Here is a 265,419-nt window from a genome sequence, read left to right as displayed (position 1 = left end):
TTATATCATAAAAATACAAAATCAAAATAAAAAACTCCTGATCTAGGATCAGTTTCATCATTGTAAAACTGATTCTTATTAATTAATCAATTCTGCGAGAAACTGCAGTGTAATTATAACGAGGCACTGAAGCTATAAATCACACTAAGTGTAAATATATTACATTAAAAAGACTAAACGTCTTGGCATACTACAAAATGAAAAACTAATGAAAAATAAATAAAATAAAACTTAATTTTATTGTAAAATGACTCTAAATTATTTATGAAAGTGAAGTATAGCCTTATGTAATAACTAAAAGTGTATTCAACACAACATGATGAATAAATAATTGTTTTTAAATAATTGATTTACAATTATGACAGAAATTACAACTGAACTTAAATGAGAGGCGTTCGAGTCAAACCAGGACTTTGAATTTGTGCAGCATAACAGAACACAATTATGGAGGGGGGGAATCCTTTTTTCCTATATATAATCCCCTGCTACACTAATGCACTCATCCCAGTGTATAACTAGTGCTTGGATTTTCCATAAAGAAATAATATGACATGACTGCGTGCTTAACATCTGAAACGCTGGCCTCCCAGGAACTCCTTTAATGGCCCAAACATGTGAACCGAGGTCAGGACTATATGGAAGATGTGGCAATAACTTCCAGCTGAGTTCCTGTAATGTGCAAAGATAAGATAAGATAAGATAAGTATGATAAGAAAAGCTATGATAAGATACGATATACCTTTATTTGCCTAAATTTCCATGTTACAGAAGCAAACAACAATGTGCAAACATAAAGAAGTGACAGTATAGTGTATAATTACAAGGAAAAAAATTATATTATATAATAATATATTATAATATTGCACAGTTTCTATTGCACAAAAAATGTAAGATATTGTAACTATATTTTGAGATAATTTACTATGTTGTAAAATCTATATTATTTATATACATGTACTGTATATCTTTTATACCATTCAATTCCCACCCAATGTCCAAATGCCGGTCTCAAGCACGGATAAAGGGGGAGGGTTGTATTAGGAAGGGCTTCCGGCGTAAAACCTGTGTCAAGTTGTGTATGGATTGGATGGTCCGCTGTGGCGAGCCCTAAAAGGAACCCTCTACAATCCGTCACAGGGCACACACACACTAAGGGCAAATTGGGAATGGCAATTAACTAATGTCTTTGTTACTGTGGGAGGTAACTGGAGTACCCGGAGGAAACCCACCATGCAGAGGGAGAACATGCAAACTCCCTACATACCCCGAGGCGGGAATCGAACCCTCAACCCTAGTGAAGCAACCACTACGCCTCTACTGCCACAGAAAGGAAAAGTTCTTAATAATAAATAAACTCAAGACAAGCTATGATTATTTAGTCGTGGAAAATATCAGTACTAAAAAAAGCTTCGTTAATAACAACAATCGAGCAAATAAGCATGATTGGAGTTAAATGATGGAACCGTTCAGATCCAGGTTGGGTCGCCCAGGACCGAGAGGTGTTCTATAAGGTACAGGGTTTGAAATATTGTTTAATAAACTCCTCGGCTATAGCGGGTCAGACGTGTAGATAACGCAATAAGCTGTGAATCCTGCGGCGGTTGGATGTAATTGTTTCTCAGCCAATAAACAAAGACAAACATTTATTGCTGGAAGAAGCTCTGGCGCTTTAATTGTGCCGTAGCTGCGCGAGGAGCTGCGTTTCATTTATTAAATGTAAGTGGGTGTGTGTCGGGTCACTCACAAAGAAAGAAATTACGCGTCCACGTCTTTGGCAGAGAAAAGCCTACCATTACGGGGAGCGATACTTCAGTGAGTGTTTAGCGTTACGGCGTTTACAATGGAGGAGCGCTAGATGGTGGAGGTTCTTTTTGTTTCGTGTGGATGAGAGAGAGACAGAGAGAGACACACGTAGGGGTTCAACTAATGACTGTTCTGATAGCACTCTGCCTGTAGGGTGTGTTTATGTGTGTGTGTTTGTGTGTGTGTGTGTGTGAGATGTCCTCTGGGTTCCTCTGGCTGGGTAATCCCATTCAGTACATGCTAATGTGAAACTGGAATCTAATGACCTTCTGCCATGGCTTTTCAACCTCACCCTACAGCAACACCACCCCCTCACACTCACACACACAGAAGCAACCTATTGTCGAGAGACGCGCTTGTCTTAAAGTTATGAAGATACAAAACCGCAAAAACAATACAGCATTTTCGTTAGGGATTTTTTTGGTTGTTGTTTTTCATCCAGCTGAAAAACACAACCGAGAAACGACAGCACGGATAATCTTATTGACCCTCGGCCTGTCTCGTCTTCTTTACTGTACCCGGAAAGTTAACATGACCCCGGCTTAAGTTAAAACAACGCCGGGGTGGCCCGCTCTGCTTCGCTCTGTTCCTCGCGTTCATCAGCGCGCTAGAAATCGATAAAAGTGAAAAACCGTGGTTAAAAAGCATTTACTGTCCTGGCTGTAAACCCATTTATCATCATCCTGACCTCCCAGAATCTCTCTATCTATCTCTCTCTCTCTCTCCAGGCACTGACAGTGCGCATAGTGTTCGAGGAGACAAAGCGTCCCCGTTGTCCTCGAGGGGGTGAAGAGCTCACGCAGGCCCTCGGGCTGTTCTCCGTCCAGGAAAAGAGAGGAGCCAGTGTTCAGCCGAGCGAGTGGATATCGATCCACTCGGCGCCATGTTACTCCCCATCTGTTTGGGCGAGGGCCGCGTTCCCACCATCCCGCTGCTCCCGTCACCCGTAGCCATGGAGACCCATCCATTTATCCGCCTGGATTACCACAACCAAAGAAGTTGGTTTAGCGAAGCAAAATGGTGGCTGTTTTGTTATTTGTCAGGGTTTTTTTTAAATTTTTTTTTTACTTCTTATCTGAATGGGATTCCATTAGCGGTAACACAAAACCAGAGTAATGATGTGTACTTGAGCTTAAAGCAAGACTCCATCCTGTTTTCATCCTGAACGTTCACCTCCATCTGAAGCATATCGGCCAAAACACAGTATTGGTGCTGATTTCATTTTTTTTTTTTTTTTTATATGTTATACATTTAATACGGAAAATGTCTGTGCAAAAGAAGCTACTTTTAAAGTTTATGCAACATGGAAGTGACTGATCTTGAAGTTTAGCCATTTTGGAGAGATGATTTTTATATGTCTCGCAAAAATGTAAATTTTTTAGCGTTACACTGTCTCGCTCCAAACAATAATAATTTAAAATGCAAATTATTCATATTTCTTTATTAGTATTGATACTAAAATTCTAACCTTTTAGAAGCGTTAACCTGTACAAATTGTTGCTTAATGTTTTTTTTTTCATAAAAACGTACGAAGCAAAAAATCTGTAGTGTCCGTAACCATGTCAAATTCATATGGCAATATCTTAGCAATATAGCATTTTAGAATAATACACTTTTTAAAGTTTATGTCTTTTCATGTCCAAGTTTCATCTAAATGACAATTAAGATCATTGAAAGATTTTAATTAAAAAAAAGTTGCAGACACTACATACAGTAAAAAGGCATAAAATCGTATGTTATATAATTTTATCTAATAAAAATATGTGTGTGTATATTTACAAAAACAAGGCATGGATCGGGAGATAACAAGCATTAAGTATTACGGAAAATATTGTTAGATGATTGTGTGTGAAAATTCACTTTTCTACCTAGGTGAGTTTTTAGCACCAACACCATGTTTTGGTCGTATGCACACTAAAATCACTAAAGAAATTCAAGACATTACTTAAATAAATTCTAAGGGAAGCAATTAGCACATTGATTTAAAAAAATACAGAATTTCTAAAAAAAAAAAAATGCATCATGGTGGTTTAGTGGTTAGCACTGTCGCCTCAAAGCTCCAGGGTTCAAATCTCAGCTCCAGGCCTGTGTGCATAGAATATGCATGTTCTCCCTGTGCTTGGTGGGTTTCCTCCAGGTTTCTCCCCTAGGGTCCGAGGACATGCACAGTAGGTTGATTGGCATTTCCAAATTGGCTGCAGTGAGTCTGTGCCTGCAATGCATTTGGCACCGCAGCTATGGTGTTCCATAACTTGTGCCCTCTAGGCCCACTGCTACTATACACAAGAGAAGCGGTATATATAATGTTTTTTTGTTTTGTTTTGTTTTTTTAAAGTGTAAAAAAACCAGACAGCATGGTGGCTTAGTGGTTAGCACCGTCACCTTGCACATCCAGGGTCCGGGTTCGATTGCCACCTGTGTGTGTGTACTGTATGTTTCCCCCATGCTTGGCGGGTTTCCTCTGGAGGACTCCAGTTTCATCACACAATCCGAAGACATACAGATTAGGGTAAGTTTTTAGATTTTACTTTGGTTTATAAACTCGAACTTCCAAGCAGGTTACTCAAGTAGTCACTCTCGACATCCAGAAGAGCATCTCATAATGCTTAGAAGATTTTTGAGTAGGATGGGCTACAGCAGCAGAAACAGGAATCCAAGGTTATCCCAGTGGACACTCGAACTGGAAAGTGTCCCGTCTCTTTTGTCCCAGTAAAGGAGGTGTGGTCTCCGTGGAGCCTACACAGTATAAACTCGAATAAAATCTTATCACATGTTCGTCAGATCGAGGCCGAGTTTAGATTTTAAGAGTTAGCGAGGCTCAGGCTGCAATACAATGGAAAATACTGAGACACCTCTGTAGCTGATTGCAGAGGATTGTGTGTGTGTGTGTGTGTGTGGGTTTGAGTGTGTGTGTGTGTGTGCTTTTACAGTAAATGACATCTCCGGCAGGAAATATGCAATGTCAGCTTGTGTAGTTGGTCATAAATGCGATTAACATCAACTAATTAATTACATTTCCCCGAAACAGAAACGACATAAGGGTGGTTTATCTCAAACTGGCAACCGCAATGAGATTTAAAGAGAAAGGTGTTTAGTTAGAGAAAGACAGACTAAATGTTTAGGAGGGAAATGCATAAGTGTGTGTGCTGGGGGGGGGTGGAGTGGTCTATGTATCAGATTATTGCACACATATTGAAGTGTGTGTGTGTGTGTGTGTGTGGGAGTGAGTTGAGGTAGTGCAGGGTACAATAGGAGGAGGAGGAGGGGAGTTGGGTTTGCTTTGGCCGTTTGATGAGTGCGTTTGGATTCAGATGAGAGAGTGTAGCGCTGGATTGAGCGTTTTTACAGAGATTCCTGCGCCAAATCCTGGAGCAAGAGAGAGAGAGAGAGCAAGAGGAGGGAGGAACACGGAATGAGAGAGGGAGGACGGGGTGACGAGGGACGACACGAGAAAGTGATGTAGAGATGGCAGAGAGAAAAAGAAAAAAGGAGGAAGAAGAGAGAATGAGAGGTGGAGAGAGACAAAGAGATAAAAGAGGTGGAGAGACAGAAAGAATGTGCGAAAGAGAATGAGGAGAGTGAGAGGGGGAGAGATAATGAGAGAAAACAGAGAATAGAAAAATAGAAAGAGAGAGATAGAGAGAGAGAATGGGAAAATGAACAGAATGAAAATGAGAGGTGATGGAGAGGGAGGGAGAAAATGGAAAAGGGTAAAGAGAAGGGGAGAGAGAGAGATGGGAAAAAGAGATGGAGATGGTGAGATACCTGGAGAGAAATGGAGAGTGGAGAATGAGAATGAGGGAGAGAACAATGATAAAAAAAGAATGAGACAATGGAATCCTGTGAAAAAGAATGAGAAAATCGACAGAGTGGAAAACAGGTAGAGTGAAATAGTTAGGGAGAGAATTTGAGATTGACAGAGGAAAAAAAACAAGACAGAAGAGCGAGAAATTGAGAATGAATGAATGAGTGATTGATCAAGCAAAAAGCCAAACAGAGGGATAGATATAGAGAGAATGTGAGATTGAGATGAAGAGAAAGAGAGAAGGAATGAGATAAAAAAAAGAGAGAGAGAGGGAAAGGAATAGGAGAGAGAAGGGGAGAGAGGACAAGAAATGGAGAGACAGTAAGAATATGCGAAAAATAATGAGACAAGTAGAGGGCAAGGAAGAATGAGAGACAGTAAAACAAGAGAGAGAGAGGGGGTACAAACTATGATTAATGAAATGATGAGAGAGGAGAAGAAGAGGATGGAAGGGAATGCAAAAAGATAAAGGGAGGAGAGAGAATGAGATAAGAAAAAGAGATGGAGATGGTGAGATGCCTGGAGAGAAATGGACGGAGAATAAGAATGAGAGAACGATAGAGATGACAGTGATTATAAAAGGAGGAAAGAATGGAATAGAGAGAGAGAGACAGAGAGAAAAACTGAGAAAATCCACTGAGTGGAAAACAGGAAGAGCGAAATAGTTAGAAGAGGGAGAGATATTGAGAGTGAGAGAGAGAAAACGAGACAGAAGTGAGAAAGAATGAGAATGAATGAATAAGAGAACAAGCAAGAAAGAGAGGGAGAGGGGAAAGAAAGAGAGTGACTGAGATGGGACGGGAGAAAAAGATGCTGTGAGTGAGGGAAAGAAAAGAAAGAGGAGAAAGAGTGTAAGAGGGAGATAGAGGAGAAACACAGAGATGACGAATAGAAGAATAAGCTATAAAGGATGTGCTGTTATGAACATGGAGGGCTTTAGGACTCCTCGGACAACCAGAAGCCAAAGTTCAATAACTGTAATGAGATCCTGATAATGAAGTGACATACAGCTTTAATACTACACATAACACATCAATCACTCCATCCACAAACACACACACACACACACACACACACACTGCTACAGTATTTTGATGAGATTTTCAACTGAGAAAAAGAACCTTTTGCCACGGCATGGATGAACCCTGATAATACACCCCTAACCGAACCCCCTCCCCAACCCCCGCCTTCAACACCGAGCTTAATTATGCTTGTCTTGGTCTTAATTGGCTTTTCATGCTTTTGTGACGTGGCACACTTTTCAAATTTCCTTTCACTGCGACCGAAATAATGCTTCACGCACCACAGGTTGGGTTTCCACTTCAACATATTCATCATGTCTCATTGTTGTCTCGTCCTTCAGGAAATGAGCGCCGCATTATGATCCTCTACAAAAGAACTTTAAAACACAATTATACCTATCAGGTGAAACAAAAAGACCTTCTGGAGGAGAAGAACCGGATGACAAAAGACCACACCCGGTATGAATTATGAGCCTTCACACAAGGACATGCACACTTACTCGACGGGTCGCGTGTAATTGGTTAGATGTTGTTTGGCTTTTGTGTTTGTGGGATTGTTATTAGGAGGAATGAGGACAGTAATGTTGGCCTGGACGGTACACTTAGGTAGACTATGTTAGTGCTGGTTTGGACCCCATTTTGCCTTCAGAATTCCTCAGATCTACATGGGATAGATTCACCAAGGTGAGACATTCCTTATGGAGTTTGGTCCATATTAACATTAATACCATCATGTGATTTCTGCAGATTGATGTGAGCGGTTGCACATCCAAGATCCGAATCTCCCGTTCCACCACATCCCAAAGGTACTCCATTGTTTCAAGATCCGGTTGAAACAATGGTGGACAGCATTTGAGTACAGTGACCTCATTGAAATGTTCTAGAAAAGATTTGAGATGAGTTTATCTTTACAACATGGTATGCGTCATTCAGAAACGTGTCATAAAGAGATGGACATGGGCAGCAGCAATACTCAGACAGGCTGTGGCAATTAAACTCTGCTTAGTTGGAACTAATGGCCCAAAGTGTGGCAAGAAAGCATCACCATACAGTACTATGATACTGTACCACCACCACCCTGAACCACTGATATAAGGCAGGAGGTTGTTTATGCAAAATCAAAGCTTTTTTTAAAAAAATATATATATTCTTCAAAATCAGACAACACTATTATCGACAGAAAATTACATATTCACAGAGAAACCATATATAATCATAAACATACAGTATAAAATCCATAGAAACAGAATTGCCCAGGTGGAGTTTTAGCGTTTTGCAAAATCACCCAAAATTCACACCCAACTATTTTCACGTTAATTTTAGCATTTGTGCTTGTTAACACCCTGGTGACTCAAAGAGACAATGCAATTGGAGTTATCTCATTTTGCCCTCAAACTGTCCATGTAAAGTCAAATCAGTCGGCTATTACTCCTATTGGTATGCAAATTTGAACCATCCACATGCTGTATAACCCTTAAACATGTTGCAGAACCCCCAGATCTGTTGATTGCCCTAGAAAACCTACGATTGGTCAATAGAATTTTTTAGTAATGAAACTGCTTTTTCACCTCAATTGCTACAGTATATTGCTCGCCTGGTTTAATCCTGTGTCATCCTGCTCTGCTTACTTTCCGAGTTTGACTTGAGTTTCACGAGTTCTCCCAGTGCTTATACAGTACCACCTTATAAATATTCGCTAGCGTTCACAGGATCATCGTTTATCCTTGACCATTGTTAGCTCATTTATCTGATGTATCTGCAGCTGGGCCATTATAATGGTCGTTTTTTTTTTTGTTTGTTGTTTTGTTTTTTTAAATCCAGACCGGTTTAAAATTAGTTTGGACACCGCCACGTGCTGGGAGCAAATGAAACAAATGGGTTAGCGGTTTATTTCCCAGAAGTAATGCACAGTTTGTCGTCCATTTCTTCTGCCAGACTTGGCATTCTGTATCCACTGTATGTTTGCACAACGAAGACATCATTTCCCCAATGCGCTGTACAATTTCAGCCTGTTTGTGTACATTAGCCTGTATGTGCTCCTGTTAATGGGATAATCCCAAGGTCCTCTAGTGGATAAATTAACCGCATCTGGGTGTCAATGAAAGTCAGATAATAACGACTAATAGATAATATCATGTGCTGTAATGAGTTCTTGACTCGTCGCCCCACAAGCCATATGCCTTGGAACTCATTTTCGTGATAGCAATACAGCCTTTTGGATAAATCCATAGCTATGGTACAAGCGTGCCAAGACAGGAACTGGTACCAAGAAAGGAATCAGAAACGAGATTGGAACATTCCTATTGTTTATTAATGTGCGAGAGAAGCAGCTGGGCTTCTAACACCCAGGCTGTTGTAGGCAGTATGGGATTTGAGGACCTGCGGTTAACTACAGATTATATTCCCTAAAGGGCTCAGTGCTGCACAGTGCGCTGTAGCTACCCTTCTGCTCTCCAGTCTCTCTCTCTCTCTCTCTCTCAGAAGGTGGTTGGCGGTGTATGAGAAGCAGTGCTGCGTGGCACAGGCCGTGTTGGATCTCCCTCTGGAACTGGGTGTTGGCGAAAACCAGTGGAAGACAGACCACAGGCATGTGTGTGTGTGTGTGTGTATGGAGGGAGAGAGGAAGAATAGCATCTGCTGGTAAAGCCGAAGCTTCCAAACTCATTCAGTTTTCCTCTCCAACTCCGAGATCCATTTGGACACAAGAGCAAGGTGGCCCAGACCCACTATATCACACACTCGCACTGCTGTTTCCTTCACGTCTCCCGAACACCTGTCTTTCTTTTTTTATTTAGTGTGTGTGCATGTGTGTGTGTCCATTTGATGTATGAGCGCAGTAACACTCTAGGTACATTCTGTAACTGAGAACAAATGTGAAGCAGACTGTGTGTAAGTGGGAAAAAGCCATACGGGTGTGTGTTCTATTTCAGGACGAGAGTGTTTACCACCAGAGCTGTTATAGCGGCGCCCAGGCCTGCTCGCTCGGCTCTGAGATGCGCTCGGGAAAAAAGCTGAAAAACTCTCATCCAGACGCCGCTGAGACATGCCAAGACCTGGCACAGATGACACGCAGCAAAGCCTGTTTTTTCCCCGCATCGCTCTGTCTCTTCATCCCCCCCTCTGCCGCGCTCGCTCACTTTGCTAGCTTTCCATCACTCGTTTCTTTGTCTCAAGTCATTTCTCTCACTCTCCTCCATTGTTTCGTTTCCCTCTTTATTGCTTTGTTTACTCTTTGTGTCCGTGTCTCTTTATTCCTTCCACGAATCTCTTTAGCTGTGTCTCACTTTGCACATATTTATGCGTGGGTCTAAATGGAGACAATTACTGTCTAATGTATTGACACTGAACGTGTATAACAGAATAAAGGGAATTTCATGATGTACTTTGTAGAGATGATTCCTCACTCGGGACACCAGATTGTTGAAGGCTGAATAAGCTGTCTCACGATCCATAATCTAAATAGTTTGGATACGGAATAGAAATTAATCCTTAAATTCATAATCAAGGAACGGTTTCACGGACGAGCTCTGCCTGGATGTAGAACAGCCTCTGCATGGAAGGAGAGACACTGGACGGTGAAAAAGTTGTCCTGGGTCACCTGTAACCTCGTCATGGGCAGCACCTTATGTCAGGGTTTTCTCCTTGGTTTCTTTTGGAGGAGACTCCTTTTTTGTGTGTCTGTTTTCATGTTTCCAGTTTTGTTTTTTAATTCTGTTCAGGTGTTGCTTGTTTAGTTCACCTTAAAGGTCCCCAGTTTTACTAATTTTTTAAGGTTCTCTAAGAGGTCCTCCAATGCGTCTAGTAATGCCCGAGCTGAAATACTACTCAGATTATTCATTCTCAATGCCACAACTTCCTCTGTTTCACTCCTTCTCCAAACACACCATTTTAGTGTCTATGAGGTCACATTAGGGGAAAATTCAGTTAGCATGTTTTAAAAAAAACACAGATGTTGCAGAACGTCTAAACATGACCGAAAGTAAATTTAACATTAAAAATGTGTTTTTTTCAGTTTGGGTTGTTTCATGTCGCTACGTTTACGAGACATTAGGTCTCAATCTTCCTTTGTTTTCTAGTTTTATGGTCAAGCTTGATGCTAATAGCACTAATTTTTATGCTTACTGCTTTAGTTTGTAATCCTAGTTTTTGTGTTTAGTTTTTGGGAATATATATATATATATATTATAATAAAGATTTCCATCACACCTCATCTCGATTGTTTCATTTGTTCGATTTATTACACCTTTAAATGTATTTGGTGTTTATTATATCGTTTGTTTTTCTCATTAATGATAAAGTTTTTTTCCTAATTGATCTCATTCATTAATTAATAACAAATGTTTTTAATTTTGCGATGTAGAGTAAAATTATTCTAATCTCTCTTATGATCATTTGTAATTAGTGCAATAAGAACGAATACAGATTGCGCATACTTAAAACCTATGATTTCAATTTTTTTTATTTTTTATATTTCTTATATAATTCTTGAAATCGATTATTTAATGACCTTTACACCCCGGCATTTCCCAAACGAGTAAATTCAGAGTAAGCAGCGGGCACTTTTTCGCACTAATTTATCCCATAATGCACCACAGAATGAGAGTTGCTTGTAGCAGATGGTTACTGATGTCGCCTTCTGTCTCCGTTTCCGAACTGTAACATTATGTTGTACATTATGAAAATGTGTGTTCCTTTTAGTTAACGACACAGAAGGAATTTTTGGTTGTAAAAAAAAAAAAAAAAAACCACATTAACGCGGCAATGTTGCCGTGGTGACCTTAATTTGGAAGTGTTACAAGACGAGGTATTTGTTTCTGAAATTCTTTTGTTTGATGAAATGAGAACGTTGGACCAGTGTTGATTACATGACGTTGCAATAACATTGAATGGACGACACCAAGATGATGTTGCAAATACGACCTCAATATATATATTGTATAAATTGATTATTTAGGGTATAGACTGGATACACCCTTACACACACCCAATCATATACTATGGGCAACTTGGAATCACCATTCAACCTACACCTCATGTGGACTATAAAAGGAAACCAGAGTACCTCAAGAAAATCCACCGAGAACATGCAAGCGAGATGCGAACCCCCAACCCTGGACAGCGCTGACCTCTAAGCCAGTGGTTCTTAACTCCAGTCCTGGAGGACCACCAACCCTGCACCCAGAGCACCTGCTGTAACTAATCAGCTAATTAAAAACCTTTTCTGAATTAAAGTGGGTGCAATAGAGCGAGGAAAAGATATAAAATATGCAGGGCAGGTGATCCTCCAGGACCAGGGTTGAGAACCAGTGATCTAAGCAGCCGTGCTACCTTTAATCAGGACCATTTAAACAAAATGTGGAATATTTTGAAAGCTAGTGATGGATGTGTAGTGTGATAAATGGATACGGCTAGTGTGTGCCTGGGGATGGCTGAAGTGGATGCGCTTAGGAGGAACTGACTTGTTGTCATCTTCGGGTTTTTGTCAGCTTATATATAAGGTATATATTATTATATATTATTTATAAGGTTTAGTGTCTAACACTAAATATACGGTAACTTTCCTGGGAATTTTTCACAGCTGATGGTCATTTTATCAGCGCGCACACACACACACACAAGAAACTTTTGTAAAAGAGATGAGCTGGAGAGAGGTGGAGATTTTGAGCTGGCTCTAGCCACTGAAATATTAATAAATGTGGTCCATTATAAGGCAAACAAAAACGATATTACAGGATACAGGACTTTTTTCAAACATTACTGGAACGTCTATCTTTTATTAAAGAGCAACCTTCTTAGAACTCACAAGACACTTTACTGAAAGCTCTGATGCTATTTTTTCTGATCGCTAACAACGATCATTAGGATGATTTTGTCATAACATTTCCATATCAAATTCGTTGTTGTTGGTGGTGGTGTGTTTTTTTTTATGTGTGAATCTGAAGTCTGCTAAGTGACTCCAGATGTGCGAGGGAAAGTTTGCGAGTGTCAGGGTGATTCAGGTTGTAAAAAGCTGCCCATCGCATTTTTTCCCTCGCCGGCGTGAACCGCAGACCTGAAGCACATTGTAGTTCTTAAAAGTACAGATCAGCTAGATTGGGTGATTTCAGTTTGAGAAGAAACTTCGGGACATGTCTCGGTCTCTGATGGACTTTTTAGAAACTTGATTTTGTATACAGTAAATGGTTTCAGCTTGTAATTGGGTACATAATGCAAAAATAAAAGAAAAACGCGCACGGGAGGCGTTGTACAGTACGATACAAGGGGTATTCCCATCAAAAGAAAATCTTTCATACCTTTAGTTAGACATAATTGTAAAGGAAAAACATTAAAGCGCTTAAACTTAACGAGCCCTCATTCATCTACGTACAGTATAAGGGTACATTTACTTTTGTATGTTTACCTCCAGCCACTCTGTACTTAACCTTTTTCAGCTAATTTTAGGTCAAAAAGGAATTCTAAAATAAGCAGCAATTACAATCTGATGTAAACAAGCCAGAATCGAATCCTTGAGCTGGTTTCTGAGGTCATGGACTGTTTTTTTTTTTTTTCTCTTCTTCTTTTTCTTGACTCGCGTATCAGACTCCTGGCTCCGTTTCAAACGTATAAGTAAAAATAGGACGCGACCACAAGCAGTATGCAATTTCTCCAGTTTTAGCCTAATGATATTCTTAGACTCCGCTTTCAACGAGCATGAGGATATGTTTTCCATGGAGACCTCAAAACCGTGCTGGACGTCGCTCTGGATTAAGGAGACTCCCAAAATGGTGTGTGTCGAAATAGAAAACCGAATCAGTTGTAGCGATAGCAGGTTGGTGTGTTATTGCCGATTCATGAAGATGTGCTAAATCAACACTGGGTTAGACTTTCAGCCTTTTATCACATGTTTAAAAGATAATATATATATTTATAAAAATGACAAAAAATACTGAGACTTTACATTAGGGATTGTTTAACTGAGATCATTGTATATGTTAACAAACCATGAACACCAGACTCACTCATTACCCATACTGCTTTATCCTGTATACAGGGTGGTGGAGGGCTATGAGCCTATTCCAGGAGACTGAAGGAACGAAGCACTTAGGGTACACCCTTGACACGGTGCCAATCCATTAACGGGCATGCACATATACAGAATTGCAACACCAGTTGGCATGTCTTTGGACTGTGGGAGGAAACCCACCAAGCACGGGGAGAACAGGCAAACTTCAGGCACACAGACCCAAGGCGGGAATTGAACCCGGACTCTGGTGGTGCAAGGCGACAATGCTAACCACTAAGCCACCGTACAGCCTGAACATCATGAAATAAAGTAAAGCCCTTCCCATAGCCACATACTGTATGGCAGCGCTGATCACTGGTTCCACTGCCCTCAGCCAGACATTGGGTTATACCACAAGACCATGTGTACAGGGATAGTGTAAGCGCACTTTATGTAGTCGGGTGTTCTAGTCCATTTGAGTTCTGTGTCATCTTGTGTAGTTTGTTGGGGAACTTTTTTTTTCTGTCATTGTGTACCTGTTGGATATGGTCAAAATGACATTTAAAGCTACTTTATTTACTTTTTGTATCAGAAATCATCCCGAAGAGAACCAATTTGGGAAGCTAAGAACGTCTAACAGAAATAAATCCTTCTGTAAATGTAAGAGTGTAAGGGATCAGGTAGCTTCCTTCTTAACCCTTAAAACCCAGGCAACACACCATAGGCCAATGAAGCTAAAAAAAAAAAAAAAAAAAAATATATATATATATATATATATATATATATATATATATATATATATATATATATTTTTTTTTTTTTTTTTTTTTTTTTTTTATAAAAATTTGTTGTATATATATAAATATATATATACAACCAGATAAAATCATGTGTAGTTGTGCTATTTCTTTGCCTATGTAAATCATTTTTAAATGTTTTGCTTAGTCATGTTTATATAATAGGCGGCACGGTGGTGTAGCGGTTAGCACTGTCGCCTTGCACCTGCACCTGGGTTCGATTCCCGCCTCTGTGTACATGGAGTTTGCATGTTCTCCCTGTGCTTGGTGGGTTTCCTCCGGGTTTTCTCCCACAGTCACAAGACCTGCAGATTAGACTAATTGCGTTCCCAATTTGCCTGTAGTGTGTGAACAAATGTGTATGTGTGTGTGCCCTGCAATGGATCGGCACCCTGTCCAGGGTGTACCCTGCCTCATGCCCTAAGCCTCCTGGGATAGCCTCCTGGGATAGGCTCCAGGCCCCAGCGATCCTAAATACAGAATAAAACGATATAGACAATGAGCAAGACGATGTTTATATAAAATGAAATAAACTGTAGTTCATCATATTACCTATTTTGCGCTGAAAAAAAAGCACATTTTGCACAATCCTGAGCCCTATATACTGTATGTCTATTAAAAACACACAAAGGAAACTGCAAAAACAAATAATGGCTAAAAAGCTCTGAGTTTAAAGGGCTACCAGTGTCTGGTCCTCATCACCATCGCTTCTCTATACGACTGATTTCTCTTCACTCTGACATCAGTGCTGCAAATAATCAGCGATTTATTCACTCACATTGGATTTGTTGCCTAAATTTTATGTTCATTCTTCTTTCCCCAGGTGCTTTCTACAGCCTAAAGCTTCCTTCTCGGTTCTTAGTACAGAGTGTGTAAGTGTATAAATGCTCTCCCTTGTTTTGATGATGATGTGACGAAGCAGGAGCATCACAGACATTTTCCCATCTGGTGTCTGATTACTGAATACGCTTAACTTGCTTTAGATGTTTCTAAGGCTGTTTTTCTTTTTCACTGTTTTTGTTAAACTTGCTCCTAAGCCGATGGGATCTTTGGAGACCTGATAAATGCCAAAAAACACACCCTAAGTAGGAAACATTTTCAGATAATTACACTTGTGCGTCGTTAGAATCAAGATGTCAAAGTTGATATTTCTTTGTCAAAAAGTCAGATTTTGCATCTTTTTAAAAAGATTTTCAGGCAGGATTCAGCTTTTCTAATATCTATTGTGTTTTCCCATACTGCAACACATACAGTATTCATATACAGAGAACTTTGATCAATTCTTTAAACATTTATTTAAAAAACAATGATATCTCTAATGATATCCTGACATTTCATACATTGGACGACCAGAAACCAGTCTCAGAAAATGTTCTGTCTGTCCATATGTCCAAACTGATTTTGTCACAGCATCAAGCAAAACTCGCGGGACAGAATTTAATGAAACTTTAATGCCAGTCCTTCGGTATTTGCCTGACGTTAACCCAATGCCATCAAATCATGTTGAGCAGAAGTGAAGGTATGAGCAGTTATGTACCAGATTACGTCACAACATTTAGCGCTTTTTGGACAAATATACTGCTTTTCCCTCGAGATGGACGTGGCTATACGCGCCACTCAACACAGCCAATCAACGTTTTAGTTTACTGTGTAAAGACAGAGTATGCAGAAGACACAGAAATGACGATAACGCACCTACAAGCCACCAAAATCCTCAAGAAACAGAAACGAAAGCATGACACAGGATGGCTTACCCAAAAAAACGGTGAGCACACTATGAAAACTGAACCTTCAAAGATAATGGGACAAATTAATGTATGTTTATTCTTTCCGCGGGAAGTTTAAAACCAGTTTGTCTTATATGTTCTGAAATCATGATGCTAATAAAAAGCAGTAATTTGAAAGCAGCAAATATATCCGCAAACATATCCGAGGTGAGCGCGTGTAAAATACCCGATCTGAGAGCGCAGTGTAATGCGCTAAAAATATTAAATGATGAGCAGTTACGTGCCAGATTTTGTCACAACATCACGCAAGACAGAATTGAATGAAACTTTGACAGTACTTGAATATCTGCCTGAAGTTTAACCTGCACCATAAGTGAAATCATAATGTTGACTAAAAACGATGTTATAAACAGTTATGTGCTGGATTTAGGGGTCAGGGGTAGCTTAGTGATTATGGCATTGGACTACGGATCGGAAGATCCCAGGTTCAACCACCAAGTTGCCACTGTTGGGCCCTTGAGCACGGCCCTTAACCCTCAACTGCTCAGATGTGTAATGAGATAAAAATGCCTAAATGTAATAATCTACTTTAAAATAAGCTACTAATAAGCTATTTGCTCAGTATAAACAAACACCTGCACCAATAGATATTAATTCGAAAAGCTGAAATGAATATGGGGAATATGGGATTGGTTCATATTTGCAGTGCTGAAATGGGTGAATTTTAACACGCTAAAGCTGTTTTAAGACAAAATTTCATTTTTATCCAATCTACTTTTTCAATTTTTGGTTACCGGACAGGGAGTGTATTTGGCTGATGACAAAGGAAGTACAACTTGGCGTAAACAAGTCGTAAGATATTATTTTTAGTTTTAACCTTTTAACTATTTCTAAAAACTCTTTTTCCCTAAACGACTAGTACTCACACTAACAAATACTCATTTTAATGCTTTGAAGACTTCCTGAGCGATTGTGTGATCAATCTTTCATTGTTCTGCTTTTGACTCGATTTAGTCGAAGGTGTTAATAAGAGGTGCTAATGTTTAGACTGATGAGATTTCACTTCTAGTAACTGTTTGGTAAATAGTTCCATCTCCAGCACACTGTCCTGCGAATGAATCCCTTTATCCTGTAACGACAGCCTGTAAGTAACTGGCAAAGGGTTTGTTTTTCTTTTTTAGTTAGTCCATATTTTCTGCCTTATGAAAACATTTCCCGCGGACGGTGTGGCACAGGAGATAAACTGAACTTGGAGATGAGCCTGGCGTTGGATCGCATTTGATTTTGGATTTAAGGGTCCTGATGTGAGCTTTCCGTAGCTTCCATAAGTAATTCCCTGAGGATCACCTCGCTGACAAGACGAGAGCAAAACTGCTGCTGGGCTGCAAAGAAATTGTTGCTTGGCAACAGTTTGTGCTGCACTTTGACGTTTTTTTTTTCTTCTTCTTCTTCTTCTAAAGCCGAATGGAGCAACAGATGAAAACGACCGAAGGATGAAACAACAATAAGAAGTTACCTTTGACACGTCGGACTATGTGGCTCCGGCAAGTACAGCCTCACTGTAATTATTTGAGATTCGGTGTTTTGTCTTAAAAGAACATCACGAAACAAACAAATGATTTTCGAGCTAAATGAAAGAGCGAAATGAGAAGAATAAAGAGATACTTCGGGCAGTACAGGATGGGGGTTGAAAGAACCCTGTCATCAGAAATGAAGAGAAAGAGAGACATTCAGGGAGGAAGCCTGTGCATTCTGTGGTGAGGACCCACAAAACACACACACACACACACACACACATATATACACACATAATTTAAGTAACAGCTGCAGTGGCTTTATAGAGGCCAGATGTGCAGCTCGGAGCCCGTGGAGGAATAGAGCAGCTCTGTCAGGGGCCTTGGAGAGAAAGAGAGAAGGAGAAAGAGAGAGAGAAGTGAGCCATTGTCATGCATGCTGCTGGCATTTTTATGGCGCCTTCAACAAATTAGAGAGGAGTAGGCATCAATTTTCACATGGCTCTCTGTCACAGCTCGACACCCGAGAGGAAACTGTAAATGCGGCTGTGAGGGAAATGCATGTATTTGTGTTACAATCAAAAAAAATATATAAAAAATGTTCTCTACTATAATGGTTCTCAAACCAGGGTCTGTGATTTCATTTTTAGTAAAAATGACAGGCAACTTTTATTAAAGTTAACATATGCTGTATCTACACTAGCAGTCCAAAGTTTGCATACCCCTTCTAATTTCATGGTCTTTTCTGATTTTTATTTCTTTCTATCCAAAATATGCAATGATCTCCTTCGAACAGTTGATATTGAGGTGTATCTGCCACTTATGCTCTGTAAAACCTTCATAACGGCCTTAATCTGGGGTGTTGTTTGGTGTTAAGTGGCGATTTCTGAGGCTGGTGACTCTACTGTACATGACCTTCTCTGCAGCAAAGGTAGGTTTTGGTCTTGCTTTCCTGGAAAGGTCTTTATAAGAGTCAGTTTCATTATGGTGCTTGATGGGTTTTGCCAACGCACTTGACAATACTGTTCTTGCAAGAACTGTTTCAGAACAGCTGACCTTCAAGTCTTATAAAAACAACTGACTGTTGTTGTTGTAACTTGATTACCTAATGCCATATGGGTTATTTCATAGTTCAAAACCTCCAGTATTGGTCTAGACTACGAAGGGGTCTTGTTCACGAGTAAGGGGACACTGGAGCGCTTGGTCGGCCGGGGGAATCCAAGCAGCTGGGGTAGTATTGCGTTCACTTTACCGCACCTTTGGGATGAAAAGCGAGTTGAGCCAAAAGGCAAAGTTCCCAGTCGATCTTCGTTCCTACCTTCACCTATGGGCTTCAGTGTTGGGTTATGATCAAATGGGCAAGATCCAAAATGGGTTTTCTTAGCAAGGTAGGTAGTTGTCTTCCCCCTTAGAGATAGAATGAGATTCAGTACCCATCTATCTGTGGGAGACTCAGAGTAGAACTGTTGTTCCTTTGCTTGAAAAGGAGTCAGTTGAGGTGGTTCGGGCATCTGGTAAGGATTCCACCAGGACGCCTCCCTAGGGAGGTGTTCTTGCCATGTCCAGCTGGAAGGAGGCCATGGGGCAGTATCCGATTCTGTCAGCCATGTTCTGTAATATACTGTATGGTAAAGTTCCCTGACTTAGTACTACGCTTCACAATGTGGGGTCTGTTATGTATATGAGCTTTTAAAAAACATGACAATGTTAGAAGGTGGTATGGTTGCATAGTAGTTAACACTGTGGCCTTGCACCTCCAGGGTCAAGGGATCAATTCCCAGCTTCAAGTCTGTGTATGGAGTTAGCATGTTCTCCCGGAGTGTTTTGGGTTTCCTCCTGGCACTCTGGTTTCCTCCTACAGGCCAAAGACATGCTGATTGGTGCCGGAGTGAGTGTGTAAGTGTAGTCGTGTACCCCAGGGTGTATCCCACCTAGTACCCCAAGTCCCCTCGGACAGGCTCCAGGCTTCCGGTGACACTGTACCTGGCAAGCGGTATAGACAGTGAGTGAGTGAGTGAAAATGTTGGCGACATGAGGGTGAGTCAAAAATTATCCGCACTCTGGCTGTAGAATTCATTTTTAAGGAAAAGACAAAAACATAATCTCCTTGCTTTTCAATACACTTTGTTCGTCTGTCAACAATCTTTCATATTCCCTCCTTTTAGACTGAGCTGTGTGCCTAAAAATAATTATCCCTTTTTAAGTAAAAGTACGAACTAAGTATAAACAGCAAGTGCTGAAATCTCCATCTGAATGACTGGAAAATGTTCTAATGGCCTGGATAAAAGCATCGAATTCCTATTGTTCCAAAAAAAAAGGTCATAAAATTCCTTTACCCTGGCATGGGATCCTGCTTTAGCCAGCCAGCAGATGAGTGGAAATCGCTTACTAGACGAAAGTGTGTGATGGCAAGAGGGGAAAGAAAAGCAAGGCAAGTAGATCAAACACCTATGATTATCTATCTTTAGCTCTTAACCCGGTTTTCATGTGGCTTTTTAATGAGGAAAAAAATATCTAAACAAAACAATTGAAATGAAGCTTGTTTAAATCAAAATCACCCCCGAAACCATCCAAGACCTGCTGTTAAACCTATGAGACAACACAAGTGTGTTATGTAGGGAATAAAACCATGAATTGGTATAGCGCTAGGGGGAAATAATCAACAACGGCATGCTGTGACGTAACGCCAAACTACTGTTACCACATGCCACATGTGTTTTATTCCTTTTATACCATGGAAATGTTCAATACTTGCAATTGATTACTTATTAATGAGTACTAAGTTTGTACTAAGCAAACAGTGTGCATATTGTGTGTGAGTATATATATTTCATCAAAAAAATTATTATACTGTACTATATAGTACACATATATATATATATATATATATATATATATATATATACTGTATACTGTTACTGTGGTAACTTGGCATTTATTCATTTCTGGAGGTGAGTTCTTTTGTATTGCGTATTGTAAAAGCAAATAATCCGTCCCAGCCACCTAAAAAGTATTACCAATTTTCAACACTATAATTATTTTTTTTGCATATTAAAACAATCAAAGCATTTAGAAAAGACATGGTAATAAAGTAAAATATGAAATAAATAGAGAATAAACCTCAATTAACCTTAATTTATGATTCCTCTTGGAAAGCTAAACTGAACTTGCAACATTACTGGGACCTGTGGTGCTGTTTTTACTAAATCTTGCACAAAAACAAAACAAACACACACACACACACACACACACCCACACACAAAGATTTTCAACTTGCTTCACTTAGCTTTTCACTGATGCAAACACGTTTTGAACGGCTCCTGGACGTACGCCAAACTGAATGTACATACAACCGGAACCAGCTCGGTTACTAGTCTGGCAAAAATGCTTCTCATGTTAAAGCAAATATCTTGAAAAATTTTTGTTCTCAAGGAGAAAATTTGTATGCTTAGGTATCACTGTACTGTGTATATATAGTGAAACCTCGCATTGTGAGTAACGCGGTTTGCGAGTGTTCTGCAAGACGAGCAAAGATTTTGAATAGATTTTGACTTGGAAAACGAAAAGTCTTGGTTTACGAGTACCGAGTATAATGTATCTCACATGCGCTTCTTGTTTTGAAGCCGAGCGTCACGTGATCACAACTGAGCCAACGGGTTTTTCTCTCTCTTGTGCTGCGGAATTGTGGGTAAACGTCTCCCCTGCTGGGTCTTAGTGCGCGTCTCTGACTGGTATAATCAACATCCGTGCAGGTGTGTACTGTTTACTATAACACTGTGACCACGTGTGTGTGTGTGTGTGTGTGTGTGTAAAACAGATTTTATGTTGTGTCTGTATTGCGTATGTACAGTGCATGTGGAAAGCAAAAGCAAGTCTCATTAGAGAGGTTAAAGATCCATTTTCTCTTTCTGTATCAGCCTGCTCTTTGTGGCTGTGTGTTTTTTGGACACAGTGACCCACACACACACACACACACACACACTTTCTACTTTCGCCTTCATAGACACACACACACACTTTCTCTACGCTCTACACAGGAACACTGCTATGTCACGATTCTTTTCAAAAGTAAAGTGCAGGTTAATTTGTTTTATTTTTACTTTACAGCAGTGATTCCGTTAGTGTGTCACTCAGTCGAATGTCATTGAAGCGATTTCATGTTTATTTTTCAGATAAACCAGCGTTTGCGTTGTGTGTGTGAAAAGAGTGGAGGAAGGGTAACGTGTGTGTAAGACGAGAAGGGGGGGAGGGGAGCTTACTTTAGATTCACACATACACACACACACGCACGCACACACACACACACCAAAGACCTTAGATCAGGCTAATTGGTGTCTCCAAATTGCCTGAAGTTTGTGCGTGTGTGTGTTTGTGTATACACACAACACACACACATATATCAGCAGGAACTACCATCAGAGCATCAGTTACAGAAAATTAATCAACACTTTTTGATGAATCTGAATCAGAACTTCAACAGCTCTGTAGTGTAACTATATATAAACCTGGAGAATAGGGAAAACCAGCAGGGTGTGTGTGTGTGTGTGTGTGTGTGCGTGCGTGCGTGCATGCGTAGGTGGGGAGTGAGTTCGCAACAAGCGTCCGGCTCCTAGAGACTTAACAAGATCTAAAACTCATTTTTGGATGCCGTAATGGGCCTTGAATGCTTTTCATACGAAGGGGAGAAAAAGAAGGATCAGAGGAAACCGCTTCCAGATGACGGCTTTAATGGAAAGTGTAACGCAACAGTACAACCATTTTTGTAATTCTTTTCCAGCTCATATGCATTTAATAGAAAGGAATTGTGTGCCAGACACAGTAGCCCCCCCAAATACACAAACACGGTTTATTTGAAGTCGGTCAATGTCCTAAGGAAAAACAGATACTTCAGCAGGAAAACATCTTGCGTTTCTGCTCCAGTAGCTACATGAGCGATAGGCAGCAGCAGAAACTCCCTGTTGCCAAGGATGAGAAGAAAACCAGTTACCATGACGATCAGAAGCCTGGAAACATGAAACCCTGTACATGAAGGGTCAGAAATGATATCAAGAACGAAACAAGAAAGCAGCACAAGGCTCGGTGGTGCAATCACGATTCTCGCCCTCCACCAGCCACCAGGAGGCATCGCCGGGCTCCGCCGGCCAAAGAGCAGATCCAGGCTTCGGCGCAGGCTGTAATTATCCAGGCAGGAAGTGAGTGGAACCACCGCAGACTGACAACCGTGCCATAGCGAAAGATGCCAATCAGTGTAATTAGAACAAACCGCGTGAGGTATAAATTGCTGATTGTGTAACTGGTTCAATTATTACTCTTTTTTTTTGTTACTTATTTATTTATTTTACATTACTCTGAAGTGATTTAAGACTTAAAGTGAAGAAGCGCACACTCAGTTTCAAGTCACATGGACGTTACAGGCGAGTAACTGATTTACATGTTCACACCTCGATACATTTTTCACAAACATGATCCATTCTTTTTCACAATATGTACATTACAAATTCACACCCATGTGTTTTGTTTTTCGCCTGATCACATATTACAAATACAGTCCACAAACACTGACCACTTTCTTAGGAACACCGGTCTAACTTATTCACTCATCTTCTATACCGCTTTATCCTGTATTCAGGGTCACAGGGGGCCTAGAGCCTATCCCAGGAGGCTTTGGGCACAAGGCGGGGTTCACCCTGGACAGGGTGCCAATCCATCACAGGGCCCACACACATACACTCACACACTCATTCACACACTACAGGCAATTTGGGAACTAATCTGTCTAATCTGCAGGTCTTTGGACTGTGGAAGAAAACCGGAGTACCTGAAGGAAACCCACCAAGGACGGGGAGAACATGCAAACTCCATGCACACAGAGACAGGAATCGAACCCGGACCCAGGGGCAGGGGGAGCTCAGTGGACTACTGATAAAAAGGTCCTAGGTTCAAATCCCAAACCAACCCAACCAGGTTGCCACTATTGGGCCCTTAAGGAAGGCCCTTAAATCTTTAACTTCTTAGATGTACAGTATTATGAAATGAAACCAAGTCTGTCTGAAAAATGATGTCTACCAAATGTAAATGTAAATGCCTAATTTAAAAAAACTATTTGGGAGGAGGTAGCTCACTGTTCAAGGTGCTGGACTCCCAGGTTCTAACCCAACCACCACACTGTTGGGCCCTTAACTCATCTCAACTGCTTAGATGTATAATGATTGTATATCAATGTGTATGATAATGACTCTAAAAAGGCAGCAAGTGAATGCATTCAGGCATGAAGAAATGGTCAAGACGATCTTCTAAAGTTCAAACCGAGCATCAGAATGTGGATTTAGGTAACTTTAAATGTAGCATTAATGTAGCACCAGGTTAGTGCCTGGTCGAATTACTTCCGTAATTGCTGATCTACTGGGATTTTCACACACAACCATTTCTAGAATATGCAGGGAATGGTCTTAAAGAGAGAAAATATCTAATGAGCGGCAGTTCTCTGGGTGAAAATGCCTTGTTGATGCCAGAGGTCAGAGGAGAATAGGCAGACTGGTTCAAGCTGACAGAAAGGCAACAGGAACTTAAAATAATGCTGCTCCAACCAAGGTATACTGAAGATCATCTCTAAATGCACAACATTTCAAACCTTGAAGCAGATGGCCTACAGCAGAAGAAGACCACACCAGGTACCACCAAACTTAGACAATTGAAGATTGAAAAAATGTTGCCACATTTTAATAGAGTGGTCAGAATTTGGAGAACATGAAAGCATGGAATCTTTCTTGCCTGAATCTTGTTGCAGCAGTCAACGTTTTGAAACCGTTAAGATTTGCCGCAAATAATCATGAAAATTAAACCTGACTGTTATCACTTTTCATATTAAACTTATGTATATTAAATCTTAACAGTGTTCCTTTGTGACATCATAACGGTATTCTTCCTACAGGAACAATGTAGAAAACAAATATAAAAAAATTACAATAAAATTAAAAGTATAAACAATTACATTTCATCTTTCAAGATGAATACGAATGAGACAATCTGCCTCAAGTTCTCCAAGATGCCTTGTACCTGAAACTACAAGAAAACAAAAAATTATCACGTCATATGATCATGTGACTCTTTTCTCTTTATAAATTTGTTCTTTTTTACCCATATGGTTTCATTTAATTGCATGTTTTTCTTAAATGCATCTTCACTTCAGAATTTATTCCCTCTTTGTTCTTTTTCCTCATGCCCCTTTCATTTTTTAAAGCATCCGGTAAAAGCAAAAACGACCGAATACACAGCACACTGTAAACATTCATCTTTTTTGCTTTTCAAGGTGAATGAAGTTTCAACAAGGCTTGTAAACCCGACATTAGAGAGGCTCTCATAAACATGCTCGGGCTGTCCGTTCCCTGGTACCGACCTTCAGAAGAGACGGTGCGTGACCTCCACACAAACACTTTAAAGGCAAGAGGAAATTAAATAATCTTAGAAATCCAATAAATCACCATCCACTCTCCGATGGCATGATATGATAAAAAGGAAGGCGACGTTGCGTTTGATGAAAAGGTTGTTTTATTCGTCCTGATGGCACGTAAATACGACGGAATGAAACTAGCAAGAGGTTGTTGCACTGATCGAACCAAAAAGCAGCGACTTGAAAGGAAAACCCCACCCTGAATGACTTGCATATTCGTCTTTATATCTAACACACGATCTCCAATGGCATTTCATCGGCATGTTGGTTTATTTTGGTTAACCACCACAGTGCTGAAAGTGGCGCCGGTGGGATTAAGCTTTCGCTTCGACCCTACCTAAGGAGAGCGATGCAGCGGAGCTTTAGTCTTTAAGTCTGTACAATGCTCACATCCTCGTTTGTAAACCCTGCTCAACGGATCAAGTAACAAAACATCTTGTAACTTTCATGCTAACACTGCCCTCCCTCAACAATACCGCTCTTGCCAAGTCTAGGTCGTAAATCCCAGTTCTAGTGTCTACGAAGTCTACGAATTTGAGAAATCGCTTGATCCACAGCTTGCCGCAATTTTTTCAAACATGCTAAAAGAAACTGGGGTGGAGCTATGGCTCTTTGGGACGCTTTTCTATGGTTGGCTAAAGTCAACTTCGTATGCTGTCTAAGCAGCAAAGGACTATAACAAACTTGGACAAGCTACAGCATGCTACGACTCGCCATGGCAGCCACCGTAGCGGCACATGACGGGAACCGTCAAGAACGTTATCACTTCTCATATTAAACTTATGTATATTAAACCTTAACAGTGTTAACAGTGTTCCTTTGTGACATCATAACGGCAAACTTCTTACAGGAACAATGTCGATGTAACACTGTCCAACGAACACTTATCACATCACACAAGTATTTTAATGTGAACATTTCAGGGACTTTCCCCTTTAACACTTAACACGCTTAAAAATCCTGCCGGTCTGCTTTCCTTTTAAGAAGCCATTCATTCTGGAACAAATAAGAAAGCCGAACTACTGTTTGCGTCCTGATACAAATGAGTTTAGTGCATTTTTCCATTACGCTCGCCTTAACTCTGAACATGTGCTCGAATTGTGAGTGTGCGTAAGTGTGTGTGTGTGTGTTTAGGATGTGGGGTAGCAGCATGACAGCGCTTCACTATGATTAGGGCCTTGCTTTCAAAGAGAAACCACACACTCCCCCTTTTTTTTTTATCTTCACGGGAGGGACCCTCCCTGGCACTCCTTCGCTTTTTCCTGCCCTTTTCCCATCCTGAATTTTCTGGCAGGCCTCACACAGCAGCACCGAGTCCCACTCTTCTACTCTTCGGCTATTCTACTCCCCCAGAAGGGCCAGCACAGCCACAGAGCCTCAAGTGGCTTCAATTACAGATGCACACAATTATAGGGAGAGAGAGAAATAAGGTACGAGCTGATGGATGTGCCAAACTCAAACCGGGGGTGGATGAGAGATCTAGATAGAGAGAGAGGCTAAACGTTGCAGTGTATCCCGTCCTCACCTCTTGTAATGTTTATACTGTATATGACATTGAGGTCAGTGCATGAACTCTGATCTCACCTAGAGTGTTAAAGATAGGTGTTTCAAAATTTCAGATTTTATTCATTTCATTTATGCTTTCATATTAATATTATAATAGTAAAGAAGCACACCAGAAAACGATATATAATGTATTGTATCTACTTATTGAAATGTAGCACTGTTTCATTCTGAGCATTTGCTTTATTGTTCCCAGCATGTTTATTTTTATTTTTAAACGGTCTCAGTGAACTGATTTCATATATTAAAGAAAAACAGCACTAAGGCCTTTATCAAACAACAATGGACCGTTTTCTTTGAACGAATTTATGCAAAAAAAAATCTACATTTTGTTCTAGTAAAAACATTTTACTTATGGTTATTAATAAGAAATTATGCAAGCAAACTTTACTCTGACTACATCTACTGTATACAGTATAAATAAAGAAAAGATTCTGAACCCGAATCCAGTCTGTATGTTTGTATGTCTGTCCAGCAGGGTTTTGTCACAGAATCACACAAAACTGCCTGGACAGATTTTAAAGGAACTTTGCCAGTCCCTAGGTTTTTGCCTGAAGTTAAACCTGCAACATAAATAGAATCAAAATTTTAAATAAAAGTGATGCTATGAGCAAATATGTGGGCCGGATTTAATAATCTACTTTAAAATAAGACACTAATGCGCTACTTGTAGATACTACCAAATAGATATAAACTAGAAAAGCTAAACTAAATATTTTACTGGGATTAGTTCATATTTTCACTTCTGAAACAACAGCGCTATAAGTGGTATAAGTGAATCTGAGGACACGCTGGAGTCGTTTTAAGACAAAACTCCATCTTTATCCGGTCTACTTTTCCGATTCTTTCATCTATGATTCACTCTCCGATTACCCGAACAAGGAGTGTATTTGGCTGACGACGAATGATGAGTCTTACAACAAGGTGTAAGACTCATACCTTACAAAATTTTATGTCTTTGTATTAATAAGTTAGACAGAGAGTTCTGATGTACAAAAAGACAGACAGACATGTACAGTATATAGGCTTCAACCTGTAATAATATCACTAATTTCATTAAAGCTGAATAAAGATTTGTAAATATAAAAATCCAAAACCATCCACAATCCAGATCTCTAGTTCTGATCTTGTGTATATTCGTATCTAGAAGCTGCTGGTCTCATATAGACCTGATGTCACGACGTCTGCCTGCCATGGAACGGTACACTGCTGGATTGCAAAACACACTTAATTTACCAGGTGCCAGTGCCAAAATCCACATCCAAAACCAGTCACGGAAGCACTTTCAGCAAGGAAACACTTATCTGATAACATTACATCATCGTAAACAACACTTTGTCTACTTACTAATTGCTTTTAAGTCGTTACAAACGGCCCCTGAACTGGTCATGTTGTGTTTCATGGTTAATGTGAGCAAAGAGAATCTAACTAGCGCCAAACACAAGCCTAAATCCCAAATCCCTCTTTAACCCTTAATCAAGGGCACAACTTGGTGCATGGAACAAGGGATTGTACACCCTACATAGCGCACTAGTTTTGCATTTTGCAGTGTTTAATACTATTTTTCAAGCCCAGATCTCGAATTATTAACTAAAACAGTACTTTCACTATCCACTGTTTTTTAAAATATTTCTTTCAACACAAGGACTGTAAAGGATATTATAGTTGAAGAGTAACGTTTTATATTCCCTTTATTATTTTTTTTCCCCTAGAACAGGACTACTTTCATTATAAATCTGCTTCCTCTCAAGGTTTCTTACACCTAGCGATCTAATCTAATCTAATCTAATCTAATATATTCTAATCTAGTCTTTGTCCATATTTCTGTACAGCTGCTCAGTTCGAAATTTCGATTGTTAAAAGCACCGCGAACATAAAAATGGCACTGAATTAAAGACGTGCCATCTTTCAGCTGAATCAGCCTGGCACGTGGACGTAAATCTTCCGGCAATCGTCCAACACAACTGGCTGGAAGCTGCGTATTAGAGAGGCCTATTCTGATCGCTATTAGCACTTTTGATTAAAGCCGCCATGGGCGCAGATCCTTTATCATGATTCTCTGCCTCTTTATGTCAGTCGAATTTACATTTGTTTACTGCAGAGTGTCATTTTCCCTAAACAGCCATTTACTGGGCTGCGCCATTTGAATAAATAGATTGCTTTGCTATTTGCTGGTAGATTACATCAAAGTTCATTACTGGAAAACAGCGTAAGAGTGCATCTTATGCACTCTAGTCTATCCTCATATCATAAATAAGCTGTAAAGCACTCTCGGGGCACAGAAGCCCACATTTAGACAAAGGATATTTTTTGTGTTTTTGTTGGAGAACAGTGCAATGATTAGAATTAGGAATGCATATAGGAATAATAATGAGAATGCAAGTCTCATTTAGCTTTAAAAAGATGATTATATAAGGTGTCTCCACAAATAGGGGAGATTAACACACTAGCAAAATGTCTTCCGGAATGGTTCAGATTTTGTTTATATTACTCAAGGGTACCTGAAAATTGTGATCAGTTGGTAAAAATATTAACTGCAAATATAAATTACAACAAATGACATCATGGCACATGTGGAACGTTAAATATGTCTTAATGTATCAGAACTGATGATGTTTCACACAGAGATGATATACTTATTTAGTGAAACGATTGGTTGGAATCAACTGATAGATCAGCCTGAAAAAAAAAGTCAAGGGGTGCTAGGTCGGGTTCTGTTCCATCGTCATCCAATGATGCCATCTTGGCTCCATGCATCCATCTAGAAAGCTCTGTAGTTTAACATGGGGCCATGGAGGCCCATGGTAACCATTGTATGGATTCCCATTTTTAGGACTGTGGTAAGCCCTTCAGTCAACATACACACACTACAGGCAATTTGGGAATGCCAATTAGCTTTATCTGCATGTCTTTGCATGAAAATGGGAGAAAACCGGAAAGCCCAGAGGAATCCTTGGGAGGAAGTTATGAACCACTACGGTACAAAGAAAAATATGATACTGTATTTCATATAAGAAAGGATTCCTATGGATCGAGACTTTTTTGCCACCCTATATAAGGTGTATTTTATTTAGATAGTCTTTACCAAATAATGCCAGGTTTGCAGCTGTACATGGGGACAAAGTTCCTACTTTTTGGGAGAAATGTCCTCTTTTCTGATTAAACTAAATTTTTTGGACAATAATGTCCATCGTTATGTCTGGAGGAAAAAAGCATGGGGATGGGTGCATTATGTTTTGATAGTGGTTTGCTCCAGGATGGACTGGTGCACTTTTCAAAATAGATGGCGTTATAAAGAAGGTACTGTAGAGTATGTTGATATATTGAAGCAACACCTCAAGCCAGGAAGGTAGATCACGGTTCTACTAAATGAACAATGACGCCAAGCATATTTCCAAAGTTGTTTTAAAAAAATCGGCTTAAAGACAATAAAGTAGAGCTATTGAAGTTGCCCTGACTTCAGTCTAAGAGAACATTTGTGAGCAGAACTGAGAAAAAAAAAACATGTTAGAGCAAGGAGACCTACAAACCTTAATCAGTTTCTCCAATTTTGTCAGAAGGAATGAGCTAAATTTCCAGCAACTTATTGTAAGAAGGTGAGAAGCTTGTAGAAGGCAACCTGAAACGTCTGACCCAAGTTCAACCAGTTAAAGGCAATATTACCAAATAATAACTAAGTGTATGAAAACTTTTGACCCACTGGGAATATCATGAAAGAAATAAAAGCTGAAATCTCTCTCTCTCTCTCTCTCTCTCTCTCTCTCTCTCTCTACCATTATTCTAACATGTCACATTTCACATAAAGTAGTGATCGTAATTGACCTAAGCCAGGGAATTTTTACTACAATTAAATGACAGGAATTGTGAAAATGTTCATTTTAAATGTATTTGGCCAAGTTGTATGTAAAAAAGACTTCAAATGCATATGTGTTAGTAAAACAAATCCGGAATCACATAGAGGATTCTTCATTTTTTGGAAATTAAGATTATAATGTGCGTATTAATTTCCACTATTTCTGGAGACTGTGGGGTCACCTTGTATTCATATCAGCCTTTATGAAACAAAGGTTCCCACTTAAGTGCACATTTCACCTAACAGGTGTGAGCCCATGATCATTTTTTTTCACCAACCCAGGTCTCATGCTCTGACCCTTGCGAATTCCCCAAAATGTGGGAAGCTTGAGTGCATAATTTCTAACAGAGGGGCACTGTGTTTGACAAATTTGTTCCGAGGGCATTGGTGAGTCAGTGGTTAACTTACTGGGTTACGGCTGCAGTAGGTCAGGAGTTCAAGCCCGAGCTGCCACGCTGCCAGTGTTGAGATCTTAAGCAAGGTGCTTAACCCTTTTTGCTCCAGGGGTTCTGAATCATGGCTAACCCTGCACTTTGACCCCAACTCCTTAAGAAGCTAGGCCTTGCGAACAGACGATTTTTGCTGAACTGTAATGTTCCTTCATCGTTGAATAATCATAATGCAAAACCTTAGATTTACTCACTCACTCACTCATCGCCTACTGTATACTGCTTCATCACGTATACAGGTTTGGCCTGGAGCCTGGAGCCTATCCCAGGAGACTGGACAAGGTGCCAATCCATCCATCGCAGGGCACACACACACACACACACACACACACACACACACTTATACGCATATTCACACATTTGGGATTTCCAATTATCCTAATCTGCATGCTTTTGCATAAGTGTGGGAGAAAACCGGAGTACCAGGAGGAACCCCAGCATGCACTGGGAGAACGTGCAAACTTTATGCACATGAACCCGGGGCGGGAATCGAACTCTCAACCAAGGTGGTGCAAGACGACAGTGCTCAGTCACCACCTTAAAATAATTTATTATTACATCCCATAATGCAAACCTGCAAACATTAGGATTATTTATAATAGTATATATACTGTATATATATATATATATATATATAAAATGAAATTATATAATTTAATTTTATAAATTTGTTTGTTTTGCATGTAAGAAGTATGACCATAGTTTTTTTTATACCACACACACACACACACACACACACACAGCGTTCATCATCTAACATCTGGGTTGGTAGAAAAATACTAGCTGAAGGGCGGGCTTAAACCATGGCCAGCGTGGGGGTGTTTTTTCTCAATGGGAATATTCCTAAAAACGTGTAATTGTACAAATTATCTGAGCGTTGATGCTACAAACAATAAATAGTACTATATCTAAACGAAATGAGTAAACCATATTTTTGAACAATCCTGTGTAGGTGATATTTAGCGCGTCAGAAGAAAAGCGTCTCCCCTGCTGAGGAGTTGGTTCGGTCCATTTAAAGGGCCAGCAGCCGCCGACCCCGGGCTCGTGGAGAGAAAGCGACACGGTTTTCTCGGGGTGATGAGATCTGCGGCGCGGTGAGAACCCTGAGCTCTGGTTTGGGTGTCCTTTTTTTGGGGTTTTATTCTTTCTCACGGACACCAAAGGAGAAAGGCGCGATTTAAAATAAGATTTTTAAACACTGGGGGAAAAAAAGCGCGGTCTATCCCGGATTGTGTTGTTGTTTTTTTTTTGGGAGAAGAGCTCTGGATCTAACTGTTGCACTTTGAACACAGGTAGGTGCGCGCGAGCCTGGAAATGCACACACATATATATATATATATACACACACGCGCGCGAGCGCTGCTGCTCGTGCCTCTCGTGCATCTTTTTTTTTTTGTTGTTGTTGTAATTCTTGATTTCTTTAATCTTTTACACTCTGTGATGCTGTTGTGCATGGCTGCCTGCTCCGGATCCTTCACACACATACACACACACACACAGCCTCGGCATGCTTGTGCATTCGTGGTGCATGGAAAAAAAATATGAATACGCTTGTGCACGAATGCTTAAACCGGGGCGCGTGCGTGCGCGCGGAACAAAGGAGGCGATAAAATCACGCTTGTGCATTTCTTTCTTTTATTCTTTAATGCATATCCCAGACACAGCCTGGCACATCACATTGTATGGGTGCATGTGTGTTTTTCTCTCATTCTTTCCAATCCTCCCGACACACACACACACACACACATTAATATTGCATTAGCCTGATCCATTTCAAGCCTTGCTATTATTTAAAAAAAAAATATTTTACACCCCTTGTTCCTCCTCCTGCCTTGTATGCAAACTTGTGTTTTCATTTAAAATCCCCCCATTTCGTGCGTCTTCGTTTGATTTAATTTAATTAGATGCAGCATCTGAAGCCGTGACGCTCGTCTAACCAATTAACCACACTAAAGGCTGCTGTGCTGCGTTCACTGTTCCCCGGTCTGTTCCCGTTCCCCTGCCTGCTCCTCATCCTCACCTTCTTATCCTTCCAGATCACATCTGTACGACCTCATGGCACGTGATTATATTGTTTATGCTTGCTTGATAGTAATTTCCATATACAGTATACATCATGTGTGTGTGTGTGTATATATAAATATATATATATATATATATATATATATATATATATATATATATAGCTCATGGTCTGTATGAAGTGGTGTCTGAATTTTTTTATTGAAACTAGGGTTGTGCTTTCAATCTGGGGAACAAAATATAAATCTATGCGTAGTGGTTAGCACTGTCGCCTTGCACCTCCAGGGTCCGGGTTCGATTCCCGTCTCGGGGTTTGTGTGCATTGAGTTTGCATGTTGGCACCCTTTAGTACTTAGGCACTCAGGATACACCCTGTTAAAGTCATCTCGGGCACAGTGATTCTAGTGATGTATTCTACATCTGTATACACACAACAATGGCTTATAAAAACGAGATGCTAGTAACTTGTGGTGTACCTGAGTCTCCCGGGCTAGGCTTTAGGCCCCTCGCGACCCTGTATACAGCATATAATGTATAGATGATATATATATATATATGAGTGGTATATGCTTTGTGACGCATCCATCCTCAGTTTATCCTGGGTCGGGATGAGTAAGTGTATGTGTGTGTGTGTGTATGTGTATATATATATATATATATCACACCATGTTTATAATATTTTATATATATAATATTATAAGCATGGTGCAGAATAGATCTTGATATTACATTCGCATGCAGAGCTTTTTATTAGTATAGTATAGCATAGGGTTTGTTTGTTTTTTACTTATCTTTTAGCTCATCATCAATGTTTTGGGGCTAATCAGGCCAGAATTCAGGTTTCTTTGTGACATTTCTATCCTTGGTTTATCCTGGGTTTGGGACCGGCGCACGGGGTGAAGTAGTCGCGGTCTGTTCGATGAGTGAGACTTGAACCTGGGCCACGTGTTAGCCACCTACCCACTCTCGAGAACCTTAAATTGTTATTTAAATTGTTTTTATCTTGGAAAGACATGTTGCTGATATGCATGTGGTGTCGACTGATCATGGTTAATTTTATGTCACGTGAGAGATCTTGATGTACGGGTTATTACATCAACATCTGGTTTTTCAGCTATACAACTGCATAATATAACACTAGCGTCATTGTGAACAAGATGTCTTTAACACTGTATAGATTATCATAGCACTCTGTATATTTGTAACAGTACGCATGACAGCTAATAAGAGAACAAGTAAAGGTTTAGGATAGGACTTGGCCTTTGTGACATTTCTATTTTCCTGCATCAGATTTTCTTTTTTCTTCTAAGATCTACTGTATGTATGATGCCAAAATGGCGCTGTAAATAAAAAGAGAAAAAGTCAAGCGTTTATCATTTATACCATATTTATTGCTTCGTTTGTTATAAATATAACATTAATTTAAAATAAGATGAGTGGACCATGCATTACTAATATTATCATTATTATAATAATAATATTAATTATTATTATTATTATAAGTAATGAGTAAAACTATTTAGGAAAAGAATCGAGAATAAGGTTGCATTATTTGACGTGACCTGGTACCATGACGTGGACTGTAGACGCGGTGTAACGGCATATCACGAAGTTGTTTATTCCGTTTACAACATTGATATTAGTCTGTGAACAATACGTCATACTTTTACTAGTTAATTAAATCTTTAATGTAGTGGAATCTTTGTGTAACTAACCAAAGGTCATGTTTTCATTTACAGTAAACCAGTTATAATGTACCAGTCAGGTTCAAGCGTTCGACAATGCCGCGGTGTACCGCGCTGTAAAGCTTATTTAAATGTGACCAGCCGACCGTTCACAAGCACTTCTGCTAACTAGCCTATTTGCTTGATAAAGGCCATGCGTGATTTCCTTGTGTGGCGGTGCCAATTCGAGTCAAATTAGCATGTCTACAGGCAGAATACAACACACACACAGAGTAGTATTGCGAAAGTATCGATGCTTTGTGTAACAGTACTCCTGTAATATCCACGCTGGATGAGATCTGCCAGGAGATCCCTGGTGACTTCAGGCTTCCTTTGTAAACGAGAGGGCAGAGAGAAAGATCTCGTGTGTGTGTGTGTGTGTGTGTGTGTGGGTGTCTTGCACTATAAGGGTTTGCATTGAACCGCTATAGGAACCAGAGGAGATGTTTGTTTGTTGTTGTTGTTGTTTTTTCTTTTCTTTCCTTTGTTGGTGTATATGAAAGCAATTATGCAATTAAATTGCAAGACTTTGATTACAAGATTGCCAATTATTCTCCTCTTTAAAAAGATTTTCATCTCCGCAGAACAACAGGTTACGACCCAAGAGCATAAACGATGCCGTTTATCTGGAGTGTATAATAACATCATTGAGATAAAACATTATATAAAGTTAATTATGTCAGAACAGATTTCCTGGTTTGGATGCCGGACACATCCGAGTAGTTTTGTCCTTGTGCATGCGAAGACACATCTTTAGATGGTTTAGATTTAGAACACCACACTACAATATCTATTCAAACAATAAGTATTGATTTATCGATTGTGTTTTTTTTTTTTTTTTTTAAGAACCAGTTTAGTTAAGAGGATCCTAAATGACTATTTTTATGATTATTAGATGTAAAAACTAGCTTTGAGAATAACTTTATCAAATCACTGATGCAGAACTTGGAGTAATATTCACTTATCAGCTCTAACTTTTACACAGCAGTGTAGACTATCAGTAAAAGGTGAGGGGATCATGGGGACCCCAAGGCCAGCTCGCCTGATTTAATCATATAAGAAGGTCAATTAAGCCGTGGCAGAAAGGCACCAGTACCGGGGTATTTAGGGGTATCCATATTAAGTTTTTATATTGCATTTTTTTCATATTAAGCCCAACTGCTGTAAAACTATTAACGGGCTTCGTCTGAGTGTTAGACGTCGGGTTTAAATGTAGCACTACTGTGTAGCTCGCAGTTTGTTAGCAAAACTAGATATATCCTGATGCATATTGCGTATAGTAGAAATGCTTTGTAGTCTTATAATAATAAATTTTTATAATTTTAGCTGGTCATTTTTTTTAATGTGTATTAATTTTATGTAGCGTATAATTATAATTAGTGCTGAACTTCTAAGCCGAGACAAAAAAATTGGTCTGAGGCAGCAGTTAAAAAAAAAAATCTGTATTTCCCTGGAAAAACCGCAGACCTGGCAGTACAGCGTGATTCCGGTTTTGGTCCAGGATCACAGTGTTTAGTCTGGGATTCAAATGTTCACTTTGTTTCAAATCGTCTAGTCATCTGAAGTGATTTAGTTATGACATGTATATATGTAGAGTATGTGTATAAATATCATTCATTCAGTTTCTATACCGCTTATCCTGTACAAGGTTGTGGGGTTCCTGGAGCCTATCCTAAGAGACATTGGGCACGAGGCGGGTGTACACACACACACACTTTGGGCGATTTAGGAAATGCCGGTTAAACTGATCTGCATGTCTTTGGACTGTGGGAGGAAACTGGTGTACCCGGAGTAAACCTACAATACCAGGCACGCAGACCCCAAGGCGGGAATCGAACCCTCTACCGTGGAGGTGCGAGGCGGCCGTGCTAACCACTTTTTGTGCCTGAAATGTTTTATTCATTTCGTAGTGCAGCACAAGAAAAAGAATCCAATACAGGTGTCCCTGAATGTAAAGATTTCTCTCACACATTTGCATTATGTTGAAAGAGCCACGTTACGTTGAGATCCACCAGATCAACCGCTTCTGTTTCAATCATGTTTTAAAAACCATCAGATTTAATAAACCATTGCAAACTGTAACTAAATAATATCTGAACTAAATTATTTTTACAGCCCAAGGTCATTTTTGCAGTCTGGAGGGAGTTAAAAAAAAAAAAAAAACACCATGTGGGAGGGAAACCAATCTGACACCATTGCTATGGATAAAGGCTAAATATTAAAGTACAGTGAACATAGAATCCTTTTGTCTATAATCCTTTTTATCGAACAATAGGCATCGGCAGTCGTAATCCTGTACCTGTATTTATTATCATAATTATTTTAAATTATTATTAATTAAATTATATTTGAATATATAATTTTTGAATTATTATTTTTTTTCCTTTTGAAGTCGCCTACATTTGTCGGTCAATGCACATTTCCTAGCATTTTTTCCCCTCCACATTCATCTTATCTTGCGTGTTAGCCGACAAATCCAGTCTTGAAATGAGTAAAAGAAAACAACTGGACCATTTTTATTTATTTATTTATTTATTTTTAAGCTCTCGACCCGCTGTAGGCAGCGAGGATTCTGCCGAAAGCAGCGCTAACACCAAGTCTGGCCTTTGAAATTGACGCGGTAGGTGAATCAGAGTTTTATGGTGATGATGTATCGGTAACTTGCAAAAAAAAAAAGAAAAAAAACCACTGACTCATCTCTCTTAATCTTTTGCGCTAGCTCACTCGCTGAGTATGTGCATGCGTCACACCTTGACATCTTGTGCATATACTGTGAAATCTAATTCGGCTGGCGTCCCTGTTGCAAGCGGCACATTGTATGTTAAACACCACCGTGTGACTGTTGGTACTGTGAGGACCTGAAATAGAAAGCGGGTGATAGCAGATCAGCAACAATTTACTGTTCAATTGAGGTCAGAAGCTTTAATGGCTAGTAACGTACAGCTCGCGGTTAAATAGCAAATTAAAGTCGAGACGCAGCGGTTGTTTTCTTGCGTATGTTTACTCGGTTGTTGTGGATTCTGTGTTGGTTTTTAAAGCAGTTGATTGACTTGAGTTTGATGACTTTGTCCGTTTTTATTTCCTTAAATGATTCTATCGTGCAAGTTCTGACAAATCCACAACTTTTGCATCATTTTTGTATGAAATTGCTAATAATTGATGGAAAACGCAATATTAGCATGAATTTTGCACTGATTAAAATGTAACTAGGCCAAACTTCTATTTATTTTTGTTTGTGTGTTAGCATTACTAATAATCCAACACTGACTATAAGACTGTAGTATTTATACACGGCATTATTAATAATCAAACAGGATCGTAAATTATAAATATAGACACAGCTGAGCTAGAAACGTCTGCATTATTCATGCCACATGCAAACAAATTTATTTGCTATCAAGTCGTGCATGTGAGGAGCGTTTACACGAAATAAAGCATGTGATTCATTAAAAAAAAGTTCATATCCGGCAGGAATGAATGTATAAGCTTGTGTATAAAGAAGCCTTGCTAGTTTGAGCTTAGATTTATTGAATTTAAATATTATTAGCGATTAGTTACACACTGGGTTATGCGGATTGCGTCGTCAAGTTGACATTGCTTGTTTATTTCAGTTGCATAGATGAGTTTAGTACTCGTTTTGTGAAAGGTTTATTATTTATGACTTAAAGGAAAGCCATCAAAAGCAAATCTGCAACAATGCACATTTAAGACATCATTTTAGAGAAAGCTGGGAATTTTATGTTTAGATCTCCAAAAAGCCCCAGATGCTAGAAAAAAAAACAAACTTTACACTATGTCGTCACTCTAGGTGGGTTTTGCAAACGACCCAAAATAACTAACGTCCTGCTGAGTTGAGCCCATGACAAAACAGTAGGGCCCTTCACTCACTAAGATGATATAGGACCAATGTCATAGTGCTTGGGCCCTAATAATAATTGTGTGTGTGTGTACACACGCAAATACAATAAGTGTTGTAAAGCTCAGAGCTGTTTTCCACTGTATTGGACTGTGAAGTCTGTTTTGTTGAGGATTTTCCGAAATTAGGATCATTCTCCATCTGTACTGATTTATTGAAACCGGTGAGGCCGACTCGTACACCCAAAACACACACACATAATATACCGGACTTTGGACATTTTATTTATTCACTTACACACTAAAAATATTGTATATAATTGTAAATGTTTTTTTGCATCTATAAATGTGCATAGAGCCGAGGTCCGTTTTGTATCTGTGGAGATTTGTAAGTTGGAGACTACCTGTATTAGTACTTTACTAGTTGGATTACTAACCGACGAGTTCTAGAATTTATAGAATTGTGAATGATGCAAATTTAAATTGCTCCTCATTAACTACGAAATTAGTTTGGAGAATGAGAATAAGAACAAACAAACCTGACCTGTAATGTTTATCGGTTGTCAGGCTCATTGTTCCCTTATGTTATTGCACCCAAAGGTCGCACCCACTCTCTGGTCCTCACGATTTAATTGAAGTTACCTACTTGTTTACACGCCACTTCATTTTCCTTCATGTTTTTATTTTCAGGCGGAGCTCTGGTACAAACTGCTGTTTTAGGAGACTTTGCGTAAATCGGCAGGTCAGCAACATGAATTGGGGTGGGGCTGTTCACAGGAGGGTCTGTGCGAGGGCGAGTGAGTCGGTGCCCTGCGCTAGAAAAATCATTATCAATCGATTGTCATTTAAATAGTGATTTAAGCAATGATGCACCATGCTGTTCCAATATTTATTTTTCAAAATGAGATAAACATAAACAAATGCTTTAATTATTGTAAAACAAATTAGTATTATCTTTAATAAATTTCAGCTTTTTGCAATTCAATAATTGCACAGGTCCATATTGTGATTCCGCTGTTTATGCAATTAATTACGCGACACTAGTCTGTGCGCAGGTAAATAAGATTATTAATAAAAAAATAGGAAATTAATATGTGGAGGTCAGGGTTGATGCTGTGGCAGGAAACCTAAATTAATCAGTGGATTGTATGGCTGGGGCTGTTGAAAGTAAACTTTAACTAAGGAGGAATCGTATATCTGGTTATCATTATTATGAATCAAAAATAATAAAAGTTAAGCAAACTGTATGAAATTTACGAACCTTTTAAGTAAGGTAAAGAACTGTAGAGTAGTTTCTACCCTGCTCAGTTTAGTCTACATATTTGTCTCTTATGTTCAAGTAGGCATTCTGACAGTGTTCATTTGTACCATTTCTAAAAAAATAAAATAAAACATTTTACAGTGTTGTTTTCCGAGTCGTGGTTTTCACCTTTTTACATTTTCCATTATCGAGGTTAAACTGCGCTCTGCAGAACGCACGCCGCGGTCACCCTTGCCTACATTTGGCTATGTTATGAGAATCCGCTCGGTTCGGACCACACAGGAGCCTAAGTGGATGGCACTCGAGTGAGCTCAGAGCAGCGTGCCCCCTCGACGTCCAGTAAATTACATGGCAACAATATGATCTCTTGGACCGAAATAGAAAGTGGCTTCATACAGTAAAATGCAAAGACCACAAATCACGATCCGCAACTTTTTGCCTTTTATGGAGATGAACGTTTTATTCACGGGTTTGGTATCACCGTTTTGTGGTCGTGCTCTAACGCACGGATTAGCTTCCCGTCTTTAATTATCATTTTGAGGACATCTGGGGGCGGGTGGAAATATTGAGGGCTTTTGTGAACTTCCTGAAAAAGTAATCATTTTGCGGGGGAAAGAAAAAAAACACGAACATGCATAAAGTCTGCTCGGCAAAGGCGTGATTAATGAGAAACGAGTGATTAAGTCATTAGTGAACGGAGGATGAATCATGTCTTCGGTGGTGTCTACTCGGCCGTATGGTTCTCTCTTGAATCAGCACGCAGTCCTGGTCCGAGCGCGACGCTAAAGGCGGTGTGACCTCACTGATTCTGGCAGCCGTTCACGCCGAGGTCGTTTAGTCGTCTAGACTCTACGGTGATGCCTCGTTTCTGTAGGGCCTCCACGTTATTCCAGGGTTGGAAGTCAGATCGGCAGTCCCTACTGTTGGTTTTGTCAGCCTTTCCATGATGGGATCAAACACGGCCTCATCCTGACAGCAAACTCTGAGTGGAGATGACATGTGGAGGCACTGGAGGTGGTGATCACTAAACAATAGCTACTGTCTCTGCTCACTCGCCCTGTCTCTCGTCTCTTAGTCACTCTGTCTGGTTATTTCTCTCTCTCTTTTTCTAGAACTTTCCCAGCCTCCCGCTCACCCTCGTTCTTTCTCACCCTCCCTGCCTTACTCTTTCCATACTGAAAGATAGATCAGTCTTCGCTCATATCTTTAATGAGATCTTTTGTTTTGCCTTGCCGCAGACAGGTGGATTCTTCTTTCGCTTCCAAAATATATGGCAGGAAAAGGTTATGCGGCTGAGCCCCGCACATGCTGATGAAAGCGATAAGGACGGGGTAAAGACATAACCTGCTTTGCTGGATCATGACGTAGGCGTTAGATTGTGTGTTCGTTGTGTAGAAGTTGGGAAAATGGTAGTATTTATTAAAAAAAAAAAAAAAAAAAACATTTTGTCAAGTCTTTTTTTTCTTCTAATAATGCATACAGTGACAAAAACTGTACAGTTCTCGACATTTTTGTCGTTAGTATTGCAATGTGAAATGTAGCGTGTTCCAGTATTAATGCTGAACTTTTTAACATCGCCAAGTAGGGCTGGGCGATATGGCAAAAAATATGCACGTTATATTGTTTTGATAAAGTGGCAATTAGGGTTTCGGTATGCCCAGTGATTTTAAGCGAAGTAGTGAAGGGTGGGAAAAAAATATAGAAATTTGATGCATTACTACACAAAAAGTCACAACTTTTTACTACACAACTACAACTACACAAAGAGTGCAACAAATAATTGGCAAAAATAATAACCAATTAAATTGCTTACGATGTATCCTTCGCGCTAACTCTGTATGCATGTGAAGTGAACAAATAATGTGATGGCAAAACCTTCACGATGAAAAACCTTCAAAATGTTAAAGCATTTCACTTTTAACTCCACTCCCAAAAAAGTGCTTGGAGCAAGAAAAAAAAAGAGTTTGTGGTAAAAGGGGTGTGGTCCAAGGCTGCTATAGGTGTGCACCCTTTCCCACATGACTCTCGATCCTGTCACAAAGTGTGGCGCCTCATCACGACCATTTCACCAGAGCCGGTGAAGAAAAGTAAAGGGAAACCAGTGGTGGTGAAAAATAATTAAAATAGAAATGGGAGTAAAGCAGTATATATCATGCATTACCAGTGAACTGATTGTATCGTCTCATATTGTGAATCTAATTGTGTCAAGAGAAAAAAATATACCATCCAATCCCTACTGCTAAAAAAGTTTTGATGAGTGGCGGCCGGTCAATAAAAGTTAAAAAATAAAGTTAGGCAGAGAAAAATGCTACTTTAACATGTAAATATTTAACATAATGATAATTTTTTATTTTAATGATAAAATAAAGGCATTTAGTCACAATATTTCCCTGTATTTCTTAATATAATTTATTTACAATAATAAAAAAAAAAATCGAACCTGTATTACGCTCATTTGTGTCCGTGTACGCGGGGCACCGGCCAAACGAGTGTCTATGTAGGCACATCCTATGGATTCCAATCATTCTTGGGGCAGAGCAGTGTGCCCCCTGAACCCTCCCACTTTTGTTCTTAGCGAATCAATATTGTTTTTAAATATTTGGGCTCATGTGATTGGACCATTCTCAACGAGTCTTATTAACAGTCAGCAGATTGTTAATGTATTGAATAGTGATTGACGTGGAAGCCAGATAAATATTAGAGGAAATTCAGTAATTTCTTCGCTTAAATACCCGAAGGGCGAAGAAAGAAAAAAAGTTAAGGAGCTTGGACCAGATCGACCTGATCTTCTAATTAGGCAGCAGTCAAGTGATAACGGCCGAGCTTACACCCGGTGCTTTTTCAGAACTTCTTATGGCAAGCGGAACTGAATGACTGGATGTGATGTGGGTCATGCCTTTATTTTATACTAGGAGTAATGACGCTTAATCACCTGATAAATAGCTATTTACCTGCGATTATTAAAAGTTTAATTTAAATCTTTACTTTAAATGTGTATGAGCATTTTTCCATTATCGCCCCGGGATCATTTCTTGACCGTGAAGGCTGGTTCATCCACGCTCGGGAACTGACATGCAACCGTTCTTGAGAACGATGCGGTGTCCTCCGGCACAGATCGAATCAGATACGGAAGCCAGTGGTACCCGAGACCGGAAGTAGATCGCTGGTCATATGCGATGTCTTTAGCGCCGTTTGTCTCCTCGAAGATCATCCCCTGATCTACACGGCCGTAGCTGATACAGTAGGAAGGCATGCGAAATGTTGGTCATGACTGTTTTTTTCTTTAAATATCAATAATATTACGCTCGTGTTGAGGTTGACGTTCTTGTTTTCTTCTTCAGTTGTGTTTAATGGTGGCTCAACGTGCACAAAAATATTTTTCTATCTTCACTGCCATTTACAAGGAATGTTTTACTGTTTTCTTGTTTCTCCTCCAACTCCCACCTCAACTCATTACATCATTACCACGAAGTATCGGAATGTCATGTTGTTGCTCGTTTGCACATTTGCAGGTGCACATTGTTGTCTCGTTTATATAGGACTTTTTTTTTAATATAGTTTTCTGTTAATTAAAAAATGTTACTCTGTCTTGTCTCATCTTGGGCAGCTTATTAGGTTTATTAATTAGATAGTTAGTTTTGTTAATGTTTGTCGTTAATTTAAGTTGTATGTAGCAGCTTGGTCCTGGGGGAACGTTGTTCAGTTTTACTGCGTACTAAACTGTATAGGGTTAAAATGACCATAAAAGCCGACTTGATACTGCCACCTGCTGTATCGGAGAGTCCGAAAACGCAAACGTACCCGTGAACGGTGAGCAAAATTAACGTTGACGCGTCAACATTATTAAGAAGATGAAGAAGAGAAAGAAAAAAGAGGTTAAATGAGCCTTAAACCGAATCAAACGGAAGTGAATCTAATTCACAAATTTACACGTCAGATTGCGAAACAGGCCTGCAGTTCCTCGATCGTAGTTTCACTCAGTCCCTGTTGCTTGTGTGAGCAGTGACCGAGAGGGAGAGAGTGAAAGAGAAGGTCTGACCCCGGCCTTCTGCAGGATGACACCCAACACTAGGATAACAGAAAGAGGAAGCTATCCGAGAGCTCATAGTGATTTCCCTCGCTGGCCTCTCGTGACCCTTCTACTCCGCCGCGCACAGGACTATTGTTTTCTCCTGTCACCAGATCTGTGCAGATTTCTGACACGACTTTATTTGTCTCAGTATGAAGGCCTTGACCTGTTTTGACTCCTTAGTTTTTTTTTTAAACGGCGCACCTCTTACCAAACATAGTTACAGCGTCGTGTCGCATCGCCAAAAGACACGGTGCGTAACAACCGCCATGTGAACGTGTTCAGGATCGGCTGAGCGGGGTTTTATTTTAGTTTTCACTTTTTTTTAGGTTAAGTGTGAAGGTGTTTGCATAGAAAGGAAATAGCCATGAGAGAAATATTGTGATTATACGGAGAATGTTCCGTGTTGTGCCAGGTGCCATCAATCTTGGCGCCGTGCGAACTGTGCTGAGACGGAGTTTTCAACCCTGTCATGTCAGTCTACAGATACTGAAAGAGAGCTTTATGAAAATTGTACGTCTGTCAGTCGCGGCATCAATTTTACAGACCTGAGACATCGTGATACGGAGATGGCCCGCTGCTGTGCAATGTTTTTTTTTTTTTGTCTTCTTTCTTTTTAAACACATTCTCAGCTGTCCAGATTTCAACGAGGCATTTACAGGTGTATAAACATATCTTCAGATTTTTTTTTCCTTTTTTCTTTTTACACAGTAGAGATTGCTTTCATCATTAGCTAGAGGTTCCATGAATCCTAATCATCTGTTAATAACTAGAAAGAGAGAGAGAGAGAGAGATGGACTGGAAAAATGTTCATGCAGACAGAATGGAATAAACGGTTTGAAGCTGAATGAGATATTGAAATGTATCATAGGCACGCTGTTTTTATTTTATTTTTATTTTTTTAGTATAACCTGTCCTCCGGATTTAGTTTTATTATTTAGGACTTTTATTATAAAAAGAAAAACAAAAACGCTTCTAAGTTTCAAACGTTGGTATTCCAACTTAAAATGAAAACTTACAGAAAAATATTTGTATGTCAGGAAAGAAAGCAGCACTAAAAATTAGGGGCAGTGGTGATTACCAGAGTTACTGATTGGAAGGTCGACGTTGCCGCTTTTGGGCTTTTTCAGCACCAATTAGACTAATCTGCATGTATTCGTGGGAGGAAACCGGCGGAAACCCACCAAGCATGGGGAGAACATGCGAACTCCATGCACACAGACTCCGAGGCAGGAATCGAACCCGGACCCTGGAGGTGCGAGGCGACAGTGCTAACCACTACGCCATTGTGTCCCCACAAGAAAACATTGTATTCAAAATAACACGCAGATACAGGTAGAGAATCGACCTCAGTGTGTAAATATTCAGCATGAATAAAGCAGGTTAAAACAGTGATGAGACCTGGATGTCTTGTGTTATTTTAAAAAAACTACGGTTTCCGGGTACAATATCACTCTAGTTAAAAATGTTAGGGATGCAGGGTTGGCTTAGTGACTGAGGCATTGGGTTACAATCCAGAGGGTCCCAGGTTTAAACCCCGCCAGCACCATCAAGGTGCCCCTGTTGGGCCCTAGTGCAAGGCCCTTAATCCCTTAACTCGGATGTATAAAAAGATCAAATTTTAAGTCGCTCTGGACAAGAGCATCTGCCAAATGCTGAAATGTAAATATAAATTCTGCCTGGATTTTGGAAATACAGAAATAATTAAAAACTTGCAAGCGGGATTGAAATGGCTGAATACGCTGGATGGATTCATTGTCACGTCGGCACTAAACCCGGGTAAACTTTGTATCTGTGAATCCCATACAAACATAGATCGTCTACAGAACGTGACATTCGGGATCTGAAGGTGGATTTAATCCATGCGTGTAAACATGGACGTTTTCTGACTGTAGTTAATATTTCAAAAGGAAATTTTACTGGTTTCCTTTCAAGGTCGATCGAGCCGGCACGCCCAGCCTCGCCGGTTTTCATAAAGGTCGTGAAGGGATACGTCTAAACACGTGCCAAAGAGTCACCTCCATGCTACACTGATTTCACGTTTAAATGCCAGCTGTGGCACGTGCCCACCCGAAAGGATCTGCCACCTGGAGGATGGAGTCGGGCATGTTGTCCTCCTGTTATCCTCATGTTGTCCTCATGACAAGACAATCGGCCACATTGTGATTTGGAGTTTGGGAAGACAGGGTCTCCATCTGCCATCGCGCGAGAGATTAGAGGCTCATCGCTGTTGGAAACACTGTTGCTCTAACTGAATTAGACGAAGGCGGACAAATCCACCGCACTCGCCGAGCTGCCAACATGGGAACCATATGTATATACACGTCTACGTCTAATTATCATTATTATGATGATGATTTTTTTTTTTTTTTTTTATTCTGTAGGAGTAAGGTTTGGCTTCAGCGCTGTAATAAGTGTGTGTGTGCAGGCACGAGTGTGTGAAAGCGAGACTTGCTTTCTAATCCTGTAAGAAGGCCAATTTCTCTCCCCCCTCCTCCTCCTCCTCCTCCTTCTTCTTCATTCTCATCAAGTGCTGTTGACCCTCATTACAAAAGTGGTGTGAAGAGACTAGTGTTTTGGAGTCCTTGATTAGATGATCTTTCTCTCGCATTCATCCTTGAGTTTTTTTTTTTGCTCTCGCCCCCTCTTTCTTGTTGTTTGTATGCACTCGTGGGGCAGGATTCGTCCTTTCATGAACCGAGATAATATTTCTATTTCTTACCTCATTTTTCCGCGTGATTTTATTGATTTTTTTTTTTTCAACGCAGATGGTACGTTTAAGTAATGCACTGTAGGCGCAGCTCGAGCGCTGCAACGTGAAACTTAATGTGTATGATGGCTTTTAATGTAGCGTAGTACTTGTGGCCTAGGCTTTATTGTTCGCCTGTGATTTATTTTCTCTTCTTGATTGATCTCGTTTAGTTGGCGTAGAGAGAGATGAATGAATGAAGGAAGGATATGCCGGGTGCGAGTTAGCGCAGAAAGTTGTGAGAATCTTAAGGGTATCCTATCACTTTTTGATTTGGATTGAAAAACCATGGGATGGTGTGCATTTTTAGGGATGTGGGATCACCAGTCAGCACCTTATTCGATAGGGTCACGAGACCCAGATGCCGATTCAATAAATTTGGCGATTCTGTAAGTATCATAGTTTAATAAATATTCAGATTTTTTGAATTTTCAGATCTTTAACTCAAGTTTTATACCTTAATTTTATCCAACAGCTTTACAACTGAATTGAACGAGTGTAATTGAATATAAATTAAACTAATATTAGTTTTCGCACTTAAAAGCATTGGAACAATACAAACCAACTTCAAATACAAGAGTTTAACTTCATTTTTACTGATTAGTAAAAAAAAGGCAAATCTGAGACGCGTACAACTTTTGACAATATAAAGACATTAAAAATGCGCTTTCGTAACTCTTGTTATGTCCAAGGTTGATCGGTCACGGCCAGCCAAAGCTAAAAACCAGCCAATTTCTGGTTACTGGTTGATCGACCGGTGCATCGCTATTATAAATGAAATAAAATAATTTAAAAATAGATTTTGGAGTCAACAAAAGAATCACAATTCATAGCTGTTTTCCCCACATCCTTAGTTCATTTATCAAGAAAACCCACAAATGCCTAGCGAAGTCTTCCACTGCTTCCTTACAAATGGTTTATTTAACTTTTCTGTTAAGATTATTAAACATGTGCACCACACAGCGAGTGACTCTTAACTTCATTTTAGTTAGATGCACAAAACAGAATGGTGCTAATAGGGTCTAATTAGAACGTGAAAGGCAAACGTCTACCCTTACAATGCGAGTCTGAGTCATTGAATTCCGCCCGTCACGGCAGCCGTCAGCTTAGGAAAGACGCAGCAGCGTTTGGGCGATTGGCGGCCCCCCCACCAACCCCCAACCGCCAATACACCCTCCTTCCCCACCCCCACCGGCACCAGCCTGTGCCACCACTGTGCTAATCAAATCACCTTGATTGCAGCTCAATAGCGTCTTGCGCGCCTCAGGAAACGTGTTACAATCCATCACTGGATTACAATGGGCAATTAACTCTGGCTCTGAAAAAAAAAAACCAAATCTGGTTGCCCGTGCCCCAGTGCTGAATCATTTCTCCTATACTTTTTATTCGCCAGTCCAAATTACGGAAACGTGAGCTCGTAAGAGTGTTGTTTTTGGATTAATTAGGGTTCATTAGCGCTTTAAAGGCCAGCGCCGCATTATCCTGATTAGCGCCCGGGCAATTTTCATACTTCTCCTTCACATAAGCCGTATAGGATCAGTCGCCTAGGCCAGGCATTCTTTTCTCCGGACTATTTATAAATCCTGGGTGGATGAAACAAATTTAGGCTGAGCGTCTGATAGGATCTCGCAGAGCTGGAATTCGGTCGTGCTGCCAGCGTGCCGTCTTTGATTTACATCACCTCGTCGGAGGAACGTTAAAACTAAACCCGAATGACTTGGCAGCGGCCCGGTGCTTGAGTCTCGTCGGTTCAAATTGAAGGCTAGTTCAGGGGGTGCTGCCAGCTGCCCGGAAAGTCCTGCTGAAACCTCAAACCGCTGGATTTGGGGTCTGAGTAAAGGCTCATTCTTACTGCGTGAGCTTAGCTTGACCCTCCCTAACCCTCCCCATGTATGTGTGCGAGAGAGAGGGGGAGAGAGAACGAAAACAACCGAGACAAAGATGGTGAGAGACGGAAGGCAGAAAAAAAGATGAGAAAGACGAACAAAGAGGGAGTGAGTGAGGGACAGAGTGTGAGAAACAAAGTGCAAGCGAGTGAAAGGCGAGGTGAGAAAAGGGAGAGCGTGGAAGGAGCGCTGTCATTCCTGCCAGTGTGCCTGGAGGGGGGGGGGGGGAGTATTGAGGGAATTGTGGAACTGCTGAAAAGCAGGGCATTTGATCTACAGACCACTAATGTTCGAGATACCAAGCTGTTAATGTAATATATCATGTGAATGCCCAGTGAGCACGGTTTGACCCCTCTCCCTTTCCTCGTGTTCCATCATGCTCAAGTGTTGCAACCTAATTAACAAATGTGCTGTGGATTAGTGGTAGTGGTGCCTGTAAAGGTTTATTAGCCATCCGTTGAGTTAGGCGAGTGGGAGTGAAAAGGCTCGGCATCAACAGAAGCCAGTTGATCAATAAGGCACTCCCTCCCCCCTCTTCCAAGCCCCCTTACCCTAAACCCAGCTGTCCACTCCAAGACCTTATTACCTTCGAAATGGGCCGCAAATGGGACAAAACCGATTGAATTGGGCTCGTGCAAAAGTGCCGGAAAATCTGAACACGGGATATAAAAATTTCCCTTCGCCAGCTTAATGTAATTAAACTTTTAAAGATAAGCCGGTGCTTTTTGCCTCATAATCCATTTTGAAACTAATCCAGCCGTCTCTCTTTTTTGTCTCCAATTTTAGACATGAACTACTGAAACTGCTATAAAAAGAAAATCTGTGAAAAGTTTGAGGGAAGAAGCTTCGTCTCATCCCTCCTCTTCAAAAGAAAGCTTTGAAACCATGATGCTGTCGTGGCTGCTAACATATTTCACTGCGTTTGTAATCGGGATGGTTGCCCCGTTTCCGATGACCCCTACGGAGCAACCTCCGGAAATAAGCACCTTCCGGGTTAAGGACACGAGTCTGACGCACTTGACTGTCCACCGCAAGACAGGCGAAGTTTTCGTGGGAGCCGTCAATCGCATCTACAAGCTCTCTGAGAACCTGACTGAGATCCGCTCACACCAGACTGGCCCGATAGAGGACAATGCCATGTGCTACCCACCACCCAGTGTCCGGGCCTGCGCCCACAAGCTGGAGCTTTCCGATAACATTAACAAGCTCTTGCTGATAGACTATGCTAGCAACCGGCTGGTAGCCTGTGGCACCATCTGGCAGGGGGTGTGCCAGTTCGTCCGGTTAGGTGACTTGTTTAAGCTGGGTGAGCCTCATCTTCGCAAGGAGCACTACCTTTCAGGTGCTCGGGAGGCGGATGGCATGGCCGGTGTGGTCGTGAGCGACGATGACGATGATCCGAAAAAGAAGAGAAAGAAGGGAGACGGACGTTTGTTTATCGGCGCCGCAATCGACGGCAAGTCTGAATACTTCCCGACATTGTCCAGCCGCAAACTCGTAGAGGATGAGGAGAGCGCAAGCATGTTCAGCTTGGTGTATCAGGATGAGTTCGTCTCATCGCAAATCAAGATCCCATCAGACACTCTGTCCCTCTATCCTGCCTTTGACATCTACTACGTCTATGGCTTTGCCAGTGGGACCTACATCTACTTTCTCACCCTGCAGCTAGACACACAGCTCACGCAAATGGACGCTTCCGGCGAAAAGTTCTTCACCTCTAAGATTGTCCGCATGTGCTCCAACGACACCGAGTTTTACTCTTACGTCGAGTTCCCGCTTGGCTGCACCAAGGACGGTGTGGAATACCGTCTGGTCCAGGCCGCATACAAGCATCGCCCGGGCAAGGCGCTCGCTCAGGCTCTGGGGCTGTCCGAGGATGAGGATGTGCTCTTTGTGGTGTTCTCGCAAGGCCAGAAGAACCGGGCAAACCCGCCCCGGGAAACGGTGCTCTGCCTGTTCACCCTGCATCAGATTAACCTGGCCATGCGTGAGAGGATCAAGTCTTGCTATCGTGGCGAGGGAAAGCTGTCTCTGCCTTGGCTGCTCAATAAAGAACTTGCCTGCATCAACACGGTGAGTGCTTTTCTTTTTTTTTCTTTTTTCTCTTCTTGCATTATTTAGCTTGGCAGGTGCAGACAGAAGTACGATATAAAAATTTATTTAATTAATAAAAAATCAAAATGTTAAACTCTATCTGTTCCTAAATGTGTTGTTTAAAAATGGGGGCTTCTTACTATGTTGAGTTTAAATAGTCGTGATACCTGTGTGTTTGAACATTTTGAGATTATATGGTTTGCTCTTTACTTAGAGAAAACCGTTATTAAGCAGTAATGTCATACGACTGATATTGATGGCTTCTGGTATTATTGACAGTATGAACCATCCAAAATAGTATATGTTTATTTATTTATTTTAATTCTTTCGGAACAGAATGCATTTCGCTATTTTTTGCTTAATATTTCTAGCTGATAGCTTTATTTAATAGCTAACTTTTTTTTTTATATACATATTTAAAAAAACTTTTTTTCCTCCACCATAATAATGATTACTGTTTTGATTTGGGTTAGTAGAGCTGATTCACTGATTCTTCTTTATAGCCAGCATTTCCATGGCCTCAGAATTAAAGGTCCCTAATAACATCTTTCCTACTTATAAACTAAACTATATGTATAGCTTTTGCCTGGTGTACATACTGTATATTGTACATACTAAAGGTACAAAACCAGAGGTACGGATGCTTATCGTTATTTCTAAAAGTGTAGATTAGGGTTGTGCCGATAGACGATACTATTGTCTATCGACGATAGTCTCGTCTATCGACGATAGTCAGCTATATGGACGATACAGATGTCGCCATTAAAAACCCACGTTTCAAGAAAAGGAATCCCGTGACTTGCCACGGCTGCGCACGGCAAGCTGTGAAAATGCCCTTCATTACCTGTATGGGGCAGTCGTGTTTCAGTCTGAAGTATTGTGTGTCTACTGAAGCCGAAAATGTGTTCTCTCTCCTAGTCACCCATTGACAGCAAGCGACAGAGCTCATAAACATGTCGAGCTCAAACTGTAAATACTGATAAGTATTAATTCTTCATTTTCTTCTCTCCTTCAATGATGATACTTCTTCGACGGCGCTTTCTTCATTCAGTATAATTATTATTAGTAGTACTGCTCCGAATTTATTATTGTGATTTTTCCTTATTATTATTGTAACGCACCCGCGCGTGTGCAAAAAAACTACAATGAGGTATGATATGTTAGCCTAAAACAATTGTTTTATTGTGTTTATGCGCTTTAAATATACACTAAACAATAAACACTGCCTTGTGCAAAGTGAAAGTGAGTTGCGCGTGCAACTTTTTGATCAAAAGGCTGATAAACGCGTGCGCAGATATGAGCAGATTTATCGATAAAACAACAGACATGAAATGAAAAAAATAACCACAAAAATATGTACTACTCTCTGAATACAACGCGACAGCACGCAGAATCCCTGGGCTTTGACTACTATCGTGTATCGGCGATCTTACAGGCTGACGATAGGACGATATGACAATGGGCATATCGCGCAACCCTAGTGTAGATATGTTTATTTTTCCATACAGTGACACAAATCTGTTTTTTACATGGTCTCAGATCGGATACGTATCCGATACGTCGTCATGCGACTTGAATGAGAGCAGCAAATTTTCCAAAATAGTCAGAAAAATGTCTCTTATTCTACATTAGATATCCATGTAAAAAAGAATAAGATAAAGATCTTGGAACCGCTGGTCTAGAGCTTGGCAGTGTGGCGAGAAGATGTTGATCTTGCGATTAAATTATGTCGCAATACACCTGCATTAAACATTGCAGGTTTTATAATGTCTTTTTAAGGATTTTTTTTCAGAATAATTAATAATAATAATTAAAAAAAAATCTATGTATGTATGTAACAACATTTAAAAAATGTGACAATTTTTTTAATGTTTTAATCTCTAGGCAAGAATAATTGGACTGGCATCACCAACTATTATAATAATATCAATAGTACATTTTTAAAAAATGCACTAATGTGTTCTGTCATGTGTTTATGGTAACCCATGTATCCCAATGTGTATCGCGAATCATATACATTATAGGATACTTGGAGAAACTGTTATTTATTTATTTTAAAGTATCGCTGAGCCGTAGTTTGTGGGTATTTACATGGATATTTAATACGAATATCTTTATTGATGGTAAAATACATCTATAGTTTTTTATTATAATAATAATAACAACTTTAACAACTGAGGAAAATGTGTTGTTCGGTTTTATTATTGCATTTGCTGATTTATTTGATTGTATTTATATATATTTGGTGTACATTACTTCGCTTCTCTTTATAACCTTCCTTTAATAGTAGATTTTTTGGTCTGGTGCACCACGCACCTCTGTATCGCCCTGCTCTGGTGAATGCACCACTGCTCAATCATATACTGTATATGATTTCCCTTGCTTGTTTCTTTGGTTGATTGTGTGAAAGGTCAGTTTGTGGACCGGATACTCTCTGACCGTATTATGATCTGATATAGGCTTGGCGGTCTGTTTTGTGTGTGGAAGAAAACGGGCTGTTTTACACCATTACATGTACTAATCAGATGTCGTCGAGTCACGCTGGAAATCCGTCAGAAGATAAACAACGTTTTACGAGTTCGACTCCTAGCCTTAACTTCCGTAAAACGTACCTTCGCGTGACATTTGAAACGTTCAATTCGAAGGCGACCCCCGTCGCATCAACACCTCTAAAAAGCGCTGCTCGTAGCGAATTATTTTATATGTATTTTTCTCCCTCGTATAATTGCCGGAGCAAAAAGATAAATAACAGCTGTGGTTATGACTTTATATTATTTACTTGCCTTGAGGCTTGCCTCTGGATGCCTCCCACATCTAACTGTCTACAAATCCCATTCAGCATGACGCTTTTCAGTAAATATAAAGGCACTACACGATGTGACCTCGCAATTTCGGCTCGGGTTATACTCGGCTCCTCTGAGAAATTCAATATTACTTGATTGAGCAGTATTGCAAACTGCTGCTCACATAAAACTCAGTCGTAATACGTTTTCCGAACTCACGGTTCAAAAAAAACCACTGGTGTTTATATCCGGGTGGGGTCGCAGTCCAGTATTTACGTGCTGCGGTGTTGAAATGTCTCACAGTATGCTTTTATGAGAGTAACATGAATATTGTCAGCACTTTTTTTCTTTCTTTGATTTCGTCACTCTCGGTTTTAATGCTACTTGAGGCCGGTTGCGTTTCTTGAAGAAATTTGCTCCAAGTTTTAGCTTTATTTAAGTGGAGTCATTTGATTTGATTTGATTTATGATCGGATACATAGCGATATGTAATCACGTGTCCTGAATGAGAGCGGTTTTGGTTCTGAGCATGCGTACAGCGTTCGCTGATGTGTCATCAGTCAGCACGGGGATTTCATAGCAGCTCAAGCAATAGCTGATAAAGCACCTAAAGCGAGTAGACTGACTTTATTCCTCCTTCTGGACCTCAAAAGATACAACCAACTAACTGCTTGCCGCCCTCCAGAGCAAAACTTCAAATAAATATTGGCTAAAATCACATCAAAATCTCTTTTTTTTTCCTTTTTTTTTTTTTTTTAATGTTTGGTCACACAATTATGAAGTTTTAACCCAAATCTCATGAACACAAGATGTGTAATTGTGTTCATGTGTGCCGTTTCAGAGGACATATGCGTCCACAGTAGAGTCAGACAATTATAGAGACATGTAATTATGAACATTAGATCTGACCCCAAAAAAAAAATCAGGATTGAACAATACAACATGTGTGGGTAATGTGAACGAGCCTTATTTATTTTTGTCAAATATGTAATCCTAAATCATCTGCCAAATGCCTAAATATTAATATTGATATTAATATTAATAAATGTAAATCATCCAGTACCGGTTGAAATTTTACTTTTGGTTATTAATCTATTGGCCATCAGCATTGAATTGTCCTAAATTAAATTTTAAAACGTCATTTAAAATTTTGTTTATCTTCAGTCTAAAGATTAAAGATTTACAGCTGTGTATATGTACTTTGCACAATGACAAAAAAAGTTGAATCTAAATCAGTAAAAAAAAAAAAAAAAAAGTTTTTCTCTGTAAATTGTTTAGAATTCGCTCTTTCAACGATATCTTCACCTTTCATACATTGAAGGACCCAAATCCGGTCTCTGAAAATTCTCCTGTTAGTATGTTTGTCTAGCCAGGTTTTGTCACATGCTAGAATTTAATGAAACTAAGGCCTTGTTCACACGGGGGTTAAATTTTGGATAAATGAACGTGCTCTGAACGTCCTAGACGTTTGTTGCGTTTTGTAGTGGCGCTTGATTGACTTCTACACCGGCGTTCGTTTGTCTAACATCAGCCTGCAGCCTAAATTGTAGTTTGTGTGTTAACCTGTGGGGGCAGTGTGTCGGGAACTGGATATGAAAGCCCGCCGCTATCGGGTTCACTCTCTGACTGCACAACGTCGGATTAAAGGACATTTTTTTTTTGTGGTTTATGAAGGAATGCGAAAATTTCCGCATATGTTTTTCAAAATTTTTTTTTATTTTGCCCTTTTCCGCATTTCCCTATGTATAGCATGTAGGATCATGGGATATATCCGGTCCTCCGAAGCGTAAAAAATTAACGTGAAAAAAAAATACGAACTAGAAGCGGTTTCCTTGCGTTTGTTGGGTTTTGAACGGCAAGAAAAAGCTGCATGCAACATTTTTTTAATGCCGTATAAACACGCAGCCGGACAAACGCACATCACCAAAGCCCGTGTGAACACTCTCATTGACTCCTACGTGTAGAAAACAGTCGCTGCTTGATCCACGCTCACCGGACGCTACGACCGCAAGAAAAACGCTCGATTTTAACGCCCGTGTGAACAAGGCCTTAGTCCTTTGTCTCTTACTTACTTAAAGTTTAACCTGTACCATAATTGAATAAAATAAAATGTTAAGTATAAGGGATGTTATGAGAAGTTATGTGCCGGATTATAAACCGCAAGTTTTAACAGCATACTGTGCATGAGTCAAACTGTGGACGCGTCTTAAATCAACCACTGGACAGAATTTAATGGACCTATTGCAGGCCCCAGATATCTGCCTGCAGGTGAACCTGCACTATAAGTGAAATGAAAATGTGATGTAGAAGCGATTTTATGGACAGTTATTTTATTTGTTGGGTTTAATAATCTACTTCAAAAGAATTAAATTAATGCGCTACTGTCTCAATGTAAACAAACCAGCAGATATTCATTAGAAAAGCTAAACTGAGTGTTTTTACTCGGATTAGTTAATAATTTCACCGCTGAAGATGTATGTTGAATACAGTAAAGTGAATTTTAACACGCTGGAGTCGATTTAAGACAAAACTTGATCTTTAATCCGATCTACTTTCTCGATTTCTCACAGGTGATTGACTCTCCGATTACCAAACAGGGAGTGTGTGTGTGTGTGTGTGTGTGTGTTTGGCTGACGATGAAAGAAGTACAACTTGGCGTAAACAAGGCGCTTATTTTCAGCTTAAACCTTTTAACTCTTTCTACAAACTCTTCATGGGTACTTACTCTAATCTAATCTAATCTAATTTCCTCAATGTCATTTATTAAACCAAGGCTAAATAGTTAGTTCTGGTTACAGTAGATGGTTTTAAAGCTCTTTTTCTTTTTCTTTTTTGTGTATGAACCATTGCGTTCGCTCTATATAAATAAATGAGTGTATAACCAATCGCTCTACCTCAGTTTTCCCCGTCGAAGGCTTTGAACTATAAATTATTAGTAGTAGTTTGTTATAGAACATATTAATATTTAATTCATTTGCTGTAGATGAAGAGGATTTGGCCTGATTTTACTCGAGTGTATTATTCATTAGGACGTTTTTTTTGCCGTCATGCATGGGTTATTGTTTAATAACTTATCTGTGGGTTCACGAGAAAGGTGTTAATTATAATTGTGCATGTGTTTCTTTTTTTTCCCCCTTCTTTAATGTCTGCTTTTTGACATTGTGTGTGTGTGTCTGGATTACTAAATTAATTTATTCATGTCCTGTCAATGCTGAGTCCCGGGAACACACTCGCACCATCGCAGGCCATCATGCACAAACGGGGCGGTTTAGATCAGCTTAATTGTGATTTAAAACTTTAATTGTATATGTTTTTACTCTTAACATAAATAACGAGTGTATCCGCAGACATGCTGTCATATTAGTTTTTTTTTGTTGTTGTTGTTTTTTGTCACATCTTCCAACCCTAGTGTTTCTCCTTCCCATCAGCATCATATTACGCTCCCGAAATCTGGAACCAGGTCATGGGAAATTTTCTGCAAAAGGCTCGTTATTGTGATGGAGACAATGATTTGTGTAGCTCTGTGTACTGTGCCGAGAACAATGGCACAACACCTCCAAGGCCGAGCTGAACAGATGGACGAAAGTGGGAGAGAGAGAATGTGTGTGTGTGTGCGTGTGTGTGTATACGATGACCTGCTTCTTCTATGGAGGAGTGGCTGTGCTTGTTTTTATGAGGTAGCTCCAGGGTTCCCCGTGACTGATGCACATATTATAAGGTATTATTAGGCTGTTCGGATGCATGGCAGCGACCCTGCACCTCATAATGAGGCTGTGCGTGCCAGCCGCTTGGCCTCGCCTCGTTTACTGCATTTATTCTTCATAAGCATCCAGAAAAAAACAAAAAAAAACAAGTCCCTCCTGTAAGCATGCCCCTCCCTGTGAAACACACACACACGCGCACTCTCGCACACAAACTCAGCCCTCTGACACACCCTAAGATCCCCAAGATGGCCACTGGAACAAAGAAAGAGGGCAGCAACAGAGGCCAGAGTTTGTTTCAGAGAAAAGAAATAGAAACGAGATGCTACCGTAGCAGAAAGTGCTGTGTCACCTTCAAGGATGAGTTTAATGGGTAATCGAAATCATGCCGTGTGAATTATCGAACTGAATCGAGAGAGCGGGGCTTTAAATAAAACACCTGGGGATAAAACGCAGGCAGGTTATTAATGTATTAGAGGAGGAGGTGATGTCATCAGGAGGGCAGGCTGACCTCAGCGCTGAGCTTTGTGTGTGTGTGTGTGTGTGTGTGTGTGTGTGTGTGTGAAAGAGAAAAAGAGCGTGCTCATGTTTCTTTGTCTTAGTGGGGACCCCACAAGGATGTTAATATCATTTTGACCTTGAGGGCATTTTTCATTTTATACCCCACTATAACCTAAAGTGCACACAAACACAACCACGCAAACAATCCTTGTGGGGACCACTGAAAAGTCCCCATAATGATGAACCTGGGTTTATCTGTTCAAAAACAAACAAACAAACAAACAAACAAACAAACAAAAAAACAAAAAGGTTGTTGCAAAGATAGATATGTAACATTTATGGTCTTGTGTGAACATTTGTCTTGTTGGTCCTCACTTAGATAATCACATGCATGCATGCACATATATCAGATTTTATGCAGTTTTCTTTGTGGGGACCAGCCAGGTGTATCTGTTCATTTTGACCTCGAAGGATATTTGTCTTGTTTGGAACCTAACTAAGATGTATCTCAACATGAAAATCACCTCTTTGTTTTGTGAAGATTTTTTTTTATTTTAGTCTTATGAGGACTAGCAAAAATGTCCCCATAAAGATAGGGGCTTTTCTTGTTTTAATTTATTGGGGACATTTGTTGGTCCTTAATAAAAACACAAGTTGCAGGAATATGTCGCTTAAAACATCATCTTCATTGGGACCAGCCAGCTGCTTTAAATATCTGATTGTTGATTGATACCTTATGGGGACATATTGCTGGTCCTCACTAGGAAACTCACACTGCAGCTTATATTTTAAACATAAAAGGTGCTTGTTCAGTTCATGGGGTTAAAGTAAAAAATGTAGTAGTGTTTAAATGCAGTAGTGTTAAATGTGTAGCTGTGTTAATAATTACACCAGTGGAAGGTCCTCACAAGGATAACAAGATGAACGTAGGTGTGTGTGTGTGTGTGTGTATGTGAGATATGAGACCTTGGCGGATAAGACAGAAAGAGACGGAGGGAGCCGAGGGAGGCTTAAACGTACGCAGGGAGTCGATAGTTCACCGGAGCAGCTCGGGAGTGGGTCTGCGCTCGATGACATCATCATTAGCCCATCCTGCAGATGTGCGCTAACGCAATTGATTTTCTAATAAGTCTTCTCGAGCTGCTCACATCGTGTCATTCTTCCATGTCGCAGCCGGAGAACATTACAGACAACTTTTTTTCAATTATTTATTTTATTTTATTTTATTTTTTACCGGAAAGGGCACATCCAAAAGTGATGGTCTCGTCATGAGGGGTGAGGCATAGAGCTGGATGATGTCATGTGTGTGAGGGTGTGTGATCCCAAAGGCACTCCCTTATGTGCCCGTTACTGGCAGGGTTTCTCTCTCCTTGCCCCCCTATTTGTGTATCGATCTCTTCACCCTGGTGCTGCTTTCAAGGACGTAACCGAGTGTAGGCTACGTTACAGAAATGTGACCCACTACAGTAGTGTTTCCCACAGGTCTGAAATATACTTGCGGTGGAAACCCTCGGAACGGGCACAAAAGTGGTCCAGACTACATACGATAAACAACAAATTACCGTTTGTGTGTGTGTGTATCGGCCGATAGTAATCCAGCATAGGCAATATTATGAAATTTCATTTTAACCAACTATATGAACCAAACATGACTAATTTAAAAAGGTGTCATATAAACGAAAGAAGTAGCACAGATTCATAAGCTCACATGCGTTTATGGTTTTTATTACTGCTAATAATAAGACGCACATTTTGTGAATTGTGTCATTCTCATATTCCGGTAGCTGTACAACTTGTATGTTTTTAAAAGTAATGATAACTTTTTTTTTTTTTACATATCAGAAAATGTTAATTGCTCATTTCCAAGCGCTCACGTCTCCTCGTAAACTTTTGACGCGGCCTTAGCTAATAGGGCGCGTCGCTACAGCTAGCAAGCTGACTAGCATCGCTTTGAGTTTGGCACCTTTTAAATGGTGACGCAAACACTCAAATTTATATATTTTTTCTTTTGGTAAATATGACAGATATGTCATTTTCGCATCGATTACCTCTCAACAAGAAGCGTATCATTTCCTGACAGCCTAAAGTTATGGACAAACCTATTCAAACTATTTTTTTATTTCCCCCCACTAATATGCGACCTCTTCCTGGTACCTCATTACCTGTTTTCATATAGAATTTAACATGCAGGAATCACCTTTTACAAGTAAAAAGATGTCCCGGTGTCCTTATCGCTAGTTACAGCCCTGGTGTGTGTGTGTGTGTGTATGGGTCTGCTACCTAGAAAACAAAGTGTTATCGTCCACTGCCCTGCTTTATCGCAATAAGTGTATAGTTTATTTTCCTCAGTATATCACGGATTCGGCTGTTATTGGCCTCATAAACAACAGTGTAGTGGAAAAACACATACTTTGCTATGCTTGTTGCTCATTTTGACGGCGCGCATGTGTCTGTGCGTGTATAAATAAGACATGAGGAGAAGAGACAGCAAGTAAAATCACCTCGTCACTCTAACAACACAATTACCTGAACTCGATAATAATAAAGTAATATAAATGTGATTTTTATTATTTTTTTTCCTTGCCTTGAGTAAAGCCAAGCACTTAAAAGGCCACATGGGAAAACAGATTTCGTCATTTAAAAAAATTTTTCTTTGCTTTCCGTAATCCTTTCCCGAATAGAGCAAAAGGGGTTCGGCTTGGCAGCACAGGCCGCGATAACAACCCGGGGTCAGATTAATTATTATTTTCTACTTGGAGTGCCAGTAATTTGCTTCATCTTGTCATTGTAATAATTACTTTTGCTCTAGAGAATTACAATTAAATGCCTAATTGTCTATACATATCCTGTTCACTTTCTCACACACACACACACACACACACACACAAAAGGAACACACCAAGCTGTGAACGGTTTTGCAAAAAAAAATCTGTGTGCTGTTATAGGAAAATAGTCATTATTATACTAATCATGATAATAATAATAACTCAGTCGGAATAAAAATGCATCATGTAAACATAGTCCGGCCTGATTGGAATGAGTGTGTGTGAGAAAACCTGTTATAATCTATTCAATAGGTAAATATTAGCCACGGAAACTCGGTCTGAGCGTTGCTCTTGTTGGAATAAATATATTCTCTCTCAGCATGTTTGCCCCACGTCAGGGTAACATTAGCTGAAGTGATGAGTTTCCAGGAGGGAAATTTTGCCTCCTTTATATTTGATAATAATGTAGAACTCTCTCTAACCTGTATTTACTTTAGACTTTGATCCACTAGGTCTTTGGCTGAGGCAGGAGCACGATTGGCTCATATTTTACACGTAGTAGTAAAGCATCGAAACAATCACAGATGAGGCTGAATTTTTGTCGACAGTCATAACTCATAAGCCAGCATTTATCTGGAAAGGTGTGATGATTAATATATGATTTTCAGGAGATGAAACAATTCACAGCTCGTCAAAACGTTACATTCTGATCGCATGATTTGAGCACGTCTTATCGGATCAGCGAAGTTGGAATCGCAAATCAGTCTGATTTGAAGAAATATTCTTCGTGCAAACCTTGATGCATGTCTTCTTTCATACCATATCAGCTCTCGATGATGGATTTTTCTCATAAATTATTAAATGATGACACCTTGTGCTTTTTTTCCCCATCCGTTTTGATTTATACTTACTATCATGGAACATCCGTGAAATAAGTTAATCATCCGTTCTCTTTTCTGTCATGGGAGCTAGAAACAGTCGTTTTCTTTGGTAGCTACTTCTGATGGTAAAGAGATGAAAAAAAAGCTTGTTGCAGTGAATTTAGACCTTAAATGATTGTTTTGTTTATCTATGTTAAAAAAACAAAATAGCTTTTAATCTGTTTAGGCATCTAGTGTGATGACATCCATCACACAAGTCATTGTGTAAGTCGTTTCTATAGAAACGATAACGTTTTGGAATGAGCGTGTTAATTTAATAAACCTGTGATTGCAATCATGCTTGCGATTACAGTCAGAGAAAATAAGTCACAAATTCTGACCAGTCAGATTCGAGGATTCAAAAGGGTTGTAGTACCGTATGAGCGCCTGCTCATGTCTCGTTCCATCGACTCTAACTCTGACTCCTCTTCTTCCTCCTCTCCAGCCAAAGCCGATCGGCGATGATTTTTGCGGCCTGGTCCTGAACCAGCCTCTCGGAGGTCTGCGGGTCATCGAGGGGACGCCGCTGTACGACGAGCGCAAAGACGGCATGGCCTCGGTGGCTGCGTACACCTACGGGGACCATACAGTGGTGTTCGTCGGGACACGTACGGGCTATCTTAAAAAGGTAAGGCGTGAAAATGTGCACCGTTTCAGATCGCGGCGCCGGCGATCGATCAGACCGGCGGGTTGAACGTCAGGTCAACGTAATGAGAGGGTTACAGGTTTTGTCGGAAACCGATCCCCTTAAGTGCGAGCGTATATTGAATGTGTGTGCGTCTGAGCGCAACCACAGGTGCAGCGTGTGAGTGAAAGTCAGACGAGGCTGAGCGAGTGAGAATGTGCCAACGAAGCCTTACAGGGGTCGAATTGCATTTAATCCTATTATACCGCTGCACATGTGTTTCCCCCTGCAATGGGATATACTGCAACCCGCAGAAAGCATTCACCCTACATTCCAAGATGCACACACACTTTCGTGTGTGTATGTGTATATATATATATATATATATATATATATATACACATACACACACACTTATACCGGGAGCACCTTTATGAGTCACCATATCTGTGAGCAAGGAACAGCTGGGGATGTTTAAAGAATAATACGGTCACTGCTGAGTTTATGAAAATCTCCATACACGTTGCAAACTGCATTTTTTTATTTTTTTATTTTATATATTTTTTTCTTCCCTCTGCGCCGTCTCAAACTGTTGGCATTCAGGCATGTCAACGAGCTGAAAGAGAGAGTGGGGGAGAGACGGTACTGGCTGGGGGATTTTGTCACCGTAATGAAAGTTTCAGGCTGTGTATAATACAATAACCTCTGACACACGTGAAAAATGAGCGTGTTTATAAGAAGAAACATTACTCACAGCTTCAATATTAGGCCAAGCCTGCAAAACAAACGTTCTGACAGAAGATTAAGTCTAATAAATTCGCTGTGGCACGGCGGCGAGATCGTTTAGAGAAGGTGACTCAGCCAAATTCTTTCCCTAATTAAAAGTACGATTACTCATCGAAATTAATTCTGGGGTAAACGTCGTACTCTAGCTTCCATCACACTTTTTTTTTTTCTTTTCCAAAAACTCATTTGCCTTGGGTTTCAAATCGCACAATGATTTTAATTAGCACTTTTAACCAGCTACAGCTTTATCGCTAAGCTGTAATATTAGCTAGCGTGCTCATATCATGAGCTGCTAGCTCATGATAATGACGGATTTATTCTCAAGGTCACGTCAGGTAAAGTTTATACAGTATTTGCTAGAATTTATTGTTGTTTAGCACAATGCTAAAAACGTCATTGTATAACTCTGAGGATTGCAGTTCCAACTGATTACGGATTTACTTGATGTGTTGTTGATCGGTTTTCGATTCAGAATCGATTTACAAAAACAGTTTATTAAAAAAAAAAAATTATTTACACGTTAAAAGGTTGAATCGTATACACCACAACTTTTACAGAAAAACAAACTGCTTCAAATCAGTTGCAAATACTCGTGGTTTTCTAGAGTAACGCATTGTCTTCTTCTTTGGACTTGATGGTGCAGTGGGTGCATTACTGCCACCTGCTGGACTGGAGTGTGGAGCAAAACACGCCCTGAAAAAAAAAAAAAAAAAAAAAGATTATCGCTTTGATACTTAAACAATCAACCACACAAAATACACAGCATTTCAATGTTTATTAAATACTTTCGGTAGTGTGAAAAAAAATTATAGTGGTTTGAGACAAAATACATGGTTTATAGTGCTTTTGAATTGAGTGTAAAATATTGAGAATTGCCAATCAAATTAACAGTTTAGAGACAATTCCCAGCTCTAATACTTACAACCGTATGATGATAAAGTGTTTAAAAATGTACTAGGTAGAAAGTTGAGAAGTTTCTTTAAATGTATAAGGCAAAAGACGTAATAGAGAGATCTAGTCCAAAACACACAAATATATTGATATCGAAATAGTTGTGAGGTGCTCAGCTTCTGGTGCTTAATCGTTGGCTGCTAGTGTGTTTTTGTCAATGCTGTGAGAAGTTATGTGTTGCCCTGGTGTCACTGAGGGACATTATTGTTAGCACAGGTACACTGGAGATAATTACCATACGTTAAAAAAAACCAGTGTTGGGTTAATTTGAGGGGAATAAAAAAAAAATCTAAAATTTTAAATAAAAGAGATAACAATCGGGGTTTTCTATTAGCTCACAAGATGAGCTTTTTTTTTTTTTTTTCCCCTAATTTTTTTTTCAGCAGAGTTTGGTGGCATTGGTGGTATTAGGTGAGACGACCAATCCCCCCACCCCCCCACCAATATTGATCGCTCCAGTTCCTGACGCATCATAGGCTGCTTGCAAAACAGATCCGTGTTGTTTAATTGATTATGCTGTTTAATCGACCTTTTGTCGTTGATGCAGTTCACAGAATTGTTGAGTTTGTTTTTGAATCAGAATTGGTTTATTCTTATAAAGAATTCAGGTGAACTTGTAAAAGTTAAATGCAGAAACTTGGCAAATCCCTTTAAAAAAATCTACCTCTAGCTTTGGCAGACATTACAAACTGCTTCAGTCTTCTGCAAATAAACGCATTTTGTACGATTATCGCTTCTTTTAATCTTTAGTCTTTATGTGCATTGGACACAACACTGCCACCTCCTGGACTGGAGCAAGGAGCAGAAGAAGAAAAAAAAGTTAAGCCTTCGTCACATATATGTCACATTACCGCAAAGCGAAATTTATCTTCGTATGTCTTGGCGTAACTGGGTCAGAGAACAGGGTCAGCCATAATAACTAGAGCAGGTAAGGGCCTTGCTCAAGGGCCCAACAATGGGAACTTGGTGGACCTGGGGTTTGAACCTTCAACCTTTTTTTTTTTGGGGAGGGATTTTTTCCAGATTTTCTCCTTAATTTAGTCGTAGCCAATTCCCCCCCCGTCACTAGGGGGCTCCCACATTAAGGCTACTATTACCACCATTCAGCCGGGAGGGTCGAAGACTATCACGTGTTTCCTCCGAACCGCGTGACGCCAGCCGACCGCATTTTTTTGAACTGCTTGCTCACGCACCTTTAGCGCCTGTGAGAGGTAACAGCATAGTGATAGGGCGAGCACTTTACCACTGCGCCACTCGGAGGCCTCAACATTTTGATTAGTAACCCAGTGCCTTTAACCCTCTGAGCTACCACTGCCCCTAAAAGGGAGGAAATTGCTTTTCATGAGATTACGACATTTAAATAATCAATAGCACAAATTACACAGCGGTTAAGTGTCTAGCTTCAGGAGTCGGAAAGCTGTAACAATTGTAGCTATAAATATAAACGTTACTGCTATTGAATCAAATCACAATACTCAAATAATCTATACATGATTGAGAGATCTATTACTATAAGCAGGCAGTTTTAATTCCGTAATAAAATAACATTTTAATGTCATTGTAAATGAGGTTTGGTTTTCCTCCAAGTATACAAACAGTTGTTTTCTGCCGCGTCAATCCATTAGGTTTGCGCGAAGGTGAAGTGCGTCCAGGCATGCAATTGGGAAATATAAACATCCTCACATTCATTGCACTCCCAGCCCCGGGGTCTAAAGTTCACCCCTCAGAGACGGGTCCTGTTTTATTTTACTGTTATTTATTGAAATTGTGTCCCTGTACGTGGTGTAATACAGCACCGCAGCTCAGGATCAGATGTTCACAAGGCCTTGAGAGCTCTCGGACATCATTCTGGATCGTATTCTGTCGTCGTCTGGTTTGGAACAACCCAATTTTGTCCAGGCAGCGATAACATCACATCACATTTGGTATATTATTTGCAGTGATGATATCTTTAAAGCACACTCTCTTCCATCGTAAGGGCCTCGGATTGAACGGGTGTCATAATAGTCAATCTGCGGTCGAATCTTTTTGTGACTGTCTGAAAAACGCGCTATCAGGGTGGAAACTGAGGTTTTTTGTTTTTTTTTCCCTTTCATTTTTCCTTCTTTGCCGAGGGAACGAGTTCGCATTAAGGGAGATGTGGTGGTGCATAATTAATCACATATTGCTCCTTATCACAGTTACAGTGTCTGCAATAAGCTAATGTTGATGGATTGTGATTAATGCAGGCTTTGCATCAGCATCAGCTTTTGTGGGCGAGAATTTATGGCTGAGCCTGTTGCATTTCACCACGACTGAGGGATTGCACAACTTAAACACTCGAAACACAATCCATAATCGGGTGCGATGTGAAAACGGTGCGATAATTTCATCTGTTTTTTAGACATGTCTAAAATGTAATGAAAAAAAAAAATGCAGTTCACTTTCGAGGGCATACAGATAGCCTCTACCACGAACTGCCAATCAGAACAAGTGTATCTGGACCAGCCAATCAGAGGCCACCTATTGGAACAAGCCAATGGGAGCAGTTCTAGTATGGCCATCTCATTCCAGAAGAACCGGCCTATCAGGGCCAGTCGATCATTATCAGCCACCATTTATGATTTTTGAAGAATTTCGAGCAAAACTGTTATGCCTTTCAAACCTTCTTGGAAAAATATTGTATAGATGTACATTGTGTGTATACTGTATATAGTTATTGTGAATATACAGTATATTGTATAGATATAATTTGTAATACTATTTATAATAAAATGTGCGATATAATAATATCTTGAAGAAATCTATACAGCAGTGTCGCATTAAGACAAAAAGGCAAAAGACAAAAAGAGAAAAGATCTAAAGAGAGGCAATAGAATAGTATAAAATGACTTATCATGGACTTATGACCGAAATATTAAGAAACATTTCACAGAAGCAAATGGTAATCATTCATAGTGTGCATTAGAGAATAAAAAAATCGATTCGGTGGGATATTATTATTCTTTTGCGTCGCAATCCATTTACTGACTTCAAAATAGATTTTTTTAAATGATTGTTTAAGTTTGCATTTGTGGCGGTCAGAAGTTGCCATTCCTCTATCATCCTGTTGGTGGCGTAGTCTAAACTGCTCACACATTTGCAGGATCATAGCATTCAAATTATTGGCCAAGTTTGATTAAAATTGTAACGTTTTTAAGAATTAATATGGAATCTGGATTTTTATAAAATTGTAATAGAATTGTGATACAAATCGAATCGGCAGCTAGGTATTGTGATAATACCCTGGTGATTCCCATCCCCAATAGGTTTATTGATGATCTGTGATATCTGGTGGTTTAAACTTTTGCTAATCTTACCGCTTAAATACCTACCCCTTAGCAGAAGCAGAAACCTGCAGAACATTTTTCATTTCCGTATAATAATTATCGAAGGCATTTATTTTAATTGCTACCTAAAACGAGCACCTTGTTTCTGTCATCTTGCTGCTACTTGCCAGAAAAAGAAACAACAATCACCAGAGCATGTACAGTATGAGTAAAGGCTTCAGGGATTTTCCCTTCCCGACAGATCCAGCTGTGTTTGTGTCTGTGCAGGTCTGATTGGTGTCTGTGTGGGCGTGGCCACGATGAGGTGATTGATCTACAAAATCAAAAGCTGTAAATACTTCGAACAATTCCCAATTTACCATCTGCAGTCAATAAAAAAAACCGACAGTCGAACTTCTGGCTAATCTCTCCTCCGTAGTCTGGCCTGCGCAGATCGCTGAGATTATAAATCACGTCTCGCCAAACAGCACCTCCGTAATAGAGTTAAACTCTTTCCAAATGGTTCTCTAACAGCGTGTTTGACAACATGCAGGGGTTTGGTGTGTTAATCCACCTGAAGGGCGCTGGTGCAGGCTGGGTAATTGCTGCGTATCTCCCTCCTGCCCCTGCCTGTTTGTTTTGGCAGGAGAAGAAAGCGCGCAGGCCTCTTTTCTCAGGCCGTACGGAAATCACCCATGAGCCGTCAGCGCTTCCTGTCCCTGCAAAGTGGTGCTGGAGTTAAGAGGAGACAGAAGGAGACAGTTATCACACTCTTGTATGGCCAACACAAACATTATTCTTATTACTGGCCAGGTCAATATCTACTCGTATGTTGTTGTTGTTTTTTTTTTTGTTGAAAAGTCCGATTTTTTTCATAACTCGCTAATTGCTCGATCACTATCAGCCACCATTTAGGATTTTTGACGGATTTCGAGGAAAACTGTTATGCCTTTCAACCTTCCTTGGAAAAATCTGCTGGCCAGCAAGTCCGATTTTATCAGAAAAAGAAAAGCTTAGTAGACATCTGGTTTAGTTGTTATCTTAATGGCCTATATTCTCTATTTTCACTTTCATTTTATTACAGTAGTTCCTTACGTTACCAACAATGCTGTCGACTCCCTGCTTATAGTGGTGACGGGGTGATTTACCCCTCGCTTCATTTCTACCTAAAGAGGGCGAGGCACCAGTAGGTTTGTCCAGCTCGTTCATCTCCTCTTTAACACATTCATTCTGCTCTAATTGATCAGCTTCCAAAGCTTCAACTTTCATGCTTCATCAGTGATACTGAGCTTGTCATCTTGTAGAAGTTTCTAAGTTGAGACTTTGGCTAATAGAAAAATTTATTAGTATTGAGTCAGTGTTTTAATATGTTTCTCAAAGTTTGAAAATACTGACGATGCTAAAATAATTTATGATTTTATTCAGTTAAATTGAACAATTAATATTTGGCATGAAGACCTTTGATGTTTCGAAACAATTCTGGATCTACCTGGACGTAGAGTCAAAAAGACGCCTGCAGTTCTTGGTGTTACTCGCTCAGTCCATTCCTGCTTAATCGCTTTCTTAAGATCATGTACAAAAGCGGTTTTGTGAACGCTCCTGCCTTCTTTGCCCTTGTCCAACAGTTTTCTATTGTTTAGAAGTCCGGAGATGCTCCCACGCCTAATACCATTGTCACCCAGCCAGTTTTTCACTTGTTTTTTTTTTTCAGATAATTAGCACAACTCTTGAGCCAGACCAGAAGACTAGAACTAATTAATAAAATCACTTGTTTTATGAACAGGAAGAACTATAATACATTGTCTTAATACATTCGGCCACCACTGTAAATAACTCTTTTCAATCGCACTGTAGATCCGCAATGAATCCTGGCACTTTTGCACCAGTTTATATGTCTGTTTGTGACATTATGGAGTATTGAACATTACTTTCGAAATAATACGTGAGAAACAGAGCAGTTGCTTTTTGAAATTTATGAGATTATGCTTAGAAGCATAAAGGAAAGTGTATAGTTACAAGAATGTGTATGCATACACTTTTGTTCTTTTAATATATATAAAAGTTTTAATACAAAATAATAATTTAACAATGCAAAATTACATACACTGTTGTTCAGGACTTTTTGGATGTATGAAGGGTCTTCGGTTTTAATGCTATGATTGCCAGCCACTAACCAATAAGTTACAGAATAACAATTAAATATGGTAAAATCACTAAACCTGCACATAATATACTTCTGGATTTTGCTAGTATTGGGTTTTTAAATATGAATATGTAGTGAATAAAACTTTTGCATTTGATTTCATTTAAGGTCTTTTGATTTTAACTGAAAATCTTCCAGTAAAATTAGTTCTATTATTTCTCAGTTCGGAAAATCAAATGAGGTCCTTTAAAAACAAATTCTAAAGTGTATTGTGCTCAAATATTATTCTGGCCGCATATATCTGTGTTTTGTCATGTAGTGCTGGTAAAAAAGGCAAATTTCAAATGATTTTTTTTTTAAGTTAAAAGGAATCACAGGTGATCCTGTGTAATATAAAAACATTTGACTTTCTATGAAAGCATTGAATTTTTTTGGCTGGAAATGTTTCCTGGATCTCCCCGTTTTGCTGTGTATTACGTAACTGACTCTTTATTGGCACCAGGATTATTTCCATGTTCACGTTAAGATATATAAAAGCCTGTCCCAATTCATTTTCTACTCTTGTTCTGCATGGATTTAGTCCGTGTTGACACAGCAGAGCCACTTTTTAACCAGAACGCTGGATGTGTTATGATAAGCTACGACGAGATTCCAGTGGATGACAACAACTAAATGCGAACGCGAGCTGTGAAAATCGAAGAAGGAACCGTGACAATGGCCAAAGCTCCTGAGATTGACTTTGAAGCTCCGAGCTCGCACAAATGGGTCCGAACTGGAGGAAAGCCAGGCTGAATCAGTGGAGCGGAACAAGGTGAAATTCTCAGAATGGATTGTACCAGGCTTTGCCTAGTTTCACCTTTCTGTTTATAGTTTTGCAGACCACATCTGCTTGAAAATCCCACTGCATTCCCCCTTGCGAGTTTTTTGTGGCAGGGCCATTTCTACCCTGAACGTAAAGCCAAATGAAAATAAATAAATAAATAAATAAAGTTGCCATTCCCCCCCCTCCCTCCCTGCACCTGCTATCTGCAGCATGGCCGCAACAGACTCCTCATAATCTCGCCTCTGGGAAATAAACCCAAGGCTGTTGGGGATTTTTTTTTTTTTTTTAATGGAACTCTGCAGCTAGGATATGTTTCATGAGACGATATATCAGCTTTGGGTGAATATGAAAGGAAGAATGTGTGCATACTTGAACTCTCGATAAAGACCCTCATTATTAATGTAAAGTCTATTTAACAGCTAAAAGGCTTTTGATGTAGTTGCCATATATCAACAGATCGACCTCCAAGCCGCCCTGACCTTGTCCTTCCTTCCTTCCCTTCCGGAAGCTGTTGTGTACCTCTATCAGAGCGGCCATATTCCGCTCCACATAGTACTATTACCGTACCCATGTGTGATTTCTCGTGAAGGTCATGCTTCATGTGGGTCCCCTCACAATAAAATGATTGAAAACAGACCCGGCTCTCAGAGATGACTCACAGAAGACGTGCAGACCTCTAAACCTTTTTCGCGCCGAAAATTAAGAGTAATCGTTCTGGAAAGGGTCAAATGTTGAACAGAGACGAAATCCGGGGAAGTTTACTGGTGGAAAAGTCTCAGACAGTTCCCGGGAAATGTCCACAAAGGCTTGTACGAACAAATTTCCAGGACAATGCTGGGAAAGAGGAAGTCGTATTTATTCCGTGATGCGCCGATACCTTTACACGCGTTATTACACAGGAATTTAGCAGCAAATAATGTGAACACAAACCAGGAGTGAAAACACAAGAGGATTGTTGCATTGAAATCCAGTTGGTAGGTTTAATGATAACGGAGATACAAAAAAAAAAAAAAAAAACTTTTTGGGTGATTGTTTTGAGCTTCAGAAGTCAAGAACTTTGGGGAAGTTGAATTAATTCATAGTTTCGGAATCGAATTTAATTTTTTTTTGTTATATACAAAACAATAAACAGAAAAACACGCAGTAAAATGCTTACATAATTGCCTGTTACTAAAAAAAAAAGACTTTGATAATAGTTTTCTTTGTTGATATTAATTAATTTAAAATTGATAGAATTACACTACAAATAAAAATTTTACACACGGAAACTGCAATAAAGTTGAAAGTAGCCTTTGCAAAGAAATACAATGTACAAGATAAAACAAAAACTTTAATTACACAGTAACAAGATTAACAGCATGAAAGCTTAATGTGTGGAAAGTCTAAAAACATAATGAGGAATAGAATAAGTTTACAGAAGCGTTAAACAAGCATTATAAAAACAATAATGAAAGGTGTTGGGTGTCAGGAGCAGTGTGATCGTCTATCATGCTTGATTGGCCCGAGTAGACAAAAGAGCTTTTAACGTGCAAACTTGTGTACACATTACTGCGAAAGGACAAGGATCCAAATAATATAATAATACAGCACACATTTACTAATCTCCACGGAGCAAAGAAAAAAAAATTAAGTCGCATGACTCATTTCTTCTCAAATACTTAGTTACGCCTCCTCTTACCTTAATAGCAGCTCTAATTTAATCCTGTCTAATACAGATTCCACGAGTGTCTCGACTTCCTGTTAATTTTAGCCCAGTCTTCCACTCACTGGGTTTCAGTTCAGCTAGGGTTCATGGTGAGGCCTCTTTTTCACCGTTTCACCTGCTGTTTTAAACGCTTGCACATGGGAGTTTATGGGATTGAGGTCTGGTTAATTTGGAGGCCAGTCGAATTAAACCCGAACCCCCCGCCATGTTTCATAGTTCAGGTTCATCGGACGACTTTCCCAACACAAGCTACATCGAGCGAGTGGGGACCGCTACTGTTGTCGCTTTTTGATATGAACAAGAATGCAGCTTGGGAATGAAGCTGTCAGAAATCTAAGAAATTTTTGCGCTGTAGGATTTGTCTCATTGCCCATGCTCCCCGTTTCCTGGTCCCTGTTTCGAGAATCGGCGCAGGCTGCAGGTCTTTTAGATTGAACATAATATAGTTGGACTGAGCTTTATTGGGTTTTATCGCATATAGACTTCTGCAATAATTAACCTATAAGCACTCAACCTGCATTCGAATACACCGCCCACAGTAGGAACTTGCCGTGTGCTCGTATTACACACATTTTCATGGCGGTAAATCTTAAGTTATCAGTCCTGGATTGAGCTGAGCATAATAATGCGCGTCGTTTAAAATCCATTTCATCAGAATGTAGCGCAAGGGTTTTATTGTCTCGATTTAGCATCCCAGCCATGTCTCCATACCAGATCAGGCTCGCCCTTTTTCGCGCCCTTTGCTTCAGCTTAAAAATAAGGGGTATGATATTCAGATCTGACCTTCCTTTGTTATCTTCCGATTCACCTGTGATTGGCCGCCAAATGGAGCTAATTTTACAGTATAAATCACAGGGCGTCCCGTCCCTGGAGTCCTCCGATGGGCCTGATTTATGAGTCGCTTAAACTCTCGGCCACGTTCGATCATCGCTAAATCTGTTTGCCGTAAATCGGCTGTCAGGGGGCATGCCAGAAAGACGTGTTGTAATGTGAAGCAGAGCATCAAGCTCCACATGCTACATACAGGAAACGGGTTTTATTGTTGCAGTATGGGAAAGATGTCATGTTCTATAATTGCGACAGGACTTGTAGTTTGGCAGAGCGCGTTGCTGAATGCTCGATAGATTCATATGGGGGTTGGGTACAGCTTCGATTGTTAAAAGAATGGTGTCTTGTGCCATCTTACGGTGTTGGACAGTAAATTGGATAAACTGTTGAATTTCAAATTAGCATGCTAATTTTCGAAATGTGTAATTACAGCTACTCTTGAATAGATTCATGTTTAAATTCATAGATTTCACATATTCATCAAAGCAGTTTAGTGGCTACTAATAGCGGTGAGGGAGGCTGGTATGCTTCTTTTTCTTCCCCGAAATGTTTTCCATGTTCTTCAATTCACGTATTTGGTCTTACCGAGCTGGCTAGCGATGTGAGCTTAGATGCATTTGATCATTTAATTTCAGTAATCATGCTAAACAAAATTTTTGCATCTGACTTCAACTATAAACAACGATTCAATCCGTGCATATAATCTATGGACAAGTGTTTCTCTACGGATTTTCCTTATTAAGTGTTAAGACGTTGAATTTGGGATCAATTGTTTGGCTTCATATACGTCCTGGAGATCATTTGTGTAAATGTCCTACTTGCTAGGGTAGGGACACTCACAAGTGACCCTAAAAAAAAAATTGGGAGGGTTAAAATAAAACGCTGCTGTTAGAAACGACAGGAGGATTATTACATAAAACTATATAGAGATGTTTTAATCTGATTCTTTCTCCGTAACAAATAACATTATTCAGCATAGATAGATTACAATGTTTTAAAATTACATGTTTGGTGTTACTCTGATTAGCTGCCTGATTTTTACCTTTTGACGGAGGTGTGTGTGCTTCATCAGCACTTTACTGATTTTCAGTGACGGGTAGATGAGACCGAGCCGGCCCAGGGTCAGGTCCACGGCCCTCTGCCTGAACTTTAAACTGCAGTTTGACTCAGCCTCATCGATTTCCCGACCTTTTGCCTGGTTAAAAATGCCATTGAAATGTCATTGGATTTAATAGAAACTCTTTCCATTTTTGACATTTCGCTTCCCTCTGCCCCGGAGACCAATAAAGCTTAATAAAGCTCTTAAACCAGCGGCCATGGAGCACCGAGGGCTTTATGGATCCCGATGCCATCGGCTGTGATACCTACCTGATTAGCCAGACACTTTGCAAGGCAGAAAATCTCCACGAGCAGACTAGATGCCCTCAGGTCATTTTATTTTATTTTATATTTTTTTGGTCTAAAACAGTTTTTTTTTTTTTTTTTTTTTGATCTGGCAGTGATGTTTAGGGGAGAAAAAAATAATAATACTGGTCTACTGTGGGTGACTGGCTCTGTTTACAGAAGACTTGGATGTTCTCAAAAGGTTTGCGTATATTTTGTCTGTATTAAACACTTGTTGTGTTCACCTGTGTGTGAACCTAAAACTTAAATCCGCTTTCCCTTGATGAGTTTTTCATGCCTGAGGAGCAGGAGACACCTGGATGCCTTGCATTGTGCTCGCAAGTGTAAATTAGTGTAAGTGTTTAATTTATATATATATATATGGGAGTATTCTGTACTCCCACTGAGAGGACAGAAATTACCTTCAACTGATGGATACGAAAAGGTGCTAATTAAAAATGTATATTAAATATGGACATATGTACTGTTTTTTTTATTTTTTATTTTATAAGATAAATAAAATGTATGTGTCATATACACAACCATACACAGTATGATATGCAGTGATATGCTTCTAAGTTAATAAATCGCATTGGAGAGTACAATTAAACTAAAGATTTAAAGATTTCTGATGAAAATAAAATTAAAAAATTTAATTTAGGTTGGAAATAAAAATAGAATATAGACATGTATAAATAAACATCATACAAATATAGTAGAATAATAATAAACTAAAATGTCATTGTTGTTGTTATTTATTTTGAAATTAAACCTAAAACTAGCCTAAAATTTGATTAAAAAAAAAAGTGTAAATTTAAAAATAACGAACTGTTCTATGGTACAAATTCCCCTTATTTATAGTATTTTTCCTAAAGTAATTGTGGTGTAGCGGTACACATTTGGAATTCCTACCGTTCAGTACAGAATGTTCAGCTGAGTGTGTGTTGTGATCCGAGTGAATCCAGTCTAGCATTAACTGGCGCTGGAGGGTTTTCTCCTTTAATTCAGTAAATTCAGATTAATGGAACAGGCAGCACGTCTCTGCAGACTCGTGGCAAAATAATGAAATATAACTAAAGTTGTAGGGAGTCGTACAGGGTTAGAAAGGAAGATAAACAAGTTTGTTTAAAGTGTACTTTCTAAGCACTGATACACAGGCCAGAATTACATCAGAGCCTTTAACAGATAAAGTGGGAAACTTAAAGTTGGGGTTTCGTTCACAACGTACAGGGCTGCTGGCTTGGTGAGTGAAAACAGTGAAAATTATAGTGAGTGATTTAGATTTAACAAACGAACCTGTACTTATGTTGATTAATCTAAAGGTAATACTTGTATATAAAGGATAACTCGTATCTTAAAGGTAGAAACTTATAAGAAAACGTAAAAATCGAGAGAGAGAAGTGTTCAGAGATTGGCGAAAATATCTATAGTGCCGTTATTTAAAACAACCTTCGTTTGCACTATTTGCCATAGACAGTGCTGTAACTAAAAACAGCTTATGTTCTTAAACAGTTTGTTTTAAAGAAGGAAAGGAATGTCTCTTTTTGTGCATTGCTTGTGAGTTCAGGAAATTATGCCCAGTTTGACGCTGATTTCTGTTTTGTAAAAGTAAACTTTTCTTTTTTTTCTTTTTTCTTTCTTGCTTCACTGTACCGGACACGTATCGGATCGTGACTTCTAAACCGAGTTACATAATGAACCATGACTTGTGCATACCGTTACAATTGTTGTATACAGTATATAGTCCGCTATAGGCATTTGATTCCAATAATTACATTGAGCAACAAGGATTAATGAACCAAAAAGTGTAGTTTTAAGCTTTTTTCGATGAGGCAACTAAATAAGGAACGTGTCGACCGTAAAATGTGAGATTTTTTTGTGGATAAGATACTAAGAAAACAAGCACAAAATGTCTTCTATCAATCATTGGACACGATGTCTACTGTTGAGTCTACTGTCTATAGACAGTAAAACTCGAGCGTGGCGGGACGAATAAGATCCAGATGTTGGAAATGTTCTTTATCTGTCGTCTGCGTGTTAGTGCCAGATGTAGCAGCAGCCACTCTGATTAAGATGCCGCTGTGGGAGGAGGAAAGTGAAGAGATGCAAGCTGCTAGAAAGTGAGTGATGGTCCGAATCTGCCTGTTGAAGAACCTGAATAGTACAACTTGTGGACAAACGAGGAAAAAAACAACAACAAAAAAACGAAGATACACTGGTTTTTCTTGTTCTCTTTGGTCGTTTAGAGATAAATTGTTTCTGCAGTGTAAATGTGACAACGTGGAACTGTTGGCCACAGAGTCATCCGTCTGCTTTAAGTGCCGGTGCTTGCCTCTCCCCCTTTTTTTATGTCTCTGCATCCAGGCTAATCACTTTAGCTGCGCACCCTGGTCGTTCCAGATACACGCTGTGTTTATGAGCAATGCATTCTGGGATCAAGCTGTTCGGGGGCCACCTGCAATGTCGCTGCAACTTTTATCTGCTCGTTTCCTGTCGTAATTTAATGGGAGGCTTGGTAACTTCGTTAAAGGTCAGGACGAACAGGCGCTTGTGAACAGGCGCTCGGTGGGTAAGAGGGCAAATCTTAAGCACCTGCTCGTGGCTGGCAGAGACTCAAGACGCCTAGCTTCTCGGCTGCAAGCTGATCGGTGGCAATAACGGATGCGTTTCGCTTCTCTTTCACTCCCTTAGAAATCGTCCCGATATCTGTCTGCTTTTTTTTTTTTTTTCTCGTCCACTGAAAGTTTGACAGGAAATAATGTGTCATTTTGTTTGAAACTCTGTTTGTCTTTTACTTTTACTCCTGCTACTAGCGCACAACCGCCAGACATGTTTTTATCACTCAGTTCTTGCTTGTGTGGCATCGTGCTTCTTCTCAATTTCCACCATGACTAACCTTGCAGCTAACCTTGAAGCCGTGCGCTGAAAAAACGAGCCATTAGATACCTTCGTCTGCCTTTTCCAGCCCGGTTGCTACGCTGATCTTCAGCCTACACAGGTATTAAAGTGGCTAATAAACTACACATTATGTCATCTGAGGAACGTACGTGCATGTTTAATGACACGGAGAGCGCACGCGAGAGAGAGAGGATGGGTAACGAAGAGCCGAAATGCAGGCAGAGAAAGGAAGGGAGGGGAAAAAAAAGCTTTATAGTCATTAGCAAGGCTGTTTGAGAGTATAGCATTCAGTTGTTATGATCACTATATCAGATCTGCCGTCACTGTTTGGTAATTAAGCTCCTGCAGCACAGTGTGTTTTTCTAGTTCTGCGGTTCGGAGGCCAGAGGCTCTCGGGCGGTGCGGAAAGAGCCGCAGCAAACGAGGCGGCTGATTTATGAGCACGGCGGCGTGCTGAATGAGCACTATGTCCCTGCAAATTGCTAAATTGAAGGGGGTCTTTGCAGATTCCTCCCATTAATGCTTCGCCGTCACATGTCCCGATTAGAGATGCGTTATTTAATAAAGCGCCGCACAAACGTGGAGAGCTATGCATTGCAGAAAAACACAGAGCGAAACATTATATCGCTTAGACACACAACTCTAGAACATCTAAAAAAAATTTTAGTCCCCCTCCCAATTTTAGTCTTTTAATTATAATGTATTAAGAGGAGAAGACGACAAATGCATTCTTGCCAACTCTTTTCAGGACGAAGTAGATAACGCATGCTCAGATGTCTTGATGATTTCTGTATTTGCATATTAATTGAAATCTTCATGATCATTTAGATATCAGTGCATGTTACAAGAATGAGATTTTCTGAAGACGCTTGCAATATTTTATCAGAATAAAAAAAATGGATTATGCAGTTTATGCTTGTAAAAGAAAGTGTTGCGAGATCATTGACGCCACAAACAAATTGTTTCCGTTTATATTTAAAAAATGTCAAAAGAATTTGAATCAGGAATGGGATCAACCTGAAAACTGATACAGCTTCAATAACTCGCTTTTATTACTAAATATGAGAGGGGAGAAAAAAGTATAGAGCAAACAATAAAGAATTATAAGCAGTGGTGACCAGAGGTTGATGTGAATCGTGGTGATCAATAATTGGTTTTGGAATAATGGTGATCTGTGGTTGGTTGTTGGGAACAGGAGTGATCTTTGGTTTATATTCATGGAAACAGTGGTGATCATTGGTTGTTAAGAAACTGGTGTTCAATCATTGGTTGATGAGGAACAGTGCTGTTTAGTCATTGTCAGGAAAGAGTGGTTGGTTGTTGGGAACAATGGTAATGAGTGGTTGGTTGTTGGGGAACAGTATCTGGAGTGCTTAGTTTTAAAGAACAGCGCTGTTCCATGATTGTTGGAGAACAATGGTGTTCAGTGGTTGGTTGTTGGGGAACAATGCTGATCTCTGGTTGGTTGTTGGGGAACAATGCTGATATCTGGTTGGTTGTTGGGGAACAATGCTGATCACTGGTTGGTTGTTGGGGAACAATGCTGATCACTGGTTGGTTGTTGGGGAACAATGCTGATCACTGGTTGGTTGTTGGGGAACAATGCTGATCTCTGGTTGGTTGTCAGGGGAACAGTTCTGATCACTGGATGGTTGTCAGGGGAACAATGCTGATCTCTGGATGGTTGTCAGGGGAACAATGCTGATCTCTGGTTGGTTGTTGGGGAACAATGCTGATCACTGGTTGGTTGTTGGGGAACAATGCTGATCTCTGGTTGGTTGTCAGGGGAACAATGGTGTTTAGTGGTGGTTTGTTAGGGAACAGAGGTTTTCAGTGGTTGGTTGTTAGGGGACAGTGGTGTTCAGTGTTTGGTTGTTGAAACCGGTATCAGTTAGTATAAGCAGCAGCAGTGAGGTGAGCTGGGGTGCTGTGTTGAGTGCAGAACAGCCAGTAAAGTCATCTGAAATGTTAGATTAGTCAGTAAGCTTGTAAAATAAATAACAGCGCTTAATGGGTAGAAAAAGTCCCTAATTCTAGCTAAGCTGGCAGCACTGCATAGACCTATGAACTCACACTTTTACCAGTTTTGTAGGTTCCAACTACATATTAAAAAAACCACAATGGACCTAAATTAGAACCAGCTGACCTTTTCGTTTTTGCTTCTAGTTCGTTTTTCATCGCTTTGAATCGCTACCGGATTGGTTTCGGTTTACCCCAAGTATGCTGGCAACTTCTACGGGGTGTTTGGGGTGCAGCAAAAACACTACCTCGTTTCAGCCACTGTTGCAGACCTTTGCACAGTAAACGAGAGCTGTTGTTTAAAACCCCGTCCCTGGATTGGGCCCGATTGGGGCGAGAGAGATCACAAGCACGGTGGCGGTCGGTTACAGCACTGATTGTGGCATCTGGACGTGTGGGGATCAAGATTTGGCCGCTCGTGCTCTCCCGGTCTCGGTGTGTTGACGGGAGCTTTCGCGCCTGTCTGGCATGCCAATAATGGAAGGCAATCTGCTGCGAGTGTTTAGATATGGATACGGTTTGTCCAAGGTAATTAGCTTTGGCTAACTCAAGGGATCAAGTCAGAGGCAGTAAAATAACTGGAAGAGACAGATGGTGAAAAGCCTCGTCTCTCTGCTCTGCCCCCCATATGACAGCAGCCGCCACCAATTCCGTATCAAATTGGGAAAGACCTGGCGCGGCATACGCTTTAGTGTACGCGTGAAAAAGAAACAATTTCACGAAATAACAGAGACCGGAACGGGTTTGGATTTATGTCATTGTCCCGTCATTGTTTTTGTTTTCCCCTTCTTTTATTTAATAAAGAGTAATGAATAATAAAATCGGTTAGCTGATATTTCATTCTGTCTCCTTTCAATCTTTAAATGTGTTACAGGACGAAAAGAGAAACGGAAACGATTTTAGGGAACTAAAGGGAAAAAAAAAACAACAGTCTTTTGTTGCTGATAAAATTAAATAAGGAAGAGAGACATTGAGAAGCTGAACGCAAGAGATTTGATACAGAGAGCAAGGGAGAGATGGGGATGGAGAACGACAGACACATTGAGAAAAAGAGAGAGAGAGAGACCGAGACGGAGAGACAGTGAGACCACAAGAAGTTGGAGCGAGGGAGAAATCCGGCACAGTGTTCCAGAGTGTTGCTCGTTCATGTCTGGAGAGATTTTACACTACCTCTCGTGCACATTGTTGAAAGACAGAGAAAGCAGCAGAGGGGTGAGAGTGAGAAACGGATGTACAGAGAGCTGCTCTGTGTCAGTACGTCCTTGTGTTTGATGTGAGGACTGAAGGATTGTGGGATTCGTATCGGAGTACTGCAGGGGCAGGGGGGTGAAAAAGGATTTTTTTTTTCTTCCTCCCCCCCAAGAGTCTTTGGAGCCAGGCACCTGGAACTAGGTCATTTTTCCAGAAATAATCACCGAACAGAGGGAAGGGTGGAGGAGATGAGTCGTGAGGGCTGATGGGTGATGGGTGGATGGGTTGGGGAGGGGGTTTCTCTTCTTCAACCCCCTCTTTCTCCCTCCCTCTCTCTCTTCTCTCTCTCTCTCTCGCTTTCTCTTTGCGTCTTTGCATTTCTGTGTCTGCGCTATCTGCTTAAGTTCCACTCTATCACTCCAACTGACAGGCCATAATTGATCTTTCACAACCGATGATCCAGCAGCTCAGGTGATGTGGAGGAAAATTTCTCTTCCGATCTTTTTTTTTTCTTCTTCATCTGCTCATATTGGATGCGCAGCTCTTTGATTGTTTATTTCTCACACGGGGTGAAATTGACAGCGCTCATAAAAGACCTTCTGACTATTTTAAGATTTCAACTTGTCAACACTACCGTCTTTGTCGTGCCTTTGGCTTAAAAAAAAAGAAATCCATCTTCTACATGTTCATAAACAGGAGCGCTTCCGGTTGGGTTATAGTTCAGAAATGTACCGAATTGTATTATATCCTAACAGAAGAACCATAAAATCACTTACAAGTTGTCGGTAAGGATATTTATGGAAGGAGTTTGCAGTGTGGGTGCTTTGATCTAACATTGAGTATGTCTTCAGAAATGTCTTTCGGGTGGAGGGATTAGTGTTTTACTGTTTCTTGGCAACATGACGAGAGACGGAGAAAAAAAAAGTCTTGTAAAAGAATGACTTAAGCAGAAACGGATAAAAAGTTTGTCCATAAATAAACAAAAACAAACAAGGTCTTGCTGTAAAATAAGAGGAATAAAACATTTCTGGATATCCCTGTTGTATTACTGTACAATATGCGAAAAAGTGGAAGTACTCCAATCTCAATCCATTTTCCAGATTTGGATAAAAAAAAAAAAAAAATTCTTCTCGACTTTGATTCTTCCTGACTCAAAGAGAGAAAAAGAATCCCAATCATGGAGTATGGCAAAGCCATCTCCTTTTGATAAGCTTAAAAGAGATTCATACTCGAAAATGACTTTCTGTCAAACGATGCCGCGTTAATAAGGCTCCGGGGCGCTGCAGCTTGTACGGCGCTAATTCCATGATTGCGGCACATTGTGGCAGCACATTGTCTCAGAGGGGAGAAACGGAAGGCAGAAAGCGCGTCTCCTTGGAGCACAATGCCGCCGAGTGACAGCAAAGACAAAGGCAGACTCTTCCGTTAACGGCGGATGTGTGAAACCTGCTTCCTCTGGACTGCTTTCTCTCTCCGCTGTGTCTTCATTCAGCCGCGTCACCTGTACGCGATTCGGAATTATGCTGTCTGGGCTCACGATTTGCGTCAAGTGTGCACTAAAGACGGCTTTTTTGTTTGCGCATGTGCGTTTAGGAAACGGTTTAGGTAGAGCTAATTGCGAATGAAGGCAAAGGGGTTCTGGAGCCTTTCCAGGATTTTGGACTGTTGGAATGATCGAAATGAAAAGAAACACGCGCACGTACGCACACACGCTCCCGCGCCACTCCAGATGCTAGTGGCATCGTCATGCCAGCTGTACTAGTGCCTCATTTGTGCTTCGAAAACATGCAGAGTGACAGTGACTTTCTTCGCCGAAAGATAATTAAATACTCTCGTAACAAACTCCCCATCCCCCTTTCCGTTATTTCTTGCTTTCTCATGCGTTTACCGTCTCCCGTTTTAGAAAATGACGGCTGCCAAAGCCATTGTCTCCCAGCACGGCCCTGAAAACGAACAGGCCTGAACGATGTAACGCAACAGCCGATTAGTCATGAGTGCGCCCCCACGGGGCCTTCCTTAACGATATAGATATTTACTTCCCCCAAATTGCGTCTTAAAGGGATGCAGATGAGCCACCAGCACGGGTTTACAACTCTTTAGGACGTCTGAAAATGCTAGGTGTGTGAATTGTGTCGAAGATTATATACAGTTTGGGGCTTCGAGGGTTCTTTTGTTTTGTTTTATTTTATTATTTTCTTGGAGGTAGTCCAGACTTCCACATGACTTTCACAGACTACGGTTCCCCAGCTTGGACTGCACATTTATAGTTTATATCTCAGAAATTTGCACATTATTCCTCCCACATGGAAGTGCCATAACGTTTTTGCGCTGGAGCAGTTGGTGTATCTCAAGAGAACATGTGATTCAGATTTTAATAAATAATGCACCAAAAAAAGAAAAAAAGTTCTAGTTCCTTCAGGATTCTGTGGTTTGGCTCTTTCTTTCGTTGTTGATCTTGTAGTTAATCCTCTCAATTTTTAACTGAGTGTAGTAGAAATGGTCTTTGACCCTCTTTAGTGGTATTTGTCCCTACCCTGTATAGCCAATCCCGGACAAATGTACGCTCAAGCTAGTCTCACAAGCCAGACCTTTATCTATAGAGTTTGGTATTTCTCGTGAATAAACACAGCCAAGAACCACCTACAACCGACTACAACTTGTTCCCGTAAACTCTTAGAAATATATGTATCAAAAAAATAATAACCGACCGTGATTGGAGATTGCATCTTAAGTAAAACAGACAGTAGAAATCAGAGCAATATTTAATAATGAAAATAAGAACATTTTCATGCAGGCACACAAGGTAACGACATTTCATAGGATTAAACACCTCTGTCGTCATATAAAACCCCTTTTTTTTGTGAGACTCAACAGATAAAAAAGGGCTTCAGTTAGCTAGGGGGTATAAAGGTTGGACTTTGAAGCGATGGTTAAAGGTCATGTGATCTTATGAGTTCAGACTGAGCCGTTTCCAGAGTGATGTATGGATTAGGATACGGAGGGAAGTGCATGAAGCGATGCACACATCACAAGACTGTACAAGCCTCTGGAGGTCGTGTTATGATCTGAGGTTGATTCAGTTGGTCAGGTCTAGACTCAACAGCAACGATATGTGGCAATAAATTGAAGTCAGCTGACGACCTGAATGACCAGCTTATCACATCTGTAGATCAAGTTGTTCATTCCTAATGGAAAAGGCTCGGTCCAGGATTCAAAATGTGAAAGAGTGGTTCTGGGAGCCTTTTTTACAAATGAATTGGCCATGATCAAACCTAAATGATTAGTGTATTTTTGGCCGGGCAGTTTGGAGGAGCAATAACGAACCAAAAAAAAAAAAGCAGGACTTTATCAGACCGCAAATTGAGCATGAATTAACAAGCAAAATTTTGCATGTGTCTTGATTTCATGGCTCCAAATTAGTGTCCTGTAGCTACACTACACTAAAGCACGCATGTCGTGCTACTTTGAGCGGAAAAGCAAAAAATCATTTATTGGCCTCTCCAGGCTACAGTACCGCCTGCATTTGCTGCTTATTTGTTTATTTCATGATCAGGGTTGTGAATCTGGCTTTTCCAGGCAAACTGAGATGATTATTATATATATTATTATCTCTAGCAACTCAGTTAGGCAGAATCAACCAAGTGGTTGGGTGGGTTTTGAAGATATTAACTAGTCTGTTTGGTATTAAACATACTAGAGGAAGACAAATCCAATGGCGAGAGCATGTTTCACTGGTTCACAACTGGTGCATGCGTGGTAGATGGAGACCGAAGGGTGAATAGCTAATCAGGTAAGTCGTGCAATAGGAATCAGGAGCTTTGAGTATAGAGAGTTTGGGACAGTTATTCTTTTCATCTGTTTTTTTTTTGGGGTCATTTAATTGATGCTGTTATTCGTTGCGACTTTTTTGAGAAAGGATATGACTGCACAGGTGAGGATGCAGTGCCTTGTGCAAGAATTTAACTTTGGTCGCTTGGTGGTTTTGGCATGTAATCTCTGATCAGCAGCCCAAAATTCTAACCAATGAAGCTACCATTTCTCCATGCAACGACATTTATGTCTACAAATCTGTTTAAAAAAAGGCTTTCAGGTTGTAAATGTGGTCCAGATGATGCACTACTCCTTTACAATCTTTGGCCTAAACATGTATAAAGAATAGCATCTCCTTTTACTGACCAGGGCGATGCTGGAGCCAGTCCTTAACGTGGAATAGTGCCGTCTACCAAGCGAGTGATGTCGCGCATCAGAGTTCAACTTTTTGCCTTACAGTCATCGTTTTCCCAGAGCGAGATCTTGATCTCTCGGCAATAAGTAAAAACGCAAACATTTAAACAGTTACATCAAATTGTGTTGCGTGCAAGTTGGGCCTGTCGTTTTTATCAGAAGAGAGCAGGCTGAGAGTAGCGTCTGTACTCCGTGTTTGTGTTTGCGCGGGTGATGTTTGCAGGGCGTCGTCCATGCTTGAATGGACTCGGCTCTGTGTTTGCCCTCTGTCTAATCACCTGTTTACTCGCCCAGTGACTGCTGGCCTTCATCGCTGCATCGTTTTTTTTCCCCCCCTTTTTTTTCCCTTTCTTTCCATCACACCAAACCCAGAGTGTGACCTTGAGCTTTTAATAGCTGGGAACTACGCAGGCGCGTTATTCAGAATCACATCCTGACAGTCCTGGCCATGCATGAGCAAGCGCACCGTGTGCTTTGCTCAGTAATCATCGGATATAAACTCCGGTTTGTCGTCATCCGACAGTCGACGAATGTAAAGTATCCTAATAAATTAATGCTGAACTATATTTATAGTGGTGAGGGGGGAAAAATCCTTTTAAACCTAAGGTTAAATGATTTCGCTGTGTGTGTCTGTATTATGATGAACGGGGCCACACATGCTCGCAGACACACACTCCTTTTTACCACCGCCATGGGACTTAATCAGGCTTCACTAGCACCGAGTGAAAGTACATCCTCAGACCCAGGGTCCCTGAGGAGGAAACCCATCAAGCCGCAGAGGACTCCCTCTATCTGTCGCTTTGTCTCTCTGTTCTTCTACACACACACCACACACATGCGGCGTGCCTGTAATAGCCTTCCCCACTGCTGCATTGTAGATATATCTATAAATTCCGCTTCCCCTGCAAGTGATTATTAAAATGAGGTATAAGGAAGTAAATCTTCTGATCGTAGCTACTAATATAGGTTTAACAGCTAGAAACTGTCATTTAAAAAAACTTAGTCCTTGTACTCAATAATATTGGTCATAATTGTATTGTTTTATTAGACGCGATGCTTAAAACGTTAAAATTAGGTATGTCTGATAAAATGTCAAGCTAAGCTTTTTTTCCCGATAATGGATAAGACGGTATAGTTTAATTTTTTCCGTAACAGGTGATGGAAATCATTGTAAAGAACGCAGTTGTAAGCTTGATACTTAAGGATGAGTACAGTGGAACCTCGGCCTATAAATACGAAACAATTTTGCCAGACGAATGAGTAAAAAGAACCGAACACCGGCTAAGTTGCATGTACACCCGGAAAACGTTTAAAATTTAGCATTGGTGGAAAGCCAAGCACATTTTTTTTCTTTTTTTTTCTCAGCTATTGAAAGCTGTTTCGACAGAGTAAACCCAAGATACCAACATTTCCGCTGGCATGTGTTCAACGGCTATGTGACTCTTGACAAAATTTTTTGCCAATTTTGGTAATATTTTTGGTTGGCTGGAATGGATTATCTGTATTTGTATTGCAATACGAATTTGCGCCTTAAGAACTAATTCATTTGCATGCCAGGTTACGCATGGAATCTCTACCTTAATTAAGTACAGAGGTGTACTTTGCCCATGTCTGATTGTAAGTGGTACCTGGAACTAACTTTTTTCATAAACTCGCCACAAACACTAAATATACTATTTACTATAAGTGGATAAATAGAAGGGCTGGACCAGAATATTCGAATATTCGATTGCAGGGATGGTATTCGATTTTTCATTTTGAGATTCGAATATTCGGGAAAAGAAAAAAAAAATTTAACCCGTGACATCGATCCCTGCGAAAGGTTCTCATTCGCGCTTAAATGACTAGCCCTTGCGGCAAACTTGTCATGCACACTCGGTCCCCAGGAAGCATAAAGGGGACAAGATGGTGCGGCACATCACTCAGTCATTGAGTTCGCCCATGTCGCTTCGGACGCTTTTGCCGATTCATGAGTACTCATTTTCTTGGGTTTGCTTTCAGATTGAGTGTGTGTTAATAGGCTGCAGGTTAAATTGTGTTTATCCCTTGCTCCCCATTCGAGAGAGTCCTTAAAACAATCGCGTTTGGGTTTACCATCCACGGTACAAAGGGCTAACTGCTAAAGCTACGTCTTCTGGTCTACTCAGGTTAGTTCATGACAACTTGCCTGTATCCATATTACACAAAAATGCGACTTTGCACTCCCTTGCATCCGCAGCAGTTGGATGAACTGTTCTCGACATAAAAACGCAACAGACAGACACACACACAGAGATTCCTGACCTGTATTAGAGATAAGAATATATTCAGCCTCGTCCCACCGAAGCTTCGAATATTCTATGTTGAACAGTACCGAATACTCGAAGCTAAAAAAATGGTATTCGGACCGGCCCTAATAAATAGTTAGGCAATAGTAGAGTTTGATATGTTTCAAATGTTGTGGTGAATTGGAATAAAACTTTATAAGATATGCGGTCATATTGCAGCTCCGTGTCGTTGATTGTTTTCCTTTACCAGCACATGCCCAAGTGTTGTATTACTTTCCGTCCTTTTATTCCTAATTATGGGAAAATTTTAACAAAAAAGAACCATGGCCTTACATGTTTAGATCTTTCGTGACGCAGTAAACACTTGTTTCTTTGTTAATACCGATACAGTTCAGAGGAAATCTTTCACCACAACAGACGGAATTCAATCTGCCCTCAGAAACACAAGGTTTTATATCTGCACTGTTTAGCCAACCTTTCGGTTTTATTCCCGGCTGTTACACGGACTCGCGACACCCGTCTTCTTGCTTCGAGATGTATTAGAAAGAGGAGGAGGGGGGGTCATGTGCCAGAGCTTTACTAGGCTTTAGGAGGTGTTAACAGTGCCGTGTGTTTGCTTTACATCATGGCTATGCTTCTGGGATGTTTGCTTAGTCGCTCATAACTGTTTGTTTTGCTTTCTTTCTGGGCAGCGAGTACCAGTCTGGTGTTGGGGAAGGGAGCGAGCGAGAGAGGGAGGGGGGGAGACGGAGAGAAAGTGCGGGCGGAAGAATAGCTATGGAGAGATCGAGCGTGTCTGCTTCCTCTCTGAGTTTGAACGCTTTAAACCAGACTGCGGTCGTAAATGTCCAGCTTAACCTAAACATCCTTATCAGAGGAATGCCTTGGCAACAAAGGAACAGTTTTAAGAGGGGACATGAACAAGGCAGAGGGGGGAAAAATGGCAATCGTGCAGCAATGTACCCAAACACATAAATTATTATGAATGTAATTTAAAATTATTTGTGTTCTGTAATGCTATGTAATGTAATTTATTTAAAAAATATATTCAAATATTTTACATTGGTCTATTAATTTATAAATGTATGTTTTTTTGGTTTCGACTGTTTCGATAGTGACAGAAGTCAACTGTACTTGTAGTCGCTCAGTTTAAATGTCATAGCGAAGGCAGGATGCCAGAGCGGCGACACTGAAATTCCATCACATCTCATATTGACACTGACCGCCGAGCCCCATATGTCTCCCCAGATGGAACGCAAACTATCAGATTCATTTCTCCTTTTTTTCTTTTTTTTTTTTTTTTCCTTTCCCTTCCTTTGCCTCGCTTCTCATTTTTTTGACATTTGGACACTGGAGACGTCTTGCCGTTTGCCGTGACTGTGATTAGTGAACGCTCCATCAGCTTCAGGACTCAGAACGCCTGGATTGAGTTCCTTACGCAAGGAGAGGCTCCCTCACGCTGGAGGCATTTATAGCCCACAAGAGCCCCACACCCCTCAACCCACACCCCTCCTGTCCCCATTACGCTCGCTCCCCTCTCGGCCCTTGATGAAGGGGTGGAGACGTGCTGGTTCAGAGTTGGATCAGTTCAGGTCGAGAGAGGACTATTAATATCGTTCGGGTTTATTATTTTTTTTTCTACGCATTAAATCTGTATAAGTGTCAGGGGATTGGCCACGGTTCAGCAAGTTGGTAAATTTTTCCTGGAGGTTCTTGACTGTTTAGATTTTAATCTGGTTTGTTCCTCTTCTTACTGACGTTTAGAAAACAAGTGCATAAATTTTACTAAAATGCAAAATGATGGTACTACAAAGTAGTAATGTTTACATTACATTTACGGCACTTGAAAGACACCTTTATCCGGAGCGACTTACATTTTTGTCCCATATATAAATTTCTTTCTTTTTTTTTTTTTTAATCTATATGCATACTTAAACATGCTTAAATATCCTATAAATACCTAGGAGGAATGGCTGTAAACATCTTTTGTATCTTAAATCTTAAATTTCTGTATGAAAATGAGCTCTGCCCCTGAACACCCCCCACCCTCACACCCTCTTGAACAACATTTCAGGAGGTAAGTGATGTTTCACCAACTGGGGTAAAATCTGTAGGGAGAGCTTGCCATTGTTGTCATACCAGTTCAAATTCGTCTTGAAAATTACAAACGGCTGCTTTAAAATTTTATGAAGCCGCAGCGCGAGATTGAAGATCAAAGTTGAAGATCAAAGGAAGACGCCATTCAGACCTTTTTAATGTGTTTTACCTCAGTTTGGCGAGCTAATCTAGCACTGCGTTTTTATTTATTTATTTATTTATTGATTTTATTATTTCTTTTTTCAACACGGCTAATAGCGGAAAACATCAGACAAAGACTGCGAACATAAACCGAACACCCATTCATCCATTTAGGAGCCTCTGTCGTCCAACAATGGACCGTGGAGGCCAATTGTGTTTACCATTGTATTTATTTCCGTTTTATGACTGTGGTGGGACCACCGGTCAACATTTGCACCAATTAACCTAATCTGCATGTCTTTGGACTGTGGGAGGAAACCGGGGAACATAGAGGAAACCCACCAAGCACATGGAGGACATGCAAACTTCATGCACACGGACTCCAGTGCGGGAATCGAACCCGGACCCAAAACATATTTTGTCCATCAAACGTATTTTATTTGACTGATTCTTTTACTCCTGTGTGGAACTTGTTTTATTCTGATGATACTTTTGAAAATGTTTTTAAACAAGTAAATCCAAAAATTAGTTTTAACGTTCTTAGAAAAAAAAAATCTTGAACAACTTATCTAGTTTTAATATTGAATAACAACAGACTTTCGCCATGGCATGGCGTTTAAAAGAAGAAAGAAAGGCGAACCCGGACCCTGCGAAGCGACAGTGCTTGCCACTAAGCCAACATGCCGAAAAGCCAAAAATACAACAGGCTGAGAACCTGTATGAAGTAAAGCAGAAGCTACTATAAACATTTACATTTACGGCATTTGGCAGACGCCCTTCCCCAAGTGCTCATTGTACATCTGAGCAGTTGAGGGTTTAGGGGCCCAACAGCCTTGCTCAAGGGCCCAACAGTGACAAGGTGCTGGTAGTGGGGTCTGAACCTGGGACTTTCCGAATAACAGTCCAAGACCTTAACCACAGAGCTACCCCTGCCCTTATATAAACACGTAGAACTACTCGATCTAGTCATATGCACTGTTTTTCGTTTCTCCATGTCCGACTAAACTGTCAGTAAACTGAATAAACCATCAGGTCCGGCTGTTAAAATCTCAAGGTCAGGAGTGCGAGAGAGAATCGTAAAAGCAGCCTCATTACCAGATAATGGCTAGTGTGGTCTTTCTTCTCCTCCACCTCCTCCTTCTTCTTCTTCTTTTTCTTTTTCTTTTTTTCCCCCCTCATGCCTCTGGTTTGGTGCCAAGCTCTCTGGCAAGTCGGAGAATTCGAATCAGTGAGCGGCACCATGGCACGGGAGGGTGCGCTCCTGCCGCGTTTTCTCGCCTAAGAGTCGAGTCAGCACCCCTGTCAGTCTATCACTCGGAGCCGGCTTTGTTCTCAATTAGCTCCTCACTTCCCGTTGTGCAAATCAGGAGCCTGATAGCTGCTAGCATCCGAAACCCATTCAGCCTATTGTTAAAAAGAAGAAGGATGAAATGTAGCACTCACGATGCCAGCAAGTAATGTGTGTGTGTGTGTGTGTGTGTGTGTGTGTGTGTGTGTTTTTTTTTTTTTTTTTTTTTTCCTCCCGCGCTCTTGCTTTGTGATTAAAACTGAATACACAACTGTACGGTCAGCACATTTCAAAGCCACGCCTTAAACAAAGTTTAAAACCTCTAATCTTTAATTTGATCACAACCCCCATTCCTCCCCTCCCCCTTCCCCTCTTTCCTTCCTTCTCCTTCTTTGCACATTTTCAATTTTTGTGTCTTCATCCGTCACAGAGGAGGCAGTATTTCCTCGGCCAATTATGGAAGACAGGCTCGAAAATACCTTAATCAATTGTATTGATTTTAGCTGCGTTTTTTTTCCCCCTCTCCCCCCTTTGAGCTCGGAGGAAATACAGAGCAGCTGCTATAGGTGACACACACACAAATCATATGCACATTGTGCTTGGAGGTTTGTCCTGTGTGTATGTGGGTGGGGAGTGGGGGGGTAAGTATTAAACACTGCAGTGGCAGTAAATTGTTTTCTGGTTTCGCACTGTACGGCTATTTAAAGCAGGACATTTGTAGCTTCTCACTGGGAGCAAATCCGATACATGAACCCAGCCCGGGCCGAATCCATTATTACTCGGATAATACGGATGAAATCACAAGTCACACTTCAGACAGACAGACAGAAAGACAGACAGATAGCGTCTTGTCCTGCAAGTATCCCTCCTCGACTACTACTACTACTGTTTCTCAGCTACACGGTCTCCTCAGGCTTGATTGTAATCCGTGAGGAGGTTTGCATGTTTCTCACATCCGTGTGGGATTCCATAGTTCTCCAGGTCATCTAGTTTCCTCCCACTTCTCAAAAACATGCCAGAATGAGGATTGCCTGCTCCGTCTCTGCTCCTGTGTGGGTGTGTGGTGATCTGCGATGAACTGGTACCCCATCCATGGGGGGTATTCCCATGTCAGATCCTGTGTTTCTGGCATGGGCCATGATGCCAACCAGAGAGAAAATGGTCACTGATGATGAATGAAGGAAATACGTCGAACTTTGGCAGAATATTTTTATTTCCACACTCTACAGGGTAGAATTGATTGATTGCACCAGCATTGTCCAACCTGGGTCAATACTAATTGGTAGAACCACCTTTGGCTGCAGTTACAGCTTCTGTTAGTTTCTGGGATATTTATTCATCCATCCTTCTTTTTTTTTCTTTATTCAATCCTTCCATCCTTCTTGTTTTCTTTATTTAATCCTCCCATCCTTCTTTTTTCTTTATTCAATCCTCCCATCCTTCTTTTTTTCTTTATTCAATCCTCCCATCCTTCTTTTTTTTCTTTATTCAATCCTCCATCCTTTTTTTTTCCTTTATTCAATCCTCCCATCCTTCTTTTTTCCTTTATTCAATCCTCCCATCCTTCTTTTTTCGTTTATTCAATCCTTCCATCCTTCTTTTTTTCTTTATTCAATCCTCTCATCCTTCTTTTTTCTTTATTCAATCCTCCCATCCTTTTTTTCTTTATTCAATCCTCCCATCCTTCTTTTTTCTTTATTCAATCCTCCCATCCTTCTTTTTTTCCTTTATTCAATCCTCCCATCCTTCTTTTTTCCTTTATTCAATCTTTCCATCCTTCTTTTTTTCTTTCCCTCTAGACTCGTTTTTTCTTCCTTCCTTACTCCCTTCCTTGTTTCCATCCTTTCTTTTTCTTTTTCCATCATTTCTTGTTCCCTTTCTTGCTTCTTTTTTCTTCCTTTCTTACTCTCTTCCTTGCGTCTTTTTCGTTTTTTCGACCTTACGTTCTTCCTTGCTTCCATCCCTTGCTTTCTTGCATCTTTCCTTTCTTTCTTACTTAATTTCTCCTTTGTTTCGTTTCCTTCTTCTTTTCTTGCTTTCTTGCATCTTTTGCTTGCTTCGTTAGCACAGCAGGAGCCTGATATTTTTGCCAACTCCTTCTGGCCAGGTTGCCAAGATTGCTACAGATTCCCAATAAAACTGAGGTCTGGGCTTTATCTTGGACTTTTCTTTCTACAGCTCTTCAGTCTTTGTGGCAGTGTTTAAAAGTATTTCGTTAAACAAACTCTGGGATCTTCTAAGAATATTTGGTGAGAGAAGAAGTAACTACTTATGAAATCAGAGATTTAACTTGTAAATAATTGTGCAACCCATATTAATATCGTCCGGCACTTAGATATAATGAGCTGTTTTGTTTATACTCCTGGCAAAGCAACAAATCATGACACTTGATATCAGTTTAGATTATTTTAGATCCAGATAGTATCACAAGAAATGGTAACGGAAAGTCTGGGGTGTACTTACGCAAGACAACTTGTGTCTAAGTGGTGAACTAAGTGTGAATATCCTGGTGGGTGCAAAGCCTCCATAACATGCGGAGAGGATTTAGGTCCTAAAGCCTGCCAGTTTCTGGGATTTTAATGAATGTACCTACTTGAGCAATGTTCCTGTATCTCATCATGAAGGAAATGCTTTCAGCCAGAATGTGAATTATTGAAAAAGCTGTGTTGTGTGTTTGTGGGGCAAATGTGTTTTCAACACATTGAGAATTAACAAATTACATTTACGCTTATGTTTTTACTTTAGGGTTAGCCAAGGATCAGGCGTATTTCACAATGCTTCTTATTACCCCCCCTTTTTCTGGTACTAAACCCATTTACAGACGCCTTGGACCATTTAGATTCATTCATTTGGCAGACACTTTTATCCAAGCGATGTGGAATCCAATCCAAGCGCAGAGTAGGAGAGAGAGAGCAGTGAAATCGAACCGCGGAGATGGAAGCGGTACAAGACGCAAATTTTCACTAACTGCCCACAAACATGTGCGGGACAGTCGGAGGAAAAATTAAATAAAAAACGAGTAAGCGAGTGCTGTAAGCCCTCGTAAGGCGGCATCACGTCGCCCCTGTGGGTTATTATTTTACTTGGGATTTGGGCGAATATTTTGGTTTTCCAAATTTCCTGAACGTGTTTATCCTGCACAGATCCCGATTCAGATTGAGATAGAAGTAGGCGTAACCATTAACGTGAATTAAACTTAACGCGAAGTTACAACGTCAACCTGGCGCTCTATCATAAAATTGGACTGGAATCCATCCAAACGTGGGCATTTTGTTATGTATTAAGTTATGGCTATTGATTGACACCACGCGCCGCCGCCGCTCTCCCGGTCTTCCCGGGATGGATCTACAGCGAACCTGATTAGGACAAAGCACCTGAGCGAAGATATAACGGGCTACGAACGATCCAAGAATTATGATCAAAGAAGATGGTGCTAACAGGTAGATGTAGACGAATGTGCACTCAGAGAGCGAGAGGGGACGTTACCACAAATATGTCATTGTAATACAGGAAACACAATGCTGAAATGGACCTTGCATGCACGGTTATTGAAATAGGGTTAAAGATGTCCCCGTTAGTCATAATGTCTTTACCGCCTCCGTCCTTCGTGCTGCGATTGATGGCAGCGCTGTTGAGGTCATGCTGAACATTTTACCCCAGAGCCAACGAGGCCCTATGGGGGGTTGCAGAGCTGATGGTTCGCTATCTCTCCACATACCCAGCCCCCATCGCCATCCCCACCCCCACCCCCAACTGCATTGCAGTTTCGATCGGTTTGGTCCTGATGTGTGTTGTAGATGGAGGTGTCCAGACATCTTATCACTCCCCTAGGAGGGGGTAGAAGAAGTGATGTGAAGAAAGGAGGAGGAGGGGAGAGGAGGCCGCTTAGAACCCTGGAGGAATAGAGGGTCTTGTTTGGTGGTCATGTTTTCCCGGTCCAGTGCTTGCTTGCGTGTGTGTGTGTATGTGTGTGTGGCCTAGCAGGGGGTTGGAAGCAATTAATGAGCTTAAAGTCTTCGTGCCCTGCAGCTCCCCAAAAACTCATCACTGTCTCCTGATGGCTTGAAGGCTCACTCAGGCGTCTCTCAGGTTGACGAGCAGTCGCCATGGCCGGCCCCACACACACACACACACACACACACACACACACACACACACACACACACACACACACACGCATTCACAGACTCTCACTCACAATAGCTCACTGTTATGTGTCTTGTCTGCCCGCTAATTCATCGGACAAGACAATGGCTTCATTACCCGCGCTGCACTCTCGCCTTCAGGGACGATACGCGTACGGGAGAAAGACAAAGGCTTGACCTTTGCGAGTATAGATTTATGTTGTTTCTCAAATTGAAAAGATTTGTCCGCAATCTGAGTAAGAGAGTCACAGAGATAATATTCAGGCGATGTCGGAGTGAGGTCGGGTGTTGCTTACGTAATCGGTGGTAGCGCTGATGTGTACGGAGAGGGGAGGGAGTGCAGCGTGTTGACAGTGTTGAGAAAGGGAGTTAGCAGGAGAGCGCATGGCAGCCACACACACCCAGAAAATACGCCTGCGTGTCTAAGGAGCACCTGTTCTCTGGTAACATGAGGGCTGTGTGTGTGTGTTATGTATACGTTGACAAATGTATACATAGATATGTGCTTGTGTGCTTTTCTGTTGGCGTGCATGTGGAAGATACGAGTGCACGTGTGTGTGTACATGGACATGTGTCTACATGTGTATGTGCATGTGTGAATGTTTTTGTCTGAGTGTTTTTGTTCGAGGTTTGATACCAGAAAAAGTTGTCACAGCATGCCGATAACACACACACACACACACACACACACACACACACATCATGGGTCCTCGATCGGGTTAAGATCTAGAAGGTTTGAAGGCCCGGGACGACAGCATTCGTCTCTTGTCCTGCTTGGTCCCAGCGGTGTACAGCGTCCTGTAATCAGTGGTGTTAAAAGTATTCACATTCATTACTTGGGTAGAAGTATAGATGCTAGGGTTTAAAAAGACTTCTTTAGAAGATGAAGTATCAACTCAAGCTGTTTACTCAAGTAAAAGTGTAAAAGTACTGGTTTCAAAACTACTTATATAAAAGTGTAAAAGTAAAAGTAACATGAGGGGGAACAAAAGCATTAAGAATAAAAGCTTAGGCTGTGCCACGGGCCTACTGTATATACTGCACTAATACCTCATGAAAAAGAAAAAAAAAGAAAAATGTGTTGTTGTTTTTTGTTGTATTTTTTTTAACGGCCATAGTGATTTGGGATACTGTATATGGCAATTGAAAAAAATGCATTTTATTACAATGCAAATACATTAAAGAACCATATATGTGTACTACTGGGGATTTTAATGGTTCAAAAAGTCCAAACTTCAGAGGCGTGTCATCGGTAACCTTTATTGGAATGTAAATGTACATCCAAGCTTAGCTGCAGGAATCTGTGACGGCAACATACAAGAGAATTAGTGTACCCAGGGCAGGCTTAGTAACAATTACCCTTGTATGGTTGTCTACAATAAACATTAGTGCTGTGTGTATATATTAGTGCTGTCAAAATTAGTGCGTTAACGCATGCGATTAATTTGAAATATTTAACGCATTAAAAAAAATTAACGCAATTAACGCGGTTGCAGTTTTTTTATTTTCTGTTGTGGCCGACGTGTGTTCAACGTGCAAAGTAGTATGGATAAGACCAAGGAAGGACTTTTAGACGGAAAGTTTCAGTATAAAACTGTGCCGGATGGTCCTGTGGATAAAACAAAAGTAATCTGTACATTTTGCAAAGCCGAATTTAAATACCAGAGAAGTAATTCGTCTTTGACATATCACTTAAAAGCAAAACACCCCACCGAAACAATCTCTACAGGGCCTCGCCAATGTAAATTGCATTGATTGTTTTGAAATTCAAATGACACAAATGGCACATACCTGTGTTTTTATTTCTGTAATAAATATGGCTTTTAAGCCAACAGTTAATTTGGAGAATATTGATGGTTTATTGCAGGTATGTTGTTTACATGAGAAAATCTGTGTTACAAGTTAAACAAAAATTCCAATAAACAATCATATTTGAATTTAAATAGTTTCATTGTCTTGAGTTTACATTAATTATTTACATTTACATATCCAAAAAGTTTCAGTCTTTTAATTGTGATTAATTGCGATTAATTGCAAAAAATTGTGCGATTAATTAGTTAATTTTTTTTAATCGATTGAGAGCACTAGTATATATATATATAATTCCTGTTCCCTTCCTGGTGCTGGTGCTTGGTTGTGACATTTCGCTCGAATCTTGAGTCTCTATCACGGACATCTTCATCTACTTATCACAACCTTATCAACCGAAAATGCTATTTTATTCAAACCTCCTTGCTGGAGTGTGTGACGCGACGTCATGTGCAGGTGCGATGGATCGCGTACCAACCAATAGGGTGTCGGAATGGTATATTTATACTTCTCATCCAACCACAATCAAATTCGCTCCATCCGGATGGCGCGATTTATCCGGATGTTTTTTTTTGTTTGTTTTTTGAATGACGAGCTGAAATAAAATAGGAGTAACGAGGCTGTTTTTAAAATGTAAGGAGTAGAAAGTACAGATACTTGCGTGAAAATGTAAGGAGTAGAAGTAAAAAGTCGGCTGAAAAATAATTACTCCAGTAAAGTATACTGTAGATACCCAAAATTACTACTTAAGTAAGGTAACGAAGTGTGTACTTTGTTACTTTACACCTGAGTGTTCTGGTGTCTTTCTATCGTAGCCAGCTTTGACTTTTTTGCATTGGATTTTCCGTGGGGTCGGACCTGACGGGTCGGTCTTTGGTCCACATGTTTTTGTATAAATACGTAGTTCTCTGTTGACTTTAAAATGTCAATCTGTCTTGTCCCAGCTAGCTGGCTAATTAGGTTTCTGTTATTGAGTTTGTTAATTCATGTTGTATGTTTGCAGCGCCTTGGTCCTGGAGGAACGTTGTTTGGTTTCACTGTGTACTAAACTGTATATGGTTGAAGTGAGGATAAAAGCCGACTTGACTTGACTTGGCCATGGGTGAGCCTCGGGTGTCCGTGAACCTGTCTCCGGTTTAATATTACGTAATTAATATTCAGTGTCATTGTTATGGCCGATCGATGTATAATGTAGTAACCATATAATAAATAAAGTTAGTTATTTCCTATAATTGTTTTTAAACATGTAAAATAAGCCTGATTTTTTATTTTTATTTATTTATTTATTTATTGGATCACTATCCAGAATCATATGATACTATACATCCATATTTACATCTACTGTCTGTTTATGTATTTTATTATGTAATGAAAGTGTGTGTGTGTGTGTGTGTGTGTATGATAAAAAAGATCATCAGATGGTTGTGATTTCTGTACTAAATATCATGCATTGAGCAAATGTTTAATCACTACATACCTCAGTGAGTGGTACCGGCTGTTAACACGCCCCCGAGGGCACTACCTGAGTGACCCTACATAGTGCACTAGAATCTCCATGATTTGAGACTTAGCTGCAAAAAAACAGGAATTTGTTTGGCTTTTTTAGCATCTTTTTTTTGGTGTAATTACAGAGAAAATTTGTGCACATATTTGTGAATGAGTGCTGCCGTATTCTTGTTGTGTGTGTGTGTGAGTGTGTGTGTGTGTGATTGCTCCTTGGAGCTGTATGACTCAAGGGGTAATCAGTCGAAGAGTGCTCTTAATAACAGTGATTCCTTACAGGTGGCTGTTAATGTGATTATAAGTCGACACCTCTGTGTGTGTGTGTGTGTTCTTCCTGAACACACTTTCTTCTGAACTGAGACGAGGTCAGCAAAGTTCAGCTCTGAACCACTTTGGCCACTTAATCTGCTATTTCAAGCACAGAGAGAGAGGAACACACACACACACACACACACACACACACATGTCGCACATGTGGATGCAATTATGCCTTGTTGTAGTTCCGCACACTGCAGTAGCTTTGCCGATTCTTCCTGCTTCTAAAGCGTCCAACATTTTCCAAACATTTGCAAACATCTGATCCTGAGCGGGAGCGCTGGGAAAAGCTGGAGTGAAGAAGATAATGGATTGTGGAGTGAGTGTGTGTGTGCGTGTGTGTGTGTGTGTGTGTGTGTGAGAGATGAAGGAGCAGCAGGCCCCAGGTGTAAAACAGTCATTATCACCTGCAGCTAACACTAGCATTTTTCAGCAGGACTAAAGCCCCTATCTCTCTCTCTCTCTCTCTCTGTCTCTGTGTTTTCGGCAAACATGAACGTTACCTACGTTAAGTTTTTTAGCAAGTTCCCTATTGTTGTTAAAAGTACCGAACCGAGTAAAGACAAGCTTTAATCCTGTGTAATGCAGCGAAAACATGAACAAACGTATTGAAATAATTAAAGAAAAATTATGAAGAAAAGAAGTGAATTTAGGTGTGTTTTTTAAAAGAATAAAACATTCTGTTCCAAAAGAACAGAAAAAAGTCAAGGCACAACAAAATAAAAATAAAGGATTTAAATAATAATAATAATAATAATAATAATAATAATAATAATGATGATGATGATGATGATGATGATGATGATGATGATAATGATGATGATGATGATGATGATGATAATGATGAAAGAAGAAAAAAGAAAATAGAAAAAATTTAAGAGACAGAAAAAAAAAGCATATAGGAAACTATTTCTTTTTCTTTATGGTAACAAACCTGAGTTTTATCTAAAGTAATGTACCTGTGTGTGTGTGTGATCTAAAACGAAATGGTGAAAAAAGAAAATAAAATGAAATAAGCAATGCACTGAAGACTTGAGGAAAATTAAAGGAAAATTTTAATAGCAAAAGGAAAAATTTTTCTTATAATAAATAAGTAAAAAAAGGAAACAAACATTTAGGTAAAGAAAAAGAATGAGCTATTATAATAAGGCATAATAAAAACACAAAAGCTAAATACCTAAGAAAAAATACATAAAGATGACGTTTTTGAAATGTATTATGCAGGAAACAAAAAAGAGAACAATGTAAAAACTATAATAATAATAATAATACCAATAATAACAACAACAACAATAATAATTAAAGTTTCCAGCCCTTTTCTTCTCGCTTTATCACTTTGTTCACTTTCTTTTTCCATTTTAATTTCTCCATGTCCTGTGGTGTTCTGCACTTTTTCCGTTTCCTCCCTTTCAATTGATTTTCCTTTTTGCTTTTCTCTCTCTCTCTCTCTCTCTCTCTTTCTCTGTCTTGATTCACAAATTTGTTCCATTTTTTCTTTCTGCACCTCTCCCTTTTGTTTACACGCTTATTCTCTACACTTTTTCCTGCTTTCCTTCATCTTTCAATTGATTTCTCTGTATCTCTCTCTCTCTCACTCGCACTCAACACATTTTCCCCCCCTCCTCCTCTTACGCCCCCTCTCTCTTTCCCTTTCTCTCTTCAGCCAGGTGTGAGTTTTCAGAGGTTCTCTCTCCCCCCCTCGAGGTCTGAAGAGCTTTGTTGACGGAGTGTGATTGTTTTGGGAACGGAGAGTCATCAGGCGCTCATCGTCGTCTAATCCGCCGCCCCGCGATCGGCCTGCGGGTCGATAGCGGCCGGGTTTCACACACGAGTGTTGATTGAAAAGACATGCAAAAAAACATCCCCGACACGTACACTTAACCCCAGAGATAAACGGCATCGCTTATTTAATCGCGCTGTCCGTAAAAGCAGCGGTCTGAACCCTAACACTCGAGCCTGTGCCATTTCGGCGTTTCTTCTTTCACAGCCGTAGCTGCTAATCTCTGCGTTTGTCCGCCGTCACCCTGAAGCCACCGCGGCCTGACCAAGCCCTGGATTAGATCACACGGCATCCAGATGGCTGCAATTGAATTATTTAACGCAGAAGAAAAAGCAATTCGGGTCCTGCGGGTGCAACGCAGGACGAGGTGAAATAGCGTGTGTTCTGAGCTCTGAATGTTTTTACTTGGGCTTTGGGACGAATAAATTGCATCCAGGCCTCGACCATAAAAGGTCACTCGTTAGGGTTAGTGTGTTTACAGCGTGACGGGGAGAGCCAAGCGAAATGAGCATTTCCTTCATTTACTTGGGGGAAAAAAAGGCAAAAGTTCAAATATTGAAAGAAAGAATCTAGATCATTTCTAAAGCTTCATACACTGCATAGCCTAAAATACTGGATTAACTTGGACAAATCCAGTGGTACCTCGGCATATAAATATAATCCGTTGCACAGGCGAGGTCTTAAATCGAGATTTTGTATTGCGAAATGCATTTTCCCGTAGAAAATCATGTAAATACAGACAATCTGAATCTGTTCCAGCCACTCAAAATTATTACCAATATGTTACTAATTTTCAACACAATCAGATTTTTGCACATAAAAACATGTAGAACAGACAAATGTAAATTAACTATTTTATAATTTATAATTCCTTTCGGCAATGGCTGCTTTAAAACCTAAACTGAAAATGGTTTTGTTTTCTTCTTGCTATCGTTGTTGCTAACCCTCTGCTATGTCTTCACAAAATATTGCACAAAATGCAAAAAAAATCCAACAAAAACAAATATATACGTAGACCCGTTTCCCTTAACTTTCCACTGACGCAAACGGGACTTCGTATGCTGAGGTACCACTATATAATCATTTTCAGCGTCATCTGATCTAGTGAAGCTTCGCTATGTTTAAACTTGCAGACAAGCTGATTTCAGACTCGGCTATTCTAGTTGATAATTTAATGTAATAGCTTATAACAGCTATTAAAACAGTTATAACAACACAAAGGATTTAAAAATATAATAATAATAAAACACAATAAAGTGAGGAAAGCAAACAAGAACATATGAGGGGAAGTTCGCTAGCCGGGTTAGCTCGATAGCAAGCTAGCGTTTCAAGCTGTACTTGAAAGTTTACGGGTATTACTCAAAAGCTTAACTGATTTTTTTTTTTGCTCAGGAAAGTTTTTAGAAATGTACTTATTGTAATAGCCAGAATTATACTAACTACACGATAAATTCATAAAAATTTTTACTTCCTGTTTCAGAGAAGGCTCAAAGGTTTGCTAATTCACCAAACACAGATACTAACAAAGTTATTAATGCGAACTAGATAGTTTTAGCCGCTGTATGTTTTTTTTTATTAATTTTTTTATATTTAAACAAGTGCTTCAAGGTGAGCTCATGTTTTAATTTGTGAGTTCATGTTTGATAAATAAAGAAGGTTTACGTTTGTTTTTTCGTGAACTTGATTTTCCTTGCTGTTGGCCGTGAAATGTTTGTAATGAGGAAAAATCTGGACATTTGACCCCTCCACCCCCCAGAATCGTTTCCTTATCCAGGTACTGAAAAAAAGAAGAAAAAAAAAATTACAGATTTGATAGTCAGGGGATTTAGGATTAGTTAAGCCTGATTGAAAGACCGCAAGCCAAGCTCCTAAGGGTTGTAGCTAAGCAATAGACAGGCTTATACATTAAGACTCTGTTTAAATTGGCCTCTCTCTCTCTCTCTCTCTCTCTCTCTCTCTCTCTCTCGTCATGCTCTCTTACTTCTTAAGGAAATGTCAGGCATTGCTCCTCCGGCATATGGGCTCAGCGATAGAGACAGCCTATAACGCGTGGAATGCCTGTCATGTAGTTTTATGTGTCTGAGCTGAAAGAGGGAAACGGGGAAGCAAAGCTTAAAGATAGAGGGATGATTAGAGGGGGAGAAAAAAGGGAGAGTTAGTGAACACAGAGAGAATATCGGCGAGAAGGCGAAACCCACCTGGCCTCTCTCAGTCTGGGGCTAATGGTTTTGTCAAGGTTTCAGGTTTCAAGGCCACAAAAGGCCAAGGCAAACACAATAAACACGGCCCGTCGTAAATTTTAATCAACCCACCACTGTTTATCCGTGGAGCTCAAAACCAGCATGTGGGGTTTTATGATTTGTAAATCAGAACAAGTGTCTGAAGATGAGCTTATCTTTATTAGCTTAGAGACGGTCGCCTTTTATGACCGCAATTGATTGTTTGTACACGCGTTTTTTTGTTCATTTTTCCGGTGTTTTGAACTTTAAAGAATGAGATCGTAGAGAGAGGAGTAATCAAGGGTTAAGAGTGTTACTCTGCTCTTAGTGCCACAGCCTGTTCAGGAACTGTTTCGCTATAGATATCGTAGTCAGGGTCGTACTTGAGAATAGAAACCAGCTTTTTCCGAAACAATAAGCACAAAAGTATGTTTTTTGCAGGTTGCTGATTTCTAATGGTTCTGTAATTTTTTTTTTTTTTTTTTTTCTTCATCATAGGTTAATATGCAATCCTTGATTGTTCTTGAGATATTTGCAGTTTTTTTTATGGAATCCAGTGTTTCTCCAGGGGTCTGGTGGTTATTTTTAATGGTGTTCAGTCAAATACTTTAATATTGAGCCATATCCAAAGAAAAAGCAACTCATAAGTTCATGGTCATTATGAATGTACAGGAGAACGTTAGGAGAATTACACAGTAATTACATCTGGAAAAGCAAGAAATGTTTTACATCTTGATTGGAAAAGGCCAAGAAATTATTAGATTTAAAGGCCAAATTCGTAATAAGCTAAATATTATCTTTAGTCTAAAATTTTTAGATAATTATAAAGAAATTTGTAAGTAATAAATGCAAGCTTGACACATTCCAACAAGTTTCATTTATTTAAGAAATGTTCCAATGTACTGCTTGTTTTAACAAAAACTCAGGAACTGATAAAATCATGCTTATGCTAAAAAAAATTCCAGTGGACCCTTGGTGTGGGACTGAACCTTACAGCTGTTCAGTCACAAGCATATAAACTACATAGTTACACTTTTTTCTTCACAAACGTCTTGATCCACCCCTTGTTTCTTTTTCATTAAATCAATTGTGGATTAGTTTAAAGAAATTGGAGCGAATGTTTTACTGTGAAGGTGGCACCGTGGTGTAGTGGTTAGCACTGTCGTCTTGCACCTCCAGGGTCCGGGTTCGATTCCCTGCCAGGCTTAATTCCCGTCTCTGTGTGCATAGAGTCTGCATGTTTTTCCTGTGCTTGGGTTTCCTCTGGGTACTCCGGTTTCCTCCCACAGTCCAAACATATGCAGGTTAGGCTAATTAGCGTTCCCAAATTGCCCGTAGTGTGTGAATGAGTGTATAAGTGTGTGTGTGTGTGTGCATCCTGCACTGGATTGGCACCCTGTCCAGGGTGTACCCTGCCTCGTGCCCTAAGCCTCCTGGGACAGGCTCCAGGTCTCCACGACCCTGAATACAGCATAAAGCGATATAGAAGATGAGTAAGAGTGAGTTTTACTGCGACACTATAAATACAATAAAGTCTAGCTCCTTGTAAGCACCAAATGAAGACATCATGGAGGACTTAAGACTTCTGCACAGTACTGTATGCATGGGGAAATTGTAGCTATTTTGTCCATATTAAACAAATAGCAGCCCTGCCACTATAAATTCAGCCGTCTGCGCCGGAGTCTTGTTAAGCCGAAGGGCACTCCGGCGTAACGCAAGAGCTATTAATTGTGTTTGCTTTCAAACATGGAGACATGATTGTTGTTTGTCCTTGCTGATACTGTACAAGTGTAATTGTTTGGCTTGGCTGCCGAGTCCGGGAAGTGCCGTAGAACGCGTCTGATTTCCTACAGATAACCACGACACAATAAAGCTTTAACTTTTCACTAATGCGTAGTTATCTCCGAGCAGCACCCCGTCCACCGGAGACTCTCTGTGTTGATTGTTTAATTGTCCGATGCTGTAGGTTTAAGTACGAGCATGCATTCCAGACTCCAGGCTGAGTTCGGACTAAATGAGCAAAGTGCTCAGCGACAATTAGAGCGAGTCAGCGCAGCGAAACCCCGCCGTGGCTGAATGGACTTATTTTTTTTTTAGCTACTTACCATAACGATTGCGGCAGGCCTGAGCCAGATAACGTGGATGCACCGGTGAGACTGAACCTTTTTCTCACGGAGAAAATACAGTTAGCAACTAAAAAGCTAAGTTGATTAAGGTTTATAGCAGTGTCATTATGCCAGTGTGTAATTTGTGCTTAAAGCTGTTTTCGAGTTCTCGCTCAGGCCGGTGTTGTTCAACAGTCTCGAATACTCTAAAAAGGCTCGCGCATGTGTTGCATGAGCTTGCCGCATAACCAGGACAGAATCGGTCTCGTTCAGTTGTTACTCTGAGGCACTTGCAGATTAATTTCAGCAAGAATTATGTTGGTTGTGTGTGTCGTCTGCAAAGTAACATCATAGATCATGCATGCTTTTTTTTAGTGGCATGGCGCTGGTGCGAGTGCTGAGGCGTTTCAGTAAACTAGAGCACCATGTTACAAACCAAACCAGTTAGAGATGGTATATAATGTGGGACTTCTCTAATGAATGCTTTAGTACAGAAATCCAGAAGATTGTGAGGTCAAATCCCAGCATTGGCAGGTTCTCAGTGTTTGTGAAAGAGGCGTCTTAACTCCATTTTAAATTCTGATGATTGGAGGTGAAAAGAGACATCCACACATTTTTGTCTCAGTGTACATCTCTACCAGCGGTGTGCGCTTTTTTGTGACATGGTTTTACCCTGCTGCTGCTGTCGCTTTGGCAAAGCCGACATCATCCTGAGCTGCCGGTCTTAAACGCCTGTTGCTCGAGCCTGAGGGATGAACACTGAGGGAGTTTGGATTTAAACTTAAATCCTTTTCATATTGCAGAACGTCGTGAGGAGTCGAACCACGTTACCCGTGCTGTGCGAGGACTTACTCCGACCAGGAATTCCCCGACTTTCTTCCCTCCTGCTACAATAGCTTATACATAGTTTGACCCGTTCCCGAACATGGCGATGACAGCGTGGTGGCTTGGCTCTGCATGTAATAGTGCAAAGGATGTGCAAAACCAACATGCAATTTCCTGCACAGTTTTAATCCTAGCACGGTTTCACGTTAACCCTGCCTCAGGATGGAGTCGTTAACAGGATTAGAGTGGAATTCAGGGCATCTTTCACCTGGAAGGGGATCACTGGCACAATTTTCTTTAATTCGGCAGGAATGCAAACATTACACTTCAGGAGATCTGGAACGCTTCGGTATGCAGCAGGCTTTCACTCTGTGCGCTCGCTCTTTCCGTTAGCACGTTGACGCGTCCTTGGCCCGGCCCCAGCTTGAGCACCTGGACAGCAGTGTGGAGTGATCTGTGCTGTACTTCGTGACGAGCGTTTAAAAGTCGGTGGGTTGCTCTTTACACTCGGCGGCCTTGGTGCGACAGCCGGGCAAAGCCCCGAGCCCAATTCCCAAATGTGCCGAGATGCCGAATGATCTGGCCTTGCTCCAGTTCTCCTGCATGTTCATTTCTCAGCTGCTTTCTTTCTCTTCCCCACTTGCCCAAGATTCCAAGAAATATCCTGAAATGCAAACAAACTATGCTTTATAGTGCCTTGAAACTGCTCTTTGTGTCCTAATCCTGGGTTGCGCTTTCTTCGGAAATCCCAGAGAAGCTCCCAAAACAAACCTCCGAAACCTTGGAATGTTTAAGGCTTTTATGAGTGTTTGAAGATCTTGGATCCTTGCAGGATTTTAGTAAAAAAAAAAAAAAAAAAAGTCAAAAAAGGTCCAAAAATGTTGTTTATTTCTTTTTGGATCAATTTCTTATTTGCTTTTTTTTCCCCCGGATTTTCTCCTTAATTTTATTCGTTGCCAATTCCTACTAGTTGTTAGGGCACTCCCTCATAAATGCTACAACGACTAACCAGGGAGGGTGAAGACCATCACGTGACACAAGTGACATCAGCCAACTGCATCTTTTTCGAACAGCTTGCTTATGCTATGGCGCAACACATGGTGTAAGACACTTTGAGGATAGCGCTTTTCCCATGGTTGACTAGAGCTGTGATTAATATAAGTGCTAGAGTGCCACCCATGATTTGAGGCTGAATCTGGTGAAGACTTTTTACTTAATATGGAGAAAGTGTTTTGTGGTTCGAGAGTTTATTGCCATCCAGGAGGAAGAGTTAAAGCATCCTCCTTTATAGTTTAGAATTTTGCTCCAGTTTGACCCTACAAAGAAAAATATTTACTTCTGATGAAAAAGTGAAGACAGTGGTGCATTTATGGCTTGCAGCTCAGCCTAAAACATTGTTTAATGAAGGAATACGGTTGACAGACGCACAAAGTGTATTGAAAAGCAAGGAGATTGTCGGAAATTGATGCGGTTTCCTTTTTCACAGCCGGATACGATGCCGATAAGTTTTGACTCCGCCCCTGTAACTCTACGAATTAGCGCCCTATATTGTGGAGTCTTCGCTAAAAAGAGTGGAGCGATGCAATCTTCATCGACTCGAACCCTTTAACCAGAAGCACTGCGTAGAATGAAGTCTGGTCTCGTGTCTATCAAATCAAATGTCCTTAGTAGACAAATAAAGTGTCTGATTTTAATATTACGTCTCGGGCAGCAGCTCCTTAAGCAAGCATGTCCATTTGTGTCGAATACAACCTTCCATACCAGCCAGTCGTGCAGAGGAAGTGGCTCGCACTTGGAGATTGACTTTTCTGACCTGCCTTTTTCATTTAGTTTTAAGTTCCTGTTTAACATTCCGGAGCTTTCTGACGCGCGTCCAGAGAGACGCTAGCAACTCCAGCGTTTGGGCTTATGGCTAATTGAACACATGTCCAATGTGCCCAAAGACGTTGCAGTTTTACCAGCGCGTGACAGAATTTTTATTCCCAGCCTGTAATTTTGGTTGCAAACGGATATCCGAAACCCGTCAGAAAGCAGTAATTGATGGGCGGTTCTTGACGGTAAACATTCCACGTATTCTCTACATTGTAATTACTGAGTTGTAAAGAGTTAGCATACTCGAATAACTTGGAGTAATTGGTGTTTCATTGGAGCCAGGTGGAAGTGCTTGTGGAACGTGAAGGATGCAACGGTCAGCGCAGTGGATTGGGAACAGCCCCCAGGAGTGGAGTTCCTTGGTGGCTGAAGAAATTCCAATTTTTTGTAGTTGTTTTGGGTAAAAACAAAGGTATTCATGTAACACCATCACTGAAGAAAGCCTGGTCTGTTGAGGACAAACGTAGCAGGTGGCGAAACAAAGGAGTGCGCAGAGAGATATTTACGTAACAATTTTATTCAGCGTAAAACAATTAAATCACATGGCTGGAATTAAGGAAACTGAGCCAACTAGGCCTCGGCACAGATTGTTAATTTCCTTTACTGATACATTTCCTGTTCCAGATCCCAAATCCCCTCGTGCCTCTTAAAAAGCTCCGGTCATATCCCGAACCGAATGACCAGCATGTCTTTTCCCTGTTGCTGCGAGTGCGACGCTCATTCACACACTCCATAAATCCCTTTTCCCATGACTCTTAATGCAGAAGGAATCCTATTAGGTAGATGTGTGCGTTTTTCAAAAAGCATTAATCATCCAGCATTGTTAGGAGCAGTCAGTCTACACACACACGCGCATGTAAAAACACACACTCGCACGCAAGCAACACAGCACTTAAAACCCCACGGGTCAGAGGGTGAGGGTGGGTCAGAGGCCATGGAATGCGGGGTAAGATTTCTAAAGGTGCAGCGGAACAGCTTTTTTTTTTCTTTCTTTTTTTCCCTTCTTTTGGATTGAGATGAAGCAGGTGGTGAAGGTGCAAAGAAGGGATGAACCCTTGTTTGCTTGTGCCTTTCTTCCTCCCTTCAGCCCCCAATCTGAGGAAACAGGATAAGGGCTTTTAATTGAATCACACACGCTCTTTTGTTCGCTTCTTACAGCGCAGCGTCTTTGTCTTTTAAAAAGAAGAATTTGGAGCTTGAGGATTTTGACCTCATTTTCCAGGCGGGAGAGTAGCTTGTTTTTTCCCCCCGCTGTTCGGCTCTTTAATGTAAAATCGATTACCCTCGACGTGAAAGAGTAGCCCGGTTTTAAAGGCGAGCCCGAGTCCGGGCACTTTTGAATGCAGCAGATGAGAAAACAATGCTTTAATGTCTTCGTCATTTTTTTTTTTTCTTCTCTTCCTCCTCTCGACATGCTGGCGGAGAGCGTATTTTTCTCCTGCGCTTGCACCTAATCCTTAGTATGCCGTGGGGCGCGAAGAGTAGTGGGGGCAACAAGCTATGACAGATCTGTAGCAGCTCTGAGGGTTAATCAAAGCAGCCCGAGCCTCTGCATATATGTGTGTGTGTGTGTGTATGTGCTGCATAAACAACAACAGCAGCAGCAGCAGCGTCAACCTTCTTAGAGCATTAAGCATGAATCATAGGCGGAGCTTTGCCTTTCCACCATATGGTATAAGCTGCTGGAACCTGAGCGTGATTGAGTCGAGGAAACATCGTGGATATGGTAATGCACTCGAGATTTATCTCAGTAAAAAATGCTGGTCTGGAGCATCACTGACAAGACCATGAATAAGCATTAGACCAGTCATAATCCTGTTTTTTTTTTTTTTATTATTATTTTATTTTCACCCGATCCTGATTGCTGTTTAAAAACGCGTGACGTTTCCATGGAAACAGATCGTACCACCGCGTGTTGAAGTGGGACTGGGGCATGACGTGCTACTTTACCATCTGTCTGAAATTTCAAACAGTAAATTAGTGATGAATATAACATGTGAAAAAGGCACAACCGGCGCTAATAGGCATGAGTAGAAAACAATAAATAGAGTCCGCAGTCTTGGAGGAACCTTAAGTCTGATTTAATTTGCATGTTTTATGTGTCTGTGAATTCTGACCTGCAGACTATGAGGTGTTGGAGGCAAGAACGAATAACCTTAAATAAGTAATTGTTAAAAAAGTGGAGTGATTTTAGACGATATTTCTCGACGATATGCCTGAGAGGCTATGGGTGTTGTGATGATGGTGCGTCAGTATTCATCTTTTTGTCGAGTTACGATAAAACGTCTGCATGAGCCTATGACTTTGCCGTCTAGATAACTGAACGTACATCGTATACAGATAATCTCGTATTTTATTCAATCAGTGTTCAAGTCAGACCTGGATTTGGAATGAAGTTACTTGTTTGCTGTGAACATTCGGCAGGTGGATCCGTGAAAATCAATACCTTGATACTTTGTCACCAGCATCACCACATCACATCCCCCTGTACAGTCCCGATCTCATTTCCACATGTTTGAGCCATTTAAAGGAGTTCCTGGGAGGCCAGGGTTTCGGATGGAAAAGCTGGCAGTCCGATTATGAGCACCAGTGAAACACTGGTATAAGTGTAGCAGGGGATTATATATTGAAATAAAGGTGGTATTGTTATTCCGTGCAATAAATAAAGTCCCTTTTTGACCCTCGTAATTCTAATACTGGCCCTCACTCTCGTATATACGGCTTAGGCCGTGATATTCTTGTACACGTTGTGGGAACCACCGTAGTGACGAGACATCTTTTTAAAATATATTTTTTCTTCCTTTTTTTTTTTAATATGTATCTAACCAGAATATGACCTCTTCCACTTAATTGGGTTGTGAGCTAAGTCAATGACCGGATCTGCGCTTTTATCCGTTTGTATTTTTCCTTTGCGGTTATCATTTTAAGTGTGTTGGGGAGGAAAATGTACTTACGATTATAGCGTGCAGAATTGCAGGGAGATTTTTCTTACATACCCTCAGTAAGATAACAAGATAACAAGCTTCATGCTATGAATCATCCCTGCGATGGAATAAAAACAAGCCTTCGGTGGGATCATATTAAAACCGATTGGAGACGAGGACGAGGCCGCGCATTTACATGTGTTTTACTGCCTTTTGAAGCCTACGTATCTTTCTTTTATGTCTTTTGTTGTTCTGCCAAAAAAAACGGTTCGGATTTATTTCATTTATTTTAGATGAAATGACCCAGAAACCAGGGATGATTTATTTTATTTTTTTCCCCTGTTTATTTTGTTTTTTTCTTTTTCCTTCCCCTAATCTGTGGAAGGTCGTATTTGTTATCGATGCGCTCATGTGTCACATGGTTGCAGAGTGATTACCGGGGAGCTCATCTTCTCTAATGGTGCCACATAATCCAATTTTCAGACTACTATATGTCCGTTCATCATCATGACTCTATTGTATGTTTTTTTTTTTTTTTTTTTTTTTTTTGCCTTTCCATCTGATGTCTTTTGTTTTCCTTTCCTCCGTCTTCGTCTTGACCGATAAATGGAGCTCTCCCAGAGATAGTCCATTCAGCTGGACCGGTCGGGGATCTGGCTGGAAAGTCATCACAGCATGCTTCTTCTCTAATCCCTGCAGTCCCCTGTAATCACACACACAAGCGTCCAGTCTTCAGTTTGTCCGCCCAGTCATTACAGATTCCACATATCGCTCTAATCTTCTCCCAGTTTTTTTACGAACTGTTTCGAAGCCTGTCTCGTGTTTTTGTAGCGTTCTAAAGCCTTGGACATCGCCGATAACTCGGACGATAAACTGTTAAAATGTTGTTTGGACTTTCCTTACGTTTCTCCCTCATAAAAGAAGAAAAAAACAAAAACTTGTTTGAACTGCCCCTGCCCTGGCTCTTAATATTTCCCCGTAATAAAGCCTCTTATCTGTGTATAACGTCACATCCCTTCGTAATTAATCAGAAACAAAATCTGAATGTTAAGATATTGTCCTGCGTTTATAAGGAAGACAATCATGCAGGCTTTCAGGGCCTTGCACTTTTGTTCAAACGAACTCCTAATTTGATCACGAGGAGCCGTCGAAAATAAAGGAAGGCCATCTTCCTGTACTCTGAATGAGCGAATGGACGGGGGGGTGGGGGATTCAGGGTCGAACAAGAGGGGAAAATGAACTCCCGCGCCGCTTAAGGAACTCTTTTCATTCGCCTCTTGAATCGGAGCTCGATGATGGGTTTAAAATCAATACGATTTGGGCATCCCAACAAACAAAAACGGCCTTCATCTTTTCCCCTTTTCTCTTTTGCTTTCGTATCCCCTCAGATCAATGAAAGGAAAATTGGCCCATGAAGAAATCTGTCCATCTCTCAGTGCGCAACTAGGTCTCCGCAGTGAGCTAATTAATAGATAGATAGGCTGGTGCAGTTACCTTGGCACCCTTAAGAGTATTGGGGAAGACGAAAAGCGGGGGAAGGTACTATTTATCTAAATTCCAATTACCCTCATCTGCACTGTTTGATGTTGCAGTCGGGTCAGCGCTCAGCAGGCAGTGCGAGCTCTTTGCATTTCAAACACTTGAGCGTTGGTAAGGCTTCTGAGATGAAGTGTGTGTGTTTCAGCCAGGTGTGCAGGGAGCAACGTTCATAGATTTTATCTTGTACCGTATATACAGTATTTGTAGCTTGCATATTAGTATAAGCATACAAGTTTAAGCTACTTAAGCCCCGGGATAGTTTCCTGGAAACACTTGTTGTCAAAGTCTGGTTCGTTTTGATCAGCGAGAACACAATCGTTCCGCGCCTGAGTCTGAGATGGTCTCGAGAACGATACAGCGTATTTGGGTACAGATCGAATCAGATACGGAAACAGTTGTAACTGAGAATGGGGCTGCTATTCAGACACGCGAAAGTAGGAAGGCATGCGAGTGTACTGCACTTGACATTTCCCCCGAAATTTTAATACTATTAGGCATAATGGCAAAGGTTAACTTCCTTGTTTTCATCCTCTCTTGGGTTTAATGCCGGCTCACAAACCGATTAGGTGCATACTGCACACTTGCTATCTCAGAAAGTGTAAGCATAAATATGTAAGCATAACTGAGAATGGAGAGCAAAGGTTCTTGCCTCGTGTTTGGTATTTTTACTAAAAAAAGGTACTTCAATGGTTCTTTGGCATGCTTAGAAGATGTTTCTGCTTGGTAACGTTGTGCAAGAGTTAGTTGCTATTGTAGGTAAAGGTTGAACCGAAGCACAATTGTGCAAGAAAGGGGGTTCTCCAGAAACCTGTCCACCAAAGGCAAACTAAAGGAGTCAGGTATGCTCGATCTCCTTTTAAAAAAGAAGAAAAACTGCAACAGGTTCAGCAGAACTATAAACAGCAGAAAGCCTGGAGGACGGTTGGCACTTCTATAGTGGGTACAGCTGTCTCTGGCTTCTGTCGGGATGGCAGGCTATTTTGTTTAACCGGACCACTCTAGAGTGAGAAGCTTCTCTGTTTTGACTTGCCCTAAGCACTGGTTGTTTGGTGTCAGACTCTGGCTTGAGTGCACTTAGAGACAAGCTCTGGCCCGCTCTGTTTTTCTCCCCATAAATGGAAGAGTTGATGAGCTGAGAGCCGCGCGGGTCACGGCGGATGACCCGAGGAGCGTGCTTGCATTTTGGGAAAGATCTGACTCACCCTCTTAAAGGTAAGTCAGGCGCCATCGTCACGGGGGTATGGCAGCTTTTTATTTATTTATATTTTATTTTTTCACAGTTACAGAGCTTGCATTTTAGCTGGCCTCTCTTGTTGTTGCTCAAGTCGGGCCATCGCGACACATCGGGATCAGTTTACCGGTGCATTCACTTTTCGCAGACGTGCAAAATGCAGATGGCAGCCGTTGGAGATTAAACCCATGTGATAAGCCGCCGCCGATGGCTGCCAACGCACGACACTACAGCTGGTGCCGCATGCATTGACAAACTGCGGCTTGAGACCGTCATCTTCCAGAACCTTCTGTCCCGCTGCTGCTTGACTCACGCGCTCCAGCTTGGCCGCCGACTTCTGACACCCAATATGGCAGCCTTTGACTAATTGACGCCACCTTGTCAACCCTAATTAACAGGCTAACGATGTTTTTCACTTTGGGCCGACCCAGATATTTAGAAGGCCCAAACTCTGCGACATCACATCTGTTCCTTGACTCCTTTCCTTTGAGTTTTTTTTTTTTCCCCCTGTCTTTGTTTCTAGTTTTCAATTAACGTATATTACTCACACTCTCATTTCTGTATCTTGTCACTTTTCTGTCTCCGTCGATGAGGACGGATTTGCCAGTTCCATCATATTTCTTTTTTATTTCTAACAGAATAGAAAATAGGTGAGCTTTGCTACTTGAGCTATGTTTTTTTTTTTTCATTCCTCATTCCTTTCCTCTCCTTTTTTTATTTATTTTTTTCTTACTCGTACTTCAAAGATGTTTTTGCGATTCTCAGTGTTCGAACTGAGCATGCTCACTAGACTAATTATCACTGTGAGGAAACAGAGGAATCACTAATGATGAAGCAGCAGGGGTTTGAAAAGTGAAAAAAGAGTCTCCGTGTTTGCGTGCGCGTACGGCGATACGTGCTTGTACACAGAGCGCCGGTACGGCGTTATTAAAACGTAATTGATTTCTGTTTTCTATCCCGCGATGGAAAAGCGCTACGCCGAGTCTCAGCTGTCAGTAGACGGTAATCTGAATCTCTGCTGTCGGCGTGTGTCTTTCTGAACTCTGCCTTTCTGAACTCCTCTGAAGATCTTTTTCTGGGTCAGCGAAAGCGCGCGGCACTTCGGCGAACAGCGGGCCAATTAGAATGCTCCAGAATACCACATCTGTCAGGAAAGCACTGAGAAAACGAAGCAGCAGGAAACATTCTATATGAAAATGGAGTGTATTACAGCTCAATGTCAATATGCTAATCCAAAAAAAAAAGGGACTGCTGTGTTTGTATGAAAATGTTGTAATTTGGTTTACTGTTATTAGGAAATAAAACACTTTAGGGTGTATGGTTATGGGAAAATAAGCTGATGCAACCCTTTTTCCAAACCGAAGTTGATTCGTTTTTAGTCAATGCATGTTTCAACATGACACTTCATACATTTTATCCATTTATAGTGTCATTTAATGTTATAAAATGTATAGTTTGTTGAGAACATCCTGTTGGTCTTAATGAAATTGTACTAATATTGAAGCACTGTGTACGTATTAAGGCTTTGAGTTACTGATCGCAAGGTTGGCGGTTCGAGCCCTTCGGCTCGGCTAAGTTGGGCCCTTGAGCAAGCCCCTTGATCCTGTCTGCTCCAGGTGTGCCGTTAAAATACCTGCGCTCTGACCTCTGTCTAGTAACAAAGCTGGGATATGCGAAGAATGAATAATTTTACTGTGCAGCATAACGTATATGTGACGAATAAAGGCTGAACCTAAAGTCGAACTAGGACACCCAGTCGAGTCGAGCTACTCTGGGACGTACACCTAACTCGGACAAAGACATTTTCGGCCTAGACCCTTTGCACATGCTCCAGATGTGTAATCTGCTCCATAAAGAAGCCGCTAACAATACCGCGGTGTCGTCTGAATTCAGATAATGTCATAAACGAGTTTTAGCGTACATATCATTGGTTCAAGAAATAAGGCATACAGCATTTACAAAGTGTACATTGCTGTAAAGTTTTCACAGCTCAATTTTTGTTGAGTGTTTTGTGTAGTATAGTAGGTCACCCAGGAATACAATACCAACAAGCTGAAAGAGGGGCATAGCACAATCTATTGTAGAAGAGTCGGACATGCTTCGGTCAATAAATCGATTCCTCTGCCATGCTTTTATACTGAGTCAAGGACAGTAGTCCCACTAACTGGCCTAGTCGTCCTATAACCATAACCGTGCATGATAGTTATCCTGTCATTGTCTTACTAAGCGCCATCAAGTTACAACATGCTAAAACCGTACACTTCTTCCTAAGAAAAAGCATCAGGTTGTGGTTTTAAGGTCCAATATTTTTTCTTCTTATTTTCCCAGCGTATTGTAGTGTTTTCTCACCTCCCAGTGCACCTGATTTAACGACTTAACTAATGAACAGCCTTTCCTTAATTGAAATAGGTGATAGGACACTAAAATATGCAGCGCAGTGGTACTCCTCCAGGAGATAATTCATTTTTCGTACTTCAAAGTACTTTTTATGTTGGGGATCTTCTTATACAGTATGAGGTCACAATAGAGGGATTCAAACCCTGGTCAGGAATTTAAGATTAATTTATTATTGATCTTTTTGAGTCATCTATCTGAATGTCTAAAAATGACCGAAAAGCGAATTTTGTGTCCCGTCTATTGTTTTCGGAAAGGTCCTTACAATGATATTGATTAAAAATGTTGATTGCTAAATGCTAAAAGAACACCACAAACTGAACTTCTTTCCTTTCTCTTCCTCTCAGATCCGAGTGGACGGCGTTTCTCCACCTTCCAGCGTCCTGCTGTACGAGACGGTCACAGTGGTGGAGGGAAGCCCGGTCCTTCGCGACATGGTGTTCAGTCCGGATTATCAGTACACCTACTTGCTGAGTGAGAAACAGGTAACATCTTTTGGTCTTTTATTAATTGTTTGACTGTAGATATGAGATGAAGACTGGTGTAGATCGAGAGAGACTTAAATAGTTTGACCAAGACTTGATTAGCTTGAACTAAACATACATTTTAAAGTGTTTTATTTCCCCACTGACCGACACTGGAATATTTGGATAGTGATGAATATTACAGTTCAGCTCTCTGTCTAATATCGCAAATAAATAGTCTAGTAAGAACACAGCTTTGAATTCTTTTCATAATTAAAAAACTTTAACCTCTGAAACTATAAAGTACGATCATAACATCAGCCAGGAAGCTCAACTGCCAGACTAAAGACCCCAAGAGACCAGACGTCTTTTCCTTTTGTTTTGTTATTTTTTTTTTTAAAAAGAAAGTATTTTATAAATTTCATTCCTCCAAGATGATTTACTGTATCGCTGCTCGCTCGTAACTGATCCCTGCGGCGAAGGCGACACGCAGGAAAACATTTGTTCTGCGCCGTGAAGTCTTCTCGTGGAAAGAAAAAATAAAGACGCATTTGTCATGCGTCTCGGCTCCGCCCCCCGTTCAGCCGCCGAGCTTTCTGTTTTTTAAGCGGAATCTCAGATATGTTGTTTTAACATCTGCGCTACAGGAAGAACCGACGTGAGCTCTGGATGCGTGTGAATGGGAGCCCCAGCTGGTGGTCTTAATAAGATGTAGCGCCTCTCTCTTTTCCCCGCACGCCCCTGTGTCGGTGGGGAAGCGCGAAGAACCGAGGACGCAGAACGAGTTCCTCGGCAGCTGAGAAAGACACTCGACCCGGTACAGCTGCAGGAAGAATGATCCCGGAGTTCTTTTCCTGTCTTTCTCTTGGTGTCTCTTCAAAAACCTCGCTCGGCGATCCGCCGCTAGACGTCGGGTATATTCGTTGTATTATTTGGAATCGTAGGAGAAATGGACGTGACCCCCAGGGGAGGGTGTTGGTGAGGCGAGCGAAGTCTGATGGAGAAAGAAAATGCTATCTGAGTGGAAGCCTTCAGCAGGGCTAATATTTAGAGATTATTGTGTGCAAGCTTGAGGAAATAAAAAACACTAGAACTGCCAATATTTGCCCCTGGCGCTCGAGGCAGGCACAGGCCATAAATGGAGAAGTGTTCACTTAGCTAGGATTTATACCGAAGATGTCACGATTCAACTCAGCGTAAGCACAAGAGTGATGGCTGGACACGCAGCGTGTGAGAAATAAAACACTTGGGGGCATGCTGTTATGGAAAAATAATCAACAGCAGGGCGCTGGAATACAACATGAGGTAGAGGAGAGTTACTGCTTTTACCCTGAAGTTGATTATTTCCCTACGGTCTCGGGACTGCCATGATGTCATTGTAGTCCATAAGCATTGTGAACCGACATTAGACTTCTATGTTTATTTTATTAAAAAACAATAACCTTTTGATCTCACATGCTGGAATACTTCCTGCTACAGAGTGCTGACACTGGAGACTCCTTCCCTACATATCATCAGTGCCATTATTATAAACGTGTCACTTGAACCCCAGCACCGAGAACCCAAGACTATTACTAGTATGGTGAATCCCTTAATGAGAACGCTGACATTCTGGAAAAAGTAAAAACAAACAAAAAAAAACATTCTGGTCTCGCTCCAACACTCGAGATGCTCGTGTGAGGAGGGGGAAAAAAGCTTCTCCAGTCAGCTCCAGATATTGATATTTGTGTGAAGGATTGACTGAGATGTGCTGTGCATTAAAGCGACGATCGATCGCTTATGTTCAGCGCTGATTAAAAGCTTTACGTTCGGATCATAAATGTTCGTAGTCATCTCTCGACCCGAGAACGCTAGCCGAGGAGCTGGATTAAGGATTCGTTCAAAGAAAGGGGAAAAAAAGAAAGTTAAAACCGCTCTGTTGTGGTTATGGATCTGAAGGAGGAGCATACAATGGCTGATAACTTTCCAGTTGGTTTCCTTTCAGTGCCTGCAATCTGTTTGCTGCCAAAGGGTGATGGTAAACGAGAGACGTGCGCCGCTTTTACACCCACCTAAACTGTAATTATGAAACAACTGTCAGAGCGTGCGATGGGTATAACACATTTTTGTAGTTTCTTAACTCCATTAGATAGACGTGATTCGAACTGAGTAAACTCACACTAGTTTGTTACTTGGTGTTATTAGCATCCTGATGGGGGTGGTGTGTTCTGTGAGCCTGACGGTATCGTTAAAAGGGGAACGGCATTTGCCTATGTTGGTTTGCTTGAAGGAGGCGTGGCCTTTGTATTTGTTCACATCAGAGAAGTAGGTGTGGCCCATATGTCCAGGATTTCTGTATATTTATGGCACTAATGAAATTTACAGAAGGAGTCTCCAGTGTCGGCGCTCTGTAAAGGGGGAAGATTCCAAAATGCAAGCTCTTCAAAGAAGATCAAAGTTTTTTTTTTTTTTAAATAAACTTAAAAATCAAACACCGCCATGGTCTTGGCTACGTCTGGACAGCAAGAGAGACATTACAGGCCCACTAAAGAAGGCGTGGCCTCTGTGCTTACAAGGTTTAGTGACGAAGGCATGGTCACTGTGCTTTCAGGCTCACTAAAGAAGGCGTGGCCTCTGTGCTTTCAGGCGCAGTCACGAAGGCGTGGCCTATGTGCTTTTAAGGTTCAGTCACGAAGGCGTGGCCTCTGTGCTTTCAGGTGCAGTAAAGTAGGTGTGGCCTCTGTGCTTTCAGGCTCACTAAAGAAGGCGTGGCCTCTGTGCTTTCAGGCGCAGTCACGAAGGCGTGGCCTATGTGCTTTTAAGGTTCAGTCACGAAGGCGTGGCCTCTGTGCTTTCAGGTGCAGTAAAGTAGGTGTGGCCTCTGTGCTTTCAGGTGCAGTAAAGTAGGTGTGGCCTCTGTGCTTTCAGGCCCATTAAAGAAGGCGTGGCCTCTGTGCTTTCAGGCCCACTAAAGAAGGCGTGGCCTCTGTGCTTTTAAGGTTCAGTGACGAAGGCGTGGCCCTCGTGCTCTCAGGTTCAGTAAAGAAGGCGTGGCCTCTGTGTTCTCAGGTTCAGTAAAGAAGGCGTGGCCTCTGTGTTCTCAGGTTCAGTAAAGAAGGCGTGGCCTCTGTGCTCTCAGATTCAGTAAAGAAGGCGTGGCCTCTGTGCTCTCAGGTTCATAAGGAAGGCGTCGCCCCTGTGCTCTCTGGTTCATAAGGAAGGCGTCGCCCCTGTGCTCTCTGGTTCAGTAAAGAAGGCGTGGCCTCTGTTAATCAAGCTCTGCGAAATTGATGCTTTTGTCTTGTTGGACAAGCTTTCTACATTGTTTTCCCTAAAAATAACAAATGTGTTTTTAAAATCTTAAAATCCTTAAAATTTCTGTTGCTAGCTTTGTTGTTGTATTTATCTACACTTCTGTAATGTGTGTGTGTGTGTGTGCGCACTGTAGTAGGATAAAAATTGTGTTGCTTTTGATATAGAATCGTATCTTATAGCACCGAGACAGGTCTGAAAGATGTCAGACTGAATCATGCGTCATATAACATAAGGAGGGACACCCTGTTCCAACATGCATCCACTTATAGCCAATCCACATGCGTATGTATTTATGCTTCCTTCATGTCCAATCAGTTTGCGACTGCTTTCCGCCGTGCACGGCGAAGACGCATGGCAGGAAGGCGATGACTCGCTGTGAAATATGAAGCATGAAATATTAAATATGAAGTGAATGACAGGGAGTCAATAATTGATGCTCCACACCGACGGACGAATTTGAATATTTCATTAGCAGCAGGTGCGCGGGCGGGTGAAGGGTCAGGTTTGCTCACAAAGCGCAAAATGGCGAGGACGTTTCCAATTCTGATGTCGTGTTGAGCAAAAAATGGGAACAAAGGAGAAGCTAGTCGCTCAGAGTGGATACCAAACCTTCTGCTTAACCTTTCAGTGATGCATCAAACTGAGCACGGATGGATAGACTGTTTTTTTTCCTTCTTGAAGTCGACCACTGGGATGTGAACCTTTATCTGTGTGTGTATGTGTGTGTTTATTTGTGCTTGTGGGGGAGTGTTTAAAAAAAAAAAAAAAAAAGAAAAAGAAAAAAACCTGGACCGGAGGCAATGGATTATAAAACGGCGTATTTATGCTTGGCTGCATGGCAGAATAAATTAGCATAGAGCTCAATCTCGCTACACCTCGCCCACCCTCAGTCACACACTTACACACATTCTCTCTCGCTCTCTCTCTCTCCTTCACACCCTTATTCCAGACTCCCATCTCTCTCTCTCCTTCTCTCTTATTCTCTCTCTCTTTTTACATACTCAGACACATACAGCTGTAGAGCCATCAGCTGCTCGGCACTTGAAAGCCATGGCCCTGTCCCTTTTGGGTGGGATTGTTTATTCCACGCTCTGGTTTTTCTCACTGCAGCGTCTAATCTCGGCTCCGATCAAAGGAAGAGAAGGAGCATTTTTGAGTCTGGAGCTCTAAAAACACCGTTAAAGAAACCAGACACGTTCCTTTATGCTGGGGGAAATAGAACACCGGCACAATGCACAAATACATACACATCCTTGTTCATTATAAGAATAATTAAAAATATTGTTGCTTTTGTATTCAGCTCATTTTGCGACACTTTGTCCCATTGAGACACAACTGGCTTGTTTTTGCATATTGTGCATGTTTCCGCGTTCATGTGGACTCTCTAAAAGACGCCAGTAGGTGGATTCGATACTCTTCACTTCCTCTCAAAGGGCTTTTGGTGTCCTACAATGCACTGGCATCGCATCCAGGGTGTAGCCCACCACACGGCAAGCGTTCCCAGGATAGAATCTGGATACGCCACAACTCGCTTCTCTTGTGGTATTTCTCACTCAGGTCTTTGGTCAAATTCTTTTCCTTGATCATGAACCAAACATGGTGATCCCATGGATTGCAGAAGTTGCTACCCCGTAAGGACAGACTAACTGTAGACGTCTAAACACATCCTAAACATTACTGGGATATTCTGACACCACATGATGTCTAATTTTAGTATTCCTCTTATTCAGGTATCACCCCAACTCTGATGGACCCAGAGATAGTCTGGTTCCTGTTAAGGTTCCTTCCTTTTGTTATTCCACAGAGTTTGTCTTGCAGGCATCTACACTAGATACTGCATTACCGAGTTAAATGTACATCACATTTTTGTACTTTGCCATTGTCTTAACTTAACTTAATTTACATCGGGCCATAAAACATTAACAGTTATGGCATTTTGCAGACACCCATATCTAGATCAACTTGTTTTATTTCATTAAACGTCTGAGCAGTTAAGGGCCTCGCTCAAGAGCCCAACAATGGTAGCTTGGTGGTTGTGAGGTTTGAGCCTGGGAGCTTCTCGTTCAACGCCTTAACCACTGAGCTACCCGTACATGATTAATCGTCTTCAAGGGGTCGGTATTCGGTCACCATAATTTAGCTTTTAAATATGCAAGTTTTTTTGGGCTTAATCACAAATGTTGGCCTTTCTATAGCTTTAACACGCCATGTTTCCATGGGACCAACTGGGACTTGCAGATTTCTTGACCCCTATTATCCATCCATCCGACCATTTATTATCTATGCCGCTCTTACTGTGCAGGGTCGCAGGGGGCCTGGAGCTTATCTCAGGAAACTTAGGGCTCAAGACAGTACATCCTGTATGACCAACCAATTGAAAATGCCAGTCAATCTAGACCACATGTCTTTGGACTCTAGGTAGAAACCAGAGTACATGAAAGATTCAAGATTCACACTGTGATTTCAAACCCCTCAACCATGGAGGTGTGAGGCAACACTGCTTACCTGTTAAGTCATCCTGCCACCCACTGGTATCCCTTTAAAGAAATTACCCAATGTTTTTTGATTGGCTGGTGATCAATAGCTCCTCCCATACGTGGTGATATTTCAATCCCTTCATTAAAGGACCGTGGTCACGCTCGTAACCCTGATGTTTTCAATCTGCCGTCAAACAATCCACCGAGGCGTGTGAGATGCCTCAAAACGAAGCACGCCGATGACCTTTCGCTGAAGCGGTTGCGCTCCAACAGTAATTATCCATTCAACATTGATTTCACGTTGCCACACGTCGACAAATGATGTTAGATCAGTACAGATCTAATGCCTGTTTGCCCACTCTATTGACTGCACATACCACTGCTGATAAAGCAACCTAGTTCAAACAAATACTAGCATGCCCACACACACACACACACACACACACACACACACACACACACACACAATAGCATTATTCATGTAATTCCCATCCTGGGCCTCCCACTCTACCCTTATATAAGCTACCGTTCATTGCTTGGCTGCCTGCTCATGCATTTTCAAATCCGAACTTATGAAAGTTTGAAACTTATATGCAGCTGCTTTTGCTTCGGTCTTCTACACCCTTCTTTTTTTTTTCCCCCCCTCAGTCATTATTATTTTTGAGTGTGATGGATGTGGTTTTGTACAAGAGTCAGTGATTGTGTTTTCTGTTATGGGAAGATAACCTTCTGATCTTAAAATCCAGAGAACCAGGCATGTTTGGTGTTGATCTTTGGGCTGAACTTGGAGACAGGGGAACCTGACCATGTTTAATTCAGGAATGAAGAGCCGGTCCAAGTTTCCACTAGTTTAAAACCCCTAAATGAGAGTTTCAACTAGATTCCACAAACCATACTACATAACAATAGAACAAATGGACATTTTTCTGGAGGCTTTGCTCGCCATGTCGTGCACTACAGTGACTCAGCTCGGTTATACAGGCAAGGCATACCCAAGCCAATCCATTGACCAGCAAGAGTCCCACCCCATAGACATGGAAATTGTCCTGAAATGTTACTAGAGCGCTTGTAAATGATGTCTAATACAAAACCTTAAGAGTATATAAAGGCTTCTAAACTTGAAAAGGAGGTTTTTACAATTAGTTGTTTATCCCAGGTTTGGGAGTTAATTTAGCCAGATGGTACTAGTGCAGATTTCAGAAGAGTCAGACAAGGCTATTCAGCCGAAGGTTAGCAAGAAAATGTTCTATTCAAAAAGTACCAGGATACAAGTTATTTGTCTTGGTGTTTAAGTCAACAACAAAGAAAGCAAATTCTGACAATACAGAATGTGCAGTTTAAAGTAATTTACATAATAGACAGAAACTTGCAGCAAGACATACTGTACAATCATTTACCGTGAGCATTAGCTGTAGTTACATATAATTAAAGTGCCGCGGGATGTTAAATGTCAGAAAGGTGACAGAGGTCAGATCTGGGAAATGTCCTTGTTCAAGAAGATTGCGGCCTGGGAAAGTAATGTGTGTGTGTGTGAGAGATAAGGAAAGGTTTCAAACCATCTGCCCATAGTTGAAGTGGAAAAAAACTCCATACTGGGTTGTTGGCTTTTTTTTGACGGAAGGAGAAGAGTGAGAGTGTTGTGGGATTTAAAATCTAACCCCCAGACCCCATGGTGGCCATCCATTGATGTTTAGTTAAAATGTGTATATATAAAAATAATTTTCTCATTTTGAGTCCTGAAATATGCCTGTGCCGTCAGGGAAGTAAAGCTCCATGGATGTGGGTCTTCAGGTGACTTCATTTAATTTCCACATAACATTGCTAGACATGGAGTCTGGACCTGAGCAACAGAAGCAACCCCAGATCAAAACACTGCCTCCAGAGGCTTGTACAGTGGGCGCTATGCATGATGGGTGCATCGTTTTATACTCCTGTTCTTACCCTGACGCGCCCATCACTCATGGACTCACCGGACCGCATGCTCTTTTCCCTTCGCTAAGAAGACATTTTATGCAAACTGAAGCTTTATTTTTTGATTAGTCTCACTATCAAGTGGTTTTCTTATGGATGCACATCAGTTCTGAGTTCTGATCACATTGTGTGTATTGAAATGCTTTTGCTTTCCCTATTAAACATAGCCGTGGTTCGAGTAATTATGAATTTCCTTAGTTGATTTATTTGCGTGATGCAGCCTAATAATTTGATCCTCTTTTCTTGATTGAAAGAGTAACCTGACTATCAAACCTTGTTAGCCAGACATAGTTATTAAATAATGTATGTTATCTGAGACAAGATGTCATGCTTCCCCGCTAAACAGTTCTACAGACTTGAATGTTGGTAGCATAGAAGGGATAACAGTAACTTAATAGAGTCACTTTTGTTAATGATCCCAGACTTCGGAAAACCAGGTGATAAATACCCATCAATACTAATCAATAATTAACTTTGTTGCAAAAGCTGTAAGGTATTGGAGCAGCCGTAAGCAGCGTATTAAAGGACGACATTTAAAATCAGTGACCCGAGACGTCCCACAGCTGATGTGCGATATTGTTGCGTCAACAAGAGGAAGCCACTCGTGTCTGCAATTCCTGGCCAAATGACAAAAGCGAGCGTGTTGAGGTATTTAAGAATGATTCAGCCGCCAGACACCACTGTGGCTCGGGTACAGATTAGCTCGGCGTGTAATGTTCACTTCGTTCTCCACTAACACGTCGTGAGACAAAGCTGTTTCGGCGAGTCTTAATTCCCAGGTGGGAATTTGATACAACACGTAGTCGGACTCTCTGTAGCAGTTACCTAGATATCAGGTTTACACCGTCGCTGGTTCCACATTGGAACGCAGAGGCAAGCAAACTATTTTTGCTACCGTTTGGATATTAATTATTCATTGTTGAGTAGGTGTTCGGGTCATGTTTGTGGCATTGTGGGTGGTGTAAACATAAGCGTATGGGTTTTTCTGTACGAGCTTTTTCCTTCTTGCGAGGCAATACACAGAACATCTTTCGCTATGATTGTCGATACAATCTGACGGATCGAAAATACATTAAAAACAGATGGGCTTTTTTAGTACAACTATTGAGGATCGACTCGCAGCTTTCCGTCGATGCACTCTGACTTTGTCCGGCTCTGTAGGTTGTAAATATTGAGAAATATTCAGGTCTTTACCCCATGTAGTCAATGTGAATATGAAACTGCCAGATGTCTGTCGAAGTTGCTGGTATGTTTAGACTCTGGACAATTTGCACTGTAAATGTGAATGCCTAAGGCGTTTCGTGTGCGTGTGTGTTTTGTATTGCAGGTGACCCGACTCCCGGTGGAGAGCTGTTCTCAGTACCGGAGCTGTAAGAGCTGTCTAGGCTCCGGAGATCCTCACTGTGGCTGGTGTGTCCTTCACAACAAGTGAGTCACTGTATTCACACTTTAACTCGGGGAATTCTGGTGTTATTTATTGCTTGAAAGACTCACATCAGACAATAATAAGAATCCTTGTCAAAATAATAGTCAAGGTTAGCAGTCAAGGTTAGTCTTAGTATTTGTACTCGTATCTGTTCTTCTACTCACTGAGTACTAGTTTAGCGTGTTCACACCTAGACCTAATTATCTGAGGGACAGGGTGTTAATTACAGGTCGTGGGTTCATTTGGATTCGGATTCATGGCTCGTGCGGGAATACTTTTCATTCTTTACCTCGTATATCAACAAGGAACTCTGTTTCCTTCTGTGATGTGAAGGAATTTGAGCTTTCCCCAGACTGTTGCCGCACTTAATTGTATATAGGTTATGTTCTAGCATTACAATTTCCCCAGAGTCCCGAACCCGTTCCAGCATGTCAATGAACCTGAGCACAAAATGAGCTCCATGAACACAGGGTGTGTAGGAGGAGCTTGAATGTCCTGCACAGAGCTCTGACCTTAACCCCGCTGAACACCTTTGGGATGACCTGGACCGTCGACTGCATCCCAGACCATCTCTATATTACATCAACTACAAAGCTACGCTGCAAAATCTAGTGGACAGCCTTCCCAGGAGAGTTGAGAGTATTAGGAGGTGGCGCAAACGGTTAAGGCTCTGGTTTTCTGATCAGACGTTATGGGGTTCAATCTTTAGCACCACAAAGCTGGAAAAAAAATATAAAAAACTTCCCGAGCTTTCAGGTACACGTCACATATAACTGAATGTTAAGCTTATTTCTAAAAAGAAGAAAGAAGACTAGATCTGGAATGGGATGATCAACAAGCACATATATGGGTATGAGAGTCAGGTGTCCACGTACGTTTCTAGGGAGCACTGACTGTAAGGTTTTATGTTCAAAAGTGTCCATGGTATTGCACTGAAAAAGTCTCAATGTGTCAAAAGGAAAGTTACAGCAGTACCTCAGCATACAAATTTAATTCATTCTGGAGACGAGTTCTTAAGGTGAAATTTCATAATGCGAAACACATTTTCCCATAATCTGTTCCAGCCTCCCGAAAATATTACCAATATTACCAATTTCCAACAATATAATCATGTTTTTGCATATGTAAACTATGGAACCATTTAGAAAAGACAGGTAAATTGAGTAAAATACGAAATAAAGACATTAAACTTCACTTAACCTTAATTTATGATTCCTCCTGGCACCGGCTGCTTTAAAAACCAAACTGTGAAAGTGTCTGTTTTCTTCTTGTTGCCGTCCTTGCTAACATTCTTGGGACCCATTGTACTCATTGTATTAACTAAATCTTGCACAAAATGAAAAAGAAAAAAATAAATAAAATACGCAAACCAAATAAATAAAATACGCAAACCAAATACCAAACTTGGCTTGGCTTTCCATTGACACAAACACGTTTTGATCGGCTCCTGGACGTATGGGCAGCTTAGCCGACGTTCGGTTTGTCCACTTGTGTGCTTGTAAGGCAAATTTCTTGCTCAATTTCAACGAAAATTCTTAAAATTTTTGTCTTATCTACAAACCATCCTCTCTCTACAACATTGCCATTTTTTTTTTCTCCCACTCATGATGAACTCGTGTTAATACATCTGGTGTTATGTGTGTAACTGTACTTCGAATGTATCCCTTTAAATAAAACCTTGTATATGATATCTTTTCATGGTATTCCGTGGCTTTCAAGTGGCCTGACGAGTAAAAATAAAGTAAGCTTAGAGATGGGGATTTCAGAGGACACTCCCAAGGCCTTTGTTGATCCACCCATTTCAGAATATATATAGGATTACTAGCTAAATTTCACAGTGATGCGTCTGAACATTAGTAAACCTAAAGACAAGACCTGCAACATGTTTTAGTTAATAGGGTTTTGAGTTGAAAGCTAATGAAAGCTAGTTAGCAAGTTTCTTGTGCCAATGAACCGACTTATTAACTCAAACTAACTTAAACTAAGGTTAGTTGGAGAAGATCAACCATGAGAAGGCCTTTTATCAACCAAGAAAATTCAATCTAAAGTAAAAGGGTGTACAAGTCAAACCGAGACTTGATTGCGCAGAAAAAAAGTAAAAACTCACTTTATTTCTCTATATAATCCCCTGCTACACTATTGTACTTATCCCAGCGTTTCACTAGTGCTTGGATACCATCAAGATAGTACGTTTTCTCAGTACACCGAAGCCATGATTGGAATGCCTATTTCACATATGAAACCCCGGCCTCCCAGGAACTCCTTTAATTGCCCAAACATGTGGAAATGGCTCGGAGCGAGGTCAGGTTTGTACGGGGGATGTGGCAGTAACTCAAAGTTAAGTTCTTGTAATCTACTCGCTCAGTGTTCACGGGAACGACTGCAGTAAGCTCCGAGCCACCTCAGCCGGGATCGACATTCACGGATGTACGGCAATCTTTAAAACGTTTCCACTATTCATATATTTTTACTGCGTCTAAGAGTCTCATCAACGTAGTGTGCTGGACGTCTTCTGAAAATGTCGATCAGTTTTTACGCCTCCATTCATAAGAAATTCATCACAAGTCCCGGTTTGACTTGAACGACCATCTTAAACAACAGATGCCTTTGTTTAAGCCCACAAGAGAAACATGACGAAGCATCCCTACAGCGACACAAAGAGCGGAAACACACAAAGAAAGTGACAGAGAATAGCAGTACCTCCATCTGCTTAATTCCGAGTGCTTAGCTTAACATGACTGAGTCGTTATATAAGGAAACACCGAGCCACAGGACGACCCTAAACACGCTATGCGCTGAGGTTTGTAGGAAGCTTAAGGTTTTTTCGCCTGCAGTTATTGGAAGTTCATTTTACACAGCGGCTCATTCAGAGATGAAATGGATCTGTTCTATAATGTTTAGCACAGGATGGGTTGCCAGTTCCTCATCTGCACAAGACATACAAGATGTGGTGCTAGATGTGAAGGTTCAGTGTCTTCGTTGTCTTTTATCAATTCTATAATCCCCTAATCGAACCCTCGACCCTGGAGGCGCGAGGCACAGTGCTAACCATTACCCCACCATGCTGACTGTTTACAGTAATATTTTACTTTTAATTTGACCCATAGAGCAATATTTATTTCTAAACCTTCCACTAATAAAACATATTTCTGTTAAACTTGAATCTATTGCAGGATTTTTTTTTTTCTTAGTTGGTTTTGTCAACAAACGTGCAACAAAACACCCATCTGGTTCTAGCAGACTTACAATGGTTGTCAGGTCACATGACCCTAATATCAGACCTTTCATTTCGTAAATAATGTAAAAGAAAAAAATCGAATCGATAACCTTCTTTGCCGAGGTGATGGGTGAGGTCGTAGTGTTTCGAGTGATGAATTTTGGGATGAAAAAAACGTGTACATGAGAAACCTGTGATATGTAAGGGACGTATCTGTGGGAGGAAAAACATGTGTGAGCATGTGTGTGCGTTCGCACTCCCTAACCAGTCGAGGTCTCGACGCACAGATGGATCCGGTGGCCTTGGAAGCGTTTTGTAAGAAGTGAAAAACATCGATTTGATTTTTTTTTTCTCTTCTTCTTCCGCCTCTTCTATGATGAAGTGAAATCTGAGAAAAGTGTCTGAGCGTGTGCTTTCTGTTTCCGACACCGAGCCAAAGCGAGCAGTCAGCAGCCACGTCTCTTCTGCTCAGTCGGATGAAGTTATCCGGAGATGAAACATCACGAGACGCATCACGGTCGCAGGCGCTCGAAGGCTGTCGCACGATTGTTCGAGTTTTGCAAACTTTCCCTTTGTCTCGTCGTCCCTCTGCGGCCTACGCGCCATACCTTCTTTTCCTCATGATAAAGATCTTTAATTAAGATGCAAATCTGGGGCTGATGGAATAATTAGCGCGAGTCTGCGCCGCGCCCGACGGAAAACGACATTTGTTTGCATATTAATGCCGTATCCCCAGACTTTCCGTGACCCCGCGACAGCCAGCGCGCGCCACAATTAGTGGCACATCAAGCAAAACGAGAGCGAGAGAAAGAGATTTTTAATGGATAACCCGTTTCTCGCTTTCTCGCTCGCACTCGTTTCAAGGGTTACGAGGCGCCTAGCACCGAAATAAGAGGAAGGTAGGAAGGGAGGTGGGGGCAGGGTGGAGGAGGCTAGTGACATTCGACCCGCGCCTTGTTGCTCACAGCGTCGTGCCCTGCTGGTCTTTCTTTATACGCGCACAGATGACAGACGCGTGAATAGGGGCGGAAAAAAGGAACGAGGAAGTAAAACGGGGAAGTGTGACGGCGCATTCATCTGTGGAACAGACAGGTCACAAGCTGAGAGCAGCCTGAACACAGGAGGAGGGAGAGAGAGAGAGAGAGAGAGGGACAGATTTATATAGATGGAGAAATCGTTTAACCCTCATCCTCTGTTCGGGTGCCGCTAAAGTTTGAAAGACGCAATTTCGGCACGACGCCTTACGAGCGCCTGGGTTCACACTCTGAGGAAGCACCGGTACCCAACCGTCTCTGCAGCGGTACCCTGAAGTGCCCTTTGTGCTGTTACTAAAGCAGTGTGAAGTGAATGTAGTAAAGCAGAATTAGACCTTAAGGACCAGTTGTGTATTGAAATAATTTTGAGTGGTAAACTGTAATCACATTTCCAGATAAAAGATGATGCACGTACAGTACTAGAGGGAAAAAAAGTGACAAGTAAAGGTACCTCCGCTGTACTGATATGTACTGATTCAGCACTCGAATCAACAGAGAAAATCGACTAGTAGCTGAATAAGTGAAGAAAAAAACACAACGCAGGGGCGTGTTCTTAAGAAATGAATCAGTGATGATGTCATGGAACAGACGAGAGGGGAAACGAGGTCGCTGCTGAGGTTGTTATATATAAGCAACCAATTTTTTTATTGTATCTTTAGGCACTTTGAAGTCTGTCTCAGTAAAACATTTGTTCCCATTTCTTTAATTCAGTGCATGGATAGATGGATTCATTCTTTTTTTTTTTTTTTTTTTTTAGTTTAGGAATTCTTTGAACCGTATTGTATATTTCGAAAGATGAAATAAATTAATAAGACAAAAGCACAGCTTGTGAGTTTACTGAGAACCCATCCAATCCTTAGCAGTTTACCTTGGACTCGGACAAAGCTCTGAAACTGGAGACTCCTTCCTGAAAGACTTCTCAGGGTGTTCACAGTATGGCTTTGTTTCGAAGCTAAAAATTAGTCAAGGGTTTTTTTTCTGCTTTTTTTTTTTTGGTTCATGTTCATGCACCTAGTTGGAGGACGAGTCTCTGGCAGTCTTTAAACGACGACTAAACACTTATGTTTCTTTAGTACTTGCCCCCTACCCCAAAAGGAATGATGGTGACCAAGTAACCCAGTGTAAGGAATCCATCCAATGACAGAAACGCCAAAGCATTTGCTCCAAGTTGCTCTGGATAATAGCGTCTGCCAAATGCCTAAATGTAAACACATAGGTTTAGTTTAGTCTGTGGTTTTATTGTACAAATTAAATAATTGATTGTAAGTACTGAGTGATTTATCGCGGGATGAGTCGATTCAGGTTTGTACGATGGCTATAAAATCTAATAACACAGCTCAGGACATCCGGCGCTCAGAAGCCGGACCGGAGCGTAAGGATTTCTTATTTTAAATGTGCTCTCGTGTGCATTGTTTTGTATGTATTTTTATTTTTTTTTTTGCTTTCATCTTGTCTTGTCTATCAAGCGCTTGCGTTTAAAAGTGGAGATAATCAAACGAGCTTTCAGATAAGAGAGATATGCTGAAGATTGGGTGTTGACGTGATGCCAGGCTGCTTGTCAGGCACTGGAGGGGCAGACCAGTGTGTGTGTGTGTGTGTGTGTATATGTGTGTGTGTATGTGTGTGTTGGCTGGGGGCTGTTTTGAAGCCTCTTTGCTGCTCCCCCGGGGACATCACTACACACTGTTGCCATGAGAGATGGTGTGTGTGAGAGAGAGAGAGAGAGAGACAGCGAGAGTGGGAGGGGCAGGGAGGCGGCTTTGACCTGTATATCTCTTCCTCTACTTCATGTTGTCTTGGCTTTGTGTTTAATTCCCCCAGGGCTCTTTAGTCTCTAGCCATCAAGTTTGCCAAGCCGGGGCAGAAAGAGAGAGAGAGAGAGAGAGAGGGGAGGGGGTTAGGAGAGAGAGGAGTGTACAGAGAGAAGGATGCACGAGGGTGGGGGAGACAGGAAAAAAAACAACAAAGTGCACCCTGGGAAATGGTCTGTGTCCATGGCAACGAGGGGAAAGTGGAAGATGGATTTGCAGCACGATTCAAAGCGGTCCCATTTGGAGGGTTTAGCGGTGCTACTGTGCAAGTGTGTATATTTGTATGTTTGTCTGTGTGTGTGTGTGTGTGTGTGCGCGTGCAGGTCTCTGCAGATGCAGTTATCACGACTCAGGAGGTTCTTCTCGTCTTCATTAATGTTCTATTAGCATCTCGGATACATAATGGCCGTGTTCAGTCCACCTGGCCCCTTTACTCACTCGACACACACACACAGTTACAGATACACGGTGTGTGTTTAAACGACGGCCTTCCCACTAACACATTGGTCAGAAAGTGACAGTTTCTTCCAGGACTGTGAAGGAAGTAAAAAAGGAAATTGCTCCCAGTAGTGGAAAATTTCGCTTTCTGAGTAAAGATTTTTTTTTAGCAAAGCGAAGCAAAAGCGCGCGGTCTCGTCCCTGAACGAATTAAAGACAGAAAAGCTGCGATTTATTAAGGATCACTTGCAGAATAATGCGCACACATACAGACACACCCACACTCTGTTCTCTTAATGCCGGTGCTGTTTCACAATCACGTCCTGCCAGGACCCCGACCCCGAATCACCTGATCGGCACTCGCTCATGGCAAAATGGAACAAAAACCAGAAGATAAATCTGCTTTCGTAAAAGATTAAAGTCAGATTGTTAGTCAGGCTAATGCATGCGAGTATTAATAATGTACGTAAGTTTGTTCTCTGATGTTTTGATGGTAAAACCCTCAAACTGAATTTTCAGAATTAGCTTTTATTATAATTATTATTTTTGTTTTATTCAATCATGATAATTTAATAAATGCATGTTAGAGTATGATAATGCAATAAAAAGTTAAATATCCTGTATTTCAGTCTAACTTGGGCTTTAATATAGAATCAATTTTAACCAACCATGTAAACATGACTAAGCAAAAAAAAAAAAAAAATGGGGTACAACGGCAAAAAATAGCACAGATGCATATGATCATGTACTTTGATGTTTTTCGTAGTTTTTATAAACACAAAGAGAGCGTTTTCTAAGCTAGAAGTTTTTGCGACGTCATTCCCGTATCCTGGTAGAGGTAAGATTGATTTATTTTAAAAGGTCATGAAAACTTGAGTTTTAAGGGTTAAAAGATGCTTTTTTTATTTATTATTTTTGTTGATTTCCAAATCAAAGCAGAGGTTATTATTATGGTTATAAACTTTAGATTGGAAGTATCCCCAGATAATTGGACAATGTGTTTAATTAGTATGACATCTAGGAAGCAAATACAACAAAATGCACAAAATAAGTGTTAAAACACTATGGGACTTGGATATATGCTTTCCTACATAAATATAAATATAGCACTTCTGAACGGTCATCTGTTAACAGTCATGTTACTGAGAAGCAATAAAACGTAACCTCATCTCTCCTGAAGAATTTCCTCTTGTGGATAACGTAAATTCTGGTTTAAAACTGGTGCATGATTTTATCAAAACCGCGAGTGTCATTGTTCACACACTCGCCCGGGTGCTTTATGTATACCTGACGGATTGAAAGTGACCTCCACTAGATGGCACATATGAGCCTGAATGTACCTTTGTGTCAGGTACGTCAAGCCAAACCTAGGGTGCGGCATCTGGTTTGGAAAAAGAGTCCATAGCATTCTGTTCCTTGAATGACCACCAGGCTCCAAACATGCGTCAGTGTTAAAATGTCTCAAATTAGATTTGATGAGGTTTTTAAAAAAAAAAAAAATCGTTTAGTTGTGGACACCATGTCACCTCGAACCTTGAATTTCAGGTATTGCACCATGTAAATGCGTTGTGTTCATTTCTGAGGGTGTGCACGAGTAGCACAGGATACATCCGTATGAGTATTCAAAGCAAGTATCATTCAGTTTTTATGAAATATTTCGAAAGTCCTGGTGCTGGAGTCTCTTTTCATGAACGCAAAAAAACCTGCTTAAAGGACACTTTGCCATGGCAACAAAAAAATACATTTCATTGTTAAGTAGCAGGTTTAGTCGTGCTTAGACTATTGTGAGGTTTTCACGATACAAGTCCTTGTTAACGAGCTGCAAATGTTACGATAACACAACACGAGGAGCGAGTTCAGGCGCAGTTGTCAGAGCTGCCGTTAAAGAAAATGAACCAACAGCAATCGGATTTGAGATTTCAACAGCACAGTGGTATAGGAAACGATAAGCAAGGTGAAAAGGAATTGCAATTACACACGGTGCAAGTGAGACAAATGAGAGCGAAGAGTTGAGAACAAACTGCGAACAGGTGCAAACACTAATCAGGGGTTTGGGCAATTAAATAAAAGCTCTGGAAAAGTGTTTTTTTTCTTTCTTTTCAATCAGATCTGTAATAATAATAAAAATGCAGGTAGTAGGGATGTAGTAATTTTAGATGATGGTACTGGTGAATTCTCAAATCTGATTGGTCAAAGGGTGTTACTTTTTTAAAATGGCGTCTCCGATTTATACTACAAGTCAAAAGTTTGGACAAACCTCAAGACAAGACAATGGTTTTTCCTGATTTATATTTATCTCTACACTGTAAATCAATCCTGGAAAATTCTGCAAATTCTGCGGAAAAAAGGTCTGCTATAATCTCCTTTGAACAGATGATACTGAGATATTGTCTGCTACTTATGCTCTGTAAATCCTTGGTTGTTTGCTAGTTGGTGATTTCTGAGGCTGAACAAGGTGAACAAGGTGAACAAGGTTTTGGTCTTACTTTTCATGGGAAGGTCTTCATGAGAGCCAGTTTCATCACGGTGCTTGATATGTTTTGCAAATGCACTTGACACAATACTGTTCTTGTAAGAACTGATCTCTTAATATAACAATTAACTGTTGCTGTTGATAATACCGTATGTGTTATTTCATATTTTGGTCTACGATGTAGAAAATAACTCACTAAATGAAAAAAAAACAACAAAAACATTGGTACAGTGTCGGTACAGTATGGCCAAACTTTTGACTGCTACTGTAGTTACAGCCACAAGACGACACAGGTTTATATAAAAGCTCCTAACACTTTAATAGACAAACACTACGCTTATTGTTCTTGCAAAATAAAAAAAAAAAGAAATCCACCTCTGGAGTCATTATTGATTGATTTTCCCTTTCATTATTTTTATATGTACTAATTATAAAAGTTATTCGAAAAGTTTCAAAAGTCTAGTTTTAGCAAAACTACAAACTGAAATGAACATACACATAAATTAAGAAACGGACACAAAAGAAAACAGCAAAAAATCTTTGAAGGATTTTTTAGAGTGTAACATAAACCTGAAAACAGAACTTCTCAAGTGCATGATCCATTCATTGAGCTCGCCAGTACTGTATAAAAACAAAACTGTTCATTATTTTAGGATTTTCCTTCGCATTTATGATGTAGGCCAGGATTTGTTTAGTATTAGAGTTCAGTACTTCAGTACTAGACCAGAATGAGCATCTCCATGAAACTCTTTTTAAACAGGAGGTTTCTCAGCGTTCTCTGTGTGTGGAAGCAAATTCTTCTTGACATGCCAGGGAAAATGCCTTGATATGATTTTTCTGCATTATGCTCAGACCAAGCACAACAACAGAAAAGTGAAGAAGCATTCGATACAAGGGCAAAAAAAATAATAAAAAATCAATATGGCACTTCACCGGATGAAGGAAGAGATTGTCAACAATAAAATCTGTTAGGTTTAACCTGGTTTAGCTGAACTGTAAGGTAAGATTTACAATGACATAAACTAGTCTTTAAAGGTGCATAAAATTGAAGAAAATCTGGTAAAGGGTGTAACCAAAGTTTTGTTTTTGTGTAAAGCACGATCCAATTAGGTATACTGTGAAAGTTGTTCCTGGGGACCTTCCCACTGGGCATGCGTTTAAGGGTGTGTTGTGTACTGCATGTTAAACAGGAACTGAATAGACAGTTGAGAGATAATTGGAAAACTCACAGTGATCAATGTAAAGCTAGTGCATCATTGTTAAAGCATGCAATGATGTCATCTTATCTAATCTATCACCATTGATTAGCTCTGTCCACACAAGATTCTTTCTGTGCCAGTCTTGAGGAGGTATTGAAATCTTGATGTTGATCTTAAGCCAGTAATAATATCCAGGGCAGGTTACCGAATTCCTGCTATTGGGCTTGAGCAGGTATCAAAAAATTGGTCCGAATTAAAAGTCCTTGGTGTCGATCTTGAGTATGTACCAACATTTTTTAACAGGTATATAAGCCTTGGTTTAGGTGGTCTTAAACAGGTGCTAATATTTTGAGCAGATAACAAAAGAAAAAAAAGATCGTCCCCCAGATGTCCTGCTTTAACATCTGGGGGACGATCCTCATGCCACTCTTTTTTTTCTTGGCATTGGATTTAAAACAGTAAGTAAACCTTGGTAATGGGCTTGATCTTGGTGTTGGTCCACATTTTAAGCATGTAAGCTCCAAATTCTCTTGTTTTGATCTAAAACCAGACCTAAAACCTTGGTGTTGGCTATTGAGGTAGCAACACAATGTTGGTCTTAAGGCAGTAATAAAAGCCTGAGCTGGTTACCAAATGCTCAGTGTTGGTCTCAATCCATACCAAAATCCTGGTATCAAAACATTGGCATATCTTATGTCAGTAACACAGTCTTGGTGTTGATCTTAAGTATATTTGAGAACTTTGAACTGGTACCAATACCTTGGTGTTGGTCTTGAGCAGGTGGTAAAAGTTTGAGCAGTTTCCAAAACCTTGGTATTGGTTTTAAGCCAGTAACCAAAATCTTTTTTTTTTTTTTTGGGCAAATACTAGAAAGTCTTGTCGGGGCTTTCACCCAAGTGCAAAAACCTTTAATTTGTTATGGAGTGAGAACCAAATCCTTGGTGTTGGTTTAAACAGGTACAGTAAAATCATCTCTGTTGAGCAGGTACTAAAACATTGTGGTTGATTTTGAACAGGTGCACCCTATTAGCAGGACCCTAATCCTTTCTGTCAGTCTTGAGCAGGTAGTTAAGAACTTTATGACAGTAACCTTTAAAGAAAGCCCGGCTCTGGTCCAGCGCCAAAACCAAAGTGCGAAAGTAATGGCTCTTAGATTGATGCACAATCAATGTTATAAACTGAAATTGCTAAATGAGTTTGTTGTTCCTGTGAATAATTTGACTAACATTCACCTTTTGGGTGTTTTTCATCTCGGGTGAGTGACAGAAACTCACAAAGAAGTGCAAAAACGTAAAACGCCATCTCATCAATACCCCTCACTCGCAACTAATCAGACCCAAACAGACCATTGACTCAGAGACAGTCCGTCCTCAGCGTTTATCAATTAATGCACTTAATCGATCGCTTCTCTTTCCCTTTTTTTTTTGTGGAACTTTGGAGAGTTGTCAAAGGAAGAGTGTTTTTAGAGGTTTTCTTAAGGGATTTGTAAGTTTCCCCTATTTTGTATCTTGGTTACTTAAGAGTTTGAGGCGACCCAGTGGTGTAATAAAGCACATTTTACAGTCTATAGAGAATACTCTGGTATTGGGACACAGCCGGGCACTGATCTAATGCGAAGGACAAGAAATTAGACTTGGGCCAGATGGATGACAGTAAAAGAGGTTTGAAGAAAGGGAACGACTCAATTCATAAAAAATAGTTATACAGCTGGGGACTAATTGGGTTGTCTCAGGTTAGGCTGTTGGATAAAGTGTTCATTTAGAACTGGGACTGAAGATTAGTCATTCTTTTTGCATTCCTCTAATAACTAATCCCTGACCTTTGAACCTTCAAAAAAAGTTTTTGCTTTTTAATTTTAAAACTACAAAAAGAAACATGATTGATTGATAAATTGATTGTGCATTACCGCTCATATGTCTTTGAATTCCAAAGAAAGTTCTAATTTCCAGAGGACGGATTGTTGGTCAGTTTAATCAAGGACTGTTTCAGAGACAAATATTTAGAAATCTTAAAATCCTTTTTGAAGATGAGTTAAAAACAACCCTCTCATTCGATGCCACGGTGAGTTGCAGCTCCTAAAGAAAATCCAACAAGGAAAGTCAACAATAATATGTAAATGTTGCTCAAATCTATAACTAGTGAATGCATTAGGTAAAATTTAAACACTGGTTCTCTTTAGTTCTTAAAAGACTAGTCAAAGTAGGCTGAGGCTTAAAAATAGTTTTTGTTTTGCCCATCCTAAAATGCCCTCAATAGTTCCTTGACTCTCCTTCTTTCCTTACCTATTTTGTTCTCATGGTTGTTTTGGTTTGTAGCTACCTGCAATTCATTCTAGTAAATTTAGTGGTTCTGTTTTATAAAAAACATGATTATGATAATATGCTTATTTAAACCACCAAGATTCTGACCATGCTGTATAAAGGAAAAATAATAGAGGTTAATATGAATATCTGTTTTTTAAGCGTTTGGGGGATCCCGGCTTCAGTGTGTGCCTTTGGTTTCAACCTCATGCAATCTTTCTGAAAACAGTATGCATCTTATTCGTAAAAGCACATTGTCTGTTTATTCCAAGTACCGTGTTTATATTCGATAATATCCATATTTCATATTTTTAGTGGGACGTAAACATGTCAAATTCAATGTTTAATATTTTTTTTGCTGTACCTGGAGACGAGCACACGGCACCTGCTTGGAACCAGGATATCAGATGGTGAAATATAGACCGAGACTGATCTGGGTCACACTTCGTTTGTGGATGTCATTGCCAGCGTTTTTCTTCCTGCTTTAACATCTGGGGGACGGTCCTCATGCCACTCTGTGAGAACAGCAACTTATCACAAATCGCATTAGTGCAAGTTCACCAGGAAGAAGAGCAGAGTGTAATTGGGCGGAATCTCATTTTGCGAACGTGTGGAGATGAGGAGGTTGATCTTTGAATGTGGATGAACGTACTGACGCGTCCTGACTGATGGTTTCTTTTAATTAAAAACATTCCTTCCTCAGACATACGGGTGTAATTAGAAGTAAACAAATCATTAAAGTAGTGTGCATCGTAAGTGGGGGGTAAATAAAAAAATAAATAAAAAAACAACACAGCCAAAATATCAACAGCGCTTTGACGCGCCGTGGAAAAAAAGCAGCCGTAGGGAATTAAGAGGGGGACATCCGAGACACAATGCCAGATTTAACTTCTTATGTGGATCTTCATTAGTCTTGCAGTCTTCATCAGTCTTCACAGGAATGTAATGGATTCTCTTGGGTGTCTTGCATGTTGTCTGGCACTCAAAAGCACTGACTGTTTTATTTTTTATATATACATGTTTTTAGACACTTGTTTTAAATTAGCAAGTGATCCATGTTCTCCACCCGCAGTTCAGCAGCAATGTACAAATCCAGGTTTATGGAAACAACAGATCCTCGTACCATATTGCATTTGCAGTCATAAAGTGAGTTTTAGTGTTGTGTTATGGTTCTGTATCAGTGTCAGCTGACTGTTTAGTCTAAACAAAACCTTTTTATAGTTGGCACGGTTGATAATGCACACATCAAATGACGGCTGGATAAAAATATCGAAAAATAGAGGCACTCTCTCAAATCACATAGCCATCAACCATTCAAAAGCTTATTTAATAATAGAGAAATATTGCAAGGTGTTTAAACTAAAGCGTGAGCCCTAATGTAGAATGTTGAAAAGACAAGGATGATGGACTGTATTCACTGAACAAGTAGACTACAGAGAAGGAGGGAGATGCTTGCCTTTCAGTTAACTTATATATATATATATATATATATATATATATATATAAGATATATAAAGGTATGTTTTCCAATAATAGTGTGCCATGCAGTGTTTTATTCCTCCTATACCACAATGATTACTGTTTTTTTGTTAATTTAAGAACAACTCCGGATATGTTTTTTCTTTTTCGTTAGTTACTTTTAATGCTGTTCACTGTTCACTTCAAAAAGTTTCCATTATCATGCACATTATACCAGCTATGAATAGATGCTCTCTGAACAACATCTATTTCTTCCCCCTTCTTGAGATTAATAAGATTGCAGTTATCTTGTTACAGAGAAAATATGAAAATGTAAACTACTTCATTTTGTTCACAAGATGTTCACAGCTTTATGTCTGGCTTAAAAAACATCGACTCCTTATAAAAACACTGACTAAATGTTTTCAGAAAATAGGCAACCTTGATTCAGTGCAAAAATCTTGGCATCTTAGCAAGTGAAATGTTCTTGCATCTAGATATAAGATTAAAATAAGATTACAACAAATATGAGATTAGGCTTATTCCTAGTTAAAAATTACTAAACAAATTGCAAGTTTTTAGGAATGTATTTCTTGAAAGAAGCCAAATTATCTGCCAAAAGAACAAGACATTTTTCACTTGCAGTTTTAGTAACTTTTAACTAGAAATAAGCTTGGTAATCTAATCTGTTTGTGCTAAACTTATTTTAACAAATTATAGATATGTTCTGCTAGATTCAAGAATATTTCACTTGTTGAAATGTAATTTCTTGCAGCGTATAAACAGTAAATTGCAGCTACACTAGCAAAAAATGACACGACTGTTTTCGCAAGTGAAAAATGACTTGTTTTATTGGCAGATAATTTTGCTTCTTTCAAGAAATAAATTCCTAAGAACAAGCAAAAGATCTGCCAATAGACCAAGACATTTTTCACTTGCAATTTATTTGTTTTGTTTTGGTAAACTTATTTTAAGAAATTCTACATGGGTTTGACGAGATTCCAGGTGATTTCACTTGAGTTCCAGATCTGCTTTAAATACGCTTTTTAAAATCATTTTTTAAAACCGTAACAGCCCTTTTATTTCCCAACCCTTTGGGTGTATTAAATCATCACACATTGGCGTACAAGAGACAGGCATGCCAGCTATCTCCAGCACAGCCTGTTCTTGTGAAAGGTTTATATCCCGCATGGTTTTTAGTTCGGTACTAAGTGTGACATGGCTCATTACCCATCCTTAGCGCCAGTGCCCTTAGCAAAAGGGAATACAGTACTTTCATAGCAGTGTCAATGAACCTGATTGTTTTATCCTGCCATGTTTATATCGTCTATATATATCCTAAGTAGAACGATCTGAAAAAAATAAAAATAATAATAATCATACACTTGGCAGATGCGGATGTAACATGTTGCTGTTGGCTCTAAAGTTTTATATACCGCCATATCCCGACTCGAGCACCATCTGACTTTAAGTCAGCCGAAACTGCAGAGACGGAATCTTTCTGCAGTATGGATTAGATTAAAATAGAGATTGGCTGTAAGCCCTGCAAGTGAAACAGCAAATATATACAGCATGTGTTGATTCAGCACCGGCTGTCTCTGCAGTGCGACTCCGGTCTTGTGCAGTTTGCGTCAAGAGTTTGAATAATATTAATATAATCATCAGAATACTTTCATACATATTCCAATCGAGAACCTGTTGACAAAGTGATTGATAATCCGCGTTTCAGGTCGCGGCCAACCGAAACCATAACGTCGCCCCCTGGGTTTTTATTCCGCATACGTTATGCATAGAGATGGTCAGATTAGCCTGCAGCGTCTCTAAGCGTACGCAGGCGGAGGGGGAGTCGATATGCAAGGCATCAGGAATCTCCATACGAACACACACGCAGACACACAGCACATACGTCCTCCTCAGTTCATCTGCCTAGCACAAACGTGCAACTTTTAACTCCAATTAACACGTCTGATAAACGGGCCGGCGTCATGAATGTTTTAAGCTCCGGCTGCCGCTCGGTGCATCTGCTCTCAGGGGGAGGGAAAAAAAACAGGCCGCTCTTTCTTACACAGCAAGAAAGAAAAACAAAACACGAAACATGGCTGGCGTATAGAGAGAGACGTTTGCACCATGCTGCTTTGTAAAGATTATCGATACCGTTCCTGGAACAGACTGGAGGCTTTTACTCGCGCGTGTGTGTGTCTCTTTTCTTTTTTTCCTTTTTCTTTTTTTCAGTCAGTGACTAGTGTGGAAATCTATAAGTTCTTTCAGTCTGGACACTTGTTGAGATTAAGATTCCTATAGAGAAAGAAAAGTGCATTTAATGTTAGGAAAATTAATACAATAACTATTCCACTCATAAGTGTGCGATCTGATGCTCAGGTTTTAAGCTAAGGCATGATCACTGTTAGTGAGACAGATTTCTGCTTTTTCCTTACCTGTATTTACTGTTTGCACAAAACTCGACCATAATCACAAATCACATGTGATAAAATATATAAAATTAAACTAAAGTAAAATATTACACATAATAAACTTAAATTAAACAAAAAAATATATAATTAAATGTATGTGCTAAGATAAAAGAACATTGTAAATGAATTAATAATACTCCCAAAATAATACTAATTTTATTTAAATAATAAAAAAAAAAAAATTATATGCAAAAAAAAGTTTAACAATTTATAATAATAATAATAATAACCGCAAACATCCAAACAAAATGTATCATTACAAAATAAAATAAACTTAAAAATACATCAAATGTAAAATGAATTAAAAGTATGCATGAAAAAAAAACATCATTAAATTAACTAAAGTTAAAACCTAAAGTAACTGGTGGAAGTGAAATAATCCAAATTGAAATAAAATTATAAAATAAAATAAAAAATAATATGAAAATTAGGACTATTAATTATTCGTATGGCAAACATTTAAGAAAAATCTAATTTACCAAAATAAAATAATTGGAAATTAAACAATAAACATGGTGAGCTAAAAATGTACTAAAACTAAAATGAACAAAGGAAAATTTAAGGAAACGTTCACTCGAGGGAGCATGTGATTGTTTCGGAATGCCCAGGGTTTTAATTATTAAATTATCTAAAAATCGAATAACTTACAGCAGCAAGTTAAAAACTACCCCAAGTCTTTGGAAAACCACAGACCTGGCAACCCTGCTAAAGACTTTGCCTTTACACTCTACTGTTGAACACATAAGCACTTTGTAGTGCCAAGTTTCAGCAAATACAGAACGATTCCGCCTCTGTGTAAATAAACCCCACGTTCAATGAGCGCCAAGCCCGTCATTATAGCGTTACTGTATTGTGTAAACACTCGCACGCGTTTGATCGCGGGTCACATGTTTTCTGGTCTAATCCGCACTTTCGCCTTTGTGTTCAGATGCTCCAGGAAGGAAGCGTGTCAGAAATGGGAGCTGCCTCAGCACTTCAGCACGGAGCTAAAGCAGTGCGTCGACATCACCGTCACCCCGGCGAACATGTCCGTGACCTCGGCCTCCACCCAGGTGATGACCCATCCTTCACCTTCAGTCAGCATCGGATCCTGATCACACAGCACCCTTTTGGATGGAACTAATTTTTCAGTTGCTTAAGCAGGGAATAAAACACGACGGAGCGGCTAAAAGGAATATAAACGCTGCGTTTAATCATTGCAGTTACCATCGTAAAAACGTTTACTTCCTTATAACAGCTATGTCCTCAAGTGTTTTATTCCACCACTTATTATAAGTATATAACCAGAACAACATACAGTATTTTATTCATATATATTATACATTATACATTTTAGTTTATAAATCAATATACAATTATACTTTGATAATTTTTAAATGTTTGTTTACACCAGCACAAACATAATTACCACAAACATCCTTTAATAAGAAATAATACATGAAACAGCTTTAAACCTAGTAAAGGAATTTCCGAGTCAGTTCCTTGTGATATGTCACTATAACTAAAAGCTTAATATATGTAGAAAAAAAATATGTAGATGTTACCGAAGGAACATTGGACTAAATATCAATATCTCAATGTGAACTGTGTGAGATGCTTTTTGTTTGCAACAGTGCACATAAATACCCAGGGAGAATTATCACTTATTAAAAACAAAATGCTCCATTGCGAGCTGCTTTTGCTTTGAATGACAGACGGTGATGAGAATTGCTGCAAGAATCTATGAACCTTAAAGGATACTTTATTTTTTATTATGTATGCCATATTTTTTTATTTTTAGACATTCAAATGGTTCTGTAATGCTTTTTCAACTTTTTTCACTTGTGAACAACCCAATTAGATTTCTCTCCCCTGACGTGACCTCACATACTGTAAGGAGAGCCCCCTCATCTGACCTGTTGCCCCATAGCAAAATTTTGTTACTCAAAATAATCTTTTTCTTGTCTCATGAGACTAAATTGAGCTATCTCATTACAAGCTCGACTTTGTCTCTCCTTATTTCTCCTAAACCCCACTTAGGAGAAACAAAGAGACATAACTGAGACACAAAGTTTTTGAGAAACGTTTGAGAAATCTGAGATATACATGAGAAACAGGACCGCATTTGAAGGAGAAGCAAATGAGTCATATCTAAGACCATAATGAGATTAAAGTCAGATATAGTGTAAGTGAGATGCATGAAACATAAATGAGGAATATTATCGTTCCATTGAAAATGTCAAATCCTTAATTATGGCAGATCTTGTCCAGATCTTGTCAAAGCTCTGATGTCTCTGATGTGGTGGGGCGGGACATGGCTCAGCAGCACCTCATTTACATAGACAGTAAAACGGTGCGTGTGGAAGAGGAGTGAAACAGAGGGAGTTTGAGATACTCACTGCGGTATTTCAACTGGAACATTAACACACACACACATACTCAGACACACAGATTAAACTCCGAGGCCTCTGTTATATATACCATTAATAATAATAATAATAATAATAATAATAATAACTTTTTAAAGAAATAGTAAAGGACCTTTAAAGCTGAGCAGAATCCAGTGATATCCAAACAGTTGTTGTCCAAAGAATGCATATTGAAAACATTATCATAATTTAAAAAAAGACGAAACAAATGCTTATTTCCGTTTTAAAAAATCATCTCATTTGCGCAGTTTAAACTTTAAAAGGAAAGTCATTAAAGTTTCATAAGAAAAATGTATTCGTTAGCCTTGCAAGCTTTAATTAAATTTATATTTATTTGTTTTCTTTAAACAATGGACAGTTGCACAAAGCAGCTTTACAACAATAAAAAAATTACAGATATAAGTTTCAAATATTAAAAGATTTCTAGATCTTTTGATGAATCAGATTCAAAAGGGAACACACCTTCATTCCGGGAATATCACACAGGATTACCATAAATAAACCTCATCATAAGTGTCCTATATGGACATTTGTTTTTGTTTTTTTTAGCATGAAGTCCAGTTTGTTGAGGTTACCATCTGTTCACCGATGGAAACCTGGGTGCCAAAAATAATTGAATAAAAATAAAACTTTTCGTGGCAATTTCAGTCTTAAACCGAAATACAGTCCAAGGCCATCTTCATGGTTTTGAAGTGGAACCGTCCTCAGTAGTCACATGTTTACACATCTGTAAGTTGTATACTTGGTATAGATAAATTTAAGTAATATGCTTTGATGTTTTAGAAGATCTGATGCATTTTCTTTTTCTCGTCATTTAGACATTATTTTTCCATTGATTGCTGAGAGTCTGTCTCAGCAGAACAACAGATAATGGTCGCATCAGCATATCAATGCAAATCAGCGTTTGAGCCAGATGCCACAAAACTGTCCAAAAGTCTTTTGCAATCCCAGCTTTTTAATATTCACCTTATTAGAATAACACACACAGTAATACACTCAAATTTGTTACGGAAATCGTTTCACTAGCATTAGGACCGTAGTATTTTATCCAGATAATGCAGTAAAATGTTAAGAACAGCTAATTTTTTAAAACTATTTTAATATCGTTAATTACTTCCGTGGCAGGAGTTAAAGTTCTTAAGATATTATTTCTAATTAAGTATTGATTGGAATGAACACTAAATAAAGACGTAGGGGAACTAGCTGCCGGTTTTACAACTTCTAGAAAGAACAGACCAATGTGCTTTGGTCCTGCAGATATTCAATCACTTAACGGCTTAATGACTCTCCACAATTTATTCCTTTTTGTAATTTTTTTAATAGTTTCATCGTAATAGATATTAGATTTAGCCTTACGAGGAAAGTGCTATACATCTACTTCTTCAAAAACCTTAATGATTTCCAGGATGCCATGCCAAATCCATTTCCCGTAATTTAACCCAGGCCAAATTCCTTTCATGGACCAGTTCAAACCATTCATCAAGAATCGTCCTTGCGTTTCACTTTGTTAAATGGATGAGAAAGAGAGGTTAAACCCTCTGATAGTGGACTGGGGATTGGCGCTTCGTACAGTGGCTGGGTAATACTGTATAGGTTGTAGGGTTAAGGTTCTTGCCTAAGGACCCAACATTGGCCACCTGGCGATGGTGGGGCTCGAATGGCCGGCCCTCTGAGCTCAACCGCCTGAGCCAGCACTGCCCCCTCAGCTATTATTGCGATTATTACTATTTGCAGAATATTAATGTCCATGTAAATGCATCTACTGATGGATACTGTATATCGTAGCATAAATTTACAGATGTCAAGCAAGACGTCAGCATTTCAGGACATCCCAGGCTGAGGTCTTGAGATAAAACTAGGACCTTTCCAATAATTGCTTTTAGATTTTTTCCCCTCCTAAATATTATAGAAATAACATTATAGAAAATAAAAACAAAACTATTTTCAACGGTAGTCAAAAAAACATATAAGGAGCAGTGACAATAGTCTGTTAATAACAGAAGACTAGTCCAGAGTAAGGCTGGCAAATGGACATGGTTCGACTGTTTCTGAGTAACGGTCCCAAAGCAAAGCCAAGATTGAACACTGAAGCAGAGACGATGTAGATCCAGAATGTCACCATCTTAGAAAAACACCTGATGTTAACGTTTTAGAATTACTTTTAATATGGTGGTACATCCATCAAACACGTTAGCTTCTGTTAAGACTGTTGTTATATCAGCTGTAAATAGTCCTTCCTTTATTGTCAAAGACAAAAATCCTTCTGCATCCTGAAGACTTTGCTGTGGTGTAAAACCCACTGATTATTCCAAAGCCCTGACACTGGAGAATTCTTGCATAAATGTTTCATACAAAGAGGAAAAATATTTTTTTTTTGAAATATAAAATCTGGCTATTATCATCACCAGTCTTAGATTTCATGGAGCATCCATTACTCGTCAAGTCCTTGTGCACGAGCTGTTGCTATAGAAACGCTAACGCGTTAGAAGCAGCTCATTAATGCAAACCTTTTAGCTGGAATTTATCTGCTGACCTTCTGACCAATCAGATTTGAGAATTAAATAAGACAAAATTATGGTTTACAATAAACAAAGTAATAAAAAAAACAAAACATAATTACAGCGGATGTATAATAAGCACGAATGGGTTTACACGGTTTAACAAGATGTAATGAGACAAATAACAGCAAAGACGTGAGAACAACATGCAGGTGCAAACACTGATCAGGGGCTAATCAAGGCACAGCTCTGGAAAGAAATGGTGTTTATGATTTATTTTTAGTAGTTTTGATAATCAAATGAGTTGTAACGACAATTAGATTAATTGTAATATTCCGAAACGTCTATCTAGGAATTAATTAGAAGAGCGATATGTCTGACACTGGAGACTCCTTTAAAAAAAAAAAAAACATCTTTTGACAAAGAAAGAAAATTATTAACATTTACACACCATTAGTTTCTGTGGCACGATTCACAGTATATGTAATAACTGTTACGGAACGATAAGATATTAGTGCATTGATATAAAGCTTGATCTCAATCACATCCAGAGCTTCTGTTATAGGAAATGAATCAACACCTTCCCATCACTCAGATGGAGCATTCGGTAATAGAGTGCTATAAATGCTTTAATTAACCATAGTCGGGGTCGTTGTGCTCGTGACATGGATCCTTTAACACGCTGCGACACATCAGCAACGAGCACCGGGCGCGCGTGTGTATTTTTAGGAAAATCAGAGTTATAGCCTGTGACTGTGCATGTTATTAGTCAGCGTCCATGCCTGCATGGATATTACTTTAATATTGCCTGTTTAAGTGAAACCATCAAATGAAATTGTAGAGACGAATGCTTGCCAAAGCTGCAGTATAACTCTTTGATGGAAAGTGTTTTTGTCGAGATTTTTTTTTTTTTTTTTACTGTAATTCAAACTGTGCTTTTATGTGAACCTCTCTTTCTCTCTCTCTCTCTCTCTCTCTTTCTCTCTCCCTGTGTGTGTTCTCTGCGCTCTAGCTGAGTGTGAAGGTAGCGCATGTGCCGAACCTCTCGGCAGGTGTGACGTGTGTGTTTGAGGACCTGAGCGAGAGCCCTGGAGAGGTGCTGCCTAAAGGACAGATCCTCTGCATGTCGCCGTCGCTCCGAGACGTCCCGACGCTCACACACGGATACGGTGAGACACAGAGAACAACACTTACAGCAAGGAACACCATACACTGAGGGCAGTTAGAATTATGATTTTGCAATCACGATTAAGTTTAAGTCAAACCGGGATAAACATTTCTGGTGAATGAACGCGTGAAACCGATTTACAGAAGACTTCAAGCCCAGTGCGGTGTCGAGACATTTGAATGGTGCGGGCCGTGAATGTCGATCCCGGTTGACGTGGCTCAGAGCCCACTGCAGTCGTCCTGTGAACATTCAGCGAGTGAAACGGATAACTTGTCTAAGAGACGCATCTGTCTGTGGGAACTGGGCACATAATCGTGCACGTTACAGGAACTCGGCTGGAAGTTTTTGCCACATCCATCGTACAGTCCTGACCTCGCTCCAAGCCATTTCCACATGCTTGGGCCATTAAAGGAGTTCCTGGGAGGCCATGGTTTTGGATGAAATTCTACCTTAATGGTTCCAAGCACTAGTGAAACACTGGGTTAAGTGCATTAGTGTAGCAGGAGATTATATAGAGAAATAAAGGTAGTTTTTACTCTCATAACTGTTATGTTCTGCACAGTCAAAAGTCCCATTTTGACAAGAACGCTAGTCGTAAATGGAGGAACAGGTGTCTTCATATTTTCCTTTCTTAATTATGTATATATAAATTAAGTGTAAGATAACTTTAGAATAAAGTAAGGGTATTCTGGTGACTGTTGACCTGCGAAACTTTAGTGAAGTGATAAAACACAAGAAGTCAGGGTTTTCTTTCAGTGAAAAAATAAAAACAAAGCAAGCATTAATTTTTAATCAGCAGTCACACCAGATTTTTGTGTCACTCCACCGTGCTTTTATTCTTCTTTTTCTGTTTAAAAAAAGCCGTTATTTACCGTATTTAGCTTTTTTTTGACTTTTTGTCAGTGATATTAGCACCTTTGATATTTCACGTTTTCCTTTTTGATATTGAAAAATTAATTATAAAAAGTCTATGATGTTCTACAATTAAATATAAATAAAAGGCGTCTCGGATGTCTCGACCAGGTCTAGATTTTTAAGTGGAAGGCACAATGAGTTTAAAATGGTGTAAATAATGAGAACAACGCAGAAACGACACAATTATAAAATACTAACGGAAAACATTAAGCACTAAGATCATTTGAAGAAAAAAAAAAAGGTGTAGAAAAGCACACGTTTGTTTTACAAGATTGAATGTTGTAAATAGAAAATGCCGTTTTAGTACAATACAGTAGTTGGTGTAAAAATAAACACCTATTAAAATATTTTTTTCTTTATGTAGTGCTTTTAACAGAGGTTATTCACAGAATGAAAACAATTTATGGAAGGAAGTTTGAGAAAATGTGTATAAATTATAATGATCAGATTGTCCCTGATTAGCAAGTCGAGGGCATAGCAATGGAAAAACTCCCTGAGATGACACTAGAAGGAACCTTGAGAGGAACCAGACTCAACAGGGAACCCATCTTCATTTGTTTGATATCTGATGGATACAGGAGGGATTGATCTGCAGTCCTACTGTGTGCCGTGAGGCTGAAAGTTCAGTGTAACAGGAGAGCTGTTTAAGTTAACGCTCGTGGAGGCTCGGGTACAAATCTGTTTGTGGGACTTTCAGTTTTAAATTATTGAACGTCTGCAGTCACAAGTCATCGGAGAACAGCTGTCGGGATCAGCCTATTGCATTATATAACAGAAAACATGGGGAACTTAACTCCTGATGCCCTGAACCAAATTCTCTACTTTATATTTTCTAGTGTACAAGAATCTGAGCTCAGAGTGTGAGACACAGTTCTGCAATTAGCTAATCAGCCAGTCATGTGACAGCAGAAAGGTCATGCAGGTACAGATTAGGCATTTGAGAGATTCAGATCACGGTGACTTTGAAACGTATCGTGTTGGTTGGTACCAGATGTGGCTTTAAGTATTCTAAAAGTTCCTGATCTCTTGGAATGTCTCATTTGCAGAACTGTCTAGGACTTAGTTGTTCGCTCCGTCACCTCAAACCTCTAGGGTCAGGGGTTCCTAATCCCATTTCCGGTGTGTGTGTGCGTGGAGGTGGGGCTCCAGGTCTCCTCCGACAGTCTGCAGACATGTGGTGTAGGCTCAGCGTTGGCAGTTTCCATTTGCAAGTTGTGTAGAGGATGGATGGATGGATGGATGGATGGATGGATGGATGGATGGATGGATGGAACGAACGAACACTTTGTAGTTGTAGGTTATGATGAGAAAGGAAAGGAAAGGTTGGGGTGTGTGTGTGTGTTGGGAGGATCATATTGCTAGATCATAGAAACTTAATGTGGGCATGTTACCAGGTGGTAGTTGGTAGTGTGAGTGGTAAGGATGAGTCTGCACCTGCGTTTTAGCAAAGGGATGCTACAGAAACGCACCAGTGCCTGTTGCATACCTCTCTACATCTCAATGCACCCAAGTTGGCCTTTTGTTCCTCTTATCGCTCTCAATTATCTCCTCGTAGACGCTCACTGAAACTGAGTCCTTGTTAGTCAACTATCCACAGGTGTAGGCTTTTTATACTCACCACTCACACTCTATTCCCAGACTCCGCCCTTTATTTACCTCTTCTTACAACCAAATTGAGGAAAGAAAAGCATCTTTGAACCCTTAGCGTGCAGACAGTTGAGGCTTCATCAACAACAAAGTCACACTGGGTTCCTTTTGAGCCAAGGACAGGAATCAGATGCAAGTGTGCCAAAACTATTCAAACCCCTTCAATGTGCAGGTGCACAAGCAGGTTTTACTATTTGTCTATTTATAATAACCAAACCGAGTCCTTGCAAGGGTTAAGATTAGCATGTGCCTCATGTTTGTGTCTGAAATCTCATCCGTGTCAGTCACAATTTACTGCGGGAAGGACAGAATGTGCGTTCGGATCAGATGGGGAAAATGTCAAATCTGATCTAGTCTTTCAGAGCAACGCGAGAGCCGCTTCGACTCTCCAGGATCAAAGAAGTGCGTTTTTAAATGTCACGCTCGGCCCGAGATCATAATTACATATTTATTTTTTATCAGAAGAGTGAAACGTCTTTGACATGTTTTTGTCAAGATGCTTTAATAACGCATGCATACTTATACTCCTCATGTTAACCTTTTCTAGACTTTTGCTTAAGCCTTTCACGAAACTGTGAATGGAAAACTAAATTAGGCCTGCGTGTGTAATTTCACAACCAGAAATGTAATCATTAGTGGAGGCAGAGAAACTAAGACAAGCCGCAAGTCACAGATCCAGTCGTCACTGAGAGATTCTGTTGTCTTGTGTTCGTTACCGACGCCCGAGTACTAGAAGAGAGTCCTGTTTTATTCCGAAACAGCTCCGATAATGAAGCCGTAAGACACAAAAAAAAAAACAATCATGTCACCTGATGTTTGTTTTTTTACTTACAGTCTGTCCTCGTTAGCAGGTTTTAATAGACAAACCAGAAGAGCAGGTTTAAATTACTCTCGTATCGACTGCGTGGTTGCAGCGGATGCCTCCAAACACACACCGCAGGTGCTCATTTAAACACTGCCAAGTTTAATTCAGAGTTGTTGTTTTTTTAAATAAAGTTTTAAAGATAATGTAGGTTTTTTCGGGGGAAGAACATCAGGTAATGCTGTTTGTTTACTGTAATTATGGCAGAGGTTGAGAGATGAACTATCCATGCTTTTTTGCTTGCATCTTCATTCTAAAAGTTTGTCCACATGGTTGTTTTCTACATTTATTTTTTTTAAAGGTGCTCAGAGAAACCTTAAAAAAAAAAGATAGAAAAGCAAAGCGCACTACTTCTGACCTTTAGTCACTTACCTAAACCTAATATTTCCATTAAAGACGATCATGGCATGTCCAAATGGAAATATTACGCCAATTATGGTGATGTGAGGGCACACAAGTATAATTGGAAAAGCAAAAAAAAAATAAATGCAGTCATTAGCAGAAAGCAAAGGGCCGCTACGTTCAGAAATGGAAGTGCATTTCGCTTGGAGAAGGAGGAAGTGGATAAATGCGTCCGCAATCAAACGTATTAGAGATGCTTTGAATGTACGAGCAGGTAGGAGGATAATTACCGCGTCCCTGCTGTATAAAGCCGAAACTGGTCATTTCCTGTCCTAATTGATCGCTCTGACCCCCTCTGCTTTCTTCTCCTTGCTTACAGGCGATAAACGAGTGGTCAGGCTGTCACTCAAGTCTAAAGAGACCGGGCTGAAATTCATCACCACGGATTTCGTTTTCTACAACTGCAGCGTCCTGCAATCGTGAGTATCCTGGCTTAGTGGATCTGCAAGATTTTTTTTTTTTAAACTGTAATGTAGTTCTGAAAACTGTAGACTTTAATAATGTTACAGCATTTTAAAATAAGTACAAAGAAAGGGGAATGCATTGAAAGATGTACTGTATTGTGAACGTCGCACATGGGAGCATGTCAGGCATTTTAACAGGATGAATCTGATCACAACCTGTGAACTAATTAGAGTTGTGGTTTTAAAGAATTTAAAACGAGTAAAAGGATTGAATAATTATAAAAATGCTAAGAAACTTGTTTTGATGGTTAACATGTTACCTTTTTTCCGCTGATTATCAAAAAGCTCAACACTCCAGTCCAGCAGGTGGCAGTAAAAAAATAAATAAACAAAAATCTAAACGAGAAGCAGCGATACGCTTCCAAAACATGAGTATTTGCAGAAGATGCAACCGGTTTATATTTGTTTTGCAGAAGCTTTGTTACATTTTTTCAAGGAATTCACCGATTTTATTTTAACATAATATTTAAGATTTCAAGAATCATAAACCTGACCCAAAAAAGATCAATTACATCTCATAATCGATTAAAACGCAGAGCCCTAATTAAAACTTGGCTTTCATAATGTGAGAAAGTTGCGTTTAAATATTTGCTCAATTTTTAAATATAGAAGTAACTGTTATAGGGATAAGGCATTTTTTTTTTCGTTCTGTTTCAAATGCTATTATTCCTGCTAATGTATTCTTTCTGGATTTGTTTGTCTGAGTTATTATATATTCCCTGTACCGCTCCAATAGCAAGAATACTAATGTCTTTGTTGAAACGGCTTTGTAAATGCAACTTTTCAACAGAAGAGAAACTTCTTTTTGTTTGCACTAATTGCTATGCACTGAAACTTGTGGGTTCGTCTCATTCTTTCATACTATGTATATATATATATTTTAGCTCTCAGGAGTTTTAAAAATGCCTAAGGGCAGAGAAAAGAAGATTCGACATTTCAGTTTAAAAATATATGAACACAAAAGATGTTACATCCTTGTATGTAGGCTGTGCATCGTCTGGGTGCTTAAATAGCGGCGGACTTGATTGACTTCCTGCTTGGTGCACAAGTTGGTTCGGTTACTCACTGATGATCAGTCTGTCTAATATAGCGATCCCTGTTTCACATCCCTAAAACAGGGAGTTTTATTTTTATTATTTTGCTGTGGAAAATAAAGCCCTTCGTCATTATGGATAGAGTCATATCCTGTACATACCGTAGCTGCTGCTTCTTCTCCTTTTTTTTCTTTCTTTTTCCCCCAAAAGTCTGGTACTCGTGCAGGCTGTAGTTTTTAGTCAACAACACAACAATCGACGTTTGAAATTTTTTATTTTATTAATAACTTTCAATTATGTAAATTATTTATAATGCTATAAAATAGTTGACCCTATTTTATCTCCCTATTTTTGTTGTTTTCATGCATAGAGTAATATCCTGTGCATAGCAATGCTTTTATTCCACTTGACCCTATTTCACTTCCTTCTGTTTTTTTCTTTTTTTTCCCCCCCAGGAAACCCGTACTCGTGTGCATGGGGCTGTATTTTTAGCTATAACAAAAAGCATTAAAGCAACAACCCAACGATCGACTTTTAAATTTATTTATTTATTCGTTTTTATTATCCCATTTATGTCAATTTTTTATAACGCTATAAAAAGACAAATCGATACAATCGGCTCAAAATGTGAAGTGATTTTAGTTACACCAAAGAGTTAAATTATTTACATCTAAATTAAATTGTAAACTAAGCAGCCAGGCAACCATTATAATAATACGTTATTATAATAACTATTATAACAGTCTATGCGTGGATCATATACTGTAGTTGCAGTTATTTCTATATTAATTAAAAAAAAATTACCACTTACACATACGCACTTTTCTTTGACATTTAATTAAAAGTTAATTTTAAAACTTTAAGTTATTTTTCTTTTTTGTTTTAAGAGCAGAAATCTCTAAAAATATCCTGTTTACAAGTTATTTACAGTAAAATCACATTATTTCTATATCTCATAATAATTTGCACGTTAATTGCACCCCCTAACGTGATTGGCTAATGGTGCTGTCATGTTTGTAGTCATCGTCTTTGTAGCCCTTTCGGATGCGTCATGGATCTTTTAACGCTGTGATTAGGTATTAAACCAACACAGCTTGTGAGTGAGCGCAGACTCCTGCACAGATCTTCTACAGTAATATTCTGGTTCGTTGACAACGGCGTGTTTTCTTTTGCTTTTACTTGCACATCATTCGGATGTAAATGCAGAGCCGCGTGCAGAGGCCTCGATCTCCTGCGCTCGGTTTAGGGGAGGATATCAAGCGCCACTTAACTGGCAAATTACACCCTGCTAGTGCTCTCATCTCCAGCTCAAGAAATGCAGCCCCACCACTGACTCTGTGGAAAAGGTCCTGCCTCACTGCAGCCTGTCATCAAATGAGAGTAATTGGCTCAGAGGTGTGAGTGGAGACCGGTTAAATTGGAGTGCGCTCCAGCCTCATGCTGCTAGCCCTAGCATCCGCCCGGGCCGGGCAGGTCGGCGTGAAATAGGAGCCGGGATTGGCTGACAGCGGCGACTGGCTACATGTGAAGAGAGAGCCCGAGGTGTCGTATCCACACACGCTCCTGTATGAATGGGAAGGGTCAGCCTTGATCCACACACACACACGCACGCACTTTTGAAAGGCTGGAGATGTAGGACCATGCCTCAGGCTTGGGACACCAGCAGACTTTGGAAGCGCAATGATATTTGGGGAAAAGTTGGACAGAATGGAAATGGCAAAAATTCATGAAAATGAAAACCTGCTTGGATGCAAAGTGGGAAATTGGCATATTGATGAATGTTGAAGTGGGATTTATAAATCCATCTTTTAATTAAGCATGATGACTAGGGTCTGGTCCAGCTTTTCCATGACGATGAATATTTGGCTTGACTTCCCTAACAGGACACGCTTTTATCCCTGGAAAAAAAAAAAACATTGTTTATATAATTAAATACAGTTTTTGGCTGGATGTTTTGTGAAATTTGTGTTTTTAATGTATCTGTATCCTTCCAGATATTATCATGCAAACCTACAGTAAATGAAAATCTTTTTCTTTTTTTTTTTATGATGATTTTTTATTTATGTATTTATTTATTTTTTTGGATACTGGTATAGAAAGATAAGCTCTAAATACACCGCAACCGTGACCTGGATAAATTGATCCAGCAAACTACTGCCGGTCTGGAACCAATAATAGGTGTGACTTCTGGAGCATTTATCAGGGCGATGGATGGGGAGCAGGGCAGGGGTGGTGAAATAATTTTATCACCATGGCAAGATTTATTTATTTTTTATCTGATTTTCATGAAAAGTGAAAACAATTAAATTAACAAGTAAATTAAGTAATTTAAATTATTCTAGGAGTTATCAGAGATTTTCTATTTTTTTTTTACAATTACACAAAACTGAATGAATACAGAACATGTATATGGGGATGTGTTTCTGTGTGTGTGTATATATGTGAGTATATACATACCGTGGGGGGAATAAGTATTTGATCCCCTACAGATTTTCTACGTTTGCCCACTTACAAAGAAATGAAGGGTCTATAATTTTTTATAGGTTTATGGTGAATAATTAAGACAGAATATCAAATAAAAATCCAGAAAAAACACATGATACAAATGTTATGAATTAAGTTGCATTTCAATGGGGGAAATAATTATTTGATCCCCAAGCAAAACATGACTTAGTACTTGGTAGAGAAACTCTTGCTGGAAAGCCCAGTGGGAAGACGTTTCTTGTAGTTGTTACCAGATTTGCACACATCTTGGGATGCATTTTAATCCACTATTCTTTACAGATTTTCTCTAAATGTTTAGGGTTTTTTGCCTGTTGCTTGGCAACTTGAAGTTACTGTACAGCGCTCTCCGTGAATTTTCTATTTGATTGAGGTCTAAAGACTGGCTAGACCACTCCATGACTATAATGTGCTCATTCTTGAGTCACTCCTTAGTTGCCTTGGCAGTATGTTTGGGGTCATTTTCATGCTAGAAGACCCATTCACAACCCAATCATCCATAATTTTAAAACACATGGTCTCATCCATTTCCCCTTATCAATGCTTTGTTTGGTGACTGTGCTTCCAACTGCCTGGAGATCATTCACAAGCTCCTCCTGTGTAGTCCTGGGCTGGTCCCTCATTTTTCTCATGATCATTCTTGCTCCATGAAGTGAAATCTTGCATATAGGGCCATTAATGGTTACTTTGTATTTCTCGCTCCAGCAGTTGTCTCCTTCTCACCAAGCTTCTAGCTGATGGTCTTGTAGCCCGTTCCAGCCTCGTGCAGGTCTACAATCTTGTTCCTGACTTGCTTTGACAGCTCTTTGGTCTGGCCGATGGTGGTGAGGTTTGAATGGAAGATAGAGATTTTGTGGACAGGTGGCTTTTATACACACACCACATTGTTGTTCTTAAATTAATATGTGTACCACAAGAGCACATAACCAGTCTGTGAGAGGCAGAATTATTGTTGATTGGTTAGGGGATCAAAATACTTATTTCCCTCATTGAAATACTTTTTCTGTTTTTTTGATGGATATTTTGTCTCGATCCTTCCCCATAAACCTTCGATAAAAATTATAGACCCTTCATTTCTTTGTAAGTGAGCAAACTTAGAAAATCTGTAGGGGATCAAATACTTGTTTCCTCCACTGTACATACAAAGGGGCCCAAAAATGTATACACACTTCAATATATATATATTAAAAAAAAAAGTGTCTCTCTTTTAACGGTCACATGATATCAACAATGGTGAGACTACTGTCTTCTTTAGAGGAAACTCTAAATACTACACACACGCACACACACTATATATATATATATATATATATACTGTACACTGTATATGTGTGTTGTTGGCGCCCATGGAGCAGATGGGGTTAAGGGCCTTGCTCAAATCCCACAACCAGTGCTTAAATCCCTGAAAAAATCACTGAGAAAGCCATTCCCCCCCCTTTTTTTTCTCCCTCAGCTCTTTTTATTGCCAAATATTCTGGACATCATCATAAAATAATGCTCTTGCATCTATTTAGGTAGAAAAAGCTTGAAAACGGACAGAAGACCATTTTCTGGTTTCATGTTTCTGATTCCTGTACTCTGACCGGCTCGGAAAATGCACTTCCTAAAAGGGGCAGATCGTTTAAAGTTACAGACACAGAAGCGGCGAGTGTGAAAAAGGAGTGAATCATATAGAATCACAGATTGAGTAAAACAGCTGCAACACCATGCTAGTGCAAAACAGGACTTGGAGATTTAGTTGTTTGTTGCTGGTTTTTTTCAAGGTTTGAAAAGGAGGTTGTGTTTGATCTGTATGTGTGCGTGTTAGTTGGACTGAACGTTGTAAGGACGCTGTGTGCTTCAGTGCAGTGGGTTGAAAAGCAGCTGCTAATCCTGCAGGCCAGCACCTCCCGATCATTTCAGTCTTCTATCAGCGTGCTGTTCTGCCATTGAGCAGAGCCGAGTACATCACTTAACACAGCGAGCAAGCACAATCGCACATTGTGAGCAGAGCTTTTTTTTCCCCCCTCTTCTTCTCCAACCAATTTAAAGTGCTTGGTTTGTGATTAGCATCAGAACGGCAGGGAGAGATGTGAATCCGCTTCTGAAAAGATGAAAAAGACCTAGGAGAAGGAAGACCAGTGAAACATTCTAAAGCCGGTCACATGATTTAAGGGAAAAACAATCTGCTAAACTGTGCAGGTTGTGTTTGAGAGTACGAAACTGCCACATGTTCTGACACACACATGCATTCAGGTGTGCACCATAATCAGTTCTTCACCGCGAGTGCGATTGTAAGCGTATGCGGAAGTTAAACCGGTGATACATGCATGTCCCAAACGTTCATGTTACACGCAGTCACACAACAATCAATTTTCCCGTCTGCGGTTTGTGGAATCAGGCTCACGTGGATCCGACGAGCTGGGCTCGCCTGTTGCCATGGTAACGCGGCACCGGAGCGGAGCAAGGCCCTTCTACTTCCCCCCCCCAGCGCTGACACCGTGCCAAATTTCCTCCTCTCACAAAAGCCCCATGGGAGCGCTTAAACACCGGCCTCCATCTTTATTTCCCACAATCCTTCACCCTCTAGCATCCCTCCCATCCCCGGGGGCTGCAGTGACCACCTGAGAAAAGAAAAGTATGATGTCTTTGAGTTCGGAGGAGTTGATTGATGGATGGTATTCTTGCGCAAAGCATCCTTTGAAGCGTTTCCATGTGGAAGCTACAGTGCGCTTAAGGAGAACAGCGTTACGAAATCTCTTATGCAAACCTTTGGAAAAAAAAAAAGAAATCTTTTTTCCCTTCTTTCATCCTCCCCAGCATCTGTTTGTGAGGATTGTGTCTCAGTGTTTGGCTCACAGTATGCATTCATTAAGCAGCTCATACTTTGGGACGTCAACGCTCAACCTAGATTTGGAAGTGACTGTGGAAACACAGGAGGCTACAGTACGAAACACCGTTATTTTAGTTGCAGTTTGTCCTTTATTGAGGTTTCTCTAAAAGCAAAGGCATACCGTCATGTTAGAGCAGTAGCTGAAGATTTATTAGTTTCAACACTTTCGTATCGATTTATGCATCAGGATAATACAATTCCTAAGACAAAAAAAAAGTTTCTACATCTCCGTTCTACTCTTATAAGCTGGAAGCACACAGTTCTACGAGATCTCTTTGTATGCTGCTCCAAACCTGTTTCAGTATGACAGTGCCCCTGTGCACAAAGTGAGCTCCATGAAGACATGATGTGCCAGGATTTGATGTGGAAAAAGGCTCGGAGAGAGATCTGATCTCAACATCATTAAACACCGTTGAGATGAATCGGAGCACTGACTGCGCCCCGGGCCTTCTCACCCATTCTCACTAATGCTCTTGTGACTGAACGAGCACAAATTCCTCTAGCCACGCTCCGAAATCTAATGAAAATCCTTACCAAAAGAGTGGAGCTCATCACAAGAGAAAGGAAAAAAATGCATTGCATCTGGAAAAGTGATGTTCCAGATGTTTAACAAGCACATATGGATCTGTTTGGTCTAGTGTTTGCATAAATTTTTACCATGCAGTGGAGCCACTGTGCATATCAGTATTAGTGAAGATGTGGCCTCTGTGTGTGAGCGTGATGATGGAGGCGTGGCCTCTGTGTTTAAGGGTTATGATGAATGAGGCGTGGCATCTCTGCATAAGGGTGGACATGAAGGAGACGTGGCATCTCTCCCTGAAGGTGGACATAAAGGAGACATGGCCTCTGTGCATGAGGATAGAGGTGAAGGGGCGTGGCCTATGTGCATGATGGTGGACATGGAGGCGTGGCCTCTGTTACAGAGGGGTGATGGAGGCATGGCCTCTGTGCATGACGGTAGAGGTGATGGAGGCATGGCCTCTGTGCATGACGGTAGAGGTGAAGGGGACGTAGCCTGTGTGAATGAGGGTAGGGATGAAAGAGGCGTGGCCCATGTGCATGAGGGTGGAAATAAGGGAGGCGTGGCCTGTGCGCCCAAAGGAAAATAGATGAAGGAGGCGTGGACAGAGTGGTAATGGGGGCGTGGACAGAGTGGGGATGGAGGAGTTGTGGCCTCTGAGATGAAGGATGCTTGGCCTCTGTCAATCCATTAAATTTCAGCTGATTTGTTTCCTCATATGATATCTTGATAAATAAATAACTGTGGTCGGCTCAGGACAAGGTTGTCACACAGTGTCACCTCACATTAGCTGATCCGGCACTCTGACACTCAGGGATTTAGAGGCAGCCTGGAACATGAGCAGCACAATTTTCTTCCAGGCTTAAGATCACAACCACACACCCAATTGTACACAATTAGCTAGTTGTCCAACGTTAGCTTTTCCTATCTGGTATTCACGGTTTGACTCCTTCTTGCCCCTTTTCCTCTTGCCTAAAAAAAAAAAGGTCTAAGTGAACTAGTGTGGATTTTATACACTGACACGGCATCTTTCATCCAGGCCCTGCATATTCAAGCGGTCTTTACTGCACACACGGACCGCAGCTTCACCCCTTTTTTTTTGGCTCTTTTGAAAACGCGACTCCTGAATCCTGAGTATAATGCGACCCTCGGCGGCGCATTCATTTCGAAAAGTGAGGACAGCGCCGGCGTCCAGATACGGGCTCTGCAACATTAGCCCGGCCTGTCATAATCCAGGCATTATTTCGCGCCTGAGCAGTCCTCCTGCCAGAGATATTGTGTTTGCCACCCGTCATTGTGGGGGTAGAGTAATACTCTGTAATTCTGTAAAGAGCACAAGGCAGGCTCACTCTCACTGCAACTGTCTCAAACATCTCGGCGAGCAATGGAGGCGTTTTTTTAGACCAGCAGAGTGCTATTAGGAAAGGGAGAGAGAGACCGAGCATGAGAGGGAGAGATACATTATTCTGAGCAGTGCATCTCCGGGGTGTAATGTGCTCAGACTACTGAGAGCCTACTGAGGGAGATTTTTGAAGCACATCCCTGGAGGGAAAGATATGATTAGTGTGGGACTAAGCGTACACTCTGCGAATGAGCACCAAGTGCATGCTCCCAGTGCTTACTCCCATCCAGATCCAAGTGCCATCTCCAAGCACCCTAAGCATATGTTTTGTCCCTATATAGTCACCTATATAGTTTCCCAGTACATTCTCTGCACTCCTGACCCTTTCCGAGTCCCTTTACAGGCCAAGCGTTTGCCTCTCGATGCATGCTCCGTATACATATGTCAAGTGCTTTGTTTTTGTACAGTCTCCAAATGCATGCTTCCACATGCTCAAGAAAGGGTTTGTTAAAGGTTCTTGGGATAGGTATGGATTTCTTGCATTTCTAAAAGCAGTTCTTCTTGCAATCCTGTCTGGAAAACCTTAGTTTTATTTTATGGTTGTGCATAGATAACATAAAACGTCCTTTGTATCCTTCAGTGACGGGATAATCTGACACAAAAATGATGTATGTCGAGCAAAAAAAGATGCAATGGTCCAAGTCTGTACACCTGCGATCCAAAACTCCAGAACACTGATTGGTCCAGATTGGTTCTGTTGCTTTTGCTTCCTATGCATAGGATTAGTTGTTTCATTTCCAGTTTCATTGTTTGGGGCTGTTGAGAAAACATTTATGGACAATATTAGTAAAGTGGTAAAGAAAGAAAGAGACCATTGATGTCACTAGTTGTATCTTTGAAGCAAGGCTCCACAACAATTAAATGAAAGTCTTGTTCTGATTTGGGAGGTGGATGTGATTTAGAAGTTTGGGAACTAGGGTACGCGGATCATGTGCCGGGTCATGTGACTGGGTTTGTGTTTCTCTGTTTGCACGAGGAACTATGGAAATGGAATTCATGTTGGCTTGTGGAGCAGACATGACAGAAAGCAGCAGCTTGATTGCATTTGAACAGAAGTTGTTTGAAATAGTAAGGGAGTGTCCAGTTTTGTTTGACAGCTCCTGTTTTTTTTTATTTTTTGTGTGTGTGAAATTTTGGTGGGAAAAAATGACGATGATCTCGAGCACTAGGAGATCAGCTTTTTTCCTGTTTGGGGTCGTGACGGTGAGTTGTAGAGTAAAATAGAGCTTGATACGCTTATGCGTCTATTTTTGAAGGAATGTTCAGCCTTGGGAATCTTGAAGTGGCGGATAAGACACTCTGCTACCGATTAGAAGATTTTCAGTTCAAATCCCAACCTACCAAGCTTCCAGGGCTGGGATTTTTTAGCAAGACCTTTAATCCGTAAAAAAACTCCTGGGTTGTATCCAGCCTCCGGACAAATGAACAAACTTTCGCAATTCTATACAGTCTCCTAATGCCTTCTGCTTGTGCATTAACTAGTTTACTCCTCCGTATTCAATTTACAAATGGATCTCATCACCTTTTCTCCTACATATCCCGTGCCTTCACAGAGTACTTAATACCTAAACGGTTTCCAGCTGCGTTCTCCCTTTACGTATCCTCCAAGTGTTTAAGACCTTTGGAGATCCTCAAGTGCACGCTTCAAGTGTTTAGTCTCTATACGGTCTCCAAGTGCATTCTCCAATACGCTTAGTCTTTTTACAGTCTCCAAGTACATTCTCTCCACACATACACCGAGTGCTTAGTCTCTTTAGAGACCTCGAGGGCTTGCTCCCAGTGTTTATTTCATGTACAGAGTACAAGTGCGTTCTCCTCATACGATTGCCAAGTGTTTAGTCCCTGTTCACACTCCAAGTGTCTGCTTAAGGCTCGCATTTGCAGTACGCCAAAAATACTTTTCTTTTATCTCCAAGCACATGTTCCTCCTATTTAAGAGTGCAGTGTGACCTTGAAAGCTACAGCCAGTGGGGGTTTGAAACAATTCTGGTATCCTAAACTTGTGCAGACGCCCTCCCGATTTCCTCCTTGGAAAATTTGTCCGGGAGCCAGGTGTGCCGCAAGTCACGATGCACTCAATTACATGCGAAGTCGAAATCGGGCTATTTCTGCCCTAGTTAAATAGAAGTTCAGCTTGTAACCATCAGAGGTCCAGTGACCCCGCAGGAGTAATCGTGCATGTCGGAGTGAATCGCGGAGGCTCCTTGACATTTGGCGCGGTCAGATTTCCGAGGCGGCGTCCTTACTACGCCACTTCCTCCCGAGATAATGTGTGACCTGGGGCACGCTCAAGATGTTAACATGCTGTTGAGCACAATGGCAACATTGAAAATCACTGAATTAGGTTCCTGTGGGAGCTTCTTTAAAAACTCGCCTATGAGGTTTAGCCGTGTTGTTCAGAGTCACTTCCTCTCGTCTCTCTCTCACACACACACACACACTTACAGCTTCATGGTGTTTTTACGGTCCTTAATGTGTCTCGGCTCTGATGTACAAATTCTGCCCCTTGCCTCGTCTCCTGCCTCAGTTCAGTGAATGCAAATAAAGACATCATACATGGAAGACCATCTGGAATAAAATGTTTTCCTTTGGTTAGCTCTTAACGTATTTCGCTCTCTCTTTCTCCGCAGGTGTTCCTCCTGTGTAAGCAGCCCTTTCCCCTGCAACTGGTGTAAATACCGGCACATCTGCACCAACAACGTGGCCGAGTGCTCCTTCCAGGAGGGCAGAGTCAGCAGCGTCGAGGTAAGGGAGACAGACCACAAACTCTCTCAGAGCCAGTCGAAAGTCATTCGCGCTGGCCACGACGACCGCAGCGAGGCCCGACTCCGTGATTCAGCCCGGCTCGAGTGACTCACTAGCGACGTCTGTTTCAGACGGGCAACTGAGAAAGTTTTAAATATGTTTTGAGTAACCTCTTATGCGACGAGAGAATTCTCGTTTCAGTAGACAAAACAAATGCTGTCAGATAACAAAGCACATCGGTGACCTTAATCTCGGGCGGAATGTCTCCTATGACTGTAGAATTTACTTAAAAATCATTACGATAATAAGTTTTTAAAAGCGCCACAGTGTGAACAGACTCCTGATCATTTTTGCGCTGATAAACACCACAAACAGAAATGTGCCTCCAGCTAATACAAAGCTTTGATTATTAAATGCATGTGTATTAAATGCATAAATGCAATCGTATTGTGGTGTATAGGTGGTTAACTATAGGTGACACCAACATATCACTATCCATCGTCTCATGGTGTCACATTTTTTCCTTAATCCGCAACTACAAAAAAAATGAAGTGCATTCAGCAGGCCGGTGAAACATGTCTTCCTTTGTTAGACAATTTCTTTCTTCTTTTTTTTTCTTTCTTTTTTTTTTTGGTCCAAAGCAACCAGCGCTGCCTTTTAAACAACCAGAATCAAGAATTCAATTCAAGTGCTGGTATTGGACAAGGCCTCATAAGATGTCAGTTCCTCAAGAATCTCAAAGCATTTATTTTTTTCATTTGTTGCTGATAGTTTAATGTTTGAGTGAATGTAAAGTAAACAATCTTTAACTCTTTATCTTTATTTGTACATTATTTTCATTAATGGTGCGTTCAAATGGCCCACACGATATGGATTTTGAAGTGCTCTGTCGTCGTACATTAACTTCCTAGGCTTTTGGAATCGTTTTGTTTTTTGTTTTTTTTATGACATGGTGATAATGGATAATGGAATGCACTGGATTTGTGGGTGTAAATGTGACGCTTCCTGTTTTTGTGCGGGACTGGAAGCGGAACAACGGCCCTGTGTCTGCGTGTCTCTGTCCACTTTGACACCCCGAAGCCTTTTAAACTTGACCCTTGAACGTAGAGCTGGTATCTCACACGCGCTGCGTCCTGCGTGCCTGACTGTGGTTTAGTTCATACAATGGCTTGTTTCATTGAGAAGAGACTCGCTGTGTGTTGGACCGCAGGGTGGAACGCTCCCAGCTTGTTTTCTGATTTCAATCTCATTTCACCCGTAAATGAGTGTGACGTACTGTAAATCGCTTATTCAAGATTCAAAAGCACGGCATCATGTAAGTCAGGTTTAATAACTTTAATAGCTTCTAGTTACAAACCTTTAAGAATGCTAAAGGAAATATAAACAGCCTGGCACTTTAAAAGCAAAACACAGGAGTACTTCAGCATACGAGTTTAATCCAACCAGGGACGAGTTCTTAAAGTGAAACGCATTTTCCCAAAGGAAATAATGTAAATGCGGATAATCCGTTCCAGCCACCCAGTAATATTACAAATATTACCAATTTTCAACACTATAATAATATTTCTGCACATAAAAACAATTAAAACATTTAGAAAAGACATGTAAATGTAAAATATAATATAAATAGACATTAAATCTGACTTAACCTTGATTTATGATTCTATTTGGCACTGGATGCTTTAAAAAGTGTCTTCCTTTTTTCTTGCTGATGTGCTTCATTACTTTCTTGAGACTCAAGGTGCGGTCCTCAATAAATCTTAAACACACACAGAAACAAAAAAAAATAAGTAAACTCGCTGCTACTGTATATACACGTCCACATACTGCACAATATATGTGTATATGTATATATTAATATATGCGTCCATCTATTTCACCTTCTTCTTTCGTTTCTTTGTATTTTTATTTGTATTTTTACAGTTTATACATTTTATATTAATTTAAAGATATTTTATACAGATGTTTACTTAAAGCTGTTTCTCTGTTGTACTGTTTGATTCATCAAATGTAAATAATAATAATAAGTCAGTTCAGTTATATTAATCTTATTTTTGTATTTAATGCAAGTTGGTTGTTACTTTAATTTGCAACCATTCATCATCTGCTGTCACATGAACCTGCGCTCGCTGGTTTCCATCACGTTTAAAAGTAAGTCACTGTCTCGCAGCACATTCCTGTCCTTGTAAAAAAACTACATTTTTTTTTTTTTGGTTTTGTTATTATAATTTTTTTTGTTGTCCGGACCGATTTATCCAGCATTATGTCGAAGCGATTATAAGCTCTTCTCTTTCTGTCAAACAGCTGAATTCGGACCATTAATTCATAAAGCGCAGTTATGAGCTCCGAGCGGAGGTTAATAATGGAGTGTGTGGCGTCGAGGTGTTAAATACATTATTAACCGCCTTCCTGTTTGTGTTTGGCGGTGTATCAGACACAGGCTCGGGCGTTTGATGTCCGCGTTGCGTCCCGCGTGAAATCCGTTAGCGACGAGGAGAACCGTCTGACCCGTCTTGCTCCGTTTTACGCGGCTACTCCAATCTTATCTTTCTTCTTCTTTCATTAAAATTTCTTTTTTTTTCGTTCATATTTTCATACTCAGATTTTTTTCATTCTCACACAAACAAATCCGTCCTCACGCTACCACTTAATTACATGCTAAATTCTTATTATTATTATTGATATCTATTTATTTTTATTAGTTCATTTCTGTTATTGCTGGCATGGTGGCTGAATAGAATAGTCGCCATAGTGATTAGTCGCCTTGCACCTCCAGGGTCCGGGTTCGAATCTCACCTCGGGGTCCGTCTGCATGGAGGTTGCATGTTTTCTCCGGGCTTGGTGGGTTTCCTCTGGGTACTCCGGTTTCCTCCTACGGTCCAAAGACCGTAGTCTGAGAGTGTGGGAACTATGATGGATTGACGCCCTGTCTTCTGACCCAAGTACATGGGATAAGCGGTATAGACGATGAATGAAGGAATAATAATTAACATAATCGTTTTTTTATTAGTTTTGAATTTCTTGTTTTATGCTTAGTGGTAGGTATTTCGCCTGCCATGCGGAAGGCCCGGGTTCGATTCCCAGCCAGTGCCCAAACCCCGCAGCCACTGAACGCAGTGCCGGTCCCAAGCCCGGATAAATGGGAGTGTTGCATCAGTGAGGGCATCCGGCGTAAAACCTGTGCCAAGTTGTTGTGCGGACCGGATATTCCGCTGTAGCCACCCCTTGCCGGGAGCAGCCGAAAGACCAACAACAGTTTTATGCCACTTTCTTGTTCCCTAATAGGGTTTGTGCGTTGTGACGTCTCACCACAGTGCACTCTTTTTGTCCGTCACTTTTTTTTCCCTCTCTTTTTGCAAACGCGTTATTTCCTTCAGGAAATGCAAATCTAATATGATTGTTCTGTTGACAACGCGGCTCCCTGTTAGAATAAACGACCGAGCTTCCCACTGCGATAGAAATATGAGTCATAAGAAAGCGCTCCCCGGGACTATAATCACATTACAATGGCTGACCTGTTCGGTCAATAGTGTCACTGTAGCAGTCGCTGTTTAACACCAGCCTCTGTGTCTGATTCATAAATTCACAAAAAAAAAAAACCTCAATAGCGCTTCCTCTCGTCAGTTCTGTCGGGCGAGAAGCCGAGGCATGGCGGCGCTCGCGATTCCGAAGCTGGTTCAACGAGGGAATTATTAACTATGCGTATGCTAACGACGCGGGAGCCGCGGGAGAAACGAGGTTAATTGGATCTGTAATGCAACCGCAGAGATAATAAGGCATAATGATAGGCAGATGAGAGATGCAAAATAATCTGACACGTGATTGAGGGCCAGTGTAAGCACAGCGGCGGAGTGACACGTACAGTTAACAACACAGCGACAGCGTGTGTCTTAGCACGCGCACACACACACGCACGCCGAGGAAAAGAGGAGAAAAGGATAACTGAATCTTTTTCTTTCATGGTGTGCGGGATGGAGGATGCGCTTCCCTCATCTTCTGACACATTTTAATTTTACACTTAAATGAACACCAGAGAGATTCAGCATCAGACTGCAGAGATACGCCATCTCTCTCTCTCTCTCTCTCTCTCCGCCACTCTCTCTCTCTCTCCGTCACTCTCTCTCTCTCTCCGTCACTCTCTCTCTCTCTCCGTCTCCCCGTCACTCTCTCTCTCTCTCCATCTCCCCCGTCTCTCTCACACTCTCTCTCTCTCTCCGTCTCCCCCGTCACTCTCTCTCTCTCTCTCTCTCCGTCTCCCCCGTCACTCTCTCTCTCTCTCTCTCTCTCTCTCTCTCTCTCTCCCCATCACTCTCTCTCCATCTCTTCCGTCTCTCTCACACTCTCTCTCTCTCCGTCTCTCCATCACTCACTCTCTCTCTCTCTCTCTCTCTCTCTCTCTCTCTCTCTCCCCATCACTCTCTCTCCGTCTCCCCGTCACTCTCTCTCTCTCTCTCTCCGTCTCCTCCCCGTCACTCTCTCACTCTCTCTCTCTCCCCGTCTCCCCCATCACTCTCTCTCTCTTTCTCTCTCCGTCTCCTCCCCGTCACTCTCTCACTCTCTCCGTCTCCCCATCACTCTCACTCTCTCTCTCTCCCCGTCACTCTCTCTCTCTCTCCGTCTCTCCCCGTCACTCTCTCACTCTCTCTCTCTCCCCGTCTCCCCATCACTCTCTCTCTTTCTCTCTCCGTCTCCTCCCCGTCACTCTTTCTCTCTCTCTCTCTCTCTCCGTCTCCCCCGTCTCTCTCTCTCACTCTCTCTCCGTCTCCTCCCCGTCACTCTCTCTCTCTTTCTCTCACTCTCTCTCCGTCTCCCCGTTTCTCTCACTCCTTTTCTCCGCACTTCTTTCTCTCTGTTTATTTCTCCGTCACTCTCTCTCTCTTTGCCCCCCCATTGCCCCTTCACTCTCTCTCTCACTCTCTCTGCACTTCTTTCTCTTTCTCTCTGTTTCTTTCTGTAACTCTCCCTCTCTCTTTCTCTTGTCCCTGTCACTCTCTCTTTCTCTCTCTCCCTCTCTCTGCACTTCTTTCTCTTTGTTTCTTTTTCTCCCTCTGCCCCATTGTCACTCTCTCTCCCTGTCCCCCTCTTTCTGTCACTCTTTCTTTTGTCTCTCTCTCACTCTCTCTATTTTCTTATTTTTCACTCACTCTTCTTTTCCTGTCTCTCTCTTTCTCTCTTCTCTATTGATCTCTATCTTCCTATCAATGCTACACTTTCCTCTCTTTCTTTCTCTCATGCTTTCTCTCTGCCCTTATGCCCTTTATCTTTCTCAATATCTCTTACATATTCTCTCTCCCTTCACTTCTTGTCTGCGTGTTTCTCTCTTCATCTATCTATTTATATTTCAGTTGTCATCGCTTTCTCTCCATCTCTGTCTTTTTTTTTCTTATTCCTATTTATCCATGTCCATTGTTTTCCTTCCACATCTTTCCTCGTCTTTCGTCTGTCTATCTCTTTTTTGATTGCTTTCATTCAGTCTCAATCTTTTTGTTTTCCCTTCTTTTGCTTTCCTTCTTCATATTACTTTGATCTATACCTTTCCATGTCTTCATTTCCTTATTTATACTCCCTCTCCCCTCTCTCTCTCTGTCTATCTGTCCATCTTTTTCCCTCTCTGTCACTATATTTCTCAAGAGAAGATTAAGTTGTAAGAAGTGATGAGTCATCCAGTGTTGATAATCGTGTAGAAGAGGGCCAAGAACTCTCACTCACACACACACACACAAACACACACACACACACACACGGCTGTAAACCTAGTTGGCAGTGAGAGAGTGTAAAGGCTAGAGGAATATAAGAGGAAACATCATCTCTGTGTGATAAACGAAAAGAAGAGCATTTCATCTCTGCATCCAAAAGCCTCAAAACTCCACAACAAGTGATTTAGAAGGTGTGTGTGTGTATGTGTGCCTGTAAAAGAAAAAAAAAGACAGAGAAGGTCCCACAGCGAGCCTTGTCAGTGCGGAATCACTCTAAAGTCAATCCTGAATCTACTTTTATTCTCTCTCTCTCTCTCTCTCTCTCTCTCTCTCTCTCTCTCTCTCGTACAGAAGCGGGCTGTTTACAAGCTCCGAATGCTTTAAGATCCCCAGATAAAATACTTTATCTGAAATACAAACCTCCAAACTACCTTGTCCATTTTTTTTTCATGCTAAAGTGTCACAGGCCAGCGTATGACGCTCTGAGGAAAGTGCTATCCACCCTCTTCTGCATACCTGACATCACACGGTCGGTGGCCGGTGTTTGTGATTGAACGACTGGACTTGGAGACTCCAGTTAATATGGAGACTATCCTAGAGTCATGGGTACGTCAGGGTTAGAAGGGAAGCACATGAAGTGATGCACTCATCATCAATAGCGCCATCATCAATAGTTCCAGCCTCTGGATGACGTGTTATGATCTGTGGTTGGATCCACACGGCTTTAGTTTTGCGGGCTTAATCCTTCCGTGTTTTATACCCGTTTACCCAGAAAAGTTGAGACTCTCTACAGAGCATGTGCTCCCATCAGTACGGCCTCCTTACACTTTTAATGGCAGCTGGCAACCGCTGCATTTTCTGCCTTTCAGTACACCGCTTTGGCGCTAGCACTCCTGTACCTGGTCTTTCCTGGTAGCGCGAGTTAATCAGTCGCGAATGGCAGATGGACAGATTTTTAAAAAGGGTGTGCAAACGTACTTTATGTATCCCTAAGTATGTGTGGAAAACTCTGTAAACATTGTAAACGTTTTTCACCTGCCGCCTTACTATTAACTGAAGTAGATTGACTAGATTTGAGGTTTGCAAGCATCATTTGTGTGTCTAAAAATGTTAACATTATCGCTTCATAGTTGATTCGTTTTTTTTTTTTTGCTCTGAGAATAAATTATAAGTAGGGTGGAAAAAAACATTTTAATTATGATTATTCGTGACATTATAATTGTGCTGTCAGAGCCTCGCACCGTGACATCGCCAACGTCTTGCCGTTTCTTAGTCTCTCCTGTGTTTTCGTTCCCCAGTCGCACCGTTTGCTGTGAGCGTTCGCACACGCCAGCGTTGAAGCCGCTTCAGTCTCGGCCATATGTTTACTTGTTGACGGACGCTCTCGTTTGCGCTCCTCGCGGAAATTCCTCATTTCCTCACGTACATTTGTTGACCTTCACATGGCCAATTAGATGCGCCATGAATCTTTATGTTGTGCCTTTAAGCAGTGCTGAGAGCAGCTGCCGGGCCATGTTATGCTCAGCCGCTGCACTTGCCATCTATTAAAATTCACCGTTTCCATACAAGGCTGGCTAACGGGTTTTGGATTACCCATTCGTTATGCATCGCAGGGACGGACTCAAGGATTCACATGGTGTTTGGGTAAACAGATGGCTTTTGACCTTTGCCAACGGCTGAGCCGTGACCCCTAATTACGAAGCGTTCCTCCTTCCTGACTTCTTGTGTTTCAGGAGGGAACGGCAGAACCTCGAGCGGGCTGTAAAATGCCGCTCTTTTAACAGGGAAGCAATCGTGAGTCAACAGTGAATGAGAGGCCTTATTGGCGGCAGGATGGGAATTTCAGGTCCCAAGATATAAAACTTTATGACGGAGTTAGTCTTGGCGGGATAAAGATGTGTGACAGATTTAGGAGCTGGATTTATCACGCTTGATGGCTTGTGCACTGCACAGATGAGACATTATTGTCCTGTTTGGGCCCCAAAGCCTGTGTCGCAGCAAAACGTGAGCTGGATGTCTTGGAAATGCTTCATTGAACAGCATTTTATCCACAGATCACAAGTTTTCTGATGAAAATTGTTCGATTGACCAAGCTTGTGTCAAAGCCTAACCTATGATTGGCTTCAGATTGGCTTCAGATGCTCACAGCTCTCTAAAGGTCCTGCCACAGCATCTCAGTTGGGTCTGGACTTTGACCAGGCCATTCCAAAACCCTGACCTCAACCATTCTGACGTAGAGTTTTTGGTTTGCTTCACATCATCGTCCTGTTGCATGACCCCAAGCGGACAAATGTTCAGAGTTCATGTCCTGTGGCTGCAAACCGAGCCCAAATCATCCCTCCTGAAATGCTGTTTGGTTTTGGCCAAACCTGACGCTGGGCATTAAAGCCAAACAACTCCACTTTTGGGGTAGATTGGCAACTGTAAGGAATGCTTTGCACTTGTGAATAATCTTTTTCGCTGTAGAATTGTTTGGAAATGGTTTTTATAACCATCTATTTTCAAATAGAAGTAGAGCAATAATTACTTCTGGAAGACAATTGCTTTCGTCTTTCCCTCTTGGCATTGTGTTAACACACCCCAAAATGCTCCAAACCAGCAAACTGCCAAAACTTCTGCACACCTGCTGATGATCAATTAATCAAGGGCTGATGATTAGCAGCACCTTGCTTTGACCTACCCTCATTTATCCTGTGGAGGTAGTAAGGGGGTACTTGGTATTTCCCACGTTTTTGATCCTTTTTGACCTAATTTTTTGGTTAAATAAACTACGGCATGATGAAAAAAGTTATGTTGTCTGCCTGAGGTTATATTTGCCCAATACTATAGTCATTTACAAGTATTTAATGGATGCGATCATGTTGGTTTTGAAAAGATTAATTTATTTCCTTTTATGGTCAAACTACTCATCGTGTTTTTTTTATTTTTTTTTATTTATGTGTTTATGTATTTATTTTTTATGGGAACTTAACAACATTCCAAGCGCAGACAAAGCTTGTTATTGTTTTATTTATTGATCCAGCGCAGTTTCGTTCCCCCTGAGGAGTGTGTTGGTTAACGTTAGCCTAGCGAGCGCTGTTTGACTGACAGCACAGCTAGAGTACTGTAACATCTGCCCTTTCCATAGCATTCATCATTACACACAGCTTAATTAGCTCATGTCGATGTTTAACCTTAAAGAGCAGCACTGCAGGGAGAGGATCATTGAGACTAATGGATAAGAGCACCAACATACACACACACACACACACACACACACGTTTGCACAAGCTCTCTGTCCTTTTCCCAAAGGGAGTCCTGCATATCAAATGCACCTCCTGTGTTTCTCTTCTTTCATCCCTCTTTTTCTTAACTCGCTCTCTGACTTCCATCTCACACTTATTTTCCCTCGCTCTCTCCTCCATCTCTCACGCTTTCACCACACACACACACATGCACGCTCCTTTTCCCCTTTCGGGTCTCAGTGGGCCGACTCTTTCATTAACACCCAGTGGCCAGAGGTAATTAATTGTGGGATGAGTGACAGCGGCGCCATTAGCTCAGCAGGAAGTGCGCCACCGGACGCCCCGAACACACAGGAAGCAAAACGGCAGGTTTCTGTCAGCCGCTCGTTTGGTCTCCAGGGCCAATGGGAAAAGTCCCACAGAGCCTGCCGCTGCCCACCGACTGACGTGGGGCTGGAGCCGTTCTGCTCGCTCCCACGCTGCGCTCCAGATTTCTACTTGAACTCTCCTCTGCTTCCATGCCAGCCAGGGGCGATAAGCTATCTGCATTTTAACATTAGCGAAAGCCTTCCTGCCAGAGGGGTTCATATCGAAGTCCTCTTCTCTGATAACACAGTCAGAGAACATTTTAAGAGGCCCAAAGAATTTATTTTATTTTATTTTTTTGGTAAGGTTTAGGATGAAACAAGCAAGAATAACACACAAAAGAACTTCTTTTAAATACTATTTAATGTTAAATGTGTAAAAGTGACTTGTTTCTTGTGTTAAATAGGGACTTGTTGCAGGTCGGAGCAAAGGTTGTGAGCAAGGAACTGAAAAATACTTGTCAGTTCCTTGCCGGGGCAAATGACTAGCAGGGACAAATGACCCATCGTTTGAGCGAAACATTTGGATTTGGGGATTTGTGTAAAGTTAAACTTAAACTTAAGCTTTATTCATTGACATTAAGGTTATTTCAGAAACGCTCGATTGGAATGTTAATCACTTTATTGGTTTGTTGTTTGTTTGTGGCTGAAATATTTAGCATAAAACATTTTTATCATGTAGCTAATTTAGCTAATATAAAGATAAGGTGGAGCTAAGTTGGAAATCTCTTGCTGGTAGATTTTTATTATTTTGTTATATAAAATTGTGAAAACACACAGGTTCTTCTTCTTCTTTAGGTTGTTGTAAGCCTAAGGTGCTAACGGCGCTCCGCACGATATGACATATAAAGCTAGTTTAATTGGCGATTTACACCAAGCTAAGTTCTTTCGATACCAAACTAACATGTAACTATGGTTATGAAAGGAACAAAATAAGAAGCAATTATACGCAAAATAGATATTTCTAAATGTTATTGTTCTTAAAATTACCAATCGTGTGCAGATTACCCATAATGCTTCACAAGGTGCCAGATAAATTGGGCGCAATTTTTTTGGGGAAAGCTAACTTAATAATATTAATAATAATATTAATAAAAATATTAATAATAATAATAATAATTCTGTCATAGCGCAACTAAATAGAAAAAAAAATCACAAATTTTTTTGTTCCATTGAAATTTTCCTATATCCTTTCTATTTACACAGAGCACAAAACAAATCAATGTCCTCTCCACAATTCTGTAATAAAATACAAACCCAAGTCTGGACCTCAGTGCTGAATAATTCAGCTGGGACGTCCTGCTACTGCTGTTAAAGGTTCTGTACCTTACCCCAAAAGCTGCCACTGGTCTTTTGAGCAAATGCGGTTTTTATTTTATTCATTTTTAAAGCCGGTTCTAGTTGCAGTTTTAAAGCAGTATTTCCTGCTCCCATTAGCTTGTATAGGTGAAGTATTCCTTTAACAGTCACAGTTTAAGAGCATTAGCCTAGCGACGGATGCGCGTCGTGCTTGGGTCTGTTTAGTTTCTACTTCCCCACAGAGAGGAGTGTGAATACATCATGCAACATTTTTAATTGGAATAGTTCCCAAACGATTTGGAGCAGGATTTTTTTTTTTCTGTCTTTCTTTCTCCATTTCCCTACTGAGCGGAAGGAGCATATTTCACGGCTTATAGCATACAGATCCTGAAAATGGGATTAGCAGGGAGGAAGTGATGGGAAAATGAGTGAAATTGAGTGAGTGACCGAGCAATTGGTTGCTTGAGAATTTGTGCAATCAACAGCTCATTTTTCTTTCCACTGGTCAGGACTGAAAGATTGCATTCTGCATTTGTTTGTGTGTCAGTGTGTATAGGCCTGCGTGTCTCTGTGTGTGCGCGTCCATGGCTCGGTGCAAGGCAAGACTATTATTTCTCCCCCATTCAAGCTTTTAATGTTTCAACAGACAATAATGCTTAGTCGTGTGATAACTGTCCTATGCACTGTAAGGTTAATGGAGAGACTGTCAGCAGGCAGTAAGCTAGCAGGACTTGCTTAATGGGGTGCTAATCAGTATTAGGAAAAGGGCCTGCTGGGGAACGAGGCAGCTGCTCCCAGCCTGGATATAAAGTTACACATGTCTATGTACAGCTTAGAAAACTACTATAAAAGAAAAAAAATATTTTACCTTAAGAATGTACAAAAAAAAGCTAAAATTAGACAAAAAGGGTTATTTATTCAGTAATTTAAAATGTAAAAATAATACGATTAGATTTAAATTCTATATGTTTTTTCCTTTCAATTCAATTCAGTTTTATTTGTATAGCACTTTTAACACTTGACATTGTCGCAAAGCAGCTTTACACAATCAAAATAATTATTTAAGTTTGTATTGAATGTGAATGTGTATAAATCAAAATAATAAAACTGTCCCTGATGAGCAAGCTGAGGACGACGGCGACAGTGGCAAGGAAAAACTCCCTGAGATATAGTAATAGGAAGAAACCTTGAGAGGAACCAGACTCAACAGGGAATCCATCCTCATTTGGGTGAAACATAGCTCACCTGCTGTAAGCTATGTCGCCATTGGAATGGGACCAGAGCATACTACTTCATCGGACATCGCCTTCGCTAATTTAAACACCTCTGTAAAGTTACTCTTACTAACCTCTGACTGAAGAAGGCGTACATCATCACCTCCAGCATGTACCTCTATCTTAGAGAACCTGTGCTGTCCTAGAGCCCAAAGATTACCTGCTATGTTCGGTGCTCTGGCTCCCGGGATACACCTAACCACTGCCGCTGGCGCCCCTAAAGGTCTAGCTAATTTCACGTACCTCAGTATAGAGTCTCTTATAACCAGAGCTCTTTGAGGTTTCTCTGAGTTTGCATCACGGAGAAGAGCAAACCTGTTGGACACGTGAAGCGCAGAGGAGTTGTGCTTCAGTGGGCTAGCCTTAGCATTATGACTAGGGTTCACTGTATGTTTTGCATTGTGTTAAAATCTAAAAGGGATCACCACAAGGTTGTACCATCAGTGTCAACTGTACAGTAGGTTTTCACCATCTGCTTAACCATAAGGTTTCAGGGTTTCTTGTAAAGGTTCATTATGAAGAATACTGTAAAGATCCCTAATAGATCATAGTGATGGGTTGCCCTTATGATTCATTATACACTCACCGCCCTACCCCCCTTTAATGAAATGTCAAGTGTTTTTGGTATAGTAAGAAATACATCATTTTCTAAAAGTGTTGTAGAAAGCCAGATAGGAGACTGTAAGTGTATAAAGGTTAAACCAATAGAATAGCTGTAAGGATTTCCTATTGGGGTTTACCCTGACTGTTGTTTATAATGGTTTACTATTATGATTAACTTTAATTGTTAGCTGTTAGGGTTCATCTTTAAGGTTTACCATTAGAGTTTTTTTGTGTGTTTGTACCAAGAAGTAGTATCAACTTAAATTTTTGTCGTTTTCATATACAGTGCTGATAAACACAATCAGTCTATCCATCTATCTAATCATAAGGGTTTACCATTGGGTTTCTCCATAAGTGTTTACTTTTAGGGTTCACCATTAGGGTTCACCATTGGAGTTTCCCATTAGGATTAACTTTTAGGGTTCACTATTTGGGCTTACCATTAAGAATTCCTGTGTGGGTTGACGTTATGGTTAACTGAAGTGATTTAAAATTAGGGTGATATAACGAGGTATACCATTAGGGTTACCTTTAAAGTCATATACATTACATTTAGACAATTTTATCTTTTTGCATATCTCCGCTTCTTATGTGCTACCATCATGTGCTGGCTTTGGAGCAGATGGGATTAATGACCTGGTCGAGAACTAACAGCGTCACCGTGATGGGATTTTGGTAACTAAGGGTTTAGCGTTAGAGTTCAAATCTAACGGTTTACACTTCAGCTTTTCTGATCTTAAAAGGTTCTACAGATATTTAATCTCTTTTCTTTAATATGTATTGGTTTCTATAAATGAATAATTAATGAATGCTTAAGGATGGACTTTGTTTTATTTATTTGTTCATTTTAAAATTCAGTGCTAGGGTTTAATGGGAACATCCCATCAGGATTCAATATAAGGATGCATAATTATAACTGTATTAAATGGTTTAAATATAAAGATAAATTCTATAGGGTTGTGCTTGTAGAAGAAACCCTAATTATTCCAGCAGTGTTTCTTTATCAGAAACGGTTTCAAGTCCTTCTTTAGAAACCTGACAACTCTTAATTACCCAATGAAACCCTTGGTCACTGGTTCAGTGTTTCTACCATTAGTGCTAATCACCAGAGCTCACTATTGGGGTTCTTCGTAAGTGTTCCCTATTAGGATTAACCATTAAGGACCGACACAAGGATTCATCATTAGGGTTCACTGTAAGAGTTTCCCATTAGGATTAAGCCAAAAGGGTTTACCACTAGGATTCACCATTAAGGATATGAATGTAACTGTATATGTAATGAGCTCCTCATACAGTATACGTAACTGTAATGTTTCACAGCTAGGGTTCACCATTAGGGGGTTCATCATAATTAATTTATGATTAAGGTTCACAGCATGGGTCGTCAGTACAGTTCATCATAAGCATTCGTCATTGAGATTAGGGCTCGAGTAGTTATTAGGGTTTACTTTACAGCATTTCAGAAATGAAGGGCACAAAACCTAAGGGAAAATTAACCTAAACAAGTCCAACAGTAAGTAATGAGTATTGGGCATGATACGCCTCTTAATCCCTTCTTAACAAGCCCTTCACTATATCTGTACCCTTTAAACCACATTCAGCAAACACTTCATCTCCGAGTTGTTAAATTCGTAATTAACTGACGATTGGATCTCATTAATGAAAACGAGGCAGCTGACATTAAGGGAGTCGGCTTTAAAAATTTTCCTGATGGTGCCTTTGTGCCGAGAACACAGATGGAGCCGAGAGAAGGGACTCGCACCCAGCCTGGAGATTACAGCGTATAGTCACTGCTCGATATGACATCTAATCTGAACGTAATGCCTGTATCAGAATGAAAATGGGTCTAGCGGTTGAAGTGGCGCTTCCAGTCGGATTAACGATAACCCCAGCTGATTTCGGTCCCGTTAATATTCCAATGCAAGCGGCACGGTTTGTGCGAAGGGGCGTTGGCGGATTAATTATTGATAAAGAACAGCAACAGGGGCTGAAAGGTCCGCCGTACGCACTGGATATTTCATACCGCGACTATTGATTGTTAGTTGTCTGTCTACAAACTCCTGTTTGTTTCAGGAGGGTTTTTTTCCCATCTTTGTTTTTCAAATATTGTATTAGATGTGAAACGAATTTTCAGATGGGATTTAAAAAAAAAAAGATTTATTTAGCAAATTACAAAGCAGGATGGAACTAATGATCCGATGTGGCTTTTTTGGGAGAAAAAAATGGGATGTAGCAGCTGAGTCCTGTTCTTAAAAAAAAAAAAAAAAAAGTGGAAACTTGATGAAAAGTCCATTATAATCCATTAGTGGACTCACCTGCACTAAATATCTATAACTCTGTTTTTATGTCACTGTGCTTTTTAATTTTTTTCCCCCCTCTTCCCTGTTCCTACTCTTTGAATCATCTTTTTGTAAAAGCACTCTGAAATGGATTGGATTGGGCTGAAAAACCCTCATGTAACCCACTCGAGTGCGCACTACCACGGGTAACCATGTAGCCAAATGGCTCGAACAAATCCACTCGCTCTTTCACTCATCATTCTCCATTTTAGTCTTTTCCTCCCTCCTTTATTATCTCAGTCCGTCTGTTTGTCTTTGTGTTACGCTCTCGCGCTCTCTCTCTCTCTCTCTCTCTCTTTCTCTTTTTGTCGTGCTCTCTGTATGCAAGTTTCCCCTCCAACACTAGCGCTAGCCTTCCTCCGCGCTGTCACTTAGTCACTAACTTCAGCCTTGTTCTGCAGTAGCACTGCGCACAGCCAGACAAGTCACATGCTCCGCCATGGAAAATGAAGTGCATTAGTGGCTGAAAAGGAATCCCGGTAGCCGAACAGCGTCAGTCAGCCAGGCGTGATGTTTCTCTGCGACGTTAGATGCTTCGTCGTTCGCTCGTTAATTAAAGCCTGCTGTTTTTGGTCGAATGAGTAAAGCGCTCGCTCTGCTGCCCGATTCTCTTTAGGAAGGTTCTTCTCGGTTGTTTGGATGACGTGTGATCGTTCATCATTTCCAGGGTTAACTCCAGCCTCGTTTTTTTTTCTTCTTTTTTCTTTCTCCGTTCCCATCCTCCGCGCAGAACTAAAGCCGATTCATTTACCCTGATAAATTGGATTCATATCGTGCTCTGATCGTGCACTTCCCCTCCTCCCCTGCTACCTTCACTTCACCACCTGTGCCTCCCCTGTGCCTCAGCAGGGAGTAAATCTTGCCTTTCATAACTCCCCGATATGAAAATGAGATTTATCGGCGTGCCGATGCGCCGAGCAAGCCGAATCAGCTGGCCGGGTAGAGATGGATGGCGGCACCGCTCGGAGAGTTGCATCATTGTTAAACTCTCAGCAGCGTGGCTCGCCGTGGAGCCGGGCGGCCTCGGCTGTGATTTATGATTCCTGCGCCGGCAAATTACTTTTACAGCCTCCTTGATTATTGTTCAGTGTTAAACAGATAACAGATCGCACTAAATGCGCTCCAACACACAGCTGCGGCAGAGGACGAAGCGGACACGGACACAGCAGCATGGCGTCTCCAAAAGGGGTCTTCTTCTTTTTCGTTTGCGTGTGAAGGTTATAAGGTGTTGTGGGACTGGGTAAAGATGCCCAAAGGAGCATTTGCTCAGCAGGTGGTGCCAGAAATCTGGAATCTTTCAGCGAGGAGTACTTTGTTTGGGCGGTCCCTGTGGAATGTATGCTTATTTACAGTACTGTGTAAAAGTCTTGAGACACATCTCGTTTCTTTATATTTAGCTTCCGAAAATCTGAGATCTTCTGTTTTTTTAACGGTAGTCTTAAGGAATAGTTTTCCAGACTTTTTTTGGCAATTTTTTTTATCTCTCATTCTCAGTCTACTCCCTAAAAAACATCTAACTTAAGACAGGAACCAGTGAGAAACAAGTGAAGATGATAATGATGAAAGATGATCAGGTGGTGATTAGTACACTGCTGATGCTAAATGCTGTGGTTGGAACAGACGAGAGGGGAAATGAGGTCGCTGCAGATGTTCTTACATAAACAACCAGTTTTTAGTCATTTCTCATTTCATGAATTTATTTAATCTGCATTGTTTAATTAAATTTAATATGAAGTAATGGGGGGGGGTTACAAGCTGGAAAGCCAGACAAGATAAGTTTTGGTGATCTCTAACTGCGTGTAAAATGGTTATTTTGTAGGAAAGCCAGGGAGCTACAGGTTTTTCTTAAAAACATAAAAAAAAAAATTGGAAGGTTTAATTGAAATTATGAAATAATGATATTTATTGACTAACGCTAGTTGAAAATATTTCTCATCAGTATAGTGGGTTAGTATGGTGGCGTTATTAGCGAAGGTGTCAATACCAGTGGCTTTGATGAATGCTTCGATCGGTTCCAGACAGACAGGCCTGTAATGATACTGAAGCCCATATTCATTTACCGCTTCATAAGTGTGGTGCGGCGAGGAAAACCCTGTAACTCGTAAAAAATAAAAAAAAAGGCAGTAGAGGGACGCGGCAGCTTTGTAATGGGCTTTTTAACCTCTTGTTTTGTTCTGCTTTTTTCCCCTAACAGCCTCCTTCTCTCTTGTAGCACATCTGGCTCCGTGTGTGTGTGTCTGTGTGAAGGCTAGTTCCTTTTGAATGAGCCACACTCATTGTTCTCAGTCCAGTAGAGTGGAAGTAATGGTTCCTTTTAAGAAAACACGCCTAATGAATGCAAATGAGTCCGAATTCAGGGCCCCTCAGTGTAAGATTACATCAGGTGTGTTAATGATTAAATGGCTTCATTTCAGCTTTTCTCTCGTTTTCAGGGTTGCCCCCAGATCCTGCACAGCAGTGATATCCTGGTTCCAGCAGGTGTCGTCCGACCAATCACGCTGCGAGCACGAAACCTTCCTCAGCCCCAGTCGGGCCAAAAGAACTACGAATGCGTGTTCAGCATCCAGGGCAAAATCCAGCGCGTCCCAGCCGTGCGATTTAACAGCTCCTGTATACAGTGCCAGAACACTTCGGTAAGAATCCGCTTCGCTTTCCCTTCGGTTTCATATACGCGAGTTCTTTTTATAGTAATGATTCCCAGAAAGGGCTAGCGGTGCCAACACTTTATGCAGATTTTATGTAAATTCAACACTCTTTCTTCTACTTAAACAAGCAGCATGTTTTTCACGGTCTGAATTTGCATGTCGGAACCTGATTGGTTGTTTTATTTTATGATGCAATTAGATGTTCCTGTGCCTCTTGTGTTACATAAAAAAAAAATCTACACGTGATTTATTTCAAAAGGATTTCGTCATAAAAATGAAAACTTTAAACATGTCGCTTTGTGAAAGAATGATAAAAAATATAAAGGTTTTTAGTCAGACTAGTTACGGTAAATCTTAGACATTCTGCCTTTTATCCAAACAGGTTTCAGTGGGTCACATTTTAACTGAACAGTTTGGAAGTTGCATTAGGTGAGATTGGTAGGGGTTAAAGTGTCTCCAACAAGTGAACGCCTGGAGTTGAGTAACAATTTAGTGGGTTTTTTTTTTTTTTTTTTTTTAACTCACTAGGACTCACTCGTATGTCCACCCAGATAATAAACTTTTTTTTCGCCTTTATCTTTTTTTTTCTTTTTAACTTAACTAGAGTTACCATTAGCAAGGACTCTTATGACATCACTTTTAAGCGCACTGAAGGCCAAGTTACAATTTTAGAAATATGCAAAATGATGCATTGGGGTGTGGTTAAAAAAAATGATTGACAGGCTTTGGCAAGGCTGATCCAGCTCCAAACATTTCAGATTGAAAGGAAGGTATATCATTTATTTTAAAACAAATTTGATATATAAAAGTGTTTCCTGAAACAATGGTTCAAACTATAACTGTTTATAAGTTCTAAATATTTTTTTTTTAGTCAAAATATTGACTATAATATTTAAATGAAAAACATTACCTATCCCACCACTTAATGTTAAATCATATGTGAATTTTTTTTTTTTTTATTGTTTAATTACCAGTTAAAGGTCTATTAATTTACAGCTTCCTAAACAAGTTATCACAGTTCGTAGAGGTCCTCCAAATACTCTGAACTATTTCACGGTCTCTCCGTTTCACACCTCCTTCAAATGTGCCGATCTACTCCCGATGCCCCGCCCCACTAGAGGGGATCTTCTTATATGAGGTCACATTAGAGGGCAAATCTAATTGGCTTGATGAAACCCAGGCCAATACAAAAATAAAAATAACAAAAAGAAGGAACGTTTTTTTGTTTGTTTTTTTGATTGAACATGCTCACGAGATGTCTAAATATGGCAATAAATAATAATCTTTTTTTTTTTTTGCATAATATCCCCCCCACCCCTTAATGTATCTTGGGGTTTAGCCATCGATATTGTAACCTAAATGGAAAATGTATAAATTCACTAAGAAGTGTCTACGATAATAAAGGTTACACTTGATGATGCATCAGGCGCTGGAAATATTGATCACCGTTATGAAGGAAAAATGTTTCATTCCTGTTTCCACATTGTCCTATTCATAACAACAGAGGATTTATATCAAAACACGAAATGATATTTGGGCTTTTTGTGAAAAGAAATTACCATAGTTTGCCGCTCTGATACCCGCTCTGATCTCCGTGCTATTGAAATAGGAAAATAGTTTCGCCATGTCTGTCCATCTGGGAAAGCAACCGTTTCTTCCACATGCAAGGTTTCGGAAGCTCGCTTTTAGATATCGACTGAATTCTGAGCCGGAGATTGTGGTTTCCAGCTTGAATAGCCCGTGTTTTGTAAACAGCATCGAAGGCATCAATACTGCCCGCTTTCAGCTTCCTCATTTTTCATCGGCATAGCCTTTCGAGTATATACTAACCCAGATGGTGTTTGAACAAGTGTTGAAGGCAGACATGTATTATACTGGCACGTTAAGTAGAGTTCACTCAGTAGCAGGCTGTCTATACAGGAGGCCTCTTCAGCGAGCACTAGATCACTGTTAGTCAGGAGAGACGCACAGCAAGGGTGTTTTTTTTTGGTTTTTTTTTCTTTCACTGAAAATGCTGTAAAGGTGCCAAGGTGACTTTCCAATAAGCAGCTTGAAGACCAGGGGGAAAAAAACAGAAAGGGGGGAAGAAAAAAAGTACAACCTCAACTCCTAACAATCTTTTCATGATCCAAGTGAAAAATGGGGTGCGTCAGGGGTCGACACTTGCAGTCTTTTTTTTGTTTTCTTTAACTCTCTCTTGCTCTCAATGTCATAATTCTCATCTTTCCTGTTATCTTTTATTATCCTTTTCAGTTTCTGTTCTGACGTTGGTTCCTTCCTTTCTATCTTCTTCGCTCTTTAATCCCACGCTCTCACTCCGTCACCATCTCCATCTCCGTATTTCTTTCCTTCACCCCCCCCCATATCGACTACCGCACTCACCCTGGGGAATCTTGTAAAATAATTAGTCGGGAACTGAATGTAGCGCGTAATGCAGCCTGACAGCAAGTCGAGCGCTGGTGTGGAGGTGGAGCGTGTGCCTTGTGCCCTATTGACCTTTAGAAGTCAAGGGTCACCTTCCTTTGACAGGCACTATTGACGTCCCATAGCCATTTAATGATGAGCATCACGTCCGTGGGCCGCAGGGTACCGGGATCGATCATTGTCCTCTTGCGGGATGACATGGCGGCGAGATTTTAGAGCACGACATCGACTGATCTTTCCCACATCTGTTTCCTTTCAGCCTCAGTTTCTTCGCCTCCCCCTCCTTCGCCTCCTTGTGTGCATGCACCCATGACCTCTGACCCCATCCCTGTCTAGAATGCATCTCAATCTCTATTAAGGTCTATAGTTTTCAGTCATTGAGGTCATTTTGAAAAAGGCTTGTGAAATCGCATCGCCTTGGATCCTTCAAGCTCTTCCTAGCTCAGGTAGTGACAATATCAACTGCCTTAGAAAATAAGTATTAACAAATTATATTATATATAGAGCTGTTTCAGGCTACAGATCTGAATCTGCCCTTTTGGTTCTTAGAGGGAACCCCCACCCCCCACATCTCATTTTGCTTGTTCCATTCTTCTCGTCTCCTCTCATCTCGTCTCATCTCATCCACCCTTCCCCCTGTTCCCTTGATCTCTTTGTTTCTCAGCTCTCTCGTTGTGTACGGATGGTCAGATTAATCGATACTCTGATTACCAGTGACACAGCAAACACGGATCAAACAGTTTCCTCCACGTGCCCTCCCTTTCCTTTCTTCATTCCTTGCTTCCTTTTTCCCCACCTTGACCTCTGCCTCTCGTACTCGTCATTCATCTTCGGAACCGAACAGCAATCCAACACCGTTATAGACATGCTACAGATTACTCCTGTTCCCAAAGGGGGTGTATGTCATCATTGTGTCTTCCTTCCCCCCTCATATCCACAGGCTAGCACGCGCTCGTACACGCAAGGCACAACGATCAATCACTGTGTCCGTCAAGGCAAATGGCCCCGCTTCTCCTCCTCAGCCAGCAAGCCAGGTGACTCCGAGGCCATGGCGCCCATGCTAATGAAATTGTGAGCATCTTTAGATGGGTGACAGAGAATCAATCAGCCTTATCTTTCCACACTCAAGGTCCTGGCACCTGGCATAGCTTCATTATATGCAATGTACCCCCCCATCAGTCTGACTGGGGTAACATCATGATTTTAAAATAATGTCATCTTAGAAAACTGGAGAGTTCTCTTTCTCCCGTAAAAAAAAAAAAAAAAAAGTTTTGGAAACTTTTAATCTAACTGGGGTGCAAACTCAGCAAAGTAGAAGGGGTGTTTTAGTCAAACCAGGACTTTTGATTGTGCAAAATGAAAGAACACAGTTCTGAGAATAAAAACTCTCTTTATTTCTCTATATAATCCCCTGCTACACTAATGCACTTATCCCAGCATTTCACTAGTGCTTGGATACCATCAAGGTAAAAAGTTTTCTCAGTACGCTCAAGCTATGATCGAACTCCCTGCATCATGTCTAAAACCCTGACCTCCCAGGAACTCTTTTAATGGCCCAAATATTTGGAAATGGCTCAGAGCAGGATAAGGACCGTATGAGGAAATGCGGCAAAAGCTCCTTGCCGAGTTCATGTTATATGAAAGTGGTGGTTGTAAATGAATGTGTGTACAGTTCCCACAAACAGATGCGTCTCTTATCCACCGATCTGCAAGGAACGAGTCCCACTTGCTGAATGTTCACGGGGACGACTGCATTGGGCTTGGAGCCACCTCGTCCAGGATCTTTATTTACCCACATACAGCCTTCTTTAAAACATTTGCACAATTCAAATGTTTTACTGTGGCTATAAGTCTCATCACCCTACCGTTCATGAAGGCTTCTGTCATTCGGCATGGATTTTATTACAAGTCCCGGTTTGACATGAACGCCCCCTTGTGAATCAGATTAAACCCACAGAGGTACATGGAAAATATATTGCATCATAACTGATAAATTTATGACCCATAGTTCAGTTGGCTTATGATTAAACCCCCACAACTCCTCTTACAGAATATCTTAGATTTTTACTTTTTCTTTTATTTTTATTTTTTTATTTTAAAACAAATGATTTATTCTTCGTTACTTGTTCAAAACTGACATGTCTCATTAGTGAGATGTTTAAATATGGAGTGGCAATACGCAACAAAACACCCACTTTGCATTAACCTCTCTTCCGTAATTAATTTCTGACGACAAATAAAACCCACTCAAATTCATTATTAAAACCAAAGAGCTAGTCCAATTCTCTTCCAGCCAAGGAGTGTGAAAATGAATGCTCACTGAGGATAACTGGGGTTTTAGCAAACCATAAGAAGCTATTCACTTATTCAGAGATGTGATAATTTGCTGATCCGTTGCAGGAATTTAATGCAGTTGAATATTTGAATAATTGATTAAGCTTTATGCACCACCAACCCGTCGCTAAACGACCGCCATAAAAAAACCTGACCGTTAAAACTTTGGTCAATTTTTAAATACCCAAAGTTATTTCCAGAGGAACATTACACACCATATTAGTCACAAATGATTTCATTAACTGACAGCACCAGCTATTTGGCACACCTGTTTGAACTCGTATGCTTCAGTAGCTCTCAGTTATTTTCAAAACTGTCTTTAAAAAAAAAAATAAAAAAAAGAACTGAACCCCCCGAACCTCCTGCAGGCGCTGGTGTTGCATTACAGCCAGTACGCTTGCTCATATCCTGATGCAAATGTGCTCCCTCAGGCCATGTCTCACACTGGAGTAACAACCCATTATTTTTGACAAAAAAATAAAAAATCTAGTTAACTTGTCCTGTGTTCTCCCTAATTTTTCCGCTGCTTCCCGCCCCTGCTTGGTCGCAGCCCTTAGACAGCTGCCTTTTCAGCTTGTCACAATACCGCTATTGTGTGACTTTAGAATCCTTTAGGCAAGAAAGGGCCATGCTGTACTGTCTCGATGTGGTATTCAGAGGTACAATTTAGATTCTGATTTCATTTAGAGCGGAGAATTCGGAGATTGAGAGACGTGTAATTATGAGACGCAGCGGAAGTCACTGAAGGGAAACTAGCGTATTAATAATTATTGTGGTGATGTTGACAGATTTCATTTATTACACGTGTTCGGAAATAACAGGCACGGACGTAATTAGACTTTAGATCACTCAAAATCCACAAGGGTGTACCTCAGGGGTGTGTTTTAAGCCTGTTCTGGGTTTTAAAGGAAGTGCTTGAATGGATATTTGTAGATTTCCCCCACGCTACAGTATTTTAGTAGATTTAATAGTTTTCCTACATACAAACATGTTGAACTTGTTTCAAAGATATGAGACTTCATCATAAAGAGAAAACTACAAGTAAGGTACACCTCAGAGCCATGTATTAATCCGATTTTATTTTCTGAATGAAGTGCTCAAATGGATGTTTATAGATTTTTCCAAGCATGTTGCAGGTTTTAAGGGCAGAGCTTTAATGGGAAAAATAAGGCAAAGCTTAATCTTCTTTATTAAACAGCCTACTTGTTCACCCATCATCTGAAACTATTTGTTTATAATAGTTTTCTTATGTACTTGTTTATATGTACAGTACGTGTTTCAGAGACATATTTAGACCTCCAAACACTCAAAGTGTACACGAGAAGTGCAACTCTGGGGTGTGTTAAGTCTATTTAAAGTTTTAAAGGGGACATATTATACAAAATTGATTTTTTAATAATATGTTCAGACAATAAAAATGTAAAACATTTACATAGTCGCTGAAATGCTACATTAGAAACAGAATTGAAATAAAGGAAGTTTATGGTATACAAATGTACATGAGGGCTATTTATTTATTTAAGCTGGTGTATTAACAGATGCATTTTAGGGGAGCTTTGAGATCTGTGTTCATTTTTTGTAGTATTTAAATATGGTAAGTTGTTAAATGGATATTTATAGATTTCTACCAGCTCTACCTTATTATTATTATTATTTTTTTTAAGACAGGGTGCTTGCTCATTGATTACGTGAACCCACTTGTTTCAAAGACATCATAAGATTATAATTGCTCGAAATCTAAAGGCCTTATTCGGACGGGATTAGTTTTCCAAACAACGTTTGAGTTAAAAAAAATTTTAGACGACGTCTGTTATTTCATGTATGCTTTCGGACAGGACTAACATCTCCGTGTTTATTACGGAGGTAGGAGTGTCTGTGTTTTATATGTAGGCGTTGCACAAGACCACATGTCCAGGATCTACATCCATTATTGGTGCGCAAACTTAAATATGGCGCGCTAGAGATAGTACAGTAGTTCACGTTGACCAAAACACAAAGGAAAACGTGTTTTGGGAAAAAAAAAAAAACATTTTCGGCAATCACAGACATTTGCATTTAGATGGGATTAGATTTCTCAGAGAACCGCCGAGTTTGCTGAAAAACAGTGGGAAATTTGCTCTGGAATTTTTACAGTGATCGTGTGAGAGAAAGACAGACATGCCAGATTTGGACGGGTTTAAAATCACAAAGTCTGTCTGTGAAACAGAAATTTCTCTAACGACCCCCTGTAAAACTAGTCCCGTCCGAATCGGGCTTAAGTTAGATGTACCTCAGGGGTGTGTTTTAAGCGTACTCCAGATTTTAAATGAAGTACTTGAAGGGATATTTGTATATTTGTCCCAACTCTCCACCTGAGATATACAACAGGGTCGTGTTTGTATCTTGTTTTTACAGATCAGAAGTAAATGCATACGTTTGTTTTTTCCAACTCCAACATTGCCTTATTTTTACCTTAATTTACAAAATAAAAATTTCCCCATCATCTGAAAATGGTCATAAGCACATTTGTTTAGTTTTTTTACATACAAACATACTACACATGTGATCTGAAATAACAGTTAGAGGTATAATTTAATTTTAGATCATAGAAATTCCATAAGGGTATACCTCAGGGGTGTATTCTCCACCCATTATGTTTTTCTCATTTATATATTATGGATCGCCATTGAGGTACTTAGTTACTTAGTTATTTCTTTTTTTCAATGTAATCCGTTATTTAATTCATGTAATCTTTGAGCCATACAGCAGTCATTTTCAATCCATTAGTGTGAGTGCGTGTGTGCGCGTGAAAGTCGTCCTACAAGCCCCGCCCCCCTCTGTTATTCCTGCTGTTATACCCCTATCTCACCTATGCGGTTTGACTATGAAAGGACCGACGTGCGGAAAGATGAAAACAATCACAGCGCCAAAACTTGCGGTAAATCATGATAAATCGTACTTACAGCCACCGCACAAAATCGCGTAGGTGAGATAGGGGTATCAGTAGTTAACAGATTGTGGGCCAAACTTCGCGGACAGATGATGGTAGAATAATTATAAAGGTCTTGACTAAAACAACATGCATGAGGAATCACAAAGGAGTTTTTATTTTCTACTAGTTACTTTTATCAGAAAGTAATGCAATAATGTAACTGATTACTTTTTGAAGACAGTAATTTTGTAACGTAATTAGTTACTTTAAAAAGTAACGTCCCCCAACACTGGTTATTTGTTCATCATATGTCCTAACCAGCGTCTTTTATTCATAAAAGTTTTCATACTATGCATACTTTTGCAACATACCGTAAGTGAGACCCTGTAAAAATGTTATTTTTTCCCTTATTGGAACTGCATTTCCACACCATCAGACCCAAACCTACACAGAGCCCTTTCTTTTGGATTTATCTCAACACACAATGTGTACTGCTGACTTCAGCAAAACACAGGCACACAACCCTGCATATATTAGCTTGATCAATCTCTTTCCTATGCACTCGACTCCTTCTGATGCATGATAAATACATAAGCTGAAAGATTATAAATGATTAGGTTTGCTTTCATCGCAAGATGAGTCATTACAGCTCTGGCGTGCTTTTGCAAGCCAAGAAAGAATTCAGCTTTTTGTGGGGATTTAAAAAAAATAAAAATTCTGGCCATACTTTTTTTTTTTCATGAACAAAACATCCGAAATGTTGCAAGTGCTGGTGTTGCTAAGCGCCGGTGACCCCTTAGCGACAAGCACCCGCCGTGTTACCGGGGAAATAATTAGCACAGAGGCCTTTTTCACCTCAATGCCTAAGTTATGAAGTAGCCTCTCGAGAGAGCGCCTTACAAAGAAGGCCATTACCCTCTGCACAGGGTAGTGCAGGCTTTTTGAATAAAAACACTTAAATGTTATTTTTGTCAGGCTTTTTGAACCAGCTCTCCCTCATTATTCTATTATTCTCATCAAGTGCTCAATCAGGCATTAGCTTTTTTTCCCCCCGTGCTGCACCATGGAGAGGAACATGCAAAGAAAGAAAGAAAAAAGGAAGTTTTAGCGCACATGACGGTAGCATGTGAATGGACCACGTTTCCAGTGAAACTGCGAGTTTCTAACAGCGATCTCTTCTCTGTAAACTCGTGCGGCACAAATAAAAAAAAATAATGCAAGGAAAGTTTTCTTTTCTAACTTTTTGAGTCATTTCATCACATGATAATACGCAGCATTAAATGAGTGTTGTAGCAGGTGGGCTTTATAGAAATAAATTGGTCGGTTAATGTAATGTTCAGTCTGCGGGTAGCGACCTCAAGCCTCGAGCGATTTCTCTGTATTAAGAGCCTCAGCTGTTCTGGAAAAATCTAAATGAAGAAATTGCCCTGTAAGTGATATTCCAGAAAGTTTTGTTCGAGCTCACGGTAGTCCTCATGAGGAAAGAATGCTTCGGTTTCCCTTGGATCAGTGCACCTAGCTCATTTGCAGTGACACAAGTTCAACCTTCTCTTTCCGTCACTAGTGCCGTGATATCATTCCTTCTTATTTCTTCTTTTTAAGGGGAGCGTTTCTGTGTCCGCTTTCCTCGACACAGTAATTAAAGGCATGACGCAACACGTGGGCCTTTAAATTATATTCTATTATTGCTGGGAGAAGCCCAGTAACAAGATCGCTACGACTCACAAATTAGGTTAGTGTTAAATAACGCGCACACCGGACCCATTCCCATGCGTCATCTGGGCTTACTGCTGAGTCTGGCCTCGGTTGATAACTTCAATTAAACGTACAGGAAAACCTCCATCATCAAGCCGGATTGATTTTCATTCCGTCACAGGATCCAGCCGGTATTGACGAGCCTACGGGCTACATGCAAAGCGCTCTTTGCTCTTAAGTAAACATCTTTGTAAGAGTAAAATCCTAGTTAATGCTTAAAGGTCTCGTTCCATTATTGGAATTAATTGCGATCGCTTTATTTCGAAAAGAAGATTGGGGTGATTATTTTTTTTTTTTTGGTTTGTGCGCGTATGTGTGTGCGCTCATTTTGTGAGTCAATATCTCTGCACAGTTCTTCGTCATTCACGATGCCGTAAACAGCAGCGCTGTATTAACTTCAGTGCACTAAGTAGATTGTTGAGCACATCATTTATTAAGAGAGCGCTTAAGAAAAAAAAAGATAGAAAGAAAAAAAAAAAAAAACAGCCATCTTCCCACGCTCCGTGCACGCCAAGCTTCGGCGTACAAACAGGATTGTAATAAACCCACCATGATGTCGGAAAAGTAATCAAAATGGCAGAGACGCTTCTCTGTATTCTTGCTGATGGTTTCCAGTGCTGATGGTGTATTTGTTGTAGTGTGTCTAAGTGCGCGTCTGGGTTCATGAGGTGACATGGAAAAAAAAAAAAAGAGAGAGGGGGGGGGGGGATGTTTAAAGGTAAGAATATTGTCTTCTTTTTTTTTTGTCGTTTACTGGTTGTTCCCAATGAGACTCCTGACAGATTTAGGCCAGGCTGTCTCATCACGCAGCTCTGTGATACTGTGGGAAGACAAGCCTGAGGAAAATCAATTCACTCCTGGCACAGATAAGCTGTATTGTACAGACCAACACAAAGGCCCGAGCACATTTACACTCTGCGGCTAATCTCCTCCAAGCTGCGGTGCCTTCCACAGGAGAAGAGGGTATATGCAAGAAAATACATCATATTACTACCCATAATGCATTGTGTACGACTTTCGCCGCTGGAGCTTTCATCACCGTCGCTTATGCATAACAACAACCTATTATATTTTTATATATTTATTTATTTGGGATTTGTGCAGCGCTATCTTTGTTTTTTTTTTTCCCCCCCTATTCTCCAAAAGTCCCATTGTTGGATTTAAACCCAAATTGCAAATACAGTCAGTACAAAAGATGGCACTTTTCTTTTCTAGACTACAGGTATATTTCCTGAAGCCCACAATCCTCCTTAATCCTCCATTCTCAAAATCTCCAATTATTAACCCGAACTCTTATACTTAGTCATTCTCATAAGCTTCCACGATAACAAAATTTCTGAGATAAGCTAATGCTGTTCAGATGTGACCCCTGTGACCTTTGGTGCTACCAGGGTCGTCCATAATTGACCCCAATTATGCTGTACGAGGCAGCACAGCTGGGATCCGATGAAGACGTGGAGTCGCTCGGGATCCTGGTGTCAACAGGTCGAGGGAGCCTCGTTTCGGCTTTTCGTCACTCACGGCACAATCTCGGGTGCGCCACTTCCTCGCAGATATTTCCCTCAGAGCAGCTGGGGAAAGACTTTAGACCGACACATTAAGGGGATTTTTTTTTTTTCCCTTCACCCCCTTTTTTTCCGGCCTCTCTGGCTGCTAGAGAATGTTCATGATATAGCGTTTGCCCTGTAGTGATTGATTTGGCCCGCACGGGTGAACGCGACTCGGTGTAGCAGCTGACGTTTCACTCGGCCCTAATGACCGGCTGAAGGGATGGGTCGCTTCACTCGTCGCTTCGGCACACTGTTTGGTTTTGCCTTAAATGGAAATTAAAGTGGTGCAGCTTCTCCTCTGGAACGCTCTAGTCCACTGATCCCACTGCCTTATGAACCCAGCATTTACCCATTCGGAGACAGACTGGAAGGCAGAATCTAGCGAGTCGGGTTTATTTAATACTCAATCCAGGCGCTCATTCTGGTTTACCCGCACACATTTTTTATTTTTGATTTTTTTTAAATCCCCCCCGCCCCCTTCTCTTTATATGCTCATGATGGCTCAGATCGATGGTGCTGCTCAGCGATATTCTCGCCGAAGTGCTTGGTTCGCCTAAGTGCTCTCGCCGCTTTCGCTAATTAAAAAGCGAACGGTAAAACCTCTACCTCCTCCTTCTCTGCCGTGTATAAGACGATGAAAAAAAAAAAAAAGAAAGGTTCTGTTTACTCCACTGCAGTTCTCAATCACACAACTTGCAACTTTGCAAAGTAATAATCCCAGACTCGAGTCGATTTTTTATTATTTTTTTTATATCAAGAAAAACTATTATATGATGAAGGAATTATATGTTTGGTGACCTCAAGACCCAGACTATAAGAGGTTTGATAGGGGTACGCTTTGGGGTTTAAGGCCAAGCTGTAATGCATTTTTCTCGGATTATACTTCGTGCTTTGTGTTTTGGGTCAGATCCCCGGGTCCTTTATTGATTCTTCTTTTTATTGTACTCGATCAGCTAAGACACCTACAAATCTTTTTTTTTTTTCCCTCAATTGGAAAATTGGAAGTTTTTCCTTTTTTTTCCCCCTGATTTCAAGCATCAACCAGTTCTTGAGTGACATCAGAAGGACTTCTGTAGTATACAGTGTGATGGTAATTTATGTGCATGTACTCTACTAAGTTGCGGCACAGAGACATAGTGGTTAGCACGGTCGTCTTGCACCTCCATGGTCGAGGACCAATTCCTACCTCGTGGTCTGTGTGCATGGAGTTTACATGCTGTCTCCGTGAGTTTCCCCCTGGTACTCCGGTTTCCTCCTGTTTTACCACAGTTGTAAAAATGGGAATAAATACAATGTTTACCGAGGTCCCTAGTTGGACTACGGAGGTCCCTAGTTGGACTATGGAGGTCCCTGGTTGGACTACAGAGGTCCCTGGTTGGACTACGGAGGTCCCTGGTTGGACTACGGAGGTCCCTGGTTGGACTACGGAGGTCCCTGGTTGGACTACGGAGGTCCCTGGTTGGAATACGGAGGTCCCTGGTTGGACTACAATGGTTCCTAGATGGATGGGTCTAACAAGAACCTAAAGCTTGTGGCCAGAAAAGTGTATAAAAGTTATTAGACGCTCTAAATCCCATGTAGTGCAGCATCTGAGACCACAGCTCTGGGCAGCCATCTTAAACACTTAGTGCATATTATTATTTCTCTTCTTAAACCCTGCCTTTCTTTTCTATACCTAAGATTACGTAGATTAAGCTTGCATAGGTCAGTAATGTCATTTGAAGCGTTGGTGGCATTTTTAAATGAAAAAAAAGAAAATTTAATGTAAAACCTAAGACATAAATGTGAACCAGACTCTTTATACTGACGCACACATTATCTGATGGTAGGTTGGTTTCGATTGCCTTAGGGTGTTTTTAACCTCATGCTACCTGACTAGCTGTCCTCAGTAGGCGTGTAAGTGTATACAGTATAATAAAGCCTTGGAGGAAATCATTCCGCTCATGTAGCGTCTATATTATGTCTGTTTATCTTCTGCAGTACTGGTATGAAGGTAACGAGATGGGGGACCTGCCTGTGGATTTCTCAATTGTCTGGGACGGAGATTTTCCCATCGACAAGCCGTCTGCCCTGAAAGGTACGTACGATCTGCTCTTGCATAAACCCTACACGAGAATCCGGAGCCGTACTTGAGAAATTTCCACTCCGATTGTTTTTGTTTGAGTGGACCCGATTGTTCCTACACCATGACTTCTTTTTTAGCATTAAAAAAAAACTTTTGCTTTGTTTGGTTGCTCATAGCTGAATGCTGTGTAAATACATTTTTACAAATGCTGTTGTATTACACACTGCTCAGGCCAAAAGGAAATAACAAAAGCCACCATTTCAGAATTGTCAAATTATTGCCTGACATCAGGCAAAGACAACAACTAAACAAATGAGAAATTTACAGAAATTGGGTCGAGAACCAGGCTAAGAAGAATAGGAGCTTAGTAGGAGGAATCTGGATGGAAGATGAAGATCTTGGTCAAGATGCATTGTACATAAAAAAAAATTAGACCTTTGTTTAATAATGAAAGTAAGAGAATTTCCAACTCACAGGATTGGGACTGAACAGCGGTGTGGCCATAAGAAAACTATTTGTTAGTGAGATTTATCAGAAAAAAAGGGCATTAGTTTGCTAAGGAGCATAAAGATTGGACTTTGAAGCGATAGCAAAAGGGTCACGTGCCCTGATGAGACACTATTTTGGAAAAGAAGGGAAGAGCATGACGTTATACTGTATACCCATCATTCATAGTGTCCACTGTACAGGCCTCTGAGGTTGCTTCAGTCAGTCAGGTCTAGACTCAGCTGACGACCTTCATGTGCCGAATGACCAGGTTATCACATCAAATAGTGAACGAGTGCTTCTAAGGGCCGGAGGATACATTTTTATACGTGATCTCGGCAACACATTGTGCACCGTAGGGGGTTTAGTGGGATCTGTGTGTGGCTTTAAAAAAAAAAAATTCGGTCAGGAAGTGTTTGTTTGTTTGTTTGTTTGTTTGTTTGTTTTGCTGTGCCGCTGGCTGCCGTTATATGATTGTTGTCATTTTCTTCCGTAGCCTCTTCATAATTGCCTTATTTTCAGTGTATAAAAATGCAAAAGTCCAGATGATCAAACGCTAAACTGAAGAGTTACAACAATAAAAGTGAACAAGCTCAGGCTTCGCAGATCGCTAATAAAATCTAATATTGTAATAAAACGCTGGGTTTTGATAGTGAAATAATCAAAGCATCTCTGTCAGCGTGAGGAACGGACGGGGGTGATTTCTTTGCTGCCAGTCGAGTGGTGTGATGTGGTGTGTGTGGAAGGCGCATGATTGTAGCAATTTTCGATTTGAAGACTGATTTCATGAATTATATTGACATAATTATTCCGAAACCCTCAGGGAGGAAGTGGGGCAGCTCTTCTTGTTTCTGAGTACGCACCTCAACCAAATAAAATAAAATAAATGAAAAAAAAAACATGTTCATATGAAATTTGGAGTGATAAACAGTGTACGGATCATGGCTCTGTTTTGCAGTCAAGCTTGCATTGAAGGAGCCCCCTAGTGGTGGAATGTGAAAAATGTATATGTAAATAAATAAGCAGATATTTTTTTAAAAGTAATAATCATAATAATAACAAGCACTCTGTGCATCTTCGTGTTCATAGTTTATTCAGTGCTCCAGAGAACAAAAAGTGACTCTTCCCATCTCTTCCGCTCTCATACTGATGCGCTCATCTAGACTAGCATATTTTATTAATCCGCGACTTCGGTGTCTATTTTTGTTTCATGGCTGCGTACGGAAAGTGTCTTTTTGTCGTGTACAAATCGTATTTCGGGGCGAAATGGAAAATTAGGACAGACTGATTTATTAGAGCTTTTGATCTTTTGTGTGCGGAGGATGCTGAAAGAGAAAGTAGAAATTCAAATATCCCAGATTTGACTATGCTATGAAAAAAAAAAAAAAAACACCCCAGAGGGTTTAACGTTTGTGCCATCGGCTTCCAGCAGAGATGTCTATAGAGCTATAAATAGCAAGTAGATCAAATACAAGACTTAACGCAAAACAAATTCCATAATCAGGGCGGACAAATCATTAAAAAAAAAATAATAATAATAAAAAAAACGTGCTGATGTGAAAGCAAATATCTAATAATGTATAATGAGCTAGATATTCATCCGTCCATCGGCTCATGCGTTGTTTAAACCGCTTGTCCTGTGTCGAGCCTGGGAATTCGGAGAACATATTCGGGGTACACCCTCGACATCGCAGAACCCGTCGCATGGCGGAAGCACACACACACACACACACACACACACACACACACACACACACACACACACACACACACACACACACAGTCGTAAACAACAACCTGATGCTGAGTATGTCTTTAGACTTAAAACACACCAGACACCAGGAGAGAGCATGCAAACTTCACACACGCGCAAACACACAAACCAGACGAGATTCGAACCCCCAACTTGTGAGGTGCTTTGCGACAATGCTGACCTTCTTGTTACATTACATTCGATTTTGTTTAATGCTTGGCTGCAATGCTATGCTAAATTATATACAAGTCTAAATTCCTCCTCTGGTTGATTATGTAGTCTGTGTGTGTGTGTGTGTGTGTGTGTGTGTAGAAGCGCCTGGTGTGTCCAGCATCCTCTTGCTCTCTGGCCTCATCCAATCAATACACACCTCCTGCACTTACCCCGGCATGGCTGCTTATTGCAGCTACCCAGAGAGCAAGGGCCTACGTTTGTGTGTGTGTGTGTGTGTGTGTGTGAGGCAGAGCAGCGAGCTGAGTACAGTAAAAGCAGGCGTGGGCTTTGCCTTGGCTGCTTTCACCCTTACAGTTCAATTATCGACTCAGTGCGAGCTGCTGGCTCTACTCCCACTGCTGACCTGCCTTCATCCAGCCAGAAGAGTGCAACACTTTATCCCTCCCTCCCTTCCTCCTCTCTCACTTTCTTGGTGTGTGTGTGTGTGTGTGTGATGGTGTTGCTGGATGTGCTCTCCACACAGCTCTCCTGTATAAGTGTGAGGCTCAGAGGGACAGCTGTGGTCTGTGTCTGAAGGCGAACAGCATGTTCGAGTGCGGCTGGTGTTTGGCAGATAAGCGCTGTCTCCTGAAGCAGCACTGCCCTTCGGCCGAACAGAACTGGATGCACCAGGGCCGGCGCAACGTGCGCTGCAGCCATCCCTACATTGCCAAGGTAACACACGTGCATTTACATGGACATTAATTCACCGGACTGTAATCGTAGTAAAAAAAAAAAAACTCACATGATAGAGATATGTATCAAATAATAGCCGGAAACCAAAGCAAATGTTGATCGCAACAAGTGGACGCCAAAGGGGGGAGGCAGATAAGCGCCGTTTACCTTTATGCGAAAAATAATAGTTATATTGTTAATAAAAAAAAAGTTTTATTTTCTATGCTAGCTAGAGTTGATGCGTGATCCCGTACTTAAGTAAAAGGAAAGATTTCCCACGGCATATACTGTAGTACTCAAGTATAAGTAGAAGTCCTCCATTCACGTGTGTACTTAAGTAAAAGTACAGAAGCGCTCACCTTCAAGTATCAAATGTACAGTATAACTCTTTTCATAGACAAAAATCTCTCTTTCTCTGTCTCTCTCTTTCCCTCCCTCTATCTCTCCGCTTCCTGTTTTTTTTTTTTTTTTCAATCCTGCCTGCAGCCCGTTCCGCTCGTGATTTTAAACACCTGTTACATTATTAGGCGCGTCTCCAAGGAAAGGCAAGTCACACAATAATGCATAATAGTCAGCAGGTGGTACATTAGTTAACATTCCCACTTCAAATGCTACACACCCCTGTGGTTCGGTCGCGCGACGCCGTGCAGAAATGCAGCTAAGTAAAAGTACAGATATTTGCTGCAAGTCGAGTTGAAGTAAAAAAGTATCTTCTAATAAAAGTATTCCAGGAAAGTGTAGAAACGTGAAATGTGTACTTAAGTAGAGGAAGAAGGTACATGTACTATGTTATGTCCTAGCTCGGTTCAGCACGCATTTGAACTGGAATAATTAAAGTATAATCCATCATAGTGCAAAGTAACTACAGTTCCACTCCTAGTCTGTGGTGTTAGATTTGGGTTTGTTTTTCCTTTTTTTTATTTTTTTTTTTATTCATTCATTCATTTGGCAGATGCTCAATAAATGTCTCATATACACACAATCTTTTATTGCTCTCTGTCACTGCTTGGGTTGCCAGATCACACTGTCAAAATGACCCCTGGGCAGTAATAAAAAGCCACCTTCTCCAGTTGAATAAATAAAAACAAATTCTGATCCGTGACCCAAAAAAAACTTAAACTGTGAGTTGTATGATACATTGCACTTCTACTAGCTAGTTTTTGTTGATTTGTGTTCTATTTTTCAATGATGTCACTGGCACTTACTGAAGCAACCGTTTAGGAAGTGCCGAACTAGGGAGTGAGATTTTACTCGTGATTAATTTTTAAATTGTTGCAATACTGATGGCCAATGGTCACATGGCAGTATTCCTCTCCCCTCCGTCTAGATGTTTTCCACCGGCGCTCTCGCTCCACCTGAGGTTCTTATAATGTTGAACAAAATGTCTGATCATGGATTTGTTGTTGTAAACCGTGTCTGGTGGAGAAATGCTCAGATAAAACTGTGTGCGATGCGCATGTGCAGATCCAGCCCTTGACTGGTCCTAAAGAGGGGGGCACGCGGGTGACGATCGAGGGCGAGAACCTGGGGCTGCAGGTGAAAGAGATCACACATGTGCGTGTGGCCAGCGTGCGCTGCAACCCTGTGGCGCAGGAATACATCAGCGCTGAGAGGTGACTAACACACACACACACACACGCACACACACACACAGAGTGATGTCTAACACCAGAACATCACAAGCACACCACTGTGCTGTCATATGGGACGAAGTGTGTGTGTGTAATAAGATGCTCAGAGTTATTTAAATCTAAGGAAAAATAACACACTCTAGATCAGAAATGCTACATGTTCTCTAATTATAAAGTGTGTTTTTGTGTCTGTCAGGATCGTGTGTGACATGGAGGAGTCTCTCCTGGCGAGTCCCCCGGGCGGTCCCGTGGAGCTGTGTATCGGAGACTGCAGCACTGATTATCGCACTCAGTCGTCACAGTCGTATGCGTTCGTGGTACGTAGGACTTTAGTCATCTCGTCTCAGAGTGGTCAAGTATACATCGTTTGAAGTGTTTTATTTTACAGCAGTACTTCGGCATGCGAATTGAATCTGTTCGAGAGGCGAGTCGTTAAGGTGAAATTTCGTATTGCAAAACGCATTTTCTCATAGGTGTTAATGTAAATACAGTTAATCCGTTCCAGTCTCCCAATATATAAATATTACCAATATTACGAATTTTTAACACTACAATCATAATTTTTGCATATAAAAACAATCAAAACATAAAAAAAAAAACATGCAAGTTAAGTAAAATATAAAATAAACTGACATTAAACCACATTTAACCTTAGGTTATGATTCTTCTTGGCACCAGATGCTTTAAAAGCAAAGCTGAATGCTGCTATGTTTTCTTCTTGCCCCCATCCTTGGGACCCATGGTGCTATGTCTTCACTAAATCTTGCACAAAACACACACACACACAAAAAAAACAGAAATATGTAAACTTGCTTTCCCTTGGTTTCCATAAGTTTTGAACGGCTTCCGGACGTACTGTACGCACAACTTAGCCGGCGTTTGATTTGCCTCGGTTCATTCGCTCAGATGTCGAACGCTTCCTATGCTGAGGCAAATTTCTTAAAAAATTCCAGATCTTAAGGGGAAGTTATTTTTAAGCGAGGTACCACTGTATGTGTTGGAGCTGTTGAAACAAACTTCAGTGTTTTAATGCTTTTTGGTTTTACATAACCAGATACATCGTTTTCAGATGCATATTTTATTGCTTTTTATATAAAACACAAGAAGTTTCAAGCACATGATGAGGCTAATAACAACAACAATAATAGTAATAATAATAAAAATAATAATAAAAATATAGTTGCAGGCAACGGTGATGGGCCCAAGCACCCTGTGCCATCGCCACCCTGGGTCCACCGCACACCCTGTGTGTTATTTGAGCGTGTTAAGACCAAAAGCCTGGGTGTCACCACCACATAACTTGCACATTACAGACACTATATTTGTTAAGTGCGTTAGTTTGTGTGAGTGTGTTAACATTTGTTATGTGTGTGTATGTATGTGTGTATTTGTGTGCTTGCGTGTGCGTATGTATGTGTGGATGTGTGCGCGTTAACATCTGTAATGTGTGTGTGATGTATGAGTCTGTGTGTGATATGTGCTTGTGTGTGTGAGTGGTAACATTTGTGATGTGTAGAATAGGCCGCAGATGCTGGAAAAAAGCATTACACTATGATCTTACTCAAAGTGATGTCACTGAACATGATGTCACTGAATATAATGCCACACAAAATAATGCCACACAAAGTTATTCATCATTTTCAGCGTAAGTTTAAGACATCATCACGGCTGACTCGTTTGAAATATCAAAAATCCCTCCACAATTCTGCGTCCTCCGTGTCTTTAGATCACATCGGCCCGGTTTGGTGGCGATCGTATAAATTCCCCAGGAGGAGTGTATCAAAATCCATCGGGTGCGCTTTTGAAAAAAAAATTTAAATCCTTAGAAAAACACAAGGGTGCTGCTATGGTGTTATACTTTCAGCCAAAAATAAACCCTCGCGTGGACGTTCGCATTGAATTAAAGTTGTGTCCGGACGACCCTGATGTATGAAATTAGTTCTGAATAAATCCAATATCCTTTATGGCCTTGTTTATTTTTATGGCCTACTATTCAGTTTTAAATCTGCATCTTGTCTCATTACTGTCTTAACAGATAGTGCTTCTCAACATTATTGCTTTTTCTAATTGGGGTTTTATAGGTCATTTAAAGCACTGCGTTAGTGTACTGTACGTTAGTTACATCCTATGGTAGTGATTTAGAGGCTAATAAAGGTAATTTTGACTTTCTAAACTAATCATTTATGAAAGAGTGCAAAATATCTTTAATTAATATTAGTTAAGGTAAGAATTTCAAGTCATTTAGGGTCAGAAAAAGGGCGTGTTTTATGACCTCACCTCCAGTTCTGCTTCATTTATGTGAGTCAGAGAGGAATGCCCCAGTCAGCCAATAAGGATCCCCTCCCTGGGGCTGTGGGCCAATCAGAACGCTCGCTCGGGGTCGGAGAATCGATAACTTCCCTGTTTCTTATTCCGCCAGCCAATCGGGTCTCCTGTAGCGCTCCTGTGACGGAGCAGCTGAGTGGGAAGGAAAGTAATATAGAGAGAGGGGTGATAAACAAAACACACACACACACACACACACACACACACACCCTGCTGGGGTTTAAGTGCCGCCTTGCATGATTGGGCCATTTAATCTATTAGTCCAAGCCTGGAAGCTGGAAGCAGCACAGAAACAAATACACACGTATACAAATACACACACACACACACACACTCTTCGAAGGAAACAAGATAAAATCAAAAAATATTTTTCATAATATTAAAATGGAAAACAGATCTAAAACAAGGATAGGAGAATACCCAGGCGATATCTCTCAATGGGTGTTGGTTTAATGCTCTATTTCTCTTTTGTAATATCTCCAAAACATTTCGAAAGGCGCCGTTATACAGTAGGAAAACAATCAACAGCGGGGTCTTGTGCCGATCCCAAACGCAACGTTTTATTTCTCAGCTGAAAGTTTCACATTTTTTGATTATTCCAAAATTAATAAGTTATTGTTGTGGAACGTCAGCATTGCTGTATTTTTCATTATAGATGTGCTCACAACTTGTACGGTAATCACACACACACTCACGCACGCGGACACCCAGTTGGCTGACTCTTAAAGCTTATAATGAAGAGCAGAGTCTCATTCAGGAAGCTGTACTGAGGGCAGAACTACAGCCAGGCAAATAATTAGGGACAAATGTACAGGCCTGTGGGCGAACACACACACACACACACACTCGAACATACACACACACACACACACACACACACACACATGCTCTGCAATTGCATAACAGATGATCTAAACACAACGCGGGAGCAGTCAGAATGTTTTCATTACAGAAATTAGCAGTTACAGATATCTGACCCATGTGTGCGCTGTATGTTTGCATGTGCACTCGCGTTTATAATCAGTTTCACTCTCTAAATACCGTTTGAGTTGTCTGAATATTAGCACATTTAATAGTGAGCAAAAATAATATTTGTTTGGTTGTTTCAGATTTCATGTTATTGTTGTAGTTTGCGGAAAGTTTAGCTATTGTTCGTAAGGGTTTTTTTTAAGTCCATATGGTTTGAGTAGTTATGCACGGGGGTATCTGCTGATATTCAGCTTTTTGTCTGGCATCAGCCTGCCGGCAAATAAGATGATGCCGGTGGTCAGTACTGTGTGGGGGCCGAGTTGCGTACCCAGCTGCAGATCCGGAACCATTCAATAGGTGGTGCTATAATGCATTTACATTTAGGCAGCAGGCAGACACTCTTATTCAGAGCGACTTACAAAAAGTTCGACATCCCATAACAGCGCACGTGTCGGAGAATGTCAACTCTTCTGGAGGATTTTACGGTCTTCAAGAAAGATCAGCAAAATACATCGATATATTGTTTGTTACAGCGACATTCAGGGATAGATACTGTAAACAAGAACATGATATTTTGTTATTCTTATCGCTTTTATATTTACATTTAACTTGCGTGTTTTGCAATAAAAACAAGTACTGAAAAATTCTTCCCACTGAGGAGGTAGCTAAGGGCTCAAAACACAAAACAAATACGGGATTGAAGGAATTCATACCAGCTCGTGGTTTTTGCAGTGAAGATTTTCTTGCACGAAAGGGCGAATAAAGAGCACCAAGAACAAAGAACAAAACATCAGCTTTAAGAAAAGTATCATTTTAAACATCAGTATTAGAGGAGAATTTCACAATCTATTAGTGTATTTATTAGTCGTACTGTAAATAAGTTTTAAAAGGGATAACATCCAAGTATGTTATTTAATGTCTTTGAGATATTGTTGCATATTGTTGCAAAATCTGAAATGGAATTGTATTGAACACAAAGTGCACTATATGGAGGGTACAGTCTTCTTGATTGATATATAACTGAAATATTAGTTCAGGCTTGATGAACAAAAACGGCATAAACTAGAACGAAATGTACACAGCATAAAAATTTGTTAAAACTATTAATGATTGCCTTTAAAGAGAGGCAGTTTTCCCTTTTCATCTTTCACTTGTTTTGATTTATGCACTCAGTTAAGCTCAACTTTGAAAGTTTGCTCGATCTGACTTTTTCAAATCCAGTTTTCAAATTCAGGAACTTGTGTACAGTATATGTGTTGATGCAGGTGTGTGTGTGTGTGTGATGATAGACGCCCAGTATCAGTCGTGTGCAGCCGGATAAAGGGCCCGTGTCAGGAGGGACCAGGCTGACCGTCTCCGGCCGCCATCTGGACGCAGGGAGCGCCGTGACGGTGTTCCTGGCTCAGGAGACGTGCACATTTGTCAGGTGAGGATTTCATCCAGACAGATCGGTTGCACTTCTCGTATCTGTTTTCAGTCAGAACACGGTCCCCGAGCTCACACTCATCGAGCTCACCGCCGCATGTCACGATGAGACAAATATACGGTACAAGACAGAACAGCAAAGAGAAATCCACACTGATTCCGCTGTACGCCAGTAAGAGTAAATGTCATAGCGGGGCTAAACGCGGGGGCACTGCTGCGTGGCTGGATGTAATCACACACTGCCCTGCATGAGTGGACTCGTCCCGCTGCGGTTCAGGACATCGGTCAGGGCCAAAAAAAAAAAGGCTAAGCACTGAACAGAACATCATAGCATATAATATCAGATAATTAAATGACTACATCGGCTAACAATGCACTGGAGCTAAAGAGGTGATGTTGCTAACGAGTATAACAATTCTAACAGACCTGAGTTCAGCATTAACATCACACACACTCACTTTCAATCCTGTTGAATTATTCAATATGTTAGATCTCGGCCTGGTGTCACAGAGCAGGGAGATGTGGCACGCAGGTGCAAATGTATGCTAGAAGCTCTTCAGATCGTAAGAGGTCACATTTGTTGTATAGCACGAAGTTCCTGTAAACAGTGTTTTAAGGCAAGTATAGCTTTTCCTATGTTAGTTTAGTTTTGCCTTGTAGCTCCAGTACAAAACTAAAAACTGACAAACTCGTCTCAGCCTCTGTGAAATAAAGAACTTGTACATTTCCTTTTAGAATGCTGCATTTTTATAATGTTTGTACTTTCTGCAAAGGTCTTGATCTCCCTTGGGAAATGCACTAAACTGGACACTTGAAGCATGACTCAATATAACATAGTTTAACATGCAGCATCAGTAAGATACAATGAAATGAAATATGATGCAATACAGTGCAAGTCAGTGTGGTGTTTAGAAAGAAGTTGAATCCTGAAAGAAAGGTTTAAAGAGCCGTTTCTCTGTTTCTGAAAGACTGCAAGGAAGAGAGTCCATGCCTGCTTCCTATTACTGATACTGACGGGCACAAAGACCACACCTTCACTAATACTGATGGGCACAAAGACCACACCCCCTCACTCATACCGACAGGCACAAAGACCACACCCCCTCACTCATACCGACAGGCACAAAGGCCACACCCCCTCACTCATACCGACAGGCACAAAGGCCACACCCCCTCACTCATACCGACAGGCACAAAGGCCACACCCCCTCACTCATACCGACAGGCACAAAGGCCACACCCCCTCACTCATACCGACAGGCACAAAGGCCACACCCCCTCACTCGTACCGACAGGCACAAAGACCACACCCCCTCACTCGTACCGACAGGCACAAAGACCACACCCCCTCACTCGTACCGACAGGCTCAAAGGCCACACCCCCTTACTCGTACCGACAGGCACAAAGGCCACACCCCCTTACTCGTACCGACAGGCACAAAGGCCACACCCCTCACTCGTACGGACAGGCACAAAGGCCACACCCCCTCACTCATACCGACAGACACGAAGGCCACACCTCCTTAATTTATACCGACAGGCACAAAGACCACACCCCCTCACTCGTACCGACAGGCACAAAGGCCACACCTCCTTAATTTATACCGACAGGCACAAAGACCACACCCCCTCACCCCCCTCACTCATACCGACAGGCACAAAGGCCACGCCTCCTTTATTTATACCGACAGGCACAAAGGCCATGCCTCCTTTATTTATACCGAGGCCACACCTCCTTTTTATACTGGCAGGCACAAAGGCCACGCCTCCTTCACAGATACTGACAGGCATAAAGACCCCACCTTCTTTTATTTTGCTAAGCTTGAGTAAAATATATTGTAAATATTGAGAAAATGCAGTTTTTAATTTAATATGATAAATTTCTGTTTTGTTTTCTTATGAAATCCATGTTTTTCCTGCAATAGGAGGACGATGCACGAGATTGTGTGCGTGACCCCGGGCTCTGCGGTGGGTGCGGGAGCTTCATCCATAAAGCTGTTCATAGATAAAGCTGAAATCAACAGTGACCTGCGTTACATCTACAGCGAAGATCCCAGCATCCTCAGCATCGAACCCAACTGGAGCATCATCAAGTGAGAACTCAGAGCACACCCACTTAAACATTAAGCACCTCCTATACATACATACATACATACATACATACATACATATATACATACATACATACATACATACATACATACATACATACATGTGTATAGAATGTGAAATCTGAAGAGCAGATAAGCAAAGTCTTCCGTCTCGTCCCTGCAGCGGCAGCACTTCTCTGACCGTGATGGGAACACACCTGCTCACCATCCAGGAGCCCAAAGTCAGGGCCAGATACGGCGGAGTGGAGACCACGAATGTAAGCACACACCCTCCAGCTATTTCTGCAGCAGGAAAAACCACCGAAACGACCTTCTGGGTTTTGGAGGCTAATTATCACTAACCTTCCATATGTTTTACATTTATTAAAGACCTAGAGGGCATAAAGCAGCAGAGAGTAGCTTTTCATTTCATGTAAAAAAAAAAAATAATAAGAGTACGGTTAAAAATAGAGGCAGGGGAGAGGTTCTCTCAGTTCCAGATGTGTTGGAGGAAATCATGCGACGCTACTGTATGAACCGTGATGGAGCATGTCTTGTAGCCGTCAATCAAAACGACTGATAAAAATATTAAATATGTAGTCAATGTAGTATTACAGAGAAGGCAAAAAGGATTTTGGTTTTATGTAGTGAAGTGGTCAGTGGCTTCCGGATTTAATATTAATGCTTAGCCCTTGCGCTTCTCCTTTAGGTGTGCACTGTTGTAAACGACTCCACCATGACCTGCCTCGCTCCTCCCATCGTCTACACGAAGCGTCAGGCGCCCGAGACAGGCCTTCATCCGGACGAGTTCGGCTTCATCCTGGACCACGTCTCCTCCGTCCTCGTCCTCAACGGAACTCCTTTTACATACTACCCCAACCCGACCTTCGACCCGCTCGGGAACGCTGGAATACTCGAGGTCAAGCCTGGATCTCCAATAATCCTCAAGGTTAGCCTTAATAACTGGTTTCCCATCCTCACAACTAAGTGTAATAGTCTTCAATGATAACAATGACACACGCCATTTCCTTCACACTAGGGTAAAAACCTGATTCCTCCCGCGCCTGGGAACGCCCGCCTGAATTACTCCGTGATGATTGGAGAGACCCCGTGTCTGTTAACCGTCTCAGAGTCTCAGCTGCTCTGCGATTCGCCAGACCTCACCGGAGAGCAGCGCGTTTTGGTAAGTCGTAAAAGACGCAATGCGCCACGTCTGCTATATAGTCTGGATTTATGACCGTGCTTTTATTTAACTTTGTTCGCCAATAAACATGGCAGAAAATGAATGTGTGGCTGCAAGCGCACGGAATTGCTGAATGTCTGATTTGCGTAAGCGCAGAACACCGTACATTTCACTTAATCAACTCCTATAAAGGTGGCTTTTTTTTTTTTACACACGTTCGGAATGTTTTATGCTAATCCGCGGCACGTAAAGGTCGACCTCGCCGCACATTAAGTATTTATTATGATTAGGGTGACGTGCTGATGCAAGCACTTTCCCCTTACAGTTTTCGAGACACGAGACGGGTCCCTTCAAAATATGACGTGCAGAGAGGACAAGACGAGTGTGTGAGCGAGATGGAGAGAAAGAGAGACAGGGAAAGAGAAGTGACGGAGGGAATCGTGCTCAAAAAAAAAAACAGAAATAACTCCACATCTCTCGTTTGATGATGCGTTTCCTTGCCGAATGTAAATATTTGTCAGAATGCTGTCAGGTATCCCTGTAATTACAGTCTGAGGCATTCAGTGTCATTAAAACGGATCAATTCCACCCAGCGACATCGTCTCCGCCCCCTTCTTTCTTCCCCACCGCTCTCGGATTCCTTCATTCCCGACGAATTCAGCACAGCATCCAACTCCCTCAGGATCGATGAGAGGAGTCACGAGCCGGGTGCAAATCAAAGAGGAGATTAGGATCCAGTGAGATATCGGAGGTTCTTCTGAGTCACGGCTCGTCCCCCTGTCTATCCCTCTCTCTTTTTCACCTCTTTCTCTTTTTTTATTAATGCCAGGAAGGAAGATGGGGGGGGGGGTGGGGGTCATGGGGAGGAGGAGCAGGAAAGATAGAAAGCGTAATAGTGTGCAGAAATCAGTCGTCTAATGACCTGACACGTATCGACAGCTCTCTGGGCTTCCCTTTGTTCTTGGCTCTTCCCCTGCCTCCATAATTCATGCAGCCATGCAGCGCCCAGGCAGCCACCGGAAAGGTGAAAGTCGTTAGGAAAGCCGACAGGACGCCGCGTGTAATTGACGTGTGATCACGGGAAAAGGCTAAGTTCCGTCTAACCGCTCCACAGTCGGCCTCCGTTTCTATGCAGCGCTCCTGCACTTTCCGCTCGGAGCTTCATTACAGTCCCACCTGCGCCACTGTGGCTTTTCATGAAGTCATGTGATTGGCATGTGAGTGGTTCGTTACGTCCAGCTGGGGGGCTATATTTGAAAAAGATCAGGCTTTCTTGGCAAAAGTTGAAATTAGGCATTAGAAATTTCCCTCTTGACATTATAATAGGCATTATACGAAACAACAATGTCGGAATAGAAAACCGTGCCACACCCAAACCCGTGACTTTAACACTTCTTAAGTACTGACCTGCATGATTAAGAGCTGAATAAGTAATCATGAAAGCAAGGATGGGATTTTTTTTTTAAAAAAGGTTCTACCTGGAACGCCTTCTGATGAGGAAAGACTCAGTGAGGTTCTACATAAGGTAGCAAAGTGAAATACTTTAAGCATCTATGTAGATTCCTACGGTAACTCTGCCTATGAGAATATTCATCTTCTTAGATGGGTTTTTTGTGTGTTTATAAGACTACACACCACAAAGACATTCCCGTAGGCCAGTGGTTTTTAGCTCCGGCCCCGGAGGAGCACTACCAAGTACATTCCAGTGTTTAACTAATGAATGGTCTTTTTTTTAATTGAAGTGGGAACCATTGTGATAGGCAACAGGAATATGTGAAATGAGAAATAGATGTTTTTGTTGCCTTCAGCTTTTGTATTAAGGGTCTCAGATACACCAAAAGAACAACAGAAGCCTTAGCAATATACAGTAGTTTAGCTCATATCCCGTTACCTGTTCTCTGTAGAGAACCTGTTCCCATTTTGATTCCCAGTTGTACATAATATGTACATATGTAATATGTAAATAACCATGTTTTTCCGGGGCTTAGGCTCAGATGCTCCACCCGTTATATACCGAGCATACACTATGATGTGTTCTGCCGCACTTTTCTGGCCACGAGCTTCAGGATCACAAAGATTGCCTGTGAAATCTGACTGTAAACTATTTAACACCTGGACACAAAATGCTTTTTAGAGCAACGTACAGTATTGACCCGGAATCCCATCTGTAAAACGTACAGCTTTTGGGTGAAGTACACAGTGGGGGGAAAAGGTTTGTGGTTGGTCATGTGACATGTCTGTCAAAACAAGCACGCAGTTTCTGGCCATTGTAATGGACAATCACATTTTAATTGTGTGTAAATTGTGCCACCTAGAATGTAGAAGCATTAAGCTTGCTTGCTAGATGTCAAAGCACAAGGCCTGTGAGACCAGAACACAATAGAATAGCCACTGTTAATCATAAGATGAAGACGCCTGTTTTGAGACTGATAGGGAAATCAACTCTATGTATGTGAGAACACGACGAACTGGGGCATAGATTATGTTGGCAGAGAAGTTTGTCTATAAACAGGAAGGCTGGGTGAAAGGAATCTTGTTATTTTGCTCTGAACCACTGAATGAATTGCATGGTTTGTTTTTTTTTTTTGGTAGTTTTCCAGGATGTCCATCACGCCGTGTTTATTGACAAAATGTACCAGATTTTGTAACCGAGTTAGGGGTCTGTCCGGTGAGACTGTCGTCCTGGTAACAAAACGACCAAGACACAAGGAAAAAACAAAACAAAAAACCCCAAGGTGAACATAAAAATAACTTCATGACACCGCCATCCGATCCCCTCACATCACCGTTCGTATTTTGGTGTCGGAACCCAGCTAAATTTGTCTGCTTTTGACAATACCTTCTTCAACGTCACAATAGACGACATAAAAAAAAAAATGACCTCAGCTCAGCACGATATTTTGCAGTCTGCAGAATATATCATATAATTGCTGTTTGTCATTTGGCAGTGATCTATTTTGCCACACAGCCAGCTGAGCTGATTGTTAGCGTATCTCCCCCTCATGGTGTTTTTAACAGCATCACATAATTTACCATTGATTATAATCCTTAGGGATTCAATTGTTGTGAGGGATTCAAGCTGCATCACAAAAAAGCAGTTATTAAACCAAGCCGCGCTGGCGTCTTATCAGTGGGGACTGTATACCGGCTTTAGCTGCCTTTAAAGAGCAGCGGGTTTTTTTTTTTTTTTTTTTAACTTGAGGTAAACAAATATAAGCCGTATGGTTCGGTTTGGCAACTCAGCAACTCTCCAGCTGAGGCCAACTGAAACGTAATCCCTAATCAGTGCAACACAAAGTTAACGTGAGCTCTTTCAAGCTTTAATCCCAGTGAACGGATAAGACAAAATGTTATCAATCAATGGCCAACATGTCATGTGACGCCACCATAACACAAGGCAGCCTGCTAGCAAACTTGGTTTCTAACTTTCAGAGGATAAAAGCTAGAATAAAACTCTTGCTAAGTAGCTAACTTGGACTAGCTAGTTATAATTATTATGTAAGATACTTATACTATAAAAAAAGGTGCTGGTATACTTATTAATTGAAGGAATTATCATTGTACATTTATTCATATCATGAAAAACAGATTGATTTTGTTAAACGTAAACTAACTTGCCAGCAAAATTGGCGTCTAGATTTATTCAGATGATATTATTGTTGCCTCAATGCTAATACTTTAACTTCTTAGCAAGATCAGCCAGCTAAGCTGTTAAGAGCTTGAACATGAATACAGCGGTACCTCAGTATACAAATGTAATCCGTTCATATTGTGAAACGCATTTTCCCATAGAAAATAATGTAAATGCGGATAATTTGTTCCAGCCCCCCCAAAAAAATATTACTCAATTTATAAAATTTTAAATTAATATTAATTTTACTAATATTCAACACTATAAGCATATTTTAGCATAATTAAACAAAACATTAAGAAAAGGCATTTAAATTAGGTAAAATGTAAAAAAAAAAAAAAAAATAGACAATAAACGTCTCTACATTAATTTACCATTCCTCTTGGCTCCGGCTGCTTTAAAAACGGGCCTGAAAGTTGCTCCCTTTTCTTCTTGCTACCAGAAAACCACAAAGTAATAAGTACACTTGCTTCACTTGGCTTTGCACTGACGCAAACAAGTTTTAGACGGCTCCCGGACTTTACAGTTCATTCGCTCGCTTGCCGAAAATGCAATGTGAAAATTTCAGTCCTTTTGGTAAAAGATTCATGAGGTGGGGCGTTCGTATTCCGAGGTACCACTGTACAAAGAAGTTCGCTAAGATTCACCAGCAATTATAACTGAACTTATTCAATTTTACCTGCACAATTTATATGCAATATCTACCTAAGATGGCTTACTAGCAAAACTGGTTCTTAGTTACTTTTTTACAGTATTGTAGTTCGGCTATTGTTCGCTTTCTTCTGTTTCCAGTGAACAATAAAGAAAGACAAGTCATTCACTGGGTAAAAGCAAAGCAACTAAGGTTTACTGAAACTTCTGCAGAAGTCGGGCCTCATACAGCAAATAGTTACAGCATAGATAAAGGTGTCTTTCTCCCTCCGTTGTATCATATTATACTCAAACCCTTTAACAACAAATGGCATTAATTTGCATTGGCTAAATGAGTGTTAATTGGAAATTTAGCTAGCCACATAAGATAGAGTGGTGGCTTTAGGTTGTTGAGGATCCGGGTTCGAGTGGGAGGTCACGCTCGATACAACCCAGCCAATGAATGCAATGCCGGTCCCAAGCCCTGTTAGAAAAATAGGAGGGATATTATCTAATATTTTCATATCATATTATTAGTATACAGTGTGTGACTCAGTCTGAAAGCCTAGCTAAACAATTATTTTTATTTTTTATTTAATAAAATTTTTTCAAACACCATCTGTTTCAATTTTTGGACTTCGGAAGAAAAGAAAAACCAACTAGAGACAGGTGCAAGGTTTTGGTCTTTAGGGGTCAACAGGTAGACAGCACCATCTCACCCATTAAAGACTGATTTCTGGTGAAGAATAGCGATTTTACAGCCACTCAGGCATATACAAAGCCATTAGGAGATGACAGCAGGATATTTTTTTTGGTCTGGGTGACCTGAGCTTTCCTGGTAGTAGCAGTTAGTGAAACCTCTGAGCCCTTAATTTTTTTTTTTTTCTTCTCTTTAGATATTGGTTGGCGGGTTGGAGTACTCCCCTGGCACTCTCCACATCTACTCGGACAGCACGCTGACACTTCCCGCCATAATCGGCATCGGGGCAGGAGGAGGCGTCCTCCTCATAGCCATCATCGCTGTCCTCATCGCGTACAAGAGGAAGACGAGGGACGCGGATCGCACACTCAAACGCCTGCAGCTCCAGATGGACAACCTGGAATCCCGGGTAGCGTTGGAGTGCAAGGAAGGTGAGGTGAACTGCATCTCGATGGTAGTAGTTACAGTATGTAGTGACCGTACACACGCATGGTGAGGATCAGGTTAGTTTCAAAAAATGTAAGTTATGTTTTTGCACATATTTTTTAATATTATAAATTACTATCAACCAAGTGAATAGTATTCATGACTGTTTTGCCCAGACCTTATTAGCCGTATTTTCTTAAATGAGGTAACATTAGGGGAGAACATTTGATTGGCTTGCTTAAACCTACCAGCAAAAACAAATTAAAAAATATAAAAAGAAAATTAAAGAAAGACGAAGTTTTTTACCTGTCACTGGAAAACCCATTTTAATGTCTAAACGTGATTTACAAATGAATATTGTATAATACAGTAGGTGTACTTTAAGTTTTACTTCTTTTGTCATTTTTCTCAATTACGGACCTGTCTTAGTAACATGTTTTGTCAAATCGTGTAATCCTGCGAAATGATGGAGGTAATTATTCTTTACATAACGCTGATAATATATGTATAATCTCAAATCGGTTATTTGTATCGGCTCTTTTTTTTGCTGCTTATACTTTGATTTAAAATCGTCACCATGACAGTTTTTTTTTTTTTTCATATATATTCACATTTTGTCCTTAGACAGTCCTTAATTTGACAGCATTAAGAATAAAAAGAACAAAATGTCCAGGTTTCTAACGATCATATCTGTGGTAGTGATTTCAGATTCTTTTTTCTTTTCCTTTCCAGTCATTATACCTCTTAACTCCAAATTCCCGCAGTTGCTTCTGAATTAATTGTAGATCTGCAGAACTGTGGATAACTCGCTATCTGCTCGCTGGTGTGTGCATGGTTCAGGTAGTTACAGTATCACCCTCGCAGTGCCAAACTCTTAGGCTTAATAAGGAGTTAAAAGCTTCATAATTGGCCGCTAATGACTTAATGCGAAAGAAGAAGCCTGAACCTGTACTTTACAGTTGATCGCAGGAACTGCTTCGTTAAAGGCGCTGAGATTCTCGCTGTCTGATTCTCACTCCGCTCTCGCCTCGACGCCTTTCACCACTGTACAGCGATCATACTGTAAGTGCATTTGTGCGTGTTAGATGACGGCAGGTCTGAACTCGACGCAGGGTTTGACGCAAGCTTTACTGAGCGATCCAACTGGGTCGTGTCATAATGCAAGCTGGGTTTAGACTTTTAGCAAGTGCAGAAGTTTAGTCAGATTTATTCGGTTGTACTGGACTTCCTGGTGTACTACAGATTTTTCTATCGTGACGGTTTGTTAACTTTACCAATGTTTTTTGTCCTCCAGCTTTCGCCGAACTGCAAACGGACATTCAAGAACTGACCAATGACATGGATGGCGTGAAGATCCCGTTTCTGGAGTACCGTACCTACACCATGAGGGTGATGTTCCCTGGCATCGAGGAGCACCCAGTTCTAAAGGAGCTTGATGTGAGTGGGAGGGGGAAAAAAAAAAACTGTTCTCCGTAGTGCAGGTCTGTCTGTCTGTCTGTCTGTCTGTCTGTCCGTCCATCCCCAGGTGTCCTTTGACACTTAGATATGCAGTAAGGTGGTTGCAAGAACTCAGCCTCTTCCCGCCTTTGCTTAGTTTTTCTTTTAATCCTTCACCGGGAGGGAAAAAGAAGAGGATAAAAGCTCTAGGATGTGCTTTAAAAAGCTTCCCTAAGCTCCGGCGCTACCTCAGTAGTGTGTTTCAGAGCAAACATGCCGCTTTCCGCTTGCTTTTTAATTAAAACCCTCTGACACATGCCGAAAACTGGCAGCCATGCGAAGACCCCGTGGAATCGGCTCCTAGTGACGTGCCTTCCGAAAAAAAATCTATTTTGAAAATAGTCAGCAGGAAAAGAACGAGCCCTTTGACAGTGGCATTTTTAACTGCGCTTGACATTCTGCATTGGGGAAGCAGTCAAGTGAAAAAATAGCACATTCATTCATCCCATTGTTCTCCACCCTTTCATTCATTACATTTAGTCGTTATTCAGTCTTTGTTTCTCCCATTATTTTTTCCAGCCATCGATTTTTCACCCTTTTTCTCACTCCGCAGTCTCCAGCTAACGTGGAGAAGGCTTTGCGTCTCTTCAGCCAGCTGCTCCACAACAAGATGTTCCTCTTGATGTTCATCCACACCCTGGAGGCCCAGAGGTCTTTCTCCATGCGCGACCGGGGCAACGTGGCGTCACTTCTCATGGCGGCGCTGCAGGGTAGGATGGAGTACGCCACCGTGGTGCTCAAGCAGCTTCTGGCCGACCTCATCGAGAAGAACCTGGAGAACCGTAACCATCCAAAGCTGCTTCTGCGAAGGTAAGGCTCTCGTTTTGGAGCTTCACAATAGAATGAGGGCGGTGATCCCGAGGATATATATATATATATATATATATATATATATATATATTTTTTTTTTTTTTTTTTTTTTTCCCTGTGTTTCTACTTTCAAGCTTGTTTCAAAAGGCTGTGTATAAGAAGACTTCATGGTGCTAGATGGGGGTCTATAGAGTGTGTCCCTGCTGTGATGGCTTACTAAAGATAGATTCTGGGGGGAAAAGTAAAAAACAAAACAAAAAAAACTGATTTCCTTGGGCGTTAGAAGAAAAATAATCCTGGACTGAAATACCATGGGTTTATCATTCACACAATGTTTTCCAAAAATTGTAAAAAGCGAGCTAGTCTGATTTGCCTTACTTCAACATCCTAAAAAAATAAAAAAATACATAAAGACAAGCTGAATCATGAAGCCTATAATTAAGCAGAAAGGACTTGCTGAGGGTTAACATGCTGTGTCTGTCTTTTCCAGAACGGAATCCGTAGCCGAGAAAATGCTCACCAACTGGTTCACGTTCCTTCTGCATCGCTTCCTCAAGGTTTGCCAAATGTTCCTGCATAGATTTTCTTCCTTTCCTATCTCTAAATCTATTATTCATCTCTGAAGCTCGACAAACACACAGTACAGGCCTGAGATTTGCCATCACTTGGCCGGGAGTCCGATGTGCTTTCACACAGTGACTCGCTGCAGCGAGGATATGGTTCTGGCTCAGGCTTAGCCTCAGGAATGCCACCGTTTCTTCTCCATATCAAAACAATCCCTCGGCAGACCAGCTGGGCATTCTTCCAAACTCACCCCCCTTCAGGTGCTCCCCGAACCCCGGAACGAAATGTTCGCCTTAGCCGAAAGCTGCGGTCGAAGCGCTCAGACGAACCCCTGGTCAGGTCGCTAACATCAGGCCCGTCGTGTGTGTGAGTGCCGGGATAGAAATGCTCCTCGGAATGCCGTCGTGGCTGAATGCCAGGCGTAGATAAGTCTCATCAGGGCACATGTTAAAAGGGTTTTGGCCACCGCTCCGTCTTCTCCGAAGCTTGATTTCACATTTTAACCATGTAGCTACATATCCATGTTGTTATTCCGTTAATGCTAATTTCCTATAGATAATAGAAGTACTGTAGATTGATGTGTTTAAGCAGATATATACAGTAATTGTACTGTGCTCTTGGCAGACATTATGTTTGGGCAGCGTTCTTATTGGCATGATGTTTAAAAATGTGACTAATACACTTGTAACTGCTGTTAAATGAACGCGACAATTATTTATTTCTGTTATACAACAGCCATGTGTCAATAATTACATGATCTATTTTTAATCACAAGATGCTGCTTTTATCACTTATGTTTTGGCAACTACGTGGGCTGTACCGAAAGTAATGCAAAAGTCCAAAAAAAAAAAAAAGAGGGGGCAGAGCTTTCTTTTAATTAAGTAGAGGGAAAGACTTACTCTACTAGTACAGTATGTGCAAGTGAAATAAACGACCGGTGTCGATTAATAAGAAGGTTATGCTTCCAGTACTATATGGTTGTAAGAAACATTCATTTTTTATTTTTTTTATTTTTTTTTAAGACAAAAAAATGTGTGGCTTACTGAGAAAAGGGCAAGGTATGAACTCCTTTGCCCTGAAGACGCTCCCATGGCGGAAATCTTGATTACAGATCGCTGAAACTGAAGATTTCCATCAACGTTGAATAAGCAAAACTTCTCAGCATTAACAATTATACATTTTTCTTTGTTAAATTAATCAGATCGCATCGGTTTAATTCCGCAGAGCGAACACCAGACAGGTGCCTGGTTACTATAGAAACCGTGACGTACTGTATTAGAACCCGTGCATTAATTTAAACCTTTGACTTGAGTGAGTAACAGCCAAGACTACCGTCATTTCTGGTGTTTTGTAAAAACATTCAGCGCGTCCCGACCAACCAGAATCAAGAACTGCTCCTGAGGATTTAATCACACTTTGCTCTATTCATTGCCTTTGTCTGCCCGTCTCTTTTTCTCTCTCTCTCTCTCACTCTCTCTCTCTCTCGTTCGTTCGTTCGTTCGCTCGTTCGCACCCCCGCTCGGGGTCTGCATGCGCGTGTAGCCGTGTGAGCATCACAATGTCAGGCGGTAATTAATAATGTCAAGCTGATCTAGCCTAAGGACTAAATAACAGCCTTCCCTCAGTATCGCTGCTTAGTCATCAATAGCTTTTAAGTGGATAATTGGCGAGTTCTTCGCTCCTTGCAAATGCCATCTAAAAAGGAACGTGATCGGGCATCTCCAGTCTCTCGGTGCGCTGGTCTCTCAGTCTCAATCTCCTCCGCGCTTCCTTCCTCACTCTCCTATCTTGCATTTTCCATCTTCTGTATATATGGCCTTATCAATTTTTCTACCTGTAAATTGCACTGTTGTTGTTTTTTTTTATTACCCTGTCTGTAAATCATAAAATTAATGCATTTGAAAGGTTCGATGGCATTTAGTTTATTTTATAACGCCTTCCGAAAAGAAGACGGCACATTTGAGTGCTTTTTGATTGCGTTTCCGGAGGGTTGCTTGTGACAGATCACCCCTTAAGTTTATTCCTGCTTATTTTCACCTCTCTCTCTTTTTTTTTTTTCCCCATTTCCGCAGGAATGTGCAGGAGAGCCTCTCTTCATGCTGTACTGCGCCATTAAGCAGCAGATGGAGAAAGGGCCGATCGACGCCATCACCGGAGAGGCGCGCTACTCGCTCAGCGAGGACAAGCTCATCCGACAGCAGATCGACTACAAGCAGCTGGTCAGTGTGTGTGTGCCCTCAGTGTTTGTGTGTGTGTGTGTGTGCACATGCTGCTGCCTCCCATAAGGCCTCTCCCGTTTCCCATCAATGCAATCCCCAACCCCCCTACACACACACGCACACACACACACACCCCTGGCCGTTCTGCTGGGACCAGGTGTTTTGACGTTGGTTCAATACATGAACACACACCCAAGCGAATAGGGAGCAAATGATGTATCTTACAACTGCGCTTTAACGGATCGCCGGATCGATGGAAGTGTTTTCGAGCAGTGCCGTTTACTCCCATTAACATTCAGCCGGTGGAGTCTGAAGGTTAGCTTAAACCCGCTGTTATTCAGGGCTCGGCGCATGCTCCCTCCTGCACCGTTATGACAGATGAGTTACTAAGGTTTCAGCTCCTCGGCTGCCGCTGAAATATATATACCTCCCAGAGCGCCGACGCCCATCAGACTGGTGAGGACAGGCTGTGTGGTGAATGCAGGGAGGGCCAATGACCGAGAGAGTGCAAGAAGGACAGATCATGTGTGTATTTGTAGACTGCCATCAGAGCATTTTTTTTTTTTTTTTATATAAGAGATTAAATAATAATAATAGTAACAATAGCTACATTATGTGGGTCTGATGTCTGAAGAAAGGGAAGCGGTCTGACCCGCTCGCAGTAACAGGTTGGGGATGATGCAAAACACCATTTCTTCTTTTTCTCATCATATTACATTGATTTGCTGGATTGATTTTCTTGCGAATGCAGAACAACGGTTTTTATTACTGCAGTTTTGACACTAACTGCTATACGCCCAAAGATTTAGCTTGAGTCAACTTTTTTCATCAAACAATAGCTAGAAGATTGTCAAAATTATTCATTTGAATCATTAATGGCAAATATTCAACCATCTGAGTGCCAAACCATTATGACACCACTTACTTTAATTCATTATTTAAAAAAAAAAACAACAACAACTTGTATCTGCTTCTTGAATGCATGATTTCATCTTTAAGCGAACACAGTAAATTCCCCAGTGTTGACTTAACACCTAGTGTGTTGTATTAACACCCAGTAGTGTTTATCCGAGTTCAGCTGGACTCAAATAAACTCTGAAAGTGTTAGATTAACGCTGGGGATTTTATCGTGAACCTGGCAAACTGGTACAAATCTTAACCCCTTTCCAGAACTATCCAGAAATTATCGCCCCAAACAGCAATCATGGGGGTCCAAGCACTTTTCAAGAATGCTTCTAAAATTGCAATTACTGCCAGTTTGCTCAAGCCTTTGTTTAATTATACATGATAAACTGTTTAATTGTTTAATAATATTTTTCCATTATACACTTTCAGTTTGATTTTCAGTAAATGGTAAAACACTTGGGTTAGAAATCGTATACCAAAGATATGAGCTTTTGGGGATTTTCCAAATACAGTACACAGTGGTTAGTACCTCCCAAAACCGGTCAACCAGTGAACATGACGTGAGCAGATCTGATCAAGGGTCAGTGTGTGTGAGTAAAGGCTAGCCAATCTGGTCCGATTGGGCTGCATAGCCTTTGCTTGGTCAGAGAGCCCATGCTGACTCGTTGCACCACTACCACCAAAAGCACCTACGATGGGCACAGAAGAGTTTCCGAACTGGACCACCAGCTGGTCTGGTCACGTTAATCACATTTTCTTTTGTGGACATTTGGACGTGTGTGCAACATTTACCTGGGGAAAAGATGGGACCAGAGTGCACTATGGAGAACAAAGGCAAGCTGACAGGGAAGTGTAATGCCCTGGGGAACATTGAGTCCTTGCATTCATTTGCATTCATGTGGACTCCAACATGTACAATCTACTGTACCTTACAATTCTAGCAACAGTAGTGCCTTAAGCTAATGGACTTTTCAGCTGCAAAAATTGTTCGGGAATGGTTAGAGGATCCTAATCTGATCAAACACCTCTGGGATGTGCAAGTCCGATCCATGCAGGCTCCACTTACTGAACTTCAAGGACCTTCTGATCATGTCTTGGTGCCAGATACCACAGCACACCTTCAGAGGTCATGTGGAGTCCATGCATTGATGGGTCAGTGTTGTTTCTGTTCCACAAGCATATATTAGACAGGTTTTTTTTTTTTTTTTTTACTGTTATAACTGATCTGTATATGCTTAAAGTACTAGACCAGCTTTTTTAAGGGGTTAAATTACCTTTAGACTTACACTTCAAAAGCAAAGTGAGCAGCTCAACCTGCTCGAGCCATTAATGACACAACCTCAACGATTTATCATGCTGCCTATTAAAGAAGGCCAGACCTTTCCTCTGGCTCGATCTCCTTCCCAACAACCCTGCCAGGAAACGCTGCACTTAAACCATTACTGATTTATTTAAACACACATGACCTGCACCTTATAAAAATACTACAGGTAAAAACTCTTCACACGGAACCTTGAACATCTTTTCAAGAGATTCTGTTTAATGTAGAGAGAGTGAGAGAGAGAGAAAGAGAAGTCTGGTCGTCTCGGTTAAAGCTGTGGGAGATCAGTAAAGCGCTCAATGGTAGTCTATTCAGCGTGGATCAGCTTAGTGGAATCAATAGCCAGTGCAGTCATGCAGATGTCTTAGCACTTAGTCCTAAACATGTGCTCCTCGGGGGAGTGTCTGTAAAGGTCAGGATCCATAGAATGGCTGGTCTCGTATGAGTCTTATGAGTGGACTCAGCAACTCCGTGCGCTGTAATATTTATCAGGATAGAGCATGTTACCGTTAGGACTATTGGTTCGAACAAAATGGATTGGTATTGCACAAATGTAGCTTAGAGATGTTATTGGCTTTATAGACTGTTGCTAATTTCTATAGACACAAATCCATTAGGAACAAGAATATTCCGGTCTGTACTAAAAAACATTTTGTCCGTTTTCCGATTTTTATAATGTTTGTTTATTCTCAGTGAGTTTATTGGGTCATGAAGCTGGCGGAAATATTTGTTTATCCTTTTATTAAATTTTTGTGAACTAGACAAAGAATACTGAATCTCTATATTTCACAATGAATTTTTTTAAGAATATGCATTTCAAAATTAAAGGGCCAAACGTTTCCAAACTTCGATTGTCATCAGATATTACAAGGAGACCTACATGATCTGGCGGTAGAGTTTGTTCTAATTTACCATTAGAAACGACAAATCCGTAATTTTACGATATAATCTCAATACACTTTGTCCATCTGTTAACAAGCTTTCAAATCCCCTTAATAAAAAATGTTAATGGCTGAGCTGCGCACTATGAATGCACCGCTGTCTTCACTTCTTCATCAGAACTGAATCTTCGTCCTCGTAAGTTCTGCTTTCAGGCGACCAAACATGTGAAACTCCGATGGAACGAGATCAGGATTGTAGGGAGGACGCTTTAAGTTTTTGCAGACTGTCATCATGCAAGTCGTCATGCAAGATCACGACACCCTTGGATATAGCGATCCTCTGTGTTTAATCCGAAGTTTGGGCTTTTAACTCTTTAATAAGCATCTCACTGTGACGAGCACTGTTGATTGTCGAAGCTTTTTCCCCGATATTGATCCAATACTGGCCCTTGAGATGAGAATCCCAGAAAACGAAAAGGATTCATGAATTTTCCAGCTGATGGTTGATTTTTGAACTTCTTCTCAGTTGATGATTGAGGACGTTTCCGTTCCGTACTCTGATGTTGAATCCGTGTCTCGTCACCAGTTTTGATTTTCTTTCACCTTCCTTTAAGTTTCAGTCCAGATGTCATTAGCAGATATCCGAACGCTCCTGTAACACGTTCACACCTGCACAGCAGTGACTGAGGAGACGGTAGCCTTGAACGGAAAGTACTGATGAGAAGGTGCAGCCAAGAGAAGCTTTGGTATACCTAGAGTGTGGATAATTTTCGGCTCCCCCTCCTTAGTGTTAATAAGCAGAATAGTAAAATGAATCAACAGCACACGGGTAGAAATGATAAGCAGGGACAAACTGGCGACCCAGAGGACAGCTAGGACTGTTATAATTCTTCACTAATGATCAGTAAGAGATGGAGACTGCAGATGTAAGAGCAAGTCACCGCTGCCAGCCGCATTGTTCTAATGACCCGATTAACACCGCACCCAGGGCCTTCGGATGAATTTAAATGCACCGGGAGCACCGTGTCAACACCCTGCCTGTGTTCAGTAAATATATCAAGGTGTTTGGCAGTCGCGATCAGCGGCAACATCCTTAATGAAATTTGGCCTGAGGTACTGGAGACAAGGGAGAGGGAGAGAGAGAGGTAATAAGGCATTGTGTGAAATGGACTGTGATGTAAGGTGGCATTTTGTTGTTGCTCTTGTACCACACGCAATCGTTTAGTTTTTAATGCTGTTTACGGTTACAATTAATGTAGTGTAAAGTTCATAAAATAAAATAAAAAGCCTCACTGTTCTCATCCCCAGTGTAATTTTTTTCCCTTCTCTCGAAGCTCATAAGACAAAGAGTGTACAGCTTGTCTCGTTTACCAAGAAACTGAATAGCACTCGAGTATTCCCACAGCGGAAGTGTGAGTGGTGTTCAAGTCAAACCGGGACTTTTGATGGAATTTCTTGTGAATAAAGGCATAAAGGTGATTTGATATTTACAGAAAACTTCCAGCACAGTTGCTTGAAGACCCCTCGTACCTGGCACTGACAGAGACTCTAACCAGGCTTAGAGATGTCCGGAGATGTCCACATTGTCAAACTGGAACAGGTTTAAGGCTCCAGCGAAGGGAAAACGCTTGGCAATATAGTGTACATTAATTTAAAGACAAAAAGATTTGCATTTAGCCACTAATGTGTTCTTGAAGCAGTGGGGAAAAGAGATCCCAAAAATCCTCTTTTGCTCATATCTTCGTGCTTGGATTAAACTTCACTACACTTTGTAAGTCACCTTGAACGAAGCACCTGCCAGATACATCATGATGATAAAAAAGAGAAAAGTGTTTGACTTCAATCACTCGGTGGCTTCCTGACTTTTTCACATCTCCGTTTCACCTACAGTGTGTAATCTACACATTCTTATTTGTAACTCTCTGTTCTCACGTGCTCATTTCTGTTTTCGCGCCTAATCGATGTATCATGAATGTTTTTCTAAAAGACCTTGAATGCGCTGCGCCTCGGACGCCGAGTATTCAGCGGGTAATGTTTATACCGACATGCTGATCAATCCCACTGAAATAGAGTGTGGATTGATCTGTTTGGGCCAGGATAAATCTGTCATGATGTTCACCTTTGGGCAGATATCTTTATTCAGAGGTGAGCTCTTGTTGTAATGCTGGTTAGGACGAATGCATTTAGCTCGCACGTTTTTCATGAAAAAAAATTTTTAATGCTTTTTTTTCCCCCTAATATTATTTTGCATTCTGGCTAACGTTCCGATCTATGCCTCCGTCAATTGTTGTCCTTTTCCGCAGACGCTGATGTGTATCCCTCCGGAGGGAGACGCCGGTACGGAGGTCCCGGTGAAGGTGCTGAACTGTGACACAGTAACTCAGGTGAAAGATAAGCTCCTGGACGCGGTGTATAAAGGGATCCCGTACTCGCAGAGACCACAAGCTGATGACATGGACCTCGGTACGAACACAACCCCATCTCGTAAACGGGCTTCTTTTAAACCAACATACAATATTCAAGACCATTAGCAGCACCAGCTTACAGCGTACAGCAGGAATTTGTCTGCTTTGTGTAAACAGTGAAGAAGAAAAAAAACTCTCCTGCCTCATTAATTATTGCAGAATATGATTATTTTATGATTATATCCAGCTGTGAAAATGTTATCCTTCTGCATACAAATACGAAATACAGTACATACATACATATCTAGGTGCATTTACAGTATACAGTATACTGATCTGGTCGAAATCATTTTATCTTGTAATGTAAGAATGTACAGTAACCGTGGCAACAAGTATAAATCACAATAGTTGTGAACTTCCACTTCGCTATCATTTTAGCTATGAGTTTAATTGGACAGAAAGGGATTATTAACGAGCCGTAATGCAGAAGATGTTAAGTGAAAGCGAGAAGAGCAAAGCGAACATACCACCTACCGAGATGTAACCATAACAACAATCCCATAATGGTAGCTTATTGATCTGTGGAGGTGTTGGAGTAGAAGGTTAGCCAAACATTTTAGTCATTTTTGTTTGCTATTTTCATATCGTTTGCTTATGATAAAAATAAAAAAAAAGAGACAAGTTTCGCTTAATCATATAAGCTTGATTCCACCCACTCAAGGGTCTCGATGTCAGAGAACAGATTTGGCAGAGAAAACGCAATCTTTGCGTCTGTTTATTTTTGGACGTTAGGACACTTGGCACTTTGGCTGCTCGTACAAGGATATAACTGATGCTAATAAGATCCTCTCTTTAACGCGGATAAACCGCGGGCACTTAGCTTTCCGTGATCGCGTTCCGTGACCCTCATTTTTGCTTCGTTTCGTTAGAATGGAGACAGGGCCGACTCACCAGAATCATCCTCCAAGACGAAGACGTCACCACCAAGATCGAGAGCGACTGGAAGCGACTCAACACGCTGGCGCATTACCAGGTTGGACAACTCTGAGCCTCAGACAAACATGTGACAGATACAGATGTCTCTTGTATTAGTTACTGACTATCGTCTGTTTTATTTTTTCTACCGCCTCCCCCCCCCCTTCCCGTCTTTTGTGCAGGTGACAGATGGCTCAGTGGTGGCTCTGGTTCAGAAGCAAGTGTCTGCGTACAACATCGCCAACTCATTCACATTTACGCGCTCGCTCAGTCGATACGGTACGCTCGCTCTCTCTCTTTTTCTCTCGCTCCTTTTCTCTCATCAACCTCCAGCCTGACAGATCCTTGTCTTCTTCTCCTTTTACCCATCATATGCTATCTTGGCAAGAAATTGCCTCTTTTCACTGGTCCAGCTCCAACTCTATTGATCTAAATTCTTGAGAAAACAGCACTGTGCTTCTACGGTTGGTCTGACAAGGTCAAGTCATTCTTCTTAAAGTTCTGCTCAGTGTCCTGTTACTGCTTTTATTTATATATATATATATATATATATATATATATATATATATATATCTCACTGTTGAGTTTTATTCCCTCAGTCCCAGAAAGACTATTGAGCCAAAGAGAGGCACAAAGACCTGATGATATTATCACTTTAAAAAAAATGCCTCCTGGTAGCTACTAAAGCACCTGTTGGACAGAAACAGTTAAACCGCTTTACTATAAAAGAGACGGAGAGATTGTTTTGTGTTGAATAATTTGTTGCTATTTTAATATAATATATGAAAAGGATAATCACTGAACTTGGATAAAGGACGGTGACTCCAGACAGTACTGAAGGGTACGTTGTGTACCAGGGAGAGATCCGCTATTATCTGAATTTTTTTTTTGTGTGCAATTCTGGTACAGAGAGCTTGCTCAGGACTTCGAGTAGTCCGGACAGCCTGCGCTCTCGAGCACCGATGATCACCCCCGACCAGGAGACCGGCACCAAACTGTGGCACCTGGTGAAAAACCATGAACACGCGGACCAGCGTGAAGGAGACCGCAGCAGCAAGATGGTGTCCGAGATTTACCTCACACGCCTTCTGGCAACAAAGGTATTCACACAGGGGTTAAATCAGAAACTTTGTGTTGTATCTGTGGTGGAATTACCTCATAGGCCAATTCATACTGTAGGTAAATAAGCACTGTCCCATTTGTCCATACATGCGTACATACTGTAGGTGCATGTACAACAAATTGTTTATAATCATTCTATCCATCCAACATCCATCCTTCAGTATCGGTCAAGCCATTCAATTTGTCCCCACACACATATTGTACATACATATATCAAATTTTTACTTTCAGTCATCAATCTATCCATTTACCACCATACCCATTTATTCATCCTCCTCATCAACCATTCATATAATCATACAGACATCAATCTGTTCAACCCTTCCAACTGTTAACCCAAAACATAAACCCATCATGTATCCATTCATACATGCTTACTATCATATGACTTTCTATCCATCCATCCATCCATCAATCCATGTCTCTATCCATCCAATCAACCAAGCATCTATCCAGATCTCCACCTACAGTATTCATTACTTCCCCCATATCCATCCATTTATTCAAGTATTCTTCTATCCATGTGTCTATCTATTCAACAAGACCACTATGGACTTCATCACCATATCACGTTTGAGCAAGTTCACTCCCAATAAACTTAGTTAACCAGGTTTACCTGTAAGTAAACTTGGCCTGATTTCCTCCTGAGCGAATCACAAATCAGCTTCAAGATTAAGAGCATATAAAGGGTTATAACTCTGTGCACCGAGCAGCATTATTTATGGTATATACTGTAGGCAGTATTCAGTGCGTGATGCTGAACTAAGCTGCATTATATGTGAATAATGTGTCCTCCTCAAGGCACTCAGCAGGCGTAACCGAGAAGCCGCACTGGGAGCAACGATAACACCCTCATGATGCCTGATATCCTGATCAGAAAATACTGTGCATCTTGAGTGGAACATAAAAGTCTAACCCTGTGTTGTGTTTGCTCCATGGTCAGGGCACGCTGCAGAAGTTTGTGGATGATTTGTTCGAGACGGTGTTCAGTACGGCTCACCGCGGCAGCGCCCTCCCTCTGGCCATCAAGTACATGTTCGACTTTCTGGATGAGCAGGCGGACAAGAGACAGATCAGTGACCCAGATGTGCGTCACACCTGGAAGAGCAACTGGTCAGCCACCACACACTTGCACACTTCCAGATGAATTTTAAGGCTCATCTCTGTGCCATGTAAATATTCTCTTACGTATATATAAACGCTTGTGGTTTTTTTTTTCTCTCTTTTTATTCTCTCCCTTAGCTTGCCTTTACGGTTCTGGGTGAACGTGATCAAGAATCCACAGTTTGTCTTTGACATCCATAAGAGCAGCATTACGGATGCGTGTTTGTCAGTGGTGGCCCAGACCTTCATGGATTCGTGCTCAACGTCAGAACACCGTCTAGGAAAAGACTCGCCGTCTAATAAGCTGCTTTACGCTAAAGACATCCCCAATTACAAGAGCTGGGTGGAGAGGTACGAGGCTCAGTGTTGATTGTGATCCAGACTCTCAATGTGCTCAAATGTACTCTCTGCTTCAACAACAAACATTTGCTTTGCTTTGTTTGAATTGTTCGGTCCCAGAGTTACGTTTCTCACCCATCTGCATAAAGGGTGAATTACTTGGTTAGATTTTGGCTGAGAACTAAATTTAAAGCGATGACATGGGGTGTTCAAGTCAAACCAGGACTCGTGAAGCCACATTTCCCTGTACAGTCCTGTCCTTTCTCAAAACCATTTCCACATGTTTGTGCCATTAAACGTGTTCCTGGGAGGCCAGGGTTTCAGACGTGAAGCAGGCAAGTCCGGTCATGGCTCAGGCATCCTGAGAAAACGTTCTACCTTGATGCTGTCCAAGCGCTAGTGAAACGCAGGGATAAGTGCGTTAGTCTAGAGAAATTAAGAGACATAACTGGTATTCTGTGCGAGCAAAAGTCCCAGTTTGATTTGAACGCATGTCATGCTACTTTTTTTTCAAATCTGTCACATTCTTTTGGGTTTTTTATTAGATAGTCGCAGTACAAAGCGAACATCTCAACTAGATTTCAAGTCCGTGTGTTATGATGTTTAATTGATGGATTTCGCTTAATTCTTACTGTATGATGTCATAGTGGAGAAAAACACTATTAGACACCTAACATACAGTATTTTGAATGTTGGGCTATATTTGTGTACATTTTATTGGACAGAATGTTAATGCAAGTACACCTCCTAAGATGAATGATGGCACAGTGCAGAAGCTGTTTTTTTTTTTTTTTTTTTTTTTTATTTTAACAGATGTTTTTGAAAAGTTTATATTTACTTAAGCCTTAGCTGTCTTTCTATGAAAAACCATATTTGTTTAACAAACACATAAACATATCAGAGACTGGGTGTGAGCGTGTCCATGACTTTTTAAAATGCTAGAACTGTCATTTGTGCATGAAATAAACAGAAAAGAGGGACATAACTGACGCAGGTCCGTTTTCAGAACATCTTGTAGTGAAAAATGCTGAAATGATTTTTGCTCGGCCACCACATACTGCACATCCTTTGATGACCAAACATACCACTGCTTATTGTTATGAAATGAAAGTTGTTCCTTTGTAGACCCGCTCACAATCAGCGGGGGCAATGAGGTTGTGTTTGATTTTGGCATGCTGGCAAATTCTCATTGATTACTTGGGATAAACAGATGATTGATCGTGTGTGTGTGTGTGTGTGTGCGCGCGCGCCTGTGTATGTGCATGTTTCCAGGTACTACAGAGACATTAGCAAGATGCCGAGCATCAGCGATCAAGACATGGACGCCTATCTGGTGGAGCAGTCCCGTCTCCATGGCAGCGAGTTCAACACACTGAGCGCGCTCAATGAGCTCTATTTTTACATCAACAAGTACAAAGAGGAGGTGCGTTCAGCTCGCACTGCTCCCCCAGGATCCATTCACACCCATTTCACACTGATCCCAGACCTGCTTTCTTCCCTTTCACCGTTGACGCCTTTAATTCTCTTGGAAATTTCGGATGTTTATTTTCCTTTACACGATTATGAACACTTATAGCAGCTTTTATTCCTGTGTATAAATATAACAGAGTGATTGAGTCATGTGATCTGTGAATGAGAAGGCGTGGCTAGATACTGTGCTAGGCTTCTGTCATATACTGAGGTCTGCTTTCTGTTTGTTTTATCCATCCATACCATCTGTCTTTTCATCCCTCAGTCATCTTATCTGTTCATCTCTCAAAGGATTCCTGCACTCATCCGTCCAGCCATCTATCTGTCCTTCACATATTTCTTCTTAGATAACAAAACAGTCCATCCCTCAAATATTTTAGTCAGTTTTTTTTAAACGTTCCTTAGTAAGCCAATCCATTCCTCCCTTAAACAGTCAGAACATCCAATCCTCTGTCCATCCATCCATCCATCCTTCAGGTTTAGTCTGTCTTTCAATCAGTTGTTTAAAGTTATTCTATTTACCCATTTCTCAAATATTTAGACAGTTTATCCATAAATTTATCTATAGTCAGCTTACCCATCCATCCTTCAAACAGTAAGTTATTACGTTCATCCTTCAAATAGTCAGAACATCCTTCCATCTGTCCATCAACCTGTCAATCACTCAAAGTATTAGTGAGTGATTTTTTTCTATTCTGATATTTGGTTTACCCATCCAAACATTCTTCATCCACCTGATCCACCCCTTAGTCACCATTCCATCTATCTATCCATCTATCCATCTATCCATCTATCCATCTATCCATCTATCTATCTATCTATCTATCTATCTATCCATCCATCTATCCATCTATCTATCTATCACCTTTTTCTGCACATCACCCTGCTGGCCCATGGCTATATATCCTGTAAGGCTTCTTGTGTATTATATGGGATTAATAGCCTGTGACTTAGTTTATTCACGGCGCGTGCATTCATTTATCTGTCCACTTATCAGTGCGTCCAACCAGCATTTTATCTATTTATCGATTCCTCCATCTATTAAATATTGAGTTGATACATAATTAATTGTAGATCTTTTAGATAACAGAAACCAATGTTCAGATAAATCAGTGTGTGTTTGCAGTCATTTATATATAAACCAATAGTATAAAAAAAAAACACTCAACACAATCGTTAATGTGGTTAAGGTTAATTTCGAGGGATCTTTTAAAAGGTTTTTTTCTTAAAAAAGCAGGTGGATTATGGTTTATGTTTTTGTCCAGATTGCTTAAGAAAAAAAATCCATGAATTGCAAATTCCATTTCAGTAAAATTGGGTCCATTTTGATGTGCATGTCTTATGAGATCATGCTTCATATTCATCCTTCCATTCAGCCTTTTCAAACGGTCCGTGACAAGAAAGCTGACTACAGAATATTGAATTAGAACATGTGTGTGTGTGTGTGTCTATCAGCTAATGGCCTCTTTTTTGCTCTCTCATCGTGCAGATCTTGACGGCACTGGACAGAGACGGGTACTGCCGCAAACACAAACTGAGACACAAACTGGAACAAGCCATTAACCTGATGTCTGGCAGCAGCTGATGGAGCAGGAGGAGAGGAAAACAAGAGGAGGAAAGAAGAAGAGGAGGGAGGGAATGGATGAAGAGGGAAGGGGGTTGGCTGGAAGGCTCTGAGGAACTGACCGACACTGAAACGTCCATAACTTCGTGATGGGAAGAGGAGAGACTAAACACACTGGACAATCAACACTCAAGCAAACACAGCACATGGACGTCCAATATTTCACTGTTTCCCCTGGACCAGAACCTGCACAGCCGAACTCCGCCACTGTCCTCTCCGTATTCTCTCTCTATCTCTTGTCCCACTATCTGTTCGTCACGAGAGTCAATTCACAATTTTTCCTCGATTCTCCCTTTTGGGTTCTGTCTTTCTGTTTCTCCCTCTTTATATCTCTCTTTCTCTCTCTCTCTCTCTCTCTCTCTCTCTCTCTTTGTCTCATGCAAAGGCAAACTGCCAAAAAAAAAAAAGAAAAGCAAAGAAAAAAAAACTTTTGGAATCGGACAACTGTGGATCACTAAGATACATTCCAATGGGAAAAGGCGACACGTGCCATTGCTGTGGAAGACACACTGAATTGTAAAGCCAGTGCCATGAAGAGGGAATTAAGAAGCTGAAAGCAAAACGATGCAATTTGAAACAGTGACATTTGTAAGCTCGGAGAGAGGCCCAACGAGGTCCGAGGGAACATAAAAATTCAGTGACAGCCCTCCGTTCTTAAAATGTGAGAAAAGTGGGCATGGAATACAGGAATCCAATTCACGTCTCAAACAAAAAAGATAGAAAATATCGCCATGGACCGACAAAAAGCGCCTTTTCCGTCATTCTTTTCCTCGTCTCTCGGGACCCTGGGGCCAAACGGACCTGAGCAGTGCGAATCAGCGTCCCTCAGAGCTTGCCTTTCTGTAACGTCCGGACTTATCCCCGAACCCCGACTCAAGCGTGGCCTCGAGCTGGCCATTTCTGCCCTAATGGGGTTTCTTCTCTTGATATTGTAACCCCAGACCCCTTTTCTGCCTACCCCACCCAAACCACCCACCCCCACCCAATCCTTGTTTCCTTCACATTCTTTTTGTATTATACCACTGTGTTACTGTGAGGGTTAGAGAGATTTAACTCAGATCTGTGATCCTTCCCTGAAGGGAACGGGTTCCGAGTGTTGTACTTTGATAACAGGCATCCTGACGTAATAGATCCGTCCGTCCAAGAGCAATAAGTCGAGTTTAAAACGGAAGCCATGAGCCGAAATTTCAGCGTCCTATTCCGAACCACGAAATTCCCATTGTGCGAGAACCTTTTAGCTTTTCCGTTATGTTACCGTTTTTTGAAAATCGAAGGTATATATTGTGTAAGCGTACACCAAGCACAACAAGGCAAAACTGTCACACTGATGATCTTTGATTCGTCATATCTGTTTTTGGATTTGGAAAAGCGTTAAAGGTTCAGCTATAGATCACTTCGAGTCTTGGATATTAGTCCTCGCTGGTTTTTGTTGTTGTTGTTGGTTTTTTTTTTGTTTTTATTTCACAGCTCCTTAGTTTGCCCCATTAAAAAACGTCTCGCTAATCAAAACGTTGTGCGTCTGTACTCTGCAAAGGACACGGCCTTAACACATCCGTCCTCTTTCGTTTTCATAAGGTACTCTGGGAAGGAGTCGAAACAAAGACGCAGCGAAGATAAACAGAAAATATCACCACTTTTTTTTTCCTTTCTATCTACATGATTCTGAGTTCTGCCTTTTTAACGCTGTATTTATTATGCTTTCTAATTTATTGTGTTATTTATTATTCTCCAACGCAAGAATGTACGATATGCTATTTGATGTACAGTATTAGTGACCGCGCATATCGTTACCTCCGTTTTGCCAACATACACACTTAACTTGGTGTCCATGAAGATTTATGCAGCTTTTCATACAGTTATGTTCATTATGATTTGTACATTTTAAAGGTCAAGCAAAGGTCAAAGTAATCCAAGCAGACTAGAAAGGGTTGGGGGGGGGACAAAGACAAAACAAAGCAAAAGTCAGTTGGGATTTGGAGTGTACAAGGTTGTCCTTGGATGTAGCCAGACTTATTAATTATGCTTTCAGTTAGACTGTAAATGCACAAGGACATTTGGGTAATAAATCCAGAAATAAATGTGCTTCAGTGGCCTTTAGCACAAATGAAACCCTTAAAAAAAAAAACATTGAATAAATTCTTTAAAATTTCCCGTTTCTGAATCCTTTGCAGTGGAGTTATTAATTCCTTAGGAACATATTGATTTGACATCATTTCAGTGATCCGTTACATACAACAACCGATCAAAACATTAAACTCAAATGCATTTCCGTCCAGTCTTATTTCCGTTTCGTGATGAAATGAGTCTGGCCAACGTTTTTCATGAAACTGGGTTAGCTAAAGCGATTTCGAACCACTTTAAAGCTTCACGCTGTCGGTTGAGGAGTTCGTACCAGAATTTGGGGCTCATTAGCATTTAAAAAGCAGCCGCTGTGATAATTAAGTCATATCCTTTTGATCATTTGTTGTTGTTTTATTTCGTGGGGCGGAAGGGAGAGGAGGAGGAGGAGAAAGCGGGGCCCGGCTCGTGTGGAATCTGGGTCTGTTGCAACAGGAGACGCGGCGACTATAGCGTGCTCGAGTGAGGAAGGTGCCAGGTCAGCAGAGAAACCACTCAGTAAAATGAAAACCAATCATAAATCTACACCAAAAAAAAAAATTATATAGAAATGAATATATCTATACATCAAGATCAGTTTGATTGACCACATCTCAAGGTTTACATCCGAATTCCTGAACTGTGAGTAAAAAGCCAAACGTACTGTCGGGAAGGGCCTCCTTCTCCGCATACGCACTGCCTGTACGACTAACGGCCATCAGGGCGATTGATTTTCTGTTTGTTTGTTTTTCTCTCTTTTTTTTTTTTCCTCGTCTTAATAGAGAGTATCATGTTAAGTACTCCTCTAGCCATACGATCCGACGTCGTCTCTTATAGTTTTTGCAGCACAGCCGTTCTAACATGCTTCACGTGTGTAATGTGGAAGAAAAAAAAAACAGTAATAATAATAGCGCATACTTTTAAAAGCACCTGTACTCATGAGGAAGAGAGGAGTGAGTGAGGGGGAAATGTGTTTTTCTGTAGATTCGCTAGAAGATAAGTGTCTGTTTTTTGATCCATAACTACATTTCAGTCAGTGTTCTAGTTATTAAAGAAAAGGAAAAAAAAAACATTGTCTCAGATGATTTGATTTTAATTTATTTGTCGTTTTTTTTTTTTTTTTTGTCTGTTTTCCCAAATGTTATAATCAATTATATGGTTGAGACTTGTTTACAGTTTCTAAAGATAAAAAGGAGTTTATTAACATTAACAATGTTTCTGGAGAGGAAGTAGCTTTGTGTCTGACTGGCTGATTGACTGAGGAATGAATGACTGCTTTTGCCTAGTCCTTAATTCTATATAAATATATAAATATATTTTGTATAATTATTGGTTTTCAGAATGATTTTCTTTTAAATTATTATAATTTTTTTGGTTCCGTATTCGTTTTTATAATTTACGTCATTTAAAAAAAAAATTTTGTTTCTGTTTTTAAAGTCAGTTCACAGGAATTGTAGGAATGAGTCTGTTCAAACGCTGGCTGCAATGAAGTGTTTTGTATATATTTGCACTTTTTTTTACTCGACGCGCAACGGTTTTTGAAAGCTCGGACTCTTGACGACATTCAAACGACAAGCATGGTGTTTCTTTTATTTTCTGTTTTGCTAATTAAAAGATATGTGGATGATGCTGTATATTTCTTGAATGTTTCTTTGTATATGTTGTCATCTGCAAGGACTATTTTCTCTCAACAGATTGATGTTTTCATTCAAATAAAGACAAGTGGCTCAGTAAAAACACGGTGCAGATCGGACGTGAGATCAGATCGAAGGACGTGTGTGTCCCAAATGTGTTGTCTGTCAAAGTGCAATCAAAAGCATGTATAAAGGAAATACATTATATATATATATATATATATATATATATATATATATATATATATATATATATATATATATATATATATATATTATTTCAGGTCAAGTGATGGAAAGACTTGATTTATATTAAATGTTCTTTAACTAGCATAGCTTAATGCAGTGTTTAACATTAATAAACAATAAAGTGCAATTAATAAAGTGTAACTAATTTTAATAATGAAATTTAGGACGCCTAAAAACAAAATGCATCCGCGTAATGCTTAATCAATCTATAAACCTGGCCTAAATCAAGCGAAAGAAAGAAAAAAAATAGTTTAAATATTAGAGTTGGTTTAAATTCCCTCCATCATTAAAACTTGGAAGAAATGGGAACAGAAAAAAATCATGAATAGTGATCAGTTGGTGAAGTTGCTTTGTAAAAACCTCCACACACACAATGTGATAAGAACTCACAGGATTGGGACTAAACAGCAGCGTTTTTGTAAGAAAACCACTTGTTAACACTTATTCGAAAAAGGGCTTCAGATGGCTAGGGAGCATAAATATTGGACTTTGGAGCAGATTGATCCTATTCCAGAATGTTGGGTGCATTCGTGCAAGGTTCAGTGTAAATATCTTATATATATATATATATATATATATATATATATATACACTTATACTTATTACGATTATTAAGTTCAGATTTTATTTTTTTTTAGTAACATGTTACATGTTTTATTAATGTTCTTTATTATAGTCTTGTTTTACAGTATATGATCAGGCAAACAAAAACTTCATTCAGTACAAATATGCTGCCTTGTTAATTTAATGGTGTATTAACTAATAAAGAAAATAATGTCAGGTACAATAACCATAATGTAAAAATTATAAGTACAAAATAATAACTATTAATACATTGAGAGATAGATATTGATGTATGTTATGCTTTTAAAATGAGAAACGTCATAAATAAGCATTAGATTAAAAGAACTACAGCAATGAACAGGACCTCAGGGACAAGTGGAAAACCGTAACAGACACCTCTAGTATACATACGCAGTCTACAGTATAAATGTAATAAAATCTGACATGGGAAAATTGGCTGAATGTTAATTACAAAGAACAAGAAAAGTCATAATTATGGGCTGGAAAGAAACATTTTAAATGGCTCACTTTAATGTGGATAGGAAGCTCGCTATGTAGAAACAGAGCTATATATTAACATCCAAATAGTGTATTAAAAGGATTTAAAAAAAAAAAAATCAACTGTGGGCGGTTGGACAGTAGCTAACTACAGTATTCTCTTTTTTCAAAATTCTGACATGGCAAAGGAGAACATCCAGTGTCAGAAAATTACTGGGGAAAATAAACCTGGTTCATCAGCCTTTCATATCATCACAAAAGCAAATATACTGTACAGTATTATAAAACCCTTTTTTTTTTTTTTTTTTTTTACAAAAGACATCTTGTAATTCATTGTAAACACGTCGAAACCATTATACGAGAGTTGGTACAGTATGCTGAGTCAAAGAGGATGAAGGGAAAAAACTTGTCAGTGTGCAATACTGCATAGCTTTTAATAATAAAAAGAGAGAGTTGTTTGGTTTAAGTTTTGCTCAGCAGTGCCATGTTCTTGTGTGTTTCCTAACCGTTGTATGTTTACAGAGACGGGAGTGGCACACACCTCAGCAAAATACGTTTCAGAAGGGACAGATTTTCGGGCTGCATTAAGCCAATTAAACAACTAAAGATTTGATATAATGGGTTTAAAGTCCCTCTTATACATTATTAAATCTGGAAGGATAGTCAACTTCGAAGAAGAAATTACATACATCATGAGAGGAGATGACTTGAATGAAGTTGCATTGTAAAAATCTAAAAAAAAAAACAAAAAACAGTCGTTCTGCTGAATGACCAGGTTATTACATCTATGGAGTTTTTCTTCCCCAAAGACACGGACAATGTTCCAGGACTCAGATTGTGAAAGAGCGGCTCTGGGAGCTTGAGGAATCATTTTTTAAACTGGATCAAATTGCACAGCATAATTAAAGCTAAAGGCATTTGAAAGAAACACCAATTAAAATGCATTCTTGTGTTGTTTTTCTGTTGAAATTGATAAAAAGGGTAAAATGACCTCCTGTAAAAGTATTACTACATAAATAGATTGAATGCATGTATTTAAATGTTCATTATGGAAAAAAGAAAAAAATCAATGCCATACAGTTAATACAATTAAAGGACCCTCTGACCTCAAGTGTTGCTGAGACTTTGAGAGGCCCATAAGTATCTCTTAAAAGCCTGCAGTGATGAAACGTGAGGAGCGGCGATGAACACTCAACACTTTTCTCCAGGGAGCATTCAGTCGTACGGTTACAGCACTGTGACTTCCACACCCTGCGAATGCTCCTTTTCAATCTTCTTCTCGAAAAGCACCCACCCATTACCAACTTTATTCATTACTGCAGTAATGTAATGAGTGGTCACTGGGGATCAGCTTGACTGTCCGAGTAAAGTAACCCAAATCAAGCAGTGCTCCCAGGTACAGTACACAGACACAGCGAAAAGTTTCTGGACGCCTGGGTCCTTATTCACAAAGCTTCTTCGGCCCAAAAGTTGCTTCTAGTGAAAAAATTCTAAGAAAATTCTTAGAATTTTCCCTTGAATTTAGGATTAAATCTTAGTAAGGATAAAAATGATTCACAAAACATCTTAGCCCTAAAAACAGCTCCTAAAGTAAAAATTGTTCAGAGTAGAGAGGAGGACTTTTAAGAGGAGTGAGAGTTTCTATAGCAGAGGACAAAATGGCAAAAAGAAGAAATATTCTTTAAACACTGAACATGAAGCTAAAACACTGCTCTTCTGTCCAGTTTGGTTTTCTTGTTGTTTTACTTCCTTCGATCTCTCCTGGATTGTTGGCTACATACCATCCAAAAGTGTAACTCAAATAGACTGTCAATCATGTAAATTGGTAAAAGCTGAGCCATTTGACTCCCATCAATTTAAAATGGATTACAGGTAATAAAATCAGTACGGTAAATAAAAGTAAGAAGTTAAATATAGTAACTAATATGTGGAAATTGGTTGCTTCAAAAGTAGAAACATTTTCAACATTTGGCCGTTTTAATTAACATTAACTTTTAATATTTAGCCTATAACAGAAACTTTGCATGAAGTAGCCTCTTGTCATGATTATACAATTTATTTATTTACAAACCTTATTATTTTACTGTCTATTCGATTTTTATATATTCTACAATATATTCACAAAAAGCGCATTTCAAGACCCTTACAGAGGTCATTTTTTAATCAACTAATCACAGTCCTTGACTTGCTGCATTATGCCTAGCAACGGGATCGACCACACCTCCTCACTAAAACAAAGGTTTTTGTGGTGGATTCAGTTGGTCAAGTCTAGGATCAGCAACGTTACATATGTGGCAAAAAATGAAGTCAGCTGACGACCTGAATGTACTGAATGACCAGGGCATCACATCTATGGAGCTTTTCTTCCCTGATGGTAGTGGCCGTAGTCTAGGACTCAAACTGTAAAAGAGTGGTTCTGGGAGGACGAGGGATCGTTTTCACACCACTGAACATCTAAGAAGAAGTGGTTCGACTCTCAGTTTGTCAAGACAAGATCTCAAGCATTATTAATTCAGTTCTGAATGGATATGAATGTTGTGATGTTGCATAAGGTTGTTGAATGCAATTAAATTGAATGTAAAATTGAAATGTAATTAAAGCCTAATATAAGGATATAATTATCCTCTTTTTTTCCTTTTAATCAGGAAGTGTATCTTGTCCAATCACTAATGTTATAATGATGCTAATTTACGCCACATTTAAAGGCAAAATGCCATAACAGCTGATATAGCATCGATGTTAACTAGCAGTAATTCTGTTAATATATGAGTCTTAGTTTTACACAAATTTAGGGTACAACTTTTTTCTTTTTCTTTTTTTTTTTTTTTGATTGGCCAGTCAGTGTATAAAGGCTTTTAAAACATAAAAAATGTGTTTTTAAAAAAAAGTATCTTCCAGTTTTTTGTATTATAGATTTGATTTTTAGAGGACTCGCATTTCTGTCTGTGACCATTTTACATTTTTCACCGATTTTACTTTTTCAAGGATTAATGGCCAATTTTCTTTTTTCCTCTCTTTCTCTCTCTTTTTTTTTTTTTAGGGTTAAATTAGTCATCTCTTAGTTGGGGAAGTTTGATGCACCAAACCTGGGCTTCGCACTGAACCCTGGAAGCACTTAGCATTTAACTTTGATGGCTCTTCTTGAGAAGCACTCGGCCGCTCCGTAAAAGCCTTTGATCACTATGATTTTGAATGAATGCAAGAGAAAGCCTACTAGTGTTCAAAGTAACATCAAATTACTGTATTTTGCTCTTAACATTGTGAACAAAATTGTCTGACAACCTTTTTCTGCATAATGGCTGATTCACGGGGGAAAAAAGGCTGTTTGAGGAGTTTTTTATTTTTTTTTTAACATGTTTAAAACCTAGTTGAGCCTAAACCACTTTACATGAGACGGGACCAAAAACGGCACCTGGGACCGTGCGCCATTATGGGCTCTGATTGCATAAATGCACCATGAAACATCACCTCTCAATTGAGAAATACGGATATCTGTTTTGGATGAAGATGATTCAGGCATGATTTGTACACTAATGTATAATGCAATTTATTTCATTTTTCTCTCTCTGTTTTTTTTTTTTTTTTTTTTTTTTACTGGCTGATATTTTCCGGCTGCCATCATGAATATTTATGTATCTGAGAGGTGTAACATCTGAAGGGGATAAACAGAAGTGGCACACCACCAATGAAAAGGAAGGGTTGAAGAAAAAGATGGAGGGAAAAACAAGCAGGCAAGGAGGCAGCGTGCCTCTGGTGGTGTACAAAACCTATAAATAAGTAATGTGTTATGAGGAGGGAGGGCTGCTCATTAGCCTGGCTCTCTCTATCCTGCAGCGATGATGTCTATGTGTGTGTGTGTGTGTGTGTGTAGGCAAAGTAGAAAATGACTACACACTCTCTGTTTCATAAAAGCGTCCGTCACAACCCTGACTCAACCAGTGAGCCCTTGAACTCCAGCGACATAAGAGAAGAGCTAACATTTTCCATTACTCACTAGCTTCAGTGCTACATGATAGTGGTGTGTTGGTTTTAGCTTGAAGACATCTTTCAGCTCTGATGCCAAAGCCACAGCAAGAGAAGTTCACATTAAAGCCTGATTTGTTCCCAGAATTCATCTGAAACTTTGGCAAAGATGTAAAACCAAAAAAAAAAAAAAACTCTATAAAATATTCAACAGCACAAACCATAAGAAGAAGAAGGGAAAGAATTGATGAGCAGGCAACGCTGAGGCCTTGATGTTGTGTCGGATTTGTCACGGTTCAGTTTTGAAGACGAGAAGTTTATTTTTAATATTTTTTTATATAAAGCAGTGCTTCTTAAGTCAGTCATCAGGATACGTCAGTCAGATAATCAAAAAAAAAAGGAAGAAAAAAGATTATGTACACATCAGGGACATGGAAAAGAGCGGAAATATATCCTCTGATACACAGATGTATAAATCCCTTACTATCAAATCTCTGTTTGGCTTCACTCACTGTCTACACCATTGTACCCTGTATACAGGGTCATGGGGGGACTCGGGCATTCGGGAACCCCAATTATCTTAATCTGCATGTCTTTGGACTGTGAGAGGAAACCCACCGAGCACGTGGAGAACATGCAAACTCCTTTCACACAAACATGAGGGGGTATTCAAACCTGGACCCTGAGGGTGCGAGGTCACAGTGCTAACACATCAGGACCCAGTTGTACCATGCAAACTCCACGCACACAGACCCGAGGTGGGAATCGAACCCTCAATCCTGGATCCTGCCTATGGCTAACTTTATTCATTTAAATATTTTACCTGGCACGCCCAATTCCTGTAATTGTAAAGAGTTTTTTTTTGCCTGATGCTAAGTAATGATTTGATAATTCTCAAGTAGCCTCTTTTTTTCCCTTTTAATCAGGAAGTGTATTTTGTCCGATCACTAATGTTACAATTTAATGATGCTAATTTATGCCACATTTAAATGGAAAAAAAGGCCATGACGGCTGATATAGCATTGATGTTATCTACAGTATCCCTGTTAATATATGGGTCTCAGTTTTACACAAATTTAAAATGATAACTTGGTTATTCATACTTTTTTAGTTAAAAAGATTTTTTAAAAAAGTTTTTTTTTTCCTGATGCTAAGTAATAATTTGATCATTCTTAAGTAGCCTCTCTCTTTTTTTTTTTTTTTTAATTCTCTCAGAGAGCTCCTATCTTAGCCTACTGTAAAAGGTCCTAGCTGAGAGTCCTAGACTAAAAGTGATTTAGGAAACTTCTTAAAAAGTACAAAACCCTTTATCTTAGTGAGGGGGTGTGTGTCGAGTTATCTGGGAATTTGCACATCAGCCTTCGCTTCAAACTCAAAAAAAGCCATAGCCAACTACAAGGGACATGGGGATCAACTCTGAAATCACTTTTAATTCTTGTGTTCGACAGCTTTGCGGGTTACGCAATAATAATTTAAAGTGGATTCAACTAAGTGAGAGCGAGAAAGAGGTTAATAACCTTAAATGAAAAACCAGAAAAGGGTACATCACTATTTCTGATAAATAACAGGTAATTCACTACTTCTAAAGACAAGAGTGAAATAAAATTTAAACAAATACAACAACAGAATTATTTAACTAAGCTTCGAACACAACTAACTAACACATACTATTCTATTAATTCTTTAAAGGACATGTAATACACAACAACATATTACATTATTTGTGAATATACTGTATGGAAACACTTAAATAACAATCACAGCATAACATAAGCTACTCTTTCTCTAGTAATAAGTACTATAGTAAATAAATTAAATATTAAGTAACTCAATCAAGATTCAAGTGATCAGTATAAGTAAAAAGCGGTATTATCATACAGTACCATCAGTGTCCCTGAGATGACCAGCAGCCTGAGTCTGTACCTTTGCTCCATTAGTGACTGTGAGGTGATGCATACTGTGATGTCATACTCTGAATGTGTCACAGTTGCTCCTTGTCGAGTGACTTCAGCTCCACCATTCCACTTATTTAACTTTTCAGTGTGGTTGATCCTGTGGCTTGGGATGATGGGTTGATAAAAAATCTGTTAAGGACTTAAAAATAAAACTCTTTAGGGCCTCAGTGGTAAAGTGCTCGCCCTTTTATCCAGAGATCGCTGGTTCGATTCCCGGGTGATGCTGTAACCTCTCGCAGCCGGAGGTCTAGGAAGAGCTGATTGGTCGAGCTCTCTCAGAGGGGAGGGACGAGAGGTACTTAGTGCTCCCATATTAATCACGGCTCTACAGCCAATCAGGGGCGTCTGTGAGCTCACGCAAGCGGAAGGAGCAGATATCGCTGTCCTCCGAGTGTGTTATGCCGCCCTCAATTACTGGTAATTAAAACAGACAAATGTTAAAAATGTGTCTACTTTTAAAGCAATCGATTTCCATACAGTAGTTACTATATTTAAGTTCTCACATTTATTTACCATACTGATTTTACTATACTGAATCCATTTCAGATTGATGGGTTCAAAATGCCTCACCTTTTACTAATTAACATGATTGCAGGATAGTTTGTTTAAGTTGCAAGGTATGTAGCCAACAATCCAAGAGAGATGGAAGGAAGTAAAAGAACAAGTAAACCAGATTGGACAGAAGAGCAGTGTTTACGTTTAGCCTTACATTCAATGTTTGGAAAATATTCCTTCTTTCCGCAATTTTGTCATTTGCTATAGAAACTCTTAAGTTTTCATTTTTACCTTAGGAGCAGTTTTTAGGTTTAAGATGTTTCGTGAATAATTTTTATCTTTATTAAGATTTAGTCCTAAATTTTGCAATTTTTAGGCTTAAAAAGCTTTGTAATATAAAAGAGTGCCCTGCGATGGATTGGCACCTTGTCCAGGGTGTCCACCCTGTCCAGGATGTACTCTAAGACTTCTGGGATAGGCTCAAGTATACCATGTGTCTCCTGGAATAGGCTCAAGTGTACCCTAAGTTTCCCGGCATCGGCTCAGGGCCCCCCGTGACCCTTAATACAGAGTAAAGCGATATACAGTAGACCGTGAGTGAGTGAGTGAGTGTGTAGCAGTGGTAACTGGCTTTAGGACCCTGAGGACTGCTTCGAGATGCAATATATTATGTCACCACTGCTGTTTCTCATCTCATGCTCCGTATGCACGCTGCATGCTGAAGCCCAGTTTCGAGTCATTTTTTTTTCCAATGGCCCATTTGACAAATGACCCCTGCTCCTAATGTCCGGTCCACTTATGTAAAGCCGGGTTTCAAACAGTGCCGAGCGTTCATGATGAATGAGGTCTGTGACTCCGGACATGGCACTCGATCATCGAAGGCCTAATCTAATCCCAATCCAGAGGCGTCAGACAAAGCTTTGAGAGCCACTTTGCAAAATTAAAAGCTGCCTCCTATTTTTTTTGCCCATCATAAATGCCTTGCTCTTTCCCTAAGACTGCATACGTCAGCTTTTAGGTTTTTGCAGGTCATCGATTTAGGTGGAGTTTTTACAGGCCCGACACACCTCTCTCCTTAGGATTCTTGCTCGCCTGATTTTTTAATTAGCCTAATATTGCAGGTGGACTAGTGTCCTACAGCCTAAGGGGGGATTTCTAAGAATTCTATTCTAAAACACAATAAATTTCAGCATTATTAACCAGGTCATGATTTGAAAATGCCAATGCCGATTTGGGAATGCCAATTAGCCTAATCTGCATGTCTTTGCATGACTGTGGGAGGAAACTGGAGTACCTGGAGGAAACCCCTTAAGCACGGGGAGAACATGCAAACTACAAAGAACCAAGAGGCTCTGGACTTCCCCCAAACTGTATTTTTTTTAATACACTCATTCATTCTCCTTCCTTTTTTTTTTTTTTTTGTTCTGTCATTTGGCAACAGGCTGAGAAGGTCAGCCAAAGGTCTCTATGCCTGTCCACGGATTCCAGGTCCTCCTGTGTGATCCTGAAATGTTCACAAGATAATTGTTCTCTTCAGCGGGTCTTAGGTTTGACCTGGTGTGTCTAGCTGGAGCTAATAAGGGAGCACCATTATAGGGGGAAAAAAGAGGAGTAGAGGGTGTTTTTAAAGAACCGATCATCAATAGTATGCCCAGAAGCCCTGCAGTGGAACATTTCTACCTTTCACACTCACAAGCTTATTCTTATTGTCACTAACCACAGCTTATGACTGCAGTCGAGGATAAGGACGTAGATTGACTGGACAGCGGAAAGGTTTCTCTGAACACGGATTTCCTGATCAGTACAGACCAGCACAGCAACTGTAACATGGCTGATCCAGCCCATGTCGATCTCAAGCTCCTCGAGATACTAGTACCACCCTACGCCTTTATCCTGAATTGTTTTATTCCTCCTATACCACAGCAATGTGTCACATCATACAATTATTACTCATTAAAATCATATTATACTTATTATGTTTTTTTTACATGCAGAGAGCATTTCAGAAACACGCATTCGAAAAAAATAATTCTCGAAAGAGCTTCTGAAGAATTTCTTAAGAGATCGGCTCTCAAATATAAGAAATATGATCTACAGGGACAAGAATAGTGGCCTTTAACAGCCTCTCCATATTCCTATTACAATCAGGAGGAAGGTTTCATCTAATCCTGTAATTGCATTTTAAAAAGTCACCTGCCACAGGTATTCCCAATCAGTCTCAATACATTCAGAGAAAGGCCCAGAGGCCAGTCGCGCTTAATTCATAAAATGGCCTTCAGAAATAATTACGGCGAATAGCATCGGGAGGAATGAGCGGCTGGCGCCGGTGTCACCGTCTCTCTTCTTGTCTGGAGCACCCCACTGCTTCCACTCTGGTGCTATGGCTTAATTAACCATGACTTTTTGCGCTTACATGTGTAATATACTATTCAAACAGATGTCAGGATGAATACTCCAAGAAACAGAGACAACACTTTAAAGAAAAGTAAGCCAATTGTTCTGGAAGATATGCCTTTGCAGCTAGTGGCTTTTGAGTATAATTTAGCCTCCGCTCTTTGTGCCTCTAACTTTTCCCATAGTGTAGTTCATCAGTTACTGGGAATACAACGAATCGGTGCAGTAGACAGTTTGCCAATCATGAGTCCACATGTTTATAGTCCTTACACAAACATATTGACATGCTCTATTGACGTGTGAAAGATGCTATGTCAGTCTTAGGCTCTACATCCTCCTCAGTCAATGATGCTGTTGTCCAGTAATAGAAAAACTGCACTAATCTCAAATGGGAATTGGAAGCAAGTTATTTCTCATTTCTCACCCATAATTTTCTACAATAGCAAATCACAGATTTATAGTATCCTGCACATTATAATAAATATGCTTTTCCACCACTTTTCCAACTATAAAACACTTTGGAAGATGTTATTATAGTAAAATAATCAACAGTAATTGTTAACAATTAATTCAGCTGGTCCTATTGATTAGTTTCCTATAATAAAATGAAAAAAAGCAGATTGTAAGTTTGTTTTTAAAACGTGAAAGAAAAATATGCAGCTATTAAAAAAATAAAAAATCACAGCACCTTACTAATTAGACATACACTCTGCCAAAAAGAGTCACCACCTGGATTTAACTGAGCAAATAGTTAGGAGCCTTCCATTGGATAATTACTGCAGTGATTAATATGGTTCAGCTGGAAACAAGTTATTTAGCCCTAACTGATGCAGTTTCTCATTTCTTAAACCACCATGTCAGAAAGGCATATCCTGTTTCTCTTTTTCAGAAGGGTGAAAATATTGGCCTGCATCAAGCAAAGAACACAACTAAGCACTTTTTTGACACTACAAAAATGTAAAACATTTATGAACTATAAATTGCATTATTAAAACTTGGAAGGATAGCGGTGAAAAAATATATAATCTGAAATCACTTCAACATCTGGTGGAATACAATTGTAAAAAAAAAAAAAAAAAAAAAAAAGGTAGAACTTTGCTATGATTAATGATGAAAGTAAGAGCATACTCTAACTGTAAACATACTGTACACACAATGTGAAGAGGGACTGGGACTAAACAGCTGCGTAGCGTCAAGAGAACCACTTATCTGTGAGACTAATGGGGGAAAAAATGCTTCAATTTCCTGAACTGTGGAATATTTGGTTCATCAGTATAAGAAAAGAGGCAGATGAAGTGGTGCACCTATAAACATTGTGACATTGCATAAGCTTATTAAAACAAAGCATTGCAAAGCAAACAAAGCAAAGGTGTTCGACAAAATCAAGGCAATCCAATTAAATATTTTGCCCATGCAATATATACGATATCTATGGTATATTTAAAAAAAAGGGGGAAATTGCAATTCCAATTGTAACTCTTCATGTAGAATAACCTTACTAAGCTAACGTCCCATAACTATCTTAAAAACCCTGAAAGAACCTTTAATAAAGAATAAAGAATCCATCCACCCTTACATCCATCTGGTTGTTTGGCTCCTATTGCCCTAAGGGTAAAACATCTTCAAAGCAATATAAAGTTCTTCTGATCGATAAGCTTCATCATGTGCTGAAACATTTCTATCCTGATGGGTATGGTCTCCTTCTTGATGTCTCCACATTCATTCACAGGACATGGAAACTCACAAAATAGTGAATCACCAGAAACCAACCAAACAAAACTATGGGAGATATCAACAAAATTCCAGCTGAGGGTATAACTTTAGAAAGAATTGTATTCATCAAACCAGAATAATTGTAGACATGTATAAAATCCAAGCCAAGGAGAATTTCAGCTCTTCTGGCAGCTTGTCGTGCTCTAACACCTTGCTTAGAATTTTACAGTTGTTTTTTTAAAGGTTATTTGTATGATGGAATCAAATTACCACAACACACAAAATATTCTCAAGTAGCTCAATTCATTTATTCTCGACTGCAACGGATCAATCCAATCACCTTGACCTGTAAACACTGGAAGCTGTGTGCATACGGGGAGCTCCTCCAGCTGGATTCGGCCAGTCCTCAGGGTTCGCACGCTGTTATCGCTCGGAGCGCTCTGCATGGAGGAGTCAGTGAACTGTAGCGTGGAGTAACTCAGTGCCAGATTTGTTCCCAGCGTGGGCTTTAAGCTGAGTATCAGTGAGCCTACAGGTGCTGTTCAGCGTACTGTGATAACCGCGGCGGATCAGCTGATCCTCATACAGACTAACGCACTGCCTCAGATGGTTGGTATAAAGTTATAAAAATATAATAGTATAATGGTATAAAATTAAACCAACTTGCCTTACTGAGCTTAAAAGGAAATTATGAACTTGTTGAAAATATCAACATCAATTATAGTCACACACTGAAACCATAAAAGAGTTTGTAACAGTTACAAAGCGCTGACACTGGAGACTCCTTCCATAAAATGCTAAATTCTTACAGTACACAAAAGCTTAACCATAATCTTTTATACAAATTATATATATATATATATATATATGCTGAAAGTGTTGACATGATTGGTTTTGAATGTGGGTTTTGGCAGACAGCTGCTCTTCCCTCTTTGTAGTGCTTTGACCTGTACCGACCTACTTTCACCCATGCTGTGACTAAGAGTGTAATTGCGGATTGTTAGAACACCAGTCACGCAAAGTAATAAAGTTAAATATCCCAGTGGTGTCATGCTCAATTATCACTGCTCGTGAAGTGCCCCATCCAATCAGATTACTTAGTCAAAACTAACTGTTAATAAAATGCATTATATGTTACCATAAAAGCAATACTATATTAGAAAGGGGAAAATTGATATAAACCCGTGATTTGTCAGAGTTGCTATTCTTTTCCTTCTGACCAATCAGAATCGAGCTTTTAACAGCACTGTGGTACAACAAACTTTTTTTGTTTTTAATTTATAGCTGCGCATATGTTGGCAGGTGTTCTGCTAATAACTAATAGGACTTGTTGAACATAATTTTTTCAAATTTGCTCCTGAGAACCCCCCCACACTTACTCTCACCCTTTCCTCTCTGTAAAAGCCTCAGAAATCAATTATTTTGTCGTTTTTATTCTCAATGATGGATATCACCGAATCCGTTCTTCTTTGCTCCAATAAGCTCTGAGAGCATAAAATTGGTAAAGAGATAGTGCTCATTCATCAATTAGCGTCTTTTTTGTGGGGCAGCAAGAAAAAAAAAATCATTAGCTCTGCACACTTAGTTAATGTACCTTCCCGTAAGTGTTCAGTTCCTCCTGGTCCTCAGTGCAGTGACAAACACGGGAGAGTGAAATTATTCCTACCGTATCACATATTAATATATTCTGACCTTAACAGCACAAAAATACAGCAATAGATCAAAAGCACGAGTGTAACAGGCCTATGGCCATAAACCGCTGTGTTCTTTATGATGAATTACATGAGTCCGCGTTTAATTAATAACAAACTTTCTGGCAGCTGCTAGCTAGCCATGCGATTTACAAATGACTTTAATTACTGCTGTTATGTTGTTATAAGAGCTCACCATGCTCTGTGGGTTTACATCAGTTACAGTGAGAAATGGACCAGGTTTATGATACATGAATCTGAAATCTAAAAATATTTTGTCATTTAGATTTGATGAACTCTTCACCAAGGAAAGCAGTTCACTGAAACCAAACTGAGATATTCAATACGTTTGTAAAAGATTTCACATCATCTGTAATGTCCATTATTATTCATCATGTGATTGGCTAGGAACCCAGCATTGGGGTAAGGTTCATTATATGGATCTACTGTATGGTAAAAACTAAAAGAGGCACTAAAAATTTAGTTTCTTGATCATGGAACTAAGACCTGTTGGTTAGGAAATACAAAAGCTAATCTTTATGTCCTGACGCTGTTTTTTCCTTTAACATTACAGGATTTTGCTTTTATTTGTTGATTTTCTATAATAAAATCATTTTAATTTGCAGTTTTTAATTTTTTTCAAACAGTGCACACTTTTCAGGTGCTAGGAATCTAGGTTCTAGATTTATTTGCCTTAGAAGCGTATTTTTGATTCATATGTTTTAGGGTTCTAGCATTTAACTTTAGATTATAAAATCCAGATATGTACACTTACTTTCCTGTTTCTAGGTTTTAACATTCTTGTTTTTGTTTTCTAGGAGCATATTTTTCATTTGCTGTGTTTAGGGTTCTAGATTTTTGAGTTTTAAAATTTTAGGGTCCTAAAGAAAAAAAGTCTACTTTGTTTATTGTGTTAGTGTTCTATCTTTTGAATGTGCCAACTTTAAACTGTTTTTTTTTCTTCTACAGTTTCTATTTTACAGTCCTACAATTCAAGATTTTGTTGGTTTATTGTGTCTTCCATAGAGTGCACATTTTTTAGTTGCAATTGTTTTTTTTTCTTTTATTAATTAGTAATTTTTTATTGTAAAGTTTAAGAAATGGTATACATATTTAACAATGTTATTTTTTTTTGTCTTCATGACTATTTTGGGTTACTAGATATAACATTCTTCTAAAGATGTGTAAGTAGATTTTGGGATTCTACATATAACACATGAGACATCTTTTGTTTTTAATGATCTACGCTTCTCTATACTGTATTATGGTTTTAGATTTAAAATGATTTCAAAAATTAAGTTTTTGGTTTTATAATTCAAATTATAGGGTTCAAGTTAATATTGTATTTATTTTGGGGGTTAATGTTTGGTTTTGGTCAATTAATGTACTGTAGCTTTTTTTTTGTAAGAGTATACAGTACTGTACATATTTTTGCTGTTTTACTGTTTTAGATTTCTACAGTAGATGTGCCTTAGTGTTCTAGCCTTAGACAGAGTGCGTGTGTTGTACAGTATTTGACACATTATTTGTCAGTGTCTGGTAGTATTTTTGTCAGTCACACACAGTACAGTACGTACACAGGAACTATCCCCTACAAAAATAGCTCCTCAGGCATTTATCTGATGATTAAAAATAACAGGACAATGATTCTGCTCGGAAACTCCTCGAAAATCTACTCAAGTTTTCCCAAATTTGCATAAACAGGTTTGTAGAATCTGTCTGGGTTCAAGAATTGACATATTTTACCCCTTTATAGGGCACTTATTGCAATGCTTGGAGATTTTTCTAAAAAAAAAAAGGTTTTTTCTTGAGGTTCTGATAGTGGCATAGACAGAGTTACCAAATACTGTATGGTTCTTCACCTGATTAAGAGGTAAAGTGCATAGACAACTTTTTGCATTGTGCATATTCTAAAGCATTTGGGAGTGTCCATGCAGACCTCACAAGTCTTCGCATTCTAGTACCGCTCAGTTTTCACGTAGCACTCAGGACTGTAGCACTAGTGACTCCCTGAGGAAAGATGAAAAAGAATACAGACAGCGCTCTTCAGTTTTTATCTGTCCCACTCCAGTATCTCCAACTCTGCTGAAGGTGATTTGGCCAATTAGCCGCGCTGCTCTGTCTTGCCATGTCTGGATCTGGACTGGAGTGCTAGGAAGATGTTTGTTGTCACTTTAAAGATTAGCTTTCTGCCGCTTCTAAGTTAGCAGGCTGCTAATCGCTGCACACTTTGATGTCGCCCTCGTCTGCGTGTTCAAACTCAGACTAATAATTGAAATCATCAAAGACTCTTTTGCTAATCCTCAACTATAGTAACCTCTCTCTCTCTCTCACTTACTCTTTCTCTCTCTCTGTCTAAGACACAGCATAGAAAAAATGGGGGGTTCTTAAATTAATGTGTTTAGCGTTTCCATCGTGACATGACAGATCCTTGCAAATTATCCCCTTTGAATAGGTCACATTTTCACAGTTCTTCCTGGATGCAATTTTTCATCTCCTTCTCCCCCATTCTTATTTTTTTTCCTATCATCATTCCTCTTTTTATATTTTCCAAGGCTTCATTTGTCATTTACACACTGATTTGCGAGTGCAATTCATTCGTTTTCCCCGTAAAATCATTAACGCTGTCTGAAAGACTGGGATGACCAAAGATTCAGAAGGCATTTGATATTAAACTTTTTTTTTTTCCTGAAGACTAAAATGTGCTTTGATATATATGTAGGGTTCTTATGTTAATCTCCATCAGCTCCATCAGCTAAATCCATGTTTAAACGTTCAAATGCATGGATTTTGTAGCTACTTTTGCAGAAAATACATTATTAAGAAATTTCTCTTATTTCTCTTAAGATTTCTGCTTATTCTTCACCTTGTTCAAAAAGAGCAATGTATTTCAATGTGATTTTTTTTCCTAGCATCATGTATGCATGTGTTTTCAAACCCTACCTGGGGATTCCGTGGCTACTGTGCTATTATGTCTTTTTCTAATTTGATAAAATATTTTTCATTACAAAATTTTCATTAATTAATAGGTTGCAAAGTGGAATCTTAAATCATTTACACAAATTTAAGAATAGCTTAGTATTATTATTAATAAGTATTAATTAATTACAGGATACACTTAAATGGCATGGACTCAAATCAGCAAAAAAACAATAAAATACATTGGTGTTATCTGACTTTGGGCTTTAATGGAAAGGTAAAAGGAATATAAAGTTTTTTTTACTGACAGGCTACATTTTTTATTAAACAAATACTGTATCACAGTTAGATATTTTTTCTAAACATACCCTACAATTATTGAATATACAAAAAAATATTACCTTTCATCCATGTTACCTGAGGACAATAAGGACATGGATGATTTACTTATATTTTTTAATGAATCATTTACTTTAGGTAAAAAATTGGTTAAAAGGGTTGTACTTGTAAAGTTTCCCCCGTCACACAATATTACAATATCATAAAAAAATTGCTTTTCCTCTTCACTTTATATTCATATTTGTTTAAAAAAAAAAATCAGTTGGACAGAACTGGAACCCAAATAAAGGATTTGTCCGTCTTACACTATTTTTTCCCCCGAGTTATATTTCTTATATTTGAAAATATTATCATTGTTGCTAAGATAAATAAGAAGTCCTTCATAGGTTGCATCTAGTAGGGGTTCTAATCATCTCCTACCTCAATTATATCCTGATAAAACTTCCACTGCATGCTTTTATACTTGTAATGAAATGCATCTCCAGCTAAGCAGATTGAATCTGATTGCTGTGTCATGCGTAAAATGAAAATCAGCTCATTATGTTTGATCACCATCTTCCTGTAATGTTCTTCATTTCCAGCTCCTGCATCAATTGATTACTTAAAAGCATCAACGCTTGTAATCATCGACCATGTGCGTTATGACGTAAGGTATTGGTAGAAGGCATAATAAGATGAGCGGCTAAATTATTTTTAAGGATGTTTTTTATCTTAGATGAGTCAGTGAAGGAAATTGGGATATTATATTCATATTCATTCATTTCTTGATTAGATGGGACTTGACATGTTGTTACAGGGTGATGCCTCATAGCTTGAAGGTCTCCGGGTTGTGAAGGTCTGTGTGCAGTTTTGCATTTGGGGTATCTGTGGGTTCTCCGGTGCCATCCTACCCTCAAGACCATGCCAGAAGGTGGTTTGGTTACACTCTATTGCATCTACGTTTAGTGAATGCGTGTTCAAGGGTCCCTGGTATGGACTGGCGTCACATCAACCCTGAAGATTAAATAGATTTTTTTATTTTTCTTTGAAATGCAACCCATACAGTACATATAACTAGGATCACAGACCAGTTAAACAGAAGTATAAGTCTTAGACTTGAATGGTTCTTAAACTGTATAAAATATGTCTCAAATCTTTGGACGTGGTTTGAACAATGGGATTTAAATCTGTTTTCAAAGGCGTCTCTTAAGACTCATTTTTTAAAAGGAGCCAGAGCAAACGTTGGACGTGGAATCCGTTCTGGTCTGGATGTTGAGAACAGAAGCTGAGTGGTTCAGGAGAAAAGCCAACACCCAGACCAGAATCTCCTAATGACCTTCTGATCGCTTCTGCTGCATATTGGAAATGGCTTAGCTCACCTCCCTCTCTCTACAGCGTTAGGCACAGTCACACACGCCTGCTCTTTGAAATTGCATTTTGCTAATCCTTCATTTGAAAAGGCATTCCCGTACAACCACAACCAATTAGGACAAAAATCAAAGAAATTTATCACCTTTTTCAGGCAGAGTATTTTACAGGGAAATGGGAAATAATGGCACAGATTATTCATAAAAAGTGCCTGAGCTAATTTAAAACTCCATTTTCATGTGCTTTATCAATTTCCCCTGTTACCCATTCTTAGCGGATGTACCCTGCCTTCTTTATTAGTGGGATTCATATACAATATGAACGGAGGAGCAACTTACCCTAGAACAAATATGGCGGCAACATACAGTACTGTAGCACGGAACACGGATACCTTTATTTACTTATTTCAGCTTTTAAATGGTTTAAGTAACCGCCAGCTCTTCTTGATTAACTCAGTCAATGCATTCCCTCTTACTACTGAAGCTGCCATTTCTAAATGTCAATCACATGCTTGGCTGCACAGACCCATTGATCGTGAGCAGAAAGCGCCGTGGCACTGTTGATGGACACAGGCTTTGGACTAAACCTGATCGATGAAGGATGTGAAAAAAAAAAATTATATCCAGTTCCTTTTTCCCCCCCTGTCTTCCTGAACAATGACCAATCACAATCTGTCTGTCTTTCTCTAAATGAAAACACTGTGTGCACAAATGCTCTCTATTGCTAGGGAACAATAAAGCACAGCCCTCTTCGCGTGCTAAGGACTCCATGTCGGCTCCCGTCTCCTGCTCCCTAAAGGCTGCTTCCAGCGCCACCCCAGCATTTCCATAATCACTTTATCCATGCGATGTGATCGGGCTGGCGCGCAGAAAAGGAAGACATTACCCCCAATTTGAACCGCCTGAGCTCTGGCAGAGTGCAGAGGGCTGTTCTGGGTAGATAAGAGACACACGGCTTGGCAGACTGAAGACAGTGGGGTGCAGTGAAGGATGGAGTCCTAACTCCTGCTTTTATACCAGCCTAGTGATTATTGCTTCTGTGAGATTCACCCAGCTTGGGGGGAAAAAATAAATGACATTTCTTTTACATGACAAGGAGGCCGAATTTGATTTTCCTGTATTCAATTACATCCTTTGACTTCTTTCATCTGTCACCAAAATGCTAGGAGGCCATTTTCTGTGATTATGACAAGATGCGGTTCTGCACTACTGCTGTTTTTCGATGAGTCACCGGATCTACAGCCTGCAGTTTCCACAGTTCACTTCTTTTCAGCTTTAACTTCAACTGCCGTCACAGCACCGGTCAACACCATAGTCTTCACACACACACACACACACACACACAAAAGGAAGATGCTGGGCAGCTCCTGAGGTCTGTCTGATTTCTCCAAGACTGGTTCAACAGAGAAAGCAGGACAGTGTTAGTATTTCATATAGGCCACTGTCTGCTTCTGAATTCCATATATAATGTAAAATGTGTTTTATTTGAGCAATAGTTCCAAATAATTCCAATACTCCCAGAGCCCTGAGCAAACAGGAGGCCCAATTTTCTCAGGAGAATGAAAACTGCATGGGGTGAGGGGGTCAATTTATTAACTCAAGAGGCCCAAATTCCTAATGGCATTGCTGCTTTTGAGCTTGTCCTATTAAAGGTTTTAAACTTATGACATCATGATGCGGTTTGTAATGTGATATTTAGTTATTCTAGATCTGGACTCATATCATTTAGTAAACACTTTAAAAACACTATTTCCAACATGGATAGTCAAGGTGATCCTAGCAGTTTAATTCCATTAAAGGCTTCTATTTACTTTTTTGTTCTCTTTATAATAGCTGAGCACTCTTTTATAAAGTGAATCCTATTAAGTAGGCATGATTCGTTTCCACAGAGCAGGAAGCAGGATGAGGTGGCTGATCAACACATTAAAAAGAAACTTTTAAAAAATTATTTTGCAGTTCATCTAACAGCCAGCAGAGGAAGATAAAATACAAATGGATCCTTTAATATGACAATAATTTTACATGAACATTTGTCAGAATTGGTAGGAAAAAATTTAGAAGACCATTTTATGACCGTGGTAGGTCCTCCGTTCCTTTTACATTTACACATGCATTCACACACTACGGGCAATTTTGAAAATGGCAGTTAGCCTAATCTGCATATGGGAGAAAACCGGCATACCGAGAGGAAACCTACACCATGCAAACTCCATACATCCATATAACCACCATCCCTTTAGAAAGCCAATGGTTTTAAACATCCTTAGAGCCTCTGAGGAAAACACTTCCTTGTGTAATTAATTGTTCATAGCTTTCCCAAAAGTTGATGAACATACACCTATAAAGGGTTCCCCCACAGGGACAAACAAGGGCTCTAGAACTGCGTTTGCTTTGTCCCTAAAAGAGTAAAAGCATGCATAGCTTTTCAACAAAAAGTCACAGACCACTTCTGCTGCTAATAAATTAGACAAAATATTTAGCTTGTTGCTAATACCTTTTAACCCGGTTATATTTCTCACACAGCCTCGGAGCAGGTCAACTTTAGACTTCCAAAGCTACTTCTCTCTCACCAGCTCTGACAAGCTAATCTGTAAGCATTTGGTCTTGTCAAAGCATTTCATTTCTCTCCTCCTCCAGAGAAGTGAATCATTGTACCTTGAAGTGAGCTCTGAGCAGACATTCCCCTAAGGATACCTGAGCAGTGTTCCACAGAGGCTTCCTACCGTCTGATCTTGGACAGGTTCCGAAGGCACGTGGAACACCATTCCAGCAGTTTCATCATTGTAATGGATTGTTCCATCATGTTTCGAACATCTGGCTCCGGTACTGGGCAGCGAAGCGTCGTGGAGGCCAGCTGTTGGGTCTGGAGCACCGCTGTGGCCCATGGGAGGAAGAAGACGGACGTTGGCAGGTGTTGTAGAACCACCTCAGCACAACTGCACGCTCTGCTGTCATCGTACGCCAGGAAATGCCTCAAACAAGAACAATTGCGTGACTAAGGCTCTCCGTTTCCTCCCTTGTTTTGTAATACTGCCATCTTAATTAAAATGAGTTATGCCAGATGGGAAGCAGATTGTGAGTATGAAAATGAGACAAGTTAGCAACGTACACAGTTCTGTTAGCAGGGTTTAAGGTTCAGTAAGTAACTTGTGCGAATGCATGATTCTGCCAAATGCAGAGCTCTTATGACGGTGCTTTTCTAAAAGGCTTGGCTTTAAGCGTCATATCTGCAGCCATGTGGTCTGGATGACATTTGGTGTTGGAATAGAAATATTGAGTCTTTTTTTTATAACCCAGAAACAATACCTTGTTATATATTAAGTGATTTATGACAATACAACACAGACACATGTACCCACATATGGTGGAACTGTATCACATAATAAGGAAGTCTGAAATCGTTAGACTGAACTTGTTATGTGATATACAGTAGTGGTATAGACAGGAACTGATTAACCAAGGCCCACAAGCGAAGAGGGGCCTCAGGGGGCTTGGACTAAGATAGTCCAGGCAAAAGGCCCAGAAATTTAAAGGATGCCTCTGGGTATTAAAAACATTGTCATCCAAAAATGCTATTCCTAGATGCGATGTCCCTTTGGCTATGATACAGGATTTCCAAAACAGCTGTCTACATTTAGAGACATGCCTTAAAAAAAAAAAAAGTTATTTCCTTTCAGGGGAATTAGGTTGTGTAAACAGTAAGCACAGTGGTTTTGCTTCATACTTTTACGCAACAGGGAGCTGGAAATGTCATGTAAAAAACCAAAAATCTCATTGGTTTGCTGAGTTCAGTGTGGGAGAACTTGACTGACTTGCGCAGAGCCCTGACCTCAACCCCATCAAGCACCTTGTAGTGTATGTAACTGTATCTATTGTATATATCACACACACAATATCCACGTCTCAGCTATGTTTTACAGTATATATGAGGTGCATTCATATAAAAGTCAAACTGGGACACAACAGCTAAGATTTTTCCCCCTAAGAAGTTTTTTTTGCAAATCCACTAGCCTGCAAGCTACTCGATTTAATTATACTATACTATAGTATATACAATAGTATACTATACTGGATTTAAAAAATACTACTATTATAGTTCCTATATAAATTGGTAGTGCAACAGCAAGGCTAATTATTCATCATCATCATCATCATCATCATCACCGTTTAATCCTATATACAGGGTCTTGGGGCACAAGGCTGTGTACACCTTGGACAGGGTGCCAATGCATTGCAGGGTACACACACTCACACACCTTGGGCAAGTTGTGAATGCCATTTACCTAATCTGCATATCTTTGGAGGGGGGAATATCTATGGTGGGAGGAAACCGGAGTACCCGAAAGAAACCCACCAAGCACGGAGAGACAATGCAAACTCCATGCACACAGAGGAGAGAATTGAACCTAGCCAGGAAATGAACCCGGACCCTGGAGGTGCAGTGCTAAGCCACCGTGCCACTTGCTAATTGTTATTATTATTAATATTATTATTACATGCTCTTTTTTTATATCAAAATATTTGAGATCACACTTGCCGAATATTTCAGTAGACTGTAATCAACCTGCCTTCATTATTATAACATGACGGTTTGCCGTGGTTGTTTAAATGTTAATTTCTTCCTTAAACTGAAATGTGATGAAGAGTAATAACCCCAAAAAGTATTATTATATTATACTGTATATCAAAGAAGTTTTAAAATGTAATTTCACCAAACGCTTTCTGATTTCCCCAAAGAAATGTACCATACGGAATACCGTTCCTTGAATGCGAGTGTTCGGAATAATGAAGCCCCACACAGATAAGACACAGGTTTTTTTTTTTTTTTCTCATTTTACTTTAAACTATTACACTGATACAAATTATACAAATCAACATGCCTTTTGTTTGTTAGTCATATTGAGGCCTGAGCATCATTATAGCCTAAAAGGAAAAATATTGAAGGGAATATTGTACTTCTAGGTTAAGGCTGTACAATTTGTTTGACAAACTAGTTAAAAAAATGAAGTTGATTTGAACAGTGTCTGCTGCTTAATCATATTTTATTGAAAACCATAACTGCTGGTTGTGCTTTAATTTTTTTTTTCCTTTCTTACCATGATGACGCGCTCATCGCCTTGGAATAGTTGACCACATCACCTTTTGTTATTTCTCCACACTCTAATCTTTATGCTCCCTGGCAAATTAAAGCCTTTTTTTCTGATAAGTCTCACTATCAACTGGTTTTCTTATGCCCGCACAGCGTGTGTGTGTGTGTGTGTGTGTGTGTGTGTGTGTATGAAAATGATCTTACTTTTAGTACCAGTCAAAAGTTTGCACATACTTTCTAATTCAGCGTTTACTTTGTTTACTGAACTATTTAACATTCTACAATCATAGGAGAGATTTCCAAACTACAGTTTATGGAATTATATGTATAGGTATAATAATATAAGTAACATCACAACAACAGTCAATTGTTATTTTAAGACATGAAGGTCGGCTGTTCTGCAACAAATTCTTAAACTGGATACATTGAAAACAAGAACAGTGAATATTTTTGGTATGTAGCAGGACAGGACGATTTCCTCCTTTATTACCGCAATTGTTCTGGGTTGACTACTAATTTCATTTGAAACTGAAGGGAATAAATGGTGCTAAGTCTTTTTCAGTCCTATTATCTATTGTTAGTTCCTAAGGTCTGAAAAAGAAAAGTAACCATCAAATTCTATGTAAAGAATTAATAATTGAAAAATTCTTATGGATCCAGAGTTTTGGGCACCCTGTATATAGTAATATATGGCTTAATTTGACTTGACTTGACTTGACTGTGTACAAATTGCTAGACTATCTTGTCTTTACTACTACCTTACATCCAGAGTGAAAGCAACAGGAGTAATCCAGGGTCAGGCGCTACATCACATCAACACAGTGTGATTAAAACCTACTCCATTAATTATTGATTCCCTGCATTACCTGACGTTCTGCCACACACACACACACACACACACACACACACACCAAAAGCACATTTTCAAATCAGCTCACGGACGTGAACCTGTCCCTATTGGTCAGAAAGCCGCCCTTTCCACCCAATCCGTGATCTTTTTCCCTTTTCAACCTGGAACCTTCTTGACAACATGCCTTAAGTGCTGAAAGTGCTCTTACTAGGCTGCCGCAAGCACGGCTTCATCTATAATTGCTTATGGGCCTCTCCAAATTGCTTCCACATGGGTGCTCCAAAATCACAGAAGCTCTACGAGCTTGGTGCAGGAGCTGAGTTATTGCTGGCTATTTGTTCTTGAGTAGCAGTGGTCGATGCCACATTGTTGGTCTTTTATCTTGCATCTTGCCATTTACAGGAAATGGTCTGCACTACATGCAAAAAAAAAAAAAAAAAAAAAAAAAAAAGCCAAAAGAATTCTTTTTAAGAGTTCTAGGATTAGTTCTGTCACTCGCCCCAAATTACCATTGAACCACCATGTGCTCTTCACTGGGACATTTTAGAAAAACATTGGAAAGCTTTCAGGAATGTGTCTCGTTCGTTCAGCGTCAGCTTGGATAGATCTTAACTACAATGGCCAAATCTTACATCCCATTTTACCCCCTCAGTGGATAGCCCACTTAAAAGTTTATCATGATGTCTGATGACAAAACAGCAATTTATTTTATTTTTTATTATAAACGGTTAATAAGATATGCCAGATTTGCTCATGACAGTTTTTATAACAAAATCAAAAACAGATTTTGACACTTTGTCATGTTCAGACTCTTGCTCTTTCTTTGTGTGTGTGTGTGTGTGTGTGTGTGTGTGTGTGTGTGTGTGTGTGTGTGGGCACATGTGTACATACATCCTGTTATAGCTATAGAGCAACAACAATGTCTAAATCCAGTACACTGGTGACTCCATGATTATTGTTCCTGTTAGCACTTATAACCCTTTTTTTATTTTATTTCCCCCTGACAAGGGAACATTAACAGCATTTTAATTATTTAATGAAACATAATTTAATATTTTTTATTAATACCTTACTTTCAGACTCTAATTTGGGTTCCCGGGCTGTAATTTTAAAGTGGCTACATCAGTCAATTTCAATACTGTTAAAAATAAAACGAAACAAAAAGACCAAACTTACCTTTTTTTCCCTTCCTTATCTTCAGATTATTAAAGTTCACACGATGCAACTTCCTGTTGATAGGAATATTCCAATGTTCATATACATATGTTCAGATAACAGGGTTGAATGAATGTTGTGGGACACAACGAAAATGTGCATTTTAATACGCTATAATGGATGATTCGTGAAAGAGCATGTTTCAAACATGAGATGTTAAATGGTTTCTCACATTAATGGAAAAATAATATGATTCTTAAAACATTTTCATGAATATTTCTTTTTTCAAGATGAAGTGTAGTTAGGCTGTGTAGTAGACTAGGACTGACAAAAGTGATGTTTTATGAGTGCTGTTAGTTAATTATCTGAAATATCCTCACAGGATGGTATAAAAGACGTGTGACCTGTGTTTAAAATACCTTTTACTTTTATTTCAAACACATGTATTTGTAAATGAGATACAAATGTCGGCTCAATGGTGGAATCACTCATATGATAAAACAGGACCTGATTTATTCTGAATATCCAGGTGACCTTGGCACATTTATTAAAACAACTGAGTTAAGACAGCTTGTGGCGTGTGCTATTAGGTTTTCCATTTGAACAGCCTTTCATTATGCTGTCCATTAGAACAAGCTTTTATCAGGTGTGTCATTAGAAAAGCCTAATCAAGATCTTCCTGTAAATCAAAAAAAAAAAAAAAAAAAAAGAATTATGCTAATGCAGTGCCCACTGGGAGAGCACGAACACTGACTGGTCTGGCATTGAGGTGTGGGTTCATCTAATGTGATTATCTTCTTCTCTCTTCTCAGAGCATGCGGTACTTAAAACATGAACTGCCCTGCCATCTGCTGGATGAAGATATCATCCAGCGTAAATCTATGGAACATCAATGACCAAAGCAAATACTGTATCTAACTCAAATCAACCTTAATGCTACTGTAGTTCAGTACAGGGTACCATGCATACTGTACACTCATTCACACCTAGCATACCCAGTTAACCACCAATATGCAAGTGAGTGAGAACCAGAGAATCCTGAGGAAACCAGTGTAAGGAGAGGATGCAGAGAAACTCCACTATATCCATAGTCAGCTTTCTTATTAAAGATCAAAAATTGTATTGTAAAAAGGAACAATATTAGTCTTGCATTAGTGGCTTTAATCATTAAACTCAAGCGGCACAAATTCTGTACGTCTAGGAACCTAGAGTACCTGGAGGAAACCCACCAAGCACGTGGAGAACATGCAAACTCCATGCACACAGACCCAAGGCGAAAATCAGACCCTAGCCTTAGCACTCAGTGCTAACCACTAAGCCACCAGGCAGTCACAACATAGGTCAATGGCGATGTTGACGCGGAGGCATCAGACGTTTTTTGTGTATTTCACTTAGTGTATTTCACAAAAGTTATCATTACCTTTATAAAGGGTCAATTTTACCACTATAGGATTATAGGAATGACGTGATGAAAATGTGAAACTCTCATAATGAACATATAATTTTTTTGTCATAAAAACAAAGCAAAACAACAATAAAAACACATGATAATATGTATCTGTGCTATTTCTTTGCCTGTGACGCCGCCCCCCCCCCCCCCCCCCTTTTTTTTTTTTTTTTTGCTCAGTCATGTTTAGGCAGTTGATTAAAATTTAGTTCATATCATATTGTCTATATTTTTTGTTGAAATAAAGTTGACTCTCATTCTCACACCATGGGCAATTTGGGAACTCCAATTAAGGCAATCTGCAGGTCTTTGTGGGACTGTGGGAGGAAACTGGAGTACCCAGAGGAAACCTACTGTACCAAGCATGGGGAGAACATGCAAACTCTATGCACACAGAGGCAGGAATCGAACCTGGTCGAGGATCAAACCCGGACCCTGAAGGTGCAAGGCGTCAACAAAACAAACAATGGTTAAAATTATCTGAGCTTTAAGACCCAAGTGTGTTGGTTTGTTCGTTAGAGTTTCATAGTTTTTTCATTTCTTTACCCGAAGCTATAGCCTATGACTTTAACCTTTAATTCCCAACATGTGAAATGCTGTTTCTTTACCTTTCATCAATGTTCCACAACATGCACCAATAGATTCCCTTTCAATAAACTTGAAAGTGACAGGATGAGGGACAATTTGATAGACTATAGATGATCTATTGACTAAACATAAATAAGGAAAAAAATAAAAGGGACAAGTCAATATAAGGTTTGCAGATTATCTTAAATACCTCACCAATTTTTTTTTCTCTTTCACAAATTTGATAATGAATTTGTGTGTTCAGATGGTAGAAAATCATTAAGAGATTGCCGTGAAGTGTGTGAGTTGAGTTCAGTATGGCCAAGCTTGCCATGGTTTGGGAGAGATTCTAGCTGAAAAATTGCATCCATGGTGGAGGTTAAACATATAACATTTCTAAAGGTATTCAAAAGTGGATGGCAGCAGTTTCTACAGTAGATGATTTGTGCCTCTTCATAATAAATCACAGAGTAGAAATCCATAACAAATTCCTTGTTTACTGTTGAGGTAGAAGGCTTTAAGCTGTCAATACTGCAGTGGATGTAAAAACTATCATTTGGGGTGAAAGAAAATCCACTAAAATGGTTAAATCCAACCCTGCTCACTAAACTATTGAAAAAGATGCTTTACTTGATGCTAATCCCACGGCATATTTACAACAGTGAGCGCGCAGGAGGTTCAGTGCATCTCTATTCACAGGTTGATGCATCTAAAAAAAAATGTCGAAAAAAATGATACACTACTATGCAAGTCTTGAGCATTGTTGAGGTTTATTCATGTTTTTTCCTTGCAAAGAGAGATTTTCATGCACTTTGTTCATGACTAGTTCTCCAGGATTCCTGAAGGGTTCCTTTTTTTTTGTTTTGGCATTCATGCTTGGCAAGATTCTGGCTCTTATTTTCAGTCCAGTCCCTGTACTGGACCTGTTTCAGAGGAATCTTTTTAGTTTGTTAAGCCACACAGTGACCTATGAAATATTCCAAAATAAAAAGCATCTAATTTAAGGAATGATCCAGTGAAAAACAGGGGCAGATGATGACAGATGATCAGGCTGGTGATTAGTATACTGGTGATGCTGAATGCTGAGTGGTTGGAACAGACGATAAAGAAAATGAGGTCACTGCTGAGGTTGTTAGATAAACAACCAATTTCTTTATTGTATCTTTAGATAAATGTTTTACAGCCTGTCACAGTAGAACATTTGATCTTATTATTCCCATTTGAATTAAAAGTAGTTACAAGGACTAAAGAAAAGGTCAGTTTAGAAGAATAATACACAATTTGATGTGCTGATTGTTACTATTTCTAACTGAGAATTAATGCAATAATTATGACGATAATAACGATTATGATAATTACATATATTACGATAATAAATGCTTTAGTTGCCATTACAAATCATCAACTTCAGCATTAATAAGCCATAAATAATGTTAACAAATATTCCAAAGTAATCCACATTAATTAAGATTTGTTTAAGCATTTAGTAAATACACCATAATGGAGTAATAAATATAAAGTCAGTATGTGCACCGTAAATTAGCATAAATTGAACTGCATCATATAATGCAGATTTCATAAGTTATTAAATTAATCTAATTGAATGTACGGTAAAGCCATTCAACTTTAATTAACCACAACAAACATGAATTGTTAATTCCATGGTTAATATTTTGTTTATTTTAAATAGACCTTTTAGTTAAAGAACATGAATGTTCTTTAATACCAATGTACTGTACGCTGTATTATAATTCAACAAATTATGTAAAGGATGCCTACATTTATAACACATTCATTATTATTAATTAAACGTCTTATGTAAAGTAATGCAAGAAGAAGAGTAAATAAATAACATTTATCATTGTGGCCTGTAATTTTTTTTATCTTTATCTGACAGGTTATTAATTTGTCTTTTGCCAAGACATATTGATGAACCTTCCAGACATATTTTATATAATATCAATCAAACGAGATGGGAAGTATGTGCTTTACCCAGGTGCATATGATTTACTGGATTGGAAACAGGTGAAGACTACCTATGTTTTTTTTTTTTTTTCATTACAATAAAAACCAAAAGTGTAATTCTGCTGATTAAACTGAAATGATATCAAACTGAAGCTTAATTCGTATTTTGCAAATCTCACAATGTTCTGTGCATTTTAAGTGCACCTATCTTATCTTGTAACGTGTCCTGATGTTACTTATTCAGCTGTATTTATTTTGGCGTCATTTTGTTTTTCAGCTTTGCTTATAATGATTATGGCACTAAGTCTTTAAGACTGGGTACTCAATGAGCTTTCTGCTTTCTCATCAAGGATTGCTCTTAAAGACCATTAAGATGAGCCCAATTTTAACATTACAGAGATTAAAAACAGTCTAATTTTTAAATTACCCACACAAGACACATTTCCTAACCCAAAAGGATAGAAATTAGCCAACCCAATCTGGCAACACAACTCGCAGCCTTGCAGCATTATTTTCTAGATTGCTATGACAGGTTGGCTTATTTTATAAACTGTACTATGTAACACAAAGGCAGTATTTCATAATTGTGTGTGTCTATCCATAAAGTTTTCATGCAGTTCAGATTTGGGTTGAAAGTGATCTACAGATATATAATTTACTGTAACCAACCTAGTAAGTTTTATGGATTGATTTTTTTTATGGGTTGAACACATTCAGACATGAACCTGACCCCTAAAATTGAAGGAAAATGCATGAAAAGGGTGCTGTTTGATATCTGAAAAGAGCTAATGTATAATATAACACCATAATATTTTTGTGATTATTGGTTATTGATTGCGTCAGGTCATTTGCCACAGGTGTGTGATGTTTATTTTGCCTGTATGCTATCTATCTTTAAGTCCATTTCTTATAAATATAAATTCACGACTATTTATATGGGTTTGCAGAAAATTAAACCTGTTAGAAAATCCAAATGAATTGACTCTTTGGGTGCCAGCTCAAATATATGAACCATATATGGTAATGTTATGCAAGGTTATTTTGTGAAATTAAAAGAATCTAACAATTTCAGCCATATTTAGTGAAATAACTTGTCAAAATATTATAACGTTTGTTCGTTTTAGAGAAAAGAAGGCAGTTAGTCATCCTGAAGGTGAATGCTCTGACTCTCTGAGAAAAGCCAAGTCAAGAAACTTACTTGTTCATTTCTAGAGGTTAGCATAAGATGGTTTATCACATTGGTGACATTTTAAGTAGAGCACCCTAAGAAATCAGTCCTGTGTCATGCCAACAGTATAGGATCCTGAGACTATTCATACAGTATGTGGGGTTGCTTCTCAACCAAGGGAGTGGGCTCACTCACAATTTTGCCTAAGAATGCAGCCATGAATAAAGAATGGTATAAAAAATATTCTGAGAGCAACTTTTTCCAACCATCCAAGAACAGCCTGGTGATGAACAATACTTTTTCCAGTATGATGGACCACCTTGCCAAAAGGGAAAGTGATAATTAAGTGGTTCGGGGAACAAAGCATTAAAATTTTGGGTCCATGGCCATGAAACTCCCTAAACCTTAATTTCATTAAGAGCTTGATGAAGAGAAGGCTGGACAAACAAAACCTGACAAATTCTGACAAACTACAAGCATTGATTATGCAAGAATGGGCTTCCATCAGTCAGGATGTGGCCCAGAAGTTGACTGACAGCATACCAGGGCAAATTGCAGAGGTTTTGAAAAAGAAGAGTCAACACTGCACATTTTGACGCTTTTCATAAACATAATGAAATTGTCAATAAAAGCAAAAACAACTGCCCATGGTTGTGTATTTCCAATGTGGCTAAATGTGGCCATTGCATGAAGGAATAAATTACTTATACAGTAGGGGGAAATAAGTATTTGATCCCCTACAGATTTTCTACGTTTGCCCACTTACAAAGAAATGAAGGGTCTATATTTTTATTATATTTTTATTGAGACAGAATATCAAATAAAAATCCAGAAAAAAACACATGATACAAATGTTATGAATTAAGTTGCATTTCAATGGGGGAAATAATTATTTGATCCCCAAGCAAAACATGACTTAGTACTTGGTAGAGAAACTCTTGCTGGAAAGCACAGTGGGAAGACGTTTCTTGTAGTTGTTACCAGATTTGCACACATCTTGGGATGCATTTTAATCCACTATTCTTTACAGATTTTCTCTAAATGTTTAGGGTTTTTTGCCTGTTGCTTGGTAACTCGAAGTTACTGTACAGCGCTCTCCGTGCATTTTCTATTTGATTAAGGTCTAAAGACTGGCTAGACCACTCCATGACCATAATGTGCTCATTCTTGAGCCACTCCTTAGTTGCCTTGGCAGTATGTTTGAGGTCATTTTCATGCTGGAAGACCCGTCCACAACCCATCACATGGCCTCATCCATTGGCCCCTCAGTGCAGCAAAGTCAATCTGTACCTTTAGCAGAGAAACAGCCCCAAAGCATAATGTTTCCACCTCTGTGCTTGACTATAGGGACTGTGGTGTTCTTAGTGTCGTAGTCAGCATTTTTCTTCCTCCGTAAACAGCAAGTCGAGTTGACAACAAATAGCTAGATTTGGTCTCATATGACCACAGCAGTTCATCCCAGTCTTTCTCTGTTCATTGACAAACCCTCAGACGGGTCTGTACATGTGTCTTCTTGAGGAGGAGAAGCCTTGCTGCGTTGAAGGATTTCAATCCATGCAGGCGTATTGTGTTACCAATAGTTTGTTTGGTGCCTGTGCTCCCAACTGCCTGGAGATCATTCACAAGCTCCTCCCGTGTAGTCCTGGGCTGGTCCCTTATTTTTCTCATAATCATTCTTACTCCATGAGGTGAAATCCTGCATATAGGGCCATTAATGGTTACTTTGTATTTCTTCCATTTGTAAATAATCGCTTCAGCAGTTGTCTTCTTTTCACCAAGCTTCTAGCTGATGGTCTTGTAGCCCGTTCCAGCCTTGTGCAGGTCTACAATCTTGTTCCTGACTTGCTTTGACAGCTCTTTGGTCTGACCGATGGTGGTGAGGTTTGAATGGAAGATAGAGATTTTGTGGACAGGTGGCTTTTATACACACACCACATTGTTGTTAGGAGCACCTTCTTAAATTAATATGTGTACCACAAGAGCACATAACCAGTCTGTGAGAGGCAGAATTATTGTTGGTTAGGGGATCAAAATACTTATTTCCCCCACCGTAATTTATTTTAACAAATGGTAAAGACTAATCTCAAACATTGATACCCAGGGTAAGTAATAACTGTAAAGACAATCCACTTAAAACTCTTATATATTTGGGTTTAATGAATGAAACTGGAATATAAACTTAGCAAATGAACTTTAATAAAAAAAGAAAACTAGCAAAAGCTGGATAAAAATACTGAGCAACAATCTTGAAAACTAACGTCATGACATTAGCTTTTTATAAATCCCCCATCACTGCTTTATAAAAGTTTTATCCAAGGTTTATGAATGTGTTCTGAAGGCCCCGACCCTTCACATAAAGTCCAATATATTATTTAATGTCAATGCTCTTTTATTATATTCACTCCTAAGTCCATGGAACAGATGTAATATCTAGGAATTTAGCCACAGCTAGCTAATAATGTCAAGTAATACAAGTAGCAGCATGCTCTTTATACATAACGTTCCACAACATGGCATTAAGCGTACCTGCGGTTTGTAATGATTCCCTAACAGTGATCATGTAGCAATGACGACTAGGCTCGAAAGAAGCTCTAATGCACTTTCATCTGGCGCCTGTACAAGTCATGCTGGCTCATATTAGACTAAGCAGCACATAGAGCTGACATCAGCAGTTCAGAGAGCAGAGTCTGCTTTGACGTGTGTGTGTGTGTGTTTGAACTTCTGGTTTTCTGCCAGTTGGATTTCATGAGGTCTCTATAGAGCAAAAAAAACAACAACCTAATTTTAAAGAAATGATTGCATTAACTTTACATGACTAATGGATATCAAATAATTCATCTTTTTATATTGGAATGTCTCCATAAATAAAAATCGACTGAGTAGCCAAGCTGATGGGATGAAAAATTCTCAGTAATGCTAAGCATCAATGTTGATGTGTTATATACAATATTGGAAGGTGTGTACTGGGACTGGGATTTTGTCCCTTTTACCCACAAAACCTAAATGCTGCTGTACTGGTTAGCCAGTTAGATAATACATTCGTTTTGTTTTAAGACAGCTTACTCTGATATACAGTAAATCACTGTAACAAAGCAAGGGTATGATACTGGAAATTTGTATTTATTTTTAATTTTTTTATTGTTTTTGGAGCATTTAAAATTATTCTGCCTGGCCTAAAAAAGGTTGCTTTTCATGGAAAGAGCCATGTTACATCACGTACCCTGTGATTGTCATAATAAAAAAAAATGTTACTGTGTTTGAGAAGGAATGTATTATTGGCCTGCATCAAGCTAATAAGGGAATCATAGTGTGATCACTACAATGTTGCATAATAAAAAACTAATTCTACACACAAAATGTGATGAGAACTAACAAGATT

At 40.3% G+C, this 265,419-nt stretch overlaps 1 protein-coding gene across 1 annotated transcript; it reads left to right on the top strand.

Moving 5' to 3' along the window:
• The first annotated feature begins 32,027 nt into the window (after window positions 1-32,027).
• Window positions 32,028-229,388, top strand: plxna3 (plexin A3). The gene is made up of 32 exons (XM_053503619.1): window positions 32,028-32,257; window positions 49,318-50,604; window positions 61,741-61,923; window positions 114,960-115,097; window positions 124,146-124,246; window positions 141,574-141,697; window positions 146,564-146,720; window positions 150,865-150,964; window positions 161,970-162,084; window positions 179,317-179,517; window positions 192,484-192,580; window positions 195,505-195,695; window positions 197,160-197,308; window positions 197,523-197,643; window positions 201,910-202,046; window positions 203,971-204,138; window positions 204,320-204,413; window positions 204,845-205,084; window positions 205,175-205,318; window positions 210,476-210,710; window positions 212,000-212,142; window positions 212,756-213,012; window positions 213,503-213,569; window positions 215,649-215,795; window positions 221,207-221,366; window positions 222,238-222,341; window positions 222,466-222,562; window positions 223,193-223,383; window positions 224,349-224,518; window positions 224,648-224,860; window positions 226,121-226,271; window positions 227,808-229,388. Exons 2-32 carry the CDS (start codon window positions 49,417-49,419, stop codon window positions 227,901-227,903), a joined length of 5,679 nt encoding a protein of 1,892 aa, XP_053359594.1. The 5' UTR covers window positions 32,028-32,257; window positions 49,318-49,416; the 3' UTR covers window positions 227,904-229,388.
• The last annotated feature ends 36,031 nt before the right edge of the window (window positions 229,389-265,419 follow it).

The sequence above is a fragment of the Clarias gariepinus genome, chromosome 9, assembly GCF_024256425.1.
Source record: "Clarias gariepinus isolate MV-2021 ecotype Netherlands chromosome 9, CGAR_prim_01v2, whole genome shotgun sequence".
NCBI lineage: Eukaryota > Metazoa > Chordata > Actinopteri > Siluriformes > Clariidae > Clarias > Clarias gariepinus.
This window is presented reverse-complemented; position numbering and strand designations above follow the sequence as displayed.

Excerpts from the sequence above, each read along its gene's own strand:
- plxna3 (XM_053503619.1), top strand. The coding sequence starts at position 49,417 with ATGATGCTGTCGTGGCTGCTAACATATTTCACTGCGTTTGTAATCGGG. Across the intron at positions 222,342-222,465 it reads ACACGCTGGCGCATTACCAG|GTGACAGATGGCTCAGTGGT; the intron begins GTTGGACAACTC and ends TCTTTTGTGCAG. Across the intron at positions 226,272-227,807 it reads TCAACAAGTACAAAGAGGAG|ATCTTGACGGCACTGGACAG; the intron begins GTGCGTTCAGCT and ends CTCATCGTGCAG.